Source organism: Sylvia atricapilla, chromosome 5, assembly GCF_009819655.1.
Source record: "Sylvia atricapilla isolate bSylAtr1 chromosome 5, bSylAtr1.pri, whole genome shotgun sequence".
Classification (NCBI taxonomy): domain Eukaryota; kingdom Metazoa; phylum Chordata; class Aves; order Passeriformes; family Sylviidae; genus Sylvia; species Sylvia atricapilla.
In genome coordinates this window covers 68,948,525-69,180,321 of record NC_089144.1, presented here as the reverse complement: position 1 = coordinate 69,180,321, position 231,797 = coordinate 68,948,525, and the positions used below count along the sequence as shown (strand labels likewise).

The window sequence follows — 231,797 nt, the reverse complement described above, 5'->3', positions numbered from 1 at the left end:
CCTTGAAAGACCAAACAGGGTCCTGAAAGTTCCCACACTCTGACCATAAACCACTTCTGTTGGAGATGACAGCAAAGGAGGCACTTGTCCTTTAGCCAGCAGTAGAGGCAAGCAATCTTCTCCATAGCCAACATCTGTTCCAAATCCTGCTCCTGCATTTCTAAGCAGTGAGTGGCGAGCATCTATCCGTCCAATGTTTTAGCTGGTCCCAAGCAGTCTCCTGCAGCCTTTACAGCTGGAAATCCAGGACTGAGAAGCTGGATCCCCTAAAGAGCAGTGCACAGCACTGCCACCATTCTAGTCAGATATGTACAAGGAATGACATGTATCCTCTGGTTTAAAATTTACATAGAGTATGTACAAATAAAGCTTTTCTATCAAAGTGCAAGTTTATTATTCTCTGGTGTGTTCCAATGAAGATTTCCTAAAAAAACCTTTATACAGACCCACCAGAAGAGTTTACACAAAGTTGCCATTTTGTCAAGTTCATTATGTAGGCTTCCTTCTGCAAACTCCATAATGGAAACTCCTGATACTTTCCCTTGGAGTTCTGCCTATGCACAGGGCTGGATTTGATAGACTACAGCCATGTCTCATATAATTTCCTTGATTTCAATACATTTTAAACTCAGATGAAGTGGCATCAAATGCTTTGGAGTTTTGTTTTTTTTTCCAGGATGTCATTCATCTCTATGAAATGAGGCAGGACATGTAACTGGATGTCAGGGGAATTGCACTTCATGTGCCCAGTCCAGCTTTCCTTGCCTTTGATGGGACTGTGGTGTGTGAAGCTGGCAGTTTGGCCCTATGGGTATGTCTGGAAGTCCTTGGTGCTATTTTACACTGGTTGATGACAGGCGAAGCCCTCAAAAGAAATGTAAAAAAAAACAAAAAACCACCCAAATGCCATTTACTAAACAGTAAACATCAGACTGATGCACTAAACAGATGGATATGGAATGCAACTTGTCTAAAATTAGAACGGTTGTTTTCTTAGGCAGGTTTTAACTTAATAAAAATCCTTCCCATCCCATGCAGGCCTCATGCTGCAGCATGTAAATATATGATGCTTCTAATAAAAGTCTTTGGGAATGCAAAGCCTGTGATCAAGGAGCAGAAGGAAGGCTTGCCCTCTCCCATTTCTCTTCAGAAAAGCTCAAGTAACATCAGTACATGTTGATGGTCCCAGCTGAAGCAGAGGGGCTGTGTGCAATGACAGCAGGATTTGGCCTTCAGCCTTTATGGTGTACCAACCACAACTGTGCAAGTGACTGGATGGGAAATTACATCTGCTACTGCATTAAAAAACCATACAGCCTTGCAGTAACTCCCATTTAAAATTCCCACTGGCTTCAGGAGAGAGAGCAAGAGAGCAGTCTTTAGCAAGTGCATGTTCTGCTCCACTGGAGTTACGTTTTGCAAAGATCTTTCTGTAATACTATCTTCCTCCATTTTGTAACCTGATTATATCAAGGCATTCACAGCAGAGGCTTTGCACGTGTCCTCTCTAGCTAAGGGGAGCATTTCACACTAGAAACAAAGATCTCATTAGGTTTTTTCCCTTTTTCAGAGTAATGCAATAATAAAAATCAGCTTGCTGGTTTCACATGCTGCAGTGCCTTTATACAGCCTTGACAAAATGACATCTTGCAATGACAAATGAATCCTAATCTCATTGGAGATTTTAAAAGGATCAGCATCAGACAGACATTAAATGAGGTTTCAGATGACCTAAGGTACACTTGGAGAAGATGCTCTGAGAGTGCTGCAGCAATTAAAAAAAGCATTCAAAAGAAATTAAATACAAACACACCCTTTAAAAAGATGTTCAAGTTGTGGATGCAGTGGACAAAAGCAAACAAAGCTGCCACCCCAAATAACAACTGAGCTCCTCTATTTTTGATACATTCCCTTCTACCTTGGTTCTGAGTGCCCTCAGTGTCTCCCGTAGAAGGGCTTGTGCTGAATCATTAACAGCACAAAACAGGCAATTGTCAAAAGCATACCACACTCAAGAGAATGACATCTTTGAATGAGCTACAGATGCCTATCTGTCCTTCTAAGAAAAAACATTTGGTTCCAGAAACATTTGTGTTTCTTAGACATAATCTTCCTCCATTGAAAAATATCTGCCATCCTATTGTCCATACTCTGTTATTTTGTTTTTATCCACCATAAATGGGTAAGCAAAGGGGAAGAAAGTTTCACCTGTGTTGTTAATTACAGATGACCTCAAACATGCCTGTGAAGCCACAAACTAGCATTTAAGCCACATCTGTGGGGTGGAGGACAGGATCTCTGTGTTTACTGATTATGGCTGTTGGGTTATGTGATCTTTCATTTCCTTCTCAATAAAAAGTGAAATGAAACCTTCACATAAAACCCCAACAAAAGATGGCAGCCAACAAAACCACTTTACTAGAAAAAAACCTCCAAACCCAAATTTGTAACAACCATAACAAATGCAAAGCAATCATAACCATTCCTGGGTTTCAGTGACACAAATTAGGAGTTTGCCTAAAATCTGCAAAATATCAATATCAGCACAATGGCTCTGCACATCTTATTTCTGGCACATCCTTTCCTCTTGTTTTCACTTTTCCTTCCTAGCTTTCAGTTCCAAGACATCTCAGAGACAGGTGAGAGTGGATGTGAAGAGGGAGAAAGGAAGGAAAGAGCTGTCCCACAGACAGTGCCAGCTCTTCAGTCTTTTCAGGATGATCACACTGGGGCTTCCTAATTTAGGTATTGCTTTCAGTGATAAAGACACAAACCCAACCCTTCAGAAGTGGATCATTTTCCATTTAAAACCGAGATTGTGCTTTCTAATTACATATATGCATTTGGCCTGCAAAGACTTCAAAGGTGACACTGCCATGAAAGAGATGGAAAACAGACCTAATTCACAGACTAGAGAAATCAATGGAAGGGCTTCCAGCCATTTTAATGGAGCAAATTTCATCATGCTTTCATGTTTTGGTTTGTGAATGATGTTATAGTAGAATCTTAACTTGCATTTTTTTCATAGAACATTCATTTATTTTCAACATGTAAATTACTTCTTGAACCCTATATCAAATATTTATAAATGCTAAACTAGGTACAAAGTGAAACCCATTTGGGAAAGTGGAGCAGAGGGAGGTTTAGCTGCACTAATGGATATTGCATTAATGCTTAGCGTCAAGGAAGGCTGACTGCCATTAACAAGAAATCTCATTACAAACATGATTTCACGCCTCATAACATATCCTGTAGATCTATTCACTGTCCATCTCTCTCTCTTGAACATACACACAATGATAACTATAAACACAAAATCTAAAGCGTTGCACATGCTTCATCTTTTCTTCCCAGTGAAAAATGAACCATACCAAACCAAGAAAAAACCAACAAAACAAAACAAACAAAAACAAAAACAAAAAACAAACCACCAACCCAACTCGAAATCTCCCCAAAACCAGCTGACCAACACAACACCAAAAACCACAAAGAAACAGAAAATTCTCAGCATGGATCATTGGAATTCAATGTTTTACAATCTCACTTCTGCCATGAATTACTTAAGACACTTTCCAGACTTTAACCTAATGAAAAGTCTGCTCTGAGGATAACTAATGCACAAATAGCATTATAAGAAGCTTTCAGAGGAGTGGGACTGAAGGATGCTCTAGCAGCCCACCTGTTACTGGGGGTGGGGAGGGCAGGTTGAGAGAATGTGGTATTTCCTGTGGGTTTTGCTTTTCTCACCTCTCTGTGGTAGATGGCACAGCCAAGACAGAGTGGGGACAAAGAGCACTGACCCTAACTTGGGGCTGTAAGCAGCAGAGATCCATTATTCAACCTTCCCCATAGTGCTGAAGAGATCAGCAGGAGGAATGTCCTGCACTGCAGAGAGAGATTTACTTATTTGGTGTCTGCCTAATACTCAGGGACCTCTGTTCCCCACTGGCACAGCACATCTGGCTGCACAACAGCTGCAAAGCTCCAGAGAAACAGGGACAAGAAGCAATCTTCTGGTCAAAATGCACTGATGGGACTTAAATGGGTCAAGTTTTTCTAGTATGAATTGGAATTCAGCCAGAAACATGAGGTCAAAAAGCTCTGAGATACATTCCTATAGTCCATGCATTCTTCAGTGGATAAACATAACTCATGACCGAAGTAAGACTGCAACATTTTACTGCATCCCCAAATGGCACAATTAGTCATTGGCTTAATAATTGCAAGGCAAAACTCAGTTCCCAAGGTATTAACTGACTGGGTTAAGCAGGGTATTTGACCAAGAGGCTGCTTGGATGGAAGCAGCTTTCACTCTGATGAGGCTCCAGAGGCTTCCTGTGCTCTTCCCTACTTTCTGCCCCTGTAAGGCACAACCAGCACTGGGGCACAGGGGCCTTTTGGCTGTGCTGAGGGGCAAATCCCAGCTTGCAGATGTGCTGTGAGCTCTTCAAAAGCTATGCAGAACAGAGAGAGCCTGACTTTGGAAAGGCTCATCTGAAAGCCTGTTACGCAGTAAGCTACCAAATATTCAATTTATCCACTGCTGGGAAGGGGAGAGGGTAAGGCTGGATTCTCTTGAACCTGTAGCTTTAACGAGTCCAGATGTTTTGAAACATGTTAATCTACCCCTGCCAGAATAAGGTTTTGACCTTAATTAATTAAAATGACCTCCTAACGCACTGGATTTTCCTAAAGTGGTAGTCTCTTTTTTTTTTTTTTTTTTTTTTGTTTCTGAGCATCTCCCTTTTTTGTGGCCTATTTCAAACCATAAATGATTTTCAATTGGGTATTTTAGCAAGGCTTTTCCCCTGTCTTTGTTTGCATTAAAAAGGCAGTAAGAAACAAGATTGCCTCTCACTGTGCTGGGCAGAGGCAAATAATGGAAGTTTTAATGATAACACAGCAGCACAGATGATGGGGAGTGGAAAGACCAAAGTTAACCAGCAGCAGCAGAGGACATACTTGTAAGGACAAGAAAGTGCCACCAGTTGTTTCAACTTCATGGCTGTATTTGAGCACTTCTGGCTATATCTCAGACCAAGCAAACCCAGTGTGTGAGCACTGAAGAGACTGGAGCCAGCTGGGCTGGTTGGGAATGCCAAGTAAGTAGTGGGAGATGGGGCTGCTTCCCCTTCCTGCTCTCCCCTGCCCTTTGATCTCATGGAAACTCTGAGTTGAGGAACAAATGAATTAAGCAAGGGTGAGCCTTGGAATCAGAGGCAAGGATCTGAGGTTACACATTAAAATTCTTGTACAAAATCCTCTTCCCTTACTAAGACCCTTTCATTAGTGTGCCGTCCAGCATGGACAGAAACCCGTGCCTAAGCTAAGCACATTCACACACTGTCACCACCTCTACAGGATGAAAGATCAAAACTGTCAGCCCAAAGAAAGGTGAAAAATGCCTCTACAAATGAAAAGAAACAACAAAGTTGTTCTGGTACAATCAAGTGGACAGATGTAGCCAACTAAACATGCAAAGCACGAGAATTTTTGTAGAATTTAACCTATCCGGCCAACACAGCCTCTCTTGTAAGTTGCTGCCATGTGTCCTGTGTGTTTTAGTGACAAGCAGCCCAAGCAAAGCACAAAACCCATTGTCTAATGAGACTCTTGACTTTGAGGTGGTGAGATACCACATTTTAAGTCCTGTGCAGGCATGCAAGATAAACACACTCTAGGCCATTCATGGCTGTTCCATGCAGGAAGCCTTGGACAGAGCTGAAGGAATGACAGCTTAATGGTAACAAAAAGAAACTGAATTCCCTCCTCCTACCCACCCTGAGCTTGCTTCCCCAGCTCAAAGGCTCACTGAAGCCAGCCAACAAATTCCCATTAGTCTTCCTGCAGGTTTCCAGATTTTCCTTCCACTTTGGGCACCACACACATCATATTCTCAGCAGTGGTGTCACTGAAGTCACGGAGTCTGAGCCACAGCTGAAGACTTGGCTTTGCTGTTTTTTGCACTTGAAGGCCAGTTACAAATAGCAGGTCAGGTGCAATTGTACTGAAAAGTGATAATCTGGCCAGAGTGACCATTTGCTGTTTTCACCCACTGCAGAAAACAGGCCTTACCTCAAAATAAATAACAAGTTAAAAAATAATAATTTTGATATAAATGTATAGTGGTCCCGCAGGTTTGTTTGCTTATAGGCTGACATCTCAAATTAGCAATGTGCTCATCTACTGGGTTTCAGATATTATCTGAGGGCTATTTCAAGGGTAACTTCCTGCAAACTAGTTTACTAAATTTTAGGAAAGTCCTAGGCAGCTTTTTGAATTCTTATGAATGTCAACATCTCTGTGCCAGAGGATGAAAGCAACATCAGGCCCTTCATTTCTGTAAAGCACTTGCAGAGCCTCACATGAAAGACACTTTGTCAAACAAACTAACTTAAAGTCTTTGGCTTCAGGTAAGTCTCATTCACCAAAAACCAAAAAAAAAACCCAACAACAACCAAAAAACAGCAACCCCAAAACAACCAACCAACCAACAACAAAACTCAACCAACCAAAAAAGCCCCAACCAACCTAACCAGTTTATTTCAGTGCAAACTTCTTATTTCTACCCTTTAAAGAGCAGCACACGTTGCTATGCTTTGAAAAAACCCTAGAATTTACAAAAGCCCCCAGCACATCACACACTACAGCCCCATCCAGGAACTGTGCAACGTTTGGTATGAAGCCAGTGGATATTCAGTGGAAAAAAGCTCAGTGTCCAAAGCAGCAAGCAGCTCTCATTAGTGCCAATAGGAGCCTGGCAACTAAACCTTCACACCTTTTTAAAGATCTTTCCTCTGTCTTTAATAGACATTTGCATGAATCTTGCTGAAACCAAGCAAGCAGAAATTTTAGCTGGGGGAAAAAACGTCTTAGCCATTAGAAAGCTGGCCCCATTCCAGAACAGAGAGCATCTGGCCACCAGCTGTGTTTAGAGGACAGCAGGCCTAAGGAATAGATCAGGGGAAAATCAGAGAAACAAGTAAGACAGTGCTGAAATTCGAAATGAAAGGAATGCCAGCCTTCCCCTGTGATGTCCAAAACCTTTGCCCTCCTACATTCCCCATCCATTTCTCTTCCCGGCTCTTAAACCTATTATTGGAGATTATTGGAAAATCAACTATTGAGGACAACACAGATACCACTTCTGGGCTTGGGAAGGAATCCAGCAGGGCTCTAGAGAAAAAAAAACCAAAAAAAAAAAAACAAAAAACAAAAACCTGGGAAGTGTGGAAACTGGCAGGCAGCATGTGAGGCAAAGTGGTAATGTGAGGAAATTCTGGAAACTAAGGGAGGATCGTGTAAGGATATAAGGAAAGATCTGCCATGAGGCAGGGACAGGATGTCTGTAAGTCTTCAAATATTACAGCAGTAGATTAGTATAACAACGACAGATGGAAATGCACCATCACTCATTACAGACCGGAAAATTCTGATTAAAAAAGAAAACCCTAAGTTTTTCTAAGGATATTGTATTTTTTTCCATTTTACCAACGATGGAGGCAATATTTGGCCTCAAAAAATGTGTAAATTATTGCAGCTCCTACAAAGACTAAAGGAAGAGAAAGCTTTTTATTTTCTAAGACGATAACACCATGTCTTAAAAAACATGCTAATAAAATGCTCTGTTGGAAAGAGCCTTATCTGATAGGAATGGTATTCGTGGGCACCCACTGAAACTCACATTGCTTTTTAGATTAAATTGACAAGAGCCCTTCCCCCCAGCCCCAGATAAATGGAAGGAAGAATCCATGCATGAAGCCACATATAATAAAGGTTGGTGATTATGAAACAGGCTAGAAGACGAGATCAGAATTGCAACTGATCTTGATGAAGTGGGGAAATCGCCCTGATTAGAGCAGAACAAATTTAATAAAGAGAAATTGAAAGTGTTATACTTTGAAAGGTGTAGTAAACAAATGCACAAATAAAGATGGAACTCCTGGGAAGGCAGCAGTGAATCCTTCAGGAATTATAAGACAGACTAGATCAAAGTCAGCCATGGGATGTCCTTGTAAAAAATATCTGGAGATATATTTTCTGATATGCTTTACAGAAACCACAGTAACAGTTTCTCTGCTTTGCTTGTCAGTGTATAAAACTCCTGCTGAAATATGGAAATTTGAGGAAAAACGTGAAGCCACGAGGGGAATGACAGCAAAAATCAGACATCTAGGAAACACTAACAAAGGAACTAGGAAAGACTATACTAGTGAGGCAAGGCAGATAATTCCTACCATACATAGAATAACTTTCTAAAACGATCTTGTTTTAGAAATTTGTTTAGAAGATCATCTGTTTTTCCCATCAATCAGGACTTGAAGGAAATGTGGCTTGATTTGCAATGAAGAAATTCTGAAGTCTCTTAGGAAAACCTTCTGATTATGAGAGTGGTGAAGATCATGGATCCTTGGGATTTTAAAGAGTCTGCAAGCTGCATATTGTCTGGCATGGTTCAGCTGGACCTCACCCAGCCTCGTATCAGGAGAGGCAGACTAAAATCACCATTTCCAGACTCTGCTTTGTGGATCCACAAAGCTTTGCTGGCTGCTTCCAGGAGACATGAATGCCAGGTTTACACAGGCTGGCCTTTCTGCTGGCAAAAGTCCTGGGACCACTGGTCAAAAAAAGAATTGGAAGTTATGACTTTTTTCTTAAGGTTTCCTTCAGCCATACATGTGCGATGAATTACTGGTATTTCAATTACCAGTATTTCCAAGGACAGAAGTTATTCCTGTATAAATCCTTAGCTGCAGGACCCTCCTGTAACAGCTCAGGGTGCCAAAACACGGTGACCACCCCATGTTACAGCCACCAAAAGCCCTATTAAGTCCTTTATTGCTGAATGAAACACAGTGAACTTCACCACAGACACTCTCAACTCAGAGGAAGGACTAGCACGGAGTTACCAGTGTTTCCCTCCCATTTAATATAATGATTGTTGTTTGAAAAACTTTGCTATTTTAACCATGAGGCTGCAGGGTGAGGCTTGCTCTTAGCTAGTTATTTCTGTCATAGAAGGATGGGTTTCCACGGAGGAGAAGGCACACCAAGCAACAACAAGCACCCTGTATTGCTGTTGTATTAACTATGGTCTTCTCGATGATCACAACATTCACACAGAAGTAGCCATTAGTTAGAAGTCCCAGACAACACCTTGAGTGAACATCCACTATGCAGAAAACAATATCTAATTGATATGCTGTGTTTCTGCAACATTAGTGGCAGTTTAGACATTTTGTTATTTGTTGCAGAAACTGTAGAGGCTTTAGAAGACCAAGCACAGAGGTCTAAAAGAGGATTTAGACCTCAGAGTCATAAAACAGCTTCCTACTGATAACTAAAGCCAAAACTGTTCTCTGAGCATGTCAAAAGCTGGAACATGAAGGGATACCTGATGCTTCAACAAAAGAAAAAGAGGTTAACATGCAAACTTTTAAATTTCCTAGAACGGCACGCTAGAAAATAAATATACTAATGTCACTTTGCCATGGAGAAGGCAACATCTTTGCCTGCTTCTTACTGTGGTTTTCAGAGAGAGGGCACCTGGAATGTTATGGCACATAGCAGATTTGTCTTGCTAACAACACGCTACAAAATAAACAAAGCTTTGACATTTAAATCACAACCCTCACACCACCCCAAGCCCTGCATTTGTACATTACCTATACATTCTCAGGATACAGTGAGAAATCATTCTATAGTACATATTTAATTATAATTTTAAAAAGTCTAACTCGGACACAATCTCTGGCCAGTAGCAAAATAGCCACACATCACTAAAATAAAGATCTGTTATTATCTCTTCACTGCAACAAACATGAATCAGCATCTTGAGAAGGAGCTCCAGGGGCATCATATCGCAGCCAATTGCACTAGATAAAAAAAATAAGCTCATTTTCCAAATGAAGTTTGACAAGAAGTAACATTGCATTTGTCCTGGCGAAACGAAGCACGAAGGTAACATTTCACGGGTACAGTCACCATGCAAACGCATGTTTGTTGAGTCTGCCATTGATTTCAACCCCAAATCACGAGTAGCATGCAGTTCTCCTGCCCCCCCAACTACTGTATTAGAGACAGTCTGGGTAATGTGCCTGTTCAGTGTGACCATAGCCTCTTAGGCAAGATTATACCACCCTAGGAAGGAATACAAGCAAAAATTGATCATACGTGCGTTTACACAATGTACATTTTACCATTTAAAAAACCAAAACATATTACATAGATTCTCAAACACAGCTCTGTTGAAAATGAAATTTTAAGCTTAAGAAATAGTTTTAAACTACAAGGCCACCCCATTATTTTGTATGAACAGTTTAAAAAGTTCCCACCCCTAAAAATCTGCCAGTATATTTCCTCAACTATAACAGTCTTACCCACTCTCTAATACAATTGATTTTTGCTGGACAGCAATAACAGTTCTTACATTTCTTAAATGCACGAGATAATGGACTCTGGGATACATATAGTTCTTAACTGTGTAACACTGAAACAAATCTGACTTAAATGATTAATTGGTCAATTCAGGTGTTCCCCAGCACTACCCTTCAGGCAGGGACTTCTGCTGTTCACTGATGTGAGTTCCTGCTTTTGTTGGCATCAAGCTCCACGAACAGGCTCGTGTTCAGCATGTCAGTACAAGGGCAATTCACTGGATACTCTGGTACCCAGCTTGCTCAAAACCAGGGAGGAACTTTGTCTTCTGTGTTCTCTCATCCAGGTGGGGACACAGCCCCAGCGCAGCACCTTTGGCTGAAACAGAACTATTTGGATGCAACGTAGAATTTTTTACATTTTCCTTTTTTTTGTAGTCATTTAAGCAACTGCAACAGGTTTGAGCAACTGCAACAGCAGGCTTAACTTGCGGGGTCTTTGAGGGTTACCATCTTCCTCAGCTTTACACAACAGAGCCCTTTGAAGAAGACAAATGAATTGACTGAATCCTTGTGGCCAACGTCCTCTGTAAGTCCTCTAGTACATTCTGACCAGATGTTTCTCCGTTCTTGTCATACAACAACTGTTTGAAAGCTTCGTTTTCAATGAGGACCATCATATTTTTTAGAAAGTAGCCTTCACAATAGGCAGATAGTTCTGTGACGCCGAGGAACTACAAGAAGTGAAATTAGAGAAAGATAACCATTCTGATAAAACCTCGGCAGCAAATACAGTGCATAAGAGCTGCACACAAACAAATACACAAGCTAAGCCTTTTAGACAGGCACAGTCTAAAATGTGCTTACTTACAGATATGAATGCATGGAGAGGAAGGAATTAATAAAACAGTATTTTATGCTGATGATTCTCCTAATAATTTCACGTTAAAAGACCCTGGCTGTTGGGGAAACAAAATTCCATAGGCTGAAGCTTTGCTCCCTTGGAAATGGATGGGAGTTTTACTACAGAGTTTACCAGACCCATGATTTCATGCTGGAAGGTTTAGGTTTTCACCCTAAACCTACAGATTTGAGAAGACTTAAGAGATCATGTTTCAAGAATGCTGTCCTTAGCAAGGATGGCGTATATGACTGCAGAAAGCTCTCATGCAAAATTTCATGCTTTGAGGAGAAATGGAAATAATCAGTCACTGAAAAAAATCTCCCCAGAGCAGAGACAGATTTCCCAGCATTGGACCTTTTAAGATTCAGCTGGGCAGGGTGCTGGGCCATCTTGTTTAGACCATATTTTTGCAAAGAAAGGTTAGATCAGACAATCCTTGAAGTCCCTTCCAAGCTGGTATTCTACAATTCTATGATTGCAATTGGAAAAATGGAAAGCCCATAGGGATATTAATGATATCAGTACTCTTTAGTCAACTGTTATTTGTAAATATGACCAAATCCACATTACAGAATTACAGAAGGGACCCGCAAGGATCACTGAGCCCAACTCCTGGCCCTGCAAGGGACCATCCACCAAACAGTATCTTTCTCTCAGTCTTGATGAGAAAGGCTGTGCCCCACATGTCTCTGGGCCAACCTGCTCACACATTCCCCTCTGGAAAGGCTGCTGATCTGCAGGTGCAGATGAGCTTGCAAAGCAGCAAGGTGAAGAAAGGTGTCCCTCACCATAGTTCTAACTAGATGATCTTAAACGTCCCTTCCAACCCAACTAATTCTAGAAGTCAAAGATTCATGCACAGCCAGGTTGCCTATTGCTGCAATGGCCTACACACAGCAGTGCCAACATGACTCTGGCCTGTAAAACCAACCCCATTTCCACTGATTCCATTGGAAGGTGCAGGCACAAATAAGTTGCAGGTTGGGGCTTAGAGGCAAACCAGAAGCTGGATTTAGCCACTGGGTTTATTAAGTCCCAGCATGTAAGAATTTTCTTCAGTCAGGATGTAAGTAACAGACCCATTTCACAATTCAAAGCAAACATGATTTTTAAGTAAAATTATTATTTTTACTGACAGCAATACAAATTGAGAAGTTCACACATGAGCTAGAAGACAAATCAAATATTTTTCAAATTATTCCTGCACTGTAATTTTTTTTTCCTCTTTCATAAAATGAACCAGCAGATATAACTCATTGGTTATTTTTATATGTGGATCTTTGTGCTATTTGAAGCACTGATTCCGTGTTATCTGTACACGAAGACCTAACATTATTATTCTCTGTAGGAAATACCTGATGATGGGAATGGAGGTTAGATCTGCAGGGGTTTGGAACAATCTACAGGATTACTCTCTTCAATCAAACCTCCACGTCACAATGCATCAGTTTATCTTTTGTATAGAGAATGCAAGTTAAGGGAAAATATCTCTTAAGAAATGCTTGAAGAATATTTCACTGCACTTATTTTGTGCATTTCCATCTTCCAAATGAAAATCTAACTACTACACATGAGGAGGGAAAAAACTGAAACTAATCAATGTGGTAACTACCTCCACCAATGCATGAAAATACCTTTTCTAGGACAAGAAATGCTATGCTTTGTGTCTAATGACTTAGGCAACCTCACAAGCTAAGTATATAATTTGATTCCAATAAGAAACTCTCCAAGACATAAAATTCTCATTACCATCCTTGCAGGGCTCTGAGCCATTGCGCTTCCACAATGTGGCATTTTTATATATTGACAAGGTGTCACCAGCATTGAGTGTATCACCCCCCTGGGCTGCAGGTAGGAAGAAACAGGTAATGGAAATGGGAAAATGCCTCTTGGAAGGTGAAAGCAGAGATGCCTACTTCACTCAGTGATTCCTGTAGAATCAGCTCAGCAGTTTGTGTTGCCATGAATGAGGCACAGATCTCCCACATAGTGGTACACTCAAATTGAGTTTGAACCACTCAGGGAAGGGGCTGAGAAGCTGCCACCTTGGACTTAGACTACCTAATTTTGGACTGTCACTAGACCAGGTACCTATTAATCAGTCCCAGTAAACAAATGAAAAAATCTTAAACATGTAACAAATGTACTCAGCATATGAGATACACACACACACACACATATATATATATAACTACTTATTATAAAACTACCTACAAGGATGACAGGAGACACACAACATGCAAGCGTGTGCAGTCATTTTTACCTTGGCATGATTATAAATATCCACGCAGTTTTCTGTATTAATGCTTTTTGCACAAATGATTTCACAGTGTCGTTGTAAAGCTTCAAGCTGGAAAAATTTAGCAGCAGAGAGAAGCTAAAAAAAACAAAAGGCATGGAAAAAATAGTCAAAACCTGCTAAGCAATACAGAATCAGAGCTTGCTTCTTTACTGTTTCATTGTATTTTTTTCTCTGCTCCTTCTTCAGTTAGCATGAAAGTACTGACAATAAGTCAGAATGAGAAGAGTGCTTGGTTGTTTTAACCCTCTGTAGTCCCTTCTAAATCACACAATGGGAATCTATACAGAGAGAACACCAAAGACTGCTCAGGTGCACATGCTGACTTTGGAATGGGACAAGGAGAAAAAGGAAACAGTGGCTTGAAGAATATTCTGTCACTTTGCAAACACGACTCTGCAATAGGGGACCTGCAAATACATGCCCCAAACCCAAAGTTCTAGTTCAACTTTCAACTGTTCCTCAAGATCTTTTTGAAACAGAGCACATGGATGTGGGGAGGTTAGAAGGAAGGTCAGGATCGAGAATATAGAGGAATTCAAACCAAATGATGATGACTATCCTGGGCAGTCTTGATCCAGAGAGACAACAAACCTCAAATCTGTCACCTCAGCAGGCTCAAGGGAATCAAATCAGATCTCCATATGCTCCTTGTCCTAGCCTGTGGGCAGCTGTTAGGGGATGTCCAGGCCAGGAGCACTGAAACCCTGGGGTCCATGTTACTCCAAGGAACAAGTGCACAGAGGTGGGAACTAGCTTTGTGAGGCAATCCCTAGCTAGCATTCATGTGAGAATCATGTGGCTGTCCACCACAGTTCTCCTGACACCAGCAGTGTCCTCCCTCTTTGGCCCTGAATCCCCCCTATGGCTATACTGCCTACCCTAGCACTGCCTTGGCATCTCTGCATGTCTGTAGGGTGAAAATGGCTTGAATTTTGAGTTCTCCAAGAGATTTCAGCAGTGTTAAGATTTCCTCCATTGCCCTTTTTCTGTCCTTTTACATCAGAGAAAAGTAATTTCATTTTCTGTCTTTCCATGGGAGGTCACTGGCTCTCTGCTCTGCTTTAGAAAGCAGGTTGGAGTTCTTCATTGCTTGACACCTTGCTGTAACCCAGCCAGACCTCAGGCCAAGCTGTTCACATGTCTAAATAGCACTTATTCAGGTATTCAGGCTTTTACACAGCCATTATTATTTGGGACTCATAACAAAAAGCTAACACGTGCATCCCAAAGGGGCTCTCATGCTGCACTGAGGAACAAACAAAACCCTGAAATTTCCATGACATTATTCTGACTTCTCCTATGCAGTCTGCTCAAGATCTACTTTAATCCCATAAATAAATCCAAGTGCTGGAAATCTGCAGTGCTGATGTGATAGCAGCCAGCTGGCCTCAATTATGAATTGCAGCAAAGATTTCTGTGGAGTATTTCTGGTGCTTCTTGTTATCATATTTGTAATAAGGCAAGTTACTAAATGCAGTTTTGAAAGATAAAGCCAATTCCTATTCCAGCTGTCTCTGTGGCTCAAGCACTCATGTGCTAGTTTGTAATTACTTTAAACTGTGAGGAACCATGGCTGAATCTGTTATCAAGAGATCAATCACTCACTCATACATTCTGGAATCTCAGAAGTTTTGAGATGTCACGAAAGTAGAGCAAGCTGCCAGCTGAAATGCAGCACAAGCTTTTTAACAGCCTAGGTGATAACAGACTCCATAAAGCCACTGCACTGCCTGGTCTAAGACTCTCTATTTCAGAAAAGGTTAGAAATTCAGGAGGTTTTTCTAAACTCTGAGTGAAACAGAGAATTAGAGAACTTTTCCTATACAGCTCAGGAAGTTAATGTGGGTATGCTTACTTAAAAATCCACTGCCTGCACTAGAGAGGGGTAATTTCAGTCCTGTTCTACCTGCCAGTTTCAGGCAGTTCCACCCTCTGGCTGCCAGACTGTAGTGTTGTAGGGATAGAATAATACAGGCAATAGTGGAACAGTGACAGGACAGAAGGAAATGGAAAGCAGCCACACCAGGGAAAGTGCAGATTTGCCATAAGGAGCAGGTTCCCCACTGAGAGGGTGGTCAGTCACTGAACAGGCTCCCCAGGGAAGTGTTCATGGCACCAAGCCTGTCAGAGTTCAAGGCACATCTGCACAACACTGAGTGATGTGGTTTAATTTTACACAGCCCTGCAAGGAGCAGGGAGTTAGACTTGATGATCCTTATGGGTCTCTTCCAGCTTGAGTTATTCTATGACTCTGTGATCATGGTGGCAGGCACTGATGATTACCAGCTGTTTAAGTAGCTCTGAATTTAGTATTTTACCGACCTGCATTTTTTTTGGCTGCCTGGAAAGTCCCTGAATGATTATCAAGAATTTGCTCAATATATCTTAGTTCTGTATAGTTGGAGTGGTTTTGCTGATCATAGCTGACAGCATGTATTTGAAGGGGATAACTTCCTAATCTGTAAGGTTTTGGTTGCATGGCTACACTGAGGGTTCAGTCAGCTCCACTGGCTTGTTTGCCTTTTGCAAAAGGCCAAAACAGCACCTGGGTGTTTTACATCCAGTGAAAAAGGGGCAAAGAAGTCTCTGTAACTGAGAGAGCAGATTATGATTTTATTATTCATTAAATTTGAGAGTTGCATGATTGAAATTGAACTGAACTGTGTCTCCTGTGGACTTCTCTCATGGTTACAGCCCAGCACATGCCCAAGGCTTCTCCCATGTGAGGAACCAAATTGGATGCCTTAAAGCTACTGAGATAGGGTGGATGGAACACTAAGCTGCTGGAAATTGGTTCTAGATTTTGGTAACACCAGCTTTGCCTCTAAGTAGGTATTTGCAAATTCTCCCAGTCTCCTGCCAGACTGCAGAGAGCCTGGACACTCCAGCTGAGGCACTGCTGGCTCTTACAGGAGTATTCTGATCATGGCCAAGTGCCCTTGGGGGAATGGTACACAGATCAGTCAGCACCACTCCCACTGCAATTAAATAAAAGTCTCTTACCTCCATAATTTCATTATTTTTAATCAGGAGTGACTCTGCACCTCCATAATAAAGATACTGCATAACCAGCTGTAATAAAACAAATGAGTTTTATAAAAATCAATCCAAGACATAGAGGAACAGGAACAATGCAGGCAATACCCAAGGCTCTCCTAACACCACCCCAGATTTGTAGGTAAAAATGGCTCAAGCCTCCTGATTTCAAAGATATACTTGGTTACTCTCTCTGCAAAGTTCAGTGTTTCCTTCTCACAGGTAATCTAATGTCTCAACCCTCACCCTCAAATTGTCTGGATTTCCTGGTGAGCTCTAAACAGCTTGCAGGTAACTGATTAACTCATTTTGAATTTTCAGTGTATTTCCCAGTCTGTTAAGTACACCATTGATTCAGGCAAACACAGCATATATAATGATTATTCCTTTATACCTTCCCTGGCAAAGGCCACCTTCATCCTGCTGTGTGTGGGCATGCATGGATGATAAGAAAGAGGTGGAGGAGGCTCTGCACTGTAATACAAGCCAGCTAAGATACCCCTGTGGGGAGCCCAGTTATTGCAGGCAGCAGGGAATTATGTGCAGTGGTAGCAGTTGATACATGGAGCTGCCTGAGCTCCAGCTCAAAGCAAGGGAAGCATATCCATGGACATGCTCCAAGTACAGAGAGCAAGCTCTGCCTTTTCATGGCAAAAAATTGATTGGAGAGCACTGCTAAGGAGGGGAATGACATGTGTCTCTTCCAAACCTGTCCATTAAACACAGAAAGAGCCAACAACAGAAAGAAATGCCTTATGCTGACAGGCAGTGCTTTGTGTGCACAGCCCATGTCAGTGAAATGCATGTTGCTATATCTGCTGGGGCACGTTTGCAATCAATAGCAGTCAGCAGTGCTCAAACAGAGATGAAGCCTGTGCTTGTGAAACTGCTGCTCTGGTTTATCAGCTACATAGGTACTAATCTGGACAGGGCATGCATGGTGTTCCTCTTACAAGTTCCATTCAAATTCAGCATGAAGACTGTACCTGAAAGATGGGGTACTTGACATAGTTGATCTCAATACAAGTACTGTCAGATGAGGGCTTGCTAGACAGCAGTGCTTTAAACCTAAGTAAAAAGGACCAAAATTGAAATATCAGCCCTATTATCTCTGTGGAAAAATGTAGTAGAGACAGTACAGAAGTGCAGTGGAATGACAGCATCAACTCCTGCAAAAACAGTATACTGAAATGAACATATTTGTCACCAAAAAGCAGCAACTAACATAAAGCTCAAACCAAAAGGAAGAAGCCTCTCTCTAGAAGATTTCAATTTGAAATTTTTGAAAAATACATCTAATGTAACAGTACAATAAAATGTACATCCAAAATTCAGATTCTGTAATGATGCATATTACAGAACTAATTTTTTTTCCCTTGAAGGAAACATGATCTTTTATGAAAGTTTACAACATTTAAAACATGAATATTTTCCTTTTTTGAAAGCAATAAATTTTGGCTTATGTCCATTATACTGGTTTAAAAAATGTTTTGGAACAATATATTAAAAAAACAACACTAAGATTTTTAATGCTCCTATGCATGCTCAGTATAATTGTGTAAGAAGAGGCAGGAGAGAAAACTGGATAGGTTGCTGCTCTCTGAGTATCCAAACCTGAAATTCAGACACAAGTTTCAGGACAAAAAAACCCACATATTTTTAGCTAATAACTGCAGACTATGTGAGATACATACATACGTAACAATCTACTTCTCGAAACCAGGTATTCCGATAGATCAGAAGGTGAAAATGGGAAATGTGCTGCCAGAAACACCTGCCCTTGTACTTCCTCTCTTTGATAATTCATCTGACCTTCCAGCAGTAGTTCAAAGCTCGGCTTATCTCTCAAGACCAGCATTTGCTGGATGGTAACCTTTTTCCTATCAGGACTGCATCTTGTTACTTAAAATACAGATAACAATTCACTTGCTTTCACTAGTGCCAAACTCCATTATGAACACAATTTAGTAGGCTTAAAGCTGGAGTTTGGAACATATTTGTACATTTACCAAAAAGCTCTAAACCCCAATATCCATTTCTTAATTGATGGCAGGGTCAGGTACTGCAGTTACTTTATGCAAATCTCTTTACTCTCTGCCAGTTGTGTGGCAGCACACGACTAGCATCAATTCCCATGCATCGCTTAAATTATCCCAGCTCAGTGCTTTGTCCTTGCCACATCTCAAAATAAGCTGTTATGGAGGGCCAGCAAGATTTGTTTAAAAGCACACCTTGAATTATACAGCTGCATACAAATAACATTTGTAAGCAACTCTTGGGTTGGGTTGAGCTGGGTAACCTACATTCAGCCTTCTCAGCACAGGGAACAGAATATAAATACTGCCTTTGGATACAGTATGGTATGTTTCACAGCTATTTAATTTTATTTAGAAGTTATCAAATGCTTTCAATGTATTGTGTGATGGTAGCTTGTTTTTCCTGGAGACTGCTAAAACTGATGCAAGGCAGGATTTAACCACTCATAAGATAAATCATTAAGAATCAAAATATCACGACTCCTGTATGGTTGAGAACTGGGTGCAGTAACGAGCACCATGCCAATGTGCCTCAGTGGAACCAAGTCAGATACACGGCCAGAAGCATGGATCATTCACTGGATGAAAATCTCTTGACAGGAGCACTTGTTAAATGTCTGGCAGATCAACCAGAAACAAGCTGTGGGGATGTTCTGATTAAGAAAAACTTGGAGACTGGACCACTAGCCTTCAAAGAATTGGAACAGAAAAACGAACAAAAAACCCCCCACAAATCCACAAAATCAAATTCTATTTTTGTTAAAAACCAGAGATGTATCTCTCTTTTACCTTGGTGATGCAGTAAATAGCAACACTCGATGTGCATAAAATGGTCTTCCTTCCACCAGAAATGTGACATCTGACATCTCTTTATTGTTAAGAAAATGGGGATCTAGAATCACAAAAAGAAGGAAACAAAAAAGCCAATAACTTTAATTTGGAAGAGGTTAGGAACGTGCTGAGTACTTCCCCTGTTCCGACAAAAGAAAGCAACAGAATAGAAGGATATTGGTTTTAGTGAGTAAAGCCCATAAAGCTATTTTGGACAGCCTGAGACAACCACAAGGAGTTCAGACAAAGGGAATTCAAAGCTCTGAAGTCCATGACGACCCTTGCTGAAATGACAGCCAGCCATCCCTGCCATGTGACACTGACACAGCCTCCCAGCTCTGCTACCCAGAGCAAACTGCAGCTCAGCAGATGCTGGCAGCCCTATGCTCATTTATAATAAATAAGGCCTATGAGCATAGGGCCACTCTCCCTGTGTGAGGAAGTCTCCATCAAGAGGAAGAGGGTCCTGGAAAATTGCTTGAGTCTTCTCTCAGTCCCCTGAAAACACCCTGGGCTCTGCTGACCAAGCTGGGAGGGCTGTACCAATGCAGTATGGAATGTTTTGGAACAAAATATTAAAAAAACAACAGTAAGATTTTTGATGCTCCTATGCACGCTCAGTATAATTGTGTAAGAAGAGGCAGGAGAGAAAACTGGATAGGTTGCAGCCAGCCAGGGTGGTTTGAGATCCAGACAGACGCCTGCCTCCAGGCCCAAGGCTTGGATCCCAGCCCAATTAGCAACACCAGACAAATCTTTGCAGATTTACGGCCCCACTCCAGCGCACCTGATGACCCTCCTGATGTCAGTGGGAATTTTAGGTCAGGCTAAGTTTGGGGCCCTTCCTTCTTCTAACTCTTTCAAATTGAGATTTTTTTCTGACTTGTGGCCTCTTCAAGCACCTGGTCAGCAAGAGCCTTCCCACAGCTCTCCTTGGAGAGCCAATGAGGACCTTCCAGTCACACTTACCCAGGCGGGAGGTCTGCTTGCGCTTAATTTCCACGAGCTTTGGAATTGGGTAGGGTCCATAGCAGTGAGTGAAAATGACAGAGAGCTGCTGGCTGATCACCTCGTTCTACGCAAAAGAAAACAAATATATACAACTGTAAGATTAGTATGCAAAGGACATGTTATGTGTTCTCAACAGCTGCCTGTTTTAAAGGTGAAAAATGTGATTGCTGAAGCTTGATTAAAAATAAGAGCTTACAATTATTAGCATTTGTTAGAAACTACAGTTGTCATTTACTTGATTGCTATGTCTCCTGTACAAATCATTTTAAATGAAGTAGTCTTCTCTTCGGATGACAGGTCTTCTTTGCCTAAAAAATTCCATTGCCCAGTTCCCTCTGCAAAAACAAAGTTCCTTTACAACAGTGATTTCATTTTACTTGCAAACTTACTGAACTGGAAAATGACTTTTTTTTTTTGCTTTTTAGGAAATGGTCACTGATCACATCTTAGAAAACCCAAGCAACAGACAGATGCAGCTGCACAGCTCACACACTTTTCAAGTGCAGCAGTCTCACAAACAGACCCTTCCCCTACAGAGTGACTGAGGCACCAGAGCCAGCCACTCATTTAATCCCAAGTGTTTTATTAACGTGCTCTTACACCTCTGGGCACCACTGTGCTGTGGAAGGCACCAGACCCTCACAGAACCAGGTCTGGTCCCTGGCCTTACTCCTTCCTGCCCCAGCTCTGGGGGCAAGGCACCCACAGAACGTTTTCCTACGCAACTTGAGTATTTGTACGCCTAAGATGCAAGGGTAGTGAAATGGATTTAATGCTTAACTACCGAAGTCCAAGATGAAAGCAGCATTTAAAAGCTTTGGCAAATTTAATCCCACACTTTGCTGATAATTGGAGCAAGTCTAGACAAGTTCAGCAGCACCACACTGTTAATTTATAGTGACATCTTCTAACTACCCTGTTGGCTGGTGAGTCTCTCCACACCAGGAAAATCATGAAATGGCAAAGCACTTAAGACATAAGAGGGTCAAAGGCAAAGGAAATAAGCAGATGAGGGACAAAAAAAAACCCTATCCTAGTATAAAAATTTGAGGAGTGTAGTTATTACACTGAAAATATCTCCAGACTTTAGAAGCAGAAATCGAAGCTTTCCTTGCTCTGAGCACATTTCAGAAGTGCTCCTTAAATCCCACGAGTGACGAGGAGTGGCAGAGATGCTGTAATGACTCTCTTACTGAATCTAATCCAACAGGGTGGGAAGGGGTAGAGCTGTTCCCTCACAGGCACATGCTGATGTCAAAGGAAATTACATGCACTCGCCTGTAGGCAGAAGTTGGCTCCTATTACTACGTCAGATGTAGAACTGGAAAGAAACACTAAGATAAGAGAAATACTCATACTGAGAGAGACCATTTAGCAGGCACAGGGCCCAGCTCCCAGAGAGGGGCTCACTGCTGTGGCTCTGAGACAAAGACGGCGTCTCACCCCAGGAGCATCTCACTGTTCAGCATCCTCCTGTTGGAGCTCTGCAAAGCGGCTCACCAAGGGAGTGAACCACAGGCTAAAGAGAAAAGGAAGATTTAAGGCCAGAGTTAAAGAAGGAAGTGACTCAGCTGCTGGGAGGGCTGGGAGGGAAAGCTTTAGACAGGCTGGGCAGAAAGAGAAATTTCTTCTCTGCTGGGAAGGGCTGTGCTGAAGCGCCAGGGCCGACTGAGTCAGGCAGGGAGGAGCACATCCGGGGGGATGCTGATTACCAGCAGGGCAGCTCCCAGTTGGATCTGGCAGATGCTGGAAGTCAGAAAATACAACAGAAGAAAGGAGAACAATTCCATGGTTAGAGCAGAGGGAAGCTTCTGGAGAGGAGAAACAATGCTCACCTTAACCTGCAATGAATAAAAGCAAAGTGCACTGAAGAGGAGGAGAGCTCTTGGCAGCCCCCTCCCCAGTCTTCTGGGGTGCACAGGTCCTGTCTGTGTCACTGAGGTTTTACTGGGTTCCATGAACTCACCAGTCCCAGCCACAGCTGTGCCTATACAACAGCTTTTTAGAAACACACACATGCATCAATAAAGACAATGAATCTCCTTTTTCCAGGGTGTTTGTGGGAACATGCTGGAAAATCAGGGTACTGGCTTTGCAGTGCCTTGTTAAGAGCTGGAGGCCCAACTCACCAGACCAAACCACAACCCCAGGGACAGGACATCCAGCTGCACTGAGACCACGAAAGGACAGGCCAAACTCAGCCCCTCAGCGGCAAGAAGGGGATCCCTACTACTGAGTGCAACCAACATAAAGAATCAGTCGTGCCTGCAGACAATCCCATGGGAGCCTGCCTACACGGGTAAGGTGCTGCCACCTCCCTGGGTGACCAACTCTGTTGTGAGCAGATACAAGCCCATTAAAAAACCACTTTGCCCACAAGCCTGTGAAAAAAATGGTGTCAACTAAGCTCTAATTAGCTCAAAATGTGATACATTTACATGAGAGATGCTTAAAAACCCCAAGACACAGAACAGAGATGGGACAAAGAGAAAAGAGACCTTAGGACAGACACATCAAAGAAAGCAGGACCATCAGACAGACAGTGGCTCTCGACCTCCAGTGCAGAGCACTGACCTCATTTGGCAGAGAGGAGGCTGGAGACCTTTGGCTTCTACTGGTAACATTGAATACTTACATTGCATGCCATCCAAAGGCTAAAAAATGTGCTCAGCAAGAAAGCTAAAGCATGTGGTTATTTAGAATCATTGCTAACCAATAGCAGCAAGGGAGAGGATTGGTAGGTTATCACAGCCCACCAAGTTTGCTTCCCACACCCCTAGCACGTAGCCAAGCTGACGGGACCGTGGCCATGGATCTACTCCCCACAGTGCCTCTGCTTTTACCAATAAACCAGGCAGAAAGAGGAGAGAGAAAAGGGATGCTTTATCTGCAGCTGGATGGCTGGGGAAGAAAATGGCTTTTTAAAGTCAAGTCCCACTCTTGGAGGACTTGGGCTGCTTGTGAAGTAACTGGGAACAACTGCAGCAGCCCATGATCTGGGGTGCAACCATTGCTCTGGAAGACAGGAGGACAACATCTTCAGCCTATTCAACCTTCACCTTCACACAGCGCCCACACTGAGGTGCTCAGAAACTCCCATTTAAGCACCAAGATGGTGCTTAAATTCTTCCTTGTTTATCCTTTCATCCTGTAAACCTAACTGTGAAAGCCCAGCTGTGAGAGTTCACTGCAGCAGGTATGGGCAGCAGGATTAACACTGGAGGAGCAAATCAAAGTTTGTTTTCTTGCTACAGTTTGATGTTGGAAAACGTTGTGCCAGGATGTGTGAGGCTGAGACCTGGAGCGAGGCCAGCCTCCTTTTAGACATGAGTGTTCATTTGCACTCAAAGAGAGCCAACACTCATCTTCTTCTGTGGGAGGGGGAAGAGAGCTTGGCACAGGATATAATAAAAATATTTACCTAGCCATGGGGTAGTTTACAGATAGGCAAAAGGGAACAGGGAACAGCAGCAAGTCTTCTGAGGGAGATTGTGCTTCCAGCAGAGAGCTGGTTGGTGAGCAAGCAACTTTGCTTTGTAGATACATGCCGTCCTCTGACTTAAAAGCATTCTTCAGCAGAGATCTAAAGGAATTCCCCAGTCCTGCTGAATGCACTTGAACTGTGAGGGGAATTAATAAATTCTTTTGAAGCAAAGCTGGAGGCTTTCAAGTTGTTGGACCAGAGATGCCTCATTGATTGATCTGAGAAGAGGGGAAGACCTGGGTGGGAAGTGCAGGGATATTTTTTCCTGAATGTCCATCTGACCAAAGGTCTGTGACAGGATTCAGGGAAGTCTCCTCCAGGCTTCAGCACACACCCTGAGAGAGCTTGCTCCATTCCAGGTTACATGGATCAATGCAGCATAGCCATTCTGGGATGTGTTCCTACAGGGTACTAGACACAACTGGGAGATACATAGCCAATATTCTCCAGCACCTGTGCAAGACACACGTCTACTCCCCGAACTCTGCAGGGTAAAATGTGTCCTGCAGACTGCTCAAACCCCACTGCAAGTTCTCACCAGCCTACAGACTCCCTACCACCTCCACATGGCTGCCCTCTACAGTGGTAACAAGTCAGGCTTCTCTTCCTTACCTCTGAAATCCAAAGCAGTATTTTGCGGTTTTCTTCTGTTGATGCTACCCTCACCAGCTCAGCTCCATTAATGCTGTTTTACCCTAAGTCTGCCAAGCCCTCAAATTCCTCTACTACACAGCCCAAAAACCAAAACCCCACCACATTAAGGCAGAAAAAGTAACACCTATTCTTCTGGGCTTGGTGTCTGCCTGTTAATACACATCTCTCCAGCAAGCCGAGAAACCACACTGCTCAGAGAACAGGGGCACTGACAAGGATACCTTCTCTGGTCCTGAGAATGTCCAGGGGACCCACTTCTCTGCTAAATGCAGAGTGGCAGAAGTGCTATTTCCAGTCACCCATCTCACACACTGACCACAGCAGCTGTTCCAGCAGTGTTAGTCTCAGAATATCCCGAGCCCACCAAGGACTCATCCATGACATGCTGGCATACCCTTGGAATAGTCCTCTATCTGTGCTCCCCTTTCCCAGAAAAAGATAATAAAGAGTGAAGTAACAGAGAGGGCTTTTTGCTGTTCCCCATCCCTGAGACAGTCTCAAACTCTGAGACCTTCTTTGCACAGGTATTCTGGCTACTGTCCTCTTACGTAATTCACTTTCAGCAAATGCCTCAAAACTAAATACATACCACTTCAGATGGTCACTTCTGGATGGTTAAACAGCATACGCGTAATTAATATTAGTCAACAACTGGAAAGAGAGGGAAGCCCCAGAGGCTGGAGCTACAGTTAGAGGCAGTGAACTGCACAACAAAACAGGTTTTGTTAGTGCTGGGCTCAAGCCCCTCCACCGCAAGCACAAACAGAAAAGAATTAATCACAGGTAAAGCACGAATGGACCCTTCCATTGCTTCTGGGAAAGCCGCCAAGCCTCCTTTTCAAAAGGCTCTTTATATTAGAGCTGTGCATTGTATGTAAAAAGCTCAGATCCACGGGCCCAGTCTAATCCCTGGGTGAGAGCCCAGAAAAGGGCAGGTGTCCCATCCACGGCATTTATTTATTGCAAATGAAGAAACGGTTCCTGCCTCTCCAGGGAAACATTTTAGAAGGTAGCAGAGGGTAGGAACAAAATCAAGCCTGTGTTAGTAAGAACCAAGCAGAATGTGTGTTATGAAAGCACAGGATGGGGTTGACAGTGCATCATTAACATGCCACTCGGTACCTGGCGCTCGCATCTCACACGCAGGATGCAGGATGCACATGTGTGGATAGCCTGGGTCCGCCTTACTCGGAACTGTTCAGACACAGAAGTGCTACAAGTGACAATGGGCAATGCTACAGATCACTGCAGCTGCTTGAGAACAGTGAAACCTGACTAACAAAATCACAGCAAGTCCCAGCCAAAAGATCGACCACCGTGTGCTGGCTGGGCACTGGATGACACATAGATGGGCATTAGCCACTCCATGGAATCCATAAGCATCCCAGGATGTCTTCAGGGTTATTTTTAGTGCAGGTTTCGTGTGTCTGTCTCCTCTGTGGAAACTCCACGTTTTTCTTCAGTTGAAGTATTTCAGCTGTCAGCCAAAATATTCCATTTTCAGGTGTTAATTTTTTCAAGAAAGGTAAAATATTATGTGGGAAACAAATATCATTATGAAACCTTTCATTACAATAAAACCTTAGTGTTATGCTGAAAAGCAGTTTAACAAGACAAGGAGGTGTCTTTCCTGATGGTCTCAAGGAAGAAAACATGCACAGCACTCTCCCCAGGGAAGACTTTCCCTTGGGACATGATTATGACAAGAGTGCCTGCCCCAGTGCTATGTAGGGTTCACCTCTCCTCTGTACCCATTGCCCTTCCTCTAGAACAGGGCAGTCTGGCCTCACACAATAAAGTACAGCTTCACACAAGCTCATCTGAAACATTCATTTCAGCCCACCATGAAGCAAAGGAAAAAAGTGGAAATTTCTAGATCCTTTGTCCTCCAGTGCCACTTTCTAGGTGGGCAATATCGATTTTTGCTGACCACCATGCCTGGATTTAGTGGAACAGACATATGAGTTGAGTCTGTTGAGGTTCTTCAAGGAACCTCTCCTAACATTTGCTTTAGAAGAATCAAATCCAGGAAAACCCCAGCAATAGAGAAACAGAATACTCATCTCAAGCTTCAGCTTCTGAAAGTTTTCTTGGAACACAACAGGCAGATGTTTTGGTCTTTCCTGCCTGCCTGCTGGATGGAGATATGAAAATGCTTTTTCAGAAGCTAGTGCATCTGTGACAGAGGCTATTTCTGTAAAGATGTATTTTAAGAAACACCCCAAAACTTTCCTTTTAAGAGATTTTGGTTTCCAAATGGAGAAGTTACTGCTGAAAGAGTACTTTAGCTTTTAAACCATATAGATTTCTCAAGATACCCACATACCTGAATCTTTTTGGAATTTTAAAACTGGTTATTGTTCTGAATTGTTATTTGTTCTCAATAACTGTCAACACCAGACTGATGGCTGTTATTCAAACAGCTCAGCCTTCCAAAAGAACCTGTGCACTCCTGCACATTTCTTCAGCTGCCTGTAGGTGCATTTGTAAACGTTGGAAAGCTGCAGGAATTTTAAATCCTGAGGAAACATCTTTGCATAGTAGTTTCCTGCATCTTTCAAACAAGCCTAGCTGTCCAACGCCTCACTAACGGGCTAAATATTAAAATAAACATGTTGCTACTGACAGAAATGGATGGGAAGGATGAAGAGAGAGCTGCAGAATGCAATGAAGGTATGGCAGTGAAGAATCACTCCTGTAACTTCTCAAGCCAATTCTGTCTTAGACAATACAATAGCAGGAACACTTACAGTCCTAAGCCAAGTTTTCCTGGTGTGAAGCACCTCTAGGAGCTTCAGCACATGTGCTCAATGCAGGTGTGGACTCACACAGGCACTTCAGTAATGCATGGCCACACACGACCCAAGGAAATAGCAAAGCTAAGAAAAAACCTGTCCTACAGGGAAAGGAAGAAAGCTGTAAGAGAGTTTATTTGGAATTAAAAGGTTGCGTATTTTCTCCAAAAAACAGGCCAAGGACACGCTGATGTAAATTGCTGTAGGTAGAAGAAGTAGTGGATGAAACTGGCTCATGACCTCATACAACTGGCAATGGTGCTGGTCCATCCATATGGATGAAGCTGGGTGATTTAATGACAATTCAGTCTTATGCAGAGCCCTGGAGTGGAAACCTAAATCCAGCCTCCTCCAAAGGCAACGTGTGCTTAACTTCCATGGTTGTGGGTTTGAGTCTCTCTTTTCAGGTTGTGGAAATGTCAAGATCAAACTGAACAGCTCCAGGATTTTTGTAGACAGAGGACACAGAAACATCTCTGTACATTCAGTGTATTATCCTTAAGAGAATCTCTGCAAAAACAGAAGAGATGACCTGCAAGCCACACCTCAGGCATTACAAGCCCATGGACCTGGATGCACTTTTAAAAGCCTCTGTTGAGGGGGACACTCCTCAGGTAAATATGGTCCTCTGACACGGGGCAGGTGGGCATTCCAGCTCATAGTCAAGCTCAGGCAATGCAAACATTAACCTCAGCTGGAGGGAAAGAAAAGCTTTTAGTCAGGAGTCTGGGGTAGTTTTCCCAGGACATGAAGAGCACAAAACAGACACCAACAGGCAGGAATTCAGTTGTATTTTCCTATCATTCTTCCACAACAAGATCTCTTGCATAATTTTAATTTTGAGGGACTTGACTCTGCTCTACAGAGCAGTGAAATTTAGCTCACAGCTACTCACTCCCAGAAGTGGCTCTCTGGCTTCAACATCACACAGCCCTGTCCAGACCACTTCTAGCAGGTTATGTTTGTGTGTTTGTCTTCCAAAGAGACTGAATCCATCCCTGAATGGCAGTGCCTTTTCTAGCCACGTAGTGCCAAAACCATCACACATCATCAACATCTTTAGTGTCAGAGTTTCCCTGGTTTGGGTTTTGCTTGCTTTTAGGAGAAGTGCCTTAAATCAAACTCTCCATGTCTTTGCCACAGATGTTGCTTCTTCCAGAGCACCTTGACCCTGGTCTTTAATTTGGTAATGACCCAAACTCACTGCAGGACAGCAGGAGCTGCTGAGGGAGCGACTGCAGAGCGATTCTCTCTGTTCCCACAGCTCTGCCCCAGCAGCATCAAAATACTGCTACTTCCCACTCCTCATGCAATTCTCAACGGTGCAGCTGATTTAAGACATTTAAAGGGATGAAAGGAAATGAAAGAGCTCCATCCCACTGGAAGCCACCAGGAGCTGGGTATCAAACCTTCATCGGTGCTTTTGGAAGACTTCCTCCAGGGCTCCAGAGCAGTAGGGAACAACTCATCTGCAACCTATACACTGTTCTCCCCCACTAACTTCACAGTTTGAAAAAAGGCAATAAACCTAGGGACTTCAGCTCAGCCAGTTTTCCCTGACTCACCGATTTTTGTTGCTGTTCTGTGTTACAGCCATCAGGACTTCTGCAAATTTTATTTTTGTTTCTACTGTCAGCATCCTGGTACATAGATAGGAATGGAGTGCTACCCTGTCACCAGGATCAGTGCTGGCAGAGCTCTCATACAAACCCTCACATCTGTATCCTCTAGAAACAGGCATTTTATAAGCCATCTGTAAGACAAAAGGGATTCCTCATATCTGACACTGGTCCTTGTAGGTATTGGTTACATTTTCTTTAATATTTTCATATCTGTAGCATTGCGCCTTTTTTTTTTTTTTTTTTTTTTTTTTTTTTTTTCATGGCCTGAGAACCTGCAAGAACATTTCCTATGACAGTACCAAGTAGAAAGTGGAGGCAGAAAGTTTGCTTCCTACACTGAGACCTGCCCTTATGTTTCCATGTGATTTTTGGGGACCTTCTCTCACCAAAATACTCAAAACTGTGAATTCCAGTCTGGCTTATCAAGGTTATCACAGCCTCTGAGACTGGGACTGTCACTCCACAAGACACTGAAAATCTGCCTGTTTAATTACCTCAGTTTCCCTGTTGGTAAAGGGAGGGAAAGATCTTCCACGTCTAAACTCATTAATATTAGTAAATTGTTTGGAGATTATGGGAACTATTATATACTGTTATATTATATATATACTACTGGAACTATTTATAGGAACACAAAATGCCATTTCTACTAGGTGCAAGTTGCCATGCAATTAAAATATACTGAGCATCACAATATGTAGCAAATGGGACATCTTGTTTTACATCAGCCAAGAATTGCTAAGTGGCCCTCTGCTTCCTAGTTGCTTATTTTATACTTTTTGCCCTAAAAACTCATTAAGGAAATGTACTGGGCCAGACTGTGATGTTTAGCAAGAGTCATAATCTCTCTCGAAGTTTCCAGCCCACAGGGAAAAGGATGTCTGTGCGGGCAAATCAAGCCCCTCTATCCACAGCTCTACAAAATGCAGAGCTTTACAGTTTGCTGTCAAGAGAGGGATGTGAATAGCAGTTATGGCCCTTCTGCACCTCTTAAAGGAGATTTCCATTCTGTGGATATACTCAAAAATCTCTGCTCTCAGCCCTTCTAGAGAAGGGGAACAGAGGATCCTTTAAATCTCAGCTTTACTCAGCTGCCTTCTATGGAGTGACCAGGGAGAACTTTTATTGGCTCATTCTCCTACAAACGAATTTCTGTGGATTCCTTCCAAAGGGTTGCATAGTCTCTTTCCTCATTTCTGTCTGGGAAAGCTTTGTGAGAGACCATTTGGACAAGACCACCACAATAATTCATAACATTTGCAGACAATTTGTAAACCCTTACAGTGTCCCAGAATGATTGATTGTTTTTTTTCTAAGACTATGAAACATTGTGTGACAGTGTCTTTGTGAATATGCACAAAGACAGGCAGTTCCCCCAGGCCCAGGGGCAGGCATAAGGATCAGCACAGATTTCCTCTTTTTCGTGCAGGGGTTTTTGTGATACTTCAGTTGTTTTGTCCCTCCATATTTTAGATTTCTAAGTGAGCCCAAAGCAGAAGGTAGCAGTCTCATTTTTTTTTTCCAGGTCTCCTACAATAGACCATGGAAAACCTAGATGTACCAAAGGTACAATCCCATGTAAATGATTTGTTCTAATGATGATTGCTGGCCTTAGCTTCAGCCATCCGGGAGAAATCCAATTGAAGTCATCCCTCACCCTAGATTACAAGGCCTAAACTGATTCTCTTTTAAGTTTTCAATACAATTCGTTTTATATCAACTTTCAAACCAAACAGCACTTTGCTGGTAGTTTCTGGATGAACATACATTAACCCAAGTGAGTACAGAACAAAGAAGTTACAAATCCTAGGATTTGGAACAATTTCCTAAGACCTATCTCAAAATATTCTCCATAAACACCCATCCAATACAAACTTACTGCAAAGGCAAGGCTCATGGGAGCAAAAATCAGAACAATGCTGGAACAAATATGCAGGATTTGCACAAGACTCTAGTCTAAGCCTGCTTCTGCAGCAAGATACAAGAAATAAATCCACATAGGCCATCATTAGTTATATCAAGTCTGGAATATTTAGTATTGAGTACCGATACCAGAACCTCTCCCCTTTGCACATTATTTAGGTTATTGCTAAAAATTATTTGCTCCTTGCTGTTACACACAGAGTTGGGTGATAAAAGTTACTTACTTTCAGTTTAACAATTAGAAGGTCATACCAACATGTATTGTGGAGCATGAGGAAAAAGAACACCAAACAAATAATTTTGATGCTTTTCATCACTACAGTGATTTTCTGGTAACAGTAGACAGTGTCTGGGCATTCCTTGGGAGTGACTGACTCTCCAGGGGACTAGTAGAGAAGAGACTATTGGTTGTAAAAAGTTTTGAATTCTTCACTAGGTAAGACATTTTCCTCTCCTTGCCAGCCCCATGATCACCCCTTTTGCCATTATACTTGCATACCCAATGGTACTTCCTTGGAAAGGCTTTGTTAGTCTGATTTGCTTGGCTAAAAAAAAAAAAAACCATCAGCTGAAAGAATAAATCTGGGGAAGCTGCAAGCACAAACATGCACACAGAACATTTGAAAAAAATTATCCTGCTATGTGCTTGTAGAAACCAGTCTCCTCACAAGGTTAAGAGTCCAAATCCCACATGAAGGGAAGAGAAAGTCATGACAGGCTAAAGAAATCCAAAGTAAACATGAATATCAGCTTTGTTGTATGGTTCTGTAAACCAAGCTGTGTGAAATTACTCTTTTGGTTGGTTTGGTTATCAACATCTCTTGCCACACTGCCATGACCCTTTTGACTTTAATTTCACCCCTTTGCACCAGCTTCTGTTGTCTCTCCAGCTTATTGTTAGCACCTGTTATATTAGGCTGTTCTAGTAGGAGCAGTGATTAGCCTGTGTGTTTATAATCCATGCTTCCACAGTGAAAAAAACCCAAAATACATAATACAGATAATAAACAACCTTTGGAAGAGCTGTTCAAAAATAACATCGCGAGCCTTTGTGCCTCACAGGATGGGAATTAAGGATTTCCTTTAAAACACATTATTTATCCTACCTTGCTGGCCTTCAGTATCTCAAACATCAGAGGCAAGCCTTGTGTGATAAGCTCCTCAGTGTACTCCTCTTCCTGAATAGACTTGAACTCCTTCAGCAAGCACTGGATGAGGGGCCGTCGGTGCTGCTGGAAGGACGTGCGCAGAGACTCCAGCCACGTGTGCAGTGTCCAGGGAACACCTGCAGACAGAGGACACAGCTCATTCCCAGCTCCAGGGAAGGATGTGCCCTTCTGCTTTTTTTGCCTTAACTGATGTTAAGATTTTAAGCAAAAGCTGCCAAATCATTCAAGAAATCAGATTCCTATTTATCCCTAATTGAGAAGGCTGATGGTTATCAGTACATCCCAGAGCTAATGCACAAATGCAAAGAGAAGACTGTGGTCTCTCTGCTCATCTAGCCTTCAGCTTCTCTGCTGAGACTACCAATTTGTGGTAATTGCTGTGGTGTTCTGCGTAGCAAAAGCCTTTTGGAAACTAGATTTACACTAGCTCATTTGTTTGAATGTGGCCCTGGAGAGCCACTAAATGGTGAAAAAAAATGATTTTGGTCACTACCTACCTAGATTCAAATTGGTGGTCTTCAGATTAAAACTTGCTTTAAGTGATACCCCATGTCCTCTCCTGATCATTAGTATTTTCCCTAAAGTGCACTGGGTGAGTTAAGCAGATCAGCCCTTTCAAGCAGCTTGTCATGGCAGAACCACTCTCCAGGAAATTAGAAGAAACTGCTCCCATGCACTGATCGAGAAAGCACATGGAGCTAATGTACCTCTGCAGGCATGAGGCTGGATGTGACCTACTTTCTGCTCTTACAGAACAAAGTGGAAGGAAGTACAAGCCTGGTGTTTGGAAAGTGAAGGTTTTTCCTTCCATGTCAGAAAATGTTCAATGCCTGGAGACCACCTCTGCCTCACTCCTCTCATTCATCTCTAGATCTTTGCCTGCACTGCACACTCTGACCCATATCCCATGTCCCCAGGGCTGGAGCACTGCCCCAGGCAGAGGCACACCAGGCACTTGGGTCTCTCTTTCTCTGTGAACAGATGAATGGAGATGGTAAATACACAGTCCAGATCGATTTCCATCTGTGCCACACAGCCATTCTCCCCACAGGAGGAAGCAACTTCACGGCAGGCTGGTATAATGTTGGAGTCCCTCACTGGCAGAGCTGGCATACCGAGGAGTCAGTTCCCTGCTCCTGCCTTTGGAGTCTCGGAAAATAAAGCTGCTTTAATGGTGGATTGCTTTACAGCAGACTGCAAAAGAAAAACAGCTGGAGGTGGCCCACGGCAGCTGAACACTGCCCCAGAGCCTTACCTACACTCTGCCATGCAGCAGTGCAGATGCCTCCCAGTGGAAACCACTGTGTCCTCAGAAAAAAAGCCACTGGCCCCTGAACAGGGTGTGCTGTGGAGCTGGAATAGGCTGGGAACCTGTCAGATCTCCCACCACCTTCTATTCCAAAAGAGTTGAGGAAGATGGACTGTGGTCGTCATGAGGGCCGTGTTTCTCCCAGTGCTCCTTCCCTGGCCAAAGGAGAGGGAGGAGCCCAGGACTGACCTATGCTCCGGATGTCGATGGTGACGTCCACGTAGCCATGCTCAGCGCTGTGGTACATGGCCTCCTTCAGGGCCTTCAGCTTGGCCTTGCTGTTGCGGCTGGCGCAGAGCGGAGCTGCCGCCGAGTCGGGCAAGTCTGTGCCCTCAGCCAGGATCTCCTCCAGCGACAGGATATCACTCTTCTCCTTCTCCGGCTGAGCAAGCAGCTTGCGGAAAACATTCCTGGCAATCACAGCATGACAGAGAGAGAGGGAGGAGAGGAGAGGGAGAGCAGAGTCAGTGGCCAGGCTTTCACTGCACCGGGCTTACTTGCTATGATGTGGCAAGTTAGGAACGCCTACCCAAGAAATTACTCCAGCTAATGGCAGAACCAGCTGAGAGCAGACCCAAGGCAAGCACAGCTGCTGCTAGCTCACCTGCACTGCCTGGGACACGTCTGCAAGTCACTGCTGTCACCACAGGAACTGCACAGATGTCGCATGAGTGGCGGCATCTTGTGGGAACAAAGACCCGCCAGCTAAATGTGACTCAAGACTTCTTCAGCAACCAGGGAATGCCAAAGTGCCTCTGGACAAGCTCTTGGGACTCCTACCATGGCAGCCCCCTGAGAAGGGAGCTGCCTGCAGCTACTGAAAGCATCATCACTCAATTCACACTCAAAGCAGTCTGGGAAAGCTAGAGCAGCTAGACATTCAACAAGGCCAGTCAGGGCAGGTTCAAGCACAGCTGGGACTACTCTACAGAGCCACTGAATCCAGCTGGGCCATCGAATAACAAAACCCAAACTCAGAGACTCTGTGCGCTCAGGACCACACCAGCATAACCTCATCAACCTCAATAGTTTCCCTTGGTTTTGCAGCTGTCAGAGCGACAGAAGAGAAGCTAGGCTGGCTCCCAGCCCACCCTCCTTGTATGCCAGTGTTCCCCCTGCTCCCGCTTACACCGCAGACCCAAACAAATTTAGAGCAGAGAGGGAAGGAAGGCGTGTGAGTGTTACAGAGGCAGGAACACAAGAGTTCAGAGTCTATGACACGGACAGCCCGCAGCCAAGCCATGGAGAGCCCCAGGCTCTCCTTGGCCTTGTGGCTCCCCTTCACACTGGTTGAATGTGAGACTTCAAGACCCAAAGTGTCCTGTCTGTGCCAGGGATCCCTCGCAGGCTCCAGATGGGCAGAGCTGTTGAACCTGCCCTGACGTGCCATGAGCGTGTTGTTAGACTGGCAGCTTGTCTCTGAGCAAACACACAGTAGGTACTGGCTCTAACCTGTATCTATGTTCCTCTGGATGGCTACAATCAAAAAAGTAGGAACGAGAAGATCATGAGACTAATTCATTTCACTGCAGTCAACTCCTGAGTGTTGCAAGGTCATGCATGCCAGGTGCTCATCTCAGTAGTTCATTTTTTTTTTTTTTTAAATTTGCAGCATTACAAACAACATTAAGACACACAGGACTTTACAGTAAACATAGATGCAGAAACTCTATCCAACAAAATTAAGGCTGCAGCAGTACAGACACAATTCATTCAAACCTGAGAAAAATATCAAGGAATTCAGAAGGAATGTTTTGGGCATTCCTTTCTGCTGTCACATCAGCTGCCACTTAACAACCACTGCATTGAACACACCACAAGACGTCCCCTTCCTTTTTTTTTTTTTTTTTCATTTTTAATACATCAGAAACCAAAACGCAGCTTGTACCACCAACTGGTTTAATTCACAAGCTAGCAGAAAGCCTTATATCTCTGCTCAGTTGGTGGCATGTTCAATTGTACATGCAGAAATTTCACCCATCTATTCAAAATGCCCAGGCAAAAAAAAAAAAAAAAGTAGCATTTGCAGGATGCCACTAGACTTGTTCCCACTCTACCTGTGTCCATGTGCAGCAGCCTGACTGAAAGAGTTCATGTCACCTTGTGGAGTCATGGAAATGCCATTCCTGTACATTGTTCCTATCATGGGGTCAGCTCCTCGCTCCAACAGCAAACTGACCAGTTCAAAATTTCCTGCAAGGCAAGAGGTGCACTTCTTTTAAAATCCAGTATTTGGTCACCTAAACCACAGATCCCAGCTGAGGAATTGTTGCAGTGGGAGGAGAAAGAAAGTCCTTACCAGCAGCTGCTGCCAGCTGTAAAGGAGTTTCAGAGTAATTTTCCTCTCCATGCTCTAAGGAACCTTCTACCTTTGCTCCAGCATCCAGCAATAGCTAGAAAGAAAATGCACCGTTTAGAGCAACTGGGGGTATCACAGTCTTCAGAGTTCATGAACAGTGACAAATGAGAATCTAATGCTTCTTCTTATCTGCAAACCAGATACAATGGAGACGTGACATGCAAATTCTGCCCATTGTTTCACAGAGGCAAATTAATTCCTTTTTTCACTCATTATATGCTGACAAACACCAGAAGCACCAGCGTCCAACTTCAGAGCCAAAAAATAACCCAGTGTTTTTGAATGGGAAATGGGGTAAGGTCAGTGTTAGGAAGTAATGCACTGGAAATGGAAAAAAATTAGCCCGACAAGCATCCTTCCTTCATGGTCTTCTAGAAGCCCAGCACCATCCAAAAATGGATTGGATTTCAATTTCAATATCTTTTATATGAAAACATGGCCAAAAGAAAGGCAATTCTTAAGAATCAATTGCAGCAATGAGTCCAAAAGCTGCAGTCTCCATCGGGGACAGTTCCATATAAGTAGCAACAATGCTGAAAACAAAAGTGGCCAAGGAGAGCATGGAGCCTGTGCTCCAGCCCACTCTTGGCCACTTCTGTCTTAAGGCTTTCAAAGTTTTGGTGCATGAGTGTGTCACAGACACAGCTGTTTCGAGGAATAAACCTTCTCAACCTCTGAGATGCCAAAGCACAAAACCAGCACATCCCACGCGACACCTGGATGGGGTAAGGAGAGTGAGGGATTCTCTCCCTCTGGAGCAGCACAAGGGCTGTTGTCCACCTCTCTCCCACCAAGGCAGCAGTTTTTTGTTTGCTAGAATATTACAGTGTAAGAAAGTGCAATGAATGAATAAACAAACATATAAAACAAGTGGTCAGGAAGGAGCACAAGGAGTTGTCAGACTTTCTTTGGTGCAACTTTGCTTTAAAATTGTTCTTTTTAAGCCTCATATTGGTAAAAGTTTGAACACCATATTCACTTTGTAAGTCTAGCATGTATCAGTACACTCCTGAAGAAGCAGAAGTAACCAATATGAGTATGACAAGAGGATGCTGGTTTGAAATGGATGTAATTAGAACTGAAGAGGAGGGGAAAAAAAAAAAAAAGAATGAGATGCAGGTAGGGAAATACAATAATACCTGAACTACAGGAATATGTCCATGCAACACAGCAAATGTCAGAGCTGTCCAATGGCGGGTCTCAGGGTGGACGGATGGGTATTTATGAGCAGTACTGACAACCTATAAACAAATTAAAGTTATTTTTTTGAAGAGCTATATGTGACAAAATTCAACCTGCCTGAAAGACAGGCATGTGAGGGAATAAGTGAAATAGAAAACCTGGGAAAGGTGCTTTATAAAATGATTGGCTTCATTTTTTTTTTCCTGCAACATTTTTCTCAGTATTAAAACTGTTCATGTTGATTTGAAAGCTTGATTTGAGCTCTTACCAAATGAAGTCTTTTACCAACTACTGTAGCTCCATCTAAACCACTGGCCACCAGATTCTTTTGCACAAGGGCAAAACATCCACAGCTGGTTACAACAGCACACATTGGGGAAGTAAGGATGGATCAGGACACTTACAGCTAAGGAACACTCCCACTGACTTCACCAGACCAGGTACCAACAGCCCTGAGTCTTGGGATTGCTCCAGGCCCAGCCAAATTTCTTTGCATTTAAATCAGTATTTGTCACTGCTGTCATAAAAGACACATCACAAGCAAACACTGGAGTTTGCAGGCATTCTTCCAGGCATCTCCTCTCTCACCAGAGAGAAAAAAAAAAAAAAGGGTCTGAGAAGTGATGGGGCAGAGTGTCACTTCAGAAATCTTCAAGAAAATCTTTTTATTGCCTTCTCTTATCTGAATTGAGCTAAAAGTGCTGGGTGGTGACAGTAAAAAGAGATGCAAACTGTATCCCTAGAAAACAAAATGCTATTCTTCAGATTGCTCCTTCCATTTTCTATGCTTTAGTGCCCAGAGCCTCTAATGTAGACATAGGGGAAGATGAATAATCATTCTTTGCTTCTTCCCTGTCTTAAAGATGAGGGTATCTTCCCTGTCTTAAAGATGGGGGTATTAATACTCATGAGGTTCACAGAGCTGGTAGAATCTAATGAACATTTGCAATCCAAGGCTGCACACTCAGATGGAGTGTGACACTAAAATTCAAAATCTTGTTATTGATCTTCAGAGGAGAACTAAAATCAGAGTAAAAGTTGAACCATCTCTCTGTCCCACCAGCCTGATCTGCTTTCACTACCTTGTCTGAAGTACTTTTATCTATACAGGGGAGCAGGGCCAGTTATTAAATATTCAGTTCCATCAGCAGCTCGCATTTCCAAGCACCACGTGGAGCATTTTGCTAGAAGCAGATCCCATCCCCAAGGACAGGGATGAGGGCAAAATCTGAAGACGCCATGCAGATCCCTTGCCAGATCTGCACCAGCACCTGGCTGCTACCACCCAGATCTGCCAAAGAGCAAGCTCAAAGGGCACCACAAGGAGTGCGCTGGCCTCTGAACAAGGACACAGGGCTCCTTAGGGGCTGTTTGGCCAAAAGGAAGAGGATCGAGCAGCTCAAGCCTTGGGGTTTGGGATGTGGAGCAAGAGCAGCAGAGCGTAAGGATGGGCAGGACCACGGCTCAGTGAATGCATCCAGCTCCTCCTCAAGCACGGTTCCCACCACTGTTCAGGGCAGCCCATGGAAAGCAGCAAAGAAAATGAAGTCATTTTAACTCCTTTGCTCCTTTTTTTTATTATTATTATTATTATTTTCAAGTCAGAGTTCTCTCCAACACAGTGTTTGCCAAAGACGTGTGGCAGGACAAGCTTTTAAGGATGAGATCGGCTGGGCAGCTACAGGTCCCACTGAGTACAGAGCAAACTGTAGTTTCTCAGCACATCTGGATATGAGTCCATTTTCACTAAGGATGGGCAATCAAAAAGGGAGGTGCCCAGCATTTGAGGCTACTTTTGGAAACACATTTGCAAAGTGAAAGGGAGAAAATTATGCAGGCACCTGACAGAGTATTTATTTTTGTTCATGGTTGATTTGCCTTTTTTTTTTTTTTTTCCTTAATTGCCCAATTTGCACAGTTGGTTGTGGTGTGCACAAATCATCTTATAATTGCACGCCATAATTATTCACAGTTCTTGTCCAAAAGTGTTTTCATTTGATTTTAGCGCAAACACTCTACAGCAATGAACTGTAGAGGTTCACATTCCTCACTGGAGCTGTCCTCTCATCTATCACCAGTTGCAGAAAGACAAAACTGTTCAAATTTGTATTTGATTTAAGCTTGGAAGATTACTAGAGCAATCGGGAGGACTGCTCTTAATGAAAACCCATCCTAGGAACCAAATAATGCCACCTCACATCTGAGCCACAAGGCAGGGTTCAGGAAGAGATCAGCCTTGCCCATCCAGTCTTTGGTCTGTTTAGTTACTGCCAGTTTTGAGGGTGGTGTGCTTGACTGTGGGGAACTGAAATCACCAGCTGATTTCACAACATGGCAGTAACACTGTCAGTCTCCTACGTGTGACATCCATTTCTACTTTTTCAATAAGACTTTTTAAAAGTGCAAAATGTCTGTCTGAAGCAGTGACTCCAATTTATCAGCTCGCCCAAGTCCAAACAGAACAGATGGAACACAGATAAGTGAAGCAGACAGCTTAATTTACTCACGACCTCAACAAATTGAAACTGGAATCATTAACAAATTACTCTTCCACGGATTTTCAAAAGGCTCTTTAAAAATGTACATACCTGCATTGCACTGAGTTGGACAACAATCTGTTTGGTGGACAGATTGTCCGAGTTTGTGATGTGCATTCATCAATGAGACATTTATATTCTGGAAGCTTCAAGCTCCTCATCCAACAGTTTTTAGCCCAAGGCACTTTGTAAAACAAAACAATGGAACTTATATGGCACTTGTGTGCTGGGGATGCTTACTTGGAACATCCATATGCATAGAAATGCTGAGCTTTGGCAGGTAACCAGATGGGTGTTTCTTTTGCCTTCTTCATTTAAAGTCAGCTGAGATTCAGTCAGTCCTTCCAGTAGCATTAGAGCTGAGCTCAGGGCCAGTGCTAATTATTGCCTGCATTCATTTGCAGTGTGCAAACACAACTAAATCACTGTTACCTATGGGTTAAGTCCAATGACTAGAGCCCTTCTGTGCAGTGAATCCCAGTGTTTAAACTAATGCCATTTGATTTCGCTGTTCATTTCAGGTGGGCCCGATCCCAGATAAGGCAGATTTGTTTTCTTTTTAATTCTTGTGATTTTCCGCTCCGCTACAGTTTCAGGGGGCAGTAAACAAACAACAGAAAAAAAGATACAACAAACAAGAAGTCCTCACCTCAGCATTCAGATCTGCTCCAGCATCTAGCAGCATCTGCACCATAGCCTCATCACCCCTGACACAAGCATACATCAGTGGAGTCATGCCCTAGTCATTTTTCGGAGTTAAAAAACAAAGGAATTGACAAATTTAACATAGAACTCTCTTTGATTTTTAAAAGCAATTATTTAAGTATATATCATCAAGACTAACAGCATGTATTTAACGAAAGCCATTACCTCTGTTACAAACATGCCCCTCAGAGTAGCAAAAAGTCAAACGTTTTTGTAAAAATCTCCGTTTTTGTTGTCAGTTGTGCTTACTGCTTGTATTTTTCATGTTGTCTTCAGCATGGTGAGTGAAACTAGCCTTGCCAGCCTCACCTCCATCATATACTAAACTAAGCACCTTTGTCTTTGGGGCCCCAGCAGAGACATTTTCACCAAAGTAACCATTATTTCCACTGGTATTTTAAAAAGACAAGAATTCTATTCAGTTTTCCAGAATAGAGTGCTTTAAAATCTAACTTTTCAATTACTGAAAGAGCCTTTAAAACATCTCAAGCTCCTTTTAAGATCAGTCAGATTTGAGCACAGCTTTTTCAACATGGATGCTGTAAGAGGCTGGAAATGTCAAGGCTTTGTATAGCATTCCCTAGCAAACATGGACTTCATTTTAAATGAAATGCCAGACAGCTTTGTTGCAAGTTGCTGGCTCTAGGAAAACATTGCCCTGCTTGGAGAAAAAGTAGATTAAGTGACCCTTCACTACAGAATCACCACAATGCAATTTGTATTAATTTGAAATACCTGCTATGCTTGATCACCATTTCCCTTAAGGGAAGCACTGCTGTGGCTGTAGTAATGAGTCCAGATGAAACCATGAACAAAATTATTAAATCTAGAGCAAATTACAACAGCAAAAGCTGCTTATTAAATACAGTAGGAGATGTTGACCAACAGCTACCAGTTGCTTTGCAGTAAATCTGAAGCATGCAGCTACTTCTGATGCATATTTACAGCCTGCCTATAGGTCCCCTGCTAAATCTGCTGTCAGACCACAGTCCATTTGCTCTTTAACCCAAGTGCTGCTATGAAGGGAAGTTATTTTCAGAGAAACTGAAAGTCTTGGCCAGACACTGAGCTGTGACACTGCTCTTCCTAGCAGGGGCCCAGCATCACTGCTTTTGCTGAACTACTCCAGTTTTCTTGTTTGTTTGAAGGGCTAAAGGTAGTGGGTGCTCCTGTAGAGACAATATGAATTCAGATTTCTCCCTGAAAGGTCCTCAGATCCTTCCTGAAAGACACTGAACATCTCACAGAATCCAATCTGCAGTGTACTTGTAGAAAAGGCACTTGGGGCCTCATGCCATTCTTGAGAAAAAACAAGTTCACCCTAGGCAAGGAGAGTTCTTGGGTGACTTGAAGCTATTTGGAAAGAGAATTTGAAAGAATTTCAGCCACAGCCAGTGGAAGAACATTTCCTTTGGCAGTCAGTAAAAGCTATGGGAACAAACAGGACCATGCGAATTACAAAAAAATTGTGCTTGACCTTGGAACACAAGGATGGGGTAGCAGCTTAAAATGAAATTTATGTTCCTACAACTGGTTTTTTGGATTCTGTGAGTGGCATCACTGGATAGTTAAGTCTAGTGTTCATTCAGCACAAAAGGTCTCCTCAGATGTGTAAAGAAGAATCTGAAAACCTGGTTTTTTTGCTCTCCCTGCAAGACACAGCACATGGGCGGCCACAGTGAGGAATCCTGCGGCAACATCCGGAGCAAAAGCTCAACTGGGAGCCACACAAGATGTTCAGACCCTGCTACAGCTGAACGAGGACTTTACACTGACTAAAAGAGGACCAGAACATGATGCTGCAGTGTCAGGGTTTTAAAGAGTTAATGAGGATTGTAACCTCCCCTTTGCTTGCACTGCTGTCCCCATTGCTTTTACCTCTGCCAATCCCCCCAGGCTTGCCCCGCAGCTCAGTCTTGTGCTGCAGCACCACTCACCCCCCTCTCTGCACGTGAGAGGAATGGATTTTTAATAAGCCCATCATTAGCGTTTGAAGCACACACAGGAACACAGTAACCATGTGTACAATCAACACAAAGGGCATTTGGCTTATGGCAAAATACAAAATTACTGTCTTTCTTTCAGCTTTGCATGACTTAGGGCTCTGTCCTGCAAGATGTGGGATCCTACAAGATGTGGGACATTTGATCCACAAAAGATTTAAGCACAGGCTTAACTTTCACTCAAACAGGATGCAAAAGCATGTGTTGAGAGTTAGGCATATGATTAGGTACTTTGATGAATCAAGCCAGAGTGTTCCTGGTTTTCAGCCTGGATGACAGAGGAAATATGCTGTGAGAAGTTTCCAGGTTCAGACTAACTTAAAATAACAATTATTTTAAAAAGTATAATGTATGAACCTTGGAATGAGCAGTCCAATACTATTTTATTTTTTTTTTCAGGAAGTATTGCCCTCTTCTAAAGCTTTTCTCAGATGAATCCACAATACTGACTCAGACTGAAGGTACTGAACGGCAACATAACTCACATTCCTGGAACAGCTTTCATCTCAGAAGACCTGAACCCATGAACAGTCCAGCTCTTGTCCCACGTGACCACCTGAGAGGTGGCAGCCTCCTGGCTCCTGTCAAAAATGCTGCCACAGCTCTGGGAACATGCAGCGACAAACTTTCATCAGGGACACCAGAAAGGTCAGGGGACTCTATTTCAAAAGGAAAGGTTAGTATTCATAGCCATAATTTCCCTCTGGGAAGGGGGTACCACCTCAGAGAGCATCACAGTCCAGCAGACAGCTGCCAGTAGGTAGCTGCAGAGGACAGCTTTATCCCCAGGCACAGCCACCAGCCTCACAGAGGGATAACTCCAAGGAAATTTAGGCTTTTCAACTGGCAGATGTTGGCCACAATGATCAGCAGAGGGGTAACTGAAGAGATACTTTCCCATCTGTGAGGTCCATCCAAACTGGACTAAAATCCACTAAAGAGCACCAGCAATTAACCATTTACTGACAGGCTGGGTGGTGCACACGAAGTGGTGACAGATCCCAGAGCCATGTGCAGTGGAAGGCTGCTCACCTCACAAAGCCCTGTCTCACAACACTCTGCACCACACCGAAGCAGTTTTAAGTGCTCAGCTCAATACTAAGCTCTCTCGGGGTCTTCTTCTGCCTTCATCAACTCAGTTGAGAAGATTGCAGGTGATGCAGTGCCCTCATGCTGAGTAACCTCAGTACTGGCAATCAACACAACTCAAAACGACCCCACTTAACATAAACGTTCACTTGGCAGCGCTTTAACTCCGCGCAGGGGAAGCACTAAGGGGCTTATTCTTTGTGACAAGCAGACAAAACTCTCCCATTTCACAGCTGCTTCTTTCAGTGTCTCTCCCGTTACCTGCTCGCTCATGCTGTTGATCCCATCCGGCCCCAGCAAGGATATGGCTTGTTTAACCAGATCCGTCCGGCCACAGTTGAGCATCCGGAATCCCAGGTCTTGCTTGAACTTGGCCTCGGTGGCAACTGCATCCAGCTTCCGAGAGGCGCAGAAACAGTCGTCGATCCTGTGGGGGTGAGAAAAAAACTCTCTCAGAGGACAACCAGAGGACAACCCTCCCCAGGGAAATAACACTGTGCCCTGGTTTTGAAGGATTTAGGTCAGGCACGCATCCGTTCTCCTTTGACCTGCATGTGCAAGGGAAATGCGGAATGCGAAATGATAATGCAAGCTAATGGGAGACTGCCCTTGGTCTACCTTTCATGGGACAAGTTATACATTTCAATAAAAACTGGGAGGGAAAAAGCACAGCTTTGATTTTGTGTCCCTGTTTAAGCAATGCACAGTACGTTCTTACCACAAATTTCTCCCAGCTTGGCAAGGTTATCCAGTCCCCCTGATCCCTGAAAACCTCCAGTGACTTTAGTAAGCTTTGAACTTACTTCAGATGGATGTATAATTGTTGATAATACGCCAAGAGAAAATAATGTCACTCCAAACACCTTCAAGGATCTTACCAGCATAGTCCCAGAAACAGGGAAGCCTTTTTGGAGCAGAAAGTGCAAGTCACAGAATCTCAGGCTGGCTGAGGTTGAGAGGAACCTCTGGAGGGCACCTGGTCCAAGCAGGGCCACATGTACATAAGACCACCATGCAACTGGGGAGTAAGCAATCTTGCCAGGTAGTCATGGCAAAACACCACAAATCCTTGCCAGTTGTGTCTAACAGATGAGATGTCATTCTTTTAAGGTCTTATTCAAAGGATCTTCAAACTGTGAACTGATATCCATTTCAAATGAAAGAAGGGCTAGGAGTTATTTAGCCAAGATGTGAATCTACAGCTCCAGAGAGAGCCAGGCAATTCAAATCTAATGTTTATCCAAATTGTTTTCATCTTGTTAAAAGACAGATTTGCTTTTCTTTCATGCTGAGGAGTGTCTGGGGCAGAGGGTGGAGTCCAAATCCACAGCGCTTTTGCTGTGAACTTGGATAAAGGACTGTTTGGAAAAGCACTGCTTTAAATCTGCAGAAATGCTAGGTCAGAAAATGAGGGGCTACTTATGAAGGAAAAACAAAATAGAGATCAAAAGTGAAAAAGTCAGGCCTACATCAAATATTTGTTTTCTATTTCATATGTTAAAAACTGCAGCAAATCAAAAGAAAAATAGGAACGGCACATCACTGTCATTTAAATTTCTTCTTCAAAGTGCTTTATCAGACCTTTATAAAATATATAACACTGCTTAATATTTAACAGCACTATGCAACAATTTTCCTGTTTATATAGAAGCAGTGGTATGTAGCAATAACTGCTGTTCTTCCTCTTTCAACAGGGAAAGGAAAGTGAAATGTAAAATACAAAGTGTTTTGATCAAAGCTTCTACAGGTTTGCAGCTGGCATCTGATCTCAGACTTGATCTCTGCTGTGCTGGGCCACAACCAGTCTGGAGGACACCAGATGTTTTGTTCATGTTCATTCTACTGCTCAGTTTGGGTTTTCACTGATAAAAAAGTTCATCTCCTAAGAATGGGGAAAATGGTATGCTTGGAGTATCACCACTCAGGGGAACAAGGATGACGTTCCATCACCACAGGATGATGCAAGATTAATGCACAACACTCAGTCATCACAATAAACACACTGCAAAAAAAAACCAAACAGATTCTTCATCAGCAACATGCCCACAGCAGAGAGGAAGAAAGCAACACAGCAAGGCCGGGTTTTCTGCAGTAGTTTCTGACTGAGTTTAAGTAAAAAAGCAAAACCAGCACAGACATACGCAGGGCTGAGCTCACTGACACTGAGATCCATGGGAACATTTGAGGCTAAATACATTCACACCACATGGCACATTTCTGACACAAGAGCTACAGCAACATTTGGTGCTTGTTACTCCCACAGCATGAGATGCTGGAGATCATCTGTGCCCTCCTTTACGGCATGGCAAAGATAAAGCACGCTCAGAAGTTAGGTGGTGGGGCTTTTGGTGCACGGAGGAGAGACCTCCCAGCTGCAGATGGCATTCCCAAATGATTCTGGGCTGGAAATGAGGTGGTTCCTTAGCAAAGTGCAGCTATGGAAAGATCTAGACATCCTCTAAAGAGGTATGAATTACTGCCTGTGTTAACTCACTGCTTCATCATTTGTACTGAGGTATGAACTGAATAAAATGGGTCAAACTCTGACAGAGTTCCACTGACGTCAACCCAGCTCAGTGCACACAAAATGATAGCTGATCATCTCCTCTTTAAAAAAAAAAAAAAAAAAAAAAAAAAGCCAGACTTTGACCTGGGTTGCACACCCACAGAAGGGAGGAAAGAGGAAAAAGGATCTATCTCACCTAGCTTGTATGTGCTCTCCAGATCTCTGCTCTGGCATGGGTTCAAAAACCATCAGGAACTTAACCATGAACTGGCTCTGGTTTCCCAAAGTGTGTCAGTTCCTCTGCTTACTGCAGTCAAGGAAGGACAGCCATACATTCCTGCTGATATTTACTGTCAGCAAATCAGTACTCCCCAATCAGCTGGGAGGATAAGTGTTTTGGTCCAAGGGCTCCAGGGTACTACAGCTGTAAAAACAGTGCAGCAATAACATGGATGCAGAGGAGTGCCTGGGCTGCACAGTGGGTAGGACACCAGCACTGACAAAGTCTGAGCTAGACTGAGTTCCATAAAACAAGAAATCACAACTCAGTACCACTACCAGTGGCCCACTGCCTTTTTTATACCCCCAACAGGAACATTCTGAGTTACAGCCCCAATCTATGGGACACAGCAAAGGAAACTATACAACAAAATTTGCTATAGAACACTGCCTGTGCCACCATTATCAGATGTTGACTAATAAACTGGATAGTGATCAAACTGGTGAGTTTATTAGAACAGGAGCATGACACAAAGCAAAGGAGCAGAGCATGAAGAGAGAAAACAACATCTCAAAAAGCCAGAGAGATGAACGAGTTAAGGAAAAAGAGATTTAACATGTACTGATAAAAAGCAGTGAAGAGACATCAAAAATGATCAGGAACTACAAGTACAAATAGAAGAGCACAGCATCACTTTTAACACTGGAGAAGGCCAGCTGGGAAGATGGCACGGCAGACAGACTGAGCTGTCGTATTTCAAAATGAAAACTGGAAAATTAAAAAAAACCCAAACCCATCAAAAAATCAAAGCTAAGCCAACAAAGCACTGCATTTGCTCCCAAGTCCTCCTTCTTGCCATTCACTGCATAATACTGATGCCAAAGAGAAGCAGAGAGTGTCTGCTCCATATTACACTGTATAAGGGGACACTGCTCCATCATGGACACCAGCCAGAATCACTAACATTAAAGAAAGCAAGATTAAAAAAAGAGGAAGGGAATAGACTCCCAGCCTTGACTCGCTTGATACTTTTTAACTTTGGACTGAAGCAAACATACTGACAAGCTCTGAAGAGGTGGGAAAGGGATGGGAAAAAAGCTTGAAACATAAGGCTGGCAGGGAACAAGTCAAGTCAGCTAAATATACAGGGTCATTCTTTAGAGTTGTGAAACTGTACCTGCTAAGCAAGGGAAGAGAGCATCGTGCACACAGAGCTGGAGCCCTCCCCAGCTGCACTGTCAGTGCAGGGCCCTTTGGCCAAAAAGTCTTTGTGATCTTCCCAAGCGCACAGGAGGCTGACATCAGCCCAACAGCAGGATGTCTCCTCCAAGGCCACCATGGTTTGTTGCCAGAGTCTGCCAGCCATCAGCATTCACACAGGTCATCCTTTCCACAAGACCTTGCCCTGCAGAAAAGGTGCATTTTCATCCAAGGGGCTGGGAAGGCTAATGGGAGGAACAGAAGGTCATGGAGGGCCAATGCTCTTCTGCTCCTCTTCTACGCAGGGACAGTATCAGGGTGGCAGGACATCACCACACCAGATGCTGGCTGGGTCAGGCAAACTTTGAGGTCTGAGTGATACAGTGACAAAGGTGATACAGTGACAAAGGTAGGACTGACCAACATCCTCTGAGACTGATAACCCCTCTCTCAAGACAGAGTTCATTCTGAACCTTCCTATTTAGCAACCTGTGGGGCTGGCAAGCTGCTTGGCACGACTATCAACTGCATAATTCTCCCATTCCCAGAACTGAGAAATAATATGTTTGAATTAATAATACACGCTGATCATAGTCCTTATGCTCAACAGCAAATTCACCTAATTCAGGGGTTCAATCATATAGCCTGTCAACTCCCTCCCTTCCCTATTGTGAATTAAGCCAACAATTGCCTTTATAAATAAATGGAGAATTAGAAACAAGTGAAATAATCTCAGCTTTGCATTTGCAGTAAAATTGTGACCACATTTTTTAACTTACAATGCAATACAATTTTCCCCAAGTCCTCTTTTAATTCCTGACAGATACTGCCTGTACAGCTGTTGTCTTCAAGATCATTCCAGTGTTGCCACTGCATGTAATTAAATGGATTGTAGCTTTATATGGGGAGTGCCATGGCAACATTAATTATTTGCAAATGGTCACTGTCAAACACTGCATGGTGACCATGATACTCCATCATACTCTGAAGTACTCAGGTCTCTAAAAGGAGTTAAATCTTCTTCATTTGTAATGGGTCCTAGCAGTATAGCAAATAGTTTTTCTTTTCCCAAACTCACATTATAAAAACATAATGCAGCACTTCTACAGCAGCACTTTAAACACAAGGGATGTTGAGGGTTCTTTTTTTTTCATTTTCACTCTGACTGGCTAAGAGAGAGCATGTGCAGATCTTTAATAAGTTACTCATGGGTTGAATACATCTGGGAAAACAGATCATTCAAAGGCAAAGTGTTTCCATTGTAACTGGTAGATGTAGCTGATTGAAAAGAAATGGAGTGCAGCCTATGACGAGCAGCAGGACAAACGTTCCCCTTGGCTCAAATGAACAGATCACTGCAATGATAGCCAAGCATCAGAACCTTGTTTGTTCACCTGGGACTCCACTTCCAGCCCTTTCAACTGAAAGACTGATAATCTGCTAATTAAGTCCATCTTTTTTACCTTTGTAGAATTTATCCAGTTTGTCCTAAATATGAATGAGGTTTTGAGTCAGAAATTATAGTTCAGCTGGTTGGAAGCCTGGAAGGAGTCACATTTTATAGGCAGCAATATACATGCATTAGCAATGCTGAATTTCTTGAGGTCATGGATCACTGTTTTGATCTGGGCTGCACAGCCCATAGCACAAAAGGGTCTTGTTCCTTGCCTGGGGCTCTTCAGTGAGACTACAGACATAAGCAGCAAGACTGGGAGCAGCAGACAATTTGATTTAAATTTGTGAGCACTCTTTATTCCAACGTGGTGCTTTAAAAAGGACTATAATGCTGATATTAATAGAACTGCAATATAAATACCATATTGAGACAATTATTTGCATTTTCAGTTTTGGAGAGAGGAAAATGTAAGCACAAACATGTTGATCAAAGTGATGAAAAGCACTACTTTTTATTGCAGAAATAGAATATATCCATTTACTTTATCCAGGAGCTAAATTCAGACAAGAAAAAATACTCCAGATATTTATTATCCAACCTCTTATTCTTGTCAAAGGTCTGAGAACACAAATAGTGGAAAAAACACATTAAAAAAGCGATGTGACTATCAAATTGAGACCCAAATTTGTATTTCAAAATCTGTATTTTGAAAGGTTGTATTAAAACTGTATTAACAGTATTGAGATTTTATTATTAAAATCTTAATAAAATATTTTATTATTTTTATTATTTATTAATTTCAGATTTTGAAAAATCTGAAATCTGTATTTCAAAACAGTCTTAATACTCCAATTCTATATATATAGGTCAGGAACCATGTTCAAAATTAAACCTAAGCTCAGATTTTGAGCCACAGTGCCATAGGAAAGTTTCAGTACATACTCATCTTTAATATAAATAGCACAACTCTTAACTTGTGCTTAATGAGTGGAAAACGGTGTGTTATCTATATCCTGATTATTGTATTCAGGAATGGAATATAGAGACATGTAATATATCCAGGGACGCAATAAAAGGGGCACAGCATATGAGACAGCAGTAAATGATTTTGCTTGCAATGAGAAAAAGAAGGCTGGATCCTAAAGCCCATTACAATGCAAGTGTGTTCTGCCCTAAAAGTGAAGGAGAGCATGAGGCCCTGGTCCTCCCCTTCAATAATTTTTTTATGACTGCTGTCTTCAAGCAGACAGTTGGCAGGACAGGTTGAGATTCACCTCAGAAATCCGTGCTCTAACTCTAAGTAATAAAATCTCCTTCATCTGCTGGCACCATCTGCCCCAAGGGACTGCTGGATTCTGTCAAGTTGCTTGTTTGCTACTGCTCACATTTTTGTACCTAATCACAGCAATAGCCATGGCTGGTGTTAAAAGATCAGTGAAAATTTGTGGGAAGAACAAGGACATTCAAGAAGCTAGGCAAACACCAACCATTCCTACTTGAAGATAGCTGTATTTAATTAAATGGCAGAATTTCTTTGCAATTTTATACTCACTCTCTTTCTCCAGAAACTCAGCCCCTTTACCCAACAGATTTTAAGAGAGAAGGAAGAGCAGTGGAAATATTTTTTTCTGTTTTCTAATCTCTATTTATTAAAGTCCATTTATATTTCCATGCTCTAGTACAAGCACAAGTTTTCCATAAATAAAACATTAAATGCAACTCTTCTGCTTTCACTTTTCAAGTTAGAATTGCACATACGTGGTATAGTAGTGAGATGACACAGCAAATGGTATAGACTACTCTGAAACAACAAAATAACAAATCTTCTCTTTACATCATTGTATTTTCCCCTTTCCATAGTCTCAAGAAGGCTCTCTGGAATGCACTGAGGACACTCAAATAATATTTGCTTTTGAGATTGATAATCCAATTTTCCTAGAGAGCCTTCTTTAAGAGGGATGGTCCCAGACAAAAAAGCAGTCTTAGGTACTCCCCAGACAAGGCTAACTGGAAATCAGGACTGATTTTCAATTCAATAGAGATTTTCTAAGTCACCCTGCATTTGCCCAGAGACCTTTCTGGATCACAGCTACAAATGCAACTCTGAGCATTGGGTGAGCCTGTGAAGGGCAGCAGCTGAGGGAGCACATGGGACTGGAGGTTAATAAACCTGGTCCTATGCTTGGATACATCTATGCCTTCAACCTGAACTTACTCACGACCTGCTAATACTCACATACTCCTATGTCCATGCTGACCTTTAAATAGTGCATTTTTCCTTCCAAAGTGTTTACTCCTGATGTATTTCTGGAGAAGAGCCACAGGTTCCCTCAGCACACACTTTGCTCAGCTGAATGAGCCCCTTTCTTCATGTTTGTCTCCATGAGAACATTTTGTTAAAAAAAAACAAAACACCTCAGCCCATTTCTTTCCACTTGGTCCAAAGAGAATATTTTTTTGACCAGGACACAGGATTTGTGCTTCCACATCACTTTCTACCACTCTCACCTGGCACCAATACTTTTCTGTTTCTACTGGAAATACCTCTCCCAATGCAGCCTCAAAATGCATTTGCTTTTTTTCATGGCTGAGGAGAAATTCACTTTTGTGGTTTACAATCATTCTGAGATGAAATACTGCTCCACAGCCTTTACCACCACCTTTCCAACACTCTGTTCTCAACACAGAATATATTAGGATGCATATAGAGCGTATATGTTACATATACATTGCAGTTTGTGCATTTATACTTAAAAAACACATTTGCCTTCCATTTGTGGAGAACTGCATTTCCATTTGTGGAAAACTGCATTCCATCCTATTTATTTTGTCCCAGCCTTCAAGGTCATCCACTTTTTCCTGGATGATTTCCCAAACTTCCTCTGTCAGGACAATGCCTCTTAGCATCATGGCATCAGCAAATTTTAACTTCATGAGCACACTGCTAAAATTTGTGCCAAACCCTTTCTGAAAATTAAAAAATACCAGTTTTTAAGAATGAGAGCTGAAGGTCCCTGCTTGCAACCCCATCTCAGCCAAGCCAGCCCCTGCTCACTTTCCAATTTCCTTACTAACCCCCATCTTCTTGTCTTAATAGATCCCTGCATGGACTGTATCAAATCTTCACTCAAGTCCAAAGAGATGCAGTTCTACTGAATTTCCTTGGGGTAGAAAATCACTTATCTTATCAAAAATGTTATTAGATTAGCCTGGCAAGATCTATCTTTAGAAAATCTGTGTCACATTTTATCCCATTTTTCCCTCAACAACATGTCTTTAATCAGTCTTTGCTTGAAAAAAACATTCAGAGGCCTTGCATTAACAGCCTGGAATTTTCCTTGGATCATTTCTCATCCTTTTCAAACGTTAGGCATTACTATTATTAATCCTTAGAGTTATGGCATCACTCCAGGCTTTGTTAGAAATATTTCCCTCTGACCCCCTGATTTTGTGAGGCAGCTTTTTCTCATCGCTGGGATAGAGGTTATCTGGTCATCCTGACTGGACTGCATTAAGTGGCATAATTTTTTTCTTCTTTTATTACCGCTTCTCCATTTTCATAACCTTGTTGCTGATGTTGGTTTTTCCTTTCCCAACAGGATTTTCTTCCCCCAAGCCAGAGACAAAGTATTCACTTGAAGTTCTTGGGTGCCAGCCTCTGTTGGCACTGATGCACACCTCTCACAGGTGTTCCAGCATCTTTACATCCTCCATGATATATTGCCATCAGAAACAAAGCCCATGACCCTGATGAAAGGCACAGCAGCCTTTGAGCTGAGCAACACAGGATGCTCCTCCCTTTCTCTGTTTCTCTGCCATTAGCCTCCAGCCCCCAGATGCAGTCATGCACCAGAGATCCTCCCCACCACATGTCTAACACACTGGGGTTTGTTTTAAACGAACATCCCACAGAATGAAGGAAGGAAAGATGTGCAAAGAGCTTCTTGTGCTTAGCTGGAGCAAGGGGAAAGGGAGCCCTTGCCAAAGTGATGATGAGGAGAAGCCAGTATCTGTTTGCAGCCAGACAGTGCCTGTGCAGGCTGAGCAGTGTTGCTACCTTATTACAATAGAAAGGAAGGTCAACATCATTTTTACAGCTAGGCCCCTTTCTGACAACAAATTACCTTCATTCTTGATGCCTTCATTAATAAAAGGTCTAGAATAGGGAGCAGAGTACCCTGTTCATGACTCATGCCAGCAGAGAGCCACCTCAGCTGCCTACATCCAGCTGCCTCAGGTGGTCCAAAGGGCCTGGGTATAGGTGAGGCTTTACTTAAGTATGCTGTCCCACTGTGACAATATCCTGGACACAACTTGGGTTTCTGTCTCAGTGAGCTGCTGTGCATCCAGCACTCAACCCATCTGTGAAACCTATCTGCTTGCAAAAGGTGGAAACAACTGGTCTGTCTTCCTCTTCCTGGAGGAAGGTGAACACTTCCATCCCTGCTCATCTCCCAAAGCTGCCAAGAGGGAAGAAACTTTCTGGCACATCTGCTGCTGTAAAATGAAAAGAGAGCAGAAAGGAGACAGGCAGCTCCTGACTGATTCCAGCTTCCCTCACTCCTCTGCTAAGAGCAAGAGCAGCTCCTCTTTCAGGAGAGGAAAACATTGCCAGAAATTCAGAGGTGATGGGCTTTTTTTAAAGGCTCAGAAAAAGGGCAAAAGAGAGGAATAAAAGGCAGGAAGAAAGCGGGGACGATTTACAAAGCCACAGAACGGGAACCTCACTACTGTAGGATGTCACTGTGCTGGGAAGCGTCACATGGGTTTGCAGGGAGACCTTCCATGCTGTAGTTCAGATAAGAAGCTGAACATCTGGGTTTTACCCAAACTGATGCAGAACTTCATAGCCTTTTAGATCGTGACAATCTCTCACTCTCTCTTCCCATATGCATGTTTTTCCAGCGTGGAAGCTGACTTTGCTTTATGCACTTGCAATGACAAGTTGTGAAGCAACACTGTGGAATGATGCAGTATCACCTGGGACCATGGGAACTCCTGGGTTCAGGTCTTTGTTTTAGAGACTAATGAAGATTGCTACAAAAAGCCTAGAGATGGAACCATTTTCAGGGTTTTACTTAATAAACCTTTCCTACAGAAGTCACAAAATTTATCAAGTTAACTGCACTTAAAATCCTTCCAGCTTCCATCCATCATGCAGCTTACTTGAAAAACCATCCCCTGCAAAGTCACTGTATTCCCTCCCCCAGTGTTCAAATTTATGGAATTGATGCTCCTTGAGGAGTTAAGAGTTGGAAAGGCATCCTCTCTAATGGAGAGGAGTGAAGGGTTGCTGTTTGGCTGACAAAAATCAGGAGTGCTGAGGGTCTGCTGAATGCAAATAAAAAAATACAGGCTGCAAAGCTCCAAATTAACATCCTGATGACTCATATTATTCTTCAAAAAAGCTCAGTCTTCCCTTTGATCTCAGGATTACAGGCAGCCAGAGCCCTATTTGCAGCTAGGCAAAGAACCTGCTGCACTACACCAGCAGTAGGCATAGACCTCAAAATAAAACCCAAGGTATGTGAACACTCATCTGCCAGCACAGCAGAGAGACTGTCATTTTGGGACATCACTGGATAAATCCAGCCCCTGCAGTCAAATACAGGCACACTGCAAAGGCTGGTCTCTCTAAAATCTAGAATTTGTCTCAGGAATAGTTTTCCCTTTTCATTCTCATCTAATTAATCTCAGGCTGTGCTCTTCAGGCCCATTCCCACTTCTAAGACAAGTAGGACAACAACAAACATTTGTATTCTTTATGAAATTAATTCTTGATGGCAACCTCAAACTAAGTGCTGATTTGTTCCCCACAATTGATACATTCTTCTGCAGTATTATACAACTCTCCACAAGTTTTGATTATTCTGAAACTTCCTAATAAGAACTCAAATAGTGTTAACAGTTGATGAAATTTATATATATATGTACGTATACATATATACACATATATACACTGTCAAAATAAAGCTTTGGCTCACATATTGTGGGGGTCTTTTAATCTACAGGCATTTTACTGTATCTATCTTAATTTTTAAGGCAGAGCCCACAGAATGGAAACATTACTGCCTTATTTGCAATCCTACCTAAATACTTGCAGAGGTATTAATTGTGCCTTTTCAGAACCAACTGGAAAGTCTTCAGACAGTGTGTAGTACCTGTAGCTGTAAGTCCTGACATTTCAGTAGGGACACAGAATGTAGCACTTCTGGAAATGAGGGCCATGGTGGGTACACCGAGGGGAAGCAATTACAGCCAAGGTTTGAAATGTGAAATGATCATGATTTGGCTTTTGAAATTCCATACATTTTTTCAATTAAATATTGAATAGCTGTGACTATAAAAAGCATTCTTAGATCTGGCAGTAAAGTATACTCTGGTTAAAGAGCACGTCAAGGCCAGAATCAACAGAAGGCAGCTGCTCCCATGCAGGTTGTCACAGCTAATCATGTAAATCAGCCCCCTACGCTCTGTGTTGCAGGAAAGAATGAATCTACTGCCGTATCAAGAGGCAGACTGCTGAAAATTGGGGTTTCAGTACAAATTTGTGAAGCAATAGCAGCGAATGATTTCTGCTTTGGCAGATTCAAAATGCCTTTCCATATGAGCACCAAAATCAAACATATTCTTGACTCCAAAACTGCCCTAGAACATACTTTTTTCCAAGTACATAATAATAAGGCAAAACAGACACGAAAAACATATCCTGGCAATAAATACTTTAAGACTTCATTAGAAAACCAAAAGGTCACATCTGATACACAAAAAAGTCAAATTATCTAGGCTGACATTTACAAGTAATTTGAACTGACATTAGCATGAAAAATACAATTTAACTCTAAGAAGTAGCCTTACCTCTAAGTTTAAATATGCCCTTTAAGCATAAATGCTGAAAACAAAGACCTGAAAAATATCTGCAGCCCTGCCAATTACATTTCAGTATCTTACAGCAAAGCAACGTGAATCAGACAATCAGCAGACGGTTTCAGCCCCTCATTAGCAAGCAGACCCTAATAGGAAGAGGAAAAAAACCAAACTACCAGCGTGTAAACTCTGATGAGCAGATTACGGGCTCGATCCAGCTGTGAGATAGTCAGGCACCCATTGCCATGCAACCAGCTCATCCAGGGATGTGAGCGAAATAGCAGAGGCTGATTTTGCACGGCGTACAATGAGAGCCGGAGCATGCCTGCGCCTCCCCAGGCAACAACAGAGCGCCTGCTGCTCCCAGGAAAGAGAGACACGTTCTGCACAAAGCAGAGCAAAGCTGCATTCCGGGCACTTACTTTAACTGCCGAGGCTCGCAGTCCACTCCTGGCAGCAGGAGCCTGGCCGCCTGCCGTACGTCATCGCTGTCCACCGAGAAACTGCGCCGGTGCCCGGCGTGAGCCACCGCCACCCGAATCCACTCCATCAGCGGAGGCAGCACGATGAACGGCCTGCGGGAGCACACACACATCAGCATCACAGGAACAGGTAGAGCGAGGAGCAGAGAGCAGCGGGGTGCGAGTGTGTGCGTGTGCATGGATGTAAATATATATACGGAGAGAAGGGAGAAAAGGATAACGAAAGAAGGGGAGAGCAAAGCAGCTCGGCGATTTTCAGTTAGGCTCTAAATCAAGATGCCTCGTCCTGTCTCCAGGCCAGAAGTATTAGGAGAGTGAGATTTATGAGCCGTGCTCGTCCATGGGGCTCAGCGAGGTCAGCTGGCAAGCCCTCCTCCCATCCTTCACATAGTGTAATCCCCAAAAGAGGACAGGAGTCTGGCACAGGACCATGTCCCACTCTGACTGATGCCCTGGCCTGGGTTCACTCCCCTGTCTCTTCACAATAGGGACAGGAGAACAGACCTGGGCAGAGAGAGGGGTAATGCCCAGAGTAAGGTGCCAGTGATGGAGAGGGAATGCTGCAGGAAGTCTCCAACATCTCCTCCTGATGCAACGGGCACCTCGTGCTCCGTGCTCAAAGTGGGAGACTCCGTGGCCAACGTGAAGGTTCGCTGTGGGCAAGGTCAGAAAGTAGAAGCAGGACTGTTTGGTCTCACTTGTAGCAGTATCAAACTGCTACACCTCCAGGTGCCAGCTGTTCTGCCAACAGCGCAGAAACATACCAAAATGTGCCCCCAAAAGTGAATGCTGGGATTCTGGGCTGACCCCCACGGAGTCTGGGCACTATCAGAGACAAGGTCCTTCATTACACCATACCTGGACAGCCCCATGTCCCAGCAAAACCTGCCCAAGCTGCAGATGAAGCATGTAGCACACAGTTCACTCCATCTATGCTAAGAATTATTTGGGAACCAAGAGAAAGATACCAAACCATAACTAAAAGCCATAGCTTCAAGTCCTGTTTCAGAAGAAAACTAATAAAATAACTGCAGCTGAACACCTTGAAGGTCACTGCAAGTCTCTTGCTTGCCTTTCCTTCGCGGCCCCTTTTCATGGAGGAAGGGGGGGAAAAAAATCTGCATTACGTGCAGAGTAGGCAAATATTTTACATTTTAAATGTACAACTTTACCTCAAAAGGCTCTACCCTGGGAAAAATTATTTAAGAAGATGTTGATTCTGGAATATCCTTTTCCTATTTATAGCTTTTCATGCATTTATTTCGCTATCTGAGGACTTGGCTTTACACAGCTCTGATATTAATATTCTTTAGGAGGGATGAGATCCTTCAGAAGCGCCGAAGGACAGAGAAGCCCTGAGGCCACTAACTCCTCTCTAGGACACTGGGTACCCAAATCTCACAGGCACCTAAATGAACAACCTCTTTTTGAAATACGACATCTTTGGCTGAGTTGCCACTTCCATTGTTTTTCTATCCCAACATATCACCTCAAGACCAGGCTTTTGTTTCCAAGGCTTTTGCTCTCCCCAGACCTGCCACGGCCACATATGGAGGCAGATAAGGACAGAAGATCATCTCTCACAGCTCAGGGGAAACAATTTCCTAACCCAGATCATTTGTCCTGAGGGTGGTGGGAGCCAGAGGAGGAAAAGGAGGGAAGCAGGGGTATATTTGTTCCTGGAAGGTGACTGCTTCCCAGGTCATCTTCAGAGCAGAAGGAACCCTCTTTTGAGGCATGAAATAACCGGGAACAAGTTATCAGTGGGAGTTTTTTCATCACTTGCTGAGCAAACAGCAGAAAGGGAGCTACAAATCACACTGTAAAACTACACGTAGTTACAGATGTAACTTGGTTCTAGGAATACAATTAAATGAAAACTCAGTCCCAGGTTATGTTTTCCAAGAGTGAACACAGTTTGGATCAGAGAAATGAGGACAGGCTTGTACAAGGCCTTCCTGTAACATCTGCTGGGCAAACAGAAAAGCAGGGAGCTGAGGCTGAACAAGGGGCTCAGAGGTTCACATTTTTCCTCCTCTTGCGCAGGACAGAAAAGTCACCCAGCACAAAATCTGCCCCATCACAGTAAGGAGCAGAGCAAATAAAAATATTTACAGGAACTCAGATAACTGCAGTATAAAATTACCTCTTTTTTTTTTTCCTTTCCCAGTCTTGCAAATTTCAACAGAGAAATAGAAATGAGCATGGCTATTTGGTGCAATAAATCCCAAGAGGGAAGAGAATCAGTGTTCTGCAGCACAGAAGCAGGGAAATTTTCTATAAAGTCCAATTTCAGTCCCTAGATGAGGATATGGAATTTTCTCACAACATTACATTCCTGTTTCCAAGGGGGGAAAAAAAAAGAAAAAAGGCCAAAAAATCATCACTGCATATCAGTAAGGCAATTTGTATTTTGAGAAGAGAACCAAATATGGCTGAGTGCAATAGGTTAAAAATACCCTTCAAGAGTCTGTGCTGGGTTTTTTCTTTTAAATACTGCTTGTGTGCCAAAGAGGAACACAGTGTTATAAGGGTGTGATAATCCACAAGACAATGTGACATCAGCAAGAAATATTTCACTTTTCAAACAGCACTGTGTGAAAACGGGTTAGCCAAATGTATCACATCACTGGCATATACACTGATTTATCTCTGGTACAAAGGCAGGTACCAACCAGAATAATTCAGTAATTTTGTGTTCCAGAGATAGATAAGTCACCTAGTTACATGCTTTGGTAGCACATGCCTTAATTGAACTCATCTAACCACAGTGCTGGGCTTGATTCTGCTTTAAGGATATGGGAAATCAGGAGCAGCTCAGCTGTCGCACAAATACCTTACCTGGGCTGCAGGTGAGTGCTCTGACCTCCTCCTCCAGCCCTTCTCTGTACCTGTGCTTAACTTTAAATGCACATTTCCACCCTCTAATTCCATGCTGTTTGAAGTCAAGTATGAACTTAAGTTTAAAAAAAAGATAAATAAAAGAGCTGCATTTTGGCACAGACCTGTATTTTCCTGAGCCCTCATCTAAATGGAAAAATATGCCAGATCAGGATGCAAGGAGAAGTCTCTGCACAGAGCAACTCCCATCCCACACACAGGAGCTGGGGGAGATCAACACAGAGCAGACCCCACCAGGGCTGGAGCCTTTTGGGCCCTGTCCCCCTGCCCTTGGCAAGGGGGTAGCTGGCTCCTCTGGGGATTTGCCTTCTCCTACTTCATCAGAAAAGGCAATTATGAGGGCCCCACCAACCCTCACATCTCTGGTTCCTCCTCCCAGGCAGCATCCTTCTCTGTTCTCCCCTGTCCCACTCCGTTCCCACTCCTCTCACACCTATTTTTTTGACAGCTCAAGGTCCCATAAGCTCCTATGCCTTGAAGACACCTGCAGGGAGCAACACCCTGCTGGCAGTGCCCCACAAGGGACAAGTCCTCACTGTCCTGGCTACCAGCAGTCCTTCTCCCAGTGCCTTCACATGCTGCAGCTCCCTGCCAGCACCCTCCCCCTAGAGTGGGGCAAACCACCCCTCCCTACCCCATCAGACCTCCAATTTATCTCAGTTTTGTGGGGCTGTTCTCTCCGGAGCACTCAATTACAGAATGACTCATCAGAAAAGCAGATGCTATGGGAGGGAACCTAAATGTAACCACGAGAGCTTCCCTGAAGCCTGCACTCCCTGCAGAAGCACACACAGCCTTCCTGGGCTGCCCACCACTCCCCCTCCCTCACTTGCTGGCACACAGAGATATTAAAAATCCTGTCATGCATATGCAGTAACTCAGACTTTTCCATTATTATTAGCAGCAGTAGTAGTACTGTTATTGTTATTGTTGTTACGGTAGCAGTCTACCTGTATATAAACAGGAGGAATTGTCAGCTGGAAGACCATGAGAAATTGTGCACCATAAAATGCAATAGGATGCTTCATTATTTTTGCATGGGTCTGCGAGAAGATGGATGAAGCTCCTGTCTGGACACCACCTGCTGCAATGCCAGATTTGCAAAGCACTAGGGCCATCACTCTGACAGATTCCAGCTCCAAATAATCCTTGGCCCTGTTTTTTTCACAGTTCCTACCATCTTTGCAGAAGGGTGCTGGCTGCTGACCACCTTCACAATCCACATTCTGCCCAGAGCAGGGCCACTACCCACAACCACTCTCTCTTGGATTTCCAGCAGCTGGAGCACCAGCTGCTCCCTCTCCCCCCTACGGAGAGTAAGAACACTCATCACCTTTGAATGCTCCTCACAAACCCTGCATGGGCCACCAGCCCCCTGTTCTCAGCAGAGCCTCCAGCATGCTCCATGTCCCAGAGCTCATCAAGGCACAGGAGAGATTCCCAGACAATCACAGTGCTCCAAGAAAAAAAAAAAAAAAAAATAATTTCAAGCGCAGCACAACAGCCTCTTTATTTCCAGGGGCACTTCACACTGCTCTTCTCCAGACACCTACAGAGCCCTTGCCCCACCATATGCACTCATTCACCGCCTGTATTCAATCAAACTTTAGAGAGAGGACTGGCTTGATAGTCACAATGGGAAGAGACAAATTCCCGAGGTGTATTCCAATCTGGATGTGAATTCCCACAGCTATCTCCTGTCGTCCCTCCCTCAGCTTCCCCAGCTGTGAAGTGGACACAGCTGAAAGATCTGACCTTGCTTTAACTTGGTTCAATTGCTACAATTGCTTCAGATGACGTGTTTGCAGGATCCTTTGGCTTCTGAGGAAGGTGGTGGTGGTGTAGGCGTGGAGTTTCTTCTCTCACTCCAAGGATTCAGCGCTGACTGCCAACCTTTGTGGCAACGACAGGCAAATTGGTACACAGAGGTCGCTGCTGTTTAAATTTGCAAAAGCTAACAAGTTAAATGTCCTTCTCAGAGGCATAAGGCTGTATACTTTTACACAAAAAAAAATGCCTTTCTAGATAAAGGTAGGGAGATGTTTTTCTTGCAGATGTGAGTCAGCAACTTCAACATTGTAAAATGCTCTTTATATTTGTTTGGTTTGTTTATGTTTTCATGGGTGGTTTTAAAAGAAAATCCCAATATATGAATTGAAAAGCATCCTAAGTTCTGAAAAGTTTTCATTTGGAACATATGATGAAAATACATATCCAATGCTAGTCCATTTTTAGCATACTGAAAAGACAGAAAATCATGGGGTTTTCCAATGCAGAGCACACATTTCAGATGGGTTTCTGGGCTGCAAAACTCATTTATATTTACACCATAAGCTACTTGTCTTCAGAGGGAGCAAATATTTTCTGATGTCCTCAAAAAACTGCAAGTCCTAATCCTTCCCAGAAACTCAGCAGTGCCAGCTGATGCTACATGTGAGTTCATGCAGCTACTCTATGCCAGGCAGCTGCTCGGCCAGCCCAGAAGCTCAGCTAAGGGTGACCCAAGTAGCAAGTTCCACATCTTGTTCAGGCTGAAGGATCAAACCTCCTTGCTATCACAAGACCTGCCTAGGCAGAAGAAAGATCTACCCTTAGTCTTTTATGCACCAAGATATTGCTGCTCCAGAGTCCACAAACGGGTATCTGCAAATCATGGGTTTTGAACCCACAGCCAGGGCTGGAATGAGCTGGCCCTGTTGCCTCTCCTGCATTAAAAACATCAATGGCCAAGACTTGAAACACAACTGAGTCAAAGTGATGACTCAGCCAGCAACCGCAACAGGCAAACATTGGCCTGTCACTGGCAGTTTTGACATGAGATTTGACTGGCAATGGCATAAATCCCTGAGGACACACAGCATCCAGTGTGCAGCACAGAACAGCCTGGATACCATGCAGCTCTCACAGGGCTGCATGCAGTTTCCTCTGCTGAGAAAACCCTACAGCCATCCCATGGACAGCAGAAGTCCAGCTTGATAAATTAGATGTAGAATACAGACCCAGTCCAGCAAGGATATTGCTGTGCAACAGCCCAGCTACAAATAATGCCTGAACTATTCCTTGTACCATGTGCCATCTCACAAGCTGCAGGCAGCTCCAGTAACGCTGCTGAAGGGATTTCTACAAAGCAGGAAGTCTGATATTTAGCATGCAAATCCAGAGGCGTTAGGTAAGGATGCACTGGGATTTCTTTTCGGTGGTTCCAAGTCGAATCAACCCTGCTCTCAATTTTGACTTCAGCAAGGATAGAGCTTTACTATGTGAAGTTTCCAATCTATAAAAATAGATAGGGTTACATGGAGCTGTGGCATACTGGCACATCAAGCATGTGTAATCCCTTCTGCATATACAGGTTCATTCAGGTTTCACTGCAGGACTCTGATATTCCCAGTTCTTTACCTGTTTTTCATTAGCATTCCTCACCACTCTCTTCTGGTCTTTGCTGGAGACTGCCCTACACAGGGAGTTTGTACCACATAATAATTTAAATCAGGGACACTTTTCCCTAGTTTCTCTTACTGAAATTTTTCTATAGGTATAATCTGTACTACACACGTGGCTGTAGCAGTTACAAAAACACTCTGAATAGAGTTCCAATTCTTTAAAAAAATTATTTTGATAGCATAAAACACTCCTCTCATTAGAGGGGCTGCATCACATTAATTAGCCAGCTACCCCAATAGCTACCTGAAGCATGAAACAAAACTGAGGTTACCCAGACTCTTTACATTAATCATGAATGACCACAGTCAACAATTTGTAGGTGTATGCACGTGCAGGGAACATATATATTTTTGTGTGTGTGTCTCTGTGAGCATGCAAGACACGCAGAAAGATGAAAAGCAGGCAGTAACAGCCCATGGGAGGAGTTTCCTAAGGGACTGCTCCCCATACAGGGAATAGTTAAGGAAAAATCAAAAGAAGGTTAAAACCAGACACATATCCATCAACTCAATTAAGAGTGGAGGAGAAAAGCTAACAGCTGCCAGGTGGTAGAAGCAGCTAATGCTTCTCCAAGGTGGAGCAGCTGAGGAAGCACTGGAGAAGCTGTCTGTGAGCAGGATTAATGGGTGCTTCTGGACTGGCTGAGCTGCTGAGCCACAGCTTCTCAATGAGTTGTTAACAGGGAATGTGGCAAGTTAGAAGTAATGAGGATTTTGTCAATACAGCTGTGGATAAAAGTGGGTAAGGAACCACTTAAGGAAAAAAAATATCACACAAATCTGCAACTACAGATTCTGCACTTTCCGGTGCTTAAGAAATTATTTGCAATAATTTTGGAAGCATTATAGGGGCTGACAAGCCAAACATAATCACGGGACAGATCTTTTTATTAAGATAGAAGCAGCAAGCAAGCAAGCAATCTTGACAACAGTACCCTCATCTACAGTTCTTTCTCTTTCTTTTAATTCCCAGGAAAGCCAAAGGATCACAAACCTAAATAATCCATAGCCTCCTGCAGGTGGAAGCAGTGGAGGAGCACTGCTTTTGTAGGCAACACCCAGCACAAGATAAATGGCTCCAGCACATCCCAACTGGGTGCAATAGGGAAAGGGGACCCCACAAAGAGGTTCACCTCCACACCTGCCAAAACAGCCACCTACATGGTATCCAGGGTCAGCAGAAATGGCTGGTGTTGGTGCCAAAAAATCAGAAAGTCTCTGCCAAAGGGGCCAGATTGAAGGAATGAGTTTGGGGTGGGAGGGACATCCATCTTATGCTTGGGTTTGTCAGCATGTAGGAAGTGGGGAATATTTTCCAGGTTTTCTAAGCAATTCTGGCCACTCTCCACTCCTCCTTCTCCCATGAAAGCAGCCCCCTCTACAACAAGAGTTTCACTATATAATAATTTTCCCCTTTTATTTTCTGTAAAGGTAAACACTATTAAAAACATACTGCATTCTCATTTCTTTACCTCCATGAAGAGCAAACACAGAGAAACACTCCTTAGAAACAAAGTTCCAGATTTATTCAAAGGTAAAAATCCCTTTTAATGTCTCCCCCAAGGCTCTGGAGGAGGTACTGCTTTCTGAGCTGTAAAGTGCTAAGCCAGAGAGCAATGCCATCATATTGGATGCCCCTCCGAAATCCAGCCCCTGCAGAAGCACATGTACAGCCTCTGCTGGTTGTCCTGGTTCAGAGCCAAAATCCAGGTGGGATGGAGGTGCATGAGAAGAATGGGATGGCCTCATGGTCACCAAGCCCTGAGAGTGCTGGGAGAAGCCTTTTGCTGCAGCCCACAGCCCTCTCCTCCCTGGGCTTGCACTGTCAAAGAGGAGGGGGCCAAGACAGTAGCCAGGCTGGCTTCACAAAGAGCCATAGATGACCCCTATTTCATGGAAATACTGCCTACAGCCAGATCCACACCATCCTGGCTTCTCTGCACTAGCAGGGACACAGAGAAGCCAAGGATGGGGAAAGATGCCTGGACCTTCTTGCTTCCTTCTGGGCTTCTTCCAAAATAAAGGAACTGCCGCAGATGGAGAGTGAATACAGCGCACAGATACACCACAAATCCTGCAAATATTTTGCATATAAAAGTGTCATGTTTAACAAACCCATCTCCCTGCAATGCACAAACCCCGATCATGGAAGCCGAAACCACCAAAGATAAGTCACGGACCACAAAGCATGACTGCATGTAAAAAAACCAAAATATGGGAAATGGGTAGGAAGGCTCCTCAGAGCACTAAAGAAAAGTCAGCCTCACTCTTCTCCTTTCTGAGCAGCACAGGGTGGTTACATCCAGCTGGTGACACTCCAGAGCTCAGCCCATGGAAATATCCAGGCTCCCGCTCCACACTAAGTACTAATGCATGTTTGATTAGGCAGCAGGAGATGAATGTGCTCCTTCCAGAAGTGACCACAGGCTCTTGGCAGTAACACCAAGTACTTGCTCTGGCCCTCGCCGCACGCCGCAGCCGTTCACTGCCCTGCCAAGGGAAGGCGTCCTGCCAGACAGAGCGTTCGAAACAAAGCAAAGAACAATCCTTTTACATAATCAGGATTTCAAGCGCTCTAACAAAGAGGATGTGTATTAAGGCAACCTCAGAGAAAGGAAAACCTATTAAAGCAAATGCTGAAAGTGATTTTTCACATATCCCTGCCCTTTTCACTCCTGCACAGGGAAGTCTGAAGAAATCTTATAAAACCAGAGGCTCAGCTTTATTGACCCCTGTATTTCCTGTGGTTCCAGTGGCATTGTTCCCACAGATGGGAGCTACAGATCAGGTGAGGGTATAATCAAATTTTTTTGTGCCTACTAACCACTCTTGGACATGAGTTAGGCCTTCCACAATAGCAAGACTAGATGACAAATCGTTAAATTAAAACAATTTTTTTAAAAAAGGAGAAAATTCTGGATTCTTGTCATTTCCCTTCTGGTTTTTTTTTTTTGTTTTTTTTTTTTTTTTTCCATGCTTTGGAAAAAACAGAACAAAAAGTGACAAGCATGCTCACAGAGCGACCCAAACTTGAAAAGAAACAAAATGCCATCCAAAGGCAAATGGCAAAATTCCCAGTAACATCATTAATGCCAGAATTTCGTCTTGTATGCTCTTCTGCAATTAATAAAAACTATTTCAATTAAGATATCATAATATACACACACAATGAGACCCTCAAATGCTGCTTTTGATATGCAGACCTCATTCTGCAACAACAGCCAAGCCCCATAAGTGCAGATCAGAGTTTGGCTCACATGTACACTGCAATATGTACCCTGGGATGTAAATGTGGAGCCCAGCCTGAAAAACCAGCTTGCATTTGCATCACCACAATACCCATCCTAAACACTCATATCCAGCACTTTCTAAGCACCAGTCACTCCTCTCATCTCTGTACTGGGGATGCCTGGTTTAGGGCTGGTAAAAGTGTGGCAGGGAAGCAGCAGAGTGTGCCCCAGCACACAGCTGGAGACATGTTTTAAAAGAGGGTTTGCTGGGCTTTTGGTGAGAGATGGATTTATTTTCTTGGTCAGCAATCTGTCCCCTGTGCTGGGCACCCTGCCTGCCAGCTTCAGGGGCATCACCCTCTCACCTTACATCAGACCCTGAGTCAGGACAGGGCCACAGCGGCACCTCCCTGACCCTGCCCATGCCTGGAGCAGGGACAAGAGCAGCACAGCTGGCACCTGCCACCTCCCCGGCCAGGGCAGCCCCGAGGTCACTCCTGTGCTCTGTTACTCAGTGGCTGGAGCCCAGCATCTTTAATGACTTCTCCTTTCTGCACACTATTCTATTCATTTTCCATCTCCCCAATCACAGCTGTTGAGCCCTATTAACACACAGGGGGGAAAAAAACCCAACCCTTTTAAACCCAAACCTCCTAGGCCAGAAATAGAAGTTCTCATTTTCTTTTCCAAAACACAGAATAGCTGAGCAACAACGAAAGGAAAAGGAAATCTGTCCCAAGTGCACATCTGGAACCAATTTGCTGTCTGTAGCCACTGGGTGTCACTTTTGATATATATTGGTTCAGCCACGCAGCAGTTGGGGAAGTGCAGCAGATTTCAAGGAGGTGATCCTAAACCGAAGCAGACTGCTCCACAGCCTCTCACACACAGGCTGTAATTAGCAATTAGCCAGCCAGAATGATTTATTAACAAAACATCCTCACCACTACACCAAGCACCGTGCAGAGTTCTCTTACCTCTCAGTCTGCAGCGTGACTTTGGAGGGCTCCACGTTGGGGTTTTCCCACTCCATCTGTGGACAGTGCATGAAGTAGCAGAGGGTGTACAGAGCCTCTGGCTCCCAGTAGAAGGATCCCTGCTTCTGGTGCATCGGTGTCCCATTCCCGTGCTGCTTGGCATTGAGGGGCTGCAGGTGGTGCATCGCTCGAGACACCAGGTCGCCTGGAAAAAAAGCAAGAGCCAGGTGAATGTCAGGCTGTTCAGCTGCCACTCCTGAGCTGCAAACTGAAAGGCACACTGGGCTGGTCTTCCCTTCCAATTAACCTCACATATTGAAAGAGTAGAGGGTAGGACACGATCCTGGGTGTTACTCATCACCAGACTGAATTTTTCCCGGTGGTTTTCGTGGCCTGGTGTGACACACCCAGGCTGCAGACAAACCCACAAAAGCCTGCAGGGGACATGTTTCTGCAAAGATGGTGCTGTGGGCAGTGCCAGGCTGGCCCATCTCAGCACCACCACGAGAGCTGGCACACTGAGGCCAGGGTCACAGTTAACTACTTAGCAGCCTTTGGAGGATGGTAAAACCCTGCAGACCCAAAAAATGACCATGCAGGGTGGCACCAAAAGCTGCATGTTCCTAGTCAGAGGGGCAGAGAAATTCAGCCCCTTAGAATGAGAAAGGAGGCAGTCAGATAACACACAAAGCACTGCAGGAGGATGTGAATGAGCATGCGGGTGAAGAAAAAAGGGGGAAAATATTGCTAAAAGACAGTATGAAAAATGTGCAACCAAAACTAATTTTTTAAGTCCAGGCTAGGCCTGGAAAACTTCTTGTTAGCAGAAAAACAAAACCTATGAAGTAGGCTCACCTGGCCCCCCCAGGCTTCCAGAGCACAGAAAAGAGGAGGATGCTTATCATCCCCCCTGCACCAATATAGTTTGGGGCGCTCCCTCACACGGCAGATACAGGAATCCAGCCACAACATGTGGACTGGGATCAGCAAAGCCAGCAAGTGAGATTACCAGGCAAATACATGGGCAAGCAGCAGCACAGTCTCTTAGCACAACACTGATTGTAACTAATTAACTAAAGCATCTCTCTCCAAGGCAGTGAATTTTATGTCTATTGACTAGTGACCACTCTATCAAAGGCAGGGAAACAACTGTGGTTTAAACTGCCTTTTTTTCACATGTTCCAATCACTCTGAGAGTGCTTTTGGGGGAAATAATAATCTCGAATCAAATCAGTTGGTTTGTTTTAAATGAAAATCTGAGCAAGAGCCCTTTGGGTCATCCTTAAGCTATACAAAAGCAAGTGATGAGAAAAAGAGGGCATAATTTTCCACTGTTAAGAAGAAGTCACGCACTTTCTCTTACTTGCTTTACCCAAGTGACCACTGAGCACTGAAACTTGGAAGCAAAAGTTAAGGATGTACACCAAGGTAGGAGCATAAAACCAATTGCAAGGGGATAAATAATGAACTCCTAGGCAAACTTAAAGGAGAATCACTCTGACAGTGTGCGTGGCTGAACTAGAGGTTTTTGCAAAGTCCCACCCCTTTGAACACAACACATCACCTCTCTCCAGTCTGACTCACACAGAAAATGCTGCTGCTGCAGTGGTAATGTGCACCAGGGAGAATAGAAATGTCTCACTTAAAAATCTCAGCCCAGTCCTCCAAAAACATGGCCTTAAAACCACGAAGAGAAGAAAACCACTGGCATGAGGAAACTGCAGAGTCCATGATTTCAGAGTTTCGACACGAATTTTTGCTTCACTTTGCAATATTCTTCTGATTCAAAGCTTTCATTTAAAAATAGCTTGTGTTTTTTCCCTCTGCCAGGAAATTGCCATGATAGAACCAATTTTGCAGTCCTGCATGCTCATAATTTCCAAGAGAAGCCATGCATGTGGAAAGTATGCAGGATCAGGTCTGCAGAAGAGACAGATGTGCCTCTGAGATGACTCTCCAGTCCTGCACAGGGCTATTTGCAGGCAACCAGAAGCAGTAGGAAAGTTTGGGACCTCCTTCACTCAGCCCACTCTAGTCACATAAGATGTGCACTGCCAAGTTTAGCACAGGAAAATTTAACTTCTAGCAGCCTTGTTCCTCCATTTTTCTCCAGAAGGAAAAAAAATTGCACAGAAATGCTGGCTGCAACATCCAGCTTTAACAATAATAGCAAAGGCAGAGAAAAGGGAAACACACACACTAAATTCAGCCTTTTCAGACCCATGTCACTACAGCACTGAAGAACGTGGGTAAAGTTGAACAAACACCTAGTCTCATTTCAGTGGATTGAGACAGCAGGCACTAGAGAATGCCTCTGACTTCTGTCATGAATGATGAATAAAAATTAAGATGCAATTTCAGGCCAGATTCTAGCAGCAGCATTACTTCATCCCACTGCTCCCTGAGCAGTGATGTGACCTCAGGGCCACGCCCCGGACCAGAGGAAGCTGCACGGTGAATAAGAAGGAAAAGCAGCAGCAAGAATGATCTGGGTGGGACAGGCAGCTAAGCATCACTGCTGATACAAGGCTGGAGGAACTCAAGCCTTGCTGAAAGGCAAAGCTCCAGCCCATATCAATATGACCAGGAGTTCATCCTTTTATGCTATATTTCCTCTATTGCTTCCTAAAAAACCCCAAACAATTCATACCATTAAAGCTGAATTAATGGGGTTTTGTATTTTAGCCTGATTTATTTACATTACACCACGAACTCATTGCTTAGATCTTTATTTTGCCTTTCCTATGCTTTCTCTGGTCACATTTGAAATTATTTCTATACTGGCAATTATTGTAACATTTCTTTACCAGTAAGTTGACTTTTTTCTTTGGACCAACCTGAAGCCTAAATAATCAATACATGTAAAACACTGAGCTTCACAGAGAACAGTAAGCAAGCATAAAAAGCCTCATTATATGGGTACCCAATGGACAGAGTTGTGAGTCAGGACAGGAATCACTGAGCTGTTTGATTCCACAGTGTAACCCCAAACAATCCCACACTTGCCCTAGTGCCCTTTGCCTCCTCCAGCCGCATCCAGTTACAGGAACAATTCTCCAGGGCAGAGACCTGCCTTAGCATATCTGTTCTCCAGGATCAGTGCCAAGAAGGCACGGGGAAGCTGACAGGCACATTCACACACTGCATGGCAGCACTTAGGCAAACACTGTAAAATGCAGCACAGTGCAACATCTGGTTCTAGGTAGGGGTGTGTGTGTGTGTGTGTGCTGTCTTGAATCCCTACCAGGTTTTGCTCCTTCTATTGTTCCTTGCTAATATGCTTTTGCTTCTCCATTTCCTTCCTAAGAATGTATCAAGAGTTAAGACTTTCTTTGAATCCAAGGCACCCCAAAGCCTACAGATGTGAAATCACCTACATAACAGGACTCCCTGGTCTGCTCTCCAGCAGTCAGCCAACTCCAGTCTTATCTGGGAAACCCAAACTACACATGCTCTCCTTGCCAGCTGTAAAGCTGTGTTATATCTGAACAATGAGGGCAACCTTGAATTTATGGCCAAGCACAGAGAGAGCCGCCTTCACAAGTCTGTGCTGTCCCTTCATCAGTGTCAGCCTCCCCTGCTCCTCAGGGCTGCACTCAGCACAGAAATGCTTTGCAAAGGCAGGTTACCTGCTCACAGCACTGCTGGCTTCTCTGCTTCTTTTTTGGCCTTCAAAATATGTCTCGCCTGAACACATCTGAAAGGCCAATAAACTCCCCACTGCATCATTTACCCAAAGAACACATCTAAAATAAAATTCCCAGCAGCTGCACTGACCTTGTAGCTCCATGAATGAGGTTCCTGATGGCTGTGGCATCATGACCCAAGGGGCTCGGCAGGGATCCCTACCATGCCCTCCACTGATCAAATTTTCACTCTGTACCACCACCTGAAGATCAGACTGGGGAGATGATCTGCCTGACAAAAGAGCTTGCCAATTTTTTGTTTTTAAATTAAGCTCAATGAAAACTTCCGTAATTTATGCAACATAAGCCAAGTGAGCCAACGCACCAACTGCTTTGCAGGCACAGCCAGGGAGACAAAAACATCACATTGTGCAGGGTAAACACAAGAAAAAAGAAAAAGAACAGCCAAGTGGGGGGACATTTCAGGATATTTTTGTTGCCAAAGCTGAGAAGCCACAACTAGAAGACAGGCTCCCAGAGGGCAGCAAAGGCAAGCCCCTGGCTGACACTGCCTTGCAGCACTGATTCAGGATGGGGAAGGGCTCCAGGAATGCAGCTCCACACTGGAGCTTGTCAGCCCACAGGAGAAAGGCCGTGCCTCGCACAGCAGCTTCCAAACCCCCACAAAACCACCTCTGCACCGCAGTGTGTGCAGAGCTGCCACTGCAGCTCCCAGCATTTCACCCTTCCCATTGCTAAAGCGGGCTCGCCCATTGCTGCTGCTGTCAGTTCAGCGCGGTCGGTGAACGCAAGGTCCACATACATTTGATTTAAAGATTGAAAATATTATGTAATGCACATGTTGTGACATGGGCCTGGTTTAAGGCAACACTGAATATTTAAGGAACAGCTTCACTGACTTCAAGGCACAGATATGATGTGACAGGCAAAGTAAAGCCGCTCCCATCTGCATGGGGGTGCAACACAACATACAACAATAACACACAGCTTGCAAGTGGACAGCTTCAGCCTGAGCCCTCTCTGCAGTGACCAGTAAAGTGTTGTTTTTTAATCTGTGTTTGGCTTCAGTAAAAGCTATTATCAGTGCTTTTACTATTTTAGAGCCTGATGTTTAAAGAATAACACATCTGTTTCCAATTTTGTACTGGGGGAGGGGGAGGCAGAGGAAGGCAAAAAAGAAGGAAGAGAAAGAAAATGACGGATACCCAATGCCCACATCTGAGAAGCTTCCTGTGGGAGTTTCTGATCTATCATGATGGACCTGATGATGCTATCTATCCTGCCTGCCTAGGAGCAGGCTGACTTTTTTCAGACCAAACAACTGCCAGAGCCAAAACCATTCAGCTGAGTGGATACCTGCAGAGGCACAGCCCTGAGGTAAATGACATGGACAGATCTGTACACAGCTGCTCCTTACGATACCCACCTCATGTCTTTCTTGTTCCAAAAGCATGTTCTAAAACTACCAGAACGACTCAGCAATGATGTCTTTGCACACTGAAAATGAGCCACTCAGTTCTTTGACCTGTGTCTTTTCTTCAAAACCCAGGGGAGAGAGAGAGGAGCATGTGTTTCCACCTGGTGCCCTGCTGGGGCACTGTGTGAAGCACCAGGAGACCATGTTCTTAGCATGACAGCATTGTGCAGGCAGCACCCATTAGTTTGGTAATGCTGGTCTGGTCATCCTTCCAGCTGTCCTTGACTCCTACGTGCATAGTCTGCACTTGGGAATCATGCCCTGCAGTGGGGCTTGTTGATAGCAGCTGTATTACTGCCTTGCTCTGCTTCATGGGTGAGTATTTCCTCCTGCAAAGAGCAGGCCAGAGCCAGAGGCAGGAGTTGTGTCTGTCTTTCAGAGCCTTTATCAACCTCCTGTGTCCTGTACAGACCATGAAAAGGAGTAGTATGCATCAGGGAGCTGCATTCTAGATGTCATGGTCAGTAGATTTCCTCCTTACAAGCATGTGAGCCAGGTGCAAAACTCATTTTCTTGACCTAGATTCATTTCACACTTCAATACAAAAGTCTTGGATCTATGGTTTAGCTCACAACCAGCTCTGGGGAGACTGTATTGAAAACGTGAATTTATAATTGACAATAAACCGTGCTCTATTTAATCAGACTTCTGGCTGGTAGCCACAGCCATTCTGCATCTTTCCCAAGGTATAGCTACGTCTCTTTCCTTTCCTACCTCCTGTTGCCTTTGGTTTCTGCACCCAATGACAAACTGGTGCAGTTTGCCCCAGTGCACACCTGTCAGCACATCACTGCAGGTGGATACGAGCAGTTGAGCTGTGTTTCCCACACCGGGTCACCCTCAGCCACCCGAGCCATCTGCACACTCTTGATTCCAACCACTCTGCTCCTCCACGTTCCTCTGCCTCCAGTGGTACATCAACCTCCATGTTTCAAAATTCAGCTGAGACAAAACTGCTTGAGCAAAACCCGTCCTCTAAAGATTTATTGTGAGGTTTTCTACTGTTAACACTACTGCTCTATACCAGGAAAGGAGTGTGCACAGAGATAGGCTGGCTGCACACTAGAAGGTGTGCAGAATGTATTCACAGTGTGCATGCTCTTAGCACAAAGAATCTTCAAACATAAAAAAGTTAAGTTGTTCTTGGCACACAGTATATTCCAGACTTTATTCCAGCTGCCTCAGGCTGTGGGTGTGCTTGGGGTGCCATAACCCACAGTCATGGGGCATCCAATCTGCAACAAATTAATCATTAAGCTTACCTTGCAGAAACCTCCCCAGCTCTTGCCATCTCTGCTGTCCCACGCTGTGCCCCTGTCTGCTACCACAGGCAACCTTTTATTCTCCTAAAACACATTCATCTCTTCCATAGGAGAGCGAAAGAAAGAACTGTGGTCCCAGATTCAGAATTGAGAAGATAGGACCAGGATGCAAGCAGCCCATTTCCTGGCAGTGGTTTCCCTATGGCCTCCCACAGATCATTTAATCTTTTTATCTTCACTTACTCCACCATACCAAGAACCTTCTATTTATATTACAGAGTAAATGTTTGCATGCAATTTAGTGTTTGCAAAGCCTTTGAAGACTGATAAATTAGAGATTGGATATTACCCATAAAAAAGCCACAATAATAATTAAACCCTCTCAAGTTCATATACCTATTATAACAACACTTACACGTTTAGACTCTCCAATCCAACGTGGCAAGCGTGATGTTTGTGTCTGATTTCCCTTAAGCCACATCAACTTCAAACAAAGTTTTGACTCAGATGAGCTATTCATGTGCTGGCCTAATGCAGAGCCTTCACTCTGCAGAACACCACAGCCTTATGGACCACCATTCCCAGATTTTCTTTGGCCTGACATAGACCCCTGTCCTCAAACAGAATTTAAGAGTGCCCATGGCTGAGCAGGCCAACTAAAAGTGCTCACCCTGACCTGACCAATGGCCTGTGCTCTGCACAACAGGGACACGGAGGACTGCAAGGAAAGGAAAATGTCATTTGAATCCCGAGTGTGGTTGTGATGCAGGGGTTCAGAGACAACAGGAGTCTGTACCTCAAATGTGGTGCACAGTTCTGAGTTCTGTGAGAGCTCACACTGGTGTAACCAAGGAAGGCTGGTGGAAGTTCCAGGACTCCCCAACCACCACGGCCTCTACACATCAAACCTGAGTAGGCTTAGACACAGGAGGTAGAAGTCCCAGAGGAACAAAAACACCCTGGGCTTGTCCCCAAAAGAAAGGCAAAGGTGGCTGAGTCTCACCCATGGAGGCAGCCAGGGAGCCCCCAAAGGAGCACTGAGGACCCAGACAAGAAACAAGGCACACTGCCCTTGTTAACCAAGGCAGAAATCCACCCACTTGATCCACAGGGCAGTCAAAGGGAAGATAAAGCCTGAGTAGGGTGTAACCTGGTATTTTCAAATTATCCTCCCTCACGCTTCATCTCACCTGATAAATAAATATATTGTTTTATGGCTGATGACAGTGGGTATCTCAGGGGGAAGAGAAGAAAAGCAAAATGTTGTCTCAGACTGTTAAGTAACCCAGAACTCTCCCTATGCACAAATGCAGCCAGTGAATGGAGGCTGTGGTCCATCACTCAGAGAAGGCAACAAGGAGAATGGGGCAGCAGCTAGGGAAGCCTGAAACCAGGCAGCTCTTAACAGAAGCAAGACAACACCTACCATTTAAGCACTGCATTCATCTGCCTTCTGTTCTCTGCTGGGAACATCTCAACAGGTTTTAACTTTTACACAGACTGGATGATGTGTGGATATGAGCAAGGAGAAGTTGCCAATTAGACACCCAGAAAGTGGGTGAGCGAGGACCTAGAGACCTTGGGCAATAACCCAATGGAGGGCTCTTGAAAACTGGGAAAAGCATCACCGTATCTGGAGAGGTGATACATGGGCTATGTATCACCCATGATACATAATTTGGTCAGTCTATGGCCAAACACTGTGCTGAAGGGAGCACTTCCATCTAAATGGTTTTGGCTAGTACCAAAACCAAAACTAGCAGGTTTTGGCTAGTACCTCTGCCTTAGCTCAGCACTGTGCTCCATGAACCAAACTGTTCACAGGGAATAAGCTTGGTCTTAACTCTATGGTGCTGCTTAGTCTGAGAAATACATCTGACAAACAGGGCATTTGTTCTGCCAATAAATTAGCAGAGCACTTACACCACCACTCCTTCAGATGCCACCCTTTCAGCAAGCACCTTTACCCTGACATTTCCTTCTAAGCCTAGGTTTAACCTCTTATTTAGAGCACACAAATCAATTTGTATGGCTCCTGCAGCACTCCTTCCTGGTGGCTGCAGAGGATTGAGATGAGATGAAAAGGCAAGGGAGGGGGTGAGACTTTCATCATCTCAGCTGGGGCTGCAAGGAGAAATGAAAAACAGTATCAGTATGTGCCATCACATTCCTACTTACACTTGAGCAGTAACCCTTTCTTTTATCCCTGAAAGGGTGCCAAGACCCAGTGGGAGGCTTTTATTTTGGAAATATATACATTCAGCAGTGTGGATGCAAACTGAGGATGATGTGTAATGAAAAGAGGGGATGGAGAGTGGCATTTTTCCAATGGCAAAAAGGAAAACCTTGCTGAGACCTGAGTGGTGGGAATACCAGCCTGAACGTCACATCTGGGGACTGCTCTAAATTAAACACCATTCAAAAGCAAAAAACCTCTGATATCAACAGTGTTACACCACATCTTCAGATTATCACAGTTTAAAACAAAAATGATTATTCACTGTGGTTAACACTTAGAGTGATACCAGCACCAGTCACTGCAGTTTGCACAAGTCTGGGTGGCAAACTTCTCACTCAGGAAAGCCATAGGAGATTGGCCATCTTTGCACCCAAAATAAGCCCCAAACAGTTTTTTGCTCTAACCTGAAGACATACACGAAGAGACACTCTGGATGACATCCTAAGCCATGGTTTATCCCCCTGTGCTGCTTGAGACACACAGCCTTCTGCAGCCCTATGAACACACATCAGCACAGGGTGGCTGTCCCACGTCAGACACTAACACCTTGACAGTCTTTATCTCAAGGCAGTGAGGGACAAGTATTTCTTGGTGCCAAGATTGGTGCCCAGTGCACCTTAAGGTTCTGCCTTCTCACCACTTAGTGCACACTCAAGAGAAAGAGGGTCCTCCTTCACCCCAGAAAACAGCAACAACCTTCAGTTATGAGCCTCATTCCTTCTGCATTTGGTCTCCACGCCAGCAGCGGTATTTTTAGGTGGATGATGAATAGGTGTTTTGGAGCATTATGCAGTCAAATACAACATAAATGTTTGTGGACTGCAAATATGCATATAAAGAAGTTAGGAAAAATATTCAAAGGTCAAAATACAGTATCATGGGATCTCTCCACAGCAAAAGCTCTCCCTAATGTTCCTGTCTTTTTCTATTCAGTCTACTTACATTTTCCCATCTGAAAGGGCAAGAAGTGAAATAGAAGAACTAGAAATCTAGGAGAATCCCAAAAGCTTTCTGAAAAAACCCAAACAGATCTATTCCCTTTCTTCTTTAAGTCTGGTCTAGTAATACAGGAAACTTCAAGGAAAAAAAACTGGGGGAAAAATAAATGAAAAAAAAATCCTCTGAAATATTTTCTCTAAGACTCAACAGTGAAATACCGTCAGGCTACTGTTTAAAATCCTATTATTTTTGCTGTGCTTCAGTTCTTACCAATGTTCTCTATATAATAAGCATTTCAAATGAAATTACATTATTTTAAAACACACTGTAGTAGGCAATTACAACTGCTGCATACTAAAAGCCAATATAACATAGACCAGATTTATTGTTGTTCCTTAACTTTCTGCCATGTTCATTATATTTTAATGAATAAGGTTTCACATTAATTTTTTAAGCCTTTGCCTCGGAATCACGCATTACTGCTGTAATCGTGGTGCAGAATTAGGTGTCTATTTACATCCTCCTCATAAGGAGACAAAACTTCCTTTTTTTTCCCCTCTAAGTCAGCAATATCACCACTTCTTCCTATTTTATGGAGAGCAGCCCCTGGCCAGTGACACTGTTCCACCTGGTCACTGCCAACCCACCTTTCCCCAGTTTTCTCCTACCTTCTGTCACACCCAAGAAGACCCAGCTTACCCAAATGGTCTTTTCTAATACACTGACAATACATGAAAAAAAACAAAGGGTGCAGACACACGAAGGCCATCATGGGTAGGGCAAGGTCAAGGTACCACATGATACAAGGCTTTTCACCCTCTGAGTCTCTTCTTCCCCTAGGGCACACTGTAAACAAATTAAGATGATGTGAGCTGAAATACAGGTGCTGAGCAGAACACAGGTCTCGTTTGCAAGCTGTTGTCTTCCATGGGATGGATTTGATTCCCTGGTCTCAAAGCCTCCAGCAGCTCAGCAGCTGGTCACACTGCTCCATGCAAGGATGCTGGGTAGAGCTGAGAGCAGGGGAAGCCTTTCCTCTGCATGCAGACACTTGTTAATTCCAGTTATTCTGTGTACTTACAATACTTTAATTATTCATGTCAATAAACTATAGGAAATTTCATTCAATTAGAATTGCTTTTTAAACTTTTTTTTCCTGAGATAAAATTAAATTGCTTTATTGCAAGATCAGTCTTTGCCCTTGTTTTCGTGCTCTTTTGAAAAGAATGAAGTAGCTCTGCCTTAAATGTGTGACAATATTTCCTTTACTTATTGCAGCCTTCAGCTTTCTGTCTGCTCATCATAAAACAGACATCCCACTGAAATGAGACAGGACACCAACACAGAAATTAAATCCTGGCCCCTGAGATACTGCAAGCTGATGGGACAGTGCAGACACATGCCTGGAGACTGCTCACTCTGCTGGTCCACAAGCCAAGCTTCTGCCCTTGTCATGCACTTCTGGTTGCCATCTCCTTCTCCTCGTGATCCTCTTCGCAAGTGCTATCCTCTTAATTCCCTCCTGTCCAGAGAGTCTCCCACACCTCTTTTATTCACCCCCACAAAAGCAGACACTTTTCCCTATTCAATCCTTCCCTCGGATCTCATTTTCTCCATGCCAGTGCTTGCCATATCCTCTTTCTTCTCCACAGTGTCCATCCCCCTCACACCACCAGGACAACAATAAATCCTCCTTTGCCTTCTGCCTTCATGCCTTTATGATCCCCAGGTGCTCCCCCCACCTTTTCCCCACTGCTCTGCACTTCTGCCCCACGCTGTGGTTCCCCACCCTCCATGGCAGAGGCTCTGCTGTGACCTCCGGCTCACAGCCACTGCTGATGCCAGGCACAGACACACAAGCACTGAACAAAGAGCAAACCTCCTCGTATTCTCTCACTGCTCCATTTTCCTCCCACTTCATTATTTTTCCTCCAATCTCAGAGGGTTTTCCCCACCAACAGGCTGCAACTCCTTCCACATTTCACAGCTCGGTTTTGAACGCTGCCACACAGCACAGATTTCTACCCAACTGAGCATATCAAGCCTTGCAAGCTTTGCCAGTTACTGCTCCTCCCACTGCTGCTTCCCTGACATGCATCTGCTTGCAGCAGCCAGGGAGGATCCCTCAAGTTGGCCACAGGGCTTTCTGGAGGGCTACCAGCCTGCTGGATGTGCCAGCCTCTCCGACAGCTGCATCCAACTCCCACTGACGTGCTCTATTCTTCCAGCTGGCCACCCTGAAGAGTGTTTTGCCTGTGCTGGAAGTCAACAGACGTAGAGAAAGCAAACCCTACCAACCAAGCATGTGAATCTAAGGTAGGACATTTAGAAGTGATAAAATTCAAACTGTAAAAAAATGGGATGGGGTGCTCCATCTAAGAAGTCTGGCTTTTTTGGGTTGAGTTCAAAGGTCCAAAAAAAAAAGAAAATCCAGAATAAAAACCCCACCCACCCTGAAATACCCACAAATTACTTATTTATTAAACCCCAATCATATGAAGTGTAAGAAAGAGAGCTTTATCATGCATAATTTAGCTGGCACACAGATACTACTGTTGTGTGTTTCATGCACGTGAAATAAATGAGCATAAATTGCCTCATTTGAATAACACTGAACACCTGATTCCAGAGATGGAGCAACACTTCACACTAAAGCTCTTGGCTTGTTGACACTGCACAAGAGCAAATTAAATTTAGCAAGCTGAAAACAGAAATTCATCTTGTGCCTTGTAGACAAACATCCTTGGTGCACCCACATAGCTCATGAACAGGAGGAAACTGAACCATGATGATAGAATGGAGCTACAGAGGAGACTCCCATTACTACAGGAAGTGCCAAAAAATGAACAAAGAGTTCTTTATGATGCTGGTAACACACAATTCATTAATAAGAATAGCAGTAGGTTGGGTAGCCTATATCTTCATGGATTTGAGTATTCTTAATTTCTCCCCCAAAATTTTTAACAGACCTCAGGAAAAGAATACTTGACAGTATTTCTCACAAACCTCAGAAAAAACCCCCACTTTTTTTGTCTGAATGATTCTGTTTTCCCACACACAGCTTCCTGTATCTAACTGCACTACAAACATGTGATTGGAATGCTTATCTCTTAACAAAAAAGAAGTTTAAATAAAGCACTTCTGGTAATTTTATCCCCACGTAAGGATACGTACGGCCTTTGCCTCCTACCATTCATCCGTGCCAAAAGCCAAGTTTTCAGATTTTGACAACTACACAGATTCCCATATTTCTCAAAAAGTGCTTTGATTAATAGCAAACAATTTATCTTTCAGGAATTAATTCCTCTGGTGCAGGTTTGAGTTGTAGGGCTGAAGAAGGAAGAACAGGTAAAGGATCTTCTTTAACAGAGAACAAAGTAGCTCTGCCTTACGTATGTGACAATATTTCCTTTACTTATTGCAGCTTCAGCTTTCTGCCTGTCCATCATAAAACAGATATCTCACTGAAATGAGACAAGGACACCCCTACAACAGACACTTGCAAATCTGGCCAGGCTGAGAGGTGCTCTCCAATAAAACATAGGGAAGATGGAATAAAGCATCTTTCACCTTTAAAACTGAGAGCCATGCATACAAACAAGCCACAGACATTGCTATGGGTCTCCACAACACTTCTTTCCTCCTGTAACTTCAGCTTCTGAACTAACAATGGAGTATGAACACAGCTACATCTGCCCAACATCTCCTTCAGCACTATGCAGCCCCCTCATCCCTCCTCAAGCAGAACCAGGCAATGCACTTAGCTTTGCTTCACTCCAAGGAAAGAAACCCAAGCATTCTCGACAGCCTGGTACTTACTGAGCTCAGCGATGCTCCCCACGCGTGTGGCAAGTAGAGACTGCTCGATGGTCCTCAGCTCTGACTGGCTGAACATCTGCACCTCCCCGGGCTTGTTTGACCTTTGCTGGTCCTTGTGAAGGTTCAAGCTGTCCGGCAGGCACAGAACACCTACAGTGGAGAGAAAGAAAGGAGAAGTCCAGTGTAATTGCAGCAGAGTATGGGAACTTTGCTGCCACCACCGCATCGTTTTGGGGACATTCCAAGACACAGCCTGAGTGTGCAGAGCTCGAAGCCACCAACACGTGTAACGCAATGTCACAGATGACTCATGCAGAAGTGGCCTTTGTTAGCCCTTCTGAGTATCTTCAAGCTGATTGCCATGTCACCTCGGGGTAATTCCTACAGAAAAACCTAGAAGGATTGCTCAAGGAGGATTTCAAAGAAGCCTCCAAGGAACTACTCCAAATCTATAAAAAATTATTAGAAAATGGTATCTCAGAATTCCTAAAGATTGGGTTTAAAATTATATACGAGACAGCCAACACATTTCCTAGTTTTTTCCTGCAAGGGGATTTCACTGACAATTGCCAAAAATAAGGGACAGCATCAAGATGCTGTAAGTGTCATTGATGGCTGATTGAATTTCTTTTGTAAATACAGCTCCTAGCAATTGAACTGCTTGGGCTCCAAAACCCCATTATGCAGAAGCCCTTAGAGCAGTGAATTTTTAAGGTGCAGGGCAAAAGTAAAGCTACTGACATAAAATGATTTACATACACATTCATTCAGGCACAAAAGTCACTTTCTGCCATGACATGTAAACCCTCAGAAATAGATGGAGGGCATCTATTTATTCACCAAAATCATTGTCATGCTAAAAATGAGAACATATTTACAAGAGCAAACCAGCCTTGGGCAAGAGCTGCATTGGTCCAGCTTGGAGAGGAAGCTCTCCTCCCTTCCCAGCCTCTGTGTACTGTCAGCTATGGCTCTGCTTTTCACAGCATCACCTTCCCAATCCCACTGGGACATACACAGGTGGAGAGCCACTGGAGGCAGTGGAACAGTACCTCTTTATGATGACTAAATGACATCTTATCTCCAAATATTACCTTTGAAAACAAGCCACAGTAGGAAATGTGTTTTTTACATTAGTTTTTACTACTCCTTCCTTTAAATACAGAATGTAAGTTCTGCCCTTATAGACCAAGCACACTGCAAAATCCATTAAGGAAGAGGTACATACTTAATGTTTTTCTTCAAGGGAAGAATGTAGTTTCTTAGTTGTTTCGTCTCCCAGTTCAGTAAATATATGACATTTAGCTCTACTGACCAATAATTCTGTCAGTAGACAGAACTGTCAACTGCTTTGGAGCACTGCAAGACCAGGAAATGCACCTGAAAGGAGATGCTTCTCAGACATCTTGTTAGCTTCACCAAACTGCCTTGGATTCCCCTCCTCACATCCATCTCCTCCCTGCAACCAATGGAGTCTGTGAGTTATATTTGTAGCACAGACCTAAAAACATCCATCCTGGGAGGAGAGAGGTGACACAGGTTCAAATGAGCCCATTCCAAAGAAACTGGGAAAACCAAAGGTCTTGTCCACCATGGCCATGAGACAGCAACCTAAACTAGGATCATCCTCTGCACGTAACAGTGGGACCAGAACAAAATCCCCAATAGCCAGTTCAACTCTCGGAGATGAAGGAGCAGGAACAGAAACAATTCCCAGCCCCTGGCCCTGGTCACAGGCTTCTAACAAGCCCATGAATTTCTGGAAGGTCATGAGAGAGTAACACAACTCATGAGAAAGTGCCCTGGAGAGAAAGAGCAGGACACCTGACACAGCACCGGGGAGGGAAGAATTCAAGGCCAAGAGGTAAGGAATGAAAAGCAGCAACAGCTTATCAAAGAAGCTCTTCAGATTTTCCTGCCATCACTCAGTGGGCTGACTCTCATAAACACTTGGTGCACTGATCAACATTTACATTCTGTGGACATACAGGAAGTACAGCACCTGCATTTAAAATGCAGGCTTGCCTGCATATTTTAGTAAGCATTCTCTCTCTTTTTTTTTTTTTTTTTTTTTTTTTTTTTTTTTTTTTTTTAAGATTCTTCTTTATCATTTCAATCGACAGAAATTAAGACAAAATTGGAAGAGTCTTCCCTGCAGCAAACAGATGTAAAAACAATCTAATATTCTAAGAGACTTCTAAAAACAAGAAATAGAGCACAAGCAGCTTTATGGCATCTTTTAAAAAATGAATAATTTTTTTACAAATTTTTTTTTCGTAGAGAAAAAAACACTGTTTTAAGATAACTTTACAAATAAAATTCAAATGGTTTAAAAATTATAATTATGTACAAAAGATATTTCTCCAAGTGATTTATGCAGTGGCATATAAAAATTTTATTCTCTGCTTTGCCTATGACTCTGTTCCCATAGGCAGGCCTTTTCCTCACTAACAGCCCTGATGATTAATTACTCTGGTCTGGTAGTGAGGGGGGCATATTCTTAGGCTCTTGGAGAGAAAAGCACCAATGAAATGCAAAATGAGCCATTGTTAGAAAACTTAACAAATTATAGGATGTGTCATGCCAAAGGGTTACACTTGGGTTGGAGACTGGCAGAGACACACAATAGCCAAACATCTGATTCTTATATCAGCTTCTAAACTATAATTGACCACAGCGAGTGACCAGTGGAGTGATGGAAGATTTGTTTGTAACTCATAATTTTGCTGGATCAAATCTGGTTTTCACAAGCACGGAGAAAAATAATTTTATGGCTTGGGCATGCAATTCAGCCAATCTTCTAGCTTCAGTTATTTTCTCCAAAAATATGAAAGCGACTAAAATGCTTTTTAGAAGAAAAACCCACTCTCTTTTTATCAATGTTTGATGTAAAGCCCAAATTTTCTGATGGAAGGCTACAGCAGGGTAGAAGAGAGCACACCAAAGTGAAGGAGAGGGAGAAAAGATAAACACTTTGTGATTATAAATATCTTTTTTAGAGATAGAAACATCTAAAAAGCCACCATCATCTTTCACTGGTTTGGCTACTGTTCAACTTCCTTATTTTAATTCCCTGCCAACTGGTATTATTCACTTGCCTTTTCAGCCTTATTGTGTTGAACTTGAGAAACAGGTGAGGACAAGTTTTTAAAGGCCTGAAAACCAGAAGTATTTCCCTGTTCAAAACCAGAAGTTTTTCCCTGTTCCTTTTCTGTCACTCCACACTGAAGATTTCTGTGCACTATCTTCAGAAACAAACAGTGGTACGTACCTGTCTTTTCTCTCAACTGGCACTATTCAATGTCCATCCTTTCTGCGCGGTTACTCAACCCTGTGTGCCTCTTTGCCCATTATTTTATCCCTCTTCTTCCCTGCGATTCACTGGAGTGAAAATTAAGCAGTTGGCTGCTGCCTGATGAATCCAGACTCCATCCCTGTCTGCTCTGTGCCACCCAGATGTGTGCAGCAGCCACACACCAACTGCTGGGAAGTGCTGCAGCAAGGCAGGACAACCAAAGCACTCCGCTGTATTTGGATTTTGTCATCTCTTTTGGTGCTTCCCTTTTGTCTCTGTATTCTCTCCTTGGGGCAGGGATGTGCCTAGCACCTGACCGTGTGGATACATCCAGAACGGGCCACACCCAACATTGCTCACTCTGCCCTTGGCCTCGGAGTGCCCTGCTATCTGCAGGGAAAAGGCTGAAGAGAAACCCATTTTAAAATCAGCAGGATGCAAAAAGAAAAAGAAAAAAAAAATCACAGTGATAAGCTCCTAATGCTTCACCCACAAAAATCTCTAAAGAAAAAGCAACATCAAAGAAAAAAAAAATCTGATGCACAATTAATACATTTCACATTTTCCTGCCTTCTGGGCTGAGCTAAAGCACAAGCTGGAGTTCTATCCTTAAGGAGTAAAAAATCCCAAATCAAAGTGTTGCACAAAATGACAAAGTGAAGGTGCCCAAGCACAAAATGACAAAGTGAAGGTGCCCAAGCTCATAAAAGGAGCAGTTATTTTAAACCTTCATGTAAACTCATCCAGAGACTGGGGTACCTGGTAATTCTTCCAGCTTCCCCCTGCACATTCCCACCTCTTGGGGCTTAGCTGATGCACCACCCTGCACTACAAAGCAGATTTTGGCACAAAAATATATGCTTTCCTGCATACTTCTTTCAGAGCTTGCCACAGAGCTGACCCATGCTGTCCTTGCAGCACAAGAAGCATGAGTGCACCACACAAATATCCAAACTCAGTGCCTACAAGGAGTCCCAGCAAAACAGCCTGAAGGACCTGAGAGTCAGGAGCAACTCCAACACAAGACACAGCAGGCACTGTGTGACCTCTGACAGCTTTTAAGAGCAGGAGAAATACAGAGTTTGTAGACCAAATTTCAAGTAAATACAGAAGAGTAATTTTAATTTTATTTTTTTTTAAATCTAAGCTTTCTCCACTGCTTCTAAATTTAAACAGACATCTGCAGGTATATACCAGCTCTTGCCCAAACACTTAATTCCTGAAGTGGTGGCACCTGTGGTGCCCATACTCATACCTCAAGTCCATACCTCAACAATTGCTGAATTTATACATGCATATATATCTGTATGTAAAGTGATAGAAAAAGGCAAGTAAGAAATTTGCACTGCCTATATTATAGGTCTAAATATCTAATGTCAGCCACATTTCAAATTTTTTGCCTCCTCCCTCTCCTTTAGTATTCAAATCTCATACTCTAAACAAAACAAAGACATTAAGTTAATAAAAATGCCCACTGAACAAAGTGATTCAAACTGACCCATGGCTGAGGAACCTAGAAGAAACCTAATACAAATGTCTTTGCTTTCACTAAAAATATAAGTGCTGTAAACGGCATTAAATACTTTTTTCACCTTTCACCATTCACTCCTTTGGAAAGATTGCCAGACTTCTTTATACCAATTTAGAGTCTGAACAGAAGCATGAAAGCCTTCTTGTTGTATCTCTTTAAGTGGTCCTACTTTCAAGAGAAAGTAATTCAAATAATCTTAGACCTCCCTCTTTATTACATCTTAAGCAAATGTATCTATCTGGAAAAGAGCTTATACTCCCACTGCAAGGAATAGCTGGATCTCACAAAGAGTCTATAGAATTTAAGTGTGCAGGATAGATATAAGGAAAATTGCTATACAAAATGAGCCTGAAAATGGTAGTTAACCCTGAGCTGTCTCCAATACATGGTGTTGCATATTACATTGCTCAAATAAATGCCAACCTTGCCCAGGAGGACTACCTTCAGGAGTAGGAAATCCCCTCAGTCATCACAATTTGTAAATTTTATTACATGGGAACACAGGACTAGAAAGACTTTGAGTCTCCTGCTCTCGTAAATAATCATGTGAAGTTCAAGAGCTCACAAAACATCCAATTAAAAAAACCCAAACAACCCTTTTTTTCCACAAGCTCACATACAAAAATACTTTCCAGAAAGCACCAGAAACCATTCTTGAGATCTACAATATAAATCTCTATGGGAAAAAAATAAAAGGGTCAAAGGTATTGCCAGCTGTGCAACAGCAAAACACTTGACTAGGTGCAAACCCCTCGTGGTTGGCATTCCAACAAGCAGAAAAACTCTTCTGACCCCACATTCTGCAGTTGTGACAACCATGAGTACATGACAAGGATACCATCCAGGTGTTCAGCATATTTTGATGGATGATATGGGAATAGCAGCACCCTGAGCTCAGCACCCTGGCACCTCTGCAAGAGCTGGTGAATGCTAAGTGACACAAACTGCTACAGTCAAAGCTGACACCTGGAAAGAAACCCTATGGTCTCCACTGTTTTAAAAAACCTGTGCCATCATTCCCAGGCTCAGCCTGCCTACCTGATGGGCAAGGCAGATGGAAAACATTCTCCTTAGAGAAATGAGATCACGGGGAAAACTTGAAAGTTAATCATATCAGCCACTGTTTTCAGCTAACAGATGACCTGGAAACCATTCAAGGCAAGAAGAGCAAAGTGTCTTCTTTCCACACATTCCAAGCTAGTTAAATAACAAGGGGTGGCTTTGCATGGAGAAAATGCAAAGCGCTTGGGACAGCTAGGTGGTGAGATCAAGTTTCTAGAACTGGAGTCTTACAGTAGGCAGAGCAGCCCAAACCAGGAAGGGTGGAGCAGACACAGGAATCAGGAGACTAAAGGGACATTGCCTTTGTGTGTCTGTAACACCCCGTACCCAAAGACATGAAAAGGCATTCTGAAGGTCTGTGTTTCACCTCAAGACACTTGGCATAATGCAGGTAAGGTAATATTCATGTCTAATACATAGAGAAAGTGAAAATGAAGCACAGGAGAGTTTAGTAACTGATTCAAGGTGGAAAAAAAAGAGTGTCAGAGAAAACCAGAAAAAGACCATGAGGCCTCTAGTTACGCATTTTAACCACAGGAGACCACCCATTCTCTCCTGGAAAAACCAGAAGAGCAAATGAATAATGCTTAAAAATTACGGAACTGAGAGCCTGACTGAATCATCCAAAGCACAGAGCACCTCTGTGAGATTGCAGAGCAGATGCTACAGCAACACAAGGTAATAGAATCATATTACAAAATGGTACTGTGACATCTTTTCTTGTAACAAAGTTTCTTAGCATAGCACATTCTACTTAACTGGGATGTCCTCCTTATTAGGATCCCCCTAAAGGCAATAGTTTTCACCTAATGATAATGAGTGGCAATCACTGCTGCTTAAAATGGCATACAAGTAACAACAATTCAACTAAATTAGGATACATTCTGCTAGCTCCAAGCAGTTAAGTGGTGCACAACCAAGTGGAACGTGGGATGGATTTGATTGTTCAGCCTATATATTACAAAACAAAGAAGAATCAGGAAATTAAATCCCCCTAAACATAGAAACTGAGCTCCCAAATCACCAACTACAGCTTTACATTTATTTTTATTAGGATATAGAGAAAAGAAAATCTTAAGTCTTGCCAAAATGAATTGCTAAACTTCAAAATCCTCAAAACCACCACAGAAACAACTACAAAAGCAGTGAACATGGAGCAAGGCAGTCCATGAGAGAAGAACTGGAGATCCATCTCCTCATGCTTATCCCCAAAGTCTTCCCCCAGTTTCCTGAAGTGGTCTTTGTGGTATTGCTGAAGATGCTGTTTTCTGGCATGTCCATGGGCTGGACGGCCAACACGTGGGATGACAGTGAGGGGCAGCTGATGCCACAGCAGGGGCACTGATGTACCCCCTGTGCCTTCACCTCCCTGTGATACTCACTACTTCTGTCTCCCTGTTGGCCACAAAGTGACATTTTATCAACTTTGCAACAGAAAAACTGCACGACAGCACACTCTGCTCAGTCATGCTGTTCCACTGTCATACTGACCACAGAAGTTTCAGTGAGAGTTGTGATTTTTTTGGCAGGGAGATGTTACAGCTGACATAGTGCATTAATTTCACGTTGAACACCCATCAGCTTGAGATTACCGTGATCTAAACTATGCTGCCCTAGAATTCGCAATGTATGGGAAAAAGGTTTTGTCTTACTCTTTGATAGGAGGCATTCAATACAAAAGAAAAAAAAATGGGAAAAACAATTAAAAATGCCAGTACCATCTTCCTTCTCTGCTACATACAAATATATGTAACACATGCAGCCCTCGGTGTGGTGACCCAAGAAGAAGCTGAGAGGTTCACTGGGAATCTGATGGAAGAAAAGATCACGATGAATGTGTTGGCAGTACCAGCAAGTGAGAAAGTCCAGAGAAATGGAGATTTGATGGCAGTCGAACCATGAGAGTGCCTCTTGCAGCAAGACCTAAGACACATACTCAAGGAGGACAGGATGTGCACTGGTAGAAATGTGACTTTGGGCATGCATATAAGTACTAACTCATGCAAAAATGGGTTTGGCTAAAAACAAGCACAAGTTCCTCTTAGACTATGAGTTCAAAGAAGGGCTACGCCTTTGAGTCACCGAAAATGACTAAGAATACATTAATGGGTTTTATTTTACAGAAAAAGACCTGTCCGCTGATAACAGCAGAATGAGAGAGGATTCAGTGATTCATAGCTTATAACACACTTTCCCAGAGCCTTTAATATCCCTCATTCATTACCTGGCCCCCTGAAATGCCCAGCCCAGACTGAAAGTTCCCCTTCAGAGCTGTGATGTGGGCTCAGCCCGAGAGCCCCACAGTGCTGATACAGCATCAACCCTGACCCAGCCCTGTCTCCTCCACTGCTTGACACACAAGGCACCAGAAGCTCTTTGGGCACTCTCATGTATGAGCAGTGTGCCCCTTGTAACAACGCTGCTTTGGGCTTCTTGAGAAGAGAGGCTGAGTATCAAACTGCAAATGAGTAATCCCCCCCAAGTACATAATCTTCTGTTTTTGCATAATCTACAGTCAAAACAGGCTCATGGTCCAGGTCCTGCAGCTATAGGAAAACAGCACAAAATGCCTCATCCAAAAGAGCCTATTTTCTTTTGTTTTCTCTGTGTGCCACCATCCTTTTGGCCCAGGCGCCATGTGTCAGATGTCCTCAAGGGTCAGGCACATCATTTCAAAAACACCCACGTGCTCCCATTTCTGAGCAGTTGCACTAATACTCTACAACACACCTGGCAAGAATACTTTGAAAATCCTGAAGAACACCTCCTCCATTTGCTTCGGTATTTGCAAAGATTAGTATGCTTTTTACAAAAGAAGGAGTTGCTTGCCAAAAATCTCTCCTTTTACTTCGGAACACCATCAAAACTCTTTAAATAATACACAGCAGGCCAGACACACAGTGCTGAGACTGAGCACGGGGATTTCCCATAGTAGATACCGACTGCACCCTTCCCATTTTGCAGGTGGAAGCAGCAGGAAATGGGATTGAGGGAGTGTGACAAAGCACCTGTGGTCTATGGAGCAATCACTTGCACTTGGGAGCCAGTTACGTATGCAAAAGCTGATGCAAACCCAATACGTCAAACAGGAAGAAGGATGGTTTGCAATTCAAACTGGTGAAAACACCTCACCATACAAGGGTGAGGTAACTGGTTGATGGGAGAATGACACACTTCCTGCAGGGCTGGGTGCTTGCTCTTTGCTTTTTAAGTCACCTTCCACAAATGCCAAAACCTTGGACTCTGGCCCAGGCAATGCTACCGTAATACCACAGAGCTGCTAAAATCATCACCATCCTTCAATTCAAACAACTAAACCATCAGCCCTAAAGGTTTCTGGGAAAGCATTAGGTATGTGCTTTAATGAAATAAATATAAAATTAATAAACTAGTTAAGTCTGCAATCAGTAAGGCACCAAACCCAAAAACACGTGATGTATAGTGGCTGCAAGGAAACCCCTGAGCCTATGAATACATCTGAACAAAACTGCACTGCTGCTGCACGTTTGCCATGCCTCAGCAAGAAAATGCAGACAGCTGTGACAGAACACTTACTGACTTAGGATCAGGATGTTAGTCCCCCAAAGAATAAGTTTTGGGCAAACTAGAGTGTGTGACGCCCACAGAAAAGGGTAAATAATTAGGATTTCCTTTCACCTGTTTGTACAGATGACTATCAGATTAGCCACTCCACCCTCACCACGAAAGTCCTTTCTTAATGAAAGTGAAGAATGATAAGACTGTTTAGAAACACAGGCTGCTATTTACTGGCTTTAGGACAGTATCCCATCACTCCAACGATTGACTCTACTCTTTCCCTAAACAAACAGATTATCACAGCAGGATAAAAACTACCTGCCCACCAAGTTGATGGTACAGGATTACAGCAATCTCCTGAAGTGCCCACAGGCCCTCAACAGGACGTGCCCCACAGTCTCTGTGTGGCTTGGGACATCACCTGGGGTATCCCTCACAGGTGAGATGCCCCCACCTGTGAACACCTGAGCTCAGGGACTGACAGCCATGACCCACATGGGAACAAGGTACTCATCCTCCCTCAGCAAAGGGGAAACCTTCAGCACGTGCTTCAGTGGGGTTTGCCACGTATTTAAAGCCAAACACTCACCTAAGACTTTCACTGACTGGAAACCCTGGATGCCAGCCAGGGTACAGACTTTTCTAAAAGTAACCTTTACATTCTTCCAAAACTCCACTTGGCTTACTAAATAGAAATTGCCTGTTAATAGCATGTGTTTTACCATTCAAACCTTTGATATACAGACACCTACAACAATAAATCAGTTCTGACCAGTAAAGGTTAACCTATACTCATACATATATGGCAAAATCATTACAGACAATGAAAAAAATGTATAAGAAGAGAGGTTAGACTATGCTGCTAGCACACACTTATGACTGCTTGCCTTACAGATTGCCTGGCTGAGCCCATTTCAAATAATTCAGGTTTTAGAGAGCTGATCAACACACACTTCCCTACCCAGCTATAATACAAACTGTGTTCATGTGCATGTGGCTCATTACATGGCTACCAGTTTTTCTGAAAAAGATTTAAGTTTATTTTATAGACATTTAATAATTTTATCTTTTTAATCCATGCAGACCATGCATTCCAGATTTTACATGAAGATACAGTTTTATTCCCAAATTATTTTTTTTTTAATTATGCCCTCTATTGCTTTTCCCAGAGAGAAATGGCTGCACATTTCTTCTCAGAGTGGTTAAAGATCAAATGCAGTTTTCATTTATGCATAATCTGAAGATTGGAACCTTTGCATTATTAATCTTCTCCTCTGCTTCACCTAGGAACCCAGAGATCAACACAGACCAACAAACACCAAAAACCCTGTAGTACAGGAATATGTCTATTTTAGCCTTCTCCAGAGCACTGAACAGACAGTAGTTAATGAATAAACACGCTCACTATTTTATCTTTGTGGTTCAGTGTGGTCTCCAGCATGACTTTCACGTGACCACATCTCATCCATCCTCTGCTTTGAGTAAATGCCATTCCCTGTGGGCTCCCATCTTCCCACTGGTGCCCTTGCAGGGGCTGAGACAAATCCTCAGCAGTGCCTTGGCTGCCCTGTGGAGCTGCTTCACCTCCAAGCACAGCTCTGCCAAATACTAAAGCATCAAAACCAGGCTGAGGAACAAACCACAGAGCAGTTCTGCCCCCACAGCCTTGGTTTTAGAAACAGCTGACACAACTCTGCTGAAACGAAAATGAAAAAACCAAACACAAAACCCACACCGCACACAAAAAGCCCATCACTTGAAAAGAAAAAAAAAAAAAAAAAAGAAAAAAAAAAAAAAGGCAGTATTTTTAAATCATTTTGGGGGAACTGATCGCCCTAGAAAAAGCTAAATACTGCTGGACCATATCAGAAGCAACTGAAATCAAGGACGAATAACAATACAGCAGGTAGCTATAACTGCCTTGCCAGCTATATCACATCTGCTGATTTTATACAGCCTTTTTGCTTTTAATCAGACTGAAAGAAACCAAATGGTGTTTGGAAACTTCCAGGCAGGGCTTCAGTGGGTCAGCATTACATAACTGACTAGCTGACTTAAGCAGCACTATATGCAATGCAGGACATAGAAATTGAATGTAAATCTTCAAAATTGACTCAAGTCAAAAGCTTAGACAGGAAAGACCCCAAAATAATAAACCAGTAACAATAAACTCCATTTCTTTCACTTAGGTACAGCACCCAAACAGATGTGTGTTCACAGCATCATGCAGGTGGTTACAGCTCCTAAACTAACTAAAGTTGTATCTATTCAAATCACATTCTCTATGGATAGACACAAAAAAATGCTCCCTGGTTTAGATTTCTTAATACCAACAATTATATGAAGCACAGGGAATTACAAGAGAATTATGAAGTTTGTTTTATTTGGGAAAGACATAGATTCAATGGGAACTACTGGTTTGCAGCATAAAAGCACACCATGAAATTTAATTGCTATGCACAACACTACAAGCCCTACAAGCAAGTTTTCATTGCCTCAGCTGCGCATCACAAGGAAAAGGAACAAAAATAGGCTAGATTTCTAGTCTGAAAATAAAATAAATTTGTAATTAATTATTTTACTTCTATTCTAGTGAAAAGCACTTCTAGCAGAACTCCACAGTTGAAATCATTTACAGATTTGCAGTCTCCAGCCATGTGAGGACAACACACTGCCAATGACCCTAGCCACAGGGACTGCTACACAAGGCCAAGAGTGATCTACAAGCTTCATTATGAGATTTAAATGGAGTTTTTATATATATATACACACACACATATATATTCGCACATATTGTGCGAAACCAAAGCAGGCATTTGTATCCAGACTTCCCAGAGAGAACTCACTGCTGAAAAACTGTCACCTACTTTGAGCTCATTTGCCCAGAAATCAGAGAACCAGGGAAGTAATCCTTGCTGCTAAGAGCTGGAACAGGAGTTAGACTTGGCTGTACAGAGGGATGCTTGGAGGGCCTTTTCTGGAGCCAACAGACAACATGCAAACAACGAGTTAACATGCCCTTCTCTGTTTACCTGTGCTTCCATTCCACCTCAAAAGTTAACAGGCAGCTGGATCTGGCTCTTCCCGAAGCATTTTGAGAGTGAGGGCTAGGACACAGTACAGTGCCAAGGATGCTGCCACACAGGCATCTGACAGCTTCTGAACATAGCACCCAAAGCACCAACGCATCAGCAACAAAATGCCGTGTTAAGCAAATCAATGCAATTTCTCTTACTGCTGTGGTTTTTTAATATGAAGTTTTAATGCACTCAGAGACAAAAATTTACTAACTAGTCTATGCACAGGCAAGGCTAAACTGTTCATTTTAAATGGGAAACTATAATTTTATCTTGCACCATTATAGATATAAGTTGCACAGATGCAACGTGTGAAAAATATGTTGCACATTGGTCGTCTTTTCTGATGTGAGGTTTGCAGAATGAGAAATTTCTTTTGTCCAAATTCTTCATGTTAATCATGTCTCTAAATGACTAGCAACCACTCAAAATGGTTTGTTGTATAAGAAAGTTGCTTCTAACCCTGGTAGATGTGGAAGAAACCTCCCTCCTCCCCAATTCTGCCAGTGGAAGGGTATTGTACTTTACTGGTAATATTCCAAAATATGCAGGTCACCATGAGCATGGCTGCTGTGGGCAAAGCCTTCTGTATGAGAACTGAAAGACTGCATTTAATCCAGAGGAATTTTGACAAAAAAAGGTAAGCATCTTTTCTTTTTCCACACAGAAACTGTTCTTGGTATTTCCATAGCACAGGAATGCAGCGAAACTTTTTCACTTCATATATCTAAAGCTCCTTCCTTGGGCAGTTTCATCTTTGTTCAGCACTCAGGTGGTATGCTTTGCCCACTAAGCTTAGCTATGGAATTTGACACATTTCCATTTGGTTTCTGAAATCAATTGTGTGAACACACCACCTGTAATGACTTATGACCATGAGTTCTCTCCCCACTCTGCTTAGGCAGCCACTACTTGAAACTTTGAATTCAGAACAAACTTTATGGCAAACAGACAAGAAAAAAAAACTCCAACTCAATTGATTTAAAGCAATGAGTCTAAACAATCATGGCAAAAGCAATGACAATATAACAGTCTGAAAGCCTTCAAAACCAGTGCTCAAAATTACAAACATTGGGAATACAGGTTTTAACCTACACTGGACCCCATAAAGATTAAAAATTCTACTTTTAAGGATCCTCAAGTAACCCTGACTTTGCCCTGATCACAGTAGGAACAACTGTGAATTTTGAGACAAGGTTTTCCTCTTAGGAGAGAGCTGGAAAGAGGAATTGAGGAACTGTCCTTTGGGTTTGGCTATGGATTGATTATAAAGTTGCCACCTGAAAATTCCACCCCCAGAGTTCTTAAGCTAAAAAATGTTTCAGAAGAGGTCTGACTCAGACAGGGCAAGTCCAGCAGCATGGCTTCCCCCAGCACACTCTGAGATAGGGAAACAAGATGCAGATGTAGACACCAGCTGCCCTGAACTCATTTCTCAGGATCCATAGCCACAATCTTCACAACCTGAATTTTTATACAATGAACAATATATTCTGGGGTCAGCACATCGTGACAGAGGGTGAAGTAAAATATGACTGCTACAGGCAGGGCTTGAAAATCTCAGAAGAAAACGAGAAAAATATTCTTGTGATGACTTCAGAATCATGGGAAATAGGCAGGATGAAGCAATGGCTTTCATGTGCTATAAAAGCATGATTAAGATGTCCTTAGGCACATAACTCAAGAATCAGCACAGACCAATATGATGTAGAAAAGAGAGATAAGGAGCTCGTGAACTCTGGTTTACTGATAGGACATACAAGATTAATGCAAGCAGCAGTCAAGAAGGAAAACAATAAAACCATAAACGATGGGAAATAATCCTTAAACTAAGCCACTCTGTATGCTTTTGGGGAATGAACTCACAGCCGAGTGTGTGATAACATTAACGTGATCTACCATCCTCTTACCTTTCATGAGTTAACAGCAACTTACTTTGGTGTGTGGGAGCCACATAAAAGAACAGCTCTGTTGAAGCAAACACCAGTTTGCACTTGATTTTAACTGTGCAGCACACCTCAATTTAGGTACTTCAAAAGCAGATTCACCAAGAAACCACTCACTCTGAAGCAAGCAAGGAGAGAGATTCAAAATATGTAATGCTAACGCAGAGACAGATTATGCATCCTGGGGACAGCCAGAACATGCAGATGCTCTTTGGATGAAGGCACCATTCAGGACAACAGCTAAGGAAATGCTGCATCCAAAGACCAGAACTACATTCATAGAGATGTATTGCATCCAGCTCTGGAGTCCTCAACACACAAAAAACATGGACCTGTAGTAATGGGTCCAGAGGTCACAGATGATAAGAGGGCTGGAGCACTTCTAAGAAAACAGAGCTGGCGTTGTACAACCTGCAGAAGAAAAGGCTGTGGTGACACAAGGAGAGTTGATTTAGGTTAGATATAAAGACAAAATTTGTTTATAATGAGGGAGTTAAAACACTGGCACAGGTTTCCCAGAGGGATGGTGGATGTCCCATCCTTGGAAACATTCAGGGTCAGACTAGATGGGGCTCAAAGGATCCTGATTGAGATGGAGACGTCTGCTCATCACAGGGGGTATGAACAGCCTTTAAATGTCCCTTCCAGGCCAAACCATTCTGCGATTCTATGAAGCTAGGCTGAGTGGAAACATGTTTTTGTCAACTTTCAGATGGATAATGGCAGTTCATCTACCGACCATGAAGCCTTCAGGCCCTGCCAAGCCCCAGCTTGGCTTCTCAGCCACACAAACCCCTGCAAGCACCTAAGCCACCGAATTTCCCCCTGAACTTAAGACTCCCTTGGTGTCCCACCTTGCAATCCAGGGGCAAGATACTTGACGACCAAATGATTTGGCTAATACCCTGTTTGGGTATTGAATGCAGATTCACACCAGACCTGCTGGAAAAGCTGCTGCTAAGCTGGGCAAACCCCAGAGATTTGGATGTGGAAGGTGACTTCCACAGGCCTGCAAGCTGCCTGCAGTGCTGGAACTCTGCTGGTGACCAACACCAGCGAGCTGGCTGCCTGGGGAAATCCTGTTTCAGCAACAGCTCCCCACCGGTGCGGCTGTGCCTGTGCCAAGACCTGCTCTTTATTCAATTCCCTCTGTTAGTTATTTTTGGCTGTTGACCAAATCTCCACACGCCACAGCCTACAGCCAGGAATCTGTGAGGGTGGCCAGGGGACAGCAGGGAGCCTGATGACACAGCCACACCATCACCAGCCCAAGAGAAGGGAAAGCAGCCCTGAGCTGGGCTGGGTGCAGGAGGGCTCAGGAATGATCTGTCCCCCTGGGGGACGTAGGTGACATCCGCAGGTGCCACGTGGTTTGCGGGCTGTGGCTGCAGGCTGCAGGCAGGCACGGAAACAGGCTCGATTTCAGCTCGTGCAGCTGCAGGTGTGGGTGAGCATCCTCCAGCTTAGGGGAGCCACCAGCACAAAGCAGCCCTCAGGTCTGCAAAGCACACTGATGGGTTTGCTTCAGCACCACAAACTGAGTGCTACTGCAAATGACTCCCATAAAATGAGATACACTGCTGTAATAAAGGAAGTAATATTTACCAAGATATTTAGAACTCTTATTTTCAATATATATCTTCAAAGCAATTAACTAATAATAAAGCATTCATTTTCCTCGGGCCTCCATGACTCCAGTGAGTATGGTTAGACCTCTCAGTTTACACAACTCAGGTGTACTACTTCAAATCTGCTGCCTTGAACAGGAGCAGACATATCAGTACCTGCAACAAAACCAGAGCTCAGAGGTCTTAATCCACAAGCCCAACCCTGCCTGGCCTCCAAAAACACCAATGCACACTCCTGTTTATCCCTGTGTAAAACTAGTGATGCCACAGAAGATTGTTTCAGCGACATTTAGAAAGCACCCTGAGAAGCACTACACCACATAAGCAGCCCCCTCAGTAGATTTATTAACAAACCAATTCTCAAAAGATTCTCTGAAAATGGAAAATGGGAGCTTCATGGTGGCTCATTTAAACATGGGCAGATGACTTGGCCTCGGTAGCAGAAGAGCACAGGCTCTGCTCCTTGGGGGCATTTCAAAGATTACTTGGCTATCCAGAGGTGAAAATAAAGTGCTCTTAAAATAAAATGCTCCCCTCACCCAGTGCTGTAACTTTAATAAATCCAGATGTCTAATATTTCAATTCTGAAAACTGCCCCTTCTAAAAAAAAAAAAAAAAAAAAAATCCAAAGAAAAATGCAAGGATGAAAGCACACTTTATATTCATTAAAGAGCTCACCAAACTGTACAGGCTAACCAGGAGAGTGAAAGGGAAGGGGGAAAAATCCCCCAAACCAAATTACAGGCATTTCAAATCATACAGAGCAAATATTCAAGGGCAGTGAAATGTTATGAAGTAGCTTAGTTGAACTGTTTAACAGTCTCAAAGATACTTTAAAACATTTCATTACTGGGAAAACCAAATCTCAAAAAGCCCCAAAATTGGCCTAAAAAAATAATATTTTTTTATGAGTAAAAGTGGAGTTTTTTCATTGCTGCTTTATTTCCACAGCTCTCAGCACACGCTCTACTCTAGTCATGTTGTCAAACTTATCTCTTCAAACAAGAAAAACAGAAACTACATTCTCCTGCATGTCAGAGCAAAAGTTCTCAAGAAAACCCAGGAATCCAAGAGCTGGAGCTTTAGGAAAACCATCAAACAGGCAGAGAACTTTACTGATCACATCAGACATGGTTCTTAACTGGATCCTCATTGGTATCTCAGCCATTCGGTCTGAGATTTTTAGTAGCACCTTTCATAGATTTACAGGCAATAAATCTATCAAAGCCTTCTGCTTTTCTTTCATCTTTTCTGGGCGTGGGGAGGGGGAAGATTAAGAAAAATGCCAAAGAAAAGCTTGTGTTGTCTTCTAAGGAAAGAGAAGACTGAAAATAATTCATTGCTACAGAAAGGAATCTGTATTGCCAAAGTTTCTAAAAGTACAGAGTAATACACATATAAGTCATGCAAAAGTCCCAAAACAAGAGATCACTTCTTGCAAGTTGTTTCATTATCTTAGCATTATTTCTTCAATCATTCCAACACTTGGAGCTTTAGCAGTATGGAAACAGAAGAGACCCCTGCAGGTTTGGGGACAGAGGCAGAAGCTGCCAAGTGCTGGAGCAGGGTCCCACCACCCCTCACTGCTGGAGCTGCTGCTTGGTGGGACTGGAGAGCCCCAGTGCTTTGCAGAACCCCATCTATGTCATGCTTTGCATGCAAACATGCCACAAAGGACTTAACAGAAATTAACAGTTGTATAAACCATGGTGATTTTAAATATAATACAATGCGACAATTTTGGCTTGATGTCACAGTATTTCCTTGCTTTCAGCTCCTCTGAAAAACGTTAATGCCTCATCACCCTTCGTTCTTAAGAGAAGTTTAATAAAAACACCAAGAGACAGTGACAAATGACTCTAACATGACCATGGATCCAGCAGAATATTCTAAACCAGATGAAGCCCGCAGGAAACAGCTTTCAGACAAGGCAAAACAAATATTGATTTTATCATCAGCACAATAAAGATTAGTGATAGTGGGATGTTTTTATTTGTGTCAACTCACCTGCTTTTGGGCTTTTTAAAATCCTACCATAAAAATAATGTACCCATTCAAGTTCTCCATCACTACAGTGAAATATGAGAAGTAACAGAGTCACTGAGATGACCACTGAGCAGAACACTTGGGGAAATCTGGTCTGTTCTCTCTTTGTCAGTCTTTGCTGGAAACAACATTTGGCAGCCATACCCAGCCTCAGTGATGGGTACTCACAAAAAGCTTGCAAGATTTACCATAGTTTGCTGGTAATTTTTTTTCAAAAATGCTTTTCTCTGTCATTTTATGTAAACTTTGCCTCAAGTTCCGTAAACTTTTATTTAGTGAACTTGAAGAACTGATTTTAACAAAAAACATGAAAGAAAAATATCCATGAATATCTCAAAGAGGAAGGGAGTGAACAGTTTGACTTGAAAGCTCATGTGTTGACCAGATTTGCACTGTAAGGCTAATCACTGAGGAAAGCACCAAATGGCAAAAATCACTCATCATAAACTTCAGAGATTTCAAGAAAGCACTTGACAGATTCCATCACTATTCACTCTGGAACATCTTGAAGTGTTAGGCCTGCCAACAAAAATAATTACATCATCAAGCCTTTATACCAAACTACAGCTTGAAAACTTGGAGATTTAAGTACAGAGTTCAACACAAAGGCTGGTGTCAGATCAGCAAGAAATTACACACTTCTATAGCTGGGCATTGTAACTGACTGCATTAGGAAAACAAACATAAAGGCAACAATGTAAGGTTTAACAAGGTCCTCTTTAAAATCTGGCCATTGCAGCTGTCCCAAAGTCCTCCAAGTGTACCCTACTCAACTTGCAATACTGATAAAGGCCAACAGCTGGGTCCAGCATTGGAGGCTGCTGCAGAGGGAAAAGTGTAATTAGAACATAACTTCCACCTTAGAAGTGATCCAGTTTATACAGTAATTGTGTGTGAGATTCAGAGTCAACTGGGATCATTTCACCAGCTGACAAGAGGGCACTTTTTCTTAGCATCTTAAATGGGATTCAGTAATTAAAAAAAATTATCTACGCCTCAAGCTCTTGAAGACTACAAGCCTTCAATTCAAAATGTTATTCCTGCCTTGATATGCAGACAAGAAAGCTGTAAATCCGTGAACGGTACAGACAGACCAATGCTGTTAGAAGCAAATGCATCAGAAAAGCCTGGGTATCGCATAAAATGAATTGATAAAGAGGTACAAAGATTTACCCCAAAGGCTGTCTCTTATCTGTGGGGTTACCGAGAAAACAAACAGGGTGGAAGCATTTGGCAAGTGCAGTGGGGATTAAGCAGAAGGAGGAGGGGGTAAGCTGGAAAAAGTGGAAATTCCACTGGAAGTTCCTGCAAGCACAGGTGGCTTTTTGAAGTAGTTCCTTCTCATCTTCAGCTACACAAGCAGACAAAAAGCCGCCTCGTTAGATCCTAGCCACAGCAAGACAGAAATACCAAAATGCTGCAGTTTTGCTCATGTAATGGAATCTACCCTTGGGGCTTTATGGTGGTCAGGCTTTGCCAGCTGACAGCCACACCAGCAGGACTTGGCAACACCAGCACAGATCCATCCAGCAACCACGGCCGGCCACTGCACCATCCCATGTGTGAAAATACAGCCCATGGAAACAATGCTCATAAAAAAACTGCCCACGGTCAAATATGTGGGGGAATGGCAATAAATCTGTCCCCCTGTGTAACTGATCTTCACCCAAAGAGAAAGGTTTTATAGAGCTGCAGAAGAGATGAGGCACTTACCAAGTAGAAATGAGATGTGATGTGAAGGGATTCCTTCTTTTCTGTTCTTACTATTTTTATGTTTCTATAAATACTTTGCACACACATATCTATCTTTATTGTAAGGTTGTAAAATATAATGGCTTATTTTAAAAAAGACTGATTTTTTAAAAGCAATGTACATCCCTCTAAACAGCAAAATAACTCTATAGCTTTTAATATACTGCATCTACTAACAATCCACAAGTGTTTAAATGACCAGTGTGAGAGTGACCTGGACTAAAATTAAACTTCACAGCCCAATATTACATGGCTGACAAAAATTGCATATATTTTAAGATATGCACTAAGTACAAACCACAGAATTCTAAAAACTTTGAAAAAGCCACACATATGCAGGGAAATGATTGTATTCATCAATATATAGGTAACAAAATAAACAAATCAATACTTCTAGTTGATTATTCACAAAAGTTACAGGAAATTCCACACACAGCTCAATCAAAAACCATAACATGAGAAACAAGTCAGTTACTGTATGCCCAGACCACACCAAAGGAAAATTAAAGTCTCAAAATCATGTATTTCAGAATTAAAAATTGCAAGATGAAATTTACTACTGCAATCATCATTTTGTTCCCTTGTGCATGCACCCTCTGCCACACATGGTTTTACTCCACTGCCAGGTTTTGGGTTTGTTGTTTTTGGGGCTTTTCCACAAAACTGAGAGAGACCCGCAAAAACTACTGTAAAGTTGGAAGAAAAGCAGAAATAACAGGAGATTACAGTGATTAGTCCCTCATTCTAGAGAAAAACAATAACAAAGAAGAAAAAAAAAGTAACCAAAACACCCGCTGCGTTTCTTTGTCCTCCTGTCACTGAGATAGATGGCTTCACACTGATGTGTTTGCAATGTACACTTACCACCCTTTCTCTGGCTGGACAGCTACAGAGTGATACCTTCTCCTGGGACAAAAAAACCAACCAGATTTTCCATCTGTAACAGGTAATATTCCAGGCAATCTGGAAACACAGGACAAATCTGCTTTTGTGAAACACTGCTTTGTAATGCCAGAGGTTTTGTTCACCTTATTTTTTTTTTTCCTGTTTGACTGTAGGACAGTCAAACATACAGTAAAACCCAAAAAAGGAAGCATCTGAAACTGCATCTCACACTTTATTTGCTCAGCTTTAAAACTATATCCCCTCATTAGAGAACCATCTCATTAAAGAGCCCATCTGGGTCATTGTGCAGGTTCTCTGCTCTAACAGGCAGCACAAAACCCCAGAGAATTCAGGCACTGCTGATGTCCAAGAGTTTTTTCTTTGCTGCACTGAGCAAAGATTTGTCTGCCGTCCCTAAGGACCCTGACACCAATAGGTTGGGAGCCTTCAGTTTGTTCTCTCCATCATTAAATCGCCAAGGGGAAGCGCTGTCTTTCACTATCAGCATCATTAACACTTCTTGGTGACTACGAATTCAGTTCCTTGAATCATCTCTCACAACTCTACTGCTAAAATCCTCGGCAGGAGCTTGCTGACTCCTTCTAATTCCAGCTAAAAATGTTTGCATTACTAAGTTGGTTAAGGGGACCTTTACAGAGCACAGAGAGCACGTGTTTCAAGGGTGAGGTTCGCCAACAGAACACGATGATGAGCATTACAGCAGTGCAGCCATCATTTTTTTTAACATCATGTATGTGTATGTGTGTCCATACAGCTGAAATCTCATGTTTATTTGAGGTTAGAAGCAGAGGTGACTGAATCTAGACTGACATTTGTGCTCTCAATGGCAGTTCTTTAGTCTTTTAATGATCCTCTCTCACCTTCCCACACAATCACTCGCATGAACCTCACTTTACTAAAACAGCTACTGAATAAATTGAGAAAATCTGAGAGGGTGCAAGACTAGAAAACAAAATGTCCTAATGGCATTTCTCTCCCTGAAGGCCACTAACAGAAAACAGGACCCTACTTGTAGTTCCAAAGGCAACAGACATGAAGTGCCTCTCTGATCACCTTCCACATATTTCGGTGTGTAGTTCCAAGCTCAGGAACTCTCAGTTAATATTGACAACAGACCAAGTGAACACTCAGGGCTTCATAACCTTCAAAAGGTAAATACTTCCAGATCAAAAGGAGGTTTCAAGACTGCTTGCACCACAATAGACCTTTAAGGATGTATTTAGAGCATGCACATAGTAAACAAACAGCCTCAAATGTCAGAATAACTGTTGATGTAAGTTCTGAAATAATGAGGAAATCCATGAGTTCATGGTTTCCCAGTGAAACAGCAGCTGGATGCTGCCACAATGCTGGCACATGTGCTTCAGCGTATCAAAAAAGCCAAACCTGACACCAACAACTTTGAAAGCAGGAACGAAAGAACACCTTGCTTAAGCAGAAGAGGAAGTTCAACTTTAAAACTCCAGCCTAAGATTCAAAGCATCTTAACAAAGCAGCATGCACACATATAAAGGCAAGATGTTCTAAACCTTAGAAAACATCTCTTTCAAAACTCTTTATTTTGTTTTCTAGAACATGTATGTTGACCCTCATGTCTAATGCCACCCTATTTTGTTTTCCTGTTTTGTATTTCGTTCAGAGAGAACAAAAGGAACACGAGTGGCTCAGACTTGGAGAGAACTACCCACACTTGATGGTCTTTTTCCACCTCAATGGTGTGCAAGAGCAAATATCCTACATGTTTTCCATCCCTCCCTTCCTCTGAGACCAAGTCCTCTCCTGGCTCCAGATGTGTCCTCAGCGTTTCTCCATCTGCTCATGGTGGCTCCTGGATGGGGCTGGAGACAGTCTGCCATCCATGCAAACAGCCAGGCTGTGGAACCATCACGGGTTGGGAGCAGACAGGCCAGCCGGCCCCCCGGCTCTGCAGGGGCTGGCATTTTTGGGAAGGTGCTGTGAAAGCACCAGGCCAGCTGGCACAGGGAAAGGTCTTCTAAGCCTGTGGCTTGAACCTCTTAGCAGGTAGCCACCACGTCAGCTGTGACCACCTGCATTCAGGGCTCCAAGGGAATTCTCTCCCGATTGGACCTGGCGCCACCCCAGGGGAACAGCTGGCCCATGGTACCCTGTGCTTCATGAGCTATCCAGAAGCATGTTCCAAGTCAGGCCAAATCATCCAAGTTGAGTGGTGTTTCCTCAGCCCACAGAATACCCAGGAGGCCATTCATTAGCTGCAGCCTTCACCCATTCGCTTTGTAACCTGCAAAGGCAAAACGCTGCTGAGCGCTCACATTAGCAGGAAGTCTTAATGAGAGCAAACGCTGGGAGCATGCCTCCAGAAAACCAATTTCCTAGCTTAATTTGGACAAGATAAACCTGACAAGAAGATACTGCAGTTACACTCAGTCGTACCTACAAGCTTAGGGCAGGTGGAGGCTGCTGGCTTCAAACCTGGGGCTGCTGCTTTTACGAGGAGTCTGTTCAGTAGACATCACTAGTTTTCCAGTAGATTAGGTCTACCTACCCCTCAGAAGAAGGTCAGGGAAAGGCAAGATATACTACAAAGCACAATCCCACACCTGACACGCTCCTAGATTAGGTATGCATCATGGGCATCCTCCTAGCACACAGCTTACAGAAACGGGCTTTTCCTAACACTTATAATATTTCAGTCAACTAGAGAACAATTTTACATTTCAACCTCCCTTTTTTCCTCTTGTACACTCAAACCAAAATAATTAACTTGACAACAGATATAATTTGCCTTTATGTCTGCAGTTAGGCATGGACTGCAAGCATTAGGCTGGCATCTCAGCTGGAGGTAACACAAAGTTTAAATATCTGGTAATTTTAGCAGAAAAATGTACCTGACGCAAGACTAAGAAATTGTGGTGCAGGCTTTTAAGGAATATGGTCCTGAATTCTTTAACACTACCTGTCACAAATACTTCCATCATCCTTTATTTCTTCTTCAAGTACAGAAAAGTAACTTGAATTATCAGGAAACCTGTTTTCCATGCAAACACAAGGCAGGTTCACTCATTTAACAAAGAATGGCTTTCAGAGTATTCTGCCTATCGAGAGACATGGACTCTATTCTCAACCTGAATATACCCTAAACTTCCAAAATTAACCTCACAAGAAGCACAGAGTCTTCTGCCCTGAAAATACATGCATATGTGTATCTTTGCTTAATTGAACTGTTATTCATACATAGAGATGTTTGCAGAGCTGGGGCCTCTACCTCTTTGTATTCAAGTTGCTTGACAAGTAAAATGCAAATGAGGTGATCTGCCACAAATGCAAATCATGTATTAATGATAAAAAGTTACCATTCAGCAGCAGGATATAAACAGAAAATACTGAGGCCTATAGTGAAAGAAAGGAGTTTGAAAATTAAAGACTTTTTTTAATCTTTTACATTTTCTACTTATTTCTGCCTCTTAAACATTTTTCTCTTTGTTATCCCTCAAAATGGAGCACCTTGCCTTGTTTGGCAACTTCAGACTGCAAACAGATGCTGAGATACTATTCTGCCTATCAAGACGTGCTTTTCTTTACATTATATTAAAAAATTCCCACAGAAGGCACTGAAACTAGGTGATGGCAAAGAGGTGAGAAAGGCAGGAAAGACTGCTGTGCTCAAAAGCTCTGTTGTGTTCAGCCACATATTTTTCTCATTTGTTTAGTCTGAAATTCCTCCTTCAGCAACTCTGGATTTGTTACTTTTTCAGAAGGCATCAAGAACATCTGGACTCCATATGGCTCACACCTACTCTCTGCCAAATGAAGCTATATTCTGTTTTTTAAACCCTTTATTTCTCCCAGCATTGCCACCGACAGGGTTTTAAACATCTCCAGAACGGACTACAGCGTAACCTCAGAATCACTTAGTTTGTTGACACAAACTCCACAGCACTGCATTAACTGTGTCTGGGTTTGCCGGTATGTTTTGCCTTATCTTCTTTGCTTTTTCCAACATTATGATAATACAAAGGAACACATACTGAGAAGGCAGTTCAGCAGTTATGCCACCTGCACTCAAAAAAGCCGTCTCACCAAGATAAAGGATGGTGACAGTTCATCCTGATGGCCCTGGCAGAAAAAAAATTGCACTTCTAGAGAGAGTTCCATTTTTTCCTTTCATCTTTTCTCTTCCAGCTCTTCATGGAGCTACCTTGAGTTTTCTTTCCAGAGGTTAATGGTTTTCTGAAACTCAAATACTGGGGAGCATGTAATAACCTTGTAAAAGTATGGTCATCTTCCTTGGGTAAAAAAACCCAAGAAATACAGCTCATTTTTGTCCCCTCCCTGCTAGACATCTCTGCATCACAGCACCTTACAGGCCTTTCTCAATATCCACTGCTGCTGGGACTGCAGCTACTGCAGCTGGGGCTGATCTCAGGTTTCTGCCAGTCAAACCCACCGATCCAGAGGTTTGTACCACCTTGAACCTTGACACAGTGTTGATTTGCTGTCCTTGCCCTTCAGGAGGGGTGCAGAGACATAGAAACACCCCGCTGATTATTTGGATGCTGTTCCAAATCCAAAGAGGATTTAAAATATTGTCTCCATTCGCGAATAATTGGATATCTGTATCTTTTTCCTGCTGTACTCCAAGTTGATTCAGAGGTGTTAATCTTAGCAAAAATAATTGGCAATCTGTATTTTTTCCTGCTGTCCACAGGTTTGAGTCAGAGGTGTTAATCTCAGCAAGGAATCCACTCAGGTTCTTTATACTAAAGGAAATACCAAGCCCTGGATCCCAACAACTACTACGATGCATCTGTCAGCGTTAGAGAGGTCATGCTTTTCCCTGAGCTATTACATTTTGCTTTGTCATTAACAAATGTCACATCAGTATTCAGGCACAGCCTAAAATGGGAAAGACTGGGTTCACTTCTACCAGCTCCTCAAGGGGCCTGACACAAAGCAGCTGTGAGAATGCCCAACCTCCAATCTTCTCCCACCCCATGTCTGCCCACAAGATACTGGGCTTGTAAGGAAAGGAGACAGCCTTTCTGAATGCAAGAAATGTTTCTACCATAATGCAACAGGCAGCAGCAGAACCTTCTGGATAACGTAATAAAATCAGTGATAGTCACACTACCCCCAAGGCCCAGTTGGTATACAGGCTATTTTCAGTGGTTTTGGTGAGACGCTGGAACAGACTGCCCAGAGGAAATGTGGATGCCCCACCCCTGAATGTGTTCAAGGCCAAATCAGATGGGAGCAACCTGGTCCAGTGGAAGGTGTTCCTGCCCATGGCAGGTGTGTTGGAACTAGATGATCTTTAAGGTCTTTCCAATCCAAACCATTCTGTGACTCCCCAGTTATGGGTCAAAACCCCAGCTATTTAAACCAGCATCCCAAACACGTACGGTTCAAGTAAAACCCACCTGTGCTCCAGGTGTGAATTTCGTAAGGCAAATGTTAGTCCTCACTAATATCCCTCTGTCACTAAAGACATATCTAAATTCTGCAGTAATTTTGGCATGAATTTACTGATGTACAGAAGATTGCACCTTCCTTTTCTTCCAGGCCAAGCATTCTCAGTGCCATTAACCTCCTTGCTGAGTAAGATAACAGTGCTTCAAGAGATGCTTGCAGACAAGACTACATATTTATAAAAAGTTGTCTACAAAGAGGTGTAGTTGTTCCACTACATGGCACAAGCGCTCGCATCTCCCCGGGCGTTGTGCAGCTCTTCACATGATTACAGCAGTGGCAGTACAGCCTCCACAGTGTCACAGAGAGGTCACTCTGGAAGTGAACCAGGAGGGTAATGCACACTGTCACCGTCACATCAACATTCCTACATGTCGCCAGAGCAAAAGCTGGGACAGTTTCAGCAGGTTTTTTTTCTGCCCAACTCTGTCACACAGCAAATGTGGGACTCGTGCTGCATGGCCAGATGCACAGGCAAGTGGGGCTGTGCTCCCTCCTCCACTGCAAATGATTCCTCTTGCTCCGGAGCCATCCAGTGAGCAGCCCAACAGGCTCCTGCAGGGCTGCCCACAGCATTAAACTTCTACAGAATGAAGTCCTTGCTCCAAACGTCCGCTGCCTCTTTGTCACGTATACTGCTTGCCAGATGCTGGACAAGAAAGTTCTTTGCCTCCACTGCCGTCAGCACCCACAATCTCCTCACCTGTGCTCCTGGGGCTCAGACTCAATAGTTGCTGAGTAATCAGACACTTAAGGTGCCTCCTTGAAGGGCCCATTGCTGTTTGCACCGTGTGAGTTTGAAGTCTTTGCCAGGTCAAGGCTGCAGCTCTGACACCCGGTGCGCCTCTTTATGACCAGCCGCGTGCACACAGGTGACACGCACATCTCCCTCACTCACAGGCACACCCCCAGCCCCATCCCTCCCAGTTCCATCCCCAAAGGAAAACACAGAGCTGTCCGTGCACAAACATCCCCGAGAGGAGGAACCACATGTGGCAGATGCTACTGCATTGCTTAATGCATCATTTAAAGCCTTTTGGGGACTGTACCGCTGTGATGAGTAATTTGGCCAGAATATTGTCCAGAGACCATACTGTGTGGATTAGGGCACTCTGAAGGTCACTAGTTGGGTTAAAAGCAAGAAAACTCTGCAAAAATCAGAGCTTACCATCAGCATTTTTATCAGCAATGAAAATGAGAGGAGAAATAGGCTGTGTAATGCAAAAACATTTCTTGCTTTCACTGCTGAGCCTCCCTGTGTATAAAACATGCTGCAGATCTGCTGGAAAACAGAGGCTGGAAGAACACTGCGTGTTTGCATCCACACTCAACCCCAGCTTCAACTGCTTTGCCACTTGAGCTGGGTACAAATTCAAACCCAAGGAGATGAGCAATCACAAACCACATCTCCACCACAAGCACCTTTTCCTACCCCACAGCAATGCAAATACCACATCTGTAAATGAGATGAGACAATCTTAACTTGTCCTTATCAAAAGGAGTCTCAGGTCAACAGGGATTACGGCTGCTCAAGTGCCACCTTGATTTACACAGCTCTAAACTCTGTCCACTTATGAACCCAGGCAGAAAGGCAAGTTCATGAATTATGAACAAATACAGTGTGCCAAAACACATCAATCATCATCAGTCATGGACAAGCAAAGTGTAATGTTGACATTTGCACAAAACTTATACAAAAAATCAATCAGATTCCATGGCTGACTGCAAAAGGAGATGTCTGGTTTATGTTTCTTAAATACAAGACTTCTCACTGAATGAGAAATGCTGAAGGACTTTAAAATAAAACTGATGGAGAGTCAGAGCTCTAGTCAAAAGTCAGATAAATGGTTTCTGACCACTGGAGAAAATCGATTGATTCACCAGCTAATTCTTTTCTTCAAAGCCTCTACTGTCCTCCCAAGGAAATGCAAAGAAAAAACTGTAAACACAAATGTAGGTAACAAATGTTTTAAATGCTTACAACAAGGCTGTACAAATTACACAAGTAGCCAGAAGTTGCAAGCTGTCATGTCTAGAAGTAGCAGGACTAGCAATATTTAATAAGCTTAATGAGTTTTGATGAAAAACTTGCTTATTGGCATGTCTTCTTTAAATTACTATTGTCAGCTACTTGGCACTATTTAGCCTCATTTTAAGACTACTGAGGGTAGTAGAAGACAGCTTGCAAAATGATCTAGCCTCATGTGTTTTGTGCTACAAACTGCAGAGCTTCCAGCGCTCTCTCAGGCAGGAACAAGCATTTCCTGAGAGCGTGTTTTGGGCAGAGTACATTGAAAGAAGAGGAAACCTCTGTGGTTTTCTTTCTCAACTGACACACAAAAAGGACTTCCTTGTGTTTGAGATGAAAAGGGAAGACACACTTTCCAGATAGCCCAGCAGCCTTTGCTGTAAACACAAGGTGAATGCAGCTCTTGTTCTAGAGGCTGTACTGTTACCGGTGACAGTTCCTCTTGAAGGTTTTTCAAAAGAAGCTGCTATTTATTTGCTGGAATAGTTTTAAGAGGCACCTTAGATGTGTCATACAGTATGGGCTACTGCAAAAGCAAATGCAAACCAGTTCAGCAAGCAACTACCTTGGCGAGGTTCATGGTTTTACCAGCCAGCAGAGCATTCCCAAAGCACCCCGACCCTCAGCAGTCCAGGGCTGCTGCCACAGCCACCCGACTGCGTGGACATAAAGCTGTGTGAGCACACAGGTGAGATAAGAGTGCATCTGCAATGTTTGCTCTTCAGCCAGTAGGCCTCTTCCCTTCTGCTACATACACGAAGAACTGGGCACTGAGTCAGCCAAGCACAGAAGTATGCACTTAAATTTCAGATAGCAAACACTGATAATAGTCACAATGCAAGAATTGGTGTTGTTTTTGTCAAGGGGAGGCACAGGATTAAATGCAAGTGCTTTACTGGATTGATGTTCTGATCTCTTTTTACTTGTATCTAATCCTGTGTCTGAGCCAGACCATAAGACCCTAAACATGTAGAGAAAATACACTTTTCTGTGACCTGAAGATATACTACACACAAAAACAGGCATGTGAGAGAAGGGTTAACTACTTATGTAACATTGGATACAACTTCAGGTTTCACTTCACATTTGTGTGAGATTAAGAGCAACTCTAAATAAATAAAACCTAAGCTGTCAGATACTCTCCCCGGGAAAAAGTAAAAAGGTGGAGTGGGGGGAAGGCAAGGGATGTGCATACACTGGGGCAAGGGATGTGCACACTGGCTCTAGGCTCTGCTGGGGCTCTCTTCTTGAGAGACAGCCTCTCCTAGACTCTTCCCTGGGATGTGGGACCCGGCCATGCCAATGCCTGTGAAAACAGCAACTGCCCTTTGTCACAATGCCGACTGCCAAAAGAAAAGCTCTGGGTCAAGATCTTTCATCTGAAGGGACAGGAAAACTTTGGTTTAGCAGTTAAACCACAGAACTCCATGGATGCTGCAAGGAGGAGGGGTAAGGAAGCAAGTTCTGTGGGACACTGAGAGCAGCTCTTCACTACACCCAGCTCAAAATAGCAAGTAATTAGTGCATTTCAAGGTCGATACACTGCAATTGATTTTCCTCTCACTTACCAAAGTAAACTAGGAATAATTCCATCACAGTTGATGTAAACATTAGTATAAAACTGGTTTAAATCAGAAAAGCATGGGGTTGAATGTGTTGCTATACTGAAAAGCTGATTTCAAAAGAACAGTCCTTATTTCCTTGTAACTATGTCTACCATCAAAAAATTTCCATGATTATCTTCATTCTAAGGCCATTGCTCAGATTCAGATTGTAATAGAAAGCACTTTCAAGTCAAAATTCAAAAGCCCATAAAAATTCACAAGCTTCCTTCTCATATGCCACAAGTTCTACTCCTGCAGAACACCTGGGCTGAAGGCACATCCAGCACGCTGAGTGATCTTCGGACATGAACACCATCATCCTCTCCACCTCTGTGCTTCTCCCTCAACAGAAACAGAAGTGCTTCCCCTATTTTCTCTAAGGATTGCCACAGAAACTCTTCTGTGCATGAAAGAGGATTTTTTTCTGATTAAGGCACAACCTCTCCTACACTGACATCCCATAAAGCCAAAGCAGATGTTCCCTACTAACTATATGGAAAGTACGGTCCTATGCCACACCCCAAAAAACTGGTGGCTTAAATTTTATATCTAAAAGGCAAGCCCCCAACCAGGACCTAGTGCTTGCCTTTTGCTGTGTGCTCACGAAGGGTGATGCCCCACACCACATTCTGATAAGCTCAGAGCTGCCCTGGGGTCCTGCAGCAAGGGGTGTGGAACAGGACTGCAACAGTGACTTGTCCTGCAGGACTGACAAAGCCTGAGTTTAACAGCCAGTCCTCACCTCCAAAGCAGCAGAGAAATTTTCTAAACTGCCCCAGAATAAAATGAGAAAACCTTCTTGATGTACTTTTAGAAGGAGATGGCAGATTTTCCTGGCTGCTGCTGAGCAGAGCTGGGGCATCTCTGCTGTCTGATGCCCAAAGCAAGGGGCTGTCTGCTCTGTGCAAACGTCTTGCCTCTCACAGCCTGGATTTATCCTGCTGGAAATGTACACAGAAATGCTGCTGTCAAAAGTTTACGCCCACAGTTGTCATCAGAGAGGTTTCTTCTCCAGAGGTTTCTAAAGCTAGTTGCTATTTTCTCCAAGCATACAGACAATAGATCATCACGATACTTCTTCTAGTTACAATTGCTTTATTATTAAAGTAAACCTATCCAATGAGTTCTGAAGAAGACAGAACACAAAGCTTGAGCTCTCTATTTGGGTCAAGTTTCTCTCAGTTTAAACTAATGTACATAAAAGCATAACAATGCTATCAAATGCAGATCCAGAGCTTAGCAAAACATTTGATTCTCACACCAATTATTATCTCTCAGTAAGCTGACATCTGTGAGATCACTCCTGGGCCTTTTAATTTAGCATGTCTTCTAATTAAAGAAAGATTAACTGTACTTCCAATAATTGCTCCTCCTACCTCTGCCAGGCTCAAGCTTCTGTCTTCCTCCGAGGCTCTCAGGGAGGGGAGCAACCTGAAAACAAATCCTCCACAGTCTCTCTGCCATCAGCAGGGCAAGAACCCAAGGCAACTGCTCCGCCAACAGCCGTGGTTTCCCTGGACAGCACCTTCTGAGCAAGAGACTCTCCCTTGTGGCAGGACAAAGGCTGGATAAAACCATCTCCAGATTCAGGCTTGAACCCTGCTGCTTCCCACAGAGCTGGTGACAGAAAATTCACCTCCTCCTTCCAAAGCCATAATCAAGTGCCTGAACTTAAATGGGACAAATCCTGGTGTTTGTGTTGAAGATTGAACAGGCAGTCTTGGATCACTTCACAACCATCTACTCAAGCCCAACCCTACCCTCATGCAAAGGCATACGCCATCCAACTCTGCTCACCACTCAGTGTGCTTTCCTGTGCTTTCCCTGACCCAGCAGTTCAGTTTCCATGCAGATATGTCAGGCACCATCTTCCCATTAAAAATGCTGGGGTTACATACCTGTGACCTGAACTGACCAGAAAAATCCACCTAAAACCCCTCCCTCGTGTCCCCAAACCCAGCCATGCTGGCAGACAGCAAACCACATGCACACACACACAGACCCGCAGCTGCTCGAGGATAATAATGAGGCCTCCATATGCAAAGAATAGAGCTGGGAAAGATACACCTAGATCTCATTTATCTCCACGAGAGAAAGCACCTGGTGTTAAAAGAGTTTCAGGAGTGGTAAAGTCCAGCCATCCCTTGACTCTTGTATAAATCAGACCCCTGCTAACTTTGCACAGTAATGGATTTTCTGTCCCCTCCCCAGCACACCAACTTTTAAAGAGTATGGTAAGGGGACAGCTGGAACCAACAGAGACCAGGGGTCTGCTGAAATTTCCACTTGCAGAAACATCCTATAAAAGGGCAATCCCTTTGATGCACACCTTAATGGACACACACAAACTTTCCAGATCAGCCTCTCCTACAAAGTGCAAATATTCAAGACCTATCTGCCTGCCACTGTGATCTTTCATAGGGGGCATGCACTGTAGCACTGGTTTCATGCCTGAGATGATTTGGTTTTCTGAAATTCTTTTCCAAGGGAATTTTCTGTAAAAAAAGGACATGTTTGTGTAACTGTACTTACATTTATATTTTTTCCCTCGCTGGGACTTCTTGATGTCCCTTTGGTCTGACCAATGCAATTGAAGAGGTTTGTCTTCTTGTCACCAATCAAATCGGTCTGTGTAAAAAAGTATATACAGGAGACACATCCCAAAAATAAAAGAGTCATTTTCAGCCTTCTGAAGTCAGAGTCTTGCGTTGTTGTGGTGTACAACAGCGTCAGTGCATGCTGACCTGAGGGATGAGGGTTCACTGTCCATCTATCTGCCTGCAGCACAGATGACAGACAGACAGACAGGCAGCGCAGGCACCCCCATATGCAACAGCCTCAGTGCCTGCAGATGACACCCACCCTCCTGCTCCTGATGGATGATCAGGCTTTTCCCCACACTGCCAAAGGGCCAGGAACACATCTGCTGTGCTCAGCCTGCACCCATGCAGCTTTGTGCAGCCCTCCATCCCACTCTGTTCCACTACAAGGTTTTTCCTTGCTTCTCTGGGAATGTTACTACCTTGCCAAGAAGCACGTAGAGTTGGGAAGAATCTGGCAAGGGGATATTGGGAAACCTAATTACAAAGAAGGAGCTGGAGCCTGCATGCTGGGAGCAGCTGTGTGCCCAGACAGGCCTTCACACTGAGGTGATGTGAGTGCAGCAGCTCCAGCAGCTGAGTGTGGGATTTTAGCAGGCTCATCCACCCAAATCTGCTGCATTCTAACCTGCAGGACCATGTGCACACTGGGCTCAGCCCGTGGCAGTGCTTGGCCCACTGTGGGGACACTAGGCTTCCTTGGACCCAAGGCCTGAGCCAGTCCTCAGCTACCTTCCCATCAGCAAAGGCTCCCTGGGCACAACCTAATTCCATCACCACCAAACTCTGTAGAGCTTCTGACGCACAGTTTTCTGAGACAAGCAATAATAAGCTAAAATCAAAACATATTCAGAGCTTTTTCTACATATGAGTTACTATGAAAACAGTGGCTGGACAGCCCAGGTATAGTAGTTGTCCCAGAAGAAGGGATGTGAACAGGTCACTCCACCCTGTGCCATATCAATTTGGAGATCAGTACTGATCACTAACTCCACCAACAGCAATAGACCTTATTCCCATGATAGCGCATCAAAATGAGCAATACATCCATTCCACTCAAGAGAATTTGTTATCAGACTTTTTTTTTTAATTTCTCCATAAAAGACTCTTGCTCACTCTCATTTAAAATCAAAGAGCCACTTCATCAAACACTGCTTCTCCTCTACAGACAAATTTTGCAGAAAGCAGAGGGGGTTCATGTCAGATCTGCTGCAGACTTTGAGTGTGATACTGGTACTCTCACTGGTCACGAGTCTCACATTTGCAACACCATGGAATAGCACCTTCTCCCCATCACCCACCACTCTCTTTCCCTTCCCATTTTATCTGAAGCTCAGATGCAGTGACTGCACTGTCACATACTTCCCGGGCCAGGCAAACGATCAGTCACAGCAGCAACGAACCTGGGCTGTGACTCACTCCAGCCTGGTGTGGAACAAGACTTCAATTCTGCTCTTCTTCCCTCTCCACCCATCATTTCAAAAAGCCTCTCTGTATAATACATGAGTCTCAGTATAACCCTGCTACTGGCAGGGCCAGTCCTGAAGCAGAGATTACCTTGGCTCACAGACAATGGTCTGTGAAGACAAGTTTCTCCACGACACTTTAAAATCCATCTTTCTGGGTGGCTCCGTAAAAGCTCAAGTATGAGCCTTTCTTATGTGGGAAAGTGGGGCTGCTTCTATGCAGACAGCCCCTAACCAGGGCACTTTAATTAAGGGCTTAAGCTTGTTCCAGCTTGTACAGTAACAGCTTGTAAAACAATCCTGTACAACACCCGCTCACACACCTATCCTGGTGCAACAGTGGGACAGGGACAAGGAGGTTCTGCACCACTCCCCACCAAGCCTTTCTCCTGTCTCACCCTGCCAAAACGGAGAGGCATGGGGGGCAGAGCTGGGAGTGGGTGGGCCCTGTCCCCAAAGCTGCTTCATCCTGTGTCCTGTCCACAGCCACCTGAGTAGAGGGGAGACCCTGGGAACCCACTCTCCTTCCTTCACCTCTGCCACAGCTCTCTAGCACCTGCAGTCCTGCTTTGCAAGTGGTGATGGTTTGGGAGAGGGACATCCCCACAAAAGACTCATGCACAGAGGCGCCTTGCTCCTGGCAGAAAAATGGGGATGCAGTGGGCAGTGGGGATGCTCCCAAGACCACCTAGAACACCACACCATTCCCATGACCCGAGATACCTGGGTGCCTGACAGGCCTCAGTTTGTAACAGTCAACTCAGCACCCCACTCCACAGGGACTAATGAACTTCTCAAAAAGAAAAAAAAAAAATCATCCAGTCTAGAAAAAAAGGTATTATCAAGAAATACAACTTCTTCTCTCTTGCTTTTTTTAACAAACAAACAAACCAACCCTTAAAATATTGTGCAATTACAGGTTTAAATATTGCATTTAACATTTAAGAAATCTGAGACTGTTTAAAGAGCAGGTTTTATCCTACAGGCATAGAATTTGGACGGGTGGGCAATCCAGCTTCAATCTACCCCCCAAGTGTTGCTGCAAACAGAATCACCCACACCCAGGGCATCACCTGCACCACTGCTGGCCAATACTGAGGTCAGTACCTTTTTTTTTTTTTTTTTTTTTTTTTTTGGAAATAAGGGGAGAGCAGCAAGGGGAAAAAAAGAAAGGTTCATCTTACCTTGTGACTACTGGCACAGAGCTTGGGACCTTCATCACACACATGTTAAAGTCAGTGAATTCATATCTACAGGACAATTTTCATCTTCTCACTCTGCTCAAAGCAGAATGACTCCTCCTCTCTATCTCTTAGCAAGTCCTACTCTTTAAGACCTAAATCAACCTGATTTTTCTTTTTCTTTTTTAAACTTTTTGTTTTCCCTGGTCTTGGAAGTTTGAATGAAAAGACAAAAGGAGAGAGTTGACAGAAGAACTAAATATGGAAACATGCAATCTCGCTAATCAACATGAAGGGCTCTCAGACATGAAGAAGTTCTGACAAGGGGACTTGCACAGACTCCACTACATTGCTTCAGACATCCTGTGTATTTGTGTATCTGTCTGAGAGGTCTCAGGGGGCTCACACTCCACATAAACACCAATGTGCCATTCCTGGCCATTCTTGCATTCCCTCATCTCCCACAGCTGGATTTCCCTGACAGCACATTCTCCCTGGCGCTGCAGCACCAAGACAAAATGTGGCAACGCCAATCACTGCCTATTCCTCCTCATGGCCTTGGTTTTGGGTTTTTTTCATCTGTTTGAACTTTCAGTCCAGGAGAAAAGCACAGATTATAAAGTTTTACAGTGGAAAATCTTAATCCCTTGATTGTGGTAATCTCCCTCTGCTCTGCCTTACTTGCTCTTACCCATAGTAGGACCAAAACACAACCATGTCAAGTCCAAAATCCCAAACCAGCCCAAGGGCAAAGGCCACTGCAATTGCTTCAGTGAAGCTGAGCTAAACACAACCTTTTATTCTATGTTATAACATTGCTTTGTCATTCACCAGTGGCCAGGAATGATGCTGCTGCTTCCCTCAGAAACTTGTCCCCAGACTGAAAATTGTGAAATTGCAAAATCCTTTCTGTTCTAAACTGCCTGAATATAGTCAAGTTTCACGGCGAGGTTCAATCCATTAGCTGATTAAAAGCTATAGATCATGCTGTCTTGGACACATTCAGGCCATTATGAATAAGACCTGTCAGAAAAGCTTCTGGCACAACTGGTATCTTTGAAATTGCTAGGGCTCTAGTTAATAAAACTTCACGTTCAATCCTTCTTCAATCCTGCAATACCAACAGGCAAAGAAATTTATGGTATTTTTTGAAATTACACATTTAGAAGGGAGTTACAGGTACAGAAACTTTAATTCCCAAACTACAACAAAAATAGCATCCCAAAAGAATGCCCAAGCTATTCTTGCATGCCAGAGACAGTCTGCTTATGAGAACTGTAAAAAAGAATTTAAATAAATCACTGATTAATTCTAGTGCCAACTTTTAGATTTGCTTCCAACAAAGGAAAACTTTGAAGTTTCTCTACAGACAACTTTCTTCATATTCATCTATTTTTCCCCATCACACCTCAAAAACATCAAACACCCCTCTAACCAATGCATCTAACTATTACTGACTGTTCCTGAAAGCCATCAGCTTCCCAGAGTAGGATTTTAAATTAAAAACAAAAAAAAATTCAGGATAAATAACAGAGTTTTTTAAGGTTTGCAAATAAACGCTGCCTGCCAATCAGCAGTGCCTGGTTTTGAGTGTCACTATGTGTGTGGAGCTCCTTGCAACTCACCCCCACATCCCATATGCAAGGACATCCAGGCCCTGGGACTTCCACCATGCTTAAAATTCAGCTGTACCCCCAAAGATGGGCTGGGAACCTGCACTTGTCCGGGAGGCCCCATCTCTCCTGTGCTAGCACCAAAACAGCACTACCTGTAGCCAAATTAGGCATGCAAATTCAGAGAATGCAAATGCCTTTTGAACATCCCTAAGCTTACTGTGTTGTTGCTTCTGACATCAGTTCTGTCTTGACAAGGAGACAGGGACACAAGAAGACCACTGTGCCTCCTCTGCCCAGGTAAATTCCCCCTCATTTCTGCCAAGGGAGAATTCATTCCACATAAAAGCACTCTATAAAAGCACCTGGACATGCTGCTGTCTTTTGTGTAGAGTCAAGCCTCCTATTACAGAAGATTTACAAGACTTCTTAAGGCTCAGCAAACATTCTCAGTTCTTTTAAAATTTGTACGATAAATAAGTCAAGATTTTTCACCTGCACATTACAAGGACACTGAAGCACTTGCTTTTTTGAGCACCAAACCTAAATCTTGTCGAATTCCTGGCTGCATTTTATTTACCTAAGTATTCACCCTTATATGCTCCATATGATCTTCAAAGAGGCTGTACAGGTTCCCAGTGTGTTCAGCATTCATGGCCATTAAACAAATCGTTTATGCAAATATTTTTAGCTCAGTTTATATTTGCCAGGTAGCTGCTGTGTCCCAATCCCAAACTCACCAAGGCAAACAAAAGACCCTGTAATTATTTATTACTCCTTCTTCACCTGCCATTCTGTATGAATGGTACCCTGGGAGTATTTGCAAGTGTTCTGTGACCTTGTGAATAATTTTATTGTAAAATGTAGAAAAGCAGCTTTTCAGAGAGACAGGGAGTAATTTATAACCTGCATAGTCTGGTAAATGATTTAAGTGCAACTCCACACACGTATCAGTGTTCTTCACATGGTATTATTTTTGAATGTATGCTTACTGTTAAAACATCCTCCACTTTCAAAAGAGAAAAAAAAATACAGGGGAAAAAATTGTAATTATGGCTACATTCACTTTAGAAAAATAAACCAACTTATCCCAGGAAATACTCTGGGCTTTAATACCCCATTTAATGGATAGCTAACAATGAAGTTAACAGATGTTGTCTGTTTTGAACATCAAAGAATTTGAATAATAGTAGTCACCCCAACTGGCATATCACAATCAAAATATCTAAAACTGTTTTTTTTCTGATGAAATTCTGAGGACGAAGAGAAGTCTCCAGGAAAGGGGCTTAGAGCTACAGAATATGAACAGCATTTATTTACTTTAGAAAAGAGGACTTCTGGAGCAATGAGAAGGGTGGTTTTAAACTCAACTTCCTAAAATCTTTCTATCTGCAACACTGATTCACAGTTCTGTTGATGCCAATGAGCATTTGCAGAGACCTCATAGATAATACACTGTAAAGTGTCAAACAGAGGTCAGGAATTGCTGGGCAAACAGGGAACAGGTCAGGTAACATCTGACTACCAAAGACTTTGAAGGAAAATCCAGAGTTTACTGGATCACGGGATGTGTTATTGTTTAGACTGCTTCCCCTCCACTCGCCCATGATTTTTATGCATGAATGCTGTGATGCACTTGTTAATAAACTGCTGTCATCTGTAACTGGAAAGAAAACAGCATTTATCTCAAAAGGAAACAAGTGATCTGAATATTCCTAGAAGCTTTGACCTTCAAAAGTAAGAGCTTGATTTCTTAGGGCAGCAAGACGGTGAAATAAGGACATAAGAAATTAATAGAATGGCAACTTGACTGATAGTACCAAGTCTATAAAAGACAGTTTTCTAGACTCAAGAGCTACTTCAGTCAACCAAATAGAACTCATACATATCTAAAAAAAACTTCTACAAAAGACGTCCAAATCTGTGCCTGCATTTGGAACAAAAGATCATCTAACTAAAGGAAACACTTTGACAAGGAGAAGAATAATCGAAGGTCGAGACCTGTGAGAGATGGGTGAAGTGATCAGATTTGCTCTGAGGTCAGCAAACACATCAAAGGTTGCCACAAAGAGAAACAAACCGATTTGTTCTCCACAATGACAGTGTGCAGAACAGGAACTTACGGACTCAAACTGCAGCAAGGAAGATCTAATTTAGGCATTAGGGAAGGCTTTTTTCCAGTGGTAAAGATAATCCTGGGCAGGTTTGCTGAGGGAGCCTGGGGAATTCCCCATGTTAGATTTTTACAAACTGAACATGGAAATTCTGCCAAACATGGCAAAGATAGTCTAGCAGGGGTAAGGAGGGAGACTCCTGAAATAATTCCTCAAGCTACTCTTATGAGCATATGACAGATTCCTGGACTGAGAAATGGTAAATGTCACTATCAAGAAGAGAAAAGATGCTCCCGTGTGTGGGCGAGGACAGGAAGAAGGACAATGCTGATGGAAGGCTGGAAGGAACAATGTTTGCCTTCAAAACTCTCGTTGGCTGGTATTGCTTAAGCTCAAAAGGTGAACTAATGACTCCGTTATCACAGAAATGGTTAAGCCATGATGTATATGCACTGCTTATTTAGTGCTAAACACAGACCCATCATTGGTGAAAGAATACAAATAAGGTTTTAACAAATACATCACCAACAACTCATAGAGCCTCATGCCTCAGGAGCCAAAGCACATCAATCAGCTTCCCACTAAGGGCAGTGACATGCCCACTTTACACAGAGAGGTGAGGCAGGCAGAGCTTGGTTCTCCATCTCCAGTCAGGTCATTATGATGGGAGGTACAGACATCCCAAAGTGCTCACGATTTTCCCATCCTCTCAGCATTATTTTAACTGCCATGAGATTTCCAGCTGATATAAACCCACTGACTTCTTAATGACTACCTGAAGATCACAGACCTAAACTGAGAACGGCAGAGACTCCAGAGGTTTGAGAACTAACTCACTGGGGGAAAGCATGGGTCTGAAATTATCTGACAGAGGTGGCTGCCAAGAGCTCAGCAAGCTCTGAAACTGTATTAGCTTCCTGATCCATATGTCTGTGTCTTCATTTTTTCCACTGAAAATGGGTGTTAGAAGACTAGAAAGCCATCACTGATAAACATGGGAACCGAGGCTATTTCTTTTTGACCACAAGATAATATGAGCAATTTTTAGCTACCTCTGTCTGCCCTCTGTTTTGTATTAGAGGACATTTATATATATTGGGGGGGAAAAAAAATTATTTGGCATGTAGGTGTATTTATAAACACCAAGAAACACTTCATCCAAATGTAATCCTAAAATCAGAAGTACTATTCCAGGTGAAAGGAATGACAGCACAGCTACCTTTGCAGTAGCATCTGCTCCAAGCACTTGCTTGCATTGTTTGTTGTCCCCAGGGAACAAGACAATACTGGTTCAGTGCAAATGGAGGCTTGGGAAAGGAGATAACGTCCCAAACCATAATTTCTCAGGCTCTCTGAAGAGCTGGTACAGATACGATAAACAAACTGCTGAAACTCCTTGACAGCAGTCAAAAAGAAATTTGTTCTTGGAGTCTCATTTCCAAGTTTATGAAATGCTGGACTAAAAAAAGCAAAAATCACTTCTTGCATGCTAGCAACACCTAAAAAAAGACCTTTTGAAAGCCCACCATCGTAAGCAGCCAAGGACACTCACTGCCATATGTGGCTTCTGTTCCTGAGGACTTTTCAGACGATCCAAGGTAGGAGCCCTGTCAGGAGAAGCTTTACATGTACACTGTGATGAAGAAACACAGAGCCAGTACATTAGGTCTGCCAAGGGGAGAAGGGCTTGGCAGCATGCAATGCATGCCTTGTGCAATGATGCTCAGCTCAGGGCTTTTTCTGGGAGACATCTTTGACACTGGGTACCACTTTCCTATGAACTGCGCTGAACACAGGTTTTGGGTGGTTTTGCCACCCACCAACAAACTCTTATTCAGCCAATCCATCCTGCATGCAACACGACCACCATCCTCCTAAGGCAGCAGCTTTCAGGTTGGCATTTCACTCCTTGACACCACCTTTCAGCAGCAGGCTCTCAAATGAGGACAGATTTCTGCCCCATTTTTAATCCCTGAAGGCTGAGCCTCTGATGTCTTCATTTATAAGCATGCCCATCAGATCTACAGATTAGCCATCTGAGGACATCTTCAATACATTTCAATTGCTAGATGGCTCACAGACCTGGTATTTTCCTATCTCTTTTAGCTACTGGAGTTATTTGACAACATATTTATCTAAAACCTCCTCCAATCTAGTAAGATTTTACTATGTGCTGCATTTAGTATGATACAACCACAAAACAAGGATTTCTCTTAGATATCTTCTTCTCACCCAAGGGATCACTCCTGCCCACATGGTAAAAAACATTTTCCTCTCAAATCACTGAATATGGATACGCCAGTACTACCCTTCAGGGCAGGTCCCAAAGTTTCCAAGCTGCTTAAGAAGGAGCAGCTGCTCATTAGAATTTTTTTTCCCCAGCAATAATACTTTCTCAAGATGAGAATCACATTTAGTTTACCTCTTTGGGATCTCTCTATGCCTGGTAAGTTGGAAGCTTCACAGGCACAACTAGCATCAGGGAAACAACATGGGAAACAACAAACTGTATGGAACAGATCTTCTCTTTCTCTCCTCTTTCCCTTCCTTCCTCACCCCAATACACCTCTCACCACCTCATCAGAAGTGATGGAGTGGTAGATGATGAGGGAGGCATCCTGAATCTCAGAACCTAATATAATGCTCCTGAGACAAAAACATCTCAGCAAAATGCCTCAGCTTAAGCATCGTTAATTATTTAGAGAAGCACCAAAAATATTCCAATTAGACGCAGTTCTGTTATTCTCTTGCTGCTGCCTTTGCTGAGGAACTTACAGAGCTCTGTACTCCTTTTACTGTAATCTTAAAACTTTTCTACAGGAAAATTAGTAACAAAAAAATTAAGTGCCTGTCTGAATACTGAAGCTCTGGCCCACCTACAAAGATGCAGCACTTTGTGTCCTGTGGCTTTTCACTTCCTCTCAGTTGCGAGCATACACTGAATCCAAAAAATTTATATTAAAGTTTGTGTTTTCCATCTTTCTTGCTGCTGTTACATGTGCTGGCTTTAGATATCCACTGAACATTAAAAGGAGAAAACATGCTGACAGCTAATTTAATTTAAGTTTTCATCATCCACTCTGATGGAGTGGGTCAGGTCTTCGAGTCTGGCTTGCAGTACAGAATGTGGTGACTCCTGAACCTATTCCTACATCTACATAAAGGCTGTATGTTAACTATGGCAACATTATTACTAAGCCCACTGCTACCCATTGAAAACTAAAGCTAATATACTGAAGAAAGCATCTCTGAACTACAGGATTTGATATAATCATCATGGCATTTTTCTGAACAATTCATTGTCTCTATCCTTAGAGGTGCAAAAACTTTGCTGTAGTCAATCAATCTGTTATCAAACATAATACAGCCATTTGGAGTACCAATTAGTAATGAAGATTAGGTGAGCATCAATTTAGCTTTTCATGTATTTACATATAATTAATTTTCATGCAAAATGTTACTGGATAAAATGATAAGTCTTCATGAATACTGCCTTTTTATTGCCTTGCAGGGTGCTGTACCTTGCCTTTCACTCATCTAACAAAGATTTACCGAGTGCTCAGGCAAGCCTTTGCTTATTTTGAATGCAACTATTTATGTTAAGTGTTCATTTGAAAATGTCTCTTATGGAACCTATAGACCCAAAGCAGGTCAACTAATGTACAGGCTAGAATCAGATGACACCCATTTTTCACGGGCTTTTCTCAGTGATTTCCTTGACTATCCTCTCAAAATAGAAAATACCAACACAGACAACAAGATCCCAGACTCTAACAAAACATAACAATGCAATGGGCCTTACATTATAACCTGCAAAGCTACGAACAGGCCCAAAGAGCATCATTAAGTTATTAAACCAACAGCATAAGCTACTTGGAGAAGGTCTGTTGAGTACTGCACTTGCACTGAACATTATGAAAGTGCACCTCAAGTTTAACAGGGTTTCACTGAAATGTCACATACTAAGCCACTACCAGCAACAAGACCCATGGCCCACCTTACTGGAAATTCTGCAGTCTGAAGAACATTATCCACCCTCAAAAATTCCAACTGTAGTAATGTCAGGTACTTCAACAGCCGCTAAATTCTCAAAATGCACAGACATCACCATTCTCTAAAGCTCTTCCTGTGAAAAATAAAACCCTAAAGTACAAGCTCTTAGCTAATGCTGTGATTGTTAGAAGTTGCCGTTCCAAGTTTACCAAGTTAAAGACTTGTCCATTTGTATCCGTTATGTTTCCAAGTTTACTAGTTAAGTAAGTTCATGTGTATACCTTTACCGCTGTCCCTCACTCTCTACCGGGATCCATTTTGTGTATTCCTGCCGCGGCTCTCCTCACGGCCCTGATGGCGACGGCACCACCTGACAAACGAACACAGCTCCCACAGCCCACAGTGCCCAGCACCGAAACCCGCCCAGAGCCAGCGAGCCATTGCCCAGACACGACTCCAAACTGTTAAAAACAGGCCAGGAGACCTGCTCCTTTGAAAGGCCTTTATTAGTCAGCTCTTTTAAGGGGGAACTCGAGGGGTCGCCTGCGCCGTCGCCGCTCCTATCGCCCTTCTTGCCGTTCTCGTTCCGGCCGCCGCTGAGAATCAGGTGTCAGACGAATTTGCTGCTCTCGCTGCAGAGTCGGGAGTTCCGGCCTCGTGGAAATCTTGAGGAACTCCACTGGGCTCGTGTGGTCTAGGGGTATCACTGTTTCCCAGTCTTTTTGTGGTCATGGCGAGGTGGCAGAAGCAGAATTCAGTCCTTAGGTAGCTGAGGGTCTTCTCGTTGTTGTAGTGTTTCCCTTTTTATCTGGATTTTGTGCTGGGTCCCGGCTTTTGGGTCCGTTTGCCGGCAACTGCACTTCTGTTTGGAGCGGAGCACCATGGAAGTCCTTGGATTTTCCTATTAGGCGGGGCCGGCAGCTCGAGGAGCCAGCGGGGAATGGCGACAGCCTAGCCCGACGGAAGGGGAAGGGAACCCGGGGTTTTAGAGGGGGTATACAACTTGGAATAAGGTTTTGAGGGTACAGATTTTGGTACAAACAGCATGGCTTTCTTAACAGACAGGGTACAACTGGCATAATATTTTAAACAGCATAACCTTCCTAACAAATGACAGACTGTGTCAAAAATGGGAATTTCTTACATTTTATTCATTTCACAAACTACACCAGTGAGCAGGGAAAACATCGGGCCACTCGCTGAGGCCCCTTGCCTCGTCACCGTGAGTTAATAACACGGGCTCCACATGACTTCGTCAGAGCTGCAGGGACCAGGTCTGCCCAGCTGAACACCTCCTCGTCCATCGGGAGCAGCGGCAGCGGTGAGCAAGCCCCTCAGCCCCCACACAGAGCTGTTCCAAATAAAGGCTATTAAAAGGGAGCTGGGCTCCTGGCCCGTTTTTAACGCTTCCCTTCAGACATCATCTATTTATACACACTTGGGGATCAACTCTAGAAAGTAAATTACCAGCTTCTGCTTGCCGCAGCAGGGCGCAAAAAGCGACGACTGAAAGCACGCTCTGATTTAAAAACCTGCGTATCCCTGTCTTAACACAGGAAATTGAAGGAGAAAAACACGCAGCCATCAGCACATCCATCCTGCCTGTGAAAAACGAGATTCACTTTTTGGTAGATTTTAAGAAATAGGTTTTAATAAAAAGATAAGACAATTAGGAGATAAGGAAAAAAGCAAAGTACGGTCGGTCAGGTGACTTGGCATTTAGTTAAGTCCACAAATTGCTATTTTATAGGCTTTTTTAAAATACCTTTTTTGTTGTATTAGTTTGTTGAATATTTATATTTTTCCATAAACTAGTTTTCATATTTTAGGGATTGTTTTGTATGGCCTTTTTTTGGGTTCGCTTTTTTAGAATATGCGTGTTTTTTGGCTGTGTCTTCATTATCACCTCTAGATTGGGCCTTGGTCCGTGCTTTCTTCAGATGGGAGATGCAGATAGTTGGTGTATCAATAGCAGAGTCTTCTTTATATGTTCATTGGATGTTATTTTGGCCAAACAGACAGTTTAAGCATATTCTATCACTACTACCACTATGCCTAATTTTCTTTACTAACAGCAGAAATAAAAACTTACATCCTTACCACAAAGCTATTAATCATATAGCACACATCTTGCGAAAAGCCAACTTTATAATAGTCATTTATAACATGCCCATTCCCACATTGCATGGCTAGGCACCCCCGCTCCTGCCCCACAGGCTGCCCAGGCAGCATGTCTCTGTTCCCACTGGCACATAGGACCTTCCCGAGATGACAGAATGGTTGCTGACCAGTTCTCCCCTTTTTCGTCCTGGGCTATCGATGTCCTCTTCAGAGAAAACGCCTTTACAACCTCCTCCAACCAGTTTAATGCCTTTGGGACCAGTTCATTGCCTACAGACCACAGCAGCTCCCCTTTGCACCTCAACCCTGCCACATGTGCCAGAAAAGCTGCCCCCACAGACTCTTTAGTAACAACAAGCAATGACTCATTGAATTAAAGCTCCCTTACTCCTGGTAGTTGCAAATTTAGCACACAACTGCTAAGTTTTTGGCTGAGCTTCAGCCTGCCCTTGGTATTCAACCAATCTTGCAGAGAAGCATCCCAACCCAAAAGGATGCTTCACCCCACATCACCCTTGTGGGCGAGTGGAGGGAAGGCAATAGGAGGAGGCTCCACACAAGCGCCGCAGCCCAGTGCAAAGGCTGGCCAGGCTGCTGCAGAAAGGAAAGGGAAAAAAAGCACCCCCTCCCCTCATTCACCAGCTGGGTCCCCAGGGCTGCCTGCAGCCAGGAAAATCACTGCTCTGTCCCCACAGCCTCAGCCCTGGAAGTGACATGGTTACCACTGCCCCAAAGCCCTTTGGCCTCATAGATCAAGGCACTACCCTCTGGCAGCATCTCCAGCTCCCATGCCATGGTGCTCAGCTGCTCTTCTCCAGGCAAACATTTCCATTTCCTCATCACACCCGAATCTCTCCCGCAGTCACTTCCCCAGCAAATGTGATTAGAGCTACACATTTTCTCACATTCTCTAAATAAAGAGTGGGGGTTTCACATCCACAGTCACTCTCCCATATGTTTGTTTATCCAACTATTTACATTGGCAGGCAATCATCCTTGTAACCAATACAAACTAACCACTGGCGAGACCAAACCAGCCTGTTATCCCGCAAAGGGCCATGGCTCACTAGTCCTGCTGCAATAACCGGCTTTTTGCACATTCTCATTTAAGCTGACATTTCTCCCCCAGCAGTTTCATTATCCCGGCCGTCAGCCAGCATGACCGACCCCCCTTGGGAAAACTCTGCCTTCTTGATTGCCTCGTTTCTTTGACCCTAGGCAGGTCTGGTCCTGTTTGCATTCAGCCTCCCTCAGGTGATGTAAAACTAACAGGGGAGCAGGGAGGTGGGGGGGAACTTTGCAAGAGGTGCTGGGTTTCTATACTAACAAGTCCCACATTAATGCTTGATGTCTGATGGGTGCGGGCAGCGCTGCTGCAGGGCAGGCTTTGGGCAGAAGCAGGTGCATGGGTGTGCTCCTCACTAATGGTCTTCAGGCAGGACATTCCAGTACCTTCAAGGTGACCCATTAACAACTGGCAGGATGCAGTACTGAATATAGGACAAAGAAAACCATACACGCCTGACAAGGCAGGCTATTGAGCCTGAGCTTCAAAGGGAAACCTCAGAAATTAGACATATGCTGGCCTAACAGTATTGGGACCGGTATATAACTGTCTTTTTATACATTTATAGGCATTTTCCTCATTGCTGCCATTGGCTGTACATGTGCCTGAATTTCCCTGACTAAATGGCAGAAGCTGCCACTGATGTGGCTGTTGGAAGCCGAAAAGGAACTGAATGTGTGCTGGGTTTTAGATAACACCCAGTTTGTGCTAACTATTAAATTACTAGGGTGCTTTTTCACAGACCCATTTTGCCAGTCTTGCTCTGTGTTTTAGCAATCAGTGGAGAAATCGAGAAAGTTAACTCTGGGATCGAGGAATTACTTAGAAAAATGGAAAACTGGAAAATGATCTGAAAATCAACCAGAAAAAGGAGCTGAAATTCTCCTTTAATCACTCTTTTGATACTCTGAGGCTTTCGAGTCTTATTTGTACCTTGGAAGGTTGAATTTTCTCATCCCTTTTGAAAAGCGAAGCATAAGCAGCAAAACAAAGAATCTCAAAACCAGGTATGAAATGTCACCAGGAAAACATGGCACAGTTATGCACAGATAAGCAAAAAGAAAATACCAGTGATAGCAAGCGTGTTTGGCAGGGAGGGCACTGGCCTCAAACTGCAAAAAAAAGCAATTAGAACTATCTAATATCCCCACTACTTTCAAAGGGCTAGTTTTATAAATTCTTTTTTTTTCTTCTTTTGAAATGGGGGTAAATTTTGCCAACATGCAAAACAAATTTCGTGACACAAATTTTGTAATGCTTTCGCACTGAGAACAGAGGACAGGTTGCTCTCCATGAGTATGCACCCAATGGGTTTCTACTGCTGCATGCAGCACCCACAATGCATTTTGCTCTCACCTAGAGGAGAGGTGAGAGAGTTTTTTCCCTAGATATCTGAGGCAGACTGAGAAAGCCCACGTACTATTCACTGAAAATTTTTAACATCCATTAAATCATTACTTAATGTCAACATTTGATATTCCACACAAGAATGGATCTGTTTTGCTGCCCTTCAGAATAAATGTTTGCAGTAAAATCTCTCTAAGCACAGGTTGCCCCTCATGAAGAGGAGTAAGCCAGCTGGGCAGGGACCTGCCCTCCCCACTGTTTTCCACTATCAGCTTTAATTTTATTGTTTTAACTCATCCCTCAGTACCTGCGGTCATAAAGAACATCCTTGATATGACAATAGTGAGACTGGCTGGGGCACTTTGGGTTTAACTTCTCTTCAGCAAGGAAGGGGGACACTTCTTAAATACCAAAAAAAGGTTAGGGAACCCCATCTTTCAGCCTGAATTACCAGCTGGGGTGAGTCATCTCCTCAGTTTCACATCCGCCATCACAGCCCTGAGGTCAGCAATGTCGTGGGTTTTACACACAATGATGCGAAACACCTCTGGGTTGGAGTTTCCTGGGTGACTGACCCTGCTCCTGCTAGACACAATAAGGGAGCAGCAGCGATGGCACCCTCTGGAAGGTGGTGGGCGAGTGGAGGGAGAGGCAATAGGAAGGGAAGAACAGCCCAGTCCTCAGCAGTTTCTGCTCCCCACAGCTGTGGCTACAAAAGACATATCCAAGCAGTTCACTACAAATGTCCCCCTACTTCTTTTTTACCTCCTCACGCTGCCAAACTGAAGACTTTCAGCTACCTGGTGGTTCTTAGGATCTCTGCTCCTTTTCTTAGTTTGTGGAGAACACGGAGATCCTTGCCTTAAGCACTCCTTCCAAAGAAGCAGCAGAAAAAATGCCTCTATCTCCCAAGGGAAAAACTTAAGTGAGCGTCTCACTGCAAGCATCCTACAAGGTGATGCTGACAATGGTGTCTGCAGTTAATGCAGCTGCAAAAGCTTATATGTATCAGCATAGGTACCCAGCTGGAAACAGTCAAGAGGCATCAATACCAAACTCTCCAATGCTGGCACTAAAATTTACAGCTGTGCTACCTCCTGATTATCAGCATGTACACTGTTGCCTGAGATGGGAGTATTTGCCATCACCTCCCAGTCAACAACTCTTGCTCCTGCAAAAGTAGTACGCTTAGAGTGGGGCCTATGCAGCAAATTTTCACTATCTATTCCACCCTTGATAGTGTCTATAAATTACTTGGAGAAACCAGCTGTAAAATTGCCAAATTGCTGATGACACGAAACTGAAAGGAGTAGTAAATACAAAGCAAGTACAAGAGAGATCCAGAGGGATTCGGATCACTTATGTAACTAGGCCAATACACTGAAAATTAAATTTATTGCAGAGCAAACGTAAACTATTGCTCAGTTATTGGAAAAGTGCAGAAGCAAAATAACTGCACTTCTGAACTAAAGCACAAGGGAACGGGACCGTGAAATAGTGGCAGACACCTATCAAAAATCTCTCTTGAAGAAGGAAGAAAGCTAATCCAGCAGAGCCGCTGCTGTACTGGGATCTGCAGTAACTGGGAACAGCAGAGCCCTGGCAAGGGGTTGCTCATCACACTCTGCTCAGAGACTATAGGGCAGCTATGAGAGCAGGCTGCACAAATAGAAAACATCCCTTCTTAGGAGGCAGAACTGCTGTTTGATTGCAGGCGCAGCCGAGGACAAAGTGAGCTGCTCAGGAACGGGATGAGAAGCTCCCAGATCCTCCAGCAACAGCCAGTGGAGAACCCCAGGCACTTGAGCCCAATAAAAGCTCTGAACTGAGAAATGCACTGAGCCCAGGAAATGCATGAACAGGCTGTGGATATAAATTATGGCTTTCCCAGATTATCCAAGCAAGGACTCCTTTATGTCAAAGAGGCACACACAACATCTGTGTGTTACTTCCTATGTGTGTTAAACCCAGGGGAGTTCACGGAGAATGGGAGCACCACAAAGCAGCCGGGGCAGCTCCACCACAGCCGTGACACCCCTCAGTCGATGCTGTGACAGGGACATCAGGAACTGAGGGAGCAAGGCAATGGCACCTGCCTGCCCCAAGCAACAGGAGTCCAGCAGCAAGGGCTGCCCCAGCAGGAATGGCCACTGCCCAGCGGGATGGAGGAAAGGGAGAAGTTAGCAGCCAAATCCGGTCTGTTCCCAGAATGACATTTTTCCAATGCTTTGCACTTCACCTCCTTTGTACAGATCCTTGGGAGGACAGGGAGGAGGCATGCCTGCCACCAGGCTGCTTCTCTGCCAGATTGCAACTCCTTAATCCCACAAATAGCTCACCTGGCAACTTATTTCCTCAGAATCTCACTCTTCGAAATATCTGAGCTATTCTGAATGTAATTCCTTCCCATTCCAAAATAAATAAAATAACTCAAAAGCATCCCTTTGGCTCACCTTCTTGGGAAATTCCAGCACAGAGATTTATGATTTGGCAACCCGCAAATAGATTACAAAGTCCCAAAGTGCAAGAAAGGACTTTGCAGAGTTTGCTACCCGCCTTGCATACTCCATTTTAAAATTACAGAGGCAGAGACAGGATCCCCACTACAAAATACGTAAGAACCATCTAGTGGATGAAGAGAAGTCTGTGCTTCACTTTAACACAGCAGGTCACTGGGTTGATATTTCTGCCTCCAGCAGTGAGCAATACCTGATGCTTATAGCAAAAGCAGACAGTCTCAGGCTCCTGGTCTGCCAGGTCCTGGGCAATCCTGTCAAAGTGCTGCCAGCCTTTACAGGGCTCCCAAGGATGTTTAAGCTTCCTTGGCCATTTGCAGGACCAAAGCACCCAAAGCTGCTTGTGCAATGCGACAAACCGTCTCTCCTCCTCCCCAGACAAGCAGCTACGTCCCGAAGGATAAAACTCGTTTAGTTCTACTTTCATATGGAAAACAGAGTATCTGACATAAATTACATAATCTCTATAAATACATATATAAATAAATAAAAAAGTACTTTTGATGCTTGGCTTGACAGCACCTAGTAAACATGAAAGGAGAGAGGAAACTTAAGGAAAAGAATAATTTTTAACTGGAAAACACAGAATGGCCTCAAAAAGTAAAACCATTTTATGATAAAGGACAATACTGAAAAGGTAATTTAAAATGTTATTAGACATAGCTTCAGGAGAATATAAAATGAAAAAATTAACAGCATTGATAAGCCAAATCTCCCACTTAATGTGAAACATTATTGTTTATTAATCAGTACGAAATTTCACCGTACATTATTTCCTCCAGAAAAGCTTATGTTTTTCTTTTTCTGCTTTTTTCTCATAAATACAATACAGTTACCTGACTGCATTAACTCAACCATTGCCTCTCCATCCACACAGAAATTTCTCTAAACGTCCTTCCCCACTGTGCCCCTCAACAGCAGTCTGCTATCCCAGGACAGAGAGTCCCATGCCTCCTGGCTCCCCTGGGGTCCCTTCTGAACCCATGAGCACTCTCACTCCTGTCTGAGGGAGAGAACAAGGCTTCCAAAAGTGGAGGCTCTCCAAAATGAATGAAAATTGACAATGAGACAGGGTCAGAAGGAGCCAGAGGGCTTGCTGCCTCTTGTCTGCCTGCAGCACGGGGGACGGGAGGGAGCTGGATGGAGCCTGGGGACACAGGGACAAACAGGGGACACAGGAGGCTTGTCAAAGAGAGATTTAGGATTGCTGTGCTTGGCTAACACAGGGATGCACAAATTCATTGAGAAAGCTTCTTTTAACAACTAATCACAAATTACTCCTTTTCCATCTGAGGCTCTGCTGGTTTTTTTTTTTTTTCCTCCTCTGCCAGATTTTAGCTCCTAATTCCACCACGCACCAAGGCTTCTTCTCTAGGATCCTGCTGAATCACAGTGCTAAATTGGGATGTGTACCGAAATGTGTTTTCCCTTACAATGCCTTTTGCAGGATTTCTACCAGCAGCACCCAGTGGTGAAAAACAACCCAGTAAGAAAATAAAGAAACTGATGGGTTTGGTTTTTCTTTCCCTTCTCCTCCCATCCTGATGAGATTTCAAAACAGACATCAGTTCATGAATAAAGAAAGGTTGTTTTGTTTTTGTTTCCAAGACAATGAACTATCATATATTTTTAGAGCCAAGGAAAATAGATAGAGAAGAAAAGGAATGAAAGCAGCATGGGTGCTGTAATTTCCATTTTCCTGAGCTCCATCATCGCCAGACTTTGCTTCACAAAAGGAAGGACTGGGTCTTCCTGGGTGTCAAAACAGGTGATTTTATGCTATACTGAAGTCAATGGGACAAAGGCACATAAGTTTGAACAGCCCCTGAAAGACCTTCACTCAGTCCAGGGCTTCCTTTCCATGGGAAAAATTCAAAACCAAAGAACTACCACAAGCCACAGCAGCAGAAGGGAATTTAAAAGCTTCACAGAGGAGGAATAAAAAGATGGTAAGAGAGGATTAACATCTGTAGCAAGGCTTGAAATGTAGCAATCAGAATAACTGCATTTGGATGAGAAATGCTAAAGATTAAGAGCTTGCCTTCTACAGCAGTGATCGGGTAATTGAGTCTTGGTTCTTTGCAGCTCACAATGAAGCTGAAGAGAAAGGGGAGATGGATGGTAATTGCCACAGGTATGAAGTCTGGGTGCAGCTGTGAGCACACCGGGTCAATGGTGATAAACACACCAATCTATATGGTTTCTGACACGAGGTGCTCTCCTCCTATGTTTGCTGAAGCTGAATTACTGCCATCTCTCACCCATTTGTCCTCTCCTCAGAGGGAGAGAGGAACACCTTTGTCTAAACAGGGCTGGTTTGTTCAAACGTGCATGGCTACACATCCCTAAAGACATGTTCCTCAGAAAAACCCAAACTGACCCCACAGCCCTGGACAAGCTCACAACTCTTCTCTAACCAAACTGGGCTTTTAGCGCGGCAGCTGCCAACAAAATAAAGTCTACCCCAACAAGCAAATGCATATTAGGATAATGGTGAACACCTTTTCAAGTCAGATGTCTACTCAAAAACTATCCTTACCAAAGGCCTGATCTTACCACAGCTTAGTACACCTAGCTACAAGTGAAGTCAACATCTGAAACAGGCCCGTATGAAACCTCTTTAGCTCGTTCAGATGATGGCAAGTGTGTGGAGCTACTACACTTACAGAAAAAGAAGAAATGCTCAAGAAAGTTTAAATGGAACCATTAATTTCTCTCTGTCACTAGCATTTACTCACCATTGACCAAGTTAACGTCTCAGTATCTATTTATATCCATGGCACCCAAGGATTCATTCCTGAGACATCAGAAATAACCTCTACGTCTTGAAAACAACTCATACTCCTCTGCTGACTATCAGGTCATTCCAGCTTGAGGGGCTTTAAAAACACAGCTCCTGACCTGGGACTAATGCCTTAAGCTCCAGCTGCCACTGGAAACATCTCCTTCAGGGCTATGTGTTCATTTTGCCATTTAAAAACTCACTTTGAAATTATCTCAACCTATGAAGACCTGAAGAGTTACATTTCTGAGTGAATGTCACCTGGGCCATGACTCAGGAAAGCAGATACTGTGGTCCTGCTGCCACTGGCAGGACTCCAGCATCCACCTCAAATCCAGCTGGTGCTCAACTGTTCCCTAAATACCAGGATCTGGGTTCAAAATCATTTCTAGCCGTGGGCTTCCCATGATGGTACCCACTGGCTGTGCCCCACAACGGGCAATCCCTGCCTCCAGAAGCCTGCAGCATCTCCAGTGGAGGCTCTGTGGTCCCCTCCTGAAGCAATCTTCATCTTTTCTCCATTGAGTACACCTATTTTTTCCCTCTGCTGCTTCATCCATCACTATTTATATCCCAACTGACTGGAAATAATTGATCCCTGCCCGCTCTGAAACTGTTCTTTATGTACTTGTAGATATTGTGTCTCCTCAGTCGAATCTTTGCACAGAGCTCATCCTCAGCCTTTTTTATTACATGTTTTCTGCTTCCAAATATTTTAACGGTTTCTTTTGTTGATCCCCTCTGACTATTTTCTAGAATATCCATTCAGATTAACAATGGTACCCAAAAGTTAATACAGCAGAGGAAGTAGCACTGGAAGCAAAGCAGAATAAATTACCCTGATTTGCATCCGACATGCCTGCTACTCACTAGAGACCAGTGACTTTGAATGCCAATTCCATGGGAACTGGGAGAGGTCTGGCTTTCAAAAAGCACAATTTCTTACTTCCCAGAAGTACGGGGTGTTTTTTACTAGAAAAAAAAAAAAAAAAAAAAAAAAAAAAAAAAAAAAAAAAAAAGTGCCCAGTATCAAGGATCACTTCTGAAATAAAAGCAATTTTTTAAAAACCCAGTCTGGTTATTTTAAGCCTACTTCTCACAGCTGGAGATGGAGATTCAAGCCTCAGTCCTCTCTCTGAGGACCAAGACATGGATTTGTACAGCAGGTTGTTAGTCCTAAAATAATAAATGTATTTCATGTCTTTGATGACCAGCCACTCCTGCTTCTCACTTAATAAGGATTTTGGGGAAAAAAGGAAGTCAGTGACAAATACAGCCATATACATCGAGAAGATCAAGCTATGCTTTGGTATTTCAACTAAGAGTTTAAACAGCACATGAATCCTCCTGTCAGCTGGCTCCACCTGCATGAATTTAGCACTGACATATGGGGGGGAAATGGGTCCACGGATACCCACATCTTTGGGTGATATGGTAAAAGAAAGTTTCTGCACAGGTCTGGTCCTGGGCACACCCAAGACAGCCAGGTCTCAACAGCCTCTCCAGGCTGAGACCAACGTAAAATCCACTCAGCAGTTACAGCATGGGCAGAAAAGTCCAGCCATATTCCCCCATATATTTTCTCCATGACCTAGAGGATCCACTCAAATTAATTAGATGACACTCCAGTACATCCTGGATCAATTACTCTTTGGGCAAAGCTTATGTTTTTAGCAGAAACTGTGGCAACAGCATTAGGATGCTAAGGTTAATTATTTAAATAAAAGACTGTTTAAACTTTATTTATAACAAAATGTGAAATGCATTCCCCTTTAACATGTTCTCCAGCACTTTTCCCAATGTGCTGTGCTTGCCTGGCTAAAGCTTCTTTGACATGCATAACCAGTACATGGGGTCAGGGGCTCAGATCAGCCAACCACAAAGTTTTTTATTTCATCTGCCAGCCACCCTCTTCCCCCCTAATGTGTGACTGGCTGAAAAAGTCCAGTTTATATATTTTCAAACTGTAACTCTTTTTATTTGCTGTCAGCTTTCTGAGCCTCTGGAGCACACATGCTTCATATTTTTGAGATCTTTTGCACAGCCACAGCATGTTAAAAACTGATGTGGGTGATGGGGGTAGATTTTTAGAAAAGGAAGAGAAGGAAGAAAATTAAATGAGTACAGGAATTCTTCTGAAATCTCTGGGCAGTAGCTGGGACTTTAGAGCAAGAAAACATCCCCCAAAACACCAGCAATAAAATCACATAATAAAATCACTGGCAATAGTGTCACTATTCAAGACGGACACAAGCACCATCACAGTGAGCTGGTGGTCTACAATCATCATCCCCAAACACCACTGAAAAAGAAAAAAATCCTGTAGGTTACATATCAACAGCAGCATCTTTTCAGTGCTTCTTCTTCTGCCAAAAAAGGAAGCAGGTTTAAAACCCACAGTCAAAAACAGACTTCGTGGTCACATTTTCAATCACACCAGTTCTGTCCCCAACACCATTCAAGCTGATGTGAAACAGAACAATGTCAATTCCTTCCATCTGTTTAGCTATTTCTTCTTACTCTGAATTTCCAAGTTCTCCCTTGAGAGGCCAGGAATAACTGGTTAATCAAAAACACCCTGTGGTTTGGGATAAAAAAAGCACTAACTGATTTTTTTTTTTTTTTTTTGAGAGTCCAGCATTCCTGCTTGCAATCCGCACTAACCATAACTTTAGTTACATGACGGTGTCACCTTGCTTTGGGTGGCTGAAGAACTTGGATTTTCTTGTTTATACCCAAGTTACCACCTGATATTCTAGAAATAAAAAAGTATTTAAGTCCTTCCTACACAGTGCTTTTAAACTGCCACTGTACTAAGTTACATCATTAAATAAACAGTTCCCATGGTCCCAACTAACCAATGCTTTCCCCTGAAAAATTCTGCTTTTTGTTTTGATTTTTTTGCAGGCTAGTATTTAACTAATTGCTCTTTGGTGTACCCTTGCTTTTGAGAAAAGTTGCTTTAAGTAACCAGATTAATAATATTGCAACTCTAATTTTAACTTTCATGGGAAAATTATTTACGTGCTTCCATTGTTGAAAACTGATGGAAGATATGAAGCAGCATCTTTCAGAGCTGTTGAATATGCAGAACCTCAATAGAACTTGTCAATTTGATTATGTATCAATTTATGTTTATGCAAAACTTAATGCATCTTTACCTTAAAGGCAAGAATCTGTTCCTTGCATACACGCTTCATTCTGGTACTGAATGCCTTCCCTAATGAATAATGGCAATAATTAATTTTTATAAAAATGTTCAGGAAAACTCTCAGGCTATTTTTAAACCAGACAATTTTACCACAGAAAAAATGCTGCAAAGAGAACTGTTCAGCTTTACAAATTGCTATTAAATGCCTTGTAAAGCAATGGGACAGCTAACTCCCTGCCCACCCTTTCGGGCAATCTATTTCTGTAGCCTCCATATCCTTCATGCAAAAGAAAGCAGCCTGTTCCTACAGGAGAAAAAAAAGAAGAGAATTCTAGACAGGCTTCCCCATACTTCAAGAGTCTCTATCCATTTAACATCTATGAAAATCACATTATTTATGATTTCTCCTACAAGGAAGGACATCTCTGGAAATATAATATCTAAAGGACTGTTTTAGAGGAAAAAACAACAATAGATTACTCAGGACCTCTAAAGCAGCTTTACACACAAAACTCACATTGTTTTAATTCAACTACAACTCCAGGAAAATCCTGTCTTGGGGAAGAACCCAACAACCACACAAGTACTACTGACAGACAGATGTGCCAAAGATAATTCTTTGAAAAGATTGGATCCTCTAGAAGTAGCAGCCTGAAAAATAAAGTATGGGAAATCCTTTCCTCGAAGAGGAGAAAAAAAAATAAATAACTGACAGACAGATGCAAAGCTTAATCTAGTTGTTTTTCATAATGCACTGTTTTAAATTGTTTTTCAGATTGTAAACAAAATATGCACGTACTAGAAAATATAAATTGAATCAAAATGGCATTTTTAAAGATAGCAAAAGACAATTATTAGATTTTTTTTTAAAAAGTTAGAAGCATGAATGAAAATTTCTATGCGCTACAAATGTTCCAGCCCAAACTTTTAAGATGTGTTTTTTAATTTTTCTGAGCTGACAAATTCTCTTATTCTTTCTCCTCATCAGGCCATGTTTTTTCTTCTACCTTCTTGCTTAAGACTCCCCTCACAGAGTTAACATCCAAATGGCAGCCAACACCCTGCCACATGGATTTATAAGGGTGACATAAATGAGCAAAAATCATTCCCTGCTCCTTTTGGCCTTCCCTTGCCTGCCTCCCTCGTGTTCCTTTTCTGTGCTCCAGATTTCTCCTTTGATAAGTCCTCACTGTACCACCAACCACCTATAATTCCATCATCGTACCTCGAAAGTAGACACCCAGACAGCACAGAATCAAGTTATCACTCCGTTTTCTGTGTCTCAACAGAGCCCAAGGACAAAGGGAGAAATAAACATGAGCACAGCAGGCAGAATCATTGGATTAGCTTCAAGCACTGCCCACCTGCAGGTTTTTCCATGCAATTCCTGATGGACTGGCTGGTGCCTGAGCTCTTCATCTTCCTAACAATACCTCCCTCCTTCTAAGGGTTGTTCTGCAGTTGAGAATCACACCTTCTGTAATGAAAAGCACTAAATGCTTGATGAAGGTCAGTGTCACTGTGTCCATGATGAGCAAGCTATTTGCATGACCTTTCTCCAAAGCACCAGAAGCACAGGGACTTCTGGGAGTCTTGCAGGTGTTACAGCTGACTTAGACACTGGCATGTTAAATTTCAGCACTACTGCACAGGCACTTCTGGGCTCCAAAAACTAGACTGAACACCAGTTTGGCATGCATACCATTCATTCCTGAACCCATCCTTGGTGCCTGCAGCCCTTCAAAGGCCATCACAGGCAGAGAAGCAACTTGTGTGAGCAGAGCTGTGTTAGCATCTGCACGGCCAGTAAAAGGTGTGGAAAACAGGGCACATGCTTATTTTGAGGTGGCACAAACTCTTCTGTACGTGCTACAAACGTTAGCAGGACTGCAGTTTTACCACAGCTGGCTCAAGTCATCCTCCCCTCTGCACATGCAGAGCAAATACCAGCTGTCACCCTGCAACACCACCAGCACACTCGTGCATTCCTGTTCAAAGCACTGCCCAAACGCTCACCCATTAATCCTGCCAGCACTTCTCAGAAGGAGCCACCTCTGTTATCCCCAAATTACTGACTGGGAAGCTAAGAGGTGGAACTGGAGACTTGAATATTCAAGGGGACCGAAAAGCACTAAGGGCAGCATTCAGCTACCCCAAATTCCCAGGTAAGTGGTGTATGGAGATACAGGGATGCAAGGACCACAATTCTGAATGAGCAGCCCCCAGCCTCAGCCTTGTGCTCAGGACCAAACAGTTGTCCCCTCTCCACACCATCAAGCTGCAAGAAATAAATACAAACCCAGGCATCTGCTGGACAGACACAACTAAGCACCAAGATCAAACAACCAGGTGAGCAGACACCTGTCTGAACTCATACCAGTAAATACAGGTTGCACATCTTCAGAATTTTAACCAAAGCAAAACTATGAAAGCTCTTCCCATGGTCTGAACAATTCACCTACACTGGCCAAAAGAGTTGAATTGCATATTTATTTGCAGAACAGGAACACAGGTTCTTTTTCTTGCTCTTTCAATTTAGCACACTTGACTGGACAGCCCTTGAGCAAAGTGACCTAAATTTGAAGTTGGTATTGCCTCGAGCCCGGTGTTGGACTAGATGCTCTCCAGCAGCCTGCTCAAGCCCCAATCCTTCTCTGGCTCTCTCCATCATGACACTAGAGCCCTTTCTGCACTGGTGATTTGCAAAGCTCAGAGTGCAGTGCTACAAACCACACAAACGTCCATAGCCCACACCTTCCTTCTGGCTCCTTTCTGGTCTTCACCTGTTGCTTCGTGTGACAGCAGTGTTCATGGTGTCCAGGGAGGTGCAGGTGCCAGCAGGCAAACAGATAAGACAAGCCTCTTTGGTTAAGCAGGAGAATCAATTTAATTTCCTCCCCCACCCCAAGCCAGGAAGGGGGCAGAAGATGAAGAGAGAGAAGGCGAGGGGCAAGAGGGAACCCCAGCTCTGTCTCCCCTCAAGCAAAGGGTCTGGGGACAGGGCAAAGGGCAGGTGAGGGCAGTGACCTGAAGCCAATGGGACACACCGAGGGGAAAGGAACCACAGGGCCAAGGTCACTGAGGGGGAGCAGAACCCACCCAACCACTGTGCACCAGAGATTACACTGAGTGGCTGAAGGACCCCACAACTCCTCCACTTATAAATAGGTTAAAATGTGTGATGAGTAACTTATAAGGGGATTTTTGGGAATATGACTTACTGGTTTACAAAAGTAGGATTAACAATATTAAGCTGAATTAACAAGCAATAGAAAGGCATTTGGGATTTCCAGAGATAAGGTAACAGAAATGATATTGAATTAAACGAATACATTTTTACTTAATGAACCAATAGTTCATTCTCCTTTGGCTTTTGATCTGCTGACCAGAAGGGGTGCAGTTCTTTGATCTCCTCTTCACGAAGGGCACAGTTCTTAGTGTTTGGTCTCGGCTTTAGTACTGGTGTTGTAGGTAGTGTGTTGGACTGGGGGCAGAACCGACCAAACCATTGTGTATAGAGATCACACTGGGTAATTAATTAACCCACTCTAGGGAACTATTCATACAGGTGACTCGGTTTTGGGGGGGAGCCACATCTGATGGCAATCCAGTCCTTCTGAGGTTTGCATTAAATCACCACCAGGTGAAAAGCTAGTAAAATGATGTAGTTTGGAGAACAACAGGACACGGCCACAAACATAGGAAGCTGGAATAGCTTCAGGCAACATGGCTCATAAGCAGACAGCAAACTGAAGAGCATTCAGCCAGAAGGAAGGCAAACAGAGCCAGCGTTGAGAAGGGAGAAAAAATAAGAAGACAGAAGGAAAGAGAAGGGAAAGGAATCAAGGAAGCCGTGGAGAAGAGTGAGGCTCCGGTCACTCAACAGAATAAGCCAGACTGGCAACTGGCACAAACTGGTCAGACTTGTCTCCCTCTGCAGAGCTGGCGGTGCTGTGGACAGGTGAAACTCCACTGTTGGTGATGTGGCTCTAGGAAGGAAAGCTCTTGGGGCACCCACTGTTTTGCCAGCACACACCCCCAGATGCTCACTGTGGAACATCCAGTGCCGTTTTCTCCCCTTTCTTATTGAACGGTCTCCACAAGTATTTAAGTGCCTGCATTCAGAAGCCTGTGATGAGCAAAATACATGAGTTTTTACAGCAAAGAAAGGAAAACAACAAATGACGTGGATGATCTTTTGTGATTTAACCTTTCCTCGGGCTGTGCTCCTCACTGCCTGCACACACAAATCCAGCGCACTCGAATCTCGGAGATCTACTGCAACAAGCTTTCTCTAGTCCTGAACTAGTTTAGTATTTCCAGTCTCTGTGCCTAGTGACACTCAGAGTACTTGTCTTCTCATATGGCACATAACACAGCAGGCAGCCACTCCTTAAACCACTGTACCTTAATACAGCTGATGTGGAACAACTACTATCCTGTAAAATGTTATAATGAAAGAACTACCAGAGCATTTTAGTACAGTTCCAGAAATGACAGAGCTCCTTCTTCCTTCATACACTAATTGCCCTGAAATTGCATCCAATGAGTCCATGCATATTTAATCAGGTCTGGGGCTGCTGAACACACTGCTATTGCATGGGGTGCTATCAGCCAGAGCCATAAATTATTAACTTTGCCAACTAAACTTCAGCTGAGTAATTTTAGGTTGGCGGTGCATTGTTTGACTGAGGCAAAGCTTGCTTTGTGTGTCCCCTTATCATTAATATTCTTCCTGTGTTTCCTATGGCACCAAAGTGCTGGGAAGGGTCACTGCTCAGCTCGAGACAAGGCCCCCAGGGAGGATGTGGTGCCTCAGACAGACTTATTATTATACGCCATCCCTGAGTATTTTCCTAAGCAAAGCACCTCCTCTCGGGTCATGTCTAATCTCATCACTAATTATACCTCTTTGTTAAGGCCAAAGAACATATCTGGTAGTCATCTTTATTAAGGAAAGATTAATAAATAGACATGATCCTGCTTTTCAGCCTTCCAAGTAACACGTAAAGCACAGCTAAGTGCTAGGAAAAAAAAAAAACCACCGGGAACAGATCCAATAAAAGAATCTTTGCCTTCACAAGGCTTTGCTCATTAAATAAAATGAGGCTGTGGAGAGCTCTGCTCTAGGTACCCTCCACAAACTCACAACCCACAGCCTGTGGCAGGAATGAGGCCAAGCCCACCAGCTTTGCCCCTACTTTGGTACCACTTCCACTGTCCCCTTTTCCTGAGAAGCCCCACCATTGCCTCCCACTTGCTTCCACCCCTCCCAGTGCCACTCCACAAAGAGCATCCAAGTTCTGCGGGCAGGCAGCTGGCATTCCCAGGTGTGGTTCCAGCTCTGGCTGCTGCCAGGGATGCTCACCAGGGCAGCCTCATGCTGCTGCTGCTGGGAGTGGGGCTGCCTGGGGCAGCGAGCACATCCCTCCTGAGCTGTGCTCTGCGGGAATAGCAATGGACCTCTGCTGACCTGTGCATGAGCTACTATAACAGATATCAAATAAGATCTACAACAAGCAGCCTTGTATGGTTAGAAGGGGTGCTACCCACATCTCGCTGCTGCTGAGAAGTGAAATTGCCAAGCTCTTATTTCCAGCTTTCACACACCTTTTATTAGGGACTAGTGGGGTTACAGCCATCCACTCTAGCTGAATCGAGATTTATTCCAGGTTGCTAGCCGACAACTACGTGCATTTTGAGACTCTCAAAATAAATGCATTGTAAACATATAAACTATTTTTATCCAGCTTTAATTATTATTAATGCTAATTACTCCTGAACACGAAGTGCTCCCCATGGAAGATGTAAAACATAGCCTTAGCTGTCAGTTTGCACAACAGCTGGTGGAGCTGAGAGAGGCAGGCATCTGCTTGTCAGGGCTTTTTCCTGACAGGGAGGCAGCTTACAGTAAGGGTCACACCTCACATTACAAATCAGTGAACCCCCAAGAAAAAAGATGGAAATTTTGAACCAAGGAACAAAGCACGGATTGTATGTGGACCGGTATTTGCTATTCATCAAGCAATATGTACCAGCTCACAGTTGCTCCCTCTAAATAGGCACTCTTTCCCAAAAAGTGAAGGCAATCAGTGCTACCAGCTCTGTTAAAGTATCACACAAGAGCAGTGCCTAGCGTACTGTTCAGTGAACTGAACTTGGTGGAAATCCCCATGGAAATTGGCACCCTGGACCATAATCCCCCATGTGCATTCCCATCACTAGATTTATATACATAATTTGTGTCCCAATTCAAGGAAACCAGCAAAAGGAACTACTCTAACTGAGCTGATGCAAATCTCCTGGCCTAGGCAGCCCAGCAATACTTACATGAAAATTTAACTGCTTTGAAGTCATGCTTTTGGGTAACCAGATGTAACCTGGGGTAGGAACCAGCTCCCACCTGGGCACCCAGACAGTCCCACTGACCTTGGTGGAAATCTCACACAGAAGCTGACCAGCCAAACCCTGGCCCTGGGTAAGTCTCATGCATGGGACCACTTCCAGACAAGCTACTGCTACCCAAACCCACACCACCTGCAGGTAACAGCAGAGGCTTGCCATGCAAGAAGAGCGTAAACCCACATTTCTGGCACCTAGTAGCCAAAGAAAGGGATCCTATTGATTAGAGCTGTTGTGCAGGCTCATGCCATGAGCTCTTTTTCTCTCAATGGCAGCCATTCATTGGCTCTCCCCCAAGAGTCAAAGAAGAAAACTAATCTTATTTGTCCCTCACAAGATCAAAGTGTCAAAGGATGTCGGCAGAGCAATTTGGATGTAGAGTGGTGGAAATGCTCCCAGCAGCAGCAGCCAGAGAACCAAGTACCCTGAGCATGGGAAGAGGGCTCTTTCCCTTCTGGCCCTCTCTGCAGCAATTTGGGATGGAAACGAGGTCTTGGCATTAGAGGAGGAAGATGGGTGGGTGGAAAGAAAAGCTACTGAAGGAAGGGACATGAAGCCGCAAACTGCTGCAGGGTGTCACCAACCAACCCCACTGCTGTCCTGAAACTTGTACAGAGGAAAACCTCCAGTGTCAGCTGCAGTGTTTCTCCAGCTGTTTCCTGCATCTGTCACCCTGTTTTGAGCTGCAACAGCACCTCAATAACCGCTCTGAAATAAACGGATCTCCCTGCGACAGGATCCAGTGACAGCCCTGCATCCTTACTGGCAGCCACTGCTCACAGCCTCCCCTCCATGTGCAGCACCAGGAGCAGCACATCCCCAGGACCTGTGTGCTAGGACACAAAATCATGGAGGCACAAGTACTGCTGCACCAGAGGCTGGATTCTGCAAAGTCATCACTGAACACAGACTGGGCAATTTGCACCACTAGGTAGTACCGTATTTTGCACATGTTCACAAACACTCTGGCAGAACAAAAAGCAGCATTTTCATTTGCAGTAAAGGAAGGCTGAAGGCTGAAGTGCAGGCAGGAGCTGCCAGAGGGGGTGAGCAGTGGGAAGCTGTTTAACTGGAAGCACAGGGACACCAGACAGGGGTCTTGGTGAGGAAGCCAAGAAGAGCCATGATGGCAGAAAAGACAGTAGCTGAAGACCCACACCATCATACTGATACTGAAAATACAGCATACTTTCAAATCACCCCTGGATGGAAGAAGAGGAGGGTTTAAGACAGCTGCAAGGAAGAAGCACAGAAACTGGGCTGAAGCGATCAAAGTACTGTTGGTGTAATTTTCAAATACAACTGTGCAATTGAAGCACCTCCCATCCGAGGCACGTAGAGAGAAGCCAGCCCAAGCCCACTCATGTGGTTCATGAGGTCACCAGAAGAAGCAGCACAATTACATCCTTCTGCTGAAGCTACTTATTACTGAAGCACACCACATCGTGCTTTCTCTTGGCTCACAAGTACTGGCATTTTAAAAGCCCTACAAACACACTGCTACTTTAACAACTTTTCAGGAAAAAAAAAAAAAAAAAAAGGCAAAACAACAACAACAAAAAGCAAAACAACTAGTAGAGAAAGAAGGATCATTTTAGGATAATTTTGCCCACCGTATAAGCTATCTCCAAAACATCCATTTATAAAACAGACCCCCAGTTCCTGTGCTTTTCCACTGATTTTCTTGGAGTGCCATGGGGTGTGAGTGCATCACAGCATTACAGTTTCATAGCTGTATTTCTCCTTTCAGTTTTTCACACAGTACAGCCACGTCTCAAGATTTTTCACAGCTTGAGCATAGATCTGCTCAAATTATGTAACCAATCCATTAGTCCCATACAAAACGCAATTTTTTAATCTTAATTTTCTGCAGAATAAAAAATATAATGCTAACCTTGAAATAAAATTATTATTTGTACTTCAATCTTTTTAAGCATGTGAGGTTTTCTTCAGATTTTGCTTTAAACCCCTGCTAGAACAGAGGGATCTGCTGCTCCAGTAGCCAAAGGCTAAGCCTGATGAATACAATGATTTTAGTTCTGAATTAAAGATACTGGACATTAAAGATAGCACATTAAGCACCATGGTGAGCACCAAGACAGACAGACCCTCATGGCCTGATCTGAGCAGCAGTCAGGATCCATTCAAAAGTCTTTGGAATAGAAAGAAAGAAAACACTACAAGGCAAGGACGAACACCTGGACACGGGTTGAAAGGAATAGGGGACAATTGCAACAAATTCCTGCCCAGCACAAAAGATGCATCTCCTCTGTGATGCCCCGCTTTCCCAGGTGTCCTGGCACCATTACTGTGAGGCTCTGCAAGTGGGACCAAAGACAGTGGTTCACGCAGCAAAAAGCTATCATGAAGGTTAAGTTTACAGACACCCTGAGTTGTGCAGGAGTGTTGATCTGCTGGAGGGCAGGAAGGCTCCACAGAGGACAAGCTGGATAGGCTGGGCACAGTCACACTCGGAAGGACACGTGAGCACGTTGTACAAGGTGCAGCAGAGTCTCCTCTAAGCTGCTGCTTCATTTTGAAATAGGTATTTTCCTCCACTAAGCACAGTACGAGGATATTTGGATCCCCAAAAAAGAGAAAGTGGGAGGATGGGGGAGCAGAGAGGTGGCTGTATCTGTAACAGTTTAGAAAGGGGATAGAGGCAAGTTAGATTGGCAGTGACAACACAAAATGCTGCACAAACACGTAGAAATAGCTCTTTTCTAAAATGAAAGAAATGTATGCTTTGCTCATGGCCACAAAAAGCACTGCACTCAGCATATTTATGGCCTGTGTGTTAGTTTTCCACATTAAGATGACTGCCAGTGCCTTCCAGGGCTCTGAAAACTTAAACTCACACTGGAACCCAGCTTCTGCTGATTTATGTTTGCATCATCTAACCTCTGTGAACCTACTCTGGTATAAATGACTAAACTGCTCTGAAATAGGATTATATCACTTCTAGCACGAGCAGTGTGTATAAATATTGGACTTAAATTTCCAGAGCAGTCTAGCCAGAAAAAAATAAACTCACGTTTAGCCAGCTGGAAGTGGAAACATGTGCTCTTTTTTTTTTCTTTTTTTCATAATGCAAAGAATTTACTGTCACAATTTGCTAAATTGGCATAAATACATGTGTTGCTATACATATTTTAATGCATGCAGTGTACTTACTGTATTTTTATATAAGACCATTAGGGATGCTTATGGCCACCCATATCTGCATCTTCAGAACCTTTGCAATGCCCCTAATCACTTCATACAAAAACCAACTTCTGCCAAAGTGACAGAAAAAAAAAAAAAAAAAAAAGACACTCACATCACAACAATTTCATCTTTCAGTGCAAAAAAACATTTGTTTGCAATCAAACTTCAAGCATATCGGCCTGTTGAATGCAAGTCTGTATAAAACCCATTTTTTGGAGCTCAAGGTATTACCTGGCTCCTGCAGTAGTTCTTGATCTATTGGTTGTCCTTGGTTCTGCAAAGAGAAGAAGTTTGCCAATAGCCACAGAATGCTCCTCAGAGATTAGACCTCTGGGCTTCATCTGATTCACTGCCTGCCTTCTGCCAAGCCACATCCTCTCCATGTGTCCATCAAAAACTACTTCACTGGCCCAGAGGCCTTTCCTGCAGAGCTGCAGCCTGGCATACGTTCTCAGCTCCCCACACCTGGGTCCTTCTCTCCTGACCTCTAATTGACTTTCCCAACTGGGCATGGCTGCAGTCATCTCCAGAGCCACATCACATTCCACACTGGGATGGAGACATCTGTTAATTGCAGACCTTCCCCTCCTGCACTATTTTGGTAAGCTTGCTGCGACACTGAGGTATTAAACAGAGAGCACACTATATATGGGAGCATCTACCAATGCGTTCAAGTCTTCCAACCCATAAGGAGCAATCTGATCCTATCCCACAGCATCAACAGCCAGTAATTGTAACTTCTGCCGTAACAGCTGACAGACTAAAGCACAAGTAACAGCACACCAGGCAACGGGATCCCCCAGCAGGTGCTTTCCCCTACCAGTTGTTGCAGGAAGGGCAGGAATGTTTCCCTGGCCCCAGAACGCTGCCGGTGAGAGAATACTTCCCATCACCCTCAAGAATGAAGCACGCAGCACGGCATTGGATGTCAAGCTAAAATAGTTCTTTTCAGGGTGGAGTATTAGGTCCCAACCCTCCCCACACACAAGTAACCCTGCAGCACCCTGAAGTGTGAAGCCCAAGCCAGTTCCAAATCAAGCCAACGAGAGCTTTTCCACAGACATTCCTGGGAGCTGGCTCAGACCACAAGAGACCAGGAATGCCATCCCTAGAGGCTTGAAGAGTAGGTGGACATGTGGTAGGTCAGTGATGACTATCCATGACCAAGACCCCCCCACTTCCATACGTATCCAAAACACGCTTTTGCCTGTTTTGACAACTGAGGTTTGGTTTCAGTTACTGATAACAAGGAGATAAACGCAATAGGGCATATTAAGTAAAAATGAAACAATCCTTTCTTCAGATCCACTCCTGGTAAATTTTTTCCTATGAAGTGGAAGGAGGCTAATTTTCACTTCATGTGGGAATTAAAAAGATATTGCATATTAACACTTTTATTCTATTTTCTTGCCAAAGCTGCCATTTCTCATAAGCTGTATTAAACCGTAGGCTCCAAGTCTGAGAAGATGGTGCTGCTCAGTGCTGTGAAAACAATAAGACTCTGCGTGTGACTGAGCAGCATCCCCTGCCCTGCTGGAGCTAAGCAAATTATAACCTTCACTACTTTCAGAGGAACAGTCCCAGCTGCAGAGAAATGATTCTTTCAAATGACAATATAAAATGATACAGTCCAGCTGCCCAATTTCATTCCCAGAGAGATTTTCTCTTGGGATGCAATCTGGTTCGAAGTAGAGGGAGTTATCTGAACACTGCATCAGAATACAGAAGATAGAGCTGTCAGCAGTGGTTTCAGCCTCTTCAATATACGTGAAAACACTCACACGTAATTATTGAAAAGGAAGGGAGTCACCTCAAATGTTTTTCTACGTCCCTGAAAGGCTCCCTGAATGAATAAATACACTTTCATTATGTTTCAGCTGTTGCCACTGCAGTAGGCTCCAAGGACAGAATTTAAACTCAGGAGGAAGGAGGGGAGCACCTCGCAAGGGAAATACAATTTAATTTTCAGTGGACACTTTGAGCCCTGAGGAACTCAAGGTGGGTGCTCCATCACCACGATGTCCTGCAAGATGTAGTCCGCAAGCCTGCTCTCCATGGCTCAAAGCATTAAGAGAGCTCTGTGACTGCATCAGGCCTTGGTATCTCAGGAAAATCTTCAAGCTGTCCTATAAAAACCTTCAGCCTAACTGGGATGGCGTCCTATGGTTTGCTTGAAGGATCCAGGAGCTTAGAAAGATAGTAACAGAAATATTCATGGCAATTGCAGGAAATGTTGGGAAGCAATACAGCAGGGAGACTGGCTGAAGGAGCCAGTCCCAAGCATCAGGTCAACCTAAAAGAGTCTCAAGGTACAGGACAGAAGCTGCTCAGCAAGAAAGTCCATCTAGCAGCAGAAGAAAACCACCCCACAGCTGATTTGAAGAACTTCAGGTGCTGTTGATGGGGAATTTTGTTTATTTGTTTTTGGGAGGTTGGGGGTGTTAAAAGAGACTAAATAAAAAGACAGTCTCACAGTAGCTGGTTGCCTCACACAGTTGAAGGTGCCTTGTGGTACTACCAGGGAGAAAGCAATGGTCCCTCCTGTTCCTGTGCACCAACAAATTCCCTGGTGTCACTGCCAACAGGCTGGCTAGTGCTCACAGAGGACAATTCCGGCAAAATGGGCTGATAACAGACAAGGATACACGTCAACTAGCTGATAATATCTTCCTCCCTTGTTTTCACATTCGTCAAACTGCTTTTTGAGTCAAAAACCTCCTTATAGTCAGTGGGCTTACTGGAATAACTGGATAACTGCAAACCAACGAAGTAGCAGTGTTACAGGTTACTAATGTCTTCAGTGATATTTCACACATAACATTTTGCAATATCATAGATGAATATGAAAGAAAAATCCCACACTATCAACCTATATTTACAGGAGCCTCTTAGAAGTACCACTGATTTTTAGTTTCCAGCATAAGACATAAACCAAGGGTCTGGGCTGCTTTGCAGGGTGAATAAAACCTAACACAGGATTCAATTCACAAGCCTACTAACTCAGTTAATCCATGCTTATCCTGAGTTACCCTGTTCGAAACGAGTACTTGGGCTTGTGATAACTCTTTTCCAAGAAGAACTCACTCATCACTTAATCTTCATCAGCTCTGAACACCCAGGAACAGATGTGACCTTTCCAGGATCCAAGCACACAGGAACAACTAGGGGCCATAAGGCACACCTTCTCAGCAAATGCACCTGATGTCTAAGATCATTTAAAAAGAGAAAAGCAAGTCTTTGCTGGCACCCTGGTCATAAGCCTCGAAATTCCTACCTTGTGGGCTTAGCACTTGTCTCTCCATGCCATGGGTGAGTAGTAAGAGGACCTTTTTACCTTTTTTTGCCTTGTAAGCACAGCAGGGGGGGAAAAAAAGGCAGCAAAGCTTCCCTTGTTAGGTCATTCATGCAGTGCAGGCAGCAGGAATTAACCCATCCCCAACAGCAGTAGGAACAGGCTCATAAAGAGTCTGTTAAAGCTGGAAGTGCTCCCAAGCACCAGAGCAATGGATCAGCCAGGTGACCCCTCAGCCAAGAAACAAGATATCAAACATCACTTCCTCTTCTGCTTTCCCAGATGCCTTGAAACATGGCAGATAATTAAGAAAAACACCAAGTGATTTTAGTTTTCAGCTGTTTCCATGACAGAAGAACCTACAATACCTTTAAGCATGACTTCTAGCCAAAGCTTGTTCCCACTGGCATAACCAACATCAAGAAAGAAATCGAGCTCCTTTCTCATGCTGCCTAAAACCATCTTATTTTACCCCAGCACACAGGAATGCTAAGCAGGTCCACTTAAGAATGCATTATTTGCTCTTGGTCATATTCTCTTGTAGCCCTGAAAGGCAAATAACATTTGCTTTCTGCAGCACATCAAACTGAATACTCACATTTCATTAGCTAGTTATGGGAGATATCCTCAGGCTTTCTCTGCTCCTCTGCATTTTAATAATCTCTTTTTAATTTCTGTCTGATAGTCATTTTCACCCTAAGTGTATTAGTATCTCCATACACCTGTGCTAATTCCAGCACTGGCAAGGAGCTGCCCATTTTTTCTTCACTGTCCTGGTCTTCCCACACTTTCCATCTCACAGTTGCTTCTGCCATGTGAAAAGCATGCCCAGTTTGCCATCTTCAGATAACTGGGTATTATAACCTCACTCTTTCTTCACCCAGGCTGCTTGTTAATGCATAGAAAACTCCACAGAGACACTGTCAATATTCCTTCACACAGTACAGCCACGTCTCAAGATTTTTCACAGCTTGAGCATAGATCTGCTCAAATTATGTAACCAATCCATTAGTCCCATACAAAACGCAATTTTTTAATCTTAATTTTCTGCAGAATAAAAAATATAATGCTAACCTTGAAATAAAATTATTTGTACTTCAATCTTTTTAAGTATGTGAGGTTTTCTTCAGATTTTGCTTTAAACCCCTGCTAGAACATGCAATTACTTGAAGCATTCTTATGTTAGACCAGAAGAAAATAAACTGCATTTATCCCCTGCAGAGTCAATTCTGCACACCAACAATAAACACTCTAAGCCTGCTTCTTTTAATATGCAAAACCCTGACCTCAGATGTATATGCAAGGTTGCTGCTGGCTTCAGTGAAGACAGGAGCATATTTAAGGGCAAAATTTGTAATAGAGCCTGGTTTTCCTCAGTATTTCATATAACCACTCCACCACATTCCTAAGAGCCTTTTTACCCAGGCTTCTGTAATGAGCTCTGTTGAGCTACATCTTCCAGTAAACCCCTTTCCCTCCTGACTCCAAATTTCAGAAACCTTAATTTAACTCTGCATATAAGCAGCAACTCCAGAGACCACTTCAACTCCCATGTATTCTTGTGATGCTGCTTCAGAGCACATTGCTTTTTCACAGCCTTTGCTCACCCATTTGCTGCAGCACGCTGAAACAATCCCAGCCAGATGTTCAGCTCCCCAAGGGTCAGGCACATAGGAAGCTTTAGGGCACATACCAAAACCACGGGTAAAGCAGGAATTTGAGGCAGCAGCACATGAAACTGCTCTGAGAAAACAATGGAAAACCTTGGCTCAGGCGATGTATCCATCTCATGGGTCCAGCCCGTGTAGAGGGGTAACATCACTCTAGGACCTTGACACCAACCAGCAGACATATAATATAGTCCCTAATGCATGCAAGTAACTTCTCAGATGCTGAGTTTTGGGAAACAAACGAAATCAGTCAGATATCTCTTCCCAAAAAGAGGCTCGTCTAAATGCAGCAGTGTTGGATTTCTGCTCCTTCATGAACCAAACCTACATTCAGCCTTATCATGTCCAATTCTACACCTATGCCAAATATCCCATTCAATGAACACAGTTCAGCACAAACTAAGGATAATTAACACAACATGGGAGTTTTCTCTTGAAGGCAGTGAGCCCAGGGTGGACGGAGGTGGAGACCACTGCTGTAGGATGGCAGCATCACCAGCAGGGTCCTCCTCTGTGCCAGCACCCACAGGGTGATGAGGCTATGGTTGCTCAGGGGAGACAGCAGCGCATCCTCACATCTCCTTGCTCGGTTCTGTGGCAAAATCCTGAAGTCCACCAGCTCCCTGCTTTCTGCCTCCTCCCTTGTTGGCTGCAGCCACCCAGCAGCACCTGGGCAGGGCTCCTGGCACTTTTCCCAGGCAACACTTTCAGCCCCTCATCCTCTCCCAAGCTGACAGTGAGCACAGTCTCCCGGGGCATCCACTGATGTTCCACTGGCCCAGACTCCCAGAAACATTCCCCTCCTTCTAAAGCACAGTAATAACAAAGCTTCACCCGCTCACAGAGCAGTGGCAGGAAGGCAAGAAGGTGTCCCCCAGCAGCAGGGACCAAGCCCCTGGACATGTCCCTGGCGTAGGTGGCCACACACAGGTCCAGCTCCCAGGCATGGGAGGAGCGCTTCTTTTAGGAGGGATCTGGGGTTTTGCAGATGCCTGCTGCTGAGAACACATTTCTATTGTGCTGAGGGTGGGACGGTGAGTAAGAGCCCTTCATCACCCAGCACACCTCTGCACTACTTCCCTGTTTTCTGGGTGGAAGGGCAACAAGGGATAAACTGGGCTGCATGACACTGTAAGTTATGACAGTAGCATCGCAGAGAAAGAAAGGGGGGTTGTTTTTCATTCCTCCAGCTCCCTGCTGTTGTTTCCACTCGGCACAGAAAAATTCAGCTAGCACAACCATTTCCAATTCAAATGATCCTGCTGTGCCCTCACCAGGACAACTCCCCAAGGAGAAGTTTCACTATTGCTGTTGCTGGAGATTGATAGTAAGAGTGTAAACACTGTATTATCCTGCTTTTAGATGTTCAGCCAGATGCTTACCTGAAATTAAAAAGCAACCAATATTCAAAACTCCACTATTATTTCCAAAATCCTTGTGATCTTTGCATATGATTTTGCATATGCTTCTTGAGATGAAGGTTATTTGAAAGACAGACCTTCCAGGAATGGCTGCAAGTGGACAGGTTACCTACAGGGCTGCTTGCAGAGGTTAAAAAGAGTGGCTGACAACACAATGCAACACTTCTGTCCAGTTCTCATACAGCAAAACTCACAAGCAAGTTAAGAAAATATTTAAAAATTGATACTAGATTACACATTTTATTTCATTACACAGAATAAATGCAAGAGACTGGGACACACACTCCTCCTCGTGGGTGAAGTGACAAAAGGACAAAAAAAAGTCAGTCCTCAATGACTTTTTTTTTTTTCCCCAGGAGGTTGAAGCCCCCAACAACCACCTCAGTAATTGCATTTTAACTCCAACACCAACCACATGGAGAAAATGGAGCTCCCTGCACTGAAACATGATGGACAGTCTCAGTGCAGCCACAACACAAATGTGCTTGTTTTCATCGCCAAAACACATGGATAGAAAATAAATTTCCAGCGCCAAGCACCTCTTCTGGCTTCAGGGTGATCACAAATGTGAGCCACGCAAAGGATAAGCTTTGAAAATAATAATTTTAAGCCGTAAATAAATGAGCATTGCAGGGACTATTTGAAACCATACAAAAGGTATCAAGCAACTGGATTTCAGGAAAGATCTCATCCGGTATTCAGCAACCTGCTGTGCTGAACACTGGCCTTCCCAGGATAGTTCTTAGTCCTCAAATCTCATCCCACCCACCACTAATGACATATTGCACCAGCCTCTGCCGTGTTGCTTAGTTTACTTTCTTCAGTTTATCCATCTATAAAGTGGGAATAATCACTTTTAATTTCCTTGCAGAGCTGTTATTAGGGTTAATTAGCCAATGTTTGTACACTGCTTTGAAAAATGCAGGAGTACTCTCTCTCCTCTCTCACTTTCTCTATATATAAATATATGATGTCCTATTATCATAACCATCTGTGCCAGCAGGAAATTTTAATTGCTGAGCTAGCTCTTGGGAAAGACCTGCCATTCTGTAATATATAGGTCAGAGGACTTCTGTGAAGGTAATGATAACACATTTCAACGGGAAATGCAATGAGACATGAGGTAATGCTAAATTTGGTTCTAGAAGGGAAGTGTTTACTAAAAATCTAGAAGAAAAATCTTGGTGAGCCTTCTGTGTGAACTAAGTACTAAGGAAAGGACTTACAATCTCTCCTTGGGAAAACAGATTTATCTTCAGCTAAAAATCTGAAAAAACAGTGATCTGTGTTTCAAAATGGAGAGGATGGGATATCCTGAAGGCTAAGCTGAAGAAATACATGTGAAAGCAATTGCATTGCTAGAAAGAAACAAGTGGGTCAAAATAAATGGCTTCCTTGGCTCTTGGCATGAAGAAACCTCATTTCTCAAATGAGAAATAAATGAGAGAGGAAAGAAGTTAAAAGTCTGAATATATGCTGGAGGTAAAACACTATAAGGTATAATGTTAAGGGAACAAACAGTAGGGGTTTTGTTTTGCTTTTAGCTTGAAAGAGTAATGGGAAACAGGTATATGTTTTTATAAATATAACCAAAGAAAATATAGGGGAGAGAATGGGTCTATTGTTCAACAAGGCAGGGGGATCACATAACAAGAATCCAGATGGATGAAGCACTCAATAGTTATTTCCCTGCGCATTCTGTACAAAGGACACAAATGTATTTAACAAGAGATAAAATTTATGACTTAGAGAAGCCTGGAAAAAATTAAAAAAAAAAATTGTTAGTGCATCCATTTAATCAATGTGCCAAATTTCTTCTATAGCAAACATCTACTGAAGTCAATGGACTTCGGGGATAAATTTAGCCTACCACTTTACAACTCACTAAGACCAAATGACATGCACAGAAGGGATCTAAAGAAACCAAATATATACCAAGACCATAAAACTGCTGTTGAGCAGTCTTGGAGCTCATATGGAACCAGCAAGATACAAGCAGTCTGGAGATAAACAGTTTGTAGAAAAGAGTATGACACGGGGATGGGCTAAGACACAGAGTTAGCAAATTCCAATCAACTGCTTTATTAGGAGAAATAAAATTCACAACATAAACCAGCGCAAGTAAAAGAAAAGCATAATAAAGAAAGATTCTGCCCAGAAAAACCTGAATGTCTTCCAAATATGAACATGTCTTGGAGGGAACAAATCCTAGATTAATTAAGCAATCTTTACTACTTATTCTTATGGGATTAGAAACACATTAGAATAGATAGATTTCAACAATAACCCCACAAAAGCGGAGAGAATGAATGGGGAAGTCTCTGCTCAACTACACCAGTGTAAACCTGGATAACATTCCCCTGCTGCCATGGATTTAGCACAGTGGAGCTGGAAGCCGAGCTTGACATGTACACCTTCCAAAAGCAAACTTTGGTGTCAAGGGGGACAGAAGTGGGAAGACAGGCACAACTGGGGAGATGCCACCAAGAGGATCAGCAAGTTCAGGAAGCACAAGGGCTCTGGGGAAATCTGCTTATAGTTCAGGGAGAGAAGAGGAAGTGAAGACAATTTACGCATAATTGAAAAAAAGCAATATTTAGCAACAAGGCAGGGAGGGAGTGATAAAACACAACAGATGAAAAGTCCTAAGCGGCTTCAAATAGAAGATTTCTAAAGGTTTGGTAAAACAGTATCTGACGAATCTGCCAGGGTGCAGACTTCCTGGTACTTAACCAAACAGCTCCTCTGTTGGCACCCTACCTCAAAATTGCTTTTTATTTGACACTGTCTGCACTGCCTGCAGAGGTACTTTGTAAATAAACTATCCCTAATAACACACCAGGCAAGCAAGAGCTCCCTGCACCATCATTATTATTATCCCTGCCCAAGGCAGGACAGCCAAAATAGATGTTCTTTAAGGTTCCTTCCAACCCATACCATCCTATAAATCTAGAATTAAGAACGGTTCACTTCAGGAAATTCCCCATCATATCCCTCTGCCTCACAGTGGGACTCAGCACCCACAGGAGAGGGGACCCTTGGCTTTGAAGGGACACACTGACAGCAAGACCAATGCCTGGCATTTCCCAGAGCTAATGCATGACCTGCTCAATAGCTCTGGCAAGTTCCAGGGGGTTTCAAAGCCAGGTCAGGGCTGTCACAGCAGCTGCTGATCAAAGGGCCCACAAGACACTCATTTCTGTTTCTCGTAGAAGGAGCTACGAGTTTCTGTCGTGTACTTTGTGTTTTTAAAAGGTAGCTTACCTTGTTGAAACAGGATCAGGAAAACAGGTTTATTCAGGCTCAGCCATTCTTTACAGAGTTCACGGCCCTGATGAAAACACCTCCATCCCTCGCCCCAGTGCTCAGAGGTGACAGCATTCCCACGGGGACGGCTGAGAAGGGGGCATTTGCAGCATGTCTACCCTTACCATGACTTGTTGGGAAGTCCCGGGTCTTCCCCAGAGGCTATTCCCAACTGTTGTATCAGCAGCTTGGGGGATCAACCTGGTGCCAAGTGGCTTAATCAGGGATTATCAAAAGCTGGGCTGTTCCCCACGTCTCTTTTTAGCCACCTTTCTCCGCTCACGGTGAAGTTCTTGGAACTCCTGCTTCTCCAAGAGGATCCACTGATGGCTCTTCCAAGGACACCAGATGATGCAGGCCTAGAAACAATGCCAGGCAATGCACTGGGAGACAGTGGCCACAGGCTAGTAGGAAATCCCACACTATGATGCCAAAAATCCAGGTCCTTTGGTGGCAGGGAGCCTCAGCACTGGCTGTCCGACCAGTCACATTGCCAAAGGAGCTACAGGAGGAGCCCACCCCATCAGTCTTGACATCCTACATCTTTGCAAATTTCCGTGGCTCTGCTTAACACCAGGGGCTCTTGCAGGTCACAGGGCTGGGAAAGCAGAGCATGAAGAGGAAGGGAAAGTGTTTAGAAATATGGTTTTAATAACTCTGAGACTGTTATCAGAGCATGTATCTTCCAGTGACAGTACACAGACTTTCAGGATGGTCACTGTGCTCTTTTAACCACTGCATGGTGTCATGAGGTTTTGAGGTAACTTCATGCACGACACAGATTCATCAATCACTTATGAAGCAAAAAGTAAAAGTGGAGCCAAAACCCACTTATCCTATTTTCACCCCCTCCACTGGTGCTGTAATGGTGATCTTTTTCCATTCCCATCCCAAGCCCAGTCATATGTTAGAGGTATTAAAAGTTTATGTCTTACAAATAAGACCAAACTCAGCAGATCTAACTCATCAGAAGTTTTGTGGCCATAGTTTGGAATGAATTTTTGTGGCTCCCCCCATCCCTGCACACATCAGGTTTCATCCTGTCTGAAGGACAAGAAAGAAATGATATCAAGAGAAAATTAAGGCAACTCAACCATCAGAAAGCCAAACTGCAAAAGTCGTAAGTTACTAAATGCTATGGACACATTTTGTGTCACCCCAAAGCAGCCGAAGCAAGAGCATTTAAAGAAAAAACTATTTTCAGCAGCAATGATACAAGTTCAAAAACTGGAAAACCAGACTGTGGAGTGCATCCACTTGGTTTGCAGGCCCATATGGCTACAGCAATTATCTTCACTAAGTTCACCTCTCCATGCGCTGGAAAAAGGATGGATTTGGAAAGGACGGAAAAATTCTGCTTAGAAAGAGCAACGCTTTTTCACAATTTCTAAAAACATTTCCATATCTATTATCTCAAAAGGATATGAAATAGCATTATCATAGCCCATGGTAAGCTGTGCCACCTCATAATACACTATCACCACCACACAAGACCTGTATGGGGTAGATCAATCACCCAGCAGGGTACCAGGGACATCAGGGCATCTCGGGACACCACAGCACAGTGGGGACAGCCCACTGCTGCTGCTTCTGGCAGCTTCAGAGGTTTAAAGAAAGAAATTAAGTACATGGCTAAATGCTCCCTTTTCCTGTTGCTGTTTGCACATTTTTAAAGGGGCAACTCCATTCTTACAGCACTTTACAGGTCACATTGAAGAATTCGCCATTTAAACCCACACCTGCTTTCTATTTTCAAAACCTCTTTTAATTCTCCATAAGATAGGACTGCAGCGCCTGGCATTCCCAACTTTCCTTTGCAATAGGTCATGATCCACAGCAACACTGGCTGCCTGTAACTCTTCACATTATGCCTGTAGGCATTCCACATTGAAGCCAGGAAAGTCTGAAACTTTGGGGGAATTGCAGGGAGGTTGGGGGAAACGGCTGCTCAGATCTTCCTTGGGAAAAACATCACCTTCTGGCAGATGTTTATCCTATGGATGATACACAGGGAACACAAGAGACCACCAGCAGTACAGTAGTTCTTAATTAGTAACAAATGCAAGGCAGAATGTATGGAATGGACAATGGACAATAATTAGTAACATGCTGCACCACGCATGGTACATGACACTGTCACTCCAGCGACCTCCTGTTTGGTGAAACAGGCATAAGGTCAGACTTCCCAACACAACAAGAAGTTTCAGTTTAGGGAATTTTTTTTTGAAGGATGCGTCACAGTGACAGTCAAGGAACATCCAGGCTGGATGTTACGCCTCAGGGAAAAATCCCAAATCAGCCCCTCTACTTTCCATGGCCTGTGGATTTTAAATGAAACCACACAATCCAAAATTAGAAGTGAAGCAGAAACCTTGTGGAGAGGCTGCTCCCTGGGAGACACTGGGAGAGCTGCCTTGGACTTCAGTAGGAAGGTGCACAGCAGTGATAGAGGCAAAAGGCCATGTCACAGAGTGCCTTGTAGAGTGTCTGCAGAAGGGACATGGCCACAGGAGCATTGGGAGAGCTGCCCCTCTCGCTTCTAGTCAAATGTGCAGCAGCTCCTGTTACTGCCAAGTGCAGCAGGAAGCACTCTGACACGTTCTCTGCACCCACTGATAGCTTTTTGACACTGCTCTTGCCTCCACTGTTTGCACTTTGAAGCAAGAGCAAGCTGCTGGGAAGAAAATTCACCTATAGAAACGGGTGCCTTTCAGAAACAAACCTTTTTTATTTTCCTGCAGCAAGCACATACATGGGTAAAAATAAGCAGTCGGCCTCGAAAACTGTTGAAGCTCTCAAACACCGAATGGATCTGCTGCAACCTTCCTGGGCACCATGCAAAGCTGATCCTTCCTTCAAGGCACCCTTACAGGAGTGGGAGGAGAGCCACGCAGCAGGTACACTGCTCCCTAGGTACATGATCTTATAGACAGGTAACGCAATGGTTGGCTCTTGCAGTTAAGGGAAGAACATTCTCTGTATGTGAAGGGAAGTTTTATTGATGTACAGTTATGTAGTCCCCTTCCCCTCCCTGTACAGTTGCCAAGGAGGCATGACCACACCTGACCTCCAATGAAGCTGCAAGAAAGCAGCCTCCAACAATGGACAGCAAAGAAGATTTAGGTGACAGACTCTGGGACGGGCCAGGGCTGTCTGACACAGCCCCAAGGGGAACCAAAGGTGCAGCAGCCACTTTGTAGATGAGATGGTGGCTGCCGGGTCACTGACTCCCAGCGCGTCATCCTTTCTCTTTATTCACTCCTTTGTTGTGTTTGTTAAGGTTTAATAAACTTTCTGCTATTTTAAACTGAGCAGTTGTTTCTCACAATTATACATAGGGGTGGAAGGGGTTTACCCCCCCATTCTATGTTTCAGTCTCGAATTCAACCTAGCCCTGACTTATGGATGAGGAAAGGGAGGAGTGAATGTGGCAGAGGGCAGCACCTAATGTCATATCACCTGCTTGAACTGCAGCTGCAGACTTGTAGCCAGCCCAGCACCATCCTGTCCAGAAACATGGGATTATCTGACTCAAGATGCAGCCACTACTCGAGGAAGAGCAAGACAGAGAGGGAAAATAATTCCCATGGAGTTCATTTGGTGCAGGGTGACAGTCCCTTCCCAGAAGGGAAGGACTGGAAGAAGTCTCTAGAACACACTCCACATGTAGGAATTCAGCCACTGCTTTTGTCACAGGAACATTACTCATTCCTGCCTGCTTCCCTTGTCTTTTGTTACAGATCACAAACCCAACATCTACAACAACTAAAGAAGCAATTACAGGCATGTCACCAAAATACTGCAAGAACAAAACTATTCCAAATTCACAGTACATCCTCACTGCTTGCTGACAAGTGAACTTGCTACAGGCCTGACTCTGCAACAGCTCACACCCTGTAAGGGGGTGGAGCAACACTGCCTCAGGTACCATCAACACCTTGCAAATAAACCATGGAGGCGGATGCTGAGCCAGGTTTTCAAAGGCAGGCAGCACAGTATCATTTGCCAAACCCATTCAGTGAACAACTGCGTATTTTCCTTTGAGGCACATCAACAGCTGGCCCCACTGAAGAGGTGATCTAAGACATCTGCTACCCACATTTTTTTTGGGGGGGTGGGTGCTGAGTCAGTATGAAAGCCACTTACAGCAGTGTTCCTGAGCAACCAAAACTGAAATTCAATTTAGTTGGTCAAACAGATCTCTTAATTTCCACAGTGCTGCTGGCTAGCAGACAGTAAGCAATCAAACACAAATGTGGACATTTAAATTTCAGTCAAATTCAGATCCTTGCAATGCAAACACACATACCCTTCATCAAGGCACATGCACTTTCCAGAGAGGAATAATGACACATTGCAAGGGAAGAGCTTGCCTGTCTGTGTGGCTTCAAATATTGATCCTGACACTCAAATGGCATCATCTCAGGAAAGCAATGTTATTCCCCTTGTCCATGTATTTTCTGGACAGATGTCTTGGCCTGAAATGTTGTTCAGATTCCAGATGTCTTTCAAGGCTCAGAGTACATATGCAAGAACAGAAGGAGCAGTGTCCCGTGTTCCCACAGTATGGTAATTGCTATTCCTGGAGGGATCCACCCTTCTTTGCCACTTCCTTTAACTCTTACTTTTTCTCAAGGAATCACTCTCATGCATGCAGGACAACACACGATGCATAAATCTGCCCTCAGTTTCCTCCAAGTTTAGGCATTCGCTTCACACAAGTCAGAAAACGTATCTGGCCTTTTATTACTTTTATCGAAAGACCATAAATCCCTCCTTCCTTCTCTGGAGGAGCCAACAGGACTTGTTAAGCCTTCTGGTTCCCTCTGCTGCCATAAAAAGGTGCAGAGTTTCTGAATGTGACCAGTTGCTGCACAGAGGCCCAGCTACAGTCGTGGAAAACATCCACAGTTCAGAGACCTCCTGTGAACCTCCCATGGGATGGTGCCAACCTCCCAGCACTGCTTAGAAAGAGCAACGCTTTTTCACAATTTCTAAAATTGTGAAAAATTGTGAAATTGTGCTGAGCTGGGGGACACGGTGCTGGCAGTAAAGGTCACTCCTGAGCAGAGAAGCTCCCAAAGACCCTCCTCTTGGCCCCAGGTGTTTGAAAGCAACTAGGCTTCAGAACTGACTGTCCACACAGCACACAGAGCTGAAAGGAGTGGTCTGGCTCCGTAATGGAGATCAAGAAGTCAAAGCACTTAAGCTTTTGGTTTCTACTACGCTTCCATGATACCATCTTTGAAAAGATGAAAGCCAAGCATCCTGCTCACAGAGACAGAGAGCTAGACACCAACAGAGCATCTCCTTACCAGCCCATTGGCATCCCAGACTCACAGCTAAGAACAAGGGGAGCACAGAGACCTTAACCCCCAATAATCCTGCATGGTTTCCAGCTGGCAGAGCCCAGGGCTCACGCAGGGCAGTGAGCCAGCTTGGGCATGTCAGGAGATGTACCATTTCCATACGCAAAGGCAGCACCTACCCCTACTTTACATCCTTCCCAGCTTCCCAAGAGTCAGGATGAAAACTCCCACCGTTAGGCAGCTCTTGCTGCACCAAAATGAGAGGCATCACACTCTCTCCTCAGGTAGTTACAGCTGCACTTGCCACTGGCACTCCTGCGTGAGCACTGAGGTGACAGCAAGCCTCAACATCCCCAGACTGAAATAGCTGCACAAGGATGAGGCTGGTTGGTACAGGCTCGAGGGAGGTGATGTTTCCCAACACTACATTTACACATGTAAAACACAGGCAAATTTGGCACTAGCTGACAGCTTATCCAGCACCCTGAGGCAGCAGGACTGCCTCAAATGGCTCCTGTCGGAAAACCACTTGCGTTCACTGGGAGAAAGCATTGGGCAACCTGATGGAAACAGACTGTGGAGTATTTGCTATATCTGGATATCCTTAAGCTGCCCTTAAAAATGGGTGGCACGCCAAAGCAGTGACATGCTGTACTCATGTCCCCACCAGCCACTCACTTCGAATGTTATAGACAGCCGACATCAACAGCTTCCATCAGCAGCTCCCTTTAACAGCAGTGCTTCAGACACAAAGACTGGTATCACTGAAAATTGAGGGAAGTACAGTACTGAAGTTCAAATGTAAGATGGTTTTCTCCAACAAGCACACTTCAGAAACAGGAATCACAGTAAAACACAGTGATTAACACAAGTACATATATCTAGGTCAGCTCTCAATAACTCAAGCTGATACCAGGTCACAGACTCGTTCGGTGGATGAGTTCTATTTTTTTTTTTTTTTTTTTTTAAACACAGTTACATTGACTTCAGTGGATCTTTCCCACTCTTCAACCAGTAGATCTGCCTGATAATGTACTTACCTAAATGAAACTGAAGACACTTTCCCTCACACTAATGATAGGAAAGATCATTGTAGCACACCACCAGATATCAGAAGCAGAAATTTCAGGAAGGTTTAATGTAATACTTGAGGCCATGAAACTATATTGTGCTTTTGTGGAGTTTTAGCCTTGGACCTGCTGTTAAAAAGTCTACAGACAGGGTAAGGGAAAAATCAGCCAGTATTTCCATCCTTCTCTGTAATTTGAAACCACTGAGACATATCTCAGGGTATAAATCACACAGCTCTATAAATAAAATAAATTATGATTTTGTACTCTTTGGAAGAAAGCTGACACCAAATTCACATAGCAAATCCAAGAAAAAATAAGCCTGGCCCATGACCCAAGCACATAAGAAGCTCCCCCTTGTTCCCAGGGAGGAAGCTTCACCATCACCATTAGTTTGCCATTCCCTAGGGGACTTATATCTACAGGTAGTCTACAGAGTACTAAATGTCTGTTTGTACATAGCACCTGCAGGTAGAGCCAAGTGTTTATTAAACACAAAGTGCTACCAGCAAAATTCCTGCAAATCCACGTGAAAGGCTGAAATCCTCTTCTCAGGTAAATAAATGGGAAATCTTCCCAGTTAGTCTCAGTCCCAAGCTCACATCACACAGATACTCACAACTGTTTCTCTCTGCTACTTGTGGTGTCCCCATTTTTTAAATGCTCACTGTCACTTGTATGACCTGAAGTATGACCTCTCCCTGGCACAGGCTTTTTTAAAGAAAAGCTGCTACATACATATTTAAAAGCAAGTAACCCACTACCAGAAAAATACTTTGTTTTGTATAAGGCAATTATTCTCCCCGGTAAAAAGATCAGATAAACACAGTTTTGAAAGTGTGTGGTTAGAAAATGATTAAATGTATCATTTTGGCTCTTTTATAGGAAATTAAAAGATGAGACTGAAGAATTATTTCATTTCATATCACCAAATAAATCTTCCAGCGGAAAATGGTCACTTAAAATCTCTTCACAAACATTCTATTCCGTTTCAAAGTGGGGAACAAAAGTACATTATAAAGTACTTTGGGAAATGTATTGCCTCTGTACCCTATCCCTCTTCCCACCTGTAGCACATAACAAAAAAAGCTGGAAAATATCTTGGGATCCATCAATACAAAATCAGCCAGAGCTTTGCCTGCCAAAGGCACCAGGATCCTTGGTGATGCCTATAACCCACCCAAGAGCCAGAGCTGCAGTTCCTGTAAGCTTCTGTACGTGACACAAGTGTTCAGGGAGTTCACAAGAAATACAAATGAGCACACGCAGACCCACGTATCAAAATCACTGCAAAATGGGAAGTTGCGTTTGTAGCTCGTTTCTAAGAAAATGAGTTTTATGTGGTGGCACATGCCTGCCAGCTCCTCCACCATCCCCCAGCAACCTTCCAGCTCAGGAGCAGATTTCCAGCCCTTCTGGACAACGACTATAGCATATAGGATGGCCACGAACAACTCCAAATGTTACGGAAACCAGAGATTTAGGAGAGACTACATCATTTTCCCCCATGGCAGGGAAGGCGGGCAGCAAGGTGAACTTTCATCTAGCACTGGAGAAGCAACATAGGAATGTGCTGAATGACAAAAAGATAGAAACAGCATCTATCAACCCAACCCAAACATGTAGCCACTCTCCACCCCTGGGCTTTGGCCACAATTGAATAAAATATGGAGACTACTCGCTGTCTGAGCAGCTCACCCTACCTCCCCAGGATCTCCTCTGCACACCATGCCTGGATACCACAAAAGGGGCCACCAGCTGCTTTCCTCAGTGAGATCAAACCTTTCCCTGAGTGTACAGCACTCAGCCAAGCACTACCAGCCTCTCAGACAAATCCAGAGATGCCAGAAAAATGGAAGACCTCCACCTAGACCTCACTCCTGTTATCCCCAATCCCATGGGGAAACACATGCAGGCAAAGCCTTGAAGTCCACAGGCCCTCCATGGCACTTTTCCCCCAGGTCAGTCCCCACAGTTGTCACAAAACATGGAATAAGAAAGCAGAGCAGCAGCCTCTGGCACACCACTACATGATGAACAGGGAAACCCATTCCCATCGTGAGACACATTTTTTATTTTCCTGTGGATAATGCCAAAAGAGTGGGGTCAAAGTCCCTGGATGGATGAAGCTGAGCTCAAATGCCCTGCATCCACTTTCAACAGAAATTGCTTGCAGCATTTAATTGAAAGAAAGCCACAGTTAATTGTGCCACAGTATCAGTAAACACACTGGTCAAATCATTAGATCCCATTATTTTCCCTCTGAGAAATTACATTACTATATTATTGATGCAACAATCCAGTGTAATGAAGTGGTGCTCTGCATCCTTCTTTCTGCTTTACACCAAGCTCACAGTGCTATAACCCTGATACCAAATTTAGTGAGGGTTGTATTGGGGTTTTTTTTTTTTCAGTAGGTCAAAAATTCCAAAAAAGCAGCTGCAGAAGTTAAAACACCTGTCCCTAATCAACTGCAAAGGCTTGGGTTTCTATTTGACACAACTCAAAATTACAGCTATTTCTAAATACTCTGCTTCCACAGTGAATATTTTTACCTCATATTTTTACTTGGACAGACTATTTTCAGAAAGGCATTCGAGAGAGATTACGCCAGAAAGCAGTAAAATAGCAAGCAAGCTGCTTATGTAAATACTGAACTTCTCTGAACTTAAGGGAAAAGAAAAGGAGCAGTATCCAGAAGGTCACCACTCCTAATGAAGAGAGCACACATGAAACTCAGGGGAGGAAGAGTTGCCCCTGTTGGGGCAAAATGGCAAAAGAAAACCTGAGAAAGTGATCATGAAAGGAGCTCAGGACAGTAGAACATTCAGTCCTGAGGCCCTCACTCATTCACAGGACCACTGAAAGCAATAGAGGTTATTTGTGTGCTACTGCAGGAAGCAGCCTCAGTTTGCAGTGCCCATCAGCAGCCAATGGCTCTCCAGCACAAAGGGCAGCAACACCCATCACATCTTGTGCAATGCCTGTCCAAGCAAAGCTTTGGCCAAAACACAAACCAGCACTTCCTCTGCAATTATTAATAAAGGATTCATATAATCTTTAGAAATAGTCTCCATGTGCATAACCCCAGCACATTGTTTCCCAGCCACTCCTTTTTAAATTACACAGTTCCACAAACCCCCACCGTGCTGAGAAAAGGAGAGGGCTCTTCAGACTCTTCAAATTTATTCTTTCAGTCTTGCATCTTGGCTCCCTGCAAAAAATTCAGCAGTTGCTCAAGTTCCCACTTTGCTACTCAGTCCCTTGCATGGTGCAATCACAGAATCCCCAGGTGCCTTCTTTCTGGAACCAAATAACACCACTGTGGTTGACTGTCACTGTCCCTGTGGGCCTCCCCTCCAAATTTCATTATCTTTTCTGCTGTTTGTTCTATTCTTTCTCTTTCTGGAAATCAGGCTATGAAACTGAACTAATTACTCCTGGCTCAGAGGATGTTTTATGTGGGGTGTTAAATTGTTCTCATTTTTCCTTATGCCATGGCCAACATTCAGGTTTAAACCATATCAACAACTTTTTCTGCCTATCAGTGCTATGCCAACAGCACTGCAAACCTCTAAAGGAGGAAAGATCAGAACTCACCCCAATGATGCAATGTGTCAAGTCACAGTCAAGGGGAGAAGTAAGCTAACAACTCCTCATTTTCTTAACACCTCTTCCCTCTAAGTGCTATCCTTGCCCCCAAAAAAGGATGTTTCCCAGGAACTCACCCAACTCAGACCAGAAAATGTGTAAATCCCAACCCTAAAGACCCCAGTGTCTGCACTTCATGCTCTCACTCTGGACAGAAATGTCTTACCAGCACTATCAGCTGCATGCAACACGGATTGCACAAGCAGAAAGTGGTACAGGTTTAAATCTGCTCAGCAGCCAGCTCTGCAGTTGGGTTGTATTTGCACTGTTTGCATGAGAAGCACCTCTTAAGCAGACAGCAGCCTGGTTTCAGGTAAACTTCCAGGGAGTCTCAAAACATGGCCCTGGGTTGGGCAAACCAGGGCCATCTAATATCAGGCTGACAAAGGCGGCTGGGAGGGTCCCATCCAAAGGAAAACCTTGCCTTGGCTCCTCATTCAATGAAAGAAGTCCCCTGCAATAGTGGCTGACACCTCAGCATCCAGCCCCAAACCTTAGAAAACACTTCTGTGACTCACAGCTCCTGCCTCATACCTCACACAGCCTGCAATTAGAACCTCACCAGCCCTGATAAGGCAATGGTCTCCCACCCATCTGGTAACTCCTCCACAACCTCAAGCTCCATCTCGTGCCTTTTTCTCCCCATGGCATCCCTGGTCAGAGGAGGCAGAGTCGGCAGGCATCAGCATCTCCATCTGCTCTGGTGGTTTGAGGGCTCTCATCACCACACGTCTCCTTATAAAACCTGCCAATTATCCCATGCATAGGCAGTTTCTGTGTGCTGAGGAGAGGTGACAGCCCATATATCCTTCCTGAAGATCAGCCAGAGTATCTGAACACTCAAGGAGGAATGAGTTTTGGCTAGGGTGTTTTTCTCTTGTATTTAATCTTGCTTTAGAAGCATTCAGCCACCACAGTCTAACTGCTGATGTGTGTCAGACAGACAGCGTCACCAACTTATCTTGGTTCCCAGCATTCTACTGCAAGAACACTGCTACCTAAGTTCAGCATCCTTGCATTATTACATAGGTGTTTATGTCATGCCTGCATTTAAACCTGTAAAATATTTCAAACTACTCCTCCTTGTCTTACCCATCTCCTACCAAACATGCTCTTTAAGATGGAAGTGAGTTATCATATGCATTCCCACAGGCAGGTATCAGGTATTTTTCATTAAAAAGAGTCTGCACATTGCTGGTGTCTGTCCCTGCACTCCACCAGCTTGCAAAAACTGTTTCCATTCCCCAGGAACAGAAGGCAATTCTTTTGTGAGCACACTGGTATACACACTGGTATACATATTTTTATATGAAAAACTAGTTAATAGGTAAAGCACAACAGCAAAGCAACAGCAGCTCCTAACTACTCAGGGATGGCTGTGCTTGGGGTTTTTTCCATGTTAGAGGAACTGTGTATTTTGAAACTCCTCCTAGCTGAGAGCATGCCAGATAATTACACAGAACCTCTTATTTTTAAAATCTAATTTACTTTTGAAAACCTACACTGCTGGGCTATTTTTAGAATTTTTCTTATGTGGGCCAGTGGAAATAGGCTAGAGCCAGGTAGCACAAGGCCTTACAGGCTGCACTGTGCAATCTTTAAGCTGAACACCCATTAATCAATGAAACAATGCAAAAAAAAAAATTCCTTTCAAATGAGGAGTAAGTGTCTGCAGTAAGTTACTGATATTCATCTTCAGTTTTGGAAAAGCTTGTCTTAAGTAAAACTAAACGTGAGCCTATAGCTTTGACTCAGGAATTACTTTAATTTTTAATTCTTTAATTTGGTACCAAATGCAAGAGCTTATCTTGGCGTTTGACAGGCTGTCCTTATCAGCAAAATCAGTGGGAATGTTGCCAAACAAGGACTACGGGATTGGGTTTAGCATAACCTTTGGAAGAGCTTGTATCAGACAGCACCCCACACAAGACATGCACTAGAGAGATTCAATAACAGTAGTAGCACAGGGATACTTGATCTCAAGTACTGAGTTTTGTGACCATTATTTCATAAGCATCTAGGGAAATAGAAGCATCAGAGGTGACCTAGCCTCTAGCAGTTGTCTCTGCTGTATGGTAACCCAGAGCAAAATAATCTACTCACACTTACAGTGAATGACACAGTGAAACCAATTTCTGTGGGATGCTGGCATGCAAAGAAACGTGCCCCTGTATTACAGAAAAAAAAAATCTTTCTAGCATTCTCCACAAAAAAAGCATCTCAGTGGGTAGCCAAAATGACTCTGACCTCTGAAATCTCTCTCATTTCTGCTGGCAGCACTTCCCACTGAAGGTCTGGGAGTCCAGCATCCATCCCCAGGCATCTGGCCCACCTCCCCAGTGGCAGCTTGCCTTGCTGCCGGCCACATTCACTGCTGAGAGGTGACAGAGAAGTGAAGATGCTTCATCTGGGGTGAAGGACCTGCAGTCTGGGGAGTACATATGGCCCACAGCACTACAACCTCTATTTTTCCAAATCCCTGCTGGATAACATCCCAGAGAGAAGCCTGCACGACTTGCTTAAGCTCTTTGCAAGAAAAACCCAACCTTCCCTGACCGTAGCAACTCGATCACAGCCAAACACAACACATAAGCAAAGGCACTACAGCCCAACAGTGTTTATCCAAAACTACCACAGGGCCAGAGAAACTGCAAAACACTGCAGGATGCAAAGTTTCCGTCAATTATTTGCCTGCCTCAAAAATGCAAAGACATTCAACACACCTCTGCCACAACCCCAACCCCGCTCACTTCCCCCACCTGGGAGCAATATTTCGTAGCAGTGCAATTTAAAAACAGGGTAGTTTTATGAATTTTAAAGTCTCCAGACTCTTGCAGGTCCAGGTGCTACTCCAAAGCACTTGACGACAGAAATCCGGTCCTTGAAGAGGCCTCTTCTCTAATCTTCTCGGGGGTTCCTGTTTGCCTGCTCCCAAGACCTTAATGGCTGTGTGAAGTCCATGTGCTGTTCACATGAGCAAGGCCTGTGCACAGAAGAGTTCTGGAAAAGCCAGGTAAGGCTGTGAATGTGCTGACCCAGAAGTATTGCCAGTCCCTCGTGGCTCATCCGCAACGCCTCTGTGTGCTCCCATCTCCTGGCGAGCATCCCACTGCCTCCCACACATCCTGCAGCACTGATCCCTGCCTGCACTTTGGCTTTCAGCTGCCTTCAACCACCACAGAAAGAGCTTTACCTGTCTCCCGTGCTTCCAGGTATCTTTTGGGAGATCCCACTATCGATATCCATGACTGCCTGAAGCACCTGGCAGGAAGAGCCCAGTGCCCAAGCATCCCACCAGCCAAGTTCCCACCAAGCAGGATCAACATCCCACTGAGCACAAACATCAGTCAGCCACACACCACTGCTCACAGGGATTTACACCAGGTCTAACACTGTGCTTTTAAATGGCCTGGAACCAACTGGAGTGAGCAAGTCCTTCTTCCCTCATCCACTTCTGCCAGCTCGATTCATCAGGCACACAATCACCTGTCCTGAGGTCTCTTGGTACAGGAATTTTTGTCCTATTCCTTATTATCAATCCAGCACTGTTTAAACCAAATCAAAGACAATTTCTTTTCCTTATTAGTGATGAGCCAAGAGAAGCCCTGTGGGAAACTTCAAGTCTCTTGAGCACCTTTTCAGCCTCCAAGCTGGTCCACGTATTTACCACTGGATACTCTCTTACCATACTATAAAACCGCTTGGGTTGTTTTCAGGAACAATTACATCAAGAAAGGGTACTGCTTACTATGATCTCAGCCTAGGAATCGAGGATAAAATACCATCAAGAGGCCAGGAACCTCTTCAGCAGAGCCCAGGAAAATGGTCATGTCCCATAAGGAATGCTGTAGAACTTTCTCCTTACCCACAAAGTGCCAGAGTAAGGAAGTGTGATGATTCAAGAGCATCAGCACATCAGGTCAAATTAACTAAAGTAACTGAGACAAGCCTCAGCAAGGTGTCAGCATGCCTGTGCCCCATCCATGCTGTTCAACTGATCCACACCAGAAGTGGCTTCTTCTTCCTCTTCTTCTTCTTCTTCAGCTGCTCCCAGGAACATGCCCCTCACTCCTGCTGTCAAAATGAGCCAACAGCTCTCTTCTCACTGACTCATTTTGCCTGATCAGTGCCCTCCACTCTTCTGGTTTTGCAAGAGAGAAATGCAGCCCTATGGAAAGCAAAAGGAGCGACTAGACATCAGATTATATCTCCTCACATCGTTTAACAGCAGGATAACGATGTGACCTTCTGGGAAAATGGGAAGCTTATCCACTGCCAGACAAATGTGGCCACTGATAGAAACTCTTTATTGTAGGAAACCCCTGAAAGCAAGGGCAGACCAAGAATCAAGCACATGTGACCATTTGGTTGGCACAGTCCTTCACATCATCTGTGTTTTTTTCAGGCTGCCTAACTGAACACTTCTGGCAAAGTAAGCAGAGGTTAATAAGCTCTGGGGTAATTTTCACTTTATGTCTTTTGAAATCTTTAAAATACTTACCAGGTACATAACAATTGTAATCACAGATTTATACAGAGATCATGCAGTATGTTGCTTTACACCAGCAAGTAAACCAGGAGAAGAAAAAAAAAAAAGAAAATAGCCCCTACTTCTTCTTATGCCTTGCTAAAGCCTCCTGTATCCTGGGCAAACAGCCTGCACACAGAGCAAAGGGGCTGGCAGGATGGCACCACTGCCAGAGCTGGACATGACAGCCCAGCCTGGGAGACTGAAGCAGCAGGAATCTTCAAACTGGGAGGAGACTGGGAAAGTGAACAGGCACTGATGTGATCCACCAAGCACCCACTTCAATCCCCACCAGTACACAGAATGCCAACCCGCCCAGGGACACGAGTGGTGGCAGTGCTGCTGCTCATCACACTCACTGTGAGAAAACACAGCCTGTTGATGAACTCCCTCCTCCATTCCCTGCTTGCTTTTCCTGTACACCCTTTGCTGGACCAGCAAGAGAAATATTTTGCACGGAAGCTGCTAATTTCAGCAAGCCACCTGAAAGGTGCCCCCACACACACACTTTCTGCACTAAACATTGGCCAGAGGAAATTACTCTGGGCAGAGGACTCAACTCCCAACATCCATGTCCTACAGAAAACAGCTCCCTCCCCCTCTAGTGTCATCTCATTGAGCAGAGCTTTCTTCTTTCACACCTGCATTAGGGGAAAGGTGTGGGAAAGACGATAAAACTTTTTTTCTGACTTCTGAGACAGGAGAACTCAACCCCTAACCAGTACAAGAGAGAAAGGGCTCAGGCTGTAGATGTTCCCAGCCACTGCACTACTGGGTATTTCCTCTGGACAACGTGGAAGGTTTGTGGCTAACAACTGCTTGGTATGACACCCACTGCAGAAACACCAACTCACTAAGAGCGATGTCTTTTTCATTTTTATTAACTTCGAGCAGCAGAAGAGAGAGCATTTGCCGTAGCATTAGGAAAAGGTACAAAGTTGTCCCTAATGTTCACCTGCATCTTATGTCATCAGCTCACAGGGTGGCTAAAAACCTACATGAAGCCTGTCAGCACTCAGGAAAAAAGCCAGGAACCCAATATATTGCTAAAACTATATTGTTATTCCCCTAACATGCTCCTTGTATACACAGTCACGTTTCCCAATCATCATTCCAAAGTCTCATTTACATCAGAAACTAAGTCATGTAGATGCAGCATGAAAACTCTCTAGCATGGCCAAGGCTATAAATGCTATTAAAGTACTTTCCAAGATGACAAAAGAATAATCATATTGGCAAACATAAGCTTTATGAGCATCCTGGATGCTTCCAGTATAACCATTTCTGGGTTGGTTTTGTTTGGGTTTTTCTATGTTAGACTTGTAACTGAAACAAGTCACATGAATCAAAATGTCCAGAGGGGAAACAAACCTTCATCACCCAGTCAGTCAAACCTCAACCTCCTGATGGGTCTCCATTTCCCAGTCCCACCATTGCTCCATTCTCAAAGTGTCCTCCCAAGGCAACAGAGGTCTTCAGGCTGATTATCCTTGTGTCCCACTCCTGCCAACACCAGGTGTCAAAGCAACCCACCCCACTACAGAGAAGAAGCACAGTTTCCCCACTGCCATCCCAGCTCCCACCAGCATCAGTGACCACAAACAGGCAAAATCTTCTGCCCTTTGGGGACTTCTCCCCCTCTCCCTCACCAGAATGGAGAGGGGACAAATTCACAACTTGTTTGAAGAGGGTGTGAAAGTTTGCTTAGGAGGTTGTCAGGTAAGAGAATCAAGCAAAAAACCATGTCATTTGTTGTACCACCACTCACATCAGCCTCTTGGCACAGGACTCAAGTGCCCTGAAAGAGATGGGAAAAGCAAAACAGCAAAGACCTCTATATATAACACACTGGCACAGATAAGAAACCTCAACTCTATTCCTTTTTTTTTTTTTTTTTAACCAGCAAAAAATACAATGAAAACATAATGGGGAGGTGGAGGGGAAGGATATTCTTGAAATTACAGTTTAAAATAAGGCCAAGAAAATAGCATAAAACTCCATTTGGTGCCCAAATATTCCCCTATCATTTTAGCTGAAATAAGTTTTAAATTGATTTTTACACTACCCCCAAGGCCATAATGGCATCCTAAATTGTTCAATTAGAGCAAAAAGCAGAGAAGTAACAGATAACAGTATGCTCATCAATAAAAGAAGGGTATGAGCTCTGTATGCACACATGTATGTATACTTATGTCTCAAAATTTAAAAGCATTTATTGGTTTGGTTAAGCTGTGCTGATATATTGGTACTGCTCATTTGCTTGGAGTCCCCCTAGTTCACCTGAATTAGGAGAAGAGGCTGAGGTTAAACTGAGGTTAGCTGACACATGTCAGCCAAACCTCACCTAATCCTGGGTTTCTAACCAGTTTGATCTTCTTCTCTAAATAATACCAAGAATAAAAAGAAACCACAGGGATGCAGTTGGGTTCCAAATCATTGTTTCTAGAAGCTGTACACAAACAGATAAGGCAGAGTTGTGCATGCTGACTCCCCCCACAGAAAACTCCATCCTGTCATCCCCCAGCTCCCCAGCTGTGTCCCTCCCACAAAGACATGGAGACCCCCAAGGACTCAGGACCTCCCTCTAAAACAGGAAAAGCCTATTTTCTTAACTTCGTATTAATTCAAGTGTTGTCAAATAGCATCCCTCCTCCTGGTGAAAAAGGAAATCCATAATACCAAGTAGGTGACTTTGAGCTACTTGGACCTGCCATCCAAACCCTCCCATTAAAACAACATACAGATTTACTCTAATGATTTGCACTGGATCCAAGACTTGGGGAAACTTCCCATTCATCTTAAAGCATTTCTCAGATCTGGCCTAAAAAGTAAGGGTTTGATGAGCAATAAAGAAAGTAAAATAATATTGCTTAAACCACAGAGGTGCCAGCTTTTACTGCCTTTCATTGAGCACACGGTATTTTTCTCCCACTGTTCCAAGGGAAATAACACTCCATGAAACTGTTATAGGATGTAAAACGTGCACTGTGCTGTTCAGAGCTCATAATTGAAACATTTAAGCGTCAGTGAAATCCCAAACGTAAAGTTTTTAATTTTCATTCAGCCATGATGTTAAAATTCTGGGAGGGAGGGGAGTAGAAATTACTACTTCAGAGTGCTTTTAAAGTCTATTCTTTCTGATACAGTAATCAGAAAGATAAGCACAGTCAATATGCCAGCAGTTGTTGCCATACTCCAGCGGCTCATCACCTGCTTTGCCTTTGTCATCCCTGCCCTGTTCCACAGGAGAGGTTATCAAGGGGCTTATCAAGGACACGTGGCCTGCTGCCTGCAACACGTGAAGGACTGCCACTACCATCAGCCACAGGCTTTCAACCCTGCAAGAGCAATGAACAGGCTCCTGTTGGAGAGAGGGGCTCCCATTGAGGCAGCTGCCCAAGCTCAGGCCAAACACACCCAAAAGAAGCCCAGCAGGCTCAAGGGCCCATGGAATGAATTGGCTCAAACATCTTTGTCTGAAGACACGGGACCATCATTTATAGGAAGGAGAAGGATATCTTGTGATACTGATCTTCTTCAGCAGCTTCCAAGATGACCGAGTATGACATCAGCCCAGAAAACCTCAGCTGAAACCACTAAAAACTCTGTAGAACTTACAGGGAAGCCCTGAAAGGCTGGTTTGTGTCTTGCAGATCCTCCAACCATCTCCCCCAACACTCGTGTTCAGAACTCTATTAGAGCAATCTTGGACTGCATTAGGCACAAACTCATGTTCTTTATATACCTGCATCCCATGATCTTCACAGGTTGCCTGTTTCACACTCTGGATGAACTTTAAGGCATTGAATTAAGCCTGGAAATTTTTTAAAGGTTTGATATTTGCCTCTCAGAGAGAGGCCCATCTACCCACAGAAACTTGCCTGCAGATAAGGTACAGAGTCTGCTTTTGCACTGCTTTCCTTCACTCAAATCACACTGGCCATGGTACCTCCAGAAAGGACCCCACCACTGCTTCTTGTCCACACCTGATGGAGCAATCCACTGATTCCAGTGCTTTGTGCACTCACGTGCAACCCAGCTGGGAAATGATACCCCAACTGACTGAACCTCAAGAGTACAAGACCTGTCTCTTCTCCTGGAGAGGTGCAAAGAGATGTGAGAAGTCTGCTACCTGCTAAGTTGTGCTATCATGGTGTTTCAAGCACTGAGGACAGAGGAAGGATGAACTTGTGGTTAGGCCACTAAACAGAGCTGTAGCTTCCAGCAGTCCAAGCCGCCTGCCACAAAACTGCCCTAACAGTTTCAAGCCGGTCAAATAATCTCTCACATCAGACTTCCCCACCTGGTTTAAGTGCCTGAGAAGGAAACATCTGCAACCAAACATGGAGCACTCAAGACATCAAAATGGTGAGGACTATATAAACAGATATATACCTCACCGGTGAGGAAACAGACTGATGTGTTTAATGGTTTATAACACGTGGTTTAGTTGCCTTGAAAGTACTTAAGAGCAGGCAAGGCACCCTTGGATTAAATCTAAATAAGTATTTACAGCAGCAAAAAAATGGCTTTCACTGTAAGGAGGCCTGGCTCTTGCTTGCACCTGTAACTCTAAATGTATTTAACAGGATGCCAAACTATGTATTATAAGATGCTAAAAAGCAAAACAACATTACAGACATTTGCATAGAAAGCAGAGAGACATATGGAGAGAGGCAAAACAAAATGGACAACTTGCTAGGGTCTGATTCGAACATCTTAGAAAAACGCTATTTGCTCAACTCAGGACCGAGCTACCAAGGAGATTTGTAGCAGCTAAAACTACAATAAAATGGAGGTGAAAACTGGTTTGTGTCCCTAGAAGGGAGATAAATGAGGGTCAGAATGAAGTTCATTTAAATCCACTGAGCTGATACAAGAGGGAGTTAAAGAGAACCGCAAAACAAAATGAGAGGCTCAGTAGGAGCCTGCACAGCCAGTGCTGCAATGTCAGACACGCAGCACAGTGCCATCTGAAACCTACAGGCACCGTAGCAGGACTCAAGGAAAAAAACAACGGTGGCACTCCTGGGGAAGCCATGCCTGCCTGCACCAGCACTGGAATAACACCCCAGGGTCCTGCGACACGAGCCTCCGAGAGCAGATGCATTTTGAGGGGTGGTTCAGCGAAGCCTCTGGGGAGGACATCCACTGCTGGAGCAGAACCACCAGAGGAATAGAACTAAGCAACATCTATTTACAGCAGAGGCGAGCATCTGCCCCTTTTTTTCACTCCCACTTGGCATCCTCCTTTGGGTCTCTTATGGGATAGAAGGTGCCTTAAGACAATAGACGATTAGCTGTAATGCATCCTCTGTGGCTCTAACAACTTAACAAGGCTTATCTGGAGACGTGATCTAGGCTTCCAGTTACCCTTGTTCTCCCAGTTCCCTTCCTCTTCCACACCCCCCTCCCCAGATATTTGCATCTCGGCTTGACAGGTATTTTGAATATAAGCTTAATAAAAGTGCATGTGTCTGTGCACGCTTAGGAGAAGGTAGGAAAAACACACCCTATTTTAACTCTGCCTCCCCAAAGCACGACTCGTTCAGTTTTCCATTCCCTGGCAAACAGAGGGAGCTGAAATAAGAATAATTCAACTTTGGAATAGCACTCTACTAAAAACATTAGATTCATCATCTAAAAAAACGAAGGGGAGAAAAATGCCCAGGAAGTTGATGCATCACGGTGTTGCATTTGTGTCAAGCTCTGGGTAAACATGCAGCAACATGAATGAAATCTGTCCAGAAAGACTGCATTTCAGCGCCAACCACGCAATCGCCGGCCAAACCACTGCATATGTAACAAAGTTTGATCTCGCCTGCCAAGCGCTCAGCTGCGCTTCTGCCATTTCCTGTGGAAAACTGAAGCTCTGAACCAGTGTCTCTCAGCCAGCCCTCGCCGACACCCAGCCCATCACGCCGCGGCGGGCGGCTCGGGCAGAGCGATGCTCGGCAGCTCCCCTCCAGCCCTCCCCGGCCCCCGGCCCCGGCGGCAGGTGCGGCGGCGGCCCGCCCAGCGCCCGGGGGGGACGGACCGGGGCCCGCCCGCCGCAACAGGTGGTCGGCGGCGCCCGGTGCCGCCCGGCGGCCGCGCTTACCGCTGGCGTTCTTTCCGCAGATGAGGTGCTGGTAGGGCTGCAGCAAGCCCCAGAGCTCGGGATCGTTGTTGACCGTCTGCTCCAGCGCCTCCAGGGTGAAGCGGGGCGCCTCGCCGCCCTCCTTCTCCTTCTCGGCCGGGGCGGCGGCGGCGGCCGGGGGGCGGCCGGGCGGCGGGAGCGGGGCGGCGGGGCCGGCCAGCACCCGCGCGTGGATGTCGCGGAAGAGGCTCTCGGTGCCGGCGGTGAGGTAGATGGCGGCGTGCTCGTGGATGCGCAGGGCCACGCGGCTGTCCACCATCCAGCGGTAGAACTTGCCCACGGAGAAGGCCAGTCCGCAGCGGGCCGACTTGCCGCGGCTGAAGCGGTCGCCGCCGCTGCTGCTCATGTTGTAGAGGGAGAGGGCGCCGAGGGCGGCTGCGGTGCAGCGGGCCGCCAGCGTCCAGCCCAGGACGATCTCCATGGCGCTCCGCACCTCGTGCTTGGTGCACTTGGCGAAGCGGAGGCTCAGTCGCTGCGCCTCCCGAGCGATGCGCACCAGCGCCCGGCTCACCAGCGTCGAGAGCCGCGCCGCCGCATCCCGGCTCCCGGGACTGGCGGCGCCCGGCGCCCGCGGCTCCCGGCGCGGCGGCGGCGGCAGCAGCAGTGCCTCCACCTCCTCCAGGCTCCAGGGGACCTCCTCAAGGTCGGGCAGGAGCCGGGAGCACTGCTGCCCCGCGCAGTCCAGCACCTCGGAGTCTTCCGCTAGGACGGTGTTGACGGTGTCGAAGCTGTTGTGCCGACTGTGCATGGAGTCAGTTAGGTGCGGCCAGCAGCTTCCTCCATAGGGGTACGCGGGGTGCGAATCCGAGCAGCAAAGCGACAAGTTGGAGGAGCGCACCGAGTCCGCCGCACCACCATACCCGGAGTCCAGCGTCAGGTCTTCCAGCGTCCTCACCGCCGTCTTACCTCTCCGGGCCATCGCCGCACTTCATGCTGCACCCGCGGGACCCGGGCGGGGAGCGGATCACGGGAACGCGGGTGGAGATAACAGCGAGCGGGCGCGGCGTGACCCGCCGTCCGCTCCGCCAGACAGCAGCGAAGCGGCAGCGCTGCCTGCGCCGTGCTGCCGCCGGCCGAGCCCCGCTGCCGGCCCGGTTCCGCCTCCGGCTCCGGCTCCTGCACTGCACCGCGCCGCGCCGCCGGCCCGACACCGCTCCGCAGCGCAGCGCCGGCCAGCGGGCGCGGGGGGCGGGGCCATGCAAAGCGCCGCCGGCTCGCAGCCAATGAAGAGCCCAGGGGGCGGGGACATGCAAAGCAGCGCGCCCGGCGGCCAATGGGACGGCGGCCCGCGGCGGCCACGCCTCCCCTCGCTCCGTGGGGCCGCTCCGCGCGGGCCGGGAGGGGGCGCGGCCCGTCGGGCGCCGCCGGCAGCGCCGCGTCCGGAGCCGCGCGGCGGCCGGTGTGCGGAGCCCTCCTGGGCCGCCGCCTGAGCCCGGGCGGCCCCTCCAGGGCCGGGGCTTTCTGCACTGCAAAGCCAAGGTGTGTTAATGCCGTCCTGGCCCTGCCGGCAGCCGCGAGAGTGCGGCCAGCCGTGTCGTCGTGTCCCCGCGGCGGGAACAGCACGGCTCTGCTACGTGCATCTGCGCCGTTCCCCAGGGGTACGAACGAGAGTCCCGCTCCAGCCCGCCCTGGGTTTTCACACATCAGTTCCCTGATAGTGCTCTCAACAAATGACAGGGAGCGCAGGCACTCATACATCTCATCAGACAGACAAGATGTTTTGAAATCAAGCAGAAACTGCCACGTAAGAATCTCAGCCATCACTCGAGTCAGGAAGAGCAATTTCCAAATAATTAAAACAAGTACAATAAACCCCTTTGACATTCTTGATGTTAACCCATTAAGTATCGTGAAGGCTTTGACAAGTAAGAATTGTACTGGGCTTAGGGCACATTTCCTATGCATAGTAAGATGGGGTTTGTGCAAGACAATTTATCCTCGACTAATGTATTTTAATCTTACATTGCTAGGCTTTAGCTTTATTAGGCGTTGCCTGACTAATGTCCCAGGCAACAGACTGAGAATGTACGGTTGTGTGCTCTGGTTTTGAAGAAATCTTACATCCTTTTAAGCGTGAAATACCAGCAAATTTCTATCCCTTTAAGGACAAAAGCCTAGCAAACACATTTCTCTATCATGCCAACAGAGGCAGCCAAAATTCTTGGACAGACAAGGCAAGTCATGTAAGAGATTTCCCCATCCAAGAAAGCCTGGCACTCCTTCAACATCAGCTTCCTAGAGGAAAGGCACGAACACAACTACAGGTAGGCTCATTTGTCCGTCAGGTTGGGGAGAGCCATGACACCACCAAAAACAGCAAGAGGGGGTTGCTTTCCAAATGAAGTCAAGTGCTCTCAAAACCTGCTTTCTCAGCATAATCTTGGCCCTTCCACAAGATGCAGTATGCACAATGGGTTTCCTCAGATTTCCCCAATACCACCATATCCTGGTAAAATGTAGAAGAGCTGAGAATAGGAGCAACCTGAACATAAGCCACTGTCACAAATGAAATAAGATGCTGAGGCCTGTGCTGCTGGCAACAGCCTGCCTTGGGGCTGGCTCACCAAAAATGAGAGCATACCTCGAGAGTAAAATCCCGTGGATTTTGCAGCAATCCAGCAGTTCATCTGGCAGTAGAGCCCTCTGGTGTCTTCACCACCTCAGTGCAGTGGTTGTTCAAAATTCCCCTTTCCGTCTGGTAGGAGAAGGAAGGCACCACCAGGACTAAACCTCTCAGGAGAGTTATTTTTCTTATTCGGTTCACCTCTGTCCTTATGCTCTCAGAGAATGCCACAACTGCACATACTGAGCATACAAGAGCAAGTCAAACTCGGGGAAAGTTCAAGTTTGGGAGATTTTCTGGTAATTAGTTTGTAGGGTTTCATGGAGACACGAGGTGAGCATCCAGGGAGGATGGAACAAGAGAAGTGGGTGTTTTGTTCACCAACCTTTGTGAAAAACGGTGCTGCAGAGGTCAACATCCCCCTTAGGTGCAGCATAATTTTTAGGCTACAACATCGCATTGAGATGAATAGGATAAATGAGAAGTGGACAGTTGTCTTTGGCACCATGAAGACTCGGGAATCTCTATCATTGACTCAGAAACAGTTTCAACTTCTAAAGAGGTTGGGGGTTTACATTTTTAATTCAGAAAGCAAAATATTGGATCTCACTGGAGATTTTGTAGCTGCAACCTTGCACACAGCAGTTTGATTCCCAGTCACACTACCAGCTTAGAAGATGTTGCAATACTTGGGCACACCAAAGGCGTGTCATGTCAGCAGCACTAGGCCGGTTTAAACTGTTGAAAGTGGTAGTAAGAATTTCTGACTCATTTGTTCAGACGACTAATTACCTTCCCATTGAAAGGGCCGAAGTTCAAATAAGTTCAGACCAGTCTGGATCTCTGGTAATCTTTTGGTACCCAAAGAATTTCACCTGCCCAGGTGTGGGTACGCTGGCTGCTGCATCCCAAAGTGAGATTCAGCATTATTTGGAAAGTGCTCCTCAGACAGGATTCTTTTAGCCACCCTCAGAAAAGACAGGATCAAACAGTTTGGAGCACAACGCGCCCCTGCAACATGTACAGTGCCTGCACGGAATGAGCTCTGGAGACAGTCCTTAGCTTTAATCCAGAAAGGGCGCCACACCTCTCCTGGCCTGGGAGGAAGGGCAAGTGTCTGCAGCTGCACTCCATCCTGCAAGCCTCACAGCCAGGGTCATTTGCCTACGAGACAAGAACACCCACTGCAGAAAACAAAGTCCCTTTATATGTCAAAGGCTGGGTGGGAGCGATTTTCAGCTTATTGGAGACAGGAACATCAATTATCCTTACAGAGAATTCAGACAGGGACTGATTAAGTACCACACCAGGATGATAAGTGCCAGCTAAACCTCTGAAAGAGGGAAATTGAACCACGTTTTAAAAAGGTGCTTAGGGCGAATTTAAGCGAATGGAAAGTTGTCGTTTTTATGGGGAGGGCACCAAGTGCTGCAATTCTTTCCTTCCCCACCCAGCCGACTGCCTGCAAAAGGCATCTTGTTGACAGCAGTAGGGAAAAACATGACAGCAAACAGGCTGCCAGACAGAGCAGGAATTCACCTAGGATCAGGCCACTCCATGTAATTTCTGTATTCAAAATTCAGCGTGCTGCACTGCAGTAACAGCTCAGATCAAAAGCGGAATTCGCAGGATCTCCCAGTGCTATCTCCAGCTGCTACGAGCAAGCAGCAAAACCTTAGGAGGGCCTCGCTTATATTGCTGGGGAAGTCGGAGTGCTAGTGTTTCTAATCACAGAAAAAACAGGAGTTCCTTTACAAAGCAAGGCTGTAAGCCTGTAACAGTAAAGCAGGTGTGAAATGCACATCCCTGGCAGAGGAGCCTTTGGGGCTGCAGCATGTGTAAAATCTGCTGAAAAGAACAAACCCGTCAAAGGAGCCGAGCTCTGGCATCAGGTATCACCGTCCCTGCAGGACCACTGCGAGACTGCTGCCAACTGTTTTGACAAGCAGGCTCAGGGAGATGACTCTGGTGTTGCTCCTCAAACACGTCCAACTCCAAAAGCAGTGGGAATGAGTGACGCAATGAGGCCACCGGCTTGCCAGCTGGAAGGGAAGCACTGGTGGTGCCTCCAGCATGAGTGGGAGGGAAGAACACGTGGCAGGCAAATGCCACACCGCCCCGCTTTTCCCCGATTAGCTCCATCCTGCTGATTTCAGCAACAAGCTGAATTAGGACCCCTGGCTAGGACTGAGCAGGAACCATTGCCCCACGGAGAAGCAACATTCGGCTGATCAGCTTCCCCACTGCAGGCACTAAGGAATAGGGCTGCCCCTATATTTCAGCTGACTGTCGCTTAGCCAGGGGCAGCCACCTGCCTGTATCCTCTGCTGTGCAAAAGCAGCAGCTCCAGCTTCCCACTGAGCTCAAAACCCTTCCAGACTTTCTTCCTGCAGCCTCCGTGCCCCCATGTGCTGACAGTGGAGTTTTGTAACAGATAGTTTTGTTACAAGTGTAGACTTGTGCCTGACATGGAAGGGAAAGATGACATGGGATTTCTCAAAAGACACAAGCCGAGGATGCTCGGAGAAACTGCCAGCCTAAACCAAATCTCACCTCGTATAACAAAGCTGTGGGGCCCATGGCCATGGCACAGTTTGGAAGCCAAGAGCACAAATGATTTCAGAAAGAGATCTGACAGATTCCTGGAGGCTACAGACACTGATAACTATTAAACACAATCGTGCATGTCCAATCTTCATCTCAGAAAGTTTCTCAACAGCTGCTGGCCAGAAATGAGGAGGTTATGCCAGAGGACAGAGAACTTTGTAATCGCTCAGTTACTCTATGGATCTGTCCTTGATGGCTTTGCCAGAGGAGACACTTCACTGCAGACACAGGGCCATAGCTCCTAAGGCAGTTCCTTGGTTTAAACACTTACTTCCACACCAGCCAAGGGCATTATCACCAGTTCACAAGTGCGCCTTGGTTCTGCACAGCCAACATAGAAGTATTTGCTGTCTTTACAAGATACTGGATCCTGTCCTTTGTTCTAAGACAGGATCAACTGCAATCTCTACATGAATCCTGACAGGTTTTAAAACTTTTCTTCAAACCATCCGTGACAAAGTCTCTAGAACTTCCCTGGATGTTGTTTCCAAGTCCAAATAGTTTTACTGCTTGAAGCAGCCTTTCTAACACTGACTGAACCTTTACCTTGCCACGAATGGAAAGAACAAAAAGATGCTACCAAACCTTTTAGTGGTCTGGAGTAGCATCTCTGGGTTTTTTACTCTTAGGCAGTATTAAAAGCATGTAGAGCCAAGCACAATACAAGTTAGCCCCCATCCAGCAGGTATAGGTTCTTCTCACATTGTACTACACCACTCCAAAAAGCACGACAGTGTTTGCATGCTTTATGTGTAGTAAGATTATACACATATATTATGTTTTGATCAGAACTGAAAGAAACAGGAATAGCAGGCTTCCCAGAGGGCAGACACAAGGAAAGACTGTTCAGCCAGTGGGAATTTTCATCCCCATCCAAACCATGACAAACCTGCATTAGGGATATACATATGAGTACATGAGAAAACAATTTAAAGGTGAAATCTAAAGTGACAAATGTGCTTGAGATCAGCAGTGGCTGTCAAGTAAGCCAGCCCTTTAGTCTTCCCTTGGGGGAATGTCCAGCATAAAACTGTTTCCAGTTACTCTATCATTTTAAGTAATTGCTTCTCTCTGTCACCAGTGAAATCCTCTTCCTATTTGGTAGTTCAGGAATGACAGATTATCTCCTCAAGGTGCAGAGTGCTCAGACTTTCTGGCTGTTTGCAGGGGTTCAACCCCACAGTGTAACCATGCTTGCTGCATCCTGATGCTGTGAGGAGGTGATGAGTGGCTCTGGTGCTCACTAGGCCCATGGTGTGTCAAGCAGTGCATTTGAATACAATCCCTAAGGGGTTGTGGTTATTTGTCCTTGTTTGCAATTTAAAAGTCAGTTCTGATTTTAGAAGAAAATAAGTATTTTGTAAGTTTCAAATACTATTCCTCGTGGCACTGTTGTCCATGCAATTTTAGGAGGAACAGGTTCTACAACATGACATTTCCTGCTGGCACATGTGCAAAAGGAAAGGAAAGAGACATAAGCCATGCTCTCCATTGTCCCCACTCATGGGGGCTTCTTTTAAAACAGAGCGGCAGGAAAAAGACTGAGAAGGTTCTCTTTAAATCCATTCACACTTCTGCTTCTTGCCAGCACTTCAGGCTTACTTACATTTCTGCTATTAAAAAAAGCATGATGTCTTATTCCCAGCCAGCACTATTTGATGACAGAAACTCCCAGGTAATGATTTTCTCCGTTTTCCCATTTAATTTTTTTTTATAAGGGTTCTTTTGCAGGTAGACAAAAACTTTGCCATTCACATAGCTCTCCTCAGCACCTCAGCTCCCATCTTCACTGTGCACACTGCCATGGCTCAGGTCCTGCTCCCAGCATCTCCCATGGGTTCAGTACCACATCCACTCATGGGTGGGTGGGCAGCAGAACGAGCTGCCCCAGCCATCTCAGCAGGGAACAGCTCTCACACCATCAGCCTCCAGGCCAGTTCCAGGAAAAGGGGCTTTTATAAACAGGTTCCCTACAGCATTCTTTTCTTATATAAGGAGGCAAAGATATTTTTTTTCCCCCTCTTCCCTCTGCAATAACTGAGGAAGGCATTAGTGAGCTGCAGGCCTACCCTATTGCAAAGCGTGATTAAGATAAGAGACTAGTAATTCCCTGATATAAAGTGAGAACTTCCTATTTGTAGGCAAATAAAAAAATAAGCCATTTTAAGATTCAGTTTTTTAGTTTGTTTGTTTTTATCCCCCTAAAAATAAGAAAACAAAACCTAGGGATTTTGGCATAAGCTAAAATTTAAAGAACTGAGCAGTATAATGTAGTGTCAATCCCTTTCCCTTTGTCGCTTACAACTTCTTTTGGTTGATTTCCCTTCAGAAGTTGAACAAAGCTCCATTTTTAAAAAAATTACAGCATTCAGTTCATTCTTTGACTGACCAAAAGTATTGCTGAAATGCTCTTAAATAAATTGGAAGAAAACCAAAACTCCACAGCTCGCCTCAAGTCAAGTAAGAACCAGCTCCAGAAAAACTCATATTGCTTTGAATGCTTTTTCTTGCAGAGGTGTCACATCAAGTGACAGTCTACCAAGTTCAACAGCAGTGATATATGTAGCAACATATACTGCAAATATATATTTTTTTAATTTTAAGATTAATAGTAATTCTTAAAGATTAACAGTAGAGAACACTAGGTGACGAGAAGTGACATTTCTGAATTCTGTCATGAGGTGTGTTTCATCATCACATGGGGCCTTGACATGGTGCAGTGAGGTCCAGCACAGGTTCCCTGGTGAGTCAGAAATTAAGGGCACAGCAAGATGGGAAGGGGAAGGCCTGATCTCTGCTCTGGCAAATGCACTTGCACAAGGTCATAATTGGTTTAGGATAACTGAAGACTCACCCTGCAAGGGAGGCAGTCTCCACAGGGGAACAAACTTCTTATGAATCCACTGTGGCTTCTGAGTAGCTGTTCTCAGAAATTGGAAAGTTATTATAGACTACTGCTTTCACACATGGTGAAGGTGGGAGCAAATCATAAAACATTTGTGGGAAATCTTTTCCTCTGATCAATCCATAGTCCTCACTTTTCTCCACCCTCTCCCCCTCTTTGTCTCCCACTACTGAGAGTAGACAAGCTATTCATGGTGCACACAGAGATTATGCTTTATCCACTTTATCCAACCAGCTACCTACTGGGGTTTCATGTACTTTAAGAAATATGAGCTACCAAACTGCCTCTTCCAGTTGTCATAATTTCAAGTATTTTTTTGCATTTGCACATGCCTAAAGGCTGGGAAACAAGCATTGCAGAAACAGCGCAAAGGGCTGGAAACCATTTCTACCTCACATCACAAGCTGTCAAATGACCTGTAGCTCATTTAGAAACCTGTCAAAACACCTCTCCGAACAAGCAACTTTTTCTCCTTTCAGAGTTCCCTGTTGTACATCTCAAAGTAAAATAACATTTCCAGTACCTGAAACCGAGGCTGGCAAGGGCTCACGCTTGACAGCTGCTGGATGCTTGAAGGAGACTGTAAATAAAGGACATGAGTTTACCCCGGGCCTGGGAGGAGGTGTGGGTTAAGCACACACAGTTTTATTCTTTAGTTATAAGGGCTGTGGAAGGGAATAGACACACACATGACACACTTTCCCTCGCTCCTTCCCCTTGGGCAGGGCTTGTGTGCAGGAAAGTGGCTGCTGAGCTTGTGCTGCATGAGCCAGGTGGAGCCCAGTTTGGAAGCACACATGGTTAAGGCCTCCTCAGAGAGGTATCCTGTGATTTTCTGAGTTTAAGGCAGCAAGATAAGCTCTCTGTAGACTCACAATGCCTGAAGTTTGTTATCCCCAAGCACAGAAGCTCTGTGGTGATGGCAACAGCCCATTGCCTGCATCTGGACTCTGTTCTGAATTTCACTTTAGTCTTAGGAAGTCCCTGGATCCCCACACCTCGTGGTGCTCATGGACCTGGAGAAATCACTTCATGTCTCTGAGCTTACACTTTCCAACAGTAAAATGCAGATAATTATACTGACTTTCTTCATAAAATGCCTTGCAAATGCTAGACAACAGCTGAGTACTATCTATTATATAAAACAGTCCATTATGGCCTCTGGATGCCAGAGAAGAAATGAATGATGGTGGGAGTCCACATAAATACTGTGTGAGATCAGTGTGGGCACTATCACAGTGTTACTGTTCCTACAAATTCAAAGGGGATGAAAAATCCAAACATATCTCTTGGCTGACAACTGACTGAAGCTGTATTAAAAGGAGGAAAGAAAATATCAAACTCCATTGCACTAACCAAACTACATAGTTTCTGTTTTGATCACAGAAGGAAAAAAGTTATTTTGGCCAAGTTTTCTGCATATGAAGATAATTGTTTTCAGTTTGTTTTGGGGATTACTTTCGCAGATGAGCCATTTGAGTTTGATATGAAGAAGGCACATCTAAATATTTAACACTGTCAAAGTGAGGCACTCATCAGCTTTAAAAAATAAAAATTATCTGGGAACAAAAGCACTATCCTGTTTGCTGACAATGGGAAAGAAAAATCCCAAACTCCATGCAAGCTCAAAAGAACATTTTCTGTACTCCACTGAGCAAAGAGGCAAACAGGAGAATGAATTCAAGGCTTTTCTAGGAACGCTTCAGAAGAAACCAGCTTAATAGTGTACTCAAAGAGAAGTGCATTGCTTTCATTCTTATAATGCCCCAACTCTTTCATTTTTAACACTGGCGTGTGGCAGATGTGCTTCACCACTGGTGAGCAGAGAGCAGTTGTGTGCCACAGCCTTGCCCCAAGTGATGGGTACCAGTCATCACCCGTGATGACCCTGTACTGCCCAGGAATGGATCTGCAGGGATGGTGCACACTACTCAGCCTTTTCCAAAGTCCTCCAGTGAGGGAGAAGAGGAATAGGTTTATGTGGATATTTCTGTGTAAAAAGAGGTGGTGGAGAAGCTTGGTGCACAGCCTCTGCAGTCATAGGATGCTGCACACACTGCACAGCCCCATTGGCTCAGGCATCCAGATCAGCATGTAGGAGCTGCACTCCCTGGGGTCACCATCTGTACAGCACTTGTGTGATATCCTCACCCAGCACAGTGAGGCTGGCATGGTGGCTGTCTTGAAAGACAAGCTCATCAGGGTCCACATGACATTGCACTTCAGGGAGCACTCCCAGCTTGACACGGGTTGGTTCTGAAGTGCCAGGGTGGTTATTAGTCCTTCCCGGGGCATTTCAGCTGCTATCTATGGCTTTTCCAGAACTGCAGAGCACAGCACTTAACTAATCTCCTAATTACAAGCAGAAGCCTTAATTTTAATGTGACTCCTTCCTTAGACTCTGTGCTTTAAGCCTTGTGATGTGTTTCTTGAGGAGACTTGTTGCTCCAAGTACGTTCTCATTTTGTGAATGAAAAGTGCCCCAGTGACATACAAGCAGATAGAAGGACATGTGTCTCAGGCTTTTACAAAATCTCAGGCTTTTACAAAATCTCAGGCTGGACCTCTGATTTTAGGCCACATGATTGAAAAGCTGAGCCCTTTACTGGGCTTTTACTCCCACATTGCCTGTTGTTCTGGAGGATGATTGGGCTATATGCTGTTGTATTTAAGGTGATGGGTTATTCCAACCATAAGCCTCACATATTCCCCTTGGTCAGCTGTGGTTTTAAAAAGACAATTCATCCCAGGAAAAAGCATGCACAGTATTGGACAGTTGAAACCTGCCACATTAAGAAATACAATGGCGTTTTGTCTGCACATATCTGAGCACCCCTGCCCCACGAAGGCACCAAGTTCCTGCTCAGGATGTGTAGAATGCATTTAAACACTGAAATAATTTTCCTGCCATAGCCCAAGTTTATTTGGAAAAGAGATGACATTTATTCAGTTGGTAAAATAATCCAGCAGCACATATTGTGGCCCTCTCACAGCTTCTGGAAGAAAGCCCAATACCAATATACCATTCTTACTGGTATAAAAGCTTTTCTGCAGTCACTGGCAAAAGTATTTGGAAAGGGTTTCAAAATACTGGTATCAGCAAGATGCATATGCCTGATTTCGGTTTGCATGGCTCCAACTGCAGAAAGTCATGTAAAGAAGTAGTAAAAAGGCCTTTAGTCCTTTAGTTACATATTAGAAAACAGAGTGATTGCAACAGGATTTAAAAGTGCCTTTGCTAATGGGAACCAGACAGCTAATGCCAGTCCTTTCAGTTGTTTGACAATAGCTAAACCAAGGAAGTCAGATCCAAAGGCAAATAAAATAACCAGTGCTTCACACATCCACCCGCAGGCACAGACAATCTTCTGTTCCCTGGAGTATGTCCCTGCCCGGCACAGTATTCCCCAGCCACACTGGGGACACTGGTTGCACCACAAATGGCAGCAGAGAGCTGAACTGGTGGGAAAAATAATGTGGAGAAAGCAAAACGGGGAGGGAAGGGCAAGAGCTCAGCACTGTGATGGAGTTCAGAGCTGGGTCAGCCCTCTAGGTGCATATAGCCAGATGAGGAGAAGGGGGGAGCAGGAGTGAAGGCACAAACCTGCACTGTTGTTAAAACCAACCCTCAAAGCCCCAGCACAGTCGCTTCTTGGACAGCCATAGCTGAAACACAACCTCTTTTTGCAAAGCTGTCATCTCAATACAGACAATTTTGTCTCTCCTCTGATTTTCCCAGGTCAGGCTAGACCATGTTTGGAAGCTGAAGAATGCTCAAGGGAAACATTGCTCACATTCATGACTGTACTTTGCAGATCCTACTGTTACATCCATGCAAGTGACCACATTGCTAATGTAAAATTTTTTTCTTTATAATCATTTATTCCCAGATGTTGCCACAGCAGCATTTTTCTTTCATTAAGAGGTGCCCCTGTAATATTGGCTTGAATCATGAGACCATTTAATTGAATATCTGATTTTTGGCAGTGACTTGGCTTCTTCCAAAGAAGTTTTAAATATGCTCTGTAACACATACTACTGGGCAGCAATGTGTTGTGGAGGAAGATTTTATCTCAAAGATGACAAGATCTTAACATGCTTTTGAGTAGATAGGATAAACAGAGTAATTGTGCATTTATTTTTTCTATGTGAGTGCCTCAAACTGACATTTCCAAAATTTAAACACTCTAAGCAGTGATCTTGAGGTAGGTAGGAAGAGCTAAATTTTTGCAATTTTCTCAGCATCAAATGTCTTTTGGATGGCACATTTACAAATGAATATGCATGGAAACCCAGAGACAAATTGTTTAGCAAATCAAAAAATGGCTGAGCAACCTCCTCTCACCTCTGCAATGCCTCAGGATTATTTCTAGGGGTTTTTTTTAGGTGAACTGGAATATTTTTAAGTCTCATCTTTCATCAAGATTTTGCTCCTCCTTGATTTTCTATTAAGGCAGAGAGTATTCAGGAACACTTTCCTCAGTGTCTGCTGTTTGTCCTTCCCCTTATTCTTGATTTCACAGACTCTGGTTTTCATCTTCTGCTGAATTCTACAACACATTTTGTCTGATATACTAATCCATATACATCTATCTATCTGTCTCCCATTTTTGCATTATCCTTCTCATGAGGAAACCAAGACAAATGCTACATTCAAAGCAGTGCTGATTTTCCAAGCAGTATTAAATTTCTCTCCCTGTACTGTGATCAAGGGATTTGTTTGCTTCTTGCTCTAATACAACCACATGCTCTGTTTCCAACATTGACATACCTGTGTTCTTCCTTGGAGACCGCCACTAATTCCAGCACAGCCAGATGAGACAGCAGTGAATATTGTTCCTGACAGGGTTATTACTTTGTACTTAGAATGCTGAAACATTTAGAAAAATTATCCCAATTTCAGTGTTTATTCATATGGTATGACATTACTCTTCCAGAAGCAAAACCACACTCAGCCATTAATCCTGTGTGACAGGGCTGCTCTGTTGTCCATGCTGATACAAAAGGAAGAATGAAAGGAAGAACAGAAGATCAAACCACACATAAACTGACTCCAGGGCTGAAATTAAAAAATAATCCTTCCAATGAAACAGTAAAGGTTTGGAAAGAGTTGACATTTTTTATAATGTACTGCCTATAAGACAAAAATGTGACAAAAGCTTCTCAGTTCAAAACTATATGGAGGAATGCTGACAGCTGTAATATACTGCTTGTTTAGATCATCCATAAAGGATCCAGCTACTGAGAGAAGAGGTTCTGGTGAAGAACATCATTTTTCTGCTCAAACACTTTTCAGTTCAGAAAGTTCTATCTCCAGTTTGCTCAGATGATGTAGGCAACCAGAGCAGGGTGAAGAATAGATTTTCACCTTGATGCTAGTTCTAACAATATTTAAAAATTATTTTTAAAAAGTAGTTTGTGCATGAAGTAAACATTTTGTATTGTTTAAACATTTTGTCTTAGGGCATTTAAAGCTTTCAAACTGAGCCTGAAGAATTTTGGTATAAAGTTGTGGCAAGTCAGAAGATGTTGAAAAGAATGGTCCAGCTGCTTTGAAGTTTGGGTGCATATGAGCAATTTGACTAAGATGATAATTCAGTATCCAAAGTAACTTTTTTTTTTTTTCCAGTGTACCTGTGGCGATTAAAATGTCATCTCTCTGTGTAGCAAGCAGATACAAAGAGAAATGTCTCCCACTTGTGTCCCTATAAGTTGCTACTCCTTAAAAGAGTGAGATGTGTCACCTAAACCCCATTACTTCACAGCTGAAGTACATGCAGTGAAAGCAAAGTCACAATGACTGCTTTATACTGACAGTAATTTATGATTACTGGTATCCACTTGCTGAGCTGATGTGGAAACCCACCATGCTCCAGAAGGTCAGTTCAATACAAAGTTCTATAAAGATTAACTCATACAAACCCTCCCTTTCCGGAAAGAAGCTTCTTGTGAAGTCCTCAATGAAGAGAACTTGTGCCTAGATGGGCAGAACAATTCCTGTTACAAACACCATCCTGACCCCAACCCATCCTCCTCCTTGAACAGCTCCCTGTGCCCTGGGAGAGCCAGAGATGCAGTTCTGGCTGGACCAGGTTAGTGCAGCCACCTCTCTCCTTGAGGAAGGATAAAAACAGGAAAGTCCCCAAACAGGCAGAGCTCCCTAAGACCCATCTAACTAACTGTAGGAATCATGTACATGCTGGCTGCATGTGGGCAGAGGTGAGGCAGGCATACAGCTGCTTGGTGTACCCTAAATAAGCACCACTGCTGTGCCTCACCAGTGACATCCACTGCAGCACCTGCCTCCAGTGTAACAGGCCTGAAAGCAGCCAAGTGACTATTTAAAACTAAAGAGGAAAGTACAAAGCTTTGAAGTCAGAAGGCATATAATGAATTCAGCAAAACTTTATATTTCAAAGCCAGTTCTATTTGCAGAAGCCATCTGCCCAGAGAAGAGCTCGAACATGCACCTCTGACAGGAGTCAAAAGAGTTGAGGGAAACAGATCTCATTGAGGATGTTTCAGATCATCCATTCCCACAATATCTGAAATGTCACTTTGTAGTGAAGCAGTTTCCATCTTTATATCAATTACAGCATTTACATCCAGCTCCCACAGTGTTGCTGGCATTTGAAGAGACTGTCCAGTCCAGTAGCTCCCAGCAATTCCTAATTAGATATGCCAATAAGACATCACTGCTTGTTCCTCCTAACAGTAACTGTGAGCTCTCTGAAGATGTACCTTAAGCTACTGTCTTACTTATCCCTCCAGTGATCACTGACCTTCTTCTGTCCCCTTGCCAGTACTCAGCTTTTAAGCCACAAATCCAGAGATAGCTCCATCCAGAAGGACAAGGGGTGATGTCCAGCCCTTTCTTTCAAAGGGCAGGAGCACAACCTTTGAGACAAGCCCTTGAGAGTTTTCCTCCCAGGCAGCAAATGCAAACCCACCCTTGGAAAAAACCAGCAACAGGGACAGGTTTCCCAGCACCATCTTCCCAGAGCATCCATCATCCAAACTGTTCTGCAGCATGCAAGGGCTTATATTTCTACTGCAGGCAAGAAACATTTGTATAAAGCTCAAAACAAGTCTGTTTAAGAATTCCCTCTGATGTCTCTGGTCTTTCCTATGACCCATAAGAGCCATTAAAATTCTGTCTGATAACTGGCTTCCTGAGAGCATAAGAGCCAGCCAAGACCATGCCAGACTCAGACTCAACCAGTATTTCTCCTGGCTTAAAACAGACACTGAGATAAGTCTGGAGGTCATCTGTGAAGCCAACCTATGGCTTAGACTTTGAAGATTATTCTCTTATTCACAAGGAAGCAGAGAAAATCAGAGGTTATTCCCCTGGGAAAAGGTTGAAAACCATCACTGGAAATTTTTATCAGCCAGCAGCTGGGGCAGCTGAAAAGGGGTTGGCCAATGGTTCTATCAGAACTTGGAACTGTGAATGCTGACTGTCCAAAGGCAGCATCTTCCCAAATCTCTCCCCAGCTGCACTGCTGGCATTTACAGATCTCATAGGATCATTGCTGTGTTTGATAGAGAACAGTGACCCTAATAGAGGCAAAAGTTACCATGGAGAATGGGGAGGGTATAAGCCAGCCAAGAGAGAGATAATATGACTATGTAAGCCTTATTTTATTAGAAATCATCTTGAAAATAGCTTCCTATTATTCCTAAAAGCTTTACTTTCTTTTAGTGCTCGCTGGATGCAGTCCATTGGAAATGTAAACAGCTCCCAGGTCTGTAGTGTTTCAGCTCATCAGAATATTTAGTGTATTTCACTTTAAGACATTCCTGTCAAGTAGCTATTTCTTCACCCATGGGTTTGGTTAAGACATTATCAGCCTTTGCTCACCTGCACTCATATTTATGCCTGTGGGTGGGAAGCCAGGTCCGGAGCCCTGCTGCAGCACATCACAGAGCCCTTCTAGGAAAAGCTCTCTAGGATGAGGAGGAAGCAAAGTGCAATATGCATCCTTGAGAGCCTTGAAACAGAAGCTTTTTGCCTCTGCAGCTTTGTCAGTCCAAGAGATTGATTGCTTTTCTGTGCCTGTTACTGTGAACGAATGTGAGGGTAGAGATCCTCCACACTCTGACAGCAATTCAGAGGGGTGCTTCAGAGCCCCCTGTGTCACACAGATACACACAACAGTCCAGTGCATAAAACCAAGCAGTAGAAATTGGGTTGCAGCCACTGGCACACAGTCCCACCTCTGATCTTACTGTGACTCCAGGAGAGGAAAAAACTCCACACTTACACACAGCTGCTCTGGCTTCAGCTGGGCTCTGTCTGCATCCAGCTCTTCTTAGGTCAGTGCTTGCACAGCAAGAGAGCCAAGTCTTCCAAACTTTCTCCTAGTCTCAAAATAGCTGCTGTTAAAGAAAAAGCAGATTCTTCACAATCAGTGACAATTATTATAATAGTAATAAAAACAAAACCCCACAATAAACCCACTGGTATTCACATGAAGAAATTCTAACTTCAGCTTTCCATTAATGGTGCCTGAATTAGCATAGCATCCTAACAGGATTGCAGACCCCATCTGAGCCACATGGCGCATTCTCCAGCTGGTGTCTGTCAGGACAAACCCACACACGTACAATCACCTCTAAAATGCTGAGGCAGGTGCTTCTCACTGCCTCACAATCTCTCTGTCCATCCTGCTGGAGGACCTCCCAGGAGCTGGTAGAAAATTTGCTGTGTTGCTGCTGATGCCTAGTGATAATTCCCCACAGAAGAGGCTGCTTCACATGGCATAATCCTCAGCCCTTTATCTCAATTTTTTGGGCAGCAACTTCTTTCTTGTTGTTCTCAGTTTTTGGGGGGCTAATTTATTATCTGGACACCTTCACTCAGCAGGTTACCTCCTTCTCATTTTGAGGCCAGCTGTTGTCTTCAGAGGCATTGGACAGCAGATGGACTGAGCGATGTACTCATCTGTGCTCTGTCAGCACTGCTTTTGGTGAAGGGTAAGACAAGGATATGGCTGGTTTTTTCCACCTTTTCTTTTTAAAATGGCAACCCTACATGTTATGGGTTTATTCCAAACTGAGCATTTTTACTTTTCCTTCTCAGAAAAAAAATCTGTGGCAGAGCAAGCTGATGCCCAAATTGTCATTGCTGGCAGTTAATGCATTGCTGGGTTTTAATGTCTAGAAGTGGATACTGGAAATAGGTTCCTTTTGGCCCCTGAATTTTATATGGAAGGACGGGAGAGGGAAGAGGAGCATAAAAACCTGAAACAATTTCTGAAGGTAGAAAACAGTGGCAAGCCTAGTTCAATAGTCTGATGGCAGACCACGGCTGTAAGGGGCAGAAGACACTTTTCCCAGGGCAAAGCTGCCTCACCTGGTGAAGGTGGCCAAAATGTTGGATTTGGAACCCAGAGTACTTGCTCCCAAAACTTTTTAAGCACATACGTCGAGGAGTCAAGCAAGTAAAATCACAAATTATTTGTGTTCCAGCAATATACAACTGAAGTGCTAATATGTACCAGCTGTACCTGCATGTCAGCTTTTTTGAAACTAAGGTAATTTTTTGCTGTACTAAGAGGAGGAGAAGGTCAACAAAGACAACATTTAATCCAGGTTCTGCACTGATAAGAGGTCTAGTGCAGGCTGTTAATTCTTTCCTGCTTCAGAAGGTCTGAAAAAGCAGGAGCTGGACTCTTCTTCAGCATAACCTGACATTAAAATGACATTCTTCAAAAAGTGCTTGCAATAAACCAGCATTTATTACTGAGAAGGTGTGCTCCCAGAAAGGATCAAGGTCATATCTGCTGAATTTAATGACAGAAAATGAGCTTGTGACATATTACTTGTGCAGAGTTAACTTGGCCAAGAGATAATTAATGGAAGATGTGTAGTTGAGTCTCGTGTGCTGCTTTGAAAGTCTCAGGCTTTAATTGGTACCATTGACTGTTGTAAAATAAACTGTGCTTCTGATCCAGCTCAGAAATCAAAACATGGCATTAAAAAAAAAAAAAAAAAAAAAAAAAAAAAAAGAAGCAAAGCATTTTACTCTAGGAACTGGACTCCTGGTATAGTGTTCTTAAAATTCAGAGTGTTTTAAATGGGTTTCTGGCTTCCAGAGCTGTTACTCTCCTCAGTGTTGTGTTATATACTCTCTGATTTCCCTGCCACAGCCCATACTTTATGTAGCTGGTGACTCTTGATGACGCATTTTGATGCATTCAGCACAACCACACACTAGCATGAACCAGAGCTCACCATATTTCTGGCTGTGGAGCTTGAGTAAACATGGACCTGTGCCCAGACAGAGTTGGCGGTGGCTGGAAAACCAATACTGAAAGTCTAAGGAGAATGGGCAAAAAAATCTGCTCTACTTGAAAACATGGCACTGGAGCAAAGCTGTCATCTTTCGGTGTACTAAGGCAGACTAGTTCTGGTGTTGGGAACAGGCACTACTCTTCCCATTCCCCTGGCTCCTTCCCAATCTTCACAGTCACTCAGGAGCCATTTGCACAAATCTTACTTGTGCGTGCAGATCAGGCAGAGCTGATAAGGAGAGAGAGGAGGATCTGATAGCAGTGTCTCTACCGCCGACTCCCTGTGTGGCCTCATCACACCACGGCTCAATTTCTCCCTATAAAATGACTAACAGCACTTCCCTACCTCCTGGGGAAACTGAGAGGATAAAAACAGTGACAGCCACAAAGCGCAAAGTTATTACAGCCATCCATCCAGGGTGACTGTCAGCTTCAGCACGTCGGCTGCCCTCAGACACGGCGCTGAGAGCAGTCCCAGCAGCTGCCCTGTTGGATGGAGCATTGTTGGAGTCCAGGACATCCCCTTGGATGGCCTGGGACCCCAGGAAGGGAATTTGAGCCCTGGACAAGGGGGTGTGGAGCCGGTCCAGGGGGCTTGGAGACCTTGGCACAGAGCCCAGGAAAACACCAGGTTTGATTTTAATCCATGGGAGAGGCTTCTGACACAGAGGGAGGAATTGCAAACCACCGAGATGTGAAAACAGCAGTTTAGCACAGTAGAAGATACAAAATTCAGTAGTTTTAGAATTTATAGAATAGAGGTAAATGGGGACAAGATGGTGGAATTTTGGTGGTAGCTCGTGTCCTTCTCCTTCTTCCTTGTCCTCTAGCTTTTGGGGTGGTGATGGCACAAAGTAATCAGAGTGGATTGGAGCAAAGTAGAAATGACACCTTTAGCGTGGGCACTAGGCATTGGCACAAAATAGTAAATAACCAATACATAGTTATCTGTATAAATGTAAGGGAACATCCCATCGGGGGCAGTCACCTCGTGTCCCAGCTGCTGTCTGGACCTCAGCTGGGAGCAGAGAAAATTTTGAGATACCAAATAATAAACACCACGAGAAACCTGAAAACAAACCTTGAGGACTCTGCTTTTTTATACCAACGCGACTCAGGGCTTTTAGAGGGCCAAGGACTTTAAACAATCTAAATCTCGGGTGAGGAAACCCACCCCGAGAGAGCACATGCCATGCTTCTCTGGTATAGATGCCTCTAGGCTCAGAGGGCTGACCCTCATATTCTGCCTCAGGAAGTAATCCTTTTTCATTAGGTTTCTTTGTTTCTTCCAAGAGAAGGCAGCAAAGGAAATCTCTGCCAGCTTGGATGTGCTGGGGAAAACTGAGTACAGGATCAGCCCCTGCTCTGTGCCAGCCTCCTCCCCTGACAGGGAAAAGCTAAAAAGCCATACTGAGAGCCATACTGGAAGCCTCTGGTCCTCCCTCCTCCACAAAAGCAACAACTAGGTGTGGAAAGATGCTGTCAAACCCTGCACCACATCAGTTCTTGCCACAAGGGCTCCCTCACTTCTAACCACCCTGAAAGGAAGCACAGTGTAAACAGTCTAGTAAGATCTATTCCAGATGCCTGCTGTGGTACATTAGGAGATTAGCATATTAACTCTTAAAAGCCCTCTAATTTTAAGGAGAACTCTGTACTTAAACTGAAAGAAGTTTTGCAGAGATCAGCACAGTTCCTCTGATGGTAGGGAACCAGGGAAACCTGTTAACAGCACACTGTGGATAATTGAGAAAATTATTCAACGCTACTTTTAAAGTACTTTGGATTACAATATTATATGGGTTGGTAATACTTTTCTCCTAATCTTTTCAAGTATGCATTTGCAATGGCTTGTTTATTGCTAGGTTTTGCCTTGCAATCAGATAAACACAGGCTTTGCTCCAACCGGAGCTCCAACTCAGCAGAGTAAGTGAAGTCAGACATGGCAAGAAGGACCATGGACAAATACGTCTGCTTGGTGCAGTAAGTTTGGGGGGGAGTTTGGGTGGTGGTTTTGTGCATATTTTATTATCTACAATCTGTCCTTAAAGTACTAATTGTTAAAGAAACAGGAGACTAAACAAAGAGCTCAGATTTGTGCAAGGACCTGAGGCGGATATCAAGACGGCCCATGGTGCAGGGAGAGGCAGAAGCAAGTACACAATAGAGGTCAGCACAGTGGATGGGAGGGATAAACCTCCTGAAATATCCAGGACTGGCACCATGCCCAGTATATGCATCCAGGACCCTGGCAGGCTTCTCCTGAAAACATATTTCCTGAGCAACACTACATCAGTTGGACCATCCTGCCACCAGGGCTGATTAAGGAGACCTGCCTGTGACCAGCTGCATCTTCTAGGAAAGGGGAGGAAGAAGCACGTGTTATACTTATGCCTTTTACACCACAATTGATTTGTTTCCACGTCTTCCACCATGCCGTGTGCATACTCTGACTGAGCTCTGCAGAAATCAGCAGTGACAATAAATGTGCTTTCACAGCCAGCTGCTCCCATGCCCTCTTCACTTGGCCAAACATAGAACATATACAGCTTTTTAATTATCAAGGAGCAGTCACAAACAAATGCTATGAAAATCTGGCCCTGAAACTGTGCTCAGAGCAAAAATTAGCCCCCGAGCAATGGGATGTTTAGGCATGTTTCCCACATTTTCATCTAGACCTACTAAGCAGGAAAAAGCTGGTAGAACCAGAGACCTGGGAACATCCCTGATGCAGAGAAAATCTGGCTGCTAGGAATCTGCAGTGGTTGCTCTGGAGGAGCTTCTCCAAGCTTCTGGGCAGGCAGTGCTGGAGAAAAAGGGACACATCTAAGGCTGGCTAGGCTGTCAGAGAGCCACAGCAAGAGTGGCATGGCATGCTTGCAGACACCAGAGTTCCAGTTTGCCCCAGAAAGCACCACCTATTCTCAGCTGGTGTGCATCTGTCCTCAGTCCTGAGCAGCATCACATAAAGTGTCCACGTGGGACAACCACTTCAATTTAAAAATATCAAACCCAAACCAGTCAACAATTCAGGAACCCAGAGCTGCTGCTTTTCCTCAAGGCAGATTTCTTTTGAAGCCAACTATTCATATTTCCTCCTCAGTCTTGTCAACAGCAGTCCAGGCAAAAGCTGTTTGGTTAAAGTAGGTTGTTGCCCCCAGTTTTGTCCTGTCCCTTTCACCTTTACATCACATGAGGACAATGCATATTCCATTTCACATAAGCCCAGAAGTACGCAACTGATTATGTATGACCAGCTACATATATAATTGTCTTAGATGTAGGCCTATAAATGATTCATTAAGATCTGTATCAGCTGGTTATTTAATGTCTCCTGCTAATTAAAACTTTGTGATAAAGACAACTACAGTTCTCTGTAATTATGCCTCTGGACAATGAGATGCACTTCCAACTATTATTTGAAATCCTGGGTGTAAGTTGACTCCTAAAGTAGGGTAGAAAAATATAGGTTAACTACTGCTCTTAATTGCCCTTTGTCACTAAGATTATTGTAGAACTGCATTGTACAACTCCACGAGACTCTCCTGTGCAGTACACATTACAGACACCGTTAGGTGACAATTCTGTACACTGCATTATCCTTTTGTGTACCTGAGAAGCTTGTGGGGCGGGGGGAAAGGACAAAAAGGACTACTTCAGCTGGAAGGAATGTATCTGGCTTGGCTCATCTGGAAGGGAGTGAACCAAAGAAATGTTTGAGGAAATGCAGTGCATCCCTGCATGATCAAATTTGGCATTTTGTGCTCAAGCTAGAGATCCTGCTAGGCTCAGTGTAAGCTTCTCCTCAGTAAGGTCCACAGATCTGTGGTCACCATATGCAGGATACAGCTTCCAGAAGAGAAAGTGACTCAGGAAGCACATTATGCCGTTTTGTTGGTCAAAAAGGAAACTTCACTAAGTTTATGTCAATGTAACTAAGCAGGTCTAACTCAGTTTGTCTATAGTCTTGATCTCTCAAAATATGTTTGATGTTGAAGGGAGTATGTCTATATATGAAACAAGTAAGAAGATGAAAATATTTTTGGGGATGGCTATCAATGTAATGAAACATCAGTAACAAGTGATAAATGCTAAATAAAAGAATCTTTTTTTAAGCAGCTTATGTTAAGAATATAAGCCTTGTCCCGCTACCAAAAGACTACATAAAGTGTCATCCTAATCTCATTGGCAGCCTGATATCACCACCAGGATAAACATTAAGATCAATCACCTCAGTGGCTCTTCCCCTGCAAGTTCTGCTTGGTTAGACACAAAGGGAGATGACTGCCCCTGTGTCCACACTTGTCATCTCCCGTGAGGATGCTCAGCTGGCTCCTGTCATCATCAGTCCAGGGCATGTTTCACCCAGGGGAATGACTCAAGCATAACTTGTTGGCTCTTGTTAGCCATAGACCATTGCCTAAACCCTAAAGTCTGCATCCCACGGGAGCAGTGCACTAATCTAATCTCTGGTTAGTTTCTATAAACACTAATTTTTGAAGACAAAACAAAAACAATGGAGGATGTATATATCAAATGCATTTTGGTCCTGAAAGGTGACCTGGTATAGTCCATACCACTGTGGCCAGTACCATTAACTCAGCAAGAAATAAATTCCATGCTGACCCTACATGCTTTCTTCTCCATGCTGTCTTTTTCCAGCTTCTCATATCCAGCCTCATTCACATGGTACCACATCCTCAAAAGCTACTGAAGGAAAGAGTTAGGATGCAATAGTTAAAGAAAGTCTTTAAATATAATTTTGCTTTTCTACTGACTGACCTTGTGCCTACAATAGCATAGAAGTAGTAAGTAAAAACCTTGACCATATTGTACAAAAAACATAACAAAGCCCAGTTTCCTATAGACCTGTGTCTCAGTGCCTTCTCTATTTACTTTTCTGTCACTCTCATGATACAATGAATGCGATTAATCCTCAATCACTGTTGTCTCATCTTTTCTTTGCCATGTGTTGATGTCTAAGATTCAAGTTAAGCTCTTTGGTCATTTCTAATTCCATTGCTGATAGAAGCCTCTGGTGATTACTCAGGGGAGCACTCACAGTGTAGCTTTCTACACTATGGGAGCATTTCACACGGGTTATCTCTCCAGTGATCTTCTTTAATCAAACCTATAAGAACTGGTTGAGGCTCTTACTGATAGTGTATCAAAAGTGATTCAGACTGGTCAGTCTCAAATAAAGAGGTGCAGACCAAGTGAGTGTTTAAGTCTTAAATTTCTCATAAGTCAAAAAAGTTTACAACAGGATAACTCCGGGTGTGCTGGCTCCAGCCTGTGATGGCTGTAACAATGCCAGCACATTGTAATAGCTTATAGAGAAGGACTTCGGGCTTAAAAAAGAAACAGATGAAGCTGAAGCTGTTCAAGAATTCTTCAGCAAGTACCAGCCTTGCTCCTGTCTTTGAAAGATGTCTCAGACAACTTGGTTCTTCCTTAGGGGCATCTTTGCAGAGTGGCCCCACTGACTAGCAGTATTCCCAACAGGAGAAATTAGGCAGCGGACAATACTCAAAGGGTTCACCTGTACACAACTCAGCATCATTTTCCAAACTATTTGCAGGGCCACCTCAGCAAACCACCCAGGACAGACCAGAAGCAGCTTCTATGGGGTGATAAAATCCAGTCAAGTTCACCCTGACCTGAAACTGTAATGTCAGTCAGGAACTATAAGTACAGCTTATCCCTGTCAAGCCTCACACTTGAGCAACATTGCAGAGCAGTAGTGGGCTGTGAGTGAAGGGCAGGCACAGATCAGGCTCAGGCTTAGCTGCAGTCACAGGTGCACAGATGGAGTACAAACAGGATGTGCTGGTACCTGGAACAGCAGCAGGAACACCTAGAGCCTGAAGGGAGGAGAGTCTGCCTGCTACTCAACAAGAGCCGCTCACTAGGATGGACACGTGCAGCCCTGAGAGGGAAGAGGGGAGATTCTAACATCACTTACTGAGCTGAAAGCTCAGTGAGCAACTCATGGCTGAAAACAGCCTTGGTGCAACACAAGACTTGCTGACTTTCACCTGGTATATTCTCTGGGTACAGCAGCACTGCTGGAAAAGCCTCAAATTCCCGTTGCAAAACCATTTCAATAAATAGCAGAGGCACTCAAACAGGGAAAATGCTGGTTCCCTGACTTTCACCTGGTATATTCTCTGGGTACAGCAGCACTGCTGGAAAAGCCTCAAATTCCCGTTGCAAAACCATTTCAATAAATAGCAGAGGCACTCAAACAGGGAAAATGCTGGTTCCCACTTGTGCTGCAGCATTTACCTGCAGCCTTTGGGTCACATCTTCCTGGCATTCTCCTCCAAAAGCAGGTGGTTACAGAAACGGACTGATGGTAGGAAATGAGTAATCATCTCCTCTGAAAAGATATGGAAACAGAACAGGATTAGCTGTTCTACACCAAGGGCCATGAGAAGAAATGGAGTCTAATCCAGAATTAGAGCGAGGGTGCTCTAACAATAGGATACAAGCTCTAGCTCTGCATGCTGTCTAGCACAATGTGGCCATAATCCTGCTGAGGCCTCCAGGCAGCACTGCAATTGGCATCATCATAATAACGAGTTTCTAATCCCAATCAAGTGCCCAACCCAGTAGGCACTGCCTGACTCACAGAAAGGATTAGTTGACAGATGTAAATCATTGTGGGAGTTACTGTGTCCATTATGCAATCCTTTTATGCTGAGTTTACAGAAAGAGCTGAGAAAATTAGGAGCTTTTGCTGAGAACATAAGTAACTGAGATTTTCAAATATGTGTAATGGGTAGTCTCATTCCTCAGCCCTAAGGATAACCCGTTGATACCAGTGCACCCCATTTCTACCTCCTGAATCAACCAGATTAACAACGACAGGGACTCATGTTCATACCATGAGACAATAAAGACAAGCTACTTACAAGATGATCCTCTGAAGCATCCAGATCATGCCTGCCTCTTCCCAGGTCTTATTTTCTTTCATCACAGAAGTGCCTCTGTCACAAGCTGGAACATGTGGAAGCAGGGGCTGCATGGGAAAAAATCAACAGAAATCAGAGAAATTAACATTTCTTTATGAGAATGAAAAAAAATGGAGATTGAAGAGATGTTTTGCTATTAAAATGCATGCTACTTGTCTGGAACTTAATTCCAGGAAGAGATGAGAGCTGGCAATCTAGGAGACAGCCAGAATTGCTTCAGTTACCGTAATGCAAGAAGAACTCGTCTGAGGACAGACAGCTCTATTGCAGACCACACTCAGAGACCACACTGTGCAGTTTCACCAAGCTTGGACTTAATCATTCACCTCACAGGGGAGCTGCTTACACACTCCCCCCAGTTCAAGTTGGAGTGAAGGTGTATTAAAAAGGAATCAGTTAGGGGTAGTATTCACGTCTAACTTTCCGATAATTACGAAGGAAACAAAAACTTGCTTTTTATTAATTTTTAAAAATGTATTCAGCTTTTGTAATTTATTATGTTTTCATGTAATTTGTTTCTAATTTTGCCATCTTTTCCATTAGAAAAACAAGATATAAAATAATAAGTCAGACCTAACACTTACCATTCCAGATGTTTTGGTTGAGGAGACAAAACAAACTCTTAGAAACAAGGGTTGCTGCTAACCTTGTCTGCAGGCATTAAAAAAATCAAGGAGAATTATGTGTGCTAATTTTGTTATCTTTCTAATGTTTGTGATCTCAAAAATCCTCAAGAGGTTTTTTTTGAGATGCTCCATCTCTGTCAGTTCCAAATAGGAAACATTCTCCATGTGCATCCCTCAGATGAACAGCAATTAACAATGAAACAACAATTATGATCAATAATAAAACAATGAAAGGAGCAGTAGTTCGTGCCTCTCCATTTACCTTTTATGCACCATCACAGCTTATTCCTTTTTTTGACCAAGCAGGACAAATACTCCAGCACAACTGAGGGCAGAGCACTTGTGCTATGGACCTCAGCAGCAGCAGGACAGGGGCAAAGCAGATCTAAGTGAAAGGATTTCAGTATGATCTGGGGCCTGTCAAAGGGCCCTTTAAGCTTTGGATGCTGGGTGATGCTGAAGTCAACGGCAGCAATGAGCATTTTGTTGTGCACATAGTTGAGGCCATGCCTGTTGGATTTGTGCAGGGGCTGCTGTCCTGCACCAGCATCCTCGTCAGCCTCTGATCCATGGGGCAGCCCATGAACAACAGAATTGATGCTAAACTCAAAAACGCACTGCCGAGGTGATAGGGGGAAGGATGACAGCTGCTCTATTTGGGAAAGTGCCCCACCACTCCACAGAATGGACCAGTGTAACTGTAGCTAATGAAATTAGGTGTTGAACTAATGTATACATTGCTGACTATTACAACATGCTGAGGTTAATATTGCTTTGGGAGGAAAGATTCCATTTACTCTTCTCTTTGTGGTCCAATTTTCATTTTTCTCATATGCTCACAAGACAAGTTTACATAGCCAGTTGGTTTTGGTAGGTTTCAAATCACAGGTTTTTGTGAGAAAGGTGTACAGCAAGCCAGAGACCACTCTTTCAAACACAAGTATTTTTGCAGAAAAAACCAGCTAGAGAAGCATGGGCTCAAGTAGCTGTTGCTGGATTGAGCTGTTTGCCCTACTCGACCAGAGTCAAAGGTTACTCCCAGCCAGTCCAGTACAAAGCCTCACAATGGCATCATGCTAGGCTCAAGTACACAAAGGCTGCTGAGAATACCAAAAGAAAGGACTGTGGTTGCTCATAAAGATCTGGAACTAATACACTTAAAATAACAAGGGTAATCAAGTGTGCTGTAAGTATCTATCAGACCTGCAGACCATTTTCATATCTGTAACAGCTAGAGAATAATAAAGGAATTTTGTCATTAACTGTGAAGTTTAGCAAATATTTCCTTTGCTTCGTATGGAACAAAGACAATGATTTAGTCACACATGAAAGCAGAGAGGTTGCTCCTTACTTGTAGTGCTGCCCCAACACAATGGGTACTTTGCCCGTAGCTCTGTACACTAGAGCATCCTACACTAGAGCAATTAATTTGTTTTCCAGAGAGTGAAGTTGATGATTGTAGCTGACTGCGCAGCTTATTATTCCCTTTGCCCTTTTCACTTCCCTGTATCTTATTTCTAGGTAAATAATAATGTAGATTATTTTTGCCACTGCTAGAGTATCTAGAAAAATGAGATCCATCCATACCTGTTTGGTAAAGCAGAAGAAACCTTCAGAAACAAGGCAGGGCCTAGTGGTGGGAAAAGCCAAATATTTAAAGGCTGCAGAAAGTCAAAGAATGTGAAACAAAACTACAAAAAATGGTTCTTGAGCAATGCACAAGAACAAGACAAATCCCAAGGTTTTGCCAATTCACCACATGAGGAAATTCCTTCCTATCCCAAATGTAGTCAGAACTTCAGCAGCATGTCTGGGAGCAAATATCATTAGGGCTGATCCAGCTTGTTTTTATCCAGGCATGACACTGGCACTCAAAAGATGATGTTGGGTTTTTGATCTTGCCTTTCAACAATTACACAAGGAATCTCTCACGGCAGGAGAATCCAAATAGTGATTAACCTTCTAGGGCAAAAGCCAGACTTTCCATGTGTTTGATCTAAATTCAGTTATTTTTTTAATTTCCAGGAGTGGCTTTTTTTTCTTCCTGTCACTGCTCAGTTCACATATATTCAGGACCCCGTGTGGGTCTTGAAGATCTCCTGAAGACATGTCAAATCCTAAATAGAGATCTGAGGTTCAGTGGGGGTTGAATGTGTTTAAGCTGTGAAAACATGTTTCTGTAAGTGGCAGCACAGCTATGCAGAAATCTTGAATATGAAGTAATACCACATAACAAGGAATGTCTTGCGGTTCTCAGTGGAGTCAGGTTGCTCTTTTAATTTCCATCCTTGGGGTGGTAGTGGCTGCTCCCTGGCAGGGAGAGCAGCGTGGGGCTGTTACCAGATGGGCCTCCTGGGGAATCACTGAGCACATTGGCTTTCAAGGAGTGCAGCTGGAGTTGAGGATATTCAGCACTACTAAGGATCTGGCCTTTCAAATGCTTTTCATTCTTGCAGGCCAAAATAATTAAAAAATCAGGGGGTATCTTGTTTATATATTGATGTTTCCCATGTCCAGGCACTTTATGATACTTAGAATGGTCATATAAACTGTTTCTAATCTGATTTGGCAAGCTGGTATAATGATTGCTGCTTGTGATTAAAAGTGTTTCCACACTTGCTGAGTGAAGGCTTAACTCCAGTTAAGCCCTTGCATTGAAGTGATGAACAGCAGACTCAAGAGATAATTTATAGATTCCAAATCTGGTTGTTTAGTGGTGCGTGGCAGAAATCAACTTCACTGGCAGCAGCTGTCTGCTGCCTCTACCTCTGTGGATCCACCTCAGAAGACAGATAGCAACTTTCTGGAAGCACTGGTTGTCCCAAAAGTGTGGGAGCAGCAATCTGGGTCAGAAATTCAGTCTCCATAGTCATGATGTGAAAAACTGGGCTCAGTTCTACTAAAATAAGCAAAAACAAAATAAGCAGCATTTTTCAGTCTTCTTACAGTTCATCATGCAGCCTGGCAGCACTGCTCTGTGTAACAAAACTTCTCCCAGACCAAGGCTGCACTAAGGTATAGCTGAAGGGGAACAGTTCAAAAATAGCATTTTGTGATAAAAAGCCACAGACACTGCAATAATCCAAAATCTAAGTATTAGATGTTCGGCATAAAAAATGCACTGAGAAATAACAGAAGCCTGACTGAGCACTGAAATAAATCGCTACTGCAGTCAAACTACCTTTCCTCTGTTTTAAGGTGGTTCAATATCATGACCATAAAAATAATCTAAAACTGTGGACAGGTAAGTGGGATCAGAGTTACAGTTGGACTATTTTATAAAAGTGTAAGGTTCAAAGATGTAAACATAAATAAATAAATGCATGCAGATCCCAAACACAAGCAAGCAGGTCAAAACAACATTACCCTACAATATATTTGTAATATGTTTTGAAAACCCTCTTCTCCCTCCCCTTGTTCCATTGCCTGAGCTAGTGTATTTTCTAATTAAAAAACAAAACATTCTGGAGTAAGGTGAGAAAAAATTGGACTCTGATCAATTCCTTAAGAGATCAGGAAAAGGAGATGGATGAAAGAGCAATTCTGCTTTCCTACATATTTTATTCCATTCTTGATCCCAAAGATAAGTTCAGAAACACACAACTATCTGACTCCTCACCATATTAGCTATCTAAACAACAGGATGGATGGAAAAGAGAGAGCAGGTGGAGCCTCTGCCTCTTACTTGAGGAGTAACTCCCCTCTACGGAGTTGTCTGGAAGCTGGTAGCAAAGAGATGTCCACGGACAAACACATACCCTGGGGATGGCACTAGTGCCATGCCAGCAGCAGTGTGGAGAGAGGAAGGAAACATCACGGTCTGAATTGCAAGAGTGCAAGTAATTGCAAGTGTTGCCTCTCAAGTTCTCAAGTGCATCCTGTACCAGTAGCTCCTTACAACTAGACACATTGAAAGAACCATAGCTCCCTGGCTCTTTTTGCTGCTCTGCCTTCTTGCCAAACTCCCATGTCTGCTGGGCTTCTGCAGGTGCTGATGTCTTTGCTCATCACCAAACAGGCAGGAGAGGGGAGCAAGAGGGACTTAGTGGCAAAAAAAGCTCATCACAGCTGTACCACCGTGGTCAACATTGGTGATGTTGAATCTGCTTGTTGCATACCCACTTAGCCTCCTACAAGACCTCTGTGTCACATGTAGGACATTGTCCTATTTCAGCTTACTTCTTTGTTTTCGTTGTGCAGAGTGGTGGATTTTAAGATCTGGGAATACTGTGAATAGCACCCAGGATCTTTATGCAACACTGGAGTTCAGACATAGGAGAAATCCTTTCCCAACTACAAATTCTTCTGTTCTTTTTTCACTCTTCAGAGTGAAATACATACAGAGCTGAATGTTTTATTATATGCTAAACCAAAAAGTATATTAGATACTTAATCTGTGCTCTAGGATTCATTAATTCAATTTTATTCCCGTGCTATCCTTTGGAGCCAGCCTGCCTTGTTCCTTCCAAGGCCATGAGTAGCAGTTGGGTCCAGTATGTAATCCTGGTCTCTTGCACATTTCCTTCCTGGCATCACTGGATCCAGGAGTTTCAGCCTTCCCAAGGTGCAGAGTCCTTAGATGTTAATTTGCAGTTTAGCTATCCAGGAAATAAGCAGGGAGAATTGCAAGGACTTTTAAAAACCTCTTCCTAAAACCAAAACCAAGCTGCTTTTAAATTACAACAAGGAGGCGTGCAGTCGTGGAAAAGCAGAGCACTGAGCACATCTGCCTCCCACCAGGTACCCATGCTGCCATCAGGGTGATATTTGCAGGAAACCCAGGGACTCCAAGTCTCCTACTTCTGCCTCTTACTCCAGAGTCCCTCTCTACTAGGATTTTCCACGTTCAGGTCCTCAAGTGGAAACATTGACAGAGCTATTTTGAGTCAATGACTATCGGTATCTGCTAGGGATTTTGTCAAAGTAGGGTGTGCCTTAATGGGGTGGGGAGTGCCTCGATGTGCCTTGCTTCAGGGTCTGAGACCGAGCTGGTTTCCCGGTGCTGAAACCTTCACGGTATTCTCCAGAACAGAAATTAATTCCTAGGCTGCCACTGATGCCCTCAAAACCCTCACAGTCTTCCCAATTTAGGTAACGGAAAATGGAGAAGTTCTCAGAGTCTGCCTTTCCTACACAGGGTAGGCAGTGTACAAATTGTACCTTACTGGTTTGGGATTTAGACCCCATATTCTTCTTAGCTGAAACCATACCAGTTTTCTACATATAATGTGCGAGAGCAGTTTTTGATCAAAGATGCATTCCTAGTAAATTCCCCCCATACTTGCTGTGGATACCCAGGGTGGTATGAATCCTCAGAGTGTGTGCACTATAAATACAAAACAGTGGGAAAATCCCTGTGAAGGAAAAGTCAGTACCAACAGGTATATTTAGAGCTAGTATTTCATGTAAGCTGTGATGTTACAAAGTCAAGTGTGTGTAGTTTTATAAAGACATTTCTCCTTGCCCCTTTGTACATAGCTTGACAGACACAAGAGAAAGTCTCTGACAGATGCTGGTGAAATGAGCTATCTGGTTACAGAGCTGAAATATTTGGAAAAGACACAAGTGAGAACAGAATTTATTGCCTTTGTGAAAAGGGGATTTAATTTCTAAACTATCCACACGTGGCAATGAACAACCTTGTCTCTGCCCTCTGGTGACAGTCTGCAGGCACCATGCAATTATGATTAAAGCCTTTTATTGTTTTTGTCCCAGATTAGATTAAGTTGGTATTTAAAGATACAATTTTCTAATTGTGTGGTCACGCCAGAACAGAGATGTGGTTGTCTGTGCACTTTTACTGAGGAACCAAAAAGAAATCTGAATGCTTTGAAGTAAACATGGCTAGCAACACTCCTAATTTCCTAATTTCCAGGAAGAGCAGAAGAAGTAATTACAATTTTTCTAGATCGTTATTAATTCTTAGTGTTCAATTTAACTGGGAAAACAATTTTTAATGAGTTCACACAGTCACTAAAGACAAGGCAGGGAAGAGAAGGCCACTGCTCTGTGCTTCTAATGCTGTTTGCAGCAGAGATCCTTTCTGGCCACAGCAAGATCAGCATCCCTGTTCCCAAAATCATGCCATCATCTGAGATAAAAATAAATCATAATGATTTACACTAGTCTGGATAAAAATCATACTGCTTATTAGTTGTATTCCAGTATTACAAAGGCAATGGGTCTGAGTGTGAGACAGACCTAAGGAATGGTACCAGAACAAGGGAAAGATGAGAAGGAGCTATGAATGAGTACTTCCAGGTATCTAACTTTCCTAATTTTAAGAAAAAGGAACAAAGGTGACAAGAAACAGCTAATTGTCCAAACAATTTCAGGGAAAAGGATATGAAGAAAAGAAGAGGCAAATCAGTGAGGAGGTTGAGATGATAAGACAAAGACCACCAGCTTTAAACAGAAAGTGCAAAGGAAACATTTTTGTGAGTCCTGTTTAATCCTTCTTCCTATTCCAAAAAGCAGGAAATGGCTCAGGGATTTCTCTAGCATACCATGTGCAAGTAAGGCCCAAGGGATTCTGAATTCTGTCTTAGAGCACTTACATCCCACTTCCCGTGGGGATTTTGTGTAGGAGGAAGACTTCTGATTTGTTTCACGAGTTGTGGACAAGGAGCTCCCTGATGTTTTTTCCTGTGTAGATACAGAAAGTCACCCAAGAATTGAAAATAACACCTTGGTGCTGTGAAAGCACATGGAAGAATGGCAGTCATGTTTCAGTATGTCATTTACCAAAGTGAATGAGAGCTCTGCCAGCAGTCACAATGGTGCCATGTAGCAAAGCCAGTTCATGCTCATCCAGCAAACGAGACCAGAGCAGCCATAGGCTTGCTGCATATGGAACAAGAGGCACCAAAGAGCCTTATATCAAAAGAGCTTTGGACAACATTACAGGTTTGCTCTGGCTTACATGGGCTGCTGCTTTCAAAATCTTTTGGGATTGACTGTGATGCTTCCTACACCCATCACTTTCACCCCCCAGTTTGTGCCAAAAGGACATTATAGAAAGATATCAAATCTAGTGCATCATGGGCAGCATCTACACAACCAATTGGACTCACTGCCTGCTCACCCAACCTGTGCAGCCACACTGCAGTGTTGCTGCCTGGACAACGTTATGCTCAGGGGTTAACTTGTGCTGTACTGGCAGCAAAGGAGTATCCCAAAAGTGGATCTAGCCTGGATGGATACCAGTGCCTTCTGCAGCACAACGCCTCCAGAAGCTGGTTATTTTTAATTGTAATTGCTGACAGATATTTTGGCAGAGTTTGGCACAGCGTTTTACTTTGCTCCAGATTGATTGAGGAGAGCAAATGCCATCAGCCAAGCAACACCTGAGGCATGTCCATCAGAAAAAGTGATGCTCTCCTTTTAGCAAGTCAGCCCCAGGGCGCTTTCTTTCTTCAAGAAAGAGAAACTTTCTTCCAGCAAGAGGTTGAGCAAGAGCTCCTGTGCCCACCACTACCAGCTGAGCCACAGCAAGATGGGGGCTGTGTGGGAGGGCAGCTCTAGCAGAGGTGTCAGGCTGGGACCAAGGAAATCCCTGCTGTTTTCCCTGCCTCCACTACAGTGACACGATGGGCCCTTCCTTACCCCCACCACCCTTTGCCTTATATATCTATGGAGAAGATCCTCAAGGCAGACAGTGCCTTTAATATGAGTGCTTCCAAGCAAACCTGTCTGATAGTGCATCCAAGGAAGTCCAATTTCAAATGGAGGCCCCTTGTGCTGTTACAAAGCTATTATGAATGATCCCAGCTTACAGTGATGCAGAAGAAGACCCTAACACCCATCTTAGAGAGACAAATGGGTTCCAGGTCTTGTCCTGTAGTCCAGGCAGACCTGAGTGACCTACATTTGCAGGAGCAGAACGTGTCTACTTGTTTTTAAGATATAAAGAACAAACATTTTGTTGACTATTTCAATGTCATGTTTCAATCCCTTTTTGGGGAAGTGGGTTTGTGCCATTTTTAAATAGAAAATACTTGAGTTGTTCATGAGATGTTGAAAGTCATATAATATGCAGAAAATCTATCAAGTCCCCATAGAAATTGGGATAAGTGTGGCTCTACAGCTTTTTTTTAAAAGGCACTTGAGAACAAGACTTCATAACAAGCATTGCTAAGAGTCTGCAACTGTCACAAAAGCGAGTGGAAATACATGTATAAGAATATATGGGAGTGGAAATACATCTATACACTCTCTAAGAAGTGTCCCTCTGACACACTTTAAAAATAGTCACAACAGCCCCTTCAGAGTAATATCTTTGAAAAATCTAACTGGAGAGATGTATTTCATATACAAGCAGAGCATTCAGTTTTTCTCCCCTTCCTGGGCTCTGGAAACACTTTCTTTGGACCTGTCTGGGATTTTCCTTCTACTTCTTCAGCTTTTACCTGATGAGCTTCTGTTCACGTACAGTCCTATCCATGTGGTTGGCCACCCTGAGCTCTAACTGGGCCTCTAATTATTTTTTAACAATCTAGCAAAAGATCTGAGAGGAAAAAAAAAGTGACTTATGAATAAGAACATCCAGAGACTTAATACACTTAAAAATATTAATTTCATGGCTCTAATGGATTTGTCCTAATAATCACAAGCATCCTAGTAATGATTTCCCTCCCTCCTTCTCCCCCACCCTCATTTAAAAAGCAGTGAAATTAATAGAGCCAGTGGTTCCACAAATTTTCTGTTCCATCAATCCTCACCATCCCAGCTATGATGAGTTCCAACCCTCTGCTTCCACCCCCATATGGATGGGCAAGATGGCTGGACCAGCATCAGGTAGACTGAGCGATGAGCATGGGACTCCCTTCTGGATCCCTGGCTGGGCTCAACTTCTTGATTTAATGAGCCTCTTCATAGATCTGTTGAGAACATATAAATTATTTTGAGACTCCTAAACTTCTCTCAAACTCTGATAGATTTGGCCGGTGGGATCAAAATTTAATGGTAGTGTCAAACAACTGAGCGTCAGTATCCTTCCACTGGGGGCTGGAAAAGGTGTCCATTCCATGAATGAGGAGCAAACTCCTTCTCTCCTCCGTGGTGACAGCAATCCCTTCATCTCCTTCTACTATCCATCCTCACACAGTGGGTTACACTCTGCTGCTGCAACAACTGTTTCTGGGAGGCAAGAAGGACTCCAGGCAAGGTGTGAGCAGGGTGGCAGTGAGTGGGAATCTTCCTTGGGGTGTTATTCCCACTGGTAGGCCCTTCCCTCTCATGCTCTGTCAATCTCACAGCCCATTTTTGAGTCTCCTGACTTAATTGGGTGTTCTCCGGGTGGCGGATACCTGCACAAACTCCCACTAATTACACTGCACAAATAAATGCTTCATCCAGAGGACATAAAGGAGGAGGGAATTAACTCATCATCCTTCCCAGCTATATTAACAGGATATTGGCACTGCCCTCATGTTTCAGGGCAATAAAGTAACATGTGTACAACCTGGAGACCTACACAGCTGTGACAAGGAAGCACCAGGCTACACCTTAGATTGCTTCCAATATTTTTAAGTGGAAAGTTGTCCTGCTTAGCTTCTGTTAGAGGACTTTCCTCCACGGGAAGAAAATCTCCCTCTTATCCAGGGTGAGAAGGGTCTGTGAGAAACTGGTCCTGGAGGCAGCCCTCCAGGATGACCTCCACTCTCCCTAGGCTGTCTGATTGATACCTCTGCACCTCAGCGTTTAAGAGACGTGCCCTAGGGTTTTCAAGAGTTTTCTTTACTCTTGAAAAAGCAAACTCAACTGCTCCTGCCTGTGTATAAAGCTTCCAGCATTTGGAAAGTAATTCAGGAGAGAGCCCACCCCACAAGGCTGAGTGACTCCAGTACCAACCTGGTTTGTGTCTGTCCTGGGGGAACACGGCCTCTTTCCCTGCCTTCTCTAGCCACTGAGCTTCCAAATGTCATACAGACAGATACAAACTTAACAAGTCGTCTGAAGAACTACAGAGAAAGAGGCTTTTGGAAGAGGAAGAACAACAGTACAGGAGAAATAATAAATACAATAGATACAATAAATCAAGTTTTGCAATACGAAAATTCTCAGATTTTCTGGCAGATAAAGAAATAAAACTTTGCTGTCTGAGAGGGAAAAGAAAGGCGTAGTTTTAGACATTGCAAATCCCTGCCCAGGATGAAGTTGGGTACATAAAAACTCTTGAAGTATTTGGGAGAGCAAGCAAAATTCTTATCTGGGCACAGGTTTGGAGGCTGAAATCATAGTCTGCACAATACAGGTCAGGGCTGGGTGCTCTCACCACTGGTCACTCAAGCAAATGGCTACCAAACCAGGCAAATATCCACAAAGTGTTTCAGTGAATTGGCATCTTACATCTGCTGCAGAGGGCAGATGAACTCTAAGCTACCAGAGCTCACTAGTGAACATGGTCCCCTCACCTCACAGTCTGCATAAGGCTCCCAAGAGCCTCTACCTGTCCAGTCTCAGATTTAGAGCCCAAAAACTGCTGCACAAGCTCCTACATCTGCCAGCTGCCTCTGCCAGCTGCATTTGATAAGCTTGTCCAGGCACCTTGGGCTCCTAGGACCTGCAAAGGGGTGAGACCAAGGCTGCAGGCCCATTAATTAGAGCTTCAGTCACCCAGGGATGCTCAGATGTCTGGCACCTGGACACACATGCTTTGTTCTGCACAAATCTGCTTAAATGCAAAACTTGGCTGTTTTCTCCCCACAAGCACAGAAAATTTGAAGGGGTCACATCAGCTGCAGGGAAGGATGGTAGGAAAACTCCAGACATCAATGAAATGCATAGACAAGCAGACCAGCTCCTTCGTAATGCCTTCATTAAGCTCAGCTCTAGGTGGGGGTTCAAGGAGCTGTGCACACCACCTCTGCTCCCGCTAAATAAAAGATGCATTCAGCTTTGCTGTAGGGCAGAGGAGGGCCTTTTGTCCTTCTGACAGTCCCTAGGATGACACGGATCTGTTGGAAAGTCCATCCTAGTCCTGCGGAGAGGATACTGCAGTTATGCTGACCGTACACGAAGCCCCAGCAGAGAGCCTGATCTTTTCTCTGCTCACCGATTTAGTTTGGAGTCCAGTCTGGGAAATGGCTGGCTTATTTTAGGAGTTTTTAGACATCAATTCCACTTCCTCTGGGGGTTAAGGCTCATGGGAGTCCTCCTGATTTTGGATGTCGGGTGGCATCATCGGTTGCCATGCGAGAGCAGCAGGGAGTGGGAAGGACACAGTTTCAAAGAAAGGGGTCTGAGATAAGTATAATTTAACAGAGATGACATTTAGGAATGGCATTTGCAATTACAATCACAGTAAGTCTGAGATAAATGGTATTTAACAGAGAAAGCCTTACAACAGGCAAGGCCAAGGCACTTGACAGTAACAACACTTAACTGAATCCAGAAACTTGGTCTCTTATTTATTACAAGCAACACCCATCCTAGCTGAACCAAATCCCTAAGAAAAGTCACCTGCCTGGGAAGGGCGTGTGCTGCATGTGACACATGTCACAAACCTGGTTCAGCCAAAGAACAAGGACAGTGATTCTGGCATAAGCTCAGGCATTTCTCCTTTCCAAGGGGACCTGCTTGGGAAGCAAGGCCTGATTGGTAACACAAGAGAGACAAAACAGGAGCAAAAGTGAGAACCACCTCTTTCCCCCTTACCAATACTTGCAGGTATAGAGACAAAGCATAATTATGCATATAAACACTTTAATTATTTCATACTCTCAAAATGGGAAAAGGCTATATTCAAAAACATAACCTCCTTTAAAAAATTCGAAGCATTATTTATTGTGGGGGGTTTTTTTTCTATATTTCAAGGATGCTCTTTGAAGGTTCCAGGACTGTAAAAGAGTCTTTGACTTTTCTGTCTCTTCCTGTCTTTGCCTTCCACAGCTGGGAGAAAAATCTAAAGACCTTAAATAAGTTTAAATATGAAAGTAAAAAAAAATGGCTTTGAAAATAAGCTGTGAAGGAACACTCTGTATTTGAACTCCACAGAGAAAATTAAAATCAAGGGAAAATGTAGAGCTGAAACTGTAATACATCAAAATTTTACATGTATTTATATATATATATTTCAATCAGAGGACTCAATGTCTTACAGCTTTCAATGGGACTTTTGTTTGTGTAAAGATGGAAGAACAGAGCTCTGTTTCACCATGGCTCTGTGCTTTGTCTGCTATCTCCAGTCCCCAAATTTTTACTCCAAACTGTGGTAGGACACTCATCTCTCAGAGCAGCTGAGCTCGTGTAGGATGGGAGTGTTCTCCTTTGTGTGGCACCAGCAGTGCCAAAATCCCAGCTCTGCTGAAATCAGTGGCAAAACTGCTCCGAGAGAGGTTACTTCCCACTACCAGGCACACACCTTGCTCACTCCCCCAGTACCCTGCCACCCCACGGGTCCCCTGCCATCTAAGATTAGTGGTGCTTGTGCCCACAGGGACTGTGCCTTGGTGGATTTTCTCCCCTAAAGATGAGACTGCTCTTGGCACAGCCTTAGCTGCCTTTGGGCTGGTTTCCATCCCCTGTGTCAGCCCCCAGACTCAGGCTGGAGGGAGCAGGGCTGAAGTCCAGTGGACACATATTAACTAGAGGTGGCATCCTCCAGTGACTGCATTTTCCCTCCTCACAACTTGTCTGCTGACAGCTGCATGATGGTCTCTGTGGCAGGTTCCTAATCCACAATCATACCAAGGTGAGTATTTCCTAGCAAAATCTGGGAAACACCAGGCCACCACCCTCCACATTCCATGTCGTTCAGCACAAAGTACAACATCCCACAGCACAGAAGCACACCCCTGCAAACAGCCCTAACTCAGCTACAAATGACATACACACTCTGGAGGTTTTCTAACATATTTGTGTAGCCTACTTCTTCTATCCACCGAGTTTTAAAATATGGCCCATCACTACAACATCTGAGCACAAGACTAGACATAGTGCATGCTGCAGACTCAATGCAGTGTTCTTCTTTGAGGTCAAGGAAAATAATTCATAGGCAACAAAAGATTGGACAGAAATTAAGAAAACAGATAGTGTTTCCTAGTTGACTCACAGGCAGAGGAAGGCAATCTCTGCCACTTTTACTATTATAGTTTGTAGGAACAATGAGGAAGATGGCTGAAAAGAGTCTATTTTAACAACAGTACTTACCAGCCAGAGAGGGGAGAAAATTGTTAAAGCTTCAGTCAACATCTCACAGCTTCCTCTGTTCTGTGTGCAGGACTTCAGGGGACACAGCAGCAAGTGTGGCATCACAAAATATTATTTTTCTTCCTGTTTCTTCCCCAGAACATCTCCAGCCTTGAAGAAACCTCTCACCTCCATGCCATGGCTTTGCCTCCAGGAACAAACACAGTACCCATCTGCCTGAACCATCATGGTCTCCTCTGCTCACCAGGACTGCACGGATGCCAAGTGCCTAATTGAAGTATTTTTCCTCTTTTGTAAAAGCAATTCTTGTTCTACCTGGATTAACTTTCAGAGAAAGTGAGGGCCCTGCTTTCTATCCTTGTCTGTATCTCCTCCAGTCATAGACAGACCATGGCAATGCCTTTTGCTTTTGATTAAAAGAACTTTAGGTATCCATTAAAGGTCACTGACCCAGTTTTTATCATCTGACCCCACTGATAAAGCTCTCTTCTGGGAGGCAGCATCCCTCAGTGGAATTATTACAGCAGCCTAGTATCACTGGAGAGAATAATTCTCCAGAATAAAACCTAAATGATGGAGCAAGACAGAGTGGGTGTCTGTGTACATAAACATCACAATTTGTTTACTAATAAAAACAGCTCTCAGGGTAAGAGGAAAATAGCAGAAATATTCAGTTAAACATTTATCTCAGTTAAACATTTATGCAGGATTTACATATGATGACATACACAGAGGTGGTGTTTGCATGGCTGACACTATTGGCAGTGTTGGATTTTTTAGGGATGCTTTCCCAGAGCATTTTTCTTGCCAGGAGAATTTTTAGTGAAATTGTGCAAGTATAACAGATCCATCATTCACATACAGAGCCGTGCAATTTTTCTTCCTTCCAAAGAACAGCTTGTTCCTGTATTTACAAGGTATTAATATAGGAGATCCTATTCCTGACACTTGGATACAGCTTCTCAGGTTTCCACATTGCTTCAGATCTTTGCTGATGTAACCGGGTGAGGTCAGCACATAAAATTGGAGGGAAGTTAGCAGATTAAGGTATTTTTCTTTAAACAACAAAAATGCTTCTATGTACATATTCCCACAGAAAGGTGGCCCCCAAAGCCAAGCACTCTGTTAGAATTCTTACTGCTGCTATTACAGCACTGTGCTAAGGGTTGAGAATGGAAACCTTAAATTAACCAGAAGATCTGGGGGAAAAAAAAAAACCAAAACCAAACCAAAAACCACCAAACAAACAAAAAACCCACAGAAAAAAATCCACACGCTTTAATTTTACTTTTCTCAATCTGAGATGTAAATTAGGTCAATAATACAATTATCAAAACGCAGAGCAGAATCCAAAAAGTACTTCATCTTTACTAACTTCCATTTTATTTATATTAAAGTGTTCTGATAGACAGGATACTTTGCCCAAACAGACCTTGGGGTAAGATACTTCAAGAAAGTTAAGTCCTATGTCAGTCACATGCTTGAGGATTATGCATTCCAGGTGAGTATTTAACTTCTCATCAGCTGTGAAAGTCACCTGCATTACTGAATTTACAGCTCTGAACAACAGGGCCTGATTCTGCTGCAGCATAACCAACCTCTGGTCTCTTAAATGTATGACGTAAGGATTCAAAGAAAGCATTTGTGGGGTAAGTTTATTATGACAACCTGAGACGCCTTTACGTGCCTTTTCATGCCTGAGTCCTAAAGGTCCTCTTTTTCATTCTCATCCACAGGGGATGAGAAATGAGGGGAGAAACTTCTCCCCTCTTTTTTCTTTGTCAAGGACAACTGGAATGCAGTAGGGCTCTCATGACTCCAGGAGCTGCAGCTGTAAAAAGAAATGCACAAACAATTGAGTGCACACATTGCAATCATGAGGTCATTGTGAGAAGTGCCATTTTTCTGGTCCAACTACAATTAATTGGAACATTGCTACTGTTTTCCAAGGCCAGCAGGACTGCCTTTTCCTGCCTGCTGAGCTCTGTGGCAGGTGAGTTTCAGTGGGATGAATTCCAGTTTAATTAACAGAAAACAATTTCCTTAAAGAGAGAGAGAGAGAAAAAAAAAACCCCAGACAACAAACTGTTCCTACAGTTCTCTCAAAATGAATATATACATAATATAGAAAACAAAAAGGTAATACAAAGAAACTTGGCTGCCTTCCACTCCTAGGACATGCTGGAAACCCTTTTGATACTATGCTTTAAAATATCATTTATACTGGCACTGGATACCTTAGTTGGAGAACCCCATGATGGATGGATTTTTTTTCTCTCATTGAAAAGCATCCATTTCCTCTCTTAGGCCCCATAAGAAGCCTAAACATAAATATAGAAATAGCTCATTCTGAATTGGTCTGTTTACGATTATTTATTTAATGGCTAACCACAGTGTCTCGAGCTACTACTACATAATTTAAATGTCTCACAACTACAGCACTTGGTTTTCAATTCATTGTCTGTACATATTCAATAAACTGAGCATGTGAAAATAATAAAGGAGGTGACGCCTCAGTTATCAATTCTGACAGGGTTCACAGTCCTTCTAAATGTGTCTCTAAGTCATTTCAGCTTGCATTTGAACATAATTTTCATGACATGAAATGGCATGGCTTCAACTGAGCCAACAGAGCTTTCAAATAAATACTGGAAGATGCTTGTTCAACGCTGATGCAAGGTCTGAGTCCCACTGTGGCAAACATTCCCATTTCCCTCAATAACCCCAGGCCTGACAGGCTGAGGATTCCTTGTTAGTCAGAGTGAGGGTCACCGAAATATCTGCGGGAAATAAACATCCAGCCTTGACATTCAGCTTTTGTCACGGCTCCACTTCTTGTTCCAAAGCCAATCTGAATTTGGGGCCTATTGGCCCTTTGTACAGGGGTGAACATCCCTGCTGTGCCCCAGCCCTGGGACAATTTTTCAAGCTTTCTGCTGAAGTCCCACAGGACCATCTGTGCAGCCTGTTCTGCACATAAATACAGTTTCAGTATTTATGCTAAAACTCTTTGCGTGTGAAAACATTGCAGCCCACATTTCACACTTACACTCATTTAGGCTTTACCAGGGGATCCATTTCATATTGCAATTAAAAGCTACTCTAGCATGCAGCATTTTAAGAAAGAATGCACCTTTAATATTTAAGTATACTCTATCATGCTGCAGGAAGCCAGATCTTCAATGAAATCTAGTCTTCTTTGATTAATAATTGATGATACTTTCGCATAGGAAAGAAAAAAAAAATCCCAAAGACACTCTTCCTACTGATCTGAAAGTCTCAAATAAATGAAACAGATTCAAACTTTTGCCTGTGTTTGTTAACAAATGATAAAATGGCAGTACTGAGCAGAAGCAGTCACATGTACAAATGTAAGGATGGTGATTGAGAGAGTTTTAAACTGCATCTGGTTCAATTTTTTGAAAATCTTACTTGATACTGAACAGCCAGAAAAACCTGTGTATAATGACTGTACAAGGTTATACATATCTTCCATAGGTGTTGCAATATATGTTAACATACAAGAAGTAGTGGAAATTGTGCAGGCACTTAAATGACAGAAAGATAAGGATTTGGGGTCAGATCTTGAGCTGGGAAGAGAAATGGTTGAAAAAGTACAGTTCATTAGTCTGATTTCTATCATGTACAACTTTTTCAAACAGATACTGGAAAAATAATAATTAGGATGCAGAAACAAAAGGAGGCCAAAAGGCAATGTGATTTTAGGAAAGACAGATCCCATTAGACTAAACTTGTTTGGATAGGTGCTTGCCTGGATCAGAGAAAAGTGGTAGATCTAATCTTTGGACTTTGCTTACATTTTACTTAGGCCCACATGGAAAGCTATCTGTGGAGCTGGAGATGTGGACTGGTTTTTGTTTGTGGTTTGGTGAGGTGTGTTTGCTTGCTTGTTTTTTAATTCACTGCCATTGCTCCAGTTCACTCCAACAGGAGACTAGTCCTCTTGAACTTCAACAACTTTCACTGAGTTTGTAGGTTGGGACTCTGAGCACTGATCAACACAGAGTGTTTTCTTCAATCAGAAGTTGCCATGGCTTTTCCTGTGCCTGAGAGCAGAGCTAGCAGGGTCTCAACAGCGCCTGGGGCTCAACATCACCCTGTACAAAGCTGGGGAGCTGCTGGAAGATTTGCCTGGGTAAGAAGCAGGAGTCTGCACCATTCTCCCAATCTGTTTGGAGAAGTTTCAGATTCAAGGTGAGGAGATTCTAATTAACCAGCAAGGATGCACTGGGAGGGCATTTCCAAACAATGAATATTTGATTAGAAGAGCAGAGAGGCAGAGGCAATCTATAAAATAGGACTCATGAGTCATTGACTGTCAGTCTGTGCCTACCTGTGCATCAATATTTCTACTGGAAGTTCACAAAATTAAAAATATTAATGGGTCAGATTTGGCCCCAGAAGTTTTGAAAAAAGTTGAGTGGAGTTATTTCCACAAAATCATTTTATCTTTCCAGCTACATTTAGCTAGTGGCAAGAACTGCTGTTCTCCAGTGCTTCTAGTCCCATTGCTTCTTCCCAAGTTTAAATTCCCCTCTCAGACCAAATGGCCTGTATTTGAAAATGGCTCATTTAGCATACATGAACATTTATAAAAATGCCCTCCTATAAAATGCCACCGCACACAATTCTCCCTAGCAAGACTACAAAAAGGAACAAGTCTCATACGAGAGACATTAGGAACTGTCAGAGGGAGAGCAAGACAAGATGGAGAATGACATCAACAGATCAAACTAGCCAAATGCACAGATACTTTGAGGCTCTTTCCCCTTGCATTTCTGTGTCAGGTTCATGCCTACTGCAACACATCAATGGTAGAAGGCAAAACAAAAAGCAGATTTAAATATATAAAATGTTCGGTATATGAAAAGCAGTTAAAGTTGACATTGCTCAATTAAGAAGTGAATACACTTCACTTTTATTTACCTTTGACTATAGCATTGCATGAGACAAAGCTGAGGATAAAAAGCAGTAATTTCCATTTGCCAAAGAGATAATTGGAAAGGACGGGTATCCATCCCAATGGCTGATAAGTTAAATGTCCGAAGATTATCATATTTTGACACACCATATTTTCTTTTATGTTGGATGATTTCAGCCTGCCGTTTTACACCTAAGAAATTATTCTGGGTGGAGATGCCTGGGTGTGCACAGGTCACTCCTCAAATGACTGAGGTGAGGACTGCCAGGCTGTGTTTTGGTTTTGTGGAGACTATTTGGTAAGTCTATTAAATCTAGTGATTTCCCACGTGATTATGGATAAGGATTTCAGACTAGAATCTGTGTCTATGTCTATGCCAGGGCAGGTATGAGAGGTGTGTTTCACAGTCCTCACCACCCTGCAAATACAGTTACAACAAATTAATTAATTCAGTGACATCAAAATCCACTAGCATTTTATACTGACTTCAGTACAGACAGGGTCAGACTCTCTGTCACCTTACTGCCTATAACCTACCTTACAAAATAAAGAGGTACAAAAGATTAATTAAATCAGTGATGAAACCCCCATAACTCTGGAGGCTTGGGAATAAGCCTGTGGTATGAAAAGCCAGCAGGATACCTTCTGCAGGAAAAGCTAAGCAGAATTGCTTTTCATTCAGTAAGCAGTAGAACAGCAGCAGCTACTAGACAGCCTCTCACAAGCTGAATGTACAATTGAATCAATACTTTCAGTTTTACACAGGCAGTGGATAGAAAAGTTTATATTCCAGTCATGATATCTGATGGGTCAACAACAAAGACCATTAAAGAAAAATGAAAAAAACTGCAAAACCCCAGAGGCATTTAAAAATTCATTCTGTGACAGTGTGTACCTTGCCTTTATGTAGGAAATGCTTCTACTAAAGAGACTTTAGCAACATTAATTAGGTCATCAGACAGGTTTACAAGCTACATTCACTGAGATAGCAATTTTCATTAAGCAGTCTCTTGAAATAGCTAGGTAAACTCTAGAAAGAAAATCATTTGCAGGGTATATCCCTGCCGATTAAATACTCTTGGTAGAAGGAGAAGCATTTAAAAAATTCAAATCTTCTTGCAAGCAGTTAATGAAGAAAAAGTCCCCCCCATGCCACATCTCCAACTTTAAGCACGTGCAGAAGCACTGTTTAGGCCACTGAGAAGCAAGTCTGCCCTTTGAGCAGTTCAAGCCTTTCAGAAAACAGGCTGTTCAGTGACAGCAGGAGTGACAGCCCTCTGGAGACAGCTAACCTGTGCCTCTACACCACTTCTGGCTCAGTGCAGGGTAGAGGAGGCTGTGGTGCCCTTGGGATGCTGCAGCCTGCAGGAAACAATGTGGGACTCAGCTTACAGCTATCTCGGTGCTAGTGAGCAAAAACCAAGGGACTTTTGTCTTCTTTATCCTATATTATGCACAATTAAACTGGTGGTAAATTATCTAGCTGCATGTCTGTTGGCGACTGAGGGGTTACAGCAGCAACCCAGCACTGCCCCTAAACACTTGCTTAGATTTGTCTCTAGTAAAATAGCATACCTGCCCTGCTGGACCCTGCCTGCTGTTCTGCACTTTTCTACAAAGCCCTCTGCCAGGTGAATGAACTCAGTCTGTTAAAAACACTGCATTAAGAAGCAATGTTTTAGACTGGACTGCTCTTCCTATGGGCTCTCAGAGAGAAGGACCAGGTAGAGCCATCCCAGAGATGAGTATAGTAGAAAGTAAATACTGTGCACAAGAGCAAAAGGCGTGGCACACCATCTTCAATGAGTGTGACAAAGAGACATCTTGGGGTCCTGTATGGCAGCACTGCATGATCCTATGGCTTTATAAGGCACAAATATGGTTACTTTTTCGTATTTTGTCAGGTACGTTCCATTTTCAAATCTGATTTGCAGTGAAAGCCTTTTACAGTAGCTACATAATTTTTGAGGATATGGTCTGAGGACTTCATCATTTTTGAAAATTTTATGTGAACTGAATTGCTCTTGAACATCTGAATGTAGAAAACTGGACAAAGGCCCCTGAGATGCAGGTTAGTGCCTTATGTGGGTGCTGCTTCAAATACGTGGGAATCCTGCTTCAATTCAGAAAAATGCTGCCCATCCCAAAGGTGAACCTTTGCAGTTTGAAGGATGTCTGACTTGTCTACAAAGAGCCAAATGTGTGATTCTTTAATGCCTTAAACTGTCTGCAGAGTAGTCAGCAGACCATAGTGTTTCACAGCAGCTGACAGCTCACCTCAGGGAGCATGCGACTTCAGTGATACCAATGCTCGACTTAGTTCCAAGGAAAAAAAAAAACTGCTTCATAAAACACTGATTAAAAGCAGACTTGGGTTCCTAAACTAAGTCAGCCCAAATATCAGGAAAAATCCCAAGTGCTTGGGATTGAAAACTTTGACAAAGCTGCTGCAGACCAAAGCAAAGGCATATAAGCATTAAACCATCAGTGTTTAAGTGACTGGCTTTCTTGCATGGGGAGCAGCAGTAGAACCAGTGTCTTATACACTGCTGTGCTGCATAACATGGAAATGCCTTTCTCACACAAGTGTCCAGTGATCTGTACAGTGTGGGCACTCACACACTGCAGTAAAATAAATACTGAGTAGCAAAAAGGGAAACCTGATGGCTTTTTTTAATATTGTCCCTCTTCTGTGTACATCTTCTTCCCTTTGGAACGTGCTGCTCCTGGTCAGGGCTGGCCTGGAGAGCCCATGTATGACAGACATTTCCCTAGTCAAGGCAAGACACTAGGTCGTTTCACAGCACCTACCTCATGTTCATGCATGGCCATGTCTTCTCTTGGATTGTTTGTCCATGACAGTTGTGAGCTGGATGTGCTCTGAACTTCCAGCAGAGGCCTTCATCTTGGTGGTTCTGGCAGGGAGGAAGGGAGCCCTCTGCACCTCACACTCTTGTGCAACTGAGCTGCAGCTTCCTGGGGAAGCCTTTGCAGCCACATCAGCTTCGCAGCTGGTCCCACACCCCCATGAGAACAGCTTCGACACACCAGCGAGCCCCAAGAGCAAGGATCTGTGTAGAAGTTCCTCCAAGATAAGACACCAGAACCCATGCTAGTCATAGCAGGCAGAAAGTAGCTCTAAAGGACTGCCCTGCATTCAGGAGAGATGTAAATCCTCCAAGTTCCACAGAGATATTAGGAAGGGCTGAAATCTGTGGAGCAACCTCAAGTATTTGCTTTACTTCTAGATCCACAGGTCCCCTGGAAGCCTCCTACCATGTTCCCTCTCTCCAGATGGTATCCCCTGGCTTTCCCCAAAAGTGGCACATTTTCTCAGGTGAGTTGGTACCTGGCCAGAAATACATTTCTTTGGTGCAGAAAACCACCACATGCCAGGTGCCACTGCTTCTTCCATACATGTGGCTCACCCTATGGCAGAGCACAAGGACATTTAACACCAGTGATGATGATTCAACCCTTAGCTAAGGGATGTGGGCAAGTGCTCTCTGCAGCAGCTGCTCCTGGTACTACTTACTGTTCCTTAGGGAGCAGGGCCTCTCCATGCCCAATGCATTGGTTTGTATTACCACCAGACAGTGGCATTACCACTGGCAGTGTAGCCAGAGCATACAATGCCAGGCATTCAGTTTGCCTGCCACCACCTTATACTTCTTGGGAAATTTTCTTCACTGTGCCACAGAGCCTCACGCTGCAGCAGAAAGGAAAAGAGATACAAGAGAAACACAGTTTTAAAGCTGCCACGGGGAGAAGGCATTTTGTGCCCTGCTTTGGCACACTGACTCAACGAGATGGAAGAAGAAAGGCAGAACACTAGATGGGATTCAGTGCTGGACAGTGGATCAGCTAATGGAGGGAAAACAACTCTCTGAGTAAGAAGACTGAGATGATTATAGGACACAAAGTGTGCAAAGGAGGGTGATAAGTAGAGGATAGTGGGATGGAAGAGGAGAAAGAGGTAACCAGGACAGAGATCTGAAGATTTGGACGAAGTCTTTTAATTACAGAGCACAAAGAAAATGCAACACAGAGCTGTGCTGGAAGAAACAATCAACTCAGGAAACAGAGGCAGAAATTCTCACAGCATTGGCTGACATTCCTTATGTACTGCTGGTACCTCACAGACACGCTCCACAAACCTGTCTTGAGGCAAGGTCTGCCCCAAGATCACCTGCTGCTCCAAGGGGAACAGCAAGCTTTCTTTGGCTATCCCTCAATACCACTTTCTCCACATCTTGACATCCCTCCCTGTGCTGCAGCACGAAGAGTTGCTCACCCTCCAGCCCTTCAGGGTAGAAGAGACTTTAGAGAAGAGCTAACATTTCCCTCCAAGGTGAGGAGAAAGAGGCACAGTGCTAGTGGGCACTAGTGCAAAGGCAGAAACCTCTCAGTGCAGCATTGTGGGTTGTGGAGGAGTCAGGGAGAAGAGATGAGACTGGTTTTGGTGTGGGGCCCTGGACAGTGGGGCACTCTGGAGAGTCAGCCAGACCCTCCAGCAACGAGGTGCCAAACAATTACTGCTGCTCCTTCCAGATGCTGAGGGGGCAAAAAAAGCCTTTGAGTGGAGACTTAATTATAGGGATTGTGTTCCATTTCCTACAATTAAGGGAACCCATCTGTAGAGATTTTAATTAATGGAGATCTTATGGTGAGTTTCAGTTTGGCTGGAGGGTTTTACTGGGTGTACTCTGTCTCCTTGGTATTTTCTGTAGTTGTGCAGTCATTAGCTCTGGCCATTAAAGACAGGGAGATGGCAATAAATGAGGAATGGACAACACAATGATTTTCATACATAGCAGATGGACATATTTGCCTCTTCCCCTGACTCCCACCAGCTTTCCCTAATTAATACAACCACTAGCTACAAAAGTCTTTTTTTATTTAAAAAAAAAAAGGTCGATGGTACAATTCATGTGCATGAAGCCAGTTTTTAAGAATTAAATTAGGACATTTCACCCCATATAATATATCAAATATAAACAGGCATAGGGGGAACATTAGTAAGAATTATCAAAATAAACTCTTTTTCTGTCTAAAGCATTTTCATTCCATTTTTTTTCTTGTGTGTTACAATTAAAACTTATCAACATTGATCTATCTGTTTGTCCCAGCTTCCTTTAGACATAACCCTACTTCTGGGATAGACTTTATTTTTTTGTTTAACCTATGGTGTTTCCCCTAAATGCATCTCGAAAGGAGCAGTTCTTAGAAACAAAAAAGCAACTTAAATCATGCATGTCACACTCAGCGTGTGCCTAAGGCACCACAACGCACTGACGTTTGTGCAGCCATGAGTGTATAACCAAAAGCTCAAAGCACTGGGCATCTCCTCTTGCAGCAGGGACTCTGGCTCTGGCATATGCACATTCCTTCATTCGGTAATTGATGGAAAGGTCCCACACTGCTGGCTTCTGCTGTAGACTCCTTAGGTTTTATTTGGATTGATTCTTCATGCCCTAATAATTCCCTGTTTCCCCAGACACAGCTGAGGGCTGGGAGCTGCCAGGCTTGCTCGGCCAGGTAGAGCTGGTAAAGCCCTGGTGTGAAGTGGGGAGATGGAGCCCTCCTGGTTCACCCTGGTTGCAAAACGACATCCTGACATAAAGAAGCCATCGGGTCATCCAGGCATGACTGACTACCCTTTGGAAGATCCCATCACACACTGCCTCCAGCCACATCCTGCCTACCCTAACATACAACAAAGGTCTGGGAGTGAAACCCCTGCAAAGCAACAGGAGCAACCACTCTGTGGTTTCTAGACCCTGTATGTTGAATGGCACAGCCCACAGTCACCTGCGCTGCAGCCCAATTCAGACATTCCTCCTTCAGACCTTACCAAGGCTCAGCTGTGCGGGAGAGGCTGCTCTCTGGGAGAGTCATGGAGATGGAGGAGGTCATTGCTGGGTGCTCTGGCTCCACAGATACAGCTGGAGTAGTTTCTCCACTTGTATCAAGGTGCTTGGACTTTCTTGCTGCCTGGATTTTAGTTCAGTTCCTTCTAATTTTTTTCCTCCCATTTTCAGAGACCATTTTTCATTCGCTATCTGTAATGCGACATTTATTCCACAGCAATATATAGCTCATCAATCTTTCCTTTCAAGAGCACTGCTGCCTTTACTGTTCCTCTGTTCCTTTTAAATATAAGGCTATACACAAACACTCATATGTATGTGTGTATAGAGAAGATTTCTTTCCTTCTGTCTTTTTGGCTTTTTGCTGTGTTTAAGTTGTTTGCAACATTCTTGTAATTACCTGGTCTTTGACTACCTTACTGATTCATTGTTGCCCCCGATACTCTCTCTTACATGCCTCTCAGGAAAAGTATTAACTTTCCTGTTATTCCCTTTCTCTGCCATTCCTGCTTGCTAGCTGTCCAGTGGGATATATCTACTCATGCATAATCTTCTGGTGAAATATGCTCTGCAGCAGTGAAAAATATCCATTCTGATCTTCAGAGAGTTAGTTTGAGTCAAAGGTGGATTCTTACTAACCTCAGATTACCATTTAAGAGGCTTTATATTATCTACCCTCCTAACAAGGTCTACCACGTTGCTCAGAGCCCCAACAGACAGCTCTGCTTCCTCTCTTCATGCTCACTGAGCTCCCAGTGCAGTCATTCCCAAACTTTCAAAGCGAAAAAACTTTACATATTGTTTCTTCTCTGTCTCAACGACTGGAACAAGCTGTGGTCGCCTTTACTACTCAGTCAAGTTTCACTGAGAACACTGCAGAGAGACAAAATGCTATGCAAACCATCAGGCCTTTGGGGGTTTGAGGCAGGGACAAAGGCAACTTCTCCTGTGGGAGCAGTGCAGAAAAACAAACTAGCTGTCTGGATTGAAGTCATGAGCAATTAACAGTAGTTTCAATCACCCAGAACAGAACTTTAAAATATCTGCAAATTACACCCTACCTATTTTTGCATGATGAGTGGCAACCCATGAGGGAGCTCTCCCTAGATCAGAGGCATGTCATGAGGGAATTCTGAAGGTCAAGGGTTCAAGAGATATTTTGAAATTATCTTCTTAATTAGAAGCAGCACAGTCTAATCTGCTGTGTGTAGATGGGCACAAGAACTACAGATCAAAATTGAAGAGGGAGATTGGAGGGGAAACTCTGCCAGCAAGTTCTCATCGTAAGACAGCATGGCAGGGATTCCACTAGGAAAAGATCCCACCCCTGCCTGCCTCCAGCATCCAGTGGAGACGCCACGACCGTCAGACTGCAGTTGGCACTGGAGAAAAAAGGACCCATTCATTTATACTCATCCCAGGAGAAGAGACTGGCTTGAAAATGAGTGCTCTTGCATACTGGAAAGATTTCTTTGGGTGAGGGCGGGCCTAGGTTTCCTTTTTCAGGCACTGGATGCTGAAAGAAACTTATGGATCATAATATTTACCACATTAAAATACATCATGTCATGAAAGCTGTAGTGACAGAAACTCGCTCCAGATCATCTGATAAAAATAGTTACATGGGGAATGGAATCTACCACCGCCTCAGTGAAGCCACAGGAATCTCTTTCCATTGTAAACATGCTCCATACAATGATGCCAGCTCTTGCAGGAGCGATAGTAAAACATCAATCACACTAACTCATAACAGCATCCACCAAACAATGCAAAAATGGCTACAGACTGAGGCTTGGCTCTGTGTCTAAACTTGGAACATTTGCTAGGGCAGCCAGAGGAGAGACTCCAGGCTCTGCTCACACAATGGGGAGGAAGACACAGACCTGGGACAGACTTCACAGAAAACTCACGCTCATGTGTATTTTATTGCTATCTTGCTTATGAGGAGATTGCTAGTGGCAGTGTGTGAGCAGAGGTCCATGTAAAGAGTTCTAGACTGAAGTTGTGCAGCAGCTACACACCCGTGGCACCTGTGTGAAAGAGGCTACGTGCCCATCACTGTCAGATGAGAAACAGCTCAAAACTGAGACTCTGACTACATTTGGCTGTCGTCAATTATTTAGAAACCATCTGAATCCGATTTAGACCCTGAGGTCAGGTATTCAAATTTGAAAGTCTTGGCGTAGTACCATCTCCCATGGCTGCATTTCTATCAGGATTTTCCACATATATTAACAACAGCAGTAAGAGGAGAGTGACTTCTTTCACCAGTGCACATTCCCCCAGCCTACCAATTCCAAGGGACGTACTCATGTAGCCTGAGAACCAGCCCAGGATTTTTTTTTTTTTGGTATTTGTGAACTGTGAATTAAATGAGAGCTCATCAAGCAGCGCTGTTTTCAGGGTTTCAAAATCGCAGTATTTTTTATCTGCATCCACAAACAGAGGTTTGATTAGGTCTGTAAGTACATGACAAAGTGCCTTGCAGTACAAATGCTACACATTCATAAAGATTATGTTTCAACACTTTTTCTTCTACCTACAGGCTTCATTACTTTGGGTGATATTTTATGGTATGGAGCATAAAACTGTAATAAATATTTCAGATAGTACCTTCAAATTTGCACTAAGGTGATTTTGCCATTACCAGTTGTGAGTTGATTTGGGGTTTTTACGTGTTTATGTTACACTTTCAGCATTAAACCAGGGGATCAAACAAATGCTTTCCAAAGTGGGACCAGTTACAGGCTTCTAAGTCTTGTCTGGAGCCCTCGAAGAACCCCCTTAATGGAAGGTGTCTATCAGCAAGATGCTGTCTGCTCAAGACCAGGCAGCCACAAGAAACTAAGGAATGGTTCTGAATTCTCTCTATGGTGACCTGGGCCACAGCGGGGCAGGGAGGAGAACCATAGGGAGAATTAAGAACCATTCTTGGAAGCTGAATTCCTCTGAGTGACTACAAGGTGTTTCTGTCCTGCAAGTGGCTTTTGTTGCACAGCCACCTCAGTGCTCCCCTTGCAACTCAAGGGCAGAGCTGCACGATGTATTTGTATTGAACTCGGCCAAAACCACACAACACTACAGCCTCTCCAAGTATCTAAAACTGCAGCTTTTTCACCCTCAACACACATGGAGAAAAAGCCTCTGATGAGCTCCAGCTTCTCAGGCAGAGTCTAGCAACAGGAGCCACAGCAGAGGAAGGGACCCCTCATCAGTAAGTGGGAAATGGATTTGTAGAGAATTCTCAAGGCCTGACAGAAGGCTCGTGTAGTATGTATCTGTATGCAAACTTTGAGATAAGAAATGCTGACTTAGAAATGCCATGGGATAGGACAGACATTGTTGAGAGAGAAATGGAACTAGAAACAAGTTTCAAAGGATGGCCTTGCAAATAAGACTAGATACTTTGGAGAAATAGAACTATGAAAAGTGCATTGTAGTAGGACCCACAAGGGGTGATTTTAGATGACTGGCTTTAAGGCATTGACAGCATTGTGTGGCAAAAGCTGATAGGCCAAGAAATGCTTATAATGTATTGTAATCAGGAAACAGTTGGCTTCTGATTGTGATGGCATAAACTGTAACATCTGCATTGTCTCACCCTTCACATGAGACTGAAAATGGAATAAAAGTTTTTAAAACGCCTCTCAGTTGCCCCATCTCTGGGTCAGAAAAAGAGTATAATCTGACAAGTAAGTGCTGTAATTAGTAGCATTTGCAGTCACAAATAAAATCAAGGCCTGCCTGCTCTAGTTACAAAAAAAAAAATAATAAAAAAAAATACACATATGCAAACATTTTGCATGAGGCAAGATAGTCCTTTAAGTCCCAGGCAAGCTCTGCTGAGTGCACAAGAGGGATGCTGAAGCACCCGGGAGAGCTGCCCTACAGCAGGGAGAAATGCCCAGTGTGCTACCCCAGAACTCTTCTTTCCTGCAGGGGCTGGCAGTACAACTGGGACCAAATCCATCAAGATCCACAAGCACTTGGAAACCAAACCCTATGTAGTGCAAGTATTTCAGAAATTTGTAACACTGCATAGCACCTAAGATACCTGCAAGGATTATTTCCTCCCCTTCTTCACCCTCTTAAAAAAAAGGCTTATAACAGAACAATTATCCAGTTAGCCAAGACATAATGGATGCTAAAGGTATCCATAAACCCTTATCTACCAATGCACTTACATTTCTTACTTGTTTGGTTTTGTTTTTTTTTTTACTTCTTTCCTTCAGCTGGCAACTTTCCTTACACCATCCCTTTAATTTTCCTTCTTCCCTCCCTAAGGCTTCTGCAAAAATCCTTCCCTACTTCCTTCATCTGCCTTCCATCCATTTGCCAAGCTTTCTTGAAATCCCCTGTTCTTGAGTGTGTAGCAGCTACTCTGAAGTCCTAATGCAATATCATTTCTGTTTGTTGGTGCAAGCCAATCCTCAGAACAGGGACGTGTTTCCACCACTATCAGGTAAAGATGACTTTGCTTAAAAGTATTCCTAGCTTGGTCAGGGTAAAAGGCACTTGAGAAAAAAGTATGGTCCAGATAATTAAGAACTAAGTGATGACCAAGTGGTCTGAAGCTCTAGAAAGTCAGACAGACCCAAAGAAAATTCTCCCTCTCTGCAATTTCTGCTTATAAATTGCTCTTATTAAAAAATGTGCTTATTGGTACTCCCCGTCAGAATTATCACAGTTAATAAGATTATCTTCTTGTGTTTTGTGTAATTAGCAGGGGTAAGAAAAGCAGAGAAAACTATTTTTTACCTTGCTTTAGGTGCACAAGTTTACACTTACCACAGATTCCTGGATGCAATCCTACACATTGGCTGCACTTTGGCATTTTGCAGTTTTAATTTAAGAGTTTTGGATTTTGAAATTTTCACATTGCAAGCAAGCAAACCAACAGCATTCCAAAGAAAGAATCTCCTTTTGGGTCTCTTTTCCATTTCTTTTATGCCTCTTCTGTCTTTCTGTTCTGCAGGCAATTTTGTAAAAAATATTGAAATCAACTCTATTTGCATTCTTTAGTTTAATATTGAATTAATTTCGCATTTGCAGTGCACACTATTCAAAAGCGGGAGCTTAGATCCCTTGAAATCAACACTAAAACTATTTCACAATGTCTGCTTTAAATTTCCCTGTGCTTTTTTGCATCAATGCAAATTTCCCCTCTGCTCAGAAATTTTCATTGCTTCTGAAACTTTAAATTTCTGGGGGGGAAAAAAAAAAAAAAAAAATTGCAACAGGCTTTTGAGATGAAAGCCGAGGTAGCGAGTGAAGTGTGAGAATTTCATTCGCTTAGTCCTTAAAGGGCTGGAATCTTTGGCCAAAGAACACTTTTCTGTTGGAAATAAGGAGTACTAAGAAGAGAAAGGAGGCTTTCTCTTTGTAGCCTGCTTAATCTAACCTAATCTAACTTAATCTAATGCAGAAGAACACGGCTGCCAGGAGGTTTTGGGAATGGGGAGACCTTTCCTTGGGTCCCTTCAGCAGCTCCGTGATAGAGCAGAGACAAGAACCTGCATCTCAAAATGTCCTGGCTCCATGCTCTGCTCCAAAAAGGTCCCCCCGGGGTCAGCAACAGCCCAGGAAAGATTTAAAATAGCTAAAAGTCTTGACACTACTTAAAAAGTGGCTTAAAGATTGGAAACAATCTCTAGGCAAAGCGCGCTTGAAAAAGAGAACACGTATGTCTGCCGCAGGCAAGCACACAGGGCAGCGTTCCTGAAAAGCAACTTTCAGAATGACAGGAGAGGTTTGGTTTCTGACCGGCAAGCACAGGGTAACTATTACACAGCTATTTTATAATTCCCACGTATTTTTCCCTTCTCGGAGCCCTTTGTGACCGGAATATTCGGGATGAGGAGGAGCGGCTTTGGCCGCCCGCCCAAGGCCGCGCTCACAGCGCCCCCTGCCGGCCGAGCGCCACAACCGGCCCTCCGGAAAAAAAAAGAGAAATTAAAATTAACTTTAACTCTGCCCCAGCCAGCACCGCCAGGAACACACACCGGCAACCCCGAGGGGTTTGGGGTTTAACTCCTTTTGTTCCCGTCCTTTCAAAAAAAACCCAAAGAACAACCCCACCGCTGTAAGCACGTAGCACCAGTACAAGATGGGTCATATAC

At 43.8% G+C, this 231,797-nt stretch overlaps 1 protein-coding gene across 1 annotated transcript; it reads right to left on the bottom strand.

The window, feature by feature from the left end:
* Positions 1–8,712: 8,712 nt before the first annotated feature.
* Positions 8,713–176,711, bottom strand: ABTB3 (ankyrin repeat and BTB domain containing 3). Its single transcript, XM_066320002.1, has 17 exons — positions 175,700–176,711; positions 79,933–80,082; positions 66,550–66,754; positions 55,939–56,091; positions 43,589–43,754; positions 40,180–40,269; positions 36,951–37,052; positions 35,752–35,845; positions 35,510–35,645; positions 33,642–33,862; positions 32,081–32,259; positions 20,455–20,560; positions 19,444–19,546; positions 17,605–17,686; positions 16,586–16,654; positions 13,544–13,657; positions 8,713–11,110 (listed from the first exon to the last, which is right to left on the bottom strand). Exons 1-17 carry the CDS (start codon positions 176,655–176,657, stop codon positions 10,901–10,903), a joined length of 3,138 nt encoding a protein of 1,045 aa, XP_066176099.1. The 5' UTR covers positions 176,658–176,711; the 3' UTR covers positions 8,713–10,900.
* Between the last annotated feature and the right edge of the window lie 55,086 nt (positions 176,712–231,797).

Bases quoted from the DNA above. Each gene is read 5' to 3' on its own strand.
- ABTB3 (XM_066320002.1), bottom strand. From the start codon at position 176,657: ATGGCCCGGAGAGGTAAGACGGCGGTGAGGACGCTGGAAGACCTGACG. The intron at 43,755-55,938 runs GTAAGTGCCCGG...TCACCCCCACAG, and splicing joins TGCGAGCCTCGGCAGTTAAA to GATCGACGACTGTTTCTGCG. The intron at 37,053-40,179 runs GTGAGGACTTCT...ATTTGTTTATAG, and splicing joins GAGCAGATCTGAATGCTGAG to GTTGTCAGTACTGCTCATAA.